The sequence below is a fragment of the Lathamus discolor genome, chromosome 4 (genome assembly GCF_037157495.1).
Source record: "Lathamus discolor isolate bLatDis1 chromosome 4, bLatDis1.hap1, whole genome shotgun sequence".
NCBI lineage: Eukaryota > Metazoa > Chordata > Aves > Psittaciformes > Psittacidae > Lathamus > Lathamus discolor.
This window is the reverse complement of record NC_088887.1, coordinates 124626412-124854531: the sequence shown is the minus strand read 5'-3', so window position 1 is coordinate 124854531 and position 228120 is coordinate 124626412. Positions and strand designations below refer to the sequence as shown.

The 228120-nt window shown below is 49.6% G+C and overlaps 4 protein-coding genes across 5 annotated transcripts; 3 read left to right on the top strand and 1 right to left on the bottom strand.

The window, feature by feature from the left end:
- Positions 1–8979: 8979 nt before the first annotated feature.
- On the top strand, positions 8980–66676 carry CAPN5 (calpain 5). Its single transcript, XM_065678883.1, has 13 exons — positions 8980–9065; positions 27094–27270; positions 44965–45096; positions 53337–53545; positions 53952–54144; positions 55054–55247; positions 55959–56036; positions 56752–56947; positions 57924–58046; positions 58520–58716; positions 58997–59118; positions 63035–63171; positions 63485–66676. Exons 2-13 carry the CDS (start codon positions 27109–27111, stop codon positions 63665–63667), a joined length of 1926 nt encoding a protein of 641 aa, XP_065534955.1. The 5' UTR covers positions 8980–9065; positions 27094–27108; the 3' UTR covers positions 63668–66676.
- OMP (olfactory marker protein) lies at positions 47551–48030 on the top strand. Its single transcript, XM_065675895.1, has one exon. The coding sequence runs from the start codon at positions 47551–47553 to the stop codon at positions 48028–48030; it is 480 nt and encodes a 159-aa protein (XP_065531967.1).
- A 3042-nt stretch (positions 66677–69718) lies between the features above and the next one.
- Positions 69719–180410, top strand: MYO7A (myosin VIIA). Of its 2 annotated transcripts, none has more exons than XM_065678881.1 (49): positions 69719–69782; positions 89790–89847; positions 111596–111709; positions 113322–113474; positions 120327–120511; positions 121859–121980; positions 123793–123935; positions 124375–124488; positions 126261–126414; positions 127051–127127; positions 127988–128107; positions 129379–129521; positions 130502–130712; positions 131648–131783; positions 132193–132299; positions 140385–140522; positions 143165–143323; positions 144416–144508; positions 145827–145921; positions 147035–147119; positions 148359–148577; positions 148824–148931; positions 149475–149684; positions 150227–150430; positions 151199–151375; positions 153286–153543; positions 154530–154657; positions 155742–155868; positions 158805–158924; positions 160208–160381; positions 161648–161875; positions 163191–163361; positions 164338–164455; positions 164703–164829; positions 164946–165115; positions 165215–165405; positions 165913–166037; positions 166914–167071; positions 168229–168382; positions 168478–168633; positions 169621–169726; positions 171337–171450; positions 172170–172257; positions 172818–172924; positions 173784–173969; positions 174693–174809; positions 175915–175998; positions 176514–176633; positions 177759–180410. In XM_065678881.1, the coding sequence occupies exons 2-49, from the start codon at positions 89830–89832 to the stop codon at positions 177846–177848; spliced, it is 6702 nt and encodes a 2233-aa protein (XP_065534953.1). In that variant the 5' UTR covers positions 69719–69782; positions 89790–89829; the 3' UTR covers positions 177849–180410. The 2 variants fall into 2 exon arrangements, with proteins under 2 accessions (XP_065534953.1, XP_065534954.1); XM_065678882.1 differs by having other exon boundaries at positions 69720–69782; positions 153286–153375.
- A 1773-nt stretch (positions 180411–182183) lies between these two features.
- Positions 182184–206285, bottom strand: GDPD4 (glycerophosphodiester phosphodiesterase domain containing 4). The gene is made up of 15 exons (XM_065675894.1): positions 206103–206285; positions 205367–205470; positions 204287–204380; positions 197743–197802; positions 195990–196088; positions 193084–193177; positions 191683–191828; positions 191262–191344; positions 190043–190193; positions 188387–188608; positions 187240–187397; positions 185693–185840; positions 184398–184480; positions 183076–183158; positions 182184–182215 (listed from the first exon to the last, which is right to left on the bottom strand). The coding sequence occupies exons 1-15, from the start codon at positions 206283–206285 to the stop codon at positions 182184–182186; spliced, it is 1740 nt and encodes a 579-aa protein (XP_065531966.1).
- Between the last annotated feature and the right edge of the window lie 21835 nt (positions 206286–228120).

Genomic DNA, 228120 nt, shown 5'->3' with positions numbered 1-228120 from the left:
AATCAGCCTTGCCATGTCTTGCAATACCTCTGTTCTCCCTGGATCTCCTTTCCCAATCCCAGGCAAGGCTGGCTTTGTTAGTGGGATCAGGCCTAATTGCAACCCAAGAGTCAGGAGAGAACTAGAGTTAACTGCTCTCCCTCCTGCATGCAAACCAGAAAGCATTAACTCTAAGCTGGATATATTTTACCCCAAAAGATGAATTAACATTTCCCTTTATCGCAGGATCAAAGGGTTCCTGGGTCCTGCTCCATTGCTCTTCCCATGGACTGCACAACGCTGACTCCTTTGGGAAAAGGAAGAACCTAAAAACACGCAAAAAAGCCCAAATTCTGAGCTCGTGCACGCAGCCCAGCAGCCGGGACACGCATCCCAGTGTGAGCGAAAGGACAGCTGACACAGATTTAATGAGGCAACAGCTTCTTGGCAGCACCACGGGTCTGCTCAGAGCGGCGCCGTGATTCATTTACTTCACTGATGCAGGTACGCTGTGTGAGAGGAGGGGGGGGAAGCTGTGCGGGGAGCCAAGGAAATGAGGTTTTCAAACACACAGCTTACTCAGCAGGGTTTGCTGAAGCTTAGGTGGGCCTTGGGCATACCGTGGTATTGGGGTTGGTAGAGAAGCCTTCCCAGGAACCCCCCACAGCACTGTATGCCAGAGCGTTACAAGGTATGCTGCATCCAAAGGGACTTTGCACAAGGGCCTGTAGGGCCAGGCCAAGGGGAATGGCTTGAACCTGCCCGAGGGGAGACTGAGATGAGCTCTTAGGCAGAAGCTCTTCCCTGTGAGGGTGCTGAGGCGCTGGCACAGGGTGACCAGAGAAGCTGTGGCTGCCCCATCCCTGGCAGTGCTCAAGGCCAGGTTGGACACAGGGGCTTGGAGCAAGCTGCTCCAGTGGAAGGGGTCCCTGCCCGTGCAAGGGTTGGGACTGGATGAGCTTTAAGGTCCCTTCCAACCCAAACCATTCCATGATTCAAAGATCTGCTCAGGAAAAGCAAATCCTGCCTGAGTCCTTCAGAAAGAAGCCAACAGTTTCCACAGTGAGCGTGACTTGAAGAAGGAAGCTGTTATCAAGCAAGGCTCAGTCTCAACTACACCAGATCAGCATTTGTCCTAACATCACAAGGTGCTTATCAGCAAGAAGAGCTGTATGCAAGAGCCTTGATGTGTGGCTCTGCTTTATGCAGCTCTCTGTACGCTCTCGGGAGCTGCTGGAAATGTGGCCTTCAGATGTCTTTCCACTGGGAGCAGAAGGCAGAGATGGTGACAGAAAGGGAACAACACCAACCCAAGGGTGTATCTTTATTGTCTCTTTGGGGTGAAGAAGAGAATCAGTAGGAAAACTGCCTAAAAAGCTCTTGGCAGCACTGTCTGGAGTCAGCATTTGTTAGGGCAGCTTCTGACCTGCCATAAATCCAGAGCAGCTGAGAGGACAGTGGTGCCATTTGCTCATTTCCTTCCTCTTTGCTCCAGGGAACATGGATTACTGGCAACCAGCTTGTTCTCCAAACCGTCTTGGAAAACCCTACGGAAGAATCAAGGTCATTGACTGAACTCTTGCAACGCTGTCTGCTCCCAAACGGAGCTGCATCCCTGCCAAAGCAGCTGAGCCCTGGTCCCCTCCAGCTGGGTGGTGATGGCCAAACCGAAGTCCTGGTGGGTTTGTGGCCAGGGGATGGTGTTGACTTCCAAGAGCTCCCGTGCTGCTTGTGCCATGAGAAACACCAGCAAGGTGGGAGCTCATGGCCAGCACCTTTATCAGTGTCAGGGCTTTGGCAGAGGGCAGCACCCATAGGTCACTGCTGAGAGATCCCCACCTGGTCCTGCACTGGGGTGTCAGGAAAGATTTAGTTCTTTTGAATTGAGGAAGGACTGAAGGAACATGGTTCTAGGAGTTGTCATCACCTTCCATTAGAACAGGTTGATCCAGCCTGGCCTTGAGCACTGCCAGGGATGGGGCAGCCACAGCTTCTCTGGGCACCCTGTGCCAGCACCTCAGCACCCTCCCAGGGAAGAGCTTCTGCCTAAGAGCTCATCGCAGTCTCCCCTCGGGCAGGTTCAAGCCATTCCCCTTGGCCTGGCCCTACAGGCCCTTGTCCCAAGCCCCTCTCCAGCTTTCCTGCAGCCCCTTTAGGCACTGGAGCTGCTCTCAGGTCTCCCCTTCAGGAGCCTTCCCTTCTCCAGGCTGAACACTGCTCACATCTGCATCCTCCGAGCTGCCCTTTAGCTGCTATCTCCCCATTCCACTCAGCCAGGCTGCAAACCCAGCTGGGGCTTAGCCGGGACTCTTGCCCCAACCTCATCTCCTTACGTGCAGATAACACCAGCGCTGCAGGGCTGGGCTGGCACATTCGAGTTTAACGTTGCAGTGCATCCCTGGGCCAGGCTTTGCAACACCATCAGCTTCTTCCTCCGAAGTCACGTATTCATAAGCAGTGCTCACGCAGGAGATGGATGGATGTGGGGTAGGAAAGCTCTTAGAGTAAGCCCAAAGCTTGGTTTGTGGTACCTGAGTTACCTTCTATAGATATAATGATGGACAACCTTCCCTCTGCTCATTTACCTTGCTGGTTCCAGAAAAAGGCCAATGTCTTAGCATCAGTCTGGGACACCTCTCCCAAATCTCAGCTACATCAACTCCCTCCTCCAGTATAATCCCCTGTGTCATGTTCCCATTGCTCTTCAAGCCAGCTTCTTGCTCTTTGACTTTCGTCTTGCTTCATTGCCCATTAAAGAGCTGCCTGATTTGTAGCTGTGCAGAAGGGAGTGCTGATACAGGCAATTAAGTGGAGGATTTAATGCTGTGGATTTCCCAGCAGAGTTATCAGTTAGCAGGAGCTGTTTGCCAGCCGGATGCTGGGTAGAGCAGGTTTTAATCGGGGCTTATGGTTTCCACCTTGCATTATATGCAGAAACAGGGGGAAATGGGCCTACCTATGATGAGATGGATCTTTGGATGGAAAGATCTCTCTTCTGGCCAGGCATTGCTGTCATTAAAGACCTGGCTGCCATCATCATGCTGATCTCCTGTGGGAGGTCATGGAATAAGCTAAAAGGTGTGGATCTGTTGGCTCCCAGGGACTAAATAAGTCTTATGAGGAACAGCTGAGGGACCTGGGGGGTTCAGATGGAGAAGAGAAGGCTCAGGGGGGACCTGATGGCTCCCTACAAGTGCCTGCCAGGAGGATGGAGCCAGGAGGGGCTGGGCTCTGCTCCCAAGGAACAAGGGATGGGACAAGAGGAAGCGGCCTCAAGCTGCCCCAGGGCAGGTTTAGATGGAGCTGAGGAACAATTCCTCAGGCATTGGAACAGGCTGCCCAGGGCAGGGCTGCAGGCACCGGCTCTGCAAGGGTTCACACCCCGTGGAGACGAGGCCTCAGTGCCATGGGGCAGGGGTGGCCTGGGCAGTGCTGGGAATGGTTGGACTGGATGAGCTTAAAGGGCTTTTCCAACCCAATTGATTCTATGGCGCATACCTGCACAGCTTCCTAACTGATTGTCCTACCTTAGCTAGTCCATGGTAGCAGAGAAAGAAAAGGGAGGAGATGTCTCTTAGGGAGCCTTTAAACTGTAAGGAAAATGACATTACAAGGTCTAATAGCTGCGAGAAGATGCTGATGAGGTTCAAATGGGAATTGAAATAGAAGCATTAACAGAAGGGATACGCGGCTACTGAGCTGTCTGCCAAGAGGGGTGCAAAAGCTCAGGCAAGGACCTGTCTGCTTGAGCAACCAGAGGATCTCAGGTGTCCTCTGAGACCCCCACCCCTGCTAAGAACCTCCCAGCTTTTGTGTGTAAGGAGCTCTGCTGAGTTCAGCCCCATGATGGGCTTCACAAGGGGGAGCTCCCTGGCCTGTGCCTCGTGGGGCTCCATGGGGTTTCCATGAGCAGCAAACAGTGCCTTTCAATAGCTTCAACTTCTCCATCATAGAATCACGGAATCAACCAGGTTGGTAAAGCCCTTTAAGCTCATCCAGTCCAACCGTTCCTCAGCTCCATCTAAACCTGCCCTGGGGCAGCTTGAGGCCGGTTCCTCTTGTGCCATCCCTTGTTCCCTGGGAGCAGAGCCCAGCCCCTCCTGGCTCCATCCTCCTGGCAGGCACTTGTAGGGAGCCATCAGGTCCCCCCTGAGCCTTCTCTTCTCCAGACTGAACCCCCCAGGTCCCCCATCATGGTCAAGAACTACAATTTGGCTTCTTATCCCAGAGCTGCTTCTGCCAAGAACGGAGTTTCCATAGTTCCTGTTTCCATTACCAACTGCTGGTCCTTTGGTCATGATGACCCCATAAATAAACCACCCAATTAATGCCTTTCCCCTCCCACCAGTGATTGACTATGACCTTGAATGGCATTGCTTTATTTCACTGTCTCCACCAGCTATTTCTGACAGCGAGTAACTCAGCATCCTTGTGACCCCAGCCTTGCCTCTCTCCTGCCAACTGGCTCTGCACTTTCAATGCACAGCAATAGATAAATAGTTATCTGCAGAGGGACCGAAATGACTCCCATTACTGGAGCATCCGAAGGCCTGCTTAAATAAATCAAGTGAGGAGGAGATTATGCTGCAATCATGTGGAGAGGGAAAGGAGAGAATACATTAGTGCTATTCCAGAGGCTGCAACGGGAGCGAACAACTTGAGCCCAGGAAGATGAGGTTTAATTCCAACGCGGATGGATGATCACAGGGATCATCATTGGCTTGATTCTTGGTATCCTCAAAGAGGAGCAGAAGACTGTGAACTGATGGGATCAGCAGTGCTCGGATGCTGCAGTGGGGCCATTGGAGGTTGTTCCCTCCATCTCCATGGTACGAGGATGAGGATATGGGCACCCATTGCCCATCTGCAGTCATTGTCTCACTTTTCTTTCCCATTTTCTCCCTTTTCTCCCCCAAAACATGCCCTCGGAGGGGGAGACATGGCCTCATAGAGCAGGGGTGGGCAGTTCTTCACCTCCCGTCACCCCTGGGCAGGCAGACCCTCGCCATGCACCACCCCAGCACCAAACTTCACCTTGGGGGTCCCCTGCTGAGCAATTACTCCCATAAGGGAGGAAAAACCTCACATCTGCTTTCAAATCCCAGAAGGAAATAGGACATAGGAAATCCCATTTTGAGGAATCACTGGCTGCAATTTTCCTCCTCTTCGCTTTTTGGCTTATTCCTGCTTATTGTTAGAGTCCAGTTTTAAAGCAATCCTATTTCTTCCTTCCCCCCTCTCCTTGCAACCCTTGTGTCACCCCCATCACCGCGGCCTCATTTGCACATGGAGGAGCAACACAGCATCATTATAAATCAGATTTACATAATTCTCCTTCCCCTGCTGAGCCTGGAATCCAAAATGCAACCAAAGGCAATCAGGGAGATGTGGGCCTGCAATGAGAGCGGGCTCAGGCTTCACATCCCTTTGGGAATAAGGGAACGGCTGGAGACCTGCTCGCTGCCTTAATTCATCGCAGGAGCTTTTCCCTTATGTTTCCCAGCTTTTCCCTAATGCTTTCCTGTTAACAGAATAAAAGGCAGGCTCCTGCTATTTCATCTCAAGGGTGATGCCATTTTCTCTTCTTTTTAGGTTTTTCTTCCTCCTCTTTTTAATCACCCATTGGTGACAACCCGCCCCCCCCAGCTCCGGTCCTCACATCCCCAGCAGCAAGATGCTCCCCGTTAGCAGCTTTGGGCTCAAATAGGTGGAAAGCACAACAGGAATGTACCTATTTACCTCCAGTGCTGTCAGAGCAAGCCCACAGCAGTGAGCAGGGCAGGAGGTATCTGCACTGGTGGGAGTGGTGATGGATGATGATCTTCAGTAATTAACGCTAATGGAGTGTCTCCTCATTGAAGCACATCGCAAATCAAAACAGGCTCCACGCTCTTCCTGCCCTCCCAGGGAGCAGCGGCAGCAGCATCCATGCCTGCCCTGCCTGGTCGCTGGTGTGGGGGCCATTAGTAATGATGTGGGGTCCTAGATACAGGGTCATCATAGTCTGGTTTGGGTTGAAGGGACCTTAAAGCTCATCCAGCTCCAACCCCTGCCACGGGCAGGGACCCCTTCCACTGGAGCAGCTTGCTCCAAGCCCCTGTGTCCAACCTGGCCTTGAGCACTGCCAGGGATGGGGCAGCCACAGCTTCTCTGGGCACCCTGTGCCAGCGCCTCAGCACCCTCACAGGGAAGAGCTTCTGCCTAAGAGCTCATCTCAGTCTCCCCTCGGGCAGGTTCAAGCCATTCCCCTTGGCCTGGCCCTAAGATCTCAATCGAGGGTTCTTCTCTTAGGTGATTTTTGATGAAGGGGGAGAAAAGGGGTGTATGAAACCCTTGCACTGACCTGGTTTTGATCTCAGCAGCCCCAAGATCCATGGGGGAGAAGGGGAAACAAGCAAATAGAAGGAAAATATTAGAAAATGGCTTTTGCTGCCGAAGAAGGCATTCATGGAACTAGAGATTTTTGGCTTTCCTGTTCCTTCAACTAATAAGGGAATCAGAATAATTGTAACATGAATATTGCAGAAGTAATGAAATCATCATAAAATTAACAGGAAAATTATAGAATCACAGAATGGTTTGGGTTGGAAAGGACCTCAAGATCACCCAGTTCCAACCCCCTGCCATGGGCAGGGACACCTCACACTAAACCATGGCACCCAAGGTTCTGTCCAACCTGGCCTTGAACACTGCCAGGGATGGAGCACTCACAACCTCCCTGGGCAACCCATTCCAGTGCCTCAGCACCCTCACAGGAAAGAATTTCCTCCTTATATCCAATCTAAACTTCCCCTGTTTCAGTTTGAACCCGTTACCCCTTGTCCTGTCACTGCAGTCCCTGATGAAGAGTCCCTCCCCAGCATCCCTATAGGCCCCCTTCAGACACTGGAAGCTGCTCTGAGGTCCCCACGCAGCTTCTCTTCCCCAGGCTGAACAGCCCCAGTGTTCTCAACCTGGCTCCATACAGGAGCTGCTCCAGCCCCTGAGCATCCTCATAAAATACCAAGGAAAAGCACAGAAGGGTTTGGATTATAAGAAACCTGTGGAGAAGTCTGGCCCTAGAGATTCTGAATCATCCCCATGAATGGTGCTGACCACATTCAGCTTGTGTGGGTACAGAAGCTTGTGCCAGCCCAATGCTCAATCTCCTTTCTAACCTTATCACTGCATCACTCCAGATGTGGCAAGCAGATGTTCTTAAACATCCCCTCTGGCACTGCCAAGGAACAGCTGCTCCTTAGCCCAGCTTTTTGCTGCCTACAGGGTCCGACCACCCATCATTTTGAACATGGAAAGTTTATTCCCATCATTTACAATCACATCACTGCATTCTTTAATTGTTCCTCACTTGCCATCTCCTTTTGGCCTGATTCTTGATGAACCCTGAACACTGGCATACAAGCTGGTGCATTTGTGCTGGTATCCAACTGTATCCTGGGCTGCATCCAAAGGAGCGTGACCAGCAGGGCGAAGGAGGTGATCCTGCCCCTCTGCTCTGCTCTTGTGAGACCTCACCTGGAGCATTGTGTGCAGTTCTGGTGTCCTCAACATAAAAAGGACATGGAACTGTTGGAACAAGTCCAGAGGAGGCCACGAGGATGATCAGGGGCTGGAGCAGCTCCTGTATGGAGACAGGCTGAGGAAGTTGGGGTTGTTCAGCCTGGAGAAGAGAAGCTGCGTGGAGACCTCAGAGCAGCCTTCCAGTACCTGAAGGGGGCCTATAGGGATGCTGGGGAGGGACTCTTCATCAGGGACTGCAGAGACAGGACAAGGGGTAACGGGTTCAAACTGAAACAGGGGAAGTTTAGATTGGATCTAAGGAGGAAATTCTTTCCTGTGAGGGTGCTGAGGCACTGGAATGGGTTGCCCAGGGAGGTTGTGAGTGCTCCATCCCTGGCAGTGTTCAAGGCCAGGTTGGATGAAGCCTTGTGTGGGACGGTTTAGTGTGAGGTGTCCCTGCCCATGGCAGGGGGGGTTGGAACTGGATGATCTTGAGGTCCTTTCCAACCCTAACTATTCTATGATTCTATGATTCTATGATCACATCCATTACCTGTGTCAGAGGGGCTGTAACACACCACTGGCTCCTTCTTGCCCTGGGGAATGCACTTTTGGGTTGGTTTTGTTCACTTTTACCTCTTTGGATGCGTATTTGTGGGCTGGGAGTGTGTTTGGCTGGGGGATGTCCCTTTTGCACCCCAGTCCTGCAGGCCCTGATGCTTCTCCCCTGCACCCTCCATGGGTGATGTCCTCATGCACCCCGGATGCCCAGTGGCTCTGGATGCCCAGTTTGCCCCGTTCCCATCCCGGTGCAAGGTCCCAGGCATAGCCAGTGGGACCTTGTCCCAGTACCCCGTGCCAGGGTGGTGCTGGTCCCAGTGGCTGTTCCCAGTACCCAACTGCTGGTGCTGGTGCCTGGGCAGCCCCCGTTCCCTGTTCCCCATCTGCGTGGTGCCAGTCCCCCAGTCCCACCGATGGACCCATGTCCCGGATGGTCCCGGACGACGGTGCCTGGGCGATGCTGGACCCGGGTCCCGGATCCCAGCGGGGTTCCCAGTTCACCGGTGCCGCTCCCAGTTCCCACCACCGGGAGGTGCCAGTCCCAGTTCCCAGGGCTCGGAGCGCCGCTTCCCGGGGCCAGTTCCTGTTCCCGGGGCCGCTTCCCGGAGCATGATCCCGGAGCCGGTCACGGTTCCTATTCCCTGTCCCGGTTCCCACTCCCGGTGCCAGTTCCTGATCCGGGTCCCGGTTCTGATTCCCATTCCTGCTTCTGGCTCCTATTCCCTGTGCCAGATCCCGACGGGGGTCCCGGTTCCCATTCCCGATGCCGGTTCCCGATCCGGGCCCCGGTTCCTGTTCCGATTCCAGCTCCTGGTTCCTATGCCCGGTGCCTGTTCCGGTCCCCATTCCCGGTTCCCATTCCCGGACCCTGTCCCCATTCCCCGTCCCCATCCCCGCTGCCGTTCCCGGCGCAGGCGCGGCTGCCGCTGCCCGCCCCGTCGGGGCGGTGCTTGCGGGAGGCGAAGCGCTGCGGGCAGCGGCGCGCCCGGCACCGGGCACCGGCAGCGAGCGGCGGCTGCGGGCAGGTAAGAGCAGAGGCTGGAGTGGGGGGGCAGCGGCTCATCCCCCCCCCCCCATCACTGCCCCTTCCATGGGGAGCAGCTCCGTGCCCGGCCCGAGGGGTCCAGCCCCACAACGGGGATGCTCGGGGCACCTGTGGGACCGGGGCTGTTTGTGTATGAGTTGGGAGGGGGCGAACACCCCATAACCGGTCACCAGCATCCATCGTTGCAACTGCCTTGTGTGGGGCATGTTCTGCCCGCAGCGAGCGCTGGGGTGAGTTGGGGGATGCTGGAACTGGGGGGTGCGTGCGGCTGCTGCATGTGGAAGTTGCATCCCGGGTGGTTAAAGCCCCATCGCTGTTCCCAGTCTGGCCGGTTCCTGCTGGTTTGAGCAGCGAGGCCTCGGCGCTGGCTGGAAAGTGGGATTTCTGCTCCGGGAAAGAAGCCTGAGGTTTCAGTGGTGTTGTTCCTTCATCCGTGTTTTTGGGACAAACCCAAAGGATTTTAGAAAGTCCCCTGGAAAGTTAAGGCAAGAGAGAGCTCCTGCCCCTGGGGATGCTGCTGGGGCGCAGGGCTGATGGCTTTAATGGTTTCCAAGTGGATAAATGGATCTGGATTTCCCATATCCCGGGGGTGTAAGGCACCGTCCCCTTTCTTCCTACCCTGAGATATGTCATTTTGGACCTGAGAAACCAACCTGGTGCTTCCCAATGGATGGTGTCCCATGGGAAGCGACTCCATCCCTCGCCTCCCACTCAGGTAGCGGCTGGGTGAGCACAGGCTGCTCGCCTGGCTCTGCAGATCCACCTGCATGTGATGCTTGGATTTGATACCAGGTATTTATTACCAGCTCCAAGAGTGTTCCTGCCTGGATGCAGCGTTAGCTCCGGGCTTGGTGGGAAGAGAGGGCAGAGAAATGGGGATGAAAGGAGGGGAGAGCACTGAGGATGCTGTTATAAACCCTCAGCTGCTTCTCTCGCTGCATCCAGCAAGGATCGTGCTGCAGACTTTCCCCTCCTTTCATCTCCATCCACACTCACGTCGCACAGGGCTCACATCCTCCTCCCAGGCTCAGCCTGGTGTGTACTGGGGTGTGGGCAACACAGGGTCCCTGCGGGCGCATCTCCCACCCCACGTTGTACATGGGTGGTGGGCAGCCCAAGGCAGATGCAGAGAGCCTGGCTGGCCACGCTGCTTCGGGGAGCAGTGAGTTAGCTGGGGGGGGCTTAGTGTGGAGCAGGGAAGGCTCAGGGGGGACCTGATGGCTCCCTACAAGTGCCTGCCAGGAGGATGGAGCCAGGAGGGGCTGGGCTCTGCTCCCAAGGAACAAGGGATGGGACAAGAGGAACCGGCCTCAAGCTGCCCCAGGGCAGGTTTAGATGGAGCTGAGGAACAATTCCTGCCCCAGAGGGTGCTCAGGCATTGGAACAGGCTGCCCAGGGCAGGGCTGCAGGCACCGGCCCTGCAAGGGCTCACACCCCGTGGAGACGAGGCCTCAGTGCCATGGGGCAGGGGTGGCCTGGGCAGTGCTGGGAATGGTTGGACTGGGTGAGCTTGAAGGTCTTTTCAAACCCGGTTGCTTCCATGACTCCATGAATTGAGGAGGGACAAGCTTATGGATGCAGGCGGGAGCAGGTGTCACGTGTTGGGAGCATCCTTGGGGCTGCAAGAACCAGGGAGGATGAGAAGCAGCAAAGCCAGGCATGGATGGAGGAGCAGCGCCTTACTTACTTAAGCACCCTTACCTCATGCCTGTAGCAAGATGCTGCACCAAGCAGATCTGCCCTGGTGCTATCTCCCTCCTGCCCTTCCTGAGGCCATCGGGTGCCTCCTATTTATTTGAGTCATTCTCTAATGTGAGTCTCCTGGGGCTCAGCTCCAGCCCTCGAGCCGGTCCACAGGGTTGTAGCACCCAAGGAGGACTCATGGGGGCTCTTTTGAGACCCTGAGACATCCTTTGGAGATGGCTGTGAGGTCTTAATTCCCCCTGCAGTGGGTATGCGTGTACAGATGCTGCTGTGTGCATGGGGACTGCCTTGCTCAGCGCCTGGTGCTTGCCAGGAGCCATGTGCCAGAACTGGTTGGGAAAAGCTTTCTTGTTGGCAGCGGAGCTGAGGATCAAGGCATTAGCAGAAGGAAAAGCAGGTTTTGAGGAAGGCAGCAGGGCTTGGCTGTGGCAGGAGCCGAAATCCCCTTTGTCATCCCTTAGGGACACCCCGTGTGCCACACAGGAGCAATAATCCTCTGTGCAAAGCAATGACGCATAGAAAAGGGGCAAAGTGACACGATCAAAGTGGGAGGGTTGTGGGAGCGTGAAGTCCAACCCTGTTTTCTGCCACCAGCCCCACATCATTGCCTGTTGTAGTAAGAAATGGCTTAGGTGGGGGTTTGACCTGGCCCTGAGCACAGCAAAATCCCTGCTCAGTTGCTTGTCTGTTCAAGGGAGCTCTTTTAGCTGGTGATAGATGCCCATAGAATCAACCAGGTTGGAAAAGACCTTCAACATCATCAAGGTCTTCAGCATCACCCTTTAACATCCAACCTTTACCCCAGGACTGCCAAGGCCACCACTAAACCATGTATGGAGAGCATCCATATCAAAACCATGGAGAGCATCCTCAGGCTCCCGGGGTGGAGGGAGGTGGAAAACCAGGGCTGTTACCAAAGGGGTCTGTGCTGGACCAACCTGTAGGCAAAGGACGTCAGGTCTCCTGGATTTGATGAGGCTTCATACTCTTAGTGCATGTGGCAGTGTACCAATGGAGAAGACTTCTGTTGGAGGGCTAAGGGAGGTGGCAAAGGGCACTGCTGGACAGATTAACCCCATGCAGAACAGCTTAAAGCCTCTGAGGGGAGATCTGAGCCCATTCTCATGCCAAGATTCACTTGCAAAACCAAGGTGAGAGGCACCATCTGCATGGGATGGATGAGATGCTCTGCTCTGGAATGGGCTGGCCTTGAGGATGAGATGCAGGGTGTAGAGATGTCCCCTAGGACATACACCAGGCCATAGAGTGGGGCTTTGTGCTCTGTTTGGAGCTTGGCTCACACTGGGGTGGTTTTGGTCCTGTGGAAAGGCGGAAAGGAACCAGGCAAAGGGTGTTTGTGGGATAAGGATGTGGAAGAGTTAATGTAGAAGGACCAGGCTCTGAGATCTGGTGCTTGAGACGGATTAACTCAGCCTGGAGCAGGTGCAGGAAACAGGGCTCTGAGGCTGATCAGAGGGATGGAGAGCTATTATGGGAGGCTATAAAAGCCCAGCGAAACAAAGGCGGAGAGGGGATGTGCTCGCTGCCTATAAATACATCCAAGGGGTGAACACCAGGGAGGCAGAATTGCTATTTAAAGTGGAGGACAGTGTTGGTGTGGGGACAAATGGGTGTGAATTAATTCAGTTTCAGAGGCTTAGCTACAGACTGCAACTGCATCCCATCGGAAGAGGGGAGGAGATGGGGAAGTAGGGCCCAGCACCTCTCGTCTAAGGTGATATAAAGAGGATTTGGGGCTTGTTGGTGCAGGAGGTTGGGATTCTGTGGTCCAAACAGCCTGAACTGGTATCTCCTTTGGGAAGGGCTGTGTTAGCCAAGCAGGTCTCAGCATCCTCCTGATGCAGGGCATGGTTTGAAGCAGATGAAGCCCGGCCACGTCACCAAGATGGTTTTTTGTCTTTGATTATGCCTTAAACCGCCCCCCTATACAAATAAATAATCCATCTCTCCCCTCCCTGGTCGCTGCACAGATTAGTAACAAAGCATTGATGCTGTAAGAAGGCTTTGGATGTGATCCCAAGGGGAGATTTAGGCAGTGTTTGTGCTGGGGTATGATGATGCTAAGAACGGGCGCATCCTCTAAATCTGCTCGCGCTTGTGCATTCATTACCTCCTGCTCAGTGCAGCATCTTGCTATAGGCACATCTGTCCTGGTGCAATCTATTCCCCTCCTGCCCTTCCCAGGAATATCAGCTGCCTTCTCCTTAGGTAATTCCTCAATGTGAATTGCCTGGGCTCAGCTCCAGCCCATGAGCTGATCCACTGGGTTGTAAAACCCAAGGATGCTCTTTGGGATCCTTAGGAGCTGGTTGTGAGGTCTAAATCCCACCCTGCAGAGGTGCCACGTCCCCTCTCCTAACACTGCATCCGAGCAGCACAGCAGCAGGTTAATAGATGGAGAATGAGAAGGATGCAGCTGAGTCTTAAAGGCTGGGATTGGGAGCAATCCCTCCTCATCCTCACTGGTCTCCAGAGATACCTACAGATGTCCAAAACCTTTTCCATACCTACAGAGGGTTTCAGCCCATACAGAGGCGCCTGTCACCCTTTGCTCATGCCCTGGTGCCATTTATTTGCTGCTGTCTTCATGCCTTTGCCTCCACCTCTTCTTCTGAGCTGCTTGTAGAGCACAAAGGCTCAATGATGGGCTTGCATTGACCTGCTTTGGGCCAGGCTGCGCTCCTCCATCCCCTGGCCCTGCGGGCACCATTGTGGATGGGGAATGAGGTGCAGTGATTGCTCTGGCTCTGCTTCCTTCCAGCTGATTACCCAGGGAGAAAGGGCCAGGCACTGGGCACTGCGGAGAATGGACCCATTGGCTTCATGGGGGATGCAGTGGAGCATCTGTATGGCTGCAGCATTAACCCTTCTCCTGCTCTTAGCTCTTTCCTTTGCACCATGGATGAAAATCCGTAGGTTATTCCTACTATATAAGCTTATGCTGTAAGAGAGACCCCCGTTTTGGTGCCTAAATACAGGGGTAACTTCTTGAGGTCATGGTGTATATAGGAATGATTGCCATGGAGTTTTCCCTTTCTGGGACCAGGGAAGCTTCAGCAGCTTTTGCCTTTCTGCATGGTGCATTTATTTCCAGCCCATATTGCAGATCCTCCTGCTTTGGGGATCCTCCTGTGCTGGAGACGTGACAGATGATACCCCTGCAAAGCCGTGCTGGGAGCTTGCAGCATGTAGGTCAGAGAACCAGCTCCTTTGGGCCTGATCCAGCCCTTCAGAGGGGGCTGGATTGAGCTCCTCATCCTCTACCTGCTCCTGCATCCCACAGGCAGCTTTCACATCCCAGTTCAATAACACTTTGATGCGTTTTACCTTAAAATACTTTTCTGGCACTGAAAAGTGCTCCTTGTCCCCTGGTTTGCCCTTGTGCAAAAAAAGACCAGTTTTAGTCCTCCCACCATCCAGCCAAGCATCATCTCTGCTCTCTCACGTCCTGTGGCTTCAGTCAGACATGAATGTAGGTTAAGGGGAGAGGGGACTGTAAAGCATCCAACCACTTTAACTCTGCCCCACATTGGGAGTCTGAACCTTAATGGTTCTGAACTGGTACATGGGATGTGAAATGGTACATGGGGTGTGAAATGGTACATGGTACGTGGGATGTGAAATTGTACATGGGATGTGAAATGGTACATGGGTCTGAAATGGTACATGGGGTGTGAAATGGTACATGGGGTGTGAAATGGTACATGGGTCTGAAATGGTACATGGGTCTGAAATGGTACATGGGGTGTGAAATGGTACATGGGTCTGAAATGGTACATGGGTCTGAAATGGTACATGGGGTGTGAAATGGTACATGGGTCTGAAATGGTACATGGGATGTGAAATGGTACATGGGATGTGAAATGGTACATGGGTCTGAAATGGTACATGGGATGCGAAATGGTACATGGGGTGTGAAATGGTACATGGGTGTGAAATGGTACATGGGTCTGAAATGGTACATGGGGTGTGAAATGGTACATGGGTCTGAAATGGTACATGGGGTGTGAAATGGTACATGGGTCTGAAATGGTACATGGGATGTGAAATGGTACATGGGTCTGAAATGGTACATGGGGTGTGAAATGGTACATGGGGTGTGAAATGGTACATGGTACGTGGGATGTGAAATGGTACATGGGTCTGAAATGGTACATGGGGTCTGAAATGGTACATGGGTCTGAAATGGTACATGGGTCTGAAATGGTACATGGGTCTGAAATGGTACATGGGATGTGAAATGGTACATGGGTCTGAAATGGTACATGGGGTGTGAAATGGGACATGTGCCAGGGCTGCTTCTCCCCACCATGCAGGGACCTCCTTCACATGTTGATTTCTCCTTAGCAAAGTGCCTCCTTGGCTGGCTGCAGCTCATCCTCAGCTGAGGGAGGCTGCAGCCCTGGTTTGTTCCTTCGAGGTTTATCCTTGTAATCTGGCCATAACTAACCCAACGGGACTGTGGCAGCACAGGGCAGGGCTATGCTTTGGCCGGCAGGGAAGGGGACATGTGGTAATGCTTTCTATGGAGTTACAGCATGACAGGCAGAAGGTCGCTGTGGTCAAGGGGTGAAAAAGGCAAAGGCTCCAGCTCTGCTCCTAGAGTTACAGAATCATCATAGAATGGTTTGGGTTGGAAGGGACCTTAAAGCCCATCCAGTACCAACCCCTTGCAACGAGCAGGGACATCCTCAGCTAGACCAGGTTGCCCAGAACCACATCCAGCCTGGCCTGGGATGTCTCCAGGGATCCACCACCTCTCTGTGCCAGGGTCTTACCACCCTCATCACAAAGAATTCCTTCCTCACATCCAGCCTGAATCTCCCTCTTTTAGTTTAAACCCATCACCCCACATCGTGTCACAACAGGTCCTGCTAAAAAGTCTCTCCCCATCTTTCTTATGGGTCCCTTTTAAGTACTCAAAGGCTGTTCTAAGGTCTCCAGGCTGAACAGCCCCAGCTCAGCCTGTCTCCATAGGAGGGGTGTCCCATTCCTCTGATCGTATCTGTGGCCCTCCTCTGGACCCTTTCCAACAGGTCCCCAGACAGGTCCTCCTGCCTGGTCTTCCCTTAAACCCAGGAGCTCCCCCCACACTATGTTTTTGTTGTTGCTGCTTTATCTTGTTCCATCTCCACCTGATTCCTACATTGAATTCCCTGGATGGGCAAACACATGCCTGCCTTGCATTGAGCATCCCTCCGTTCCAGCTTCCATTCCATTTCCACTTGCTTGAGGTTCTCTGTGCCTCCTTGGTGCAGGATGCAGGTGGCTCTGCTTGACTCCATCCCTTCCCGGCCCATCCCGAGCTGTTCCACCATTTCCCCATTCCCCATATAGAGAAGAAGGAAGCACTCTGCTTGGTGCTCAGTGTTTGTGGCTGCTTTGGTTTACCCTTTGCAAGCCACACCCCAGTAAGCAAGAGCTTCCTATAAGGTATTTGCAGGGTTGGAGCTCCCGAAGCCTTGCGGAGCTGGTCCTGCCGGTTTGAGCGTGGTTAAATAAGGGTTGCTCTGGGATGATTACAGGAGGTGATTTCTCTGCCAAGCAAAGTCTTGCACTGGTAAAAGCTGCTGCTGCAAGCCTGCTGTTGCAGAGCCAGGCCACCCACTGCTGGCGTGTGTTGGATGGGGATGCTGCCCACTGGCTGCTTGCCCAGCAGGTCTTCATGCGGGAGCAGGAGAGCAGTGATTTATTGCGTCTAACACGGGGCTGTGGCCGGGGCTGCAGCAGGATTCTGTCCTGCGAAGTGAAACTTGCCCACATCACAGGGTGCATCTCATACGTACCCTGGGGTTCACTGCTCCAGCTCAGGGCTGCTGCAACGGGAGGGTGTCTAAAGAGATACGGAGCAAGGGCTGCCAGCAGGGTACATGCTGGGAGAGGAGGCAGGAGCTTAATCCCCATCCCAGAGCCTGCTGCTCTCAGCCCATGATCCCCTGCTTGTTGTTAACTGTGTGGTAATAACGTGCCCTGAGCCACCTCCTGCAGACAAGCTGGTGCCCGCTTCGGCTTCAGGCAGGGTTACACAGAACCCCAGACTGGTTTGGGTTGGAAGGGACCTTAAAGCTCACCCAGCTCCAACCCCTGCCACGGGCAGGGACCCCTTCCACTGGAGCAGCTTGCTCCAAGCCCCTGTGTCCAACCTGGCCTCGAGCACTGCCAGGGATGGGGCAGCCACAGCTTCTCTGGGCACCCTGTGCCAGCGCCTCAGCACCCTCATAGGGAAGAGCTTCTGCCTAAGAGCTCAGCTCAGTCTCCCCTCGGGCAGGTTCAAGCCATTCCCCTTGGCCTGGCCCTACAGGCCCTTGTCCAAAGCCCCTCTCCAGCTTTCCTGCAGCCCCTTTAGGCACTGGAGCTGCTCTCAGGTCTCCCCTTCAGGAGCCTTCTCTTCTCCAGGCTGCCCCAGCCCAGCTCTCTCAGCCTGGCTCCAGAGCAGAGCTGCTCCAGCCCTCGCTGGCCTCCTCTGGCCTCTCTCCAGTCTCCATAATGTTCAGCTCTGCCTGCACCAGGGGGTGAAGGTGAAGGAGAGCGAAGAAACCCATAACCCTGGGGATGTTGGTGTGATGCGATGTGAGCTGAAGCTGCAGGAGGGATGCTGTGGACCAGCCAGAGGAACAAACAGCGCAGTCAGTCTGGGAGGGATGATCTTGTAGCATGCAAGCTGCCTCGGTTCAGTCTCCCACAGGGTAGCTGCAGCCCCGTTATCTCTTCTGCTCCTCGGGTGCTCGTCTCCGCATCTCTTGAAGTTCAATTGCTTTAATTATCCCAGAGGCTGCAGGAGCTCTTGAAGCAGCGTTTGCACGGGGACGTGCTGCATTTGCTGTGCTAATCAGGAGTTTTGTGAATGGATCTGCCGCTTACACAAACCTCTTGATTCAGCACCTCCGTGACCCAGGAGAAAGGCTCCGTGGGCTCCCTCTGTGACTCTTCTGTCCTTCCCTTGCTGTGTCACAGAGGTACAGAGCTGTCATCGCTCCATGGTTTGTTTTCCCAGCTGGCAAGGAGACCAGTGCCAGTGTCTTGATGGAGGGCAAAGCATCCAGTGGAGCCCGTGTGACTGGATTTAAAAGAAGCTGGTCCAGACGTTCAATTAGAAGCCCTGCATAAATAATAGAAATGGATGTTCAGTTCACTCCTGCGCAGGCAGCATCCTGGTTTTCCCTTCTTTTTTAGCCGGTCGTGGTCAAAATGGGTGCTGAGAAGGGCACAGCGGTCTGGTAGCATCGTGGGGTGGGTTCGATGTGATGCAGATGTGGGGTGACTGCCCTATTGGGAAGACAGGCTGAGAACATTGGGGCTGTTCAGCCTGGAGAAGAGAAGCTGCGTGGAGACCTCAGAGCAGCTTCCAGTGTCTGAAGGGGGCCTATAGGGATGCTGGGGAGGGACTCTTCATCAGGGACTGCAGTGACAGGACAAGGAGTGATGGGTTCAAACTGAAACAGGGGAGATTTAGGTTGGAGATTAGGGGGAAGTTCTTTACTGTAAGGGTGGTGAGGCACTGGAATGGGTTGCCCAAGGAAGCTGTGGCTGCCCCATCCCTGGCAGTGCTCAAGGCCAGGTTGGACACAGGGGCTTGGAGCAAGCTGCTCCAGTGGAAGGGGTCCCTGCCCGTGGCAGGGGTTGGAACTGGATGAGCTTTAAGGTCCCTTCCAACACAAACCATTCCATGATTCTATAACATGTGGCCAACTACAGATGGAGGTGGCTGTATTCTGTGTGCATGATTGGCTCTTCCTAGGCTGTGTTTCTGCAGTGCCTGAAAACCTGCTCTGTGTGATCAATGCCGTATTAGAACCTACACCTTGCTCGGTGAGACCAGCCCCGCGTCCCTGGGCTGCTCCATCCCAGTTCAAGCTGCCATATATAAACCTGGGGGAGCTCTGGACGAGGTTCCAGCCATCAGGAACTGTTTCTTCTTGGTTTTGGAAGCTTCACTCCCGGGTGAGCTCAGGAGTGTTCACTGTTGCTGGTGCTCTGTGCTTCCCCTTGCAATTATTAACCAGGGTCATGGCTGGGGTGCTGGGACGTGGAGGGTTAGTGATGTGGTGGCTGTCTCCAGGGGCTGGGCATCGGCCAAGCCCGTTAATTCACCTTACCATGCTTGCTCTGCAATCTCTGCTGAGCTCCAGGGGGGTTTAACCCTGCTGTGGCCTGATAAGCAAGCCTGATGTAATGTGTGTCTGCCATGGTAAGGATGGTTCAGGGGTTGGAAAGCACCTGGGGATATGTTGGTGGTACCCAAAACTGAGCTTCTCTGTTCTTCCCAAGCCATCAGTGGGTTGGGATGAGCTGGACCATGATGAATATCTCCATCTCCTCTCTGTTCCCTTGGCCTATGCTGGTTGCCCGGTGGCATGTTCCATCCTTCCTCTTCCCAGTGCTTTTGGGTCCATCCTTTTGCCACCTCCTTGTGCTGTCCTTCCCCTCCTGTCCCTGCTAGTCCTGCATCTCCTCACCCCCTGCATTGGCTGGTCCAGTGGGAGGGATGCTGCCACCAGCTTTGCTTTGAGCTGGTTACTGCTCATTGTGCCAAGATGCCTTCAGATGTATGTCCTGGTCCCATCTGACCTTAAGGTCTGTGCTGAGCAGTCCTGCCGGTGCTGCACTGTGTGTGCAGTGCTCTTGCCAGGCAGAGCTTGCTGCCAGCGCAGGGTTATTATGGGTTGTGGTGCAGGGCTGCCCTTCCTTCCTGCAGCTCCACCGTGGGCTCTGTTTGCACATGGTGACTCATATCTGCAAGGAATGAGGAACTCCCCAGGCCAAAGGCCTCCCTGTGGGAGCTATCCAAGCGAAAGGGGTGAGTTATCCAAGCGAAAGGGAGCTCCTGGCTATCACTCCCCCATGGCTCCTGCAGCATATCCAAGGATGCCTAAACCCTCCCATTAACCCCAACATATCCAAACACTGCCCCTCCACGCAAACCCTCTGGCCATCTCTGTCTCTCCCTGTGCTGTCTCCTAGCTGTTAAGCAATGAAAGAGCAAGGCTCTGGAGGTTAAAAAGCAGAGGAAACAAAGCAAACGTGATAAAAATCACCGAGCATTGATGAAAACAAGATCCAAATGTGACGTCTTCTCTGGGGTTGATGTTGTGCAGATGCTGCCGGCCAGGCTTTGGTGATAGGGAATCACTTGCACTGGGGTGAGTGACCCTGGCCCCTTCCTTGGCACTGCTGCAATGCACCTTCTTAGTGACAGATTACTTGATGTCTTGAGGTTTTAGCAGTAACAGCCTGCTCTTAGGCAGCACCTTCCTCTGTAGGTCTCAGAGTGCTTTGCGGAAGGGACCAGCATCCCTGCAGATCGACAGTGATGCTTTTTCCCACTCTAAAGGAGGACGCATCCACAGGGAGCATTTGCTGTACTTAAGTGCTTGCAAAAAGCCCTGTCAGTGCAGTGGGTTTGCTCACTCAGAGCATAGAGCCCCTAACCCCATCAGGGTTGTTTTGGAGACTAAATCCACTACACTGAGGTTTCGATCCCCATGTGCACACATGCAAAATTAACCCTTTAGCTAAAAGATCATGGAGTCAGAATGGTTTGGGTTGGAAAGGACCTTAAGATCATCCAGTTCCAATCCTCTGCCATGGACAGGGATGCTTCATGCTAGACTGTGTCACCCAAGGCTGTGTTCAGGTGTCTGGATTTGGGTCCTACCTGTGCTGCAGCAAATCCCTGGCAAAAATCAGAGCTTCATATAAATATAATTGGGTGAAAATGGTTGTTTCACCTTTAGCCTAGCAGAGTTTGGAGCTTAGATGAGAACAGAGCTGCCACCGGATGAAGGGAAGAGATAAAGGCAGGAAAGGGGCACTCACCCTTCCGTTTGTCAGCGGGTTCGTTTCAGCAAGTAACCACTGTTAATGCTCTTTCATCTGCATTTTGGCCAAAGCAGCTACTCTGGAAGGGTCTCCAGCTCTGCTCAGGTGCACCTGGAGATGAACTCCCTGTAACTTCCCGTAGGAGCTGGCTCCCCTGTTAACCACAGTCAGTTTTGAGTAGAAATGATGCCTCGTTTTCTATGTTCCATCAGTGTGGCTTCAACTTCCAGTCCCTGCGCACGGTGCTAATGCAGGATGCTGCGTGGTGCTGCTGGTGCTGGGCCATGCCACTTCTGAGTCCAAAGCACAACTATAGTAGATCATAGAATCATAGAATAGTTTGGGTTGGAAAGGACCTCAAGATCATCCAGTTCCAACCCCCCTGCCATGGACAGGGACACCTCACACTAAACCATCCCACACAAGGCTTCATCCAACCTGGCCTTGAACACTGCCAGGGGTGGAGCACTCACAACCTCCCTGGGCAACCCATTCCAGTGCCTCAGCACCCTCACAGGAAAGAATTTCCTCCTTATATCCAATTTAAACTTCCCCTGTTTTAGTTTTAACCCCTTACCCCTTGTCCTGTCACTACAGTCCCTGACAAAGAGTCCCTCCCCAGCATCCCTATAGATGCAGAGCTTGGAGTGGGAAATGGCTTTGGGAATGCAGCTCAGACCTGCTGTGGACCATGGTCCTGATGGCCTTTCAATGGGATTATCGCCCTGTAGCCTGTGACTTGAGGCTTTTTTGTCCATGGAGATGTTGGTTAAGAGGGGTTTCGTCTGTCCTAAAGGCAGGTAACTGCAGGATCCACAAACAAGGATCCCTTTGCTCCTGGCTGGGGTGCAGCCTTGCAATAAGGCAAGCACGGTGATCCCATGCCAGCTCCATTGGTACAGGATCCTCCTGGCTGGAAGTGAAGGAGAGGAAGCGGTTTGTGGGGAGCAAGGAAGAGCCTTTCAGCAAGTATTTGGTCCTGGCCACCACAAGCACTTCCAATCCTTCTCCCCATTCCAGTGCTTGGAATTATGATGATTCCCAGCTGGCAGGAGCTGGATGGTGCTGGAGGTGAAAGGGGGGAGTCCACAACACCCTGAGTCATAACTCTGGCTCAGTCCTCCACATAAGCACTTTCCTATTTAACTGCTTTGTGGCTGGATTAAGGTTGGGCTCAAACCTCTGTTCCCAATCAGTGGGCTCTAAGAGGTGTGAGAGCAGATTCCCCTCCCTGCTCAATGCACATGGGGGGCTGTTCATTCCAACCGGGAATGAAAACACCCGCTTCTTGTCCTCCTGAAGCACCCTGGCTGGCTGCAAGAAGGCAAAGGGCCATTAGCCCTTGAGCATTTTAATGTGGCAGACCTGATGTTCAGCCTGGTAAGCATGAAATGCTGCGAATTAGAGTAATGAATTCTAACCCTGCCCTCGGAGCGCTCCCCACGGCCCCTTCCTTTTAATTATTTCCCAATTAATTTTTGCCTTTAAATGATCCTGAACATTATCCCCTCTCCTTCTGCTTGGCATTCCCTCTGCAGCTCAAATCCATCTCCATCATGTGAGAGCAGCCCCATAGCAAGGCCAGATGGCTCTCGAGGTGATGGTCACTGTATAGTGGGATAGCACAGTGAGGAGCTGATCCTTTTCCCCCAGGCAGATTAGGCTGGAGCTGCTTGGGAAGAACCATGGTCCTGTTCTCATAGGGGTGGACGTTTTGGGTGTCTCATGGATGTCAGTGTTGCAAGGGACATAGGAAAACAGAGCTCCAAGCTGTTGATGCAGAGCTGGCTGGAGAGGAGCAGTCGTTTTATGAATGAGCAGCCAAGTGCCAGCCCTTGGCCATGGGACAGGTTGGGAGCAGGGTGCAGCATCTCCTGCATCAGAGCCATAACTCCTGCCTTAACTCAGCTGTGGTAGAAAGGCACCTGCCCCATCCCTGGCAGTGCTCAAGGCCAGGTTGGACACAGGGGCTTGGAGCAAGCTGCTCCAGTGGAAGGGGTCCCTGCCAGTGCCAGGGGTTGGAACTGGATGAGTTTTAAGGTCCCTTCAACCCAAACCATTCCATGATTCTCTCTCCTCCTCTCCAGGCTTTTTCCCTGAATCTCACTGGTTCTTCCTGCGCAGCCTCCCATGGAAATGTCCTTTCCCATCTGTCAGCCCAGCTCATGCACAAGTCCAAGCCATTCATCTCCCATCTCAGTGAACAGCAGCATCCTTTCTCTCAGCCTGTGGTATTCATGCAGAAGGCAGCTGCCAGCCACCCCTTCCCATCACTGCCTGTCTCTCTATAGCAGTGGGTGCTGTCACTGCAGAAGTCCTGCCTGATTGTCACTCAGAAGGAGCTCATTCACTGCTAAGATGTCCCCAAGACCTCCCTGGGGTCATGTCCCTTGTCCTTCACCCCCTTCCTCTGCTGAAGGTCCAGAGGCTAGCTCCTCCTTTGCCCTCGTAGCAGGGTGGATGTGTGTTTTGATGACTGGGTGCATTCCCTTACTGCTCAAAGAGGCTGTCTGCTCTTCTACAAGGAGTAAACCTGGTGTACTACTCAGCTTTTTATACTGGGCCATTTATATTTAAGGCTTTTCCAAGGGCAGGTGATGCACTTGGGCCTCTCTGCAGCATCTGGGAACTGGTCCTGATGCCAAGGAGAAAATCCTGTGAGCATCACTTTGTACCACAGCACCTTGATGCTGTGCTGAGCTGCCTTCAAAGGCTCCTGTGTGTATTCGTGCTTGTGTATCTGGCCCTATGCAGGCAAGGTCCTAGCCTTGGTTTCCTAACAGAGTGGGTTATACAGTACACTGAAGGCAGAGATGCTCTCCCTGGCTTTGTCCTGCAAGCTGAGATGTTAGAAACTATAAAATCTCAAATCAACCATCCTGGAGGATCACTAAATGCTCTTCCTCCACATTGGGGGTATGGGACTGGGGAGACATTGGGGTCAGTGGGTTGTTGGCCATCCAGTGCCAATGGTCTCCTTGTGGGACATGCATCTACCTGTTGTCCCAGTCCATACTATGCGGTCCACACAGTTCAGATCATGTTTAATTAAAGGCCTAATTGCCCCTTTGCACAGTCATTACCAGTCATTGCAACCCAGGCCATGAGGCTGGGGCACATTATGTGATTTGGGAAGTGGTGGAATCGCCATCCCTGGAAGCGTTCAAGAACCATGTAGATGAGGCCCTCAGTGCCCTGGGTTAGTGGTGGCCTTGGCAGTGCTGTAATGGTTGGACCGGATGCTCTTAAAGGTCTTTTCCAACCTGGTTGATTCTATGATTTGGATAAAGGTGGCTGCCTGGCAGAGAGCATCCCACAAGCTGCTTTAGCTACTGATACCTATGGAGCAGCCAACAAGGGGGTTATTTTGGGTTCACTTAAGCTCTGAGTGATGAGCACTTGTGCCGCTAATCAGGCTGGTAAACAGCATCAGTTAAAACCTGTGCTTTGCTCTTCTGCTTTGCAGAAGTGAAGTGTTTTCATCCCTCCCAGAGGAGGGGAGACTGGATGATGCTCCTGGAGCATTGCTCTGATAAGCGCAGGCATTGGCTGAGCTCTCAAACAACTTCTTGAGCCGGCTTCAGTGTGCGCTCGCAGCCCAGAAAGCAACCGTATCCTGGGCTGCATCAAAAGGAGCGTGACCAGCAGGGCGAAGGAGGTGATCCTGCCCCTCTGCTCTGCTCTGGTGAGACCTCACCTGGAGCACTGTGTGCAGTTCTGGTGTCCTCAACATAAAAAGGACATGGAACTGCTGGAACAAGTCCAGAGGAGGCCACGAGGATGATCAGGGGCTGGGGCACCTCCCGTATGAAGACAGGCTGAGGAAGTTGGGGCTGTTCAGCCTGGAGAAGAGAAGGCTGCGTGGGGACCTCAGAGCAGCTTCCAGTGTCTGAAGGGGGCCTATAGGGATGCTGGGGAGGGACTCTTCATCAGGGACTGCAGTGACAGGACAAGGGGTAACGGGTTAAAACTGAAACAGGGGAAGTTTAGATTGGATCTAAGGAGGAAATTCTTTCCTGTGAGGGTGGTGAGGCACTGGAATGGGTTGCCCAGGGAGGCTGTGAGTGCTCCATCCCTGGCGGTTTTCAAGGCCAGGTTGGATGAAGCCTTGGGTGGGATGGTTTAGTGAGAGGTGTCCCTGCCCATGGCAGGGGGGTTGGAACTGGATGATCTTGAGGTCCTTTCCAACCCTAACTATTCTATGATTCTATGATTCTTCCCTTCAGCTAATCCCAGTGATTCATTAACAGGGATCTGACTGCTCCCAAATTGATACCCAACTGTAAGTGATCATATAATCCCAGGGATTTGGGATCTTTACAGATTAGCTGCTTCCAATTAGCCTTTAGTGCAGCTTCCTTGTCCCACCATATGTGATGGGACGATAAGCATATGGTTTCTCTATGTCTGTTTGGGAGCAATAAGAGGTCAGCTTGCTGGATGCATCTGGGGCATCCTTTACTATACCATGAATGGTGTTGGAGACCACAGCTCTGGGATTATGTGGCACAGACCTCCACTTGAGGAAACCAGACTTGATGTTTCCCGACTAGAGCCACTGATGGTCAGCGTTTTGGAAAGGACATCCCATTCTGGGGAGAGGGAAGGATTGTACATGGCTGTTGTAAATACAGAGAAACTGTAGGGAAAGAGCTTTGGAAAAAGGTCTGTGATTTAGTAGAATTATAGACTCGTAGAATGGTTTGGGTTGGAAAGGACCTTAAGATCACCCAGTTCCAACCCCCTGCCATGGGCAGGGACACCTCACACTAAACCATCCCACGCAAGGCTTCATCCAACCTGGCCTTGAACACTGCCAGGGATGGAGCACTCACAACCTCCCTGGGCAGCCCCTTCCAGTGCCTCACCACCCTCACAGCAGAGCACCCCTTTTCCTTGTGCCTGCTGTGGGGACAAGGTGACTTGACCTGCAGGGTGAAGAGGTGGGGACCTGAGCAAAGGGGTTGGTACCCAGTGGCCAAAAGGCAGCGGCGATGGAGTGGTGATGGAGAGGCGCTGCTCTCTCTCCGGGAGGCATTTGGGCAGAGGTTTCCTGCTGTTTTCTGGATTGCTAAATTTACATCTCTGCCCAGGCGCTGTCAGGACACAATAATTAATCCAGAACCACGCGGCGGGCTGCCAGGAGGCCTTTTCTTAATTAAACCCAGATCTGCTGAAGTCTACTGAGAGGCTGTGTCTGATGAGATCATGGAATGCGTGTCATGAGTGGAAGAGGGGAGACTGAGATGAGCTCTTAGGCAGAAGCTCTTCCCTGGGAGGGTGCTGAGGCGCTGGCACAGGGTGCCCAGAGAAGCTGTGGCTGCCCCATCCCTGGCAGTGCTCAAGGCCAGGTTGGACACAGGGGCTTGGAGCAAGCTGCTCCAGTGGAAGGGGTCCCTGCCCGTGGCAGGGGTTGGAATTGGATGGGATTTAAGGTCCCTCCCAACCTAGACCATCCTCTGATTCGAGGCTGCATGGAGGGGGTGCTCTGGGTAGGGCTCAGCCCCATGAAACCTGTCTCGCAGGGGATGTCTTCTCCTCCTTTGCCCCTGGGAGCTGTGCTGTTCCCAAAAGAGTCACAAGTTCACTAAGAGGCAGGTCACTGGCTACCATCTACTGCGCCTGTTTTGATGGTGTATGGCCAATTTGGGGTGTAAAATGGGAATCCTGTATCCGGAGGACCAAGCAGCTATGCTTGGGCTTAGAGGAGACATTGGTCCCTCTTCATTTGTATGTAGGATTTTCCCTGCCTGTTTAAATTAGTGATGAAGCACTGGTGAGGCTGCATCTCGAATCCTGTGTTCAGTTCTGGGCCTCTCACTAAAAGAGAGACATTGAGGGGCTGGAGCGGGGCCAGAGAAAGGCAATGGAGCTGGTGCAGGGCCTGGAGCCCAGGTGTGATGGGGAACGGCTGAGGGACCTGGAGGGGTCAGATGGAGAAGAGAAGGCTCAGGGGGGACCTGATGGCTCCCTACAAGTGCCTGCCAGGAGGATGGAGCCAGGAGGGGCTGGGCTCTGCTCCCAAGGAACAAGGGATGGGACAAGAGGAACCGGCCTCAAGCTGCCCCAGGGCAGGTTTAGATGGAGCTGAGGAACAATTCCTGCCCCAGAGGGTGCTCAGGCATTGGAACAGGCTGCCCAGGGCAGGGCTGCAGGCACCGGCCCTGCAAGGGTTCACACCCCATGGAGACGAGGCCTCAGTGCCATGGGGCAGGGGTGGCCTGGGCAGTGCTGGGAATGGTTGGACTGGATGGGCTGAAAGGGCTTCTCCAACCAATTGATTCTGTGATTCTATGATACCTCCAGGAGTGAGCCTGGGGTGCTTCATGGGACTTTAGGAGTGGGGTTTAGTGATGTAGGTGAGCTGCAATGTCTTGGTCCTGCCACTCAGATACTTCAGGGAAGGTCTGAGTGTCCCTGGGCAGACCCTGCCCCATCTCATTCCCACTCTTCCTGTCCTCCAGGGCCTGCGGGGAAGGATGTTCTCCTCGGTGAAGCCCTATGAGAACCAGCGCTACGCATCCCTGAAGAAGGAATGCCAGCGGCGGAAGCAGCTCTTCGAGGACCCGCTTTTCCCTGCCAGTGATGATTCACTGTTCTACAAGTCAAGGATCCAGGGCATCCAGTGGAAACGACCCAAAGTAAGTACACCCATCCCAACACAGCCTTCTGCCATCGCTGCTCTCAAGCATCCCCAAATGCACAGTGCATCCTTCACCAAGGGCTCCAAGCCTCAGCCAACATTTGCTCTCCCCACCAGGGTTTATTTGCTCAGGCTTGGTGTTGTGAACCTCTGGGATGCCGGTGAGACTTGGTGCACCTGGATACAGTGCTACGGTGAGGGCCAAGAGAAAAGGAGGCTTCTCTGTGACTCAGTTTCCCCATGCATAATACAGAGAGATGGTTTGCAGCCAGGTTGGTGTTGGGTACTCTTGTTAAGCCTGGTGGGTCCAGCAGAGCAAAGCGTTACCTATGAATACTCTTAATGGTCCATTTGATAAGGAAAAGCAGATAAGCTTTGGGTAGGTAGATATAAAGAAAGTCAGATACAAGGTTAGATATAAAGAAGTTCTTTACTGTGAGGGTGCTGAGGCACTGGCACAGGGTGCCCAGAGAAGCTGTGGCTGCCCCATCCCTGGCAGTGCTCAAGGCCAGGTTGGACACAGGGGCTTGGAGCAAGCTGCTCCAGTGGAAGGGGTCCCTGCCCATGGCAAGGGTTGGAGCTGGATGAGCTTTAAGGTCCCTTCAACCCAAACCACGCTGTGATTCTCAGTGAGGTGGTTTGTGGGTCTTTGGGAGCTGAGTGTTCTTAACCCATCCTTCCCATCCTTGTCCATGGAGGACGAGCACTCCGCATGTCCTCCACGCTGCTGTCTGTCATGGAGGCAGGTTCGGGGAGGCTGGGGGTAACGTTGCCTGTCCCCAGTGCTGCCTGTGCCCCTTCTGCTGTCTCAGGGCCTGCCCAAAAGATGCACAATCAGGTCTGGAGGGCAGTGTGGGGAATTAGCATGTCCTGGCGCAGCCATCTGCTTGGGGTTGATCCTAGAACCATGGAATCAACCGGGTTGGAAAAGACCTTCAAGATCATCAAATCCAACCATTCCCCAGCACTGCCAAGGCCACGAGGCCACTTCTCTGCCATGAAGTGCAAAGAGTCCCAGAGGACAATGATACCTGTGGTTGGAGAGAGGCAGTATCACTGCATTGAGCACAGCGGGGTTTCCTTCTTGCCTGCAAGGAGAAGCAGATCTCTCTGCCCGGCTCGTGCTGTTTGACATGCAGCTTGGTGGCATCTCAGCGCGGCAGGGTCGCGTGAGCTGCTCTCGTCATCTTCTTCCCCTCTGGCAGCACAGGAAAGCATCTGCCCTTTTGCAGGACAGAGCTGGGTCTGTGTGGGTAGAGGCAGTCTGGGGCCGAGGACAGAAAGCCTTTGTGTGGAGGGAGGGATGGAGCTGAACTGAGTTTCTGTGTGGCTGAGCCCTGCAGCATCGCACCAGGCTCATTGTGGGACGAGGTCATGCTTCCCTCTGCTCTGCCTTGGGCACCTCCACACCAGCTCTGTGTGGACACAGGCTTTGTGCAAAGCTCTGTATGGGTTTTAGTTTATTACCCTCATCTGGATGAGGATGCTCCGTGCACTGCTGCCTGCTGAAGGCAGGGCCCACCATGGTTTGGTCTCATTGCAGGAGATGTCATCAGCACACTTTACATCCCATTTGTATAGCACATAGGTGATGCCTTAGACTTTCTAAACATCTTTGGGACTAAAGGGTAGGGATGTATTTGGCACCCCCTTGCTGGGGTTTGCATTCAGACAGACACCCATTCAGACCTATGTCTAATGACAGCGAGTTTGATTCACTTGTAGATGGGCAAAGTTTGCTCATCTTCTGCCGAGCATCAGTGGCTCAGAGCTGTTCTCCATCTGCTTTTCTGGCTTTCAGCTCACTTGGTGTTCAGGCACGTAGCATCCACTCGTGCTTAAGAGGACGTGAGGTCGGACAGCAAGGTACCATCAGCATGAGGTCTTTATAAGAAAGCTTTCTGACTTGAGTGGTCTTTACCTGAATGGTGTCACGCTCATCTAATCCAAGCCGATCCCTGCTGAAGCATGGAGTGAATTCAAGCTCTTTCCAGCCAGCCAACTCTTGCTGTTTCATAGCTTATAGAATAGTTTGGGTTCGAAGGCACCTTTAAAGTAATTAGCAGAGGGTGGTTGAATAGAGGCTTCTTCTGGCATGGGCTGGTAGTAGGAATGGATGCTGGAAGTCAGTCCTACATACAAACACGGTCCTGTGTGCTTGGCTAGACATGGAGATGGTCCTTCTTCTGCAACAGGCAACGGGAACTTTGCCAGCAGTCCTGGCACCAGAAGGAGTTTATGCTGAGCAACAGCAGACTCCTGGATGCTACTGTCTGGTCACATCATTTGATCAAAGCTATCTAGATGCCTTGACCCCAAAATCACCATAAAAACCAGAATGTGAGCTCACATCAGCCCTGGTTGCAGCTGAACATTCCGGAAGCCTTTTTCCCTACAGGATTTCTTCAGGTTTCAGTTGTTCATTTTGGCAAAAGTGACTGAATTTCATGGGGGAAGAACTGCTTTGTGCCGACCAGCCAATGCAAAGTGATGTTTTTAGTGGCTGGACCCAATTCTGTCTGAATTCATACCAGCTCTCCAAAGGAGAGAGCCCAGCAAAAGGTCCCAGCATCTTCTGCCAGAATGCAAATGCGGTGCATCTGTATGTTAGGGATTTTGATATATATCCCTATATATGGATATATATAGGGATAGAGATGAGGTATATATATCATATATATATTATATTCCCATCATATATATATATTTATCATATATGTATGATAGGAAACACCATCAGCTTCTCCACTTTAATGCAACATCCTGTAGGGGCCATAATGTCCATGAAATTCCAGTCAACTGCTCTCTTGTGTGGTAATTGGGTGATGCAGTTATTAAGCCACACTTAAGTCCCTACAGCATCCTCCTCCTGTCACAACCAGCAAATCATTCCTTAGGGAATCCCGTTTTATTCTTGCTTAGAAAAGCCAAACAGAGTGATGCTCCCTGCTTTTGGAACGTGCTGCTTTGGGGCTTCCTGACCCAGACATGGAGTGCGTCAGTCCCAGGGATGCTGTCTGCAAGGAGGGGATGGGGTGTACACACGTTATCTGTCAGGGCCATGGCCATGGTTTGTTTTGGAGTCATAGAATACCAGTTTCACCTAAAGTGCGTGATAAAACACAAGAGCTTTGCTGTGAGAGTGGAAGTCAAAGCTGTCAGCTATTAAAGCACTGTTTGCTGTTGTCGATGATCCATGCAGAGAAGTGGAACATCGGAGCTAAGTTCTTCAGGCAGAGCACTTGCATGTGGAAAGTAAATGTGGTGAACTCACTGGTGTGCTGGGAATGAGCTTTGGCAGAGGCAGGATCTCATTCCCATGTATTTACGTGGCACTAGTACAGACCTAAAGAGCCCATCCCTCGTGTGTGCATCCCTTCCTTCTCAACCAGGACCTGCCCTCATCCTTTCTGCTTTTCCACGAGGTTCCAAAAACTGGGATTGCTTTGGGAATAATAAAAGCAACTTCTGCAGTGCTCCTCCTCTTGCTTAAGGTTCTTCTGGGCAGGGGCCAAAGGGGATGCTGAAGGGCTTTGTTGAAACAGCTCATGGGTAACTCTTCCTAGGCTGTTTTGCTTCAGCATCTGGTGTTGCAGCCTTTCCTGGAATGGGCTCAGCCGTATTCTCTCCAGTGGGGTGTCCTCCCTCCTTCCTTCCCTCCTTTCCTCCCTGCTATCCCCTGGCCTCGAGTCCTGCTCTGGATGCCAGAGCTCTGCAGAGGCAGCAGCTGTTTGAGCCCTCTCATGAGGCTTTGGCTGCAGTGGTTGTTTGCAGGATGCCTTCGTCATGCAGCGCAGGGAAGCCAGAGGGCTGATGCCTGAGTGCATTGGAGGGAGGGAAACCATAGTATAGAGTTATAGAATCAATTGGGTTGGAAAAGCCCTTTAAGCCCATCCAGTCCAACCGTTCCCCAGCACTGCCAAGGCCCCCCTGCCCCATGGCACTGAGGCCTCGTCTCCACGGGGTGTGAACCCTTGCAGGGCCGGTGCCTGCAGCCCTGCCCTGGGCAGCCTGTTCCAATGCCTGAGCACCCTCTGGGGCAGGAATTGTTCCTCAGCTCCATCTAAACCTGCCCTGGTGCAGCTTGAGGCCGGTTCCTCTTGTCCCATCCCTTGTTCCTTGGGAGCAGAGCCCAGCCCCTCCTGGCTCCATCCTCCTGGCAGGCACTTGTAGGGAGCCATCAGGTCCCCCCTGAGCCTTCTCTTCTCCATCTGAACCCCCCAGGTCCCTCAGCCGTTCCCCATCACACTTGGGCTCCTGGCCCTGCACCAGCTCCATTGCCCTTCTCTGGCCCCGCTCCAGCCCCTCAATGTCTCTCTTGCAGTGAGGGCCCAGAACTGAACACAGTGTTCAAGGTGCAGCATCACCAAAGCATCAGCCTGAGCTGGGAAGTGAGTCCTGAAGAGCGCTGGTTTAGTACATTCACTTAAAAGTGAGCCGGCTGCTCCCTGCTGAGCCGAAGCAGGTTTTGGAGCTGGTGAGGGCAGCATCAGCATCTCTTTCTGGCAGCAGCACTTGGCTATTGCATTAGAAATTAAACCCGGCTCTTTGGGCTAAGCCCAGATCCCAGTACCTTGCTCGAAACTCCTTTCCCTTGGTGTCATACAAAGGAGAGGGAGGTCTCTGTATTTAAGCATAGAGAAAGTCTTAGCCTGAACCTCACAGCCCTCCCTGTTTGAGACGGGAATCATGTCAGTGCGGCACAGGAGATGGAGCTCTACTCTGTGCCTTGGGTGAGCTGGTTTGGGCTTTTAGGAGCTGGGTAAATGGGAATGGGTGGCACTGAGAAGAGGGGAAGGGGAGGGATGAGATGCAGGCTGGGTGGCAGAGATGGGGGGGTCTGATACACTCGGTTGTGGCTGTTGATGCCCTGGGGTAAAAACAGTGATGGTCCTGTATTATTCATCTCCGCTGTGGGAAAACAGTTCATGTTTTCTAATCATCACCATCCCAAACCCTCTTCTTGGGTACAGGCTGCTTCCAATGGTGCCGTGGGATTGGTACAGGGTTAAATTAGGGTCATCAATATCCCTATTAATGTTAATAGGGCTTGTTTTCTCTCTGCAGGAAGGGACAGGGCATGTGGTTCAGGTTCAGTCCACCAAGTCATGGCCTGCTGCTGAGGCTGGTTTAATAGCCAAGAGAAATTTGGGCATCACTATGCACCTGTGGGAAGTAAATGAAGCCCGGTAGGAGGCTTGCACCATGCACAGACCCATGTAAACCGCATGCTCTGGTCCTTCAGCTCTTCCTAGGGAGCAAGGTTGAGCCTGGAGAAGGGTTTTTCCTCCCTGTCCTGTGAGGCAGATGGGGCTGCTGTGTGCCGAGTGTTTCCCTGTGCATAGCGGTGTGAAACAGGACCTTGCAGAAGCGACCCATGGCGTTCCCTAAGGTGCAGAGCGGCTGGGACAAAGATGCTTGGGTGGACCAGGGGGCAATTCAGTGATGAGCTGCACCAAAGGTGGGGATTAAACAGCATAAAGGTAGATTCTTGCTAAATGGCAATGTTACTTTATATGGGTGAAGGCAATGCCATTTGGAAGGGAAAGCGATAGAGGAGTTCTGGGGGAGAAAGACTAAGTCAGGTATTTTGGGAAGGGTTGTTGGAAGCAGGAGGACTTAGGGCAGCAAGGCCATGGCATTTTCAAGCCCTACTTTGGCACTGGGGATTGATGCTCTCATTCATAGCCCAGTCTTGGGGGTTTTATCCAGCCAGACAAGAGGAATCTTGTTTTAGATATGGAGAAAACACTATTTTCCAGTAGCCACTTCCCTGTCAGCCTGACACAGATCCAGCCTGAGTTCTGTATAGCATTTTTGTCCGTTATATGTGTTGTCTCCTGAATCCTATGCTGTTGTGTTTGGAGGGTGAGGAGGTGTTGCAGGATGGGAGCATCTCTCAGATCCTCTTTCCCTTGCGTTATTAAGCACTTAGTTCCTTCCCCTTGCAGAGTAAGGGTTATACAAGCATTCCCTATGGGGTTTTCCTGGAAGGGGAAAGGAGTCAATGAACTAATTCACTAAAAGCAAGACCAGCCTCTAAGATTCTGCATTAAAAGGTCTTTTCCTCAGTGCATAGCACAGGCTGGAAGCTGGCAAGAACACAAGGCTGAAGATAATGGGAAGACAGAGGTCAAGTCCTTGTGGTTCTTTGCTCTAAGGGCTCACTTGAAGCAGGCACATGGAGGCAATTAGGGTGGTAATGGTCATGGGGAGACAAGAACCTTATGGTGCCCCGCTTTGGAGCTTCTGCCAGTAATAAGAACCTCTGGCCCTTGGCTCCAGGATGTCTTTGCTCAGCTTTTTGGTGTGTCTCGCTCGGTTTTGGTCCAAAGGATGCTCATGGTTACACTGATGCTGTGGCTTCTTTGTGCTGCTGGATGGACTGAGGGATCGTCTCCTCCAAGCAGTCTGTCTGTGATCCATCACAGGAGCCGGAGTCCTTCCAGACCTTTGTGTTTCTCAGCTTAGGAATTTATGAGCCTCTCTCCTGTTAATTTATCTGCCGTGTGCAGGACAGCCTGGAGCTGGTTGCCAGTCTGGTCGCTCCTTGCCAAGAAGGGATTTGGTCTCCACTTACTGCAAGCTCTGAACTGACCTTGTTTGTATGTTTCTAAGCCATTCACAGGCTCCCCCTTCCCTTCCCCTCAAGGGTGGACAAGAGACTTTTTGTTATCATTTATCTGAAGGGGCTACGAGGATGCTGGATGGGGAGTCTTCATCAGGGACTGCAGTGATAGGACAAGGGGTGATGGGTTCAAACTGAAACAGGGGAAGTTCCAGTTGGATATAAGGAAGAAGTTCTTTACTGTAAGGGTGCTGAGGCACTGGAATGGGTTGCCCAGGGAAGCTGTGAATGCTCCATCCCTGGCAGCGTTCAAGGCCAGGTTGGACAGAGCCTTGGATGCCGTGGTTTAGTGTGAGGTGTCCCTGCCCATGGCAGGGGGTTGGAACTGGATGATCTTGAGGTCCTTTCCAACCCAAACCATTCTGTGATTCTATGCTTATTGTAAAAGGTGTCTTTTCTTACTAAATGTGATGGTGATGCTGGCTGCATTTTGTCAGATCTCATTGGATCCTCCCATGGTGCCTGGGTGAGGATAAGGGATAATAAGCTGCCCGGTGTGAGTATGGCTCACATACATCCAGCTTTTGATGAGAAATTATTCATCAGTCTGCTCTGTCCTCAGCATTAGAAGGACACAGCCTTAAATGCAAAAGCATCATTAAAATCAGTGAATTAGATTCATTGCTGCTTCTTAATGCAACTGTGTGTCGACATCTAGAAATTACTGTTCTGGGAACAGGGAATAGCATAATGATAGCAGAGGGTGTTGCAGAAAGGAGCCTTGGGCATCCACTGCCCTCTGAGCTCTTTCCTGTGAGGGTGCTGAGGCACTGGAATGGGTTGCCCAGGGAGGTTGTGAGTGCTCCATCCCTGGCAGTGTTCAAGGCCAGGCTGGATGAAGCCTTGGGTGGGATGGTTTAGTGTGAGGTGTCCCTGCCCATGGCAGGGGGGTTGGAACTGGATGGTTTTGAGGTCCTTTCCAACCCTAACTATTCTGTGATTCTATGATTCTATGAATGGTGCAAGTCATCCCAGACACCTGAAGGGGGCTACAAGGATGCTGGAGATGGACTTTTCATCAGGGACTGCAACGATAGGACAAGGGGTAATGGGTTCGAACTGAAACAGGGGAACTGTTCAGGTTGGAGATAAGGAAGAAATTCTTTACTGTGAGAGTGCCCAGAGAAGCTGTGGCTGCCCCATCCCTGGCAGTGCTCAAGGCCAGGTTGGACACAGGGGCTTGGAGCAAGCTGCTCCAGTGGAAGGTGTCCCTGCCCGTGGCAGGGGTTGGAACTGGATGAGCTTTAAGGTCCCTTCAACCCAAACCATCCTGATTCTGCGATTGCATGAAAATAAAACATGAGGTTTGGTTAAACCAAGGGCTGAGTCCGGCTGCTGCAAGAAGTGGTTAAGAGGAAGAAACAAATAGGAGGAAGTGTTGGTGGGAGGACAAAAGCCGGAGCCCTGCAGCTGGAGCAGAAGGGGAGTTGTTTCCTTGGTCTGGCTAATACGAAGCCTGAGGGAAGCACTGTCGATGTGTCAGCTGGTTTCTGTGTAACAAGAGGTCACTTCCTTGAATTAATCCCCATTGAGCTAATCCTGACCCTCCTCCTCTGAGCACCATCCAGTTTTGTTCTTCCAGGAGAGGACAGCGCGCTGTGGCTCTGGATCACTTGCTCTAATGACGGGTCACTGCCTCAGAAAGTGCCTTTTTTTTAGGGTTTGGGGTGGTTTTGGGGGTGAATTGCTTAGTTTTGGCATACACCCCTTGACTCTTTGGCTCATTGCTTCTGCATTCCTGTTCCCTCTAACTATATGGTAACCCTGTAATGCATATGTGGTTGAGGCTGAGGGATACTTACACCTGTAAAGAAACAGGGAGAAACCCTCTCTCCATCATCTTTCCTTCTTGCCTCACTCCTGTCCAGTCCAGGACCATCAATGGCCTGACCGGGGGTGAATCAATGCAGCTTGTGTCTGCCTTTATAAACCCTCCAGGGCAAGGGCTTGTCCTTTCCTTGCTGCCAAAGCACTTGACACCACCTGAATTATTTGTACAGAGCAATAAATTCAAGTCGTCCTTGTTTAAAATAAAACCCCAATGCAATTTGAGAGGGAGTGCAATGGCACCGGTTCTCCTCTGATAGATATATAGATATATATTATATATATATAACACAGAGGCTCATGGCCATCTCTTCCCAACCTGCATGCTATCTTGGGGCCACGTATGGTTGTAGAGATACAGTGCATAGCTTCCTGCCATGCCCCAGGCACCCCTGTGGACAAGATAGTCCTGAACTGGGGCACATGGAGAAGTGAAGGAGAATCATTGAATGGTTTGGGTTGGAAGAGACCTTCAGAGGTCATCTTGTCCATTCCCCTGCCAATGCAAAGCATCCTTGAGAAAGCCTTTAGGTACTGGCAGTGTCCAAGAGCACAGCGCTTGATCCTTGGTAGTTAAACTCAACAAGACCAAATCTTCATAGTGAGGTGCTAACTTGTGTGATCTGTTGACCCCTCACATGAGCATCTGGATGCTCATTTCTATGAGCCCACCAACACGTCACTTTTAGACTCTCCTTGAGCATAGGAAGTGCAGCCAAAACCAGCACCCCAGGGTGATGCTCCTATGGGAGTTTAATAAATGCTCTGGCTTCCCAAGTGCCCTAAAGATCAGTGCTTCAGCCACTGTTCCTCGTCCCTGTGGGGCAGAGACAAGCTGGCACCACTTCTCCAGCCCCTGGGGCTTGTAGTGTCTTGCTTAGGTCCCACAAGAAGAAATCAGGTCAGCAGGGACGAGCTGAAGCAATCACCCTTTGGGTAATAGCTGAGGCCAGCAGGAGCTGCATTGACCAACAAGGCAAGAGACCGCAGCATGGGAGGGGTGACCTGTGTGCTCACATAGAGATGAAACAAAGCATCCCATACCTCTGGTGTTTCTGGATCACTGGGAAGAAGCCACCGCTCAGTGATGCATTCCTCCCAGTTCCCCTCCAAGAAGGAAAAGGGTGGACAAACCATCTTAATGGAGAGTGGTGATGGATGGTTAAAGCTTGACTGTGGTCCGAGACAAATACCACTAATAGAGTTATGGAGGAATTAATGATGGAAAGCTTAAACAGAGTGCTTAATAACTGGAGAAACTGGCTAAAATCTAACCATAGATGTTTAGGTTGTATAAAGCCCATGTAAACCATGTAGTGGGTTTGTGTGGAGACCTTGTGCTACCTACTGCTGGGAGAGCTTGTGCACGTTCCTGTCTTGGAGCTGCTGTAGCCGCATTGTTGTGTCTCTCACTAAACTGGCAGCAAACTGAGCACGAGTTGAAGGCTTCAGAGTCTCATCTGGAAATGCTGTGCATTGCCTGTTATTGGGAATGTCAAGCAGGTCAGGAGGAAATCACTGTAAGGGAAAGTGATGTTCTCAAGGAGAGATGAAGCTTGCTTGGATCTGATGGCTCTGGGATACCAACACCCGCAAAGAAACAAGGACAAACCTTCTTTCCATCATCTTTCCTTCTTGCCTCACTTAACAGAGGCTGAACTCCTCCCCAGGACCACCAATGGCTTGACCAGGGATGGTCATACCTGTCTTTATAAACACCCCAGAGCAAGAGCTTGTCCTTTCTTTGCTGCAGTTTCATGTCTGGAGCCCATGGCTTCCTTGGGTGATCCCTGTTTGTTGTTAAATCAGGCTTCATCCTTTTTGGTGAACACCCCATTGGAGGTGGCTGGATGCTTATGGCCAACCCTGCTGCCAAGTTCCTCTCCACTTCCTTCTCTTCACAACAGCAGAGCTCAGCCTTTTCCTGCTGGCCGCCTGTTGAATCACTTTATATAAGGCTCCTTTTTGCTCCTTCTCCCAGCTAACGGAAGCTGCTGAGCCCATATTTCTAGAGGGTGGTTTCCTAGGATTTGGATAACCAGAATAGGTGTGTGCTGGGAGTCCTTTCTTTCAATGGCTTGAACTCATGATAACCTCTTCATTGTCATTGCATAGTCAGAGATTAACTCGGACTGTGAGGGGGGCAAGTCCTGATCTTGGGTTGAGGTTCTGTTGTGCTATAAATGTGACACAATGGCAAACCAAGGGGCAATTCCTCATTGCTTTAGGGGCTATAGGAGGTATCCGCACGGAAAAGGAGTTAGGAAGTTTTCATCTGTGATATGCACGTGGAAAGTGTAGGTTGATTTTCCTTTGCAGCTTCGGGTTCTGTGTTTTCCCATCAGTAACTTGGCTTTTAGGATAATTAAAAACCAAAACAAAACCCCACATGATGTGGATTCCTAAATCCTGTTTTAGAAGCTTGGCTTTCAGTGAAACACAGGAATTGGGATGCAGGCAGGGCAGCGTTCAGCTGGCACAAGTGCCAAACCTGTATTATGTTGCCTGGAGGCAGAAATGATGCAGCTGAGATTGTGGCCACATCATTTAGCTGTGGGGTGTAACAATAGCTCTGTGATGGGGGGGGGGGGGGGGGGGGTGTTAGGACCATTCCTTCCCAAATACAGTGGCTTCTCACAGCAGGGCTTACTTGAATAGGTTCTTTCCTTTCCACCAATGCATCTCCACCACCATGTCCTCCAGGATGCGGAGTGATGGCTCCAAAGTGGTACAAGCTGTGGAACAGCCTCATGGCTCATGCTTGTGGTTCATAGTCCCTCACTTGTACCAATGTGAACCCTAAGAACAAGTCTGGGGCCTGATGTAGATAGTTTCAAGCCAAAGCAGTTCCTCTGGTAGAGGTTAGACCCAACAGCTACAAGTGCTGGTGCAACTGAGGGTGCAGTGTGCCTTGGTAAGAGGATGGGCTTTGGAGGGTGGGTGTATTTTGAACCCATGATGCTGCTAAACCAGGGCTGTTCCTCACCCTGCAAGTCCTTAGCACCATCCCAAGGGAGCTTGGTCGAAGGAAATGCCTAGAAGAGCTCAAGACTGGGACTTAATGGAAGATGGAGGACTCAGGAGAAGGTGGCCAGCAGCACTGTAGTGAATCAGAGGGGTGCATCTGTCATAGGATGTTAAACAGCCATGGGAGCTTGGTTTTAGTGTGGCTCCCTCAAGTGCATTCCTCCATGGATACGATTTAAGGGAAGGAGATCCAGGTGGAGCTCTCTCTGAGAGCTGATGGCTTTGCTCCCCTTCCTGTCTCAAGGCTGTAGTTGTGTGCACTTGAAGGGTCAGGCTCGTTCAGATGATGCAGCATGAAAAGGAGCAAGGTGACATTGTTTCCCTAAAGGAATGATGGTTTGGGTGGTGATCAGACTGTGCTGGGGCTTCAAACCGAGAGGGACCACTTCTGCCTATGGATGGGGTAACCTGGTGCACATCATCACACTGCTCTGAGCATCCCACCCCCAGTTTGTCGGCAAGGCATGTGAAGACTTCCCTGCTTGGGCACTGAGATCTGCAGATCTGTCAGGATCCAGGGAATGTTTTTCCGTAGCAGCTCTGCAACCAGACACATCAAAACAACTCAGTGGGAGAGGCAATCTGGGGAGGGCTGCGTCGGAATGCATGGAGATGCTCTGGTGGCCTCTGCATCAGTCTTGGCTGGGTAGAGACTGAAGAAGTCCTGGGCTGAGTAATGATGAGGCTTTCCAAGAGTGCATCCCTGGGGAATGCGGGTGGGAGGAACGGGAACAGCGGGTCCAAGGTCTCTGCACTTGTTCCTCCTCCCCATCCTCCCTCTCCATCTGCTCCTGGCGAGGCGCAGCGCTCACAGCAAGTTGTGTCTGTTCACATCTCATTGCTTTAACAGAGACCTCTTTGCTGCCTCTGTACCTTGGCTATGCAGAAGGTAAAACCACAGAGGGACTTGTCAAGGCTGCTGAGCCTGCAAACTGACCTTTAGATCTTGTTTGCCAACGTCCCCCGCTCTTCCTGGTGCCAAAACAAACGGCACAGCGTGGTGCTGAGCTACACAAGCAGGGTCATTGGGTTGGTGGGGAGGGTATTTATGCGATGCCTTCTTTTACAAGTGAGTCCTGTTTGCAGTGGGTGGAGTGTCCAACGCCCTGTGCATGGTGTGGGAGCTGATAACAGATACAAATGTGTGTACATCGAGATATAAAGGGTGCATTAGCAGGACGGATGTCTGACTGAGGCAATAGAAACCATCTCGGTTTTATAGGGTGCAGGTATTACCAACCAAACCTATGCTTCCATGTGTGTAATTTTTAGTAGGGGCTGTCACAATAGGACAAAGGGGAATGGTTTTAAACTAAAAGAAGAGAGACTGAGATGAGCTCTTAGGCAGAAGCTCTTCCCTGTGAGGGTGCTGAGGCGCTGGCACAGGGTGCCCAGAGAAGCTGTGGCTGCCCCATCCCTGGCAGTGCTCAAGGCCAGGTTGGACACAGGGGCTTGGAGCAAGCTGCTCTAATGGAAGGGGTCCCTGCCCGTGGCAGGGGTTGGAGCTGGATGAGCTTTAAGGTCCCTTCCAACCATTCCATGATTCTATGGTTCTATAATAACCCCCCTTTAAACACAGGTTTTCTAATTCCCTGTTTCCCTTCCCTATCACCCCAGTGCAAAATCACATCCCAGCAGCAAAAAGGACCTTTGTGTCAGCACCGTCACTGTTGCTCGCCGTGTTTGGATACCTCCTGCTCTCTGGGTTGTGTGAATGATATTTAAAACCCAGCATCCTTCCAGTTGCCCATTGCCCAGGCTGGGGGAAGCACAGCCACACCAATGGATTGTATTGCTGATATTGCAAGGCTGAGTGAAATCACTGCTCCTGAATCAGCCAGGCTCCGCGGTGCAATTACACTCGTCTGCTCCTTGCGAAGTCTTGTTAGCAGAAAACGGTCCTGGCATGCAGCAGATGTTGTCTCTCACATGGTTATTTTCCCCTCTTAGCTCTTTCCCTCCCTGCAGCTGGCTTGACACGATCCAGATCCCCAGTGACTCTAAAGCTCAGTTCTGCACCGAGAAACGTTTATGATGAGCAAGTCACCACTTATAAAGGCAGTTAAAGGGCAATTTGCTCATTACTACCCCAGGTGGACTTGGACAATCAGAAGATGAGGGTGATGTTTTCAGGTTTAAATGCACTTGTGTGTGTTGGGGGGAGAGAGTAGCAAAGGGGAGAAACCCACATGCTATTTAGTGGGAGGCAAAAGCACACCAAGTGCAAGATAATTGCTCTGATTGAGTCTTTTTCTTCCCTTTAATGGACTTCAATAACCCAAAGCCGAACCGGCCTGTTCTGGGCTCCCGTGAGCCAGACCTGGTACCTCTGCATCAGTCTCTCATCGACACGGACCTCACAGTCCTCTCCCAGCCCTGGCTCTGATTTCCACCTCTGTCCGACATCTCTTGCAGGAGGAAGGATGTGGGAAGGATTATATGAATCACCAGGGCTTTGAATCGCTAGGTTGGCCCTCCCTGTGTTATCAGGCTGTAGCTTTTGATAGGACCCTCCACACAGGCTTCCTCTAAGCTGTATTTTGCTGCCTGGAGCTCAGCAGCCGTTTCAGCAAGGATTTTCAGGGGGGGGAAATCATCTCTGATGGTGCTCAGGATCCTTGGGATCCTGCAAGACAAGTTCTGCTTGAGGGTAAAGAGGCACGGATGGCTCCCATGGCCAAGGTGCAATGGCTTTTGGCTTTCCTGTACTATTCTTTGCTGTTCAGGGGGTTGGAACTGGATGAGCTTTACGGTCCCTTCAACCCAAAGCACTCTGGGATTCTATGGACTCACTGTTTGCTGAAGCCTCGGGTGCCAGGGGCGGTTTGAGCTGGTTCTGTGGTGGCTGATACCTGAACCCAAAAGGCCCCCTCACACTTTTGGGGTGTGTGTTTGTGTTCATGCTGCCCTTCCGGGGTCATGGTGCTGGGAGGGTGACGTGGTGTTTGCTTGTTGGAGAAGCACCTGCATGGGTAAATTTCATTGCTCACCCGGTTTCTGTCTGCTGCACAGGAGGTGGTGACCTTCTGTGATCAGAGCATCTCTGCTTCACCCCTCCCTTGCACATACAAACCCCAGACACTGTAATTCAGTCTGGCTGCAGAACAAGCTCTTTATCTTTATGAGACATCTCTGTCTATAGGAAAACTTACTTCAGTGCTTTTATTAGAATCCCAGAATGGTTTGGGTTGGGAGGGACCTTAAATCCCATCCAATTCCAACCCCTGCCATGAGCAGGGACCCCTTCCACTGGAGCAGCTTGCTCCAAACCCCCGTGTCCAACCTGGCCTTGAGCACTGCCAGGGATGGGGCAGCCACAGCTTCTCTGGGCACCCTGTGCCAGCACCTCAGCACCCTCACAGGGAAGAGCTTCTGCCTAAGAGCTCATCTCAGTCTCCCCTCGGGCAGGTTCAAGCCATTCCCCTTGGCCTGGCCCTACAGGCCCTTGTCCAAAGCCCCTCTCCAGCTTTTCTTGGCTCTTTTTTACCTAATTCCCACTGGTCCCTAATTCATCACCCACCCCTGTATGGGGCAGGCATGGTGCTCCATGGCTTTGAGTGTGCTTTGCACCCTGAAGGTGCTGAATCCAGGCCCAATGTACTGCATGCAGTCCTGTGGGCACTGCAGCCTTACTGAAGCAGTGCCTTGGTCCCTTGCTCTGTAGGGGCTGTACTGGACCAAAAGCACTTTAAAATGCCGCATCCACGTGTGTACCTGAATGGGAAGCACCTACTGCAGCACCTGAAGAGCTGCCTGAGTGAATCCTTCAGGAGCAATATGCCCCTCGGGACCCATCTGGGGTAGTGAGAAGAGGAGCTGAGGGAAATGAGCTGTGATATGCAGAGAGAGCCTGCCCCTCATGAGTGTTCCCAGCCATAGCACCTTCACTGCTGCCATGGGTGCAAGAGTAGATTCTAATGGTTCTACCCCTTGTCTGTCAATGCAGGCTGCTTTTTGATGACTACAGAGTGCTTCCCTGTATTAAAATGGGCAACCAGAGGGTTTTAGTTTGCAAACTCTTTCCCGGTGATGGGGACATCACAGCTAACTGCAGCTCTGCTCTGGGAGAAGGGCCCTGAACGTCCAACATGCTTTGCCCTATGCTGATTTCTGCCAAGCAGGATGTGGTTTTCATGCTTTCATGTTCTCCCCTGTTGATCTAATACCAAGTGACATCCTTTTCCTACACTGCAGGTTCACCTAAAGGTAGAAAGGGCAGCCGTGGTCCTTAGATGGGGCAAACCCGGTGCCTCTGCCGCCCAGAACAGGATCACTGAGCGCTGATCTTGCAGGCATCCCCATCACCAACACACAGGAGGGAGGCATCTCCTGCTGCTGGGAGCTTCCTCGGTGGTGTGAAGCAGGAGCTAAACCCCGCTGCTGCTCTCCCATCCCTGTCTGCACTCGGATGCTGGGAAGCGCAGGCAGCTCTCGCCTTTGGTGGCTGTCAGCTTACCTCCCTCTAGTGCTTATCCCAACCTCCTGCAGCTGGGAGGGGATTACTCCTCTCCCTTGGGTTTCATCCCCGTCCTGTTTGTGTCCGGATGGAGCTCTGGTTATTTTTCGGGCGTATGGTGCTAGCTGGGTTAGGTGGGAATAGCGGGAGGTGCTTATGGGTCGGAGCAATCCCAGTCACAGCTGCAGCTTGGGCAGAGAAGAGATTCAGAGCGGCCCTGCAGAGAAGGACTTGGGGGTGCTGGTCGATGAGAAAATGAACATGAGCCGGCTGCAGTGTGCGCTCGCAGCCCAGAAACCAACCGTATCCTGGGCTGCATCCAAAGGAGCGTGACCAGCAGGGCGAAGGAGGTGATCCTGCCCCTCTGCTCTGCTCTTGTGAGACCTCACCTGGAGCATTGTGTGCAGTTCTGGGGTCCTCAACATAAAAAGGACATGGAACTGCTGGAACAAGTCCAGAGGAGGCCACGAGGATGCTCAGGGGCTGGAGCAGCTCCCGTATGAAGACAGGCTGAGGAAGTTGGGGCTGTTCAGCCTGGAGAAGAGAAGCCTGCGTGGAGAGCTCAGAGCAGCTTCCAGTGTCTGAAGGGGGCCTATAGGGATGCTGGAGAGGGACTCTTCATCAGGGACTGCAGTGACAGGACAAGGGGTAACGGGTTAAAACTGAAACAGGGGAAGTTTAGAATGGATCTAAGGAGGAAATTCTTTCCTGTGAGGGTGCTGAGGCACTGGAATGGGTTGCCCAGGGAGGTTGTGAGTGCTCCATCCCTGGCGGTGTTCAAGGCCAGGTTGGATGAAGCCTTGGGCGGGATGGCTTAGTGTGAGGTGTCCCTGCCCATGGCAGGGGGTTGGAACTGGATGATCTTGAGGTCCTTTCCAACCCAAACTATTCTATGATTCTATAAGTGGGAGTGGGAAGGGAGGGCAGCCTGGCAGGAGCTGGGTGGAGTAACAGGGATGTGGTTGGTGTCTTAATGGTTGGAGGGATGAACCCAGCTCTTAGCTACCTCCTCCCCAAATGTCTCCATTCATGGTGCCCATGCGCTATCCACCATCCTGCTTTGGGGGTCACAATGAGCATTTAACCATCCTGGCCCAGCTACAAAGCTTTTAGCTCACCAAATTCTCCCCATCTGCTGTGCTAAGACCTGGAAGGCCTTGGGTGAGGATACTTGTCTTCTTGCAACCAAGGCTGAGCCCTCAATGTGTGTTGAGCTTTTCGTGGATGCACTGATTTAGGCACTGTTATTCGTCATCTGAATGCCTGGCTCTGCCCTTCTGCATGGTTTTAGTTTCGGATGGATCCACAAGTTCCAGTACAGGAGATGGTGGGTTTGAGTGATGCTCTCCAGAGTAAAATAAGAGAGGGAGAAGCTTGTGAAGCAGTCACAGGATAGAGGGAGCTGAAGGCCTCATAAGAAATAACAGAGTGGATTTAGAAGAAGGGCTGGAATGGTTTGAATATGTACCATTTCACCAGGGATAGTTATAGCAAAGCTGTGCTGATGCTGGAACAGAACAGGGAATAGGTCTGGTGTCACTTCAGCAGTGATGCTGCCCATGCCCTGGTGAGAGCAGAAGGCAGGACAAGGTCTTCCTGCCACCAAGCATGATGAAAGAGGCCAGCAGAAAGCTGCAGGTTTAAATGGAGCCTGAGGAAGAGAGGAATAGATTTTCCTTTGCCAAGAAGCCTGCATCCCGGTTTCCCTTGTCTCCTTCCTTACTCAGTGTGACTGTTTCTGTTCTGGCCCACAGGAAATCTGCAATGATCCACACCTCTTTGTGGATGGGATCAGCTCCCATGACTTACATCAAGGCCAGGTTGGGAACTGCTGGTTCGTGGCTGCCTGCTCCTCCCTGGCGTCCCGGGAGTCTCTGTGGCAGAAGGTAAGAGATTCCCCATGGCATGGGAATGCCGGTCTTTAACACCTTGGCTTTGCATTGTGTTTGGCCAGCTCAAAACCTGGTTCTTCAGGGATGCCTCAGGTCCCCAGAATGGTTCATGTGCAAAATCCTCCCTTAAAGGACTGTCCTTCAAGGGGAATTAGTCATCATCACTGCAGTCACATCACACTCAAGACAAACCCCTGGATGGTTTCTCTTTAACCAAGTAGATCAAGTCCCATCTTCTCCTCCAGATCCCAAATCTGATCCTGGGCGCTCCAAAATCACCTAAAAGACGAGAAGAGCAGAACTCGGGGTGCTCCACTGCAGTATTTGGCCCTGTTTCCTTAATTACCATGGTGTTACCTCTCTTTGGCTGCTCAGTGTGTGCCCACCTTGGCGATGAGATACCTTGCACTGGAGCAGGTAGAGTGATTTGAGGATCTTAGCATCTTTCCCAAGGCACTGCTTCCCTAAAGCATCCATCCCTGGTGTGTCCCATGGCTGGATTGCACCTTGTAGCTGTGATCCTTCAGTGTGGTGGCCAAAGGGATTGTGTTAGAGGCCAGAAAGCCACCAAAGAGCTGCACTAGAGCAAGGGGCTGCAGACCCAGGGAGGAACCGCAGAGGTGCAGGGAAGGAGGTGCTCAGTGCCATGTCCTTGGACTGTCTGTGCCTGAATACACTGTGCCCACTGCTATAGAAGAAGTCAGTCCTATGAAAGCAAAAGCAGGAGGGCCTCGGACCATGGTACAGGCATGCCTCCTTATAGGACAAGAGCCCAGCAAGTTGCAAGCACCTTTCCATAGGTTTTAGTCCAAAAAGCCACCAAAGCCCTTCAGTGTGTGCAGACAGCATCACTGCTTCACACACAGCCTCCTGGTGCGGTGGCAATAGACCTGAAAGGGGTCCCTCCACCCTACACCTTTGCGCCTGCTCTGTGTGCTGTTGTACCTGCAGTCTCTGTTGTGTGTGGTTTTGGGATGATGGACATGAAGTTCACGAGTTTGGGTTTGTTGCAGCATCCCCGTTGTCTGTTTAACTCAAGGTTTTTCTTCATATGGGAACAGGATAGCTGCTGTTGGTTTCTGGATAAGCAATAATGTGTCCTCCCATCGTGGAAGTGGTGGCTGTTGTGGTACAAGGGGTTGTTTAGCTTCTTCCTCTGCACTGCCATCTCCCAAGGGGGAGCAAGCACATTTTCTTCCCTCCTCACCATTCACTTCCAGCCCTGCCTGGGGAAACACCAAGCAAACAGAAGCCGGGGCCCTTGGGACACCTCATTATTTCAGTTTGCCCCCAGCATTGCTTTTCCTCCCTCGGCACTTTGGCTGTGGGTGTTTGTGCCTTCTCATTTTCCATCCCTTAACCCTCAGAGGCTCTTCTTTGCCTGCCTCCTCTTTCTTACTGAAAGGCTTGTTTCCTGGCCAAAGCTGCAGTTCTCCCCAGGCCTTCCCTCCCAGTGATGTTCAGTTTGCTGTGGTATTGGAGACCTATGAATTAGAAAGGCCCCTTGCTAACATTTTGCGTGGTGCTCTAAGGGATTAGGATGAATTGGAAGGAGAAAACGTGGCTGTGAACTGCAGCAGCAACTTTTAAAGCAAAATGGAAGATGTCAAGTGCACAGATTAACCCTTTGGTCCACGGGGACACCGAATCTGCCGGGATTAGAGCCTGGTCCTTGCTGAAGGTCTGAGGGACCAGAAATAACCATAGAATGGTTTGGGTTGGAAGGGACCTCAGAGCTCATCCAATTCCAACCCCTGCCACAGGCAGGGACACCTTCCACTAGAGCAGGTTGCTCAATGCCCCATCCAGCCAGTCTGCAAACACCTAATGGAAGGGTATGGGATAAGATGGAGCCAGACTCTTGCTGGGGATGCACATTCACAGGACAGAAGATAATAGCAGTGGGCATGGTCAGACAGTGAAACAAGGGCCCAGAGAGTCTGCAGGATCTCCATCCATGGAGATACTCAAAGATAGAGTGCGCAAAGCCCTAAGCAACCTGATTTAACCTTGAAGTAGGTCCTGCTTTGAGCTGCAGGTTGGACCAGACCCTTCCAGAGTCTCCTTCCAACCCGAATTATGCTTCTTTCAGGGAAAGCCCTGCTGCCCAGGCCTGTTGGGTCACATAGAATCAACCAGGTTGGAAAAGACCTTTAAGATCATCATCCCTGGCTGCATGCCTTCATTTTGGGATAACGAGCTGTGGTTGTCAGGCAGGTTGCCAGGGAGGCTGACATCAGACATCCCTTCCCTATAGATTATCATGCACGGTAGCACCATCAGTTCCTAATCTGCAAAGAGAGACACCCAGAGGAAGCCCTGGAGGGTGTTCTGCGTCACTGGCCCGGGTTGCTTAGCACCGGTGGACCATGAAGAGGTGGCTTGGCAGCTTTTTCCCTCGGTGTGTCCTATTGGAGAGCCGAACATAGCAGCGGAGCAGCCGAGGTGATGGCAGTGCAGGCAGGGATGCTGGAGCTGCCCTTCATCCATGATGAGCAGCTCACCCGGTGCATGAGGCTGCGATTCCAGAGCCTGCAGCAGAAGAACGGGAGGCCCCAGGATGGTGAGAAGCTGCTGCATCCCAACGAGCACGTCTACAGAGTGGATTTCATCCGGCAGCACAACCTGCGCTTCCTCCGCTGGGATATGCAGCTGGAAAGACCTGGGAAGGTCACGGTGACTGGCACTTCCCAGCACTGGACTCCTGATCTCACCCACCTTATGAACAGGCAGCTGCTGGAGCCGGTGGGTATCTTCTGGAAGAAGCCAGGGGCCGAGGATGTGGAATGCAATGAAGCAGATGCCCAGGAATTTGGGGAGCGGATAGCGGAGTTAGCCCGCATCCGTAAGGTGATGTATTTCCTCCTCGCTTTCACCGACGGCCTCGAACCAGCTCAGCTGAAGGGCTCCATTGTTTTTAAAGCCTGATCCCCTCCTGCTCTGCCCTTCTTCCTCCGGCTGTGCTTTTGTCTTTGTATTCCTTTTAGTTTGGTTTTTGGTTCAGTTTTTATGTGGTTCTTTATGAGGGATGGCATCACTAAAAAGTGAAGAACAGCACTTCTGGAGCCCCTCAGCCCTGTGAAACATTCCCATACGTGCTGTCCTTTGGATGATGGGGAGCAAGGGGGCATGAGCTTGCTGCTGTATTTGCCTAGTGTGTGTAAATTCAGCAGGGATTCTTCAGGTCTGATTGGTGCAGGGTCTTGCTGGCTTGGAAATAGGAGGCTGCTCTAGGTGCTCCAACTGTGGCAACTGCACAGCAAAAACCTGATGGAAACCCATGAAATTGCCATCCCAGGAACAGGAGAGACAGCCTGGAGAGAGCCCTGGCTTCCAGTTTCCATCCTACCTATTACAAAGGAAAGGCTGGTTTGAGATGCAGTGCTTCTCCTTGCAAGGATGCTGAATGCTGCGACTGAGGCTGCTTGGTGTCTCTGAAGACCAGTCCCGTGGAGGACCAGCTTGCCGTGAAGCTGAAGTACATTTGGACATGCTGTGTTCTGCAGATGGCAATACCACTGGACAAGCTGGTGCAGGGGGGGCTGGAGCACCCTTTCTCTGACAGCCACCACCATTTCTGGCTGGGGGTCATTGTGGGGAGAGGTACTGCAGCACCCTGCTCACCTCGGGCTGCCTGGACACTGTTGGTCCTCAGATGGGTTGGAGCAGGCATTCCTGTGTGTGCAGCAGCTTGGAGCAGGCTGTAGGTCTGAGCCAGCAGTGACTGCCCTGCAGCCAAAGCAATCTGTGCGTTGCTGTGGCCTTAAAGCACCCACGAATAGGTTTATTCTGAAGCATCTAAAGAGCCAGGAGGCTGCAGGGCACGTTGCAAACCACAGAGCAGGAACCTGCTGCTGCTGTCTCCTACCCGCTGCAGCTGCTGAGGCAGGGTATGGCGTCTGGGTGGCCATTGGGGTGGAGAAGGGAGGTGCAAGTTTAGGAGCAGGAGGGTGTCTGGCTTGACTGTGAATAAACTGCTTTGGACAGTCCCTTTTCCTCCAGCAATAAGAAGGTATTTTGGTGAAGCTCCTTGAGATGCACAGATAGAAACGTCCTTTGAAAGAGTCAGGTATTCCTACGATTGGTTCTTTGCTAGGATTGCACTCCAGTGTGGGTGAATGCTCCTCAAGGTATGGCCTGAGATTGTCCTGAGGTGTGTAGAGAGAGGGCAGTGATGGGACTTTGTACCCATGGCCTGAATTAAGTGGACCATCCCCACCAGAGTCCAACCTCTTCAAAGCCTCCTGAGATGCAGGCTCCATGCCCTCCTCAGCACAGCAATAATGTGTAAAATGATGAGCACAAGCTAATCCGGGCAGAGAGGAGAAGGAAAGGAGGAAGAGCAGTTACTAGCTGAGATGGTGGAGCTTTGAGCCTTACGCACAACCAAAGCTCAGCAACCACCGAATCACACAGCCATGGACATTGCTGGAGAAACCAATGTCTTCCTTTAGACCCCAAGCAATGCTGGACTCAGTGAGGAGAGATAAAAATGGATGTATCCCATCCCTGGCAGTGTTCAAGGCCAGGTTGGACACAGTCTTGGAGCAAGCTGCTCTAGTGGAAGGTGTCCCTGCCCGTGGCAAGGGGTTGGAGCTGGAAGAGCTTTAAGGTCCCTTCCAATCCAAACCAGTTTGGGATTCTGCTTGGCCATAGCATGGACCCACTCTGGGCCAAACCCACTTCTAGGATCCTGGCAGACTTTCCCATAGGAGACCTTGCTTGTATATCCCAGACTACAAACCACATTAGACCCAATAGCAGGAGCCACTTCCAACATCCCAAGGGGTTTTTGCATTCCAGGTCTCTCGCTGTGCCATTGCTAAGCTGCTGGTTGCTGGGGTAGAGTTCTTGCTGCAGATACCTTGCTGGGTATTGATGTACCACAGTAAATAAAAGCCTAATCAATAGGGTTCCCCTTAAGGACTGAGGCTGTCCATGTCTTCTTATCCTAATCCTGCACACAATAAAGCACCAACCACCAATTTCAAACTCACTGTTGGTATTTCTGAGCACCTTTTCATCTCCTGTAAACAGTAAAATGAACATTTACCTTCTGTTTTCTTGGTGTGAGAGGCTTAATGGAGCATTTAACAGGCTTGTGTGGTTTGGGAGGGGTTTGAAGGGAAATGATCCTCAGGTGGATCCTCCTTTCCATGAGAGCTGGGAGGTGAGTGGGGCAGTATGATCACCCCTTTGCTGCAGGGAAGATGAGCCTCTTATACGAGCCACTGGAACTCTCCCTACGCATTTTCAGCATCCCATAAAGGCTTTCAGATACACCACTCTGTCCCATCTCCCAAGGGGATTTCATCCGTGGTTCAGCAGATTGGCACGGTAGGGTCTCTCCCTCCTCTTCCTGAGCTGGCAAGTTCCCAGCAGAAGAGCCCCTGCTTAGAGAAATCAGCATCTACCAATTCCTCCCTCTAAGCAGGGACATTTTTCCAGGATTGTAGGTGTTTCTGGGCTCCCAATTTACCTATTTCTGACCCCTTTCACTGTAAATTTGTCCCAGTGAAGGGTATCACAGCTTTAGATTTTGGGAACCCCTAAGCAAAAAGCTCAGTTGGGTGAATGAGAATGATGGGGACCAATATTTCCACTGCCTCAGTGTCACCCAACCAAGTTGAGTCTGGGACTCAGTGGGGTCCTGGGATGGGTGGTCCATGGCATGCTCTCCAGCATCCACTGGGGAGGGATGGAGATGCCTGGGAGTGGGTGGGAGCTGTGGACCTCAGTTGCATGATGATCTCCATGAGGGGTCCTGCTACTGCTGGGGTTTGTGGATGTGCCCCATGTTAATCCCCCAGGTTATACGCAGTGTCAGGTCACAGGCAGGGGTTGTGCTCTATGCCTTGAAGTGTGGTGTCCCAATAGGCACCACATCCAGCACTGCCACCTCTCCCCTACAGCCAAGGGGGTCACAGACACCTTGGCCAGAGGGTGAAGCAATAGGAGGGATCCTTGGCCTGGGTGGGATGCTGTGCTCTGGGGGAGAAACCTGGTGTTTGAGCTCACACCTTGCCCTTTGGGATGCTGAGGACAGGTTGGGCTCTAGAGATCAGGCTCCTTTCATTCCCCTTGGGCTGGTGTGGAAGTACATCCAGTCGTGGATCCTGGTCTAGTGATCCAACCACTTTTGCTGCCTTCAAGAGGATGATGTTGGGACCGCTGTCTCCTGCCACTACTGACAGCAGTGGCAAGCCTCAGACCCAGCCAGCTGGAAGCTGGCCATGCTGCCTCTAATCAATGCCATCATCATTTCTGAGCCCACATTAATAGCAAATTGATTAGCACAATGGTCCTCTAGGACAATTCATTAGGATGAGCTCCAGTCAGGAGGGAATCGATGGGGACTGATGGAAGCTTGTCTGACCATGCCTGGCACTCTCCCACCGGGAGTCTGGGACATGGTTGTTAGCACTCCTGGAAAACACCAAACCCTCCAAAAGCAGCTCTTTTCCATGGCTCTGTCTGCTCTTCTTCCATTGATCCAGACGGCTCAGGAGTGCCAGTGAGTGAGGGCATCATTAATATTGCAGCATAGGAGCATTAAAAGCTTCGGGCTGGATCGTTGCTGGTAGTTAAGGAGTCAATGGACTCTTCAGAGAGAAATATATCTGCAGGGTCATGGCTTTGTGACAGCAGCCAGAAGATAAAAGCCAAAGGCTCTGGCAGCTAGACAAGGGCCAAGGCACAATGAAGGGGGTCTCACCATGGCACAGGGCTTTCTGAAGAGCCCTTTACCATGCAGTGTAGCTGTGTCCTGTCCTATCTCACCCCAATACCCACAGCTGTCTCCACCAGACAGTGATTATTTGGTGTATTGGAACACAATTTTCCTTTTAGGAACTTTGGGATTGTTCCTTGCTCAGGTCATGATGCTTTGGGAGCGGGTAAAAAGCAAAGGTGTGGCCAGTTGGTCACATTAATGCAGCTGGGTTGGTCAGTACTTGTCAACTATCGACTACTTTATCAGCACACGGCCTCACAGCCCACCCTGGCCATGAAGTGAAGCCACGTTGCCTTCACCCTCAACAGGAGCTAAACTGTGGTGGGGCAGTTCCTGGCTGTGTGCTTCTATGTCCTGGTTCTTGATAAAATATTGATCCTTGTATATGGAGCATCTGTGCACGGCTGTGCCCATTTCTGTCCCATCTTTTGGGTGGATTTTCCATGCAAAGCAAAGCTGGTGGTGCCTGAAGCCAGGAAGGACTGTGGACTTTGTTACCCCTTGCTCATGCCTGTCCCACTGGCAGTGCAGATGGCAGTGACACCAAACCTGCATTCCTTCAACCCCTCTAGGGTTTCTTTCCCTCCAGGCTGTCTTTTCCCTGTCCTTGCTTGGATGAATGTGGTAGCTCTTGATAGGGAAGAATGGAGACGTTGTGGGGATGAGAATCTTGCTTTTCCCACTTTAGCAGAGTATACGTACGCAGTGTGTCTGGTCTCTGTTCACTGTCAACAGGTAGATGAACACAACACCTACTCTTGGGCCCGGCAAGTCACACCAGAATCAAGTAACAGCATCAAAGAAGGTGCATTCACTTAATGGTACCCTACTGACAATACAGTTAACAAAAATGTGGGCACCAAATAACCATCCCTGGTCAGACTAAGGACCTTCTGCTCCAATAGCCTGTATGCAGCTGTAGATGGCAGCAGATGTCCAGGGTAGAGTTATAAGAAAGAGGAACAAGGATCTTTACCCCCATCTTCCAAAGTGAGAAGAAGTCTAAGCTATTCCAGTACACATTAATCTAGTCTGCATTAGAGGAACCAGGTCCAAAACTTGTCCCCAGCAAGATGTAAGCAAGTCCATCCAACTCATATTCTTCCTTGTCATTGATATTGAGGCCTACAGGGATGCTCGGAGGGACTCTTCATCAGGGACTGCAGTGACAGGACAAGGGGTGATGGGTTCAAACTGAAGCAGGGGAAGTTCAGGTTAGATCTAAGGCAGAAGTTCTTTACTGTAAGGATGATGAGGTACTGGAACGGGTTGCCCAAGGAAGCTGTGAATGCTCCATCCCTGGCAGTGTTCAAGGCCAGGTTGGATGGAGTCTTGGGTGATCTGGTCTAATGTGAGGTGTCCCTGTCCATGGCAGGGGGGTTGCAACTTGATGATCTTGAGGTCCTTTCCAACCCAAACTATTCCATGATTCTATATTGCCTATGTTCGTTCCAGGATGAGTATCAAATCCACCAAGGTGCATGTACCTCCTCTCTTGCAGGTCATCCCAGACTGGAAGGAGCAGGAATGGAATGCTGAGAAACCCGAGAACTATGTGGGGATCTTCCACTTCCAGTTCTGGCGTTTCGGTCAGTGGCTGGACGTGGTGATCGATGATCGCCTGCCCACACTCCACAACCAGCTCATCTACTGCCACTCCAACTCCAAGAACGAGTTCTGGTGTGCCTTGGTGGAGAAAGCTTATGCCAAGTAGGTATCTGGGTGGTTGCAGGACAAACTGGGACCTGGGTACCCTGGTTTTCATCTCTGTTCATTCACCAGTTGGTTTGCACCAATGGAAACAACAGGTTTCCTGGAGGGAAGTAGGACATGTCTCAAACCGACAAAGATTGTGAGGAAAAAGCCTTTCTTGTAGCAAAAGATCTTCCAGCTCCACACTGGTTTAAGTAATATCTGTCCTATAGATTTCAAGTTCCTATTACTTTGTCCCATGACAACAAGAGTGCTGCATGCAGCATGGGTCTTACTTTTTTACCCTACTCTGCTATCTTCACCCACTGAAAGTTTTATTACAGATCTCTTTTCTCCAGCCTGCCCCAAGAACTGTCCCAAACCCCTTCAAATGTCCAGTGTTGTCATGCCATCCCTCTTCCAGGTTGTCAGGCTGTTACGAGGCCCTGGATGGAGGCAACACAGCTGATGCCCTGGTAGACTTCACTGGTGGGGTGTCTGAACCTATTGACCTGACCGAAGGGGACTACATTGCTGATGAAGCCAAGCGAAACCTCCTCTTTGAGCGCGTGTTGAAGGTGCACAACCGGGGAGGCCTCATCAGCTGCTCCATCAAAGTAAGCAATGTTACTTGTATTGTCGGGGTCTCATGGGAATAGGCATTTGAGTGGTCTTGTACTGTGGGAGACTTCCAAATTAGATCAGATGAATTACGGCCAAGGGTCCCTACTTCTTATGGATGGCAAAAGGAGTCATAGAATCATAGAATAGTTAGGGTTGGAAAGGACCTCAAGATCATCCAGTTCCAACCCCCCTGCCATGGGCAGGGACACCTCACAGTAAATCATCTCACCCAAGGCTTCATCCAACCTGGCCTTGAACACTGCCAGGGATGGAGCACTCACAACCTCCCTGGGCAACCCATTCCAGTGCCTCAGCACCCTCACAGGAAAGAATTTCCTCCTTAGATCCAATCTAAACTTCCCCTGTTTAAGTTTGAACCCGTTACCCCTTGTCCTGTCACTGCAGTTCCTGACGAAGAGTCCCTCCCCAGCATCCCTATAGGCCCCCTTCAGACACTGGAAGGCTGCTATGAGGTCTCCACGCAGCTTCTCTTCTCCAGGCTGAACAGCCATGCCAGCCCTCATTCGTGCATTGAAGAGCCTAGATTTATTCCATCACTCTTCAAATGGCAGGAGGGGATTTGCTCCCAGGGGAAGGTGTTTTGGTGTCTGCATGTGGACATCTCCACAAACACTGGGTGCCAAACCTCCCCTTATAACCAGTAGAATCAAATCTATTGGTTGACACTACGGCAGCTCAGAGGCCTCATGCAGCAGATGGAAACCATGAAGAATTTAGCACCTGAAATCATAGAATCCCAGCCTGGTTTGGGCTGGAAGGGACCTTAAAGCTCATCCAGTTCCAACCCCCTGCTATGGGCAGGGACACCTTGCACTAGAGCAGCTTGCTCCAAGCCCCATGCATTCACATCCCCCTGGTACAGTGTGTATCTCCCTGCCCAGGCCACCTCAGCAGCAGACATGGAGGCCCGCCTGGCCTGTGGACTGGTGAAGGGGCACGCGTACGCGGTGACAGACGTGCGGAAGGTGCGCCTGGGCCATGGCCTCCTGTCCTTCTTCAAGTCGGAGAAGCTGGACATGATCCGCATGCGCAACCCGTGGGGCGAGCGGGAATGGAATGGCCCTTGGAGTGACACGTGAGTTAGGATGGGGACCAGCAGCACCTCTGTTCGGGGGGGAAAGTGGATGGATGGGAGCTGGATGGGAGCAAGGCTGTCCCATGGGACAATTTAACTACATCCACACCTATAGGATAACATCGTATGGGATACTGCTTCAACCCATGTCCTAAACCTACTATTTCATTAGGGTAGATTCATTCTTTGCCTTGGGGTCTTGGAGGTCAGCAGAAGGGTGGTTGATCTTGACAGACCTTCTCATTAGTGCTCTGGTGGATGTTGTGGTGAAATTGCAAGCATGTAGTACTCTACATTCACACTAGTAAAGGATGATTATAGCTCACCTTTCTGCTCCCTGTCTTGTTCCAGCAAAAATAGCACCCAATAGAATCAATCTCTGCCACCACTGACTGCTGTGGTGTCTGTGGATGGGATGAAGAACCAAGGGCTGGTGTAACCAGTGCCTTTGGCTAGAGTTCAGTTCGTTATCTTCATTGATAGGGTTGTGATTGCACTGGCCAAACAAAGTCTTGCCACGCTGGATTCAGGTCCACTGGTTAGGAATCTCCAAGCCATGCTGCACTCCCCCCGTGTTTGAAAGATGAGCTAACCAGAGCATGAGGGAACTGGTTTATATAGACCTTGTGCCCTCGACAGATCTGCTGAGGCCAAGTAGGCCCTTGAATTCCTATGTGCCCTCACAGTAATGATCCTGAACTCTTCCCACAGCTCTGAGGAGTGGCAGAAAGTGAGCAAAAGTGAAAGAGAGAAGATGGGGATGACGGTGGAAGACGATGGAGAGTTCTGGTGAGTCCCTCCTGGGGTTGTCGCCATGGGCCATACCTACAAAGTCCTCCCAGGGGAGCATGTGAGTCATTTCCATACATACAGCTATGAAGAACAAACAGCCTTCCAAGCCCTAGGATCTTTAGTGGTGCCTCCTCTTTGAGCCCATGGGTGTTAGTTTTAAAGGCCATGACCCTAGGATTGCAAGCTGCTGGGTCCAAGCTATTTCACCAGGGTACTTGCAACCTGTTATGAATTATCTTAATATCCTCACCAGATATGTTTCAATACAACAGGTACCCATGTGTGTAGGAAGGGCCACTCCTCTGCTCCTCCCACTCCAAAACACATATCTCCACTGCTTAGACTGAACAAGTATTTACTGCCTACATGGAGAAAGGTATCTCCATCTCTTCCATTATTCAGCAGCCATCAGAGGCAACTCAGACATGGTCTCTGTCTATGATAGGGTGTCTGTGATAGGGTGATCAGGTATAGAAACAGGCTACTCAGGGCAGTGGTGGAATCACTGCCTCTGCAAGTGTTCAAACACTGTGTAGGCAAGGCCCTCAGTGTCACGGGTTAGTGGTGGCCTTGGCAGTGCTGGGATAATGGTTGGACTGAATGATCTTAAAGGTCTTTTCCAACCCAACTGATTCCATGATTCTACGATCCTTCAGTGTACTGTTGAGGGGCATGGAGCAGCATAACCCAGCTCTGCCCTTTCCTGACTTAGGATGACCTTTGAGGATTTCTGCAAGTACTTCACGGACATCATCAAGTGCCGTCTCATCAACACGTCCTACCTGAGCATCCACAAGACCTGGGAGGAGGCAGTGCTACACGGGGCATGGACCAGAAACAGTGACCCCTTGAAGAACCGCTGTGGAGGCTGTATCAACCACAAGGACACCTTTTTGCAGAACCCTCAGGTAAGTCATGGAGCAGAGGAACTTCTGGAGCCTCTACATGTGTTTCTAAGTGCTTAAATCTCCTACAAGGGACTTAGAAGGGCAAAACAGCTACCAGACCTCTGGTAGGTTAAATGTGCTCATGACCATTCTCTAGCTGAGACCCCTGGCACAGCATGACCTGCATCCAGGCCAACTCTATTAACCTTGTCCCTCTTATGAGGGAGACTGCATCCAAGTGCCTGGTGTAGAGCATCTTGGCACAAGCAAACAGCTTGGCACAGGGTAGCAGTGTAAGCTGGGGCCAGTCAAACAGAGCTATTCCCAACAGTTTGGATCCCTGAATGATCAAATTCCAGTTCTTTTGCCCCAACCTTGGCACTATTATATTCACCAAGGCAGGTGTAGTCTATAGGGTCATTTCCTTCTAGCTTGGCCTTCAAAAAGGTCCTGCTCTGAAGTTCATCTCCTGGAACAAGCTCTTCCATCCTGTACTGCTCTGAACTGGGATTCTCAGCAACATGAGACAAGTTCTTGTAAGTCCTTCATCTAACAACGAAGGATGAAGGATGGTCTAGTCCATTGCAGGAGTTGTCATCAAGGATGTGGGACAGTTGTTTCCTGCTTCCAGCTCTGTATTAGTCTTCATCTTAGGTGTCTGTGAGCATAAATTCCTCCTTCCATGCCTCATAGGAGGACTTGTGGCAGACTGCAAGGGGTGAAAGTCTCTTTTATGGGACTACATCTAGACTCCTTGGACTCTGATGAGCAATTGAGAGACTGGATTTTCCAGTCATTTTCTAAGATGAGCCAAAAAGGTCTTGACAGGATGATGCCAGTTCCTAAGAGGAATGGGTATAGGCTATCAGTGCTGGTACTGAAGCAATGAGGTGGGTGAGGAGAAGCTGTGGTTTAATCTATTATATGTCAGCCCACCCATACCCAGTGATCCTGTCTCAATAGGAGTCCTCCCTTACCTTCCTTCCTTTGTTCCTAGTATGTATTTGATGTGAAGAAGGCAGAAGATGAAGTGCTGATCTCCATCCAGCAGAAGCCGAAAAGGACCAGTCGCAAAGAGGGCAAAGGAGAGAACTTGGCCATAGGTTTTGATATCCATAAGGTAGACCGTGGTTCCTGCATCTGGGCCTGCATTTGTTAGTGGTGGAGTGGTACCTCTGTCCTGCATGACCATTGGTATTGTTCATTTAAGCTTTATCTGGGTGCTTCTGGGGTGCTTCAGCACAGCGTGCTCCTCTTTAGAGATTTCAGAGGTGAACAGTGACAGTATAGACACGTTCTCTTTGCTAAAAGCGATAGTCTGTTATCTCCCCATGCTGAAACCCATTGGACTTACGTGTTGCTTGATGGGCCCCCGGTGTCAAGCTGGGATACAAGAGACAAGAAGTTCCTGAGTCAACCGAGTTGGGAGAACCACATCCATACTTGTTTTCCATCCAGCCCAGTTAGGACCATTTTGCTGGTTGCCTCAACTCTGCCTCTCCCAGCACTGTGGGGTCAGTCCCAGGCTGGATCCAGATCCATTGTTATACATTGTGCTGTCCTTCTGACCATCCCGCTGTGGTGTCTTCCCAGGTGGAGCTGAACAGGAACTACCGGATGCACACCCTGCAGCAGAAGGTGGCCAGCTCCATTTACATCAACTCCCGCAGCGTCTTCCTGAGGACAGACCTAAAGGAAGGCCGCTATGTCATCATCCCCACCACTTTTGATCCCGGTCATGTAGGCGAGTTCCTTCTCAGGATATTCACAGATGTGCCTTCAGATTGCAGGTAAGGAGCAAGAGAGGTGATGGGGAGGAGCTGACTGTTGGGAGACGTGGTTTTCCTGGTTGGAATTGGTCATAGCCTTGCCTGGAGATGGTGTTTGGTTTCCTTTCAAGAGACAGGAAGAGAAGCTCCCACTGTGCTCCTAAGCATGACATGGGAGAGCATCCCAAACCCCGGTTGAGGAGACAGTGCATAGTTCTCCCATCCTGCTAGAGCAAACTCTCTGGTGTGCCCATAGGGTAAGACTGGGCACCTCTCAAAGGGCACATGCCTTTCCTTGCAGAGAGCTGACACTGGATGAGCCACCACATACCTGCTGGAGTGGGATGTGCGGTTACCCACAAGTGGTATCCCAGATCCATGTCCTCGCTGCAGCCGGGCTCAAGAATCAGGACTCCCAAGGAGGTACTGGTCTTTCCCTGTCTAGTCCTGCGGGAGCTGGGAGGTGGTTGTTCCAGTGGGAAGAGGAGGAGGTGGTTTCATGAGGTGAGAGGTTGCTGAGATTTGTTATATCCTCAGCTATGTTTTCCAGTGAGCAGGCCTGATTCAGACACCAGAGGAGAAAGTCCATGGAGAATCAATGTGCACATGATCTGGGAACTGTTATATGTAAGCTGCTGTGTAAGATCCTTGGAAGATCCTCCTAAAATTTCTCCAATGCCCTTAGCAGTGGTCCTGTAGAAATCCAGGCTCTCTTCCTGAGTATAAGTAGCTTTAAAAGTCAGGAATCATATTTAAAGGCATTTTAGTAGGAAGGACAGAGGAGCAATGGGACAGGCTGATGTGTTGGGGTAGTGTTCATCACCAGAGGCTGGATAAATGTCTATTAGTAGAGGGTAGGTCAAATTTAGCTCTTCTGGGGGATATTGTGGACGGAGAGCTTTTTCCTGTTTCCAGTAAGTCCCACTCCATGCATGGCTCCTAAGAGCCCTCTGAGATGACCTGAATTGGGTGACATGGTTTAGTTTGGGTGCCATGGTTTAGTGTGAGGTGTCCCTGCCCATGGCAGGGGCTTGGAACTGGATGATCTTAAGGTCCTTTCCAACCCGAACTATTCTATGATTCTATGAAGTGTCACTAACACGAGGCACTGTATTTTGCCTCCTTGGTCCTCTAAAGGTTCATTTTGATGCTCAGATGCAGTTTTGACATCCAGCACTTCTGTTGCATGAAAGGCAGCAGCAGCACCACATATCACCATGTCCTGCAGCCACATAGAAACTCATGGCAAGAGCCCCATGCTCAGTCCATCCTAGGGACCAAGAAACCCAGGGGTAGTGAAGAGTTGGACTGGAAGATCATTGAAACAGGGATGAAGGGTGTAGAGGTTGTGATTAGAGATGCCTTTTCACCAAGGGAACAGATCGGATCCAAGCCTTTCTCCTCCATTTCCTAAGTCAAGGACATATGTTGGATGCAGCAAGGTTTAACCAGGCACTTCCAAGCCAAATGTAAAGCATAAAACTCAAAAACTTAAGATTTAAAAGATCTAAATTAAACAGTTATCTTTTTCTCATCCAAACATTATTGTAAGGGCTGTGCATCAATAGAGCCCTGAAAGTAAAGACCAATATCCTTCCTTAGAGCAAGGATTAGCCCTATTTGCTTATTTAACACATGCCACAGAGGGAGCCCTTCTATCCTGTCTGCTGTTTGGGAAGGGAATTTGACCTTAGGGAGGTTGTTTTCCCTGGGGTTACTTGCAACATCCCAGTGTAGCTTAGCAAATAAAGGGAAGTCTGTAGCCAAAGGTCTATGAACTGTTCACAGAAACCAGATTTAGCTTTCCTGCAGACAAAGATGGATACTGGAGCCATAAAACAATATTTTTCAGCAAGAAGCCCTTGGGAATGGCTGTTTTCCAGCTGTTTTCCAGCTGTTTTCCAGCTGTTCAGCTCCCACCAACAACAACCTGCATTGTGCTTTCCAGCGCAATGGCATCTCTCGCGTCTCCCAGCCCAGGCTTTCCACTCTAGTTTGGAAGCAGTGATTTCCAGATAGGAATTTGGCTCCGGCTGATGGAATATGAGGATTCACTGGGATATCCCAAAAGACAAGGCTAGTTTGGAGCAACAGCTGTCAAGTCCAGCAGCTGTGTCTCACCAGGGAGCCAGGTCCTTGCAAACAGAAAGCAAGGAGGTGGTCTGGCAACCAGAGATGTGGTTCTTAAATCCCTGGTGCTCTGAAGGGGGTGGTTTGTTCCTCCTCATTTCCCTTGGAGAAGAACTTATCCACCTGGTTTGGCTTTCCATTCTAGCTCATGCTGGGAGTTAAATTCCCATAGCAATAGCTCATTCTCTATTGGAATTCCCAAAACAAGCGCTTATTTTGTAAGGGGAAAATGATCACTAGTGAGGGGCTTTTTCCCTGTCCTGGAAGCTCAGGTACCATCCAGCTGTGGTCTGGTAATCTGTGAACTTGACAACTTTACTCTCCATCTTTGTGGCCTGCTTGTTCCCTATGACTGTATTTTCGCATCTAGGATATTGCAATAACATTCCTTTCCCACTTCCTCATCCATTTCCCACTCATTTCCCATGGTTGCCCCTCAATGCCCAATCTTTCTCTTCCTGATTTATTTCACTACCACCAATGATCCTTTTTGACATTTTGATCCTCTCCCTGAATTAGAATCATGGAATGGTTTGGGTTGGAAAGGACCTTAAGATCATCCAGTTCCAACCCTCACATTCTTGCCCACAGCAAACACTCTTAAGAACCACCTTCACTTCTTTAAATACATTTCTGTCCTAAGGCTTCCTGTTCACTAGTTGCTCACTAAACCTTCCCAGTGCCCAAATGGTCTCATTTTGCTCATAAATGAGCACATCTTGGCAGTTTTGGTTCAGCATTGTGGCATCTTTCATCACATGGAATCATGGAATGGTTTGGGTTGGAAAGGACCTCAGGCTCATCCAGTTCCACCCCCCTGCCATGGGCAGGGACACCTCACACTAAACCATCCCACACAAGGCTTCATCCAACCTGGCCTTGAACACTGCCAGGGATGGAGCACTCACAACCTCCCTGGGCAACCCATTCCAGTGCCTCACCACCCTAACAGGAAAGAATTTCCTCCTTAGATCCTTTCTAAACTTCCCTTGTTTCAGTTTTAACCCATTACCCCTTGTCCTGTCACTACAGTCCCTGACGAAGAGTCCCTCCCCAGCATCCCTATAGGCCCCCTTCAGGTACTGGAAGCTGCTCTGAGGTCTCCACGCAGCTTCTCTTCTCCAGGCTGAACAGCCCCAACTTCCTCAGCCTGTCTTCATACGGGAGGTGCTCCAGCCCCTGATCATTCTCGTGGCCTCCTCTGGACTTGTTCCAGCAGTTCCATGTCCTTTTTATGTTGAGGACACCAGAACTGCACCCAATGCTCCAGGTGAGGTCTCACAAGAGCAGAGCAGAGGGGCAGGATCACCTCCTTCGCCCTGCTGCTCACGCTCCTTTTGATGCAGCCCAGGATACGGTTGGTTTCTGGGCTGCGAGCGCACACTGCAGCCGGCTCATGTTCATTTTCTCATCAACCTGCACCCTCAAGTCCTTCTCTGCAGGGCCGCTCTGAATCTCTTCTCCCTGACCATGACCACCCCTTTTTCTTACCCCCACTTTAGTCATTATACTGACAGCTCCTGCAGCATTTGAGTCTCACTAAGTCTAGGAGTAAGATGGGCTCATGATTTATGCCTTGGAGTGAAAAGCACGGTCCCTACTGAGGTAGCTAGTCATCACCTTAAAGTAAAACCAAGGTTAGGCTGGCTTGGGAGTATACGCGCTGCAAGTGGGTTCTTGCAGCTAGAAAGCTCTTTCCTTCCTGGTGTTTCCTTTCACAACCTCTGTGAGCCCGTTTCTCTTCTCCATGGCTTGCTTTCTGCCTGCCTTCAGCAGGGCAAATGCTGAAAGGAGTGCTGAGCAGGGTGATGTCTTCCGTGAAAGATTTATCCCATAGGTCAGGAGGATTTGGAGTGATGAAAGAATGTTTATGTAGAATATGGGGGTCACGGAAGAGGCTATTTCATAGCTATTGCTATGAGGCCTATGAGCATAGCTATAGCTATTGCTAAGAGGTCTATTTCACAGCTATTGCTATTATTTCATAGCAGTCCATCACCATTTGTTGTCCAGTGTTGCCTAACAGAAGTAAGCTTAAGCCCAGCAGCTGAGCTTCATGGACATCATCTGGGGTGTGATGAGCTCTTTATCAGATACCCATCTCCTCTGTTGGGTTATGGAGGAAAAGTGCTGTATAACAACCCTGGAAAAGGGCTCTGAGGAATTACAGGAGCTATAACAAAGCAGGAATTCCCTTTTCTCTCCCCAGGAGCTGACCCTTATGTGATCATAAAGTGTGAAGGGCAGAAAGTTCGCTCTCCAGTGAAGAAGAACACGGTGTCTCCAGAGTTTGACGTGAAAGGGCTCTTCTACCGCAAGAAGCCAGGACAACCCATCATTGTTCAGGTAACAGTGAGCCAAGGATGGAGACCCTCTTTCACTTGAACCCCCCTACCTGCCCTCTTCTCATACTGTCCACACCGGGTCTGTTCCCCAAGGCTGAGCATCATCAGTTCATGCAGCTCAACTTCCCACCACCATGTGCATTGGGTAAATGCACATCCTTCACCCTTCTCACTTACAGAATGAACCCCAAACCTTGACCACTTCCGTGCCTCCAGCTCAGAGCAGGTCCCCAATAAACCCTTCTTCTCTCCAGTGCATGAAGCTTGGCTTCATCCCTCAAAGACCTGCCCTCATTTCTGCTTTGTTTCCCCAGATCTGGAACCACAACTTAATAAGTGACGAGTTCTTGGGCCAAGTGGTGCTCACGGGGGACCCCAGTGACCGGCAATCAGTGCACACACTGCACCTCCAGGACAAGGGGAACAAGAGATCAAATGATCTCCCTGGAACCATCGCTGTGAGGCTGCTCAGCAGCAACATCCTCACCAACGTCTGAGTACCCAAGGACTCTTCTTCTGGTGCCACATATGTGTATATAACGTGCACACATACATATATATATACACACACAGAGCCTACCTACCATCTGCAAAGTGTATATGAACTATGCATGCATTCCACTCAAAGGAGCCAATCTTGGGTTTTCAATGTTGACAAATGGTGCCTTTTTGAGGAACCACAACGATCCTTCTGCTGGCGTCCTCTCTCTTGCAGCCCCCATCACTTCTGTGTGTCCCACGGGATCGCTGTGTGTCCTGACGGCCAGAGCACAATGCCCTGTTTGTTTACACAGGCTGCACACACGTGCCACCGTGTACCGTGGGTCCCACCAACATGCTTCAATGCACCTTTGATGTATCTGCTTGGTTTAAGAGTTGTCATCTGCCCTGAAACCGCCCTTTAATTGCTTGTCTTTGGAGGCACCGCAGTGAAGGAGAAGTGGAAAAAGAGACTGGGACCTTTTGGATGTTCTCTGGGTTTGGGTTTGCATAGTGCAGCTGGAAGGAGAATGCACCAAGGCAGTCCCATATCCCAAATCCACATGGGTAACAAGAGTAAAGGCTCCATCACCTTAGGGACAAGCTGTCTCCTCTTGTCTTGCCAATTGTTCAACCCCGTGCAACTCTGAAGGATACGAAGATGCCAAAACCATGATGGGACAACTGGAATCGTTCTGGTCTCAGCTCCTGTGTGTGCCTCTCGAACTGCCATGGTGCCTGCTGTCTCCATGTCTTCATGCAGTCCCCATCCCAAGAGCTCACTCCCATAACTGGGGCGGATTGGGGCCATTCAGTGTTTAGATAAAGGGAGATCAATTCCTCTGAAGGCCAAAGCATCAGGTCCAAGGGATGGGGAGCTTTGCTCAGTGGGCTCCATCTTTACCGCTGCATCATTTCTCAGTGCCTGGCTTTCCCAAATTCCTCTGTAAAACAGTGGGATTTTAGCTTGTGCTAAAGGAGCGCTGCTCCCAGTGCAGCCTGAAAATGCTGGGAATGTTTCATTCATACCGGTGTCCATCTCTCACCTTTCGTTTCCAGTCTCCTGGCCTGGAGGATGAGCTACGCAGTGCTAGAGCCGGTCTCACAAGCACAACGCAAACGCATCCTCAGGGCTGTGGTCTGCTCCCGTTTGCCATGAAGTTGATCTTGATTCCACTGGGTGGCAGAATCCGGCTCCTTATAAACCATCCTAGATAAGCCCAACAGCAAAGCCTTGGCTGGCCTTGCAGCAGGCTTCAAAGCGGGTCCTTCTCATGTTTAGGTTGGGTTTGTTTTCTTCATGTGCCTTTAAAATGGGGCAAGATAAGGGATTTCTCTGTCAGATTTTCTATCAAGCACTCACTGCATGCAAGTGGAAATGAATGCATATGATGTAATCCTGGTAAGAAAAGGACGAGTGAACAGCAAAGCCCTCTTTTGCCATAGCAAGTAGGGTTTCTGCGTGTCCTACTAAATGCCTATGTTTGTGCTGCAAGCTGGTACAGCTTCATTGAGCTTTGCAGGCCCTTTCTTCATCTTCAGAGTTTGCCTCCTATAGTAAAGAATTGGGTTTTTGACCAAATTGCTTATTTAGGTCTTGTTTTCCAGGACTTAAAGGCAAGCAGTGGCCCAAAGGATGCTCTTTCCAGGTCTCAGTTATTACAGGCTTGCACTGAGCATCCTTCAGCTCCTGGTGCTGGGACTTAGTTTGGTTCAGCATCTTGCAGAATTGGCTCAAACGGTCCTAGTTTAGTAAGTAGCACTTTGACCCAAAAATCCTTGAATTTGTGCAAATTCATAGAATCACAGAATCCCAGCCTGGTTTGGGTTGAAGGGACCTTAAAGCTCATCCAGCTCCAACCCCTGCCACGGGCAGGGACCCCTTCCACTGGAGCAGCTTGCTCCAAGCCCCTGTGTCCAACCTGGCCTTGAGCACTGCCAGGGATGGGGCAGCCACAGCTTCTCTGGGCACCCTGTGCCAGCGCCTCAGCACCCTCACAGGGAAGAGCTTCTGCCTTCTATCCAACCTGAACTTCCTCTGTTTCAGTTTGAACCCATCACCCCTTGTCCTATCTCTATGTCCCTGATGAAAAGTCCCTCTCCAGCATCTTTGTAGGCACCCTTCAGAGGTAGCTACCTCTTCTGGCAGGGAGAATAGGTAAAGGAGAGCATCACAGCACCATCACAGGAGCTTTGCACCACCAGCAGCAGATGGGGGATAGCCAGCCTGCCTGCATTAGCCTTGTTTCTTCAGGAAATCAGGCTACTGATAGCCTCAGTGAAGGAGACCCATTTGTCAAGGAGTGCCCTGACATGTGCCAAACCACACCGTGATCCCTAAGGAATGGCACTGAAGCTCGCTGAGGAGTAGTGGTGCCTTGGTACCCATGAGCAGCCTGCTTCTTTCCTTTAGAGAATCAAGCCATAAAGAGAGGAAAAGCAGCTTTGTAGCAGCTTCTTCTAATGTATAACAATAATCACACTATATCAGGACCAAAATGTCTTAATATCAGTAATACTTGTTTTTCCCAAAACACTTTTGGACAGTTAGAGCAGGAGCCTTCATCCCCTTGCATTCCAATGGAACAACAAAAACTACCTTTGTTGCTTTCTTCCTTTCCTTGTTTGTAGAGCAGATGAGGGAGGGCAGTTGTTGAAATGCCATTCCTATCATTGATGCCTTTTCCCTTTGAAGGAAGTAAAAAGATGTACTTTATGTCTGAGAGGAGGGCAGGTCCAGGAAGCACTTCCCAGTCCTTCCCAGGTGCTGTAGGGTATATCCATGGTTTCTTTCCCATGTCTTTTGTTAATCATTTCAATGGTTGCAAGCAGCCTGCCCTTACACTCCGAGGAATCCATCTCTTTGGGGTGTCTGCATGTTAAAACAGGCTTGACTTGTCTTCATCCCCAGAGGCACTGGGGTGTCGTGCTGCACAGGTTCAGAGCGTGGTCCAGCCAGAAAGCCAACGTTGTACAGCTGTAAACCTCCTATAAATAAATTGTGTATATTTTAGTCAGCCTTTAAATCGCTTGTGTTCTTCTTGAATGCTTTTGATGGGCACAAGGTGGCTCTGCGGAGCCGTTTGCCATTGCCTGGTTCACTGTACTCCATTCACTTTCTTCTCTCTGTGGACTTTGAGACAGAAGCAAAGCGATCTGCATGAAGGCTTCATGCAAGGTTACACTCGTATTCCTTAGGAAAAGGCATGGAGGGGAAGGGTGGCCTCCTTTGGCTATAAACCCTTTGCATCCCGTGCCACAGAGTCACCACAATGCAGGGAACTTGGGGTTTTGAGCCTCACTTGCTCTGCAAGATGCTAAAAAGGGAAATATGATGGGCAGAGCAGCAGGAGGATGTGATTTGTGGATGGCTTTCCCTCAGGGAACAGACCTGCACATTGGGAGCATCTGAAAAGCCAAAAGCCTGTCACTGCCCCTGGGAGTCTCCAGTATTGCTGCCGTATCCCAAAGTGCTGGTGCTGGGATCTTGTGTCCATGCTCCCATCATAGCTTCCAACTCCCAGTGCTCCAGGTCTTGGGAGCATGGAGGACCTGTGTCCTTCAGCAGCCCATCCTCAAAAGCCTGGAGCAGGCTTCTGGAATAAGACTTCTTATAGCAGGGTGGGATCATCCCCTGGGGCAAAGTGTGTCTACCAAGTGCTAGACAGAGAAGGGAGCATCACAACCCTCTGCTTCCATCACTGTAATGGCATGCAAGGACCATTCTTCAGGGGAAGGCCTTACAAACATCCTGGAGGGTGTCATGAGCAGTAGACATGGCTGAGCACCTAAGGGGCTTTGATACTTCATAGAATCATAGGATCATGGAATGGTTGCTGTTGGGAATCTCATCCAGTTCCAACCCCTGCAATGGGCAGGGACCCCTTCCACTGGAGCAGCTTGCTCCAAGCCCCTGTGTCCAACCGGGCCTTGAGCACTGCCAGGGATGGGGCAGCCACAGCTTCCTTGGGCACCCTGTGCCAGCGCCTCAGCACCCTCACAGGGAAGAGCTTCTGCCTTAGATCCAGCCCTGCCTGTCCCTGTGCTGGAGGTGCACACTGACATGAGGTGCACACTGATGTGAGGTGCACACTGACACGAGGTGCACACTGATGTGAGGTGCACACTGATGTGAGGTGCACACTGACGTGGGCTGACAGCATGGGCCAGGCTGCTGGAATTGCTGGGGGACCCCAGCACATCCCATGGGGACTTTGTACATGTTCAGAGACCACCCGCAGGTAGTAGAGTGCTGCTCAGCTCCAGGCAAGATCCAGCCCAGGCTCCTCGAGGGTCCTGCAGCATCTCCTCATGCCTCCACCACCGCTGTCTGCAAGCAGTGTCTGCTCACTAAGGTTAAGGTAACTAAATTGACACTTCAGAGTCTCCTTTGACCTGCAAGAGCACCTTCATGGAGAAACAGGCATCCCACCGTGGTTGCAAGGTGATGCTGGAATATTTATTCCCACCCTAATGCACATAGACATTCCCACTGTATGGATACGAGCCTCCTGCTGCTCAAAAGGACCAGGGATTATTGACAGGCAGGTTGGAACTAGATGGTTTCTAAGGTCCCTTCCAACCCAAACCATTCTATGATAAATCATCTCTTGAGCTTGAAGTCAATGGAGTCTATTCAAAGCTGGCTTCCACAACAGGACTGGGCAGCAGTGGGGAGTTTCTAAGGACTGAATAAGGGACAGAGTGGCTGTGCTGTGGTTTCTCTCACATTCCGTGTCTCTGGAATGGCTTTGAAGGAAGCAGGTTCTTTCTCATCACTTAGTTCTGCAGTATCACCAAAACATTCACCCATCCCGGTCCCCAGGAGGGTTTCAGGCCCCTTGGTCCAAAGCAGAGCTTAGAAGCACCTTGTGTGATCATACTGCAGATAAAAGGGTGTCTTTGGCACCATTCACTACCTAAACTGCCTAAGGAAAAACCCTTTGTGATGTTTCATAGCACAATTAAAAGCCAACCGCACCTTTCTCAGCAGGAAGGAGGAAAGACACTGGCTCAGATTTGGGCAGGGAGTCACCAGGTCGGAGTTAAGCATCTGGCCAAAACCTCGGCTTTGAATTTCCTGCTCCTCGAGTGTTTTTGTGTCCCAGCTTTCACATTTACAAGCACAGTGTGGTGCATTCGAAGCAGAATGTCTGTCAGCTCCTGGCCCCATCCCACAGGACATCAATATGGTCCTTTGCATGGCACTGAGACCTCTTTGCGTGGGGTCCTCCCAGCCACCCCTTTGCCCAAGCAGCCATCAGGGCTCTGCTCAATGAAGGTTTGAAAATGCAGCATAGCTTGTACCTGGGCTCTTCATGGGTACCATGGTCTGGGGCAGAGCACTTGCTGCATCCCAGAGCGTGAGCAGCAGCTCAGGGAGGGGATCCTGCCCCTCTGCTGTGCTCTGGGGGAACCCCCCCCTGCAGCCCTGATCCAGCACAAGAGGGACGTGGAGCTGTTGGAGAGAGGCCAGAGGAGGCCATGGAGCTGCTGCGAGGGCTGGAGCAGCTCTGCTCTGAAGCCAGGCCGAGAGAGCTGGGCTGGGGCAGCCTGGACAAGAGAAGGCTCCTGAAGGGGAGACCTGAGAGCAGCTCCAGTGCCTAAAGGGGCTGCAGGAAAGCTGGAGAGGAGCTTGGGACAAGGGCCTGTAGGGACAGGCCAAGGGGAATGGCTTGAACCTGCCCGAGGGGAGACTGAGCTGAGCTCTTAGGCAGAAGCTCTTCCCTGTGAGGGTGCTGAGGCGCTGGCACAGGGTGCCCAGAGAAGCTGTGGCTGCCCCATCCCTGGCAGTGCTCAAGGCCAGGTTGGACACAGGGGCTTGGAGCAAGCTGCTCCAGTGGAAGGGGTCCCTGCCCGTGGCAGGGGTTGGGGCTGGAGGAGCTTTAAGGTCCCTTCAACCCAAACCGCTCCGGGGTTCATTCTGTGCCCCGGCGCTCGCGGTGTCCGTGCAGGAGGTGTCACACGCGCAGTCCCACCCCCCGCTCCAGGGCTGGCTGCATCCCGGCTCCTCCCCATAAGAGGCTCAGCGCAGGGCGGGCTCTGCCGCGCTCGGAGCCGGAGGCAGCGCGGCTCCGCGCCGGGCACCAGCGCCCCTTCCCCGTCCCCTCGCCCCGGCCATGCCCCGCTGAGGTAAGGCGGAGGGGAGCCAGGCTGCAGCGGGAGGGACCCCGCTGAGCGCTGGGGATGCTGCGGGTGGGGTGCGATGGCTGCCAAAGGGGGTGCAATGGGGTGGGATGCAGCGGGGATGCCTCCGATGGATAAAGCGTGGGGAAGGGGTTGGGAAGGTGGCAATGGGGGGGTGGTGACAAGACCGCAGACGTGCCAGAAATGCCCCGCAGCGCCGAGCCAGCTCCTGCAGCGCGGATTAGAGCCTCGGTCGTTTCTAGCTGCTGCTTAATTGCGCTTGGCTCAGCCTGCTGGGACTGGGCAGGGGGCGGGGGTCGGGTCCACCCCCCTCGTTCTGCTCTATGCAGCCCCCGAACCCTTTGCTCCGTAGCTCTTTCGTGTTCAGGACTTGCTTAGGGATGGGGAGAACCTGTTGGGATGTGCCTGATGCACGGGTGGTGGTGCCATGGGTGTCCCCCCAGACCCGTCGCTACTGGGACCATTTGACCCTCTCCCTGTTCTGCCCCAGAGCTCCAGATGCTCCACTCAGGTTGTTAAAGCACAACCTGCTCCCAGGAAGCTGGTGCTACTCTTCAGGGAGCAGCAGGAGTTCCCCCTGCTTGCAGCATAGCATTGCTTGTGTCCAGGCTGCGTTCAAACCTAGGATCATGGAATACCGCGTTGGAAGGGACCTCAGGGATCATCTGGTCCAACCTTTCTTGACCTAGACTAGATACCCCAGCACCCTGTGCAGCCCGATCTTAACAGTGTCCAATGCTGGGGGAGTCACCACTTCCCTAGGGAGGTTATTCCAATGGATTATTGTTCCCATTGTGAAAAATTCCCTCTTGTGTCCAGCTGGAAACTCCCCAGGAGTAACTTGTGCCCATCATCCCTGTGTTCTGGTGCTGTGTCCCCTGGGCACACCAGTGCTGGTAAGCAGCGTCCAGGACAATTACTAGGAGCATCCCTGGGCAGGGATGGAGACCCACCGTAGGGAAGGTAATTCCCACAAAGCAGTTTGCATTCCGCTGCCTGGTTTGGGAGTACAGTGTTAGGTGCATGGGCTGTGCTGGACCAGCTGAGCACCATTCCAAAGAGCATCCTCAGGCTTTCCTAGGGTAGTAACTGTCATGTTATCCTAAGGAAGGTGGAAGTGGCATCTCTTGGTGTCTCTGGGAAGACGGGTGTACGATGGAGAGCCTGTTTCATAGGCAACATGGAGGGAGACTGAAAGGCAACAGAGCAGTGGGTATAAGATTGCCTGGTTGCCCCTGGCTGCTAAATCCCCCTGCAGAAGGAGCTGGCAGGAGCTGGAGGTGGTCTTTCCATCACCCCAGGCTGTTGTGTTGGTGTGAGAGTGCTCCTCTCCATAGGCAAAAGCGTATCCAAGAGCCAACCTTATGGGGTTAACCTTGTTGAGGACATGGATTGTGTTGTAAGCTGACTCCTCTCCTCTCCTTCTCCACTATATGATGCTCGGGGTCCTATCTCTTCTTCCATGATCTGAGGGACCACATCCTAACCACCATCCACAACCACCATCCAACCTAACAACCACCTCCTAACAGTGGCTGTGTGAAGGTCCCTGTGAGCCCCTGTACAAGTGTCCCTGCTACCCTGTGCCTAAACTATCCCAGTGTCAGCAGAACAGGGCCAACCATGGACGATATCCAGGTCAGCATTTCCCTCCTGTTGGTTGCTGGTCAAAATTGCTTTCACATTTGGCTTCGCAGTCTCTGAGCTGTACCCATTCCCCAATGTATTTGTCTAAATCACGTTTAATGTTCGAGCTGTGGTGATGGGCTGGAGGCAGACTGTGTCTTGTTGAAAGCTTTGTGCTTCTGTAAACCCAACATATGAGGACCAGAATCTCTTCTCGAGCTTTTTGGGGTGAGACTGGAACCACTTCATGAGCTACAGCATCTCCCTATTGACACGAACATTTACGACACCTGAATCCTGAGGGATGAACCTCTTTTCCAAGGCAGTATCATTCCCAACTCACTTCCCCTCCTCAGAGCAGTCGTTTCATGTCCCTCACTATTAAGTTTCATGGGCTGGGGAGTGCTGTGCAGTGTTTCTGTCTTACGCTGTGCTAACTTGTGACTTCCCAATCCTCGGGTTGCCATGGAAAGGATTATGCTGTGATTAATGAAGGCATTGTCAGCTCCGAGGTCTTTTCAAAGCCTTTCCTGGAGCTGCTGTGAGCGGCTTCCAAGCCCAGCAGAAAGGGGCTGGCAGGAGAAGTGGCTTCGAGCCACATCCTGGGCATGGTTTGGGTGGTCAGCACTGATACCAAGCTCTCGGGTAGCAATTGGTGCCTCTATTCCCTGCCACATCAGTCCCTTTTGAGGGTGAGGGGAGGAATGGGGACCTTTATTGTTCTCCTGGGGCAGAGCCAAAGTGCTTGCTCCTGAAGGGCTGTGGGACAAGTGTCACTGTACCAAGGGGCTGGCAGGATGTGGAGGCAGTGCGTAAGGGAGCTCTGCACCGTGAAACACTTCTCTCTGCTCAGCACCATGCAAGGAGAACCTGGTATGGGATGAGCTGATGTGTTTGTGACTCTCTGGTCTCACAGATAAGCCAGAAAGCTTCTCAGGACAGGGCTGCCCCAGCGGTGTCCATGCTTAGGGTGTGCATCCATCTGAGCCCCTGCTCTAGCAGTCAGGATGCTGGGATAGAGCAGAGCGTGCAGTTGCTCCCACTTCACAAGCAGAGAGCAATGTGTGGAGGTGCAATGAAAACCAGGCGTCTGAAGTAGATTGAGTGCTGAATAAATAGACACAAGTTCAAAATCCAAAGCCAAAAACCCCTAGGGACCAGAGATTCATTTCTCCCCAGCTTAAGCATCTAGGTCCAGACTCCCACCTCAGCCTAGCTGGGATCCTAAAGCTGAGTGCTTGATCCCATTGGCAATCTCAGAGCAATTGCAGAAAGGCATTGAGCTATTCCTGGACCTCAGCCCTAGCAAGCCCAGAGCGTGTTGGTTCAGCTGCTGCCATCCCCACCATTTAACCTGCTGTAATACCCCAGTGTTTGCCCAAGGCACTGATGACCTGAATGCAGTTTCCACACGCATGAAAGGAGTTAAAGCTTACACTTTGCGTTGATTATAGACTTAAAGGCTGCCTTGGGTGGAGGTTTCCACTGCTCTTGTTGCTGTGCAAGCAGCCTGGCCTCCAACTTTAAGAACTATCTGATCTTCAGGTCCTTTCCAACCCTATTCTATGATGTGTGGAGGAAGGAAGGCTTGCAGAAGAACCTGCCTGAGGTTATGCTGAGTGTTGAGGGAGCTGAGCCTCTGAATCCTGCTCTTTCCTATGCCTGTCTGACACTATGGGGACACTGTGCTGAGAGGGGGCTTCACCCCAGGAGACAAAACCCCTCACTGCAGCAGTTCCTAACTTGGATATGGAAAGATAAACCTGGGATGATGGCAGAGCTGGGGCGAGGATGGGCACCACAGGAGGGTTGGCAAAGGGGGATAAATAGAAAGAGGAGGATGTCAATGAAGGCGGCTGTCAAGGGCACCATGTAAATGTAAAGACTTTTAGGAATGGTTTAGTGCTTGCAGGTTGCAGCTGTGCAATACCTTCCACCTGAGAGAGCTTTGCAAATGCCGAGTAGGATTCACCTGCCCAACACACTGAGGCATAGGGAAAGGGTGCTCTGAGCACTGCCTGGGCTGTGCTAGACTTGGGAATAGGATCCATCTCTTGGGACCAAGTCCTTGTGTGTTCCCAGGATATCTGTCATTGTCCAGAGAGCGCATTTCACTCCTCTGTTGACTTAACTCATAGAACCCCAGAGTGGTTTGGGTTGGAAGGGACCTTAAAGCTCATCCAGTTCCAAACCCTTGCCATGAGCAGGGACACTTTCCACTGGAGCAGCTTGCTCCAAGCCCCGTCCAACCTGGCCTTTCAAGCAATCCAGAAGGAAAGAGACAAACATATACAGGGAGAGGGATGAGAAGTGAACCAGCATTACACCATTGTGAGTCCCTGGTGTGCCTGCAGCTGGAATACTGTGTGTTTTCTGGTCCCTCCATCCCCAAAACAACGCACATCCACTGGGGGCGACTCGAAGGATGGTCAGAGGGGTGGAACAGCTTCCACATGAGGAACGATTGTTTAGACAAAGACTCCAAGCTGAAAAGAGATGGAAGAAGATACGTTACCGATGCTGGAAGATCATACTGTTGTGGTGAAGGCAAAAGGAGCGGTTTCCTTAGTTTTCCTTTGTAATATAAAAATTAGGGAGCAGCAAGTAAAGCTTATGGAGAGCAAAAAGGAGTTCACACTGACTGGCAACTGTGATACTTCTTACTGTAGGACCCCATACAAGTAATAACGGGTTAAAAAAGCACTCGAATTCATTGATGGAAAGGCACTCAAAAGCTATTAAATACATACATTAAAGAAAAAACTACCTCTTTTTTGGTTTTAGAAGTTCTTGAGCTGCAAATTATTAGTGTCTGGGAAAGTATTGTAGAGTAATGCCGCTAAATCTTCACGCTGCTTTTATACTTCTCCCTGGGCATCTTCTGTTGTTCACTGTCAAATAGAATAGATGGGGAGCACACAAGCTGGATCCAGTATGGGCTCTTTTTATGTAGCACTCCTGAGCTTGTGCTTCCACTCACCAGGAGCTGTTCATGCTCTGAGATCCTCCTTGGAATAGTTCTTCTGGGATGCTTGACTTGGAGAAGATAAGGTGTCAGCCTCATCGCTTCAGCAGCAGCGCCACGAGGGTGGAGGAAAATAAAGCCTGTTCTCTTCCTTCTCCATTGAAAACACTTCCATGCCAGCAAATACAGAGAGGAGCTTAATGGGATGTATTGCAGGTTCTGTATCAGATCTCTCGCAGGCCATTAGGGAATTGCCATGAAGTAATGATCAGCTAGATCACTGCTAGATAGGCTGTGGTTTCCTGTGGATCCCAGAGCTCACCCAATGCTGGTTTTAGGCTGAGGTTTGCTCTGCAAGTCAACAAGATGGTTTTGCATGTGCCCAGTGTGTGCTGGGAAGGGGGAGAGCACCCACAAACCATATCACCTCCCGTCACCAGGGGTAGGGCCCCTTTGCTTGGCTGAGGCCATTGGGAGGACAGGTAAACCCCTTGCGTTAGGGGACAGGGTACAGCGAGTGTTGCATTGAGCTGGAAGGAGCCCCGCAAGCCTCGCTGGGGTGCATCAAACTGCACTGGGTGTTTTCCAGCCTCAGTGGTGGTGGCTGTTACGTTGTGATCCCCCAGCTATTTCTGTCCTGCTTCCTCTCATCCTTCAGCTTTGCTGGATCAGTGCCACCGAGGCCGGCAGATTTACCCTGGGCTGAGGTGAACTCCAGAAACCACGCACACGCACTCATAGGGTTTGTCTCTCCTACAGCCTGCAGGAGGTTTTGATCTGGAGGAATAAAAGGGGTGGTTATTTCACCTGTAACCTCCATTCAAAAGCCTTATTTAAGCCCATTGAGAAGCTGAGGCTGTCAGGGTGAGCAAGGCGATCCCCCTTTGCTCTTCAGCTTGGTGGCTGCCTTTAATCCCGGTGGAACAGAAGAGTCAGGATAACCCAAACTGTGGTCTGTCTTTGGAATAAAAGCCCAAGAAAATGGGAGGCGTAGGTGGCTTTATGTGGTTTTGGTGTGTTTTTTGCATGCTGGAGAGCTACAAGGGCACAGAGCAGCCTTTGGCACAGACCTGGGAAAACATCGTATTGCTGGATTTACTTAAAGCCCCCATGAGTGTTACCTGCGTTAACACCTCCCAAACATGCCCCCATGCCAGGCTGGTGGTGCTACACCATCCTCGATACAAAAAAAGGATGGACAAAGCTTTCCTTCCTTTTGTTCCTACAGGCTTTCAGAGCTACCGACCCTCTGAGAGCACTTGGGGTACCAAGACGCAGCCTGCCTGGGGATCAGGATCCATAGCAGGAACTATTAGATCTTTCATGTAATTCAGTAAAGCAGTACATGGAGACTTATAAACTATTAATGAGCAGGTCAGCCCAATCTGTTGTCACGCCAGGGAGGTCTCTTGGAGCAGGTATGCTGCAAGGACACCATCCCTCCCATGTAAGCAATTGCTGCTGTCCAGCAGTGATACAAGGGATGCTTTGCCCGGTGCTTGTGGGTGATGGAGCAGGTCCTTGTCCCACAGGGAGGAGAGCTTCTTAGCTGTGAGTTCCAGGTATGCTGTACTGAGGTTTTGCTTTCTCCACTGCTAAATGTCATGTCTGCGCCCAAAATGAGTGATCTTGGTGAAAACACTGTCAGAGCCTTCACCTTGGGATACCATGATGGAACAAATCAGGACCTGATGTTCATTTAGGTTAATTATACCAGTACAGGGTGGTGGGTAACAGAGAGCTGCTTGGGCAGCCTTTTGCTCTGAGAAATAACCCTCTGGATCTCCCCCAGTGCCCTGTTATATCTATTATGCAGCAAACATTACTGCTTGGGGTAACCGGGTCCTGTCCTCCTGAGCACTGAGCTCAGCAGTCAGGGAAGATGTTGAGTAAAAAGGGCTGGAACAAGAGTCAAGCTTTTCAGGTGCAGCTGTGATGTTGAACTCAGCCCAGGGAGTGAGACCTGTCTCCAGCACAGGTTTCCTATGGGTAGCTGAGAGCAAATCACAAAGAGCAACAGCCACCCCTTCCCTTGGAGGGATACCTCAAAAGCCTGCAAACAGGGGTGGGAACAGGCTTGTTAAAACTGGAGCAAGATGAGTACCTGTTGACGACGACTGGCTCATCTAGTCTGATTTCCATAGGAAACCATGCTCGTGTGGTCACGCTGCCCAGCTCTTTGGATGTGTCACCTCATCACAGGAGTTTGCTGACCAAGTTTGGTTCAGATTCAGCAGAGCTGTAGCAAGGAGATGAAGTTGTTAGTCACTGCATGAAAGTACATAGGAGAGATCTGGTGCCCTGCAGCATGATGCCAGCTCTGGGTGAGAAAGCTGTTCTGAATACTCCATCTGCAGGACAGGCTTCTTGGGGGGGATTATGCCCTATTGACCATCAGGAAATCTTCTTCTTCTGAGTTTTGTGGTTATAAATGAGACTTTGTTCGTTCTGCCACTCGTACAGGGACTTCTACCATTATTTCTGACTCCGCTCTTCACAAGATGGGAATTTGTCATGGACAAAGGCACTTCACCTCCTGGAACCTCTGGTTCTTTTGTGCATCCAAGCTGTTCAGGGATGCAGAGACTTTTACTTTGTGTCTGTAGCATCTAATCTCTGATAGAATGGTTTGAGTTGAAGGGACCTTAAAGCTCATCCAGTTCCAACCCCTGCCACGGGCAGGGACCCCTTCCACTGGAGCAGCTTGCTCCAAGCCCCTGTGTCCAACCTGGCCTTGAGCACTGCCAGGGATGGGGCAGCCACAGCTTCTCTGGGCACCCTGTGCCAGCGCCTCAGCACCCTCACAGGGAAGAGCTTCTGCCTAAGAGCTCATCTCTGTCTCCCCTCTCATATGCCTTTAGTTTAACTCTTCTTTGGCTAAGACCTGTGACTCAGCTCAGCCAGGTGATCGCAGGGCATCCCATGCAGCTCTGCACACCACCAAAAGGTGAAGAGCAGCAGATGAAGCAGCAAACAGCCCCTGTGACTCAGCTCCTGCAGCTGAAGAGCTCCTGTAACCTTTTGCATGTGCAGCCAATGAGTCAGGGAGCACCCGTCCCCCTCTCATCCAGGTTATTACTGATGCTGCCCTCAGGGATGTGATGGTGATTGCACCAAAGACACCCTGGAAGCACAGGGCACAGTCTCCATTTAATTTGTACAGTCCCTGTTCAAACAAAACACCCTCTAGGGTCACCAGGAGCCTCAGCAGGATAAACCAGGGCTGGTATCTTCTGATTTGAACCCACTTCATCCTACTGGTCCCTGTGTTTGGAGGCTGGCCCCAGCCTCTCTAAAGGGCCATCCTGAATGTCTTGAGGACCATAAGAGGATAGTGTTGGGGCAGCAGAGGGAGGATTTCATTGAAAATCCCAGCAAAGAGATTCCTGCTGAGAAGAAAACTCACGGGATTATAACAGCTTGGAGAAGCCCTGCTCCTGCCAGCACTAATAGCGCTGAAGGGAGAGATTCCACACAGCCAAGGCCATAAGGGACCAGCAAGAGTAGAGGGTGAGACAGCTGCTTATTAGGACAAGTTAAGGACAGAGAAGAACACGGGAGCTGCCTTTATTAAAGGCATTTTGATCTGGAGTCATAGGCACAGACTTGGGTGTCTGCAAGAGGCACGTAGGATGGTTAGGGTTGGGAAGGACCTCATCTCACCTTCCTGGTTCTCCTGCGTGACCTTGGGGGAAGCCACGTCCTCCCTCCATGCCTCAGTGCCAAATGTGGGTAGCATCATCCCCTCCTCAGTAAGTAGGCTGGGATTTGTAAGGGAATAACACAGCATCCTAGCTCCCTGGAGTGATTACTAATAGTGGCTCTAGTAAAGACTCTTTAATGAACCTTTCTATAGCAAAAAGCAGCAGTGGGTTAGTAATTATGTTGTTGAACTAGTTATTAGTCCAGCGAAGTTCAGATCTTACCTCTGCCATATGTCATCCATGGTGATGGCAGATCATCTACAGACTGTAGACATCAAGGCAGCCCTTGATGGGACTTAGAACCCAAGTACCTAAATCCCCCTGAAACCACTTCAGGAACAAGCTCTAGTGTGTCACAGGAGACCTGACACCCCATAAACTTCATTTTGAGGCCCTAGTCCCAGCCTGCACTGGGTGCAGTGCTCCTTCTCCTGCCCTCTGTCTTGGAGCAAGGCCTGTGGGTTTGTGTGTTCATGAGATAGAAAGCTCGGAGGGCCAAGGAGGTGATCCAGTCTAATCTCCTTCATAACATGGCCCAGTTATTCCTAACGAGCCAGTAATATGGGATTGACCAGAGTATATATATCTAGGGCATATATGTATCATTCTATATAGTGTTTATGTGCATATATATATATGTATAGAGAATCATAGATGTATATACATGCACACAAACTTTCCCTTGGATCTTTGTGGAGTTGTTATCAGGCTATATATAGACAGAGTCTTTGTAGCTGCCTGAGCAATACAACCAAAGGGGCAATGTCTGTGGTTCAGCTACAGGGCTAGCAGAGCCTGGATGATTGAGAAGGTTGCTGCCTCCTGAACCTGGCCCAAACCAGGATGTACCACACATGGATTTCCTTCCAAATTCTGAAATTCATTGTAAACCCTTGAAAAACACATCAGCCTGAAGTCAACCACCACATCACCCTAACTACTCTATGGTCTACGTATATACCTTGCTCTGTCAATGGCAGGGGTTGGGCAGCCCATGAAGAAGCAGGTCCATGGCAACCCCACCAACACTTGTTGGTCTATTTGGGAACTAATTGAAGTTCCCTGAGCATGAATAGGCAGGATCTGAGCTCTCATCTTGGCTGTGTGGACATCCCAGTGAGCTCAGGACTAGCAAAGATCTTCCAGCACTGTTCAGAACAACCCTGCTCCAAGGAGAAGGACATGCTCACATTCTAAATCACCCTCCATTTCCAATATAGGGTTTACTCCTGATTGTTCTTGCCATGTGCCAGGCCCCATCTGTAGACTTTGGCAAGACTGGGAGTTCACCTATGGATAAAATAGAATCATAGAATAGTTTGGGTTGGAAAGGACCTCAAGATCATCCAGTTCCAACCCCCCTGCCATGGGCAGGGACACCTCACACTAAACCATCCCACCCAAGGCTTCATCCAACCTGGCCTTGAACACTGCCAGGGATGGAGCACTCACAACCTCCCTGGGCAACCCATTCCAGTGCCTCACCACCCTCACAGGAAAGAATTTCCTCCTTATATCCAATCTAAACTTCCCCTGTTTCAGTTTGAACCCGTTACCCCTTGTCCTGTCACTGCAGTCCCTGATGAAGAGTCCCTCCCCAGCATCCCTATAGGCCCCCTTCAGGTACTGGAAGCTGCTCTGAGGTCCCCACGCAGCTTCTCTTCTCCAGGCTGAACAGCCCCAGCTTCCTCAGCCTTTCTTCATACGGGAGGTGCTCCAGCCCCCTGATCATCCTCGTGGCCCTTCTCTGGACTTGTTCTAGAGGTGAAAGGAGATAGCAAACACCGTTTGCAAGAGCAGTGTTTTGCCCAGCCCAGCTCAGCCTGTGAGCTCTGGATTATGCTGAAATTACAGCTGCCCTCCTTGCAAAAGGATACTTTATTTGATTAATTATTGTGGCTGTTGAAAAAGACTCAGGAAATTGCCCTCCCCAGGATGCTGTGCCGAGCGCTGTGCTGTGAGCTGGGATCGGATGCCACAGCGGTCCATTGTTCTGCTCTGGCTACGTGAAAGCGCAGGGAGGGAGAAAAGGTCAGGTCCTTTGTTCAGCTTCTCTACCTGATGGGCTTTTTGGGGGATTGAATGCAGAGCAAATCCATTGAACCTCCTGCTGGAGGCTTAAAAAATTGATGCCCGTGTCCTGGCTGCTCTCAGATGAACAGAAGCATCCGACTGATTCTCTTGACTTGCCAGAGGAGGGAGTTTTCTGTGGTGTCTTGCTTTATGGTAACCTTTTTGGCTAAGGCTCATTAAGTTGAGGTCTCTCTCTCCATGGCAGTGCTACCAAGACCCTTCAGATGGAATCTGAGGGCCAAACCAGTCCTACAGAGTCAGCTGCATGGTCTTTTGGCATGTTCCTAGCTGGTCAGGGAACACAGGGATAGGAGAAACAAGGGGGCTACAAGGATGCTGGAGAGGGATTCTTCATCAGGGACTGTAGTGATAGGACAAGGGGTGATGGGTTCAGACTGAAATAGGAGAGATTTAGATCTAAGGCAGAAGCTCTTCCCTGTGAGGGTGCTGAGGCGCTGGCACAGGGTGCCCAGAGAAGCTGTGGCTGCCCCATCCCTGGCAGTGCTCAAGGCCAGGTTGGACACAGGGGCTTGGAGCAAGCTGCTCCAGTGGAAGGGGTCCCTGCCCATGGCAGGGGTTGGAGCTGAATGAGCTTTAAGGCGCCTTCCAACCCAAACCTTTATGTTATCCTATGAGAAAGGAGAGGACATACAAATGAAACCAGTCACCTCAGTCTTCCTCTGTAGTCTATGGACAGAACTAATGCTGACTTCTCCAACAGATGGAGTGAATCAGGCCTTGGAAACAATTATTTGTCCCTATAGTCATGAAGGTCATCCTGAGAGGAGTAATTGTTTTAAACTAAAAGAGGTAAGATTCAGGCTACGCATGAGGAAGATTTTTTTTGCCATAAGGATGGTAAAACACTGGCACAGGTTGCCCAGAGAGGTGGTGGATGCGCCATCCCTGAGGACATTAAAGTCCGGGCTGGATGTGGTTCTGGGCAACCTGACCTCGTTGAAGATGTCCCTGCTCATTGTAGGGGTTTGGACTAGATGAGCTTTGAAGGTCCCTTCCAATTCTATAAATCTATGATTCTATGGAGATGAGCAAACAGTCTCTGAGATCCTGCAGCTTGAGTTGAATCTGCATTGTCCTTTCGCTGACCGGTGCGATGCTTTGCAAAGGCAAAGAGTATGGCACATTTTGGAGCTGTCATCATGGGCTGTGATTGCTGCCTGCAGGTCCTGGTGGAAGAAAGCACAGAGGATCACATTCCTTTCACTTGCTGTCTTTTAAGACCCCTTTGTCTCCGAAGACATCACTACCTGATTCCCAGCTTCTGGCAATCAGTGCTGTTCCACTGAAGTCAGTTGTATCTCACCCATTTCATACTGTGGAGGTCTGGCCAGGGAGGTTTTTTAGGTGGGTCAAAAGAAACAACAGTGGTTATATTTTCAGCTGATCCATGGTCAGCCTGACTGATGAGGAGAGCTCAGGACATGGTTTAAGTGCCCAGTTTTCAGAGAGAAGCCAGATTCTTCAGCAGCTTTCTGTTCTATCTGAGGTCTATTGAAAATCAGGTCCTGATTTTGGGGCCTGAAGTCTTTGGCTGGAAACTCTACCTACTGCACAACCCCTGACACCTCTCTGTCAGTCATCTTAGTAGGTGCAGTAGTAGATGACACGCTCTTTATTGGTGGTTTCAGTTACGAGCATCATTTCCCTGGGTTTCAGTTGCACTTGCAGAATGACGGGCTGCAGTGTGCATTAGCACTGCACTTTGAGCTCCTTGCGTGAAAAAAACCCAACAACTAATGCACAGAAAGGCAAAGTACCCATCTAATGCATCAGCATTGCTCCCACCCTGGGTTATTTTACTACCTTGGTGCCTGCAGTCTTACCTCCTTATAGTTATTTGGCTAATCAATTAGCGGGTTGGCTGTGTTCTGCTGGGTAGGAAAGGTTGGGTTTGCATCGAATAGGTGGAGTTTTCTGGGTTTGGAGGTCCCAGATCTGTAGGGTGACTGAAATACCCCCTTCTGTAATAAAATAACAACCAGCAAACCAACCGCAAACCTCCAGGTCTTCCCTGGGAACAGCATCCTCCCACCAGAAGGAGAAGGCCAACGGGGGTACCCTCAAATCTAATCAGTACCTAACCCTGTGGCTCACATCACTGTAAGGCTGAATGCAGTGGGAATAGCTGGAGAAAAAGCTGCACAATCCCTAATACAGGGAATACATCCCTTTCAGGCTGTCATTTAATTCAGCAGTGTTGTATCCATGACTAAATGGAGGAGCCTTTCTGAGGATCCAGGGCTTCATGATAGATCTTAACCCTTCCATCACCTATTCCTTTACATATCAGCTTATAGGTCCGCTTGAATCTCTCAGTTGTCCAAAGAGCTAGACCCAGAGCTGATGGGGATGCAATTCTTTAACCAAAATGTACCTCTTATTTGAATCAATTATTCCTATATACCCTTATACCAGCATTCCCTGGAAAGCTGGTGGACACTCAGTGTCTGACCCAAAGGTTGTATGAAAGGTTTTCCTTGTCTTTCAGTGAGCTTGGATCAGCGTTCTTCCGGGAAAAAACACTCTGGTGACCACCTCTCAGGGCATACAGGGCATACAGGCTGTCTCATGGATGCAAAGGTCGTATAAGAAATGGTACCGCTGCTGCTTTCTGCAGTGTGTTGCTGTGGTGACCTGCCCTGCTGAGGTGACAGCTCCCTCACCCTACTGATGGCACCTGCCAGCACGACCTCAGGCTGAGCCATCCATGCGGAGGTGGCAATTAAGGTGTACATAAGGGAACTTTCCCCGCACGGAGGCAGGCAGCATGGCTCAGTGCTGCTCGCTGTGTCCTCACATCTCCATCACGAGAGTCTCTTACTCTTTGCTCACAGTAAAAAGTCATGGAGTGCCATCCTGTGTGTAAAAGCACAGGGAATACTCTGGGTGAATTCCCATTGCCGTTGCATTTAGGGCAATGCTGTTGATTTTAATGGGAATTGATTTTATTTAATGGGAATCTTTGCTCCATGTTAAAAGAGAGGATGGGTAACAAAAGCTGAAGGCTGGATTTTATTCTCCGTGTAATCTCTACTGGAGGGCTTAGAAATTGTTATTTCTTATTGAAAGAAATGAAGATATTTGTGCTATGGGAAGTGAAGGTGTAAGTGAATGGCCGTCACCATGAACATTGCAGTGCAAAGCTCAGACGGGGGAAATGGTGGAGGTGTTCATGTTTTAAGCAGCACCCCGATAGCTGAAGCACTCATAGCATCAACCAGGTTGGAAAAGCCCTTTCAGCTCATCCAGTCCAACCATTGCCCAGCACTGCCAAGGCCACCACTGCCCCATGGCACCGAGGCCTCGTCTCCATGGGGTGTGAACCCTTGCAGGGCCGGTGCCTGCAGCCCTGCCCTGGGCAGCCTGTTCCAATGCCTGAGCACCCTCTGGGGCAGGAATTGTTCCTCAGCTCCATCTAAACCTGCCCTGGGGCAGCTTGAGGCCGGTTCCTCTTGTCCTGTCACTCGTTACTTGCTCCATCCTCCTGTCGGGCAGTTGTAGTCTTATCTGGTGAGACGCAAAGTCTGGACCCTTTTCCACCAAGATGGGGTTTAACTCAAGTTATCCTCCTCTCAGCAATTCCTGGACAGCCAACCTTCACATAGACTTTGAGGGCAAACCTGAGCAGATAGGAGAACTCACCTTTGGTGCAGAAAAGAGAGCAAAATGGGAAGCTACAGCCCAAGGAAACAGGGATATCCCAGGCAGCACTGGGTGGCAGATCCGACTTACCTACGCTTTATTCACAATGGGCTCAGACACCATGGCAGATGATCTGAAGTTCTTACTGAGAGAGCCTGAGTGTTTCATTGCAAAGTGGAGTGGGAACTGATGGGAGTTATCTGTAAGTGCTTTCCCAGGGAGCAGATACCAGGTCATAGAATCGTAGAACCACAGAATGGTTTGGGTTGGAAAGGACCTTAAGATCATCCAGTTCCAACCCCCTGCCATGGGCAGGGACACCTCACACTAAACCATCCCACACAAGGCTCTGTCCAACCTGGCCTTGAACACTGCCAGGGATGGAGCATTCACAACCTCCCTGGGCAACCCATTCCAGTGCCTCAGCACCCTAACAGGAGAGAATTTCCTCCTTATATCCAATCTAAACCTCCCCTGTTTCAGTTTTAACCCGTTACCCCTTGTCCTGTCACTACAGTCCCTAATGGAGAGTCCCTCAGAGTCAGCTACCAGATGCTGAAGCTCTGACAAACCAGTGGACACAGGTCATGTCATAGAGAGGACCCAGTCTGATTGCAGAGCAGGGGCACATGCCCCGTGCAATGAGTTTCCCAGCCACAGGGCATCATCCTGTTGTTCCTCTGCTCCTTGGTCACCACTCCAGGCCAAGCGGTGCATGAGACCCTGATACAAGGGAAGTGGAGGTGCAGCACTGAAGCGGAATCCTGCCATGTGAGTCCATCTGCAGGGTCACTTGTGGTTGGTAAGATATGCCTGGCCTCAGCTGGCAAGGCAAACGCATGTGAGAATAAGATACTTCATTTAGACACTAAGCATGATTTGACCTTTGGAGCTAATTTGCTGGAGAAGTAAGTGGTTGTTTCTGTTGAGAGCTTGCTTCTTGATCAGGCTTGCGGGGAAGACACTTGTTAGTCAAGAAGAAGATGGATGGTTATTATCAGACTGCTATCTTCTAAGCTGAAAGCCCTGGCTCTGATTAGGGGGTCTAGGAAGGATGCTTCCCAACATACCAGCTTCCAGCAGGACAGAGTTGAAGGACTGGTCCCTAGTGACACTGTCTTCTCCCTCTCAACTTGCTGTCATGCACATTGAACAGTTAGAGAACCCCAAACCTGGTGGGTTTGTTAGTTTAACCTCATTCAAGGACCATCATTCTTCTTCCTGATCTGAACCCTGCTTTAGGCTAAGGGCAAAGGCGCTTGTCTCCAAGGGTACAGGTCTGACCTTTTCGTTCGCCATTACTCAGATGAACAGTAAAATACATTGCGAAATCCTTAATCTTCTTCGGATCCCTTGCTGGAGGGCAGGAGGTGAATGCAGCAGTGTGCAGAGAGCATCGATGTGTTAAACCTCATTGCTCAGCTAAGGTGATATATTAGGTTTCTGTCAGTCAGCTCAAGTAGATGTAAGGTGAATGAACTTTGGGGTTTATTTACACCATGAAGTGCCCAGTGTTCTCTTTACACCAAGCTGGGTGCAGAAGGGGACAGGCTGTGACTGAATGGGGCTGTGAATTAGGTACTCATCTTCTCCACTGCATTTGCAGACAGGAAGATCACGTGGAACATGGAAATAAGGAGAAATAAGCAGAATTTGCATTTAGAGTGAAATAGCTGAGTTTCTCCTAACCGATGCTTAATGGCCATGTGCTCTGGAGGATTAACACTACCCCAGGCGGTATGGCCAGTCATGTGGCTGGACTCTGGTCCTAACGTGCCAACAAGCGGTGCAGAAATGCTAGTTAAAGAGATTAGACTAGCAACCCCCTTCTTTGCCATTGCAGGATAATGGCTTCATCCGGGTTCCTCAGGCTTTCTCCTTCCAGAGTTGGGCTCTGTCAGGTTCCTCTTGCTTTTGAGATCTCTTCAGAACCAAGAAAGCCATGGGGGAGGTCACTCTGGGGGAGATCTTCTACTGGAGCACTCTTTGGCTTCTGTTGACCACTGCTTGCAAGCAATTGGCATGTATAGTTCATGTCACACATCACTCTGCATCCAGAAGTAGTTTAAAGCCCATTCAGCCTCAGCCACTGCCTCCTGCAGATGCTCTGTTCAGATGATGCTCAACCAGTGGTGCCCAGGAAGCTATTAAAAGGACCACATCTACCATATAAAATACAGTTTCCAGAAGGGTGTCTTCATGAGCTTGTGTGGATAGAACCTTAGAATGGTTTGGGTTGGAAGAGACCTTAAAGCTCATCCAGTCCCAACCCCTGCCACAGGCAGGGTCCCCTTCCACTGGAGCAGCTTGCTCCAAGCCCCTGTGTCCAACCTGGCCTTGAGCACTGCCAGGGATGGGGCAGCCACAGCTTCTCTGGGCACCCTGTGCCAGCGCCTCAGCACCCTCACAGGGAAGAGCTTCTGCTTTACCTCCATCCTAAATCTCCCCTGTTTCAGTTTGAACCCATCACCCCTCGTCCTACCACTGCAGTCCCTGGTGAAGGTCATGTTATGTGTGAGTGATCTGGGAAAGGTGCTGAGTGCGTTTGTTTAGCCCAGCTCATTTCCCATACCACAGGCAGCTTTAGAGCTTCACAGAGGAGATGAAGGTGGGATTGAAGTGCCCTACACTCGCCTGCCAGTGAGGGATGGGGGGTCCAGATGGCCATATTGCTCTACCAGGACACCCATGAATTAGCAGGCATCTGACCTCCCTGGCGCTCAGACAAGCCCAGTCCTCCTGACTGATCCCTGTGGGAAGAACAAGGCAGGCAGTCTGCTGCTGCCCTTCCTTTTTGGGGTTTTCCATGCTGCACAAGCTGTGGGAAAAGCCGACTGCCCATTATGTACAACATCTCTTGCAGCAGGGTCACGAAGGGACTTACAATGCATTGAAGGAGAGCAAGTGTGGTGGGTTGGGCTGAAGGCTAGACCTTCAGGAAATAGATAACTGAAACTACACAACAGGCTTTGGGTACCAAAGTCCTCTTTAAAAGCAGAGTGCGTTTGGCATCTAAATACTCTTCCAAACCTGGCACAACGCTTACTCAACACCACCACAGGCTGGGAGGAGCAGGATCATAGAATCACATAGAATCATAGAATAGTTTGGGTTGGAAAGGACCTCAAGATCATCCAGTTCCAACCCCCCTGCCATGGGCAGGGGCACCTCTCACTCAAATGGTTTGTGTTGGGAGGGACCTTAAAGATCATCCAGTTCCAAACCCCCTGCTGTGGGAGGATGTCCACATACAGGGTAGTTTTTATGCTGGGAGCCACAGGGCAGTGCTTTGCTTCAGCAGCAGAAGGATGAATGCCTGAAGGAGCAGTTCTGAGACCTGAACCTGTGGCTCTAGTCCAGCCTGTGGGAAGAGATCTCCTATGCCACTTGGACACCCAATGGGGCAAGCTCACCTAGGCCATTTGGCTGATTAGAATCATAGAATGGTTTGGGTTGGAAAGGACCTTAAGCTCATCCAGTTCCAACCCCCTGCCATGGGCAAGGACACCTCACACTAAACCATCCCACACAAGGCTTCATCCAACCTGGCCTTGAACACTGCCAGGGATGGAGCACTCACAACCTCCCTGGGCAACCCATTCCAGTGCCTCACCACCCTCACAGGAAAGAATTTCCTCCTTAGATCCAATCTAAACTTCCCCTGTTTCAGTTTGAACCCGTTACCCCTTGTCCTATCACTACAGTCCCTATTAAAAGGCGCATAATGACTGGAATACTTAGGAGCTCCCCTCTTGGGTGAGCTCTCTGTTTTCAGAGAGGGAAGCTGAGGCAAGGAGCCGTAAGATGACTTATCCACAGCGGATGTCCTTCAACCAAGGAACTGAAACTGCTTCCCAGTCCAGTGTTCAACACTGCCCTTACAGTCATCATGTTACAGAATTGGGAAGGACCTCTGGAGAAGCTCACCCACTGCCTGCTTTAGGTCAAGCTAAGCTTTCACTGACCGTTCCCAGTGGAGGAGACTCCTCAGCATCCTTGGCAGTCTGTCTCAGGGCTCACCACTTGCCAGGGTTAGAAAGTTATTTTCGAGCCATATGAATTAAGAGGAATAATTTAATATGGTCCAGAGAAGATTCTCAAACCGAGAATTAGGAGAATTCCTCACAGCCTTTCAGACATTAAAGTGGATGCATGATTTTCCACCAGTTATCTGAGAGCAAAATGAATCCATTAAATACGGTCTGTGGCCAATATTTATCCAGTGAGTATTTCCTAATGACCAGTGATGCTTAGGCTGCTCTTAGGACATCAGTTCCTTTTCTGGGCAAGGCAGAGGGATTGTATAGATCATTCAGCATCTGGATGTTCGCATTAATGTGATGAAGGCACTTAGATGGCAAACTGCTACAGCTGTCAGTGGGGCAGATATCTGCCTTCAAATACGCGGTTGGTAAAAGGTAGAGGTGGTGCAGGCAGCGTGGCAAGGAAAAGGGGAATAATTGGAAATGCTGTCAAGCCTCTGCAGTCCCTGCAGGAGATAATAGAGATAAATGCTGCTTTTCTAGAAGCTAGGATGTGGTTCCCACTGCAGCTGAGAAGCTGCAGAAAACTCAGCCAGCAGGATCAGCACCGAAGACTAATTCCTACATTACTGAATGGGATGAGTGCAGTTGCTGCTGGTGAGGAAGAAAGACCACTCTCCTTGCCATCAGTAAACTGTGCTGGGACACTGGCACAGGGCGGTATCAATATTCTCATTATTCTATTATCACTATTAACATTATTATAAGTCATAGAATCATGGAATGGTTTGGGTTGGAAAGGGCCTTAAGATCATCCAGTTCCGACCACCTGCCATGGGCAGGGATGCCTCAAACTCTGTCCAACTTGGCCCTGAACACTGCCAGGGATGGTGCATTTACCACTTCTTTGGGCAGCTCGTTCCAGCGCCTCCCCATCCTCACAGTAAAGAACTTCCTCCTTATGTGTCCCATATTGTGTCTCTTTGGGACATTTTACCTGGAGAAAGTTGAGGGGAGTGGAAAGACTTTGCTATTCCCTTCTGTCCCTGCAAGAAATGTTTTTCTTTTAGTGGGAAAAGCACAACACCAAAAAGTATGGCTAAAACCTGCAGTACAACATTTAGGTTTGTATGATGAGTCTGGACCACTTTGTCACTGTGAGGGAGAACGTCTCATGTCCTGCAAGATCATCCTTCACCAGCCTTCACATCCCCAGCATCTCATAGGGATTGTGTCTTTCAGACAGAGTGCATTTTTGCTGCTTCCTAAGGCTTTTACCATAGCGTAATCCACATCATAAATACAACAATTCCTGATTGTAGCAAGGATGACTTGGAGATTAAAAGCTGCAAAACTTCAATCCTTTGAAAGCATTTTCCATTCATACACACCAAACCCATTTAATGCGGGGAGCACCGTGAAGTGGAACAAACCCTGGAGCAGCGTGATACTGTCCTATGTAAATCCCACACAGGTATGATTTACACAACAGGCAGGAGCAGAGTGTGGATATGCTCATTCCAATCCAGGTATTAGTTGCAATCTGCTTGGGCTTGGTATTTCCCTTCCTCTCCTGAGAGCAGTTTTGACATCAAGATGCTAATCCACCCGGTCTTGTGAGCTGTGAGGACAGGGCTCCCCTTCTCCATGTGTTTTAATTCATACCACGGGACCTGATGACACATGTGATAGATCAGTATCAGTCTGTTTGTCAGGTTAATCCTTGGATAACTTTCTAGGACTCAGTTTACAAAATATGACTTGCATAAGCAGCTCCACGGTGCAGGAATTAGTCTGGATGTATTAGAGGATTGTCTCTCACTGTCTGGAATTAGTATTACGAAAGCATTGGGAGTATAAGTGCTCCCACTTCCACACTTAGGGGCTGCATCTGTCCCTTTAGGGTTGGGGCAGAGCCTGAGCTTGGGTCTGTGAATGAGGATTTCAGTTCATTAACTGCTGATTTCTTTTGGTTCAGGTCCATTCCTGGTGATTGCTGATGTGTTTAGACAGGAACCATGGTCATTCTACGACAGGTAAGCGAAGCATTCCTCTCTTCAGGAAGGACTAATGAAAGTCTTTTATTTCTGGGTGCAAAGGGTCACGTCAGGCTATTTTTATCCTCTTCTATTTCTCTAAAAGGGCTGTTACAAGATGCAGAGATATTCATTAGCCTTAATCCTTGATTGGCTTAGAGGAAATAATTGCTCTGTGTGTGGAGTCCAGCTTAACCTCATGTAATGTTCCACTTCTGTTCTCTCGTCTGGGGTGAGTCCTGGATGTGCAGAAGAATAACACAGCTTGCTGCCTGCCTTGAGGGATGATGTAGTACAGGAGTGATTTTCAGTTTCCAGGAACAGGGCTGCTTGGGCTGTGTAAAAATGGAATCCTTTTGTGCGTTTAAGAAGCAATTGAGTTGATAAATTGAATGTAAAGTCTCATATAGATTCTGAAATAATTGAGGGCTTTGGATCATAGTGTTTTCCCTGTCTCTGGGCATAACATGTCTCGCTTAAGCTCAGCTTTTGGGTTGTCTCATTGCTATGAGGACATGGGGAGGACTGACAGCGCTGCCTCGCGTCTTGTGTTGGGGCTGCAGATGGAGACTTGGATATGTCAATACAGTCAAGCATTGAGGTGATGGAGCAAATCTGCCCAACACGTTTTGGTTTAACTCCGTGCCTGTCTTGGCAAAGATGCTTTTGGCTGCAACTGGGCCGAAAACACTGGACCACTGAAGCCACTCAAGTGGGATCAGTTTATACCAGTGACAAGGAGAGCTGAGGATAGCTTTGAGCATGGAAGTAATGCCCAAGACCTCATGGAGCAATGAAATGCTCTTTACTCTGTTGCCCTGACCTATCAGGAACTGTGGCCCAACAAAAAACAGGCTGTACTTTGGGAGGGGTGATTAGGAACTTGGTTCTCCTTCCAAAAGGCTCAGAGGTGTTTGTTGGCTCCATGTCAACGAAATCTGATGTAGTTTGCAATGCCAAGGAAAATGGGTGTGCAAACTAAAACAAAGTTCATATAGGAGTTGGAAAGCTCAGAAGGACAGTTGTAGCTCTGAGAAATACCCTGTAACAACTATGGTATCACTCCAGGCTACCTGTAATATCTCTCTGTCGGTGGTTACCCCTCTGTGGTTCAAGTTCATAGTCTTCCACATATTGGTCAGAATTCACCCTTTGCAGACCTTTAATCTAACATGCCATGCTCCTATTTATCTAAAATCAAAGTGTCTTCTCTAGGAAAGGAGGATTCTGAAGTGATTTCCTCCCTGTCTGTCGGAGGGTAGGATGGATCTCCTTTCTGGGCATGTGTTTCTCCCTCCTCTACCTAATCCGTAAGCACCTAGGGTAGGTGCTTAACATAGAGATGTGAATGGAGAGCTGTGAAGCAGAGACATCAATCTTTTCTTCCACCTCTTCTGCTGCTGTGAAAATTGCCTACAGTAAAGGGGACAAGGTGATGGCTCTGGTAACATCCTCAAAGGACATTATGCCATCCGTCTAGATGCTAATTTGCCGGTGCCAAGATCTAGTCTGGGATTTGGATCCCTAAAACCTCAGGATGTGGTTGGTTTGGTGTGAAAATGGGGCTTTTAGCTCGCATGTCTGTAGTGTTACAGCAGTAAAGCTGGAGCAGAGCAGGAGTGATGCTGTGCCTGTGTTAGCCGAGGAGGGTTGTTTCTACAGTGGAAGGTAAAGCATAGTGTTATTTCTACACTGAAAGCTGGATGCTGGAGAATAAACCTGGAGCCATTTGTGACTGATGTGCTTGTATCACCTGAGTGTTCACAGCCCATCACCTCTAGGCAGGTACTACAAGAACCCTTAACAGCAAAGCCTTAACATTCAGTGTGTGTGTTCAGCTTCCTATAGGCTCTTTTAGAGAAGATACCCAGTTGTTTTCTATACATAGAATCATATAATGGTTTGCATTGGAAAGGACCTTAAGATCATCCAGTTCCAGCCCCCAGATCAGGGAAATAGGTTGTGTAGAACTTGCTGCTTACTGCAAACATCTCTCTGCATCATGGATAAAGTGAGCAAGGACCCCTCCATAATGAAATAAGGTTTTCCAGTTGTTAGCAAATACAGGCTTTTCCTGAGGTCACTTTATACCAGTTTACCCCATGTAAAGGTCCAAACTGAGTCATGTTTGAGCCACTTTGCTCTCCGAAGTCCAAAGAGCTGCTCTTTATGGTGGTGCCTAATTGCAAGTAGCAGGAATAGATGTGTTCTGTCCCCCTTTTTCAGCTACGAATTCAGGAATTCTGAAGGTGATTCTGTGGCATTGCATCCCTTCCCCTCTCCCATCAAAACAGCTCACCCTAGGATGTCCCTCAGGGGCTGGCTCTGGGTAGATGAGCGCAGTGGGCAATGCATGGCTCCAAGCAAGGGGAAAACACACAGAGCTTCTACCCTGTGTCTTCCACCCAGTAACTCAGAAGAAAAGCCAACATTGTTCCGCTGCAGGGCCCTGCAGGGAGCCAAGCTTATCAGCTTTAGTTACTAGCAAATTGCTTCTGGCAAGCCCATTTCCATGCACAAAGAAAGGGAAGATGAAGAAGGAGGGTTTCCTAAATTCCTGCCTTGGCAGCCTGACAAGTCATTTGGCTCCACAGCTCGTTCCTGCATGTTCTGCCTTTTATTTCATAGAATCATAGAATCATAGAATCATAGAATAGTTTGGGTTGGAAAGGACCTCAAGATCATCCAGTTCCAACCCCCCTGCCATGGGCAGGGACACCTCTCACTAAACCATCCCACACAAGGCTTCATCCAACCTGGCCTTGAACACTGCCAGGGGTGGAGCACTCACAACCTCCCTGGACAACCCATTCCAGTGCCTCAGCACCCTCACAGGAAAGAATTTCCTCCTTAGATCCAATCTAAACTTCCCCTGTTTAAGTTTTAACCCGTTACCCCTTGTCCTGTCACTACAGTCCCTGATGAAGAGTCTCTCCCCAGCATCCCTATAGGCCCCCTTCAGGTACTGGAAGGCTGCTATCAGGTCCCCATGCAGCCTTCTCTTCTCCAGAAGGAGAGATGGTTTTAGTGGAGACCAGGAGGATGTGGTGGCCCTGGATGCAGATGACCACATGGCCTGGTGAGGGGCACATTGCTGCTCCTAGGAGAGGGCTTTGCTGAGGCCACCATTGTCCTGGTGGTGAATCATAGAATGGCTTGGGTTGGAAAGGACCTTAAGATCGTCCAGTTCCATCCCAATGCCATGATGCGTTCTGCATGAACAAGACTGTCCTTAACATGTTCATGTCTGTGCTTTCTGAGGGTATTTGTGGCTTCTTGTTCTTGTACCAGGACTATCTTTTAGCTAAAATTGTCCTTTCTCCTGCTTGCCATTTCTCAGGGGTTTCTATAGGGAGCAGTCCCTTTCCTTATTATGCTGAGGAGTGACCAAAATCCAACAAACCCCTTCTTTTCCTCATTGTAAACCAAGCTCTGCAGCCCTTTCATGCTGGTGGCAGCTCTTTCTTCACCTGCTCCAGCTTAACTCTTCTTTCTAAGACCAGAATCTCACATTCCACCGCAGGTAAAAGGGATCTGTGCAACCCATTAATAGATTTTGTGACCATTGGCATTTACAGAGACTTGGGTTTGATGCTTCAGGAGATGTTTTCCCTTGCTGGGAGTACGAATAGCAGAGACTATTTCAGTCCATTCACAGCCATCTCCCAGGTGGGCTTTGTGAGCATTGGGTTTACCTGGACCTGACATACACTGATAATGGATAACATGCGTTCAGCTTTGCTAAGCGATTCGTTGTGCTATATGTTTCGTCAGCGAGGAAGAGGAGGGGAAGGAAACCAGCGCTCCTGTAGGTCTTCCCAGGGCTGATCTGTAATCATGTTATCCTAAAAAGCAAAGTGTAAGCCCACTGTTTGGGTTCTCTTTCTCATAAACACTGAAGAATTTAAGTCTTCTCCCATTTATGCCTTGTATCTGCCTGATCTATGAGTCTGAGCCATCCCTGGGTAGCAGTAATGCAGCAATGAAAAGTCCTGCAGAAGCCAACCAAAGGGCACATTTGCATATAGATTGAAACAGGAATCGTTGGGAGCCATTCATTAGTTGCAGTGCTCAAGACATTTGGCTTTTCAACAGCTCTTTGCATCAAATCCTTTCCATCAAATTTATGGGACAATTAAAGTGCTGGGGTAGCTGTGTGCAGAAAATGAAGCTGCAGGCAAGGGAGATGTTCTTGCAGTGCTATGCCTGTGGAATATAAATTGCATGATGTCAACTAAAGGTAGAGCAAGCAATCTCATGGTGTGGAGATATCCTGCCCCGACAGAGCCTGCCCGAAACACACTCATTCCTGCTTTTTGATACCTTAGGATCTGAAGGGGGATACAAGGATGCTGGGGAGGGACTCTTCATCAGGGACTGTAGTGATAGGACAAGGGGTAACGGGTTCAAACTGAAACGGGAAGTTTAGATTGGATATAAGGAGGAAGTTCTTTACTGTGAGGGTGGTGAGACACTGGAATGGGTTGCCCAGGGAGGTTGTGTGTGCTCCATCCCTGGCAGTGTTCAAGGCCAGGTTGGATGAAGCCTTGGGTGCCATGGTTTAGTGTGAGGTGTCCCTGCCCATGGCAGGGGGGTTGGAACTGGGTGATCTTGAGGTCCTTTCCAACCCAAACCGTTCTATCATCCTGTGATCCATCTTACCCAAAGTATGTACACTGAAACCTTAATGTGTTTGATCTCAACATAGAGGAAGAGGAGTGAGGGTTGTTATATGAATGGGTGAGTTTAGTTTGGCCTTATTAAGAAGCAGTAGCAAAACACCCACCTGTTGGAGCAAGTCCAGAGGAGGCCACGAGGATGATCAGGGGCTGGAGCAGCTCCCATACAAAGACAGGCTGAGGAAGTTGGGGCTGTTCAGCCTGGAGAAGAGAAGCTGCGTGGAGACCTCATAGCAGCTTCAATGTCTGAAGGGGGCTATAAGGATGCTGGAGAGGGTCTCTTCATTAGGGACTGTAGTGATAGGACAAGGGGTAACGGGTTCAAACTGAAACAGGGGAAGTTCAGGCTGGAGATAAGGAAGAAGTTCTTTACTGTGAGGGTGCTGAGGCGCTGGCACAGAGTGCCCAGAGAAGTGGTAAATGCTCCATCCCTGGCAGTGTTCAAGGCCAGGTTGGACAGAGCCTTGGAGCAACTTGGTTTAGTGTGAGACATCGCTGCCCATGGCAGGGAGGTTGGAACTGGATGATCTTAAGGTCCTTTCCAACCCAAACCCTATGATTCTATATGTTTTTCCTGATGCATTTTAGGTTTTGGTGAAGTGACAATCTCAAAGGAAGATTTCCAGTCAGAATTTTGGGGGAGTAAATCTCTTTCTGGTTGTTTTATAAACGTAACCAAAAACCAAAGGAGGATTTGGATGCTTGCTGCAATACACATAAGGAGACTGTTCTGAAACGAAAATCTGTTTTAGAGCAGAGAAAATGTAATACTATGTGTGAAATAGCCTGAGATATGCTGGCAAGCCAGCCAGCACTTCAGATACCTCCACTGGGGCTTTCAGCATGATTAAGTGTGGACTGGGATTTGGGAATGTGCATGCTGATGCTTTTGCACTTCCATTTTGCCACTCCTGGGTATATTTACAGATGCTGCTGTAGCGATCAGCAGTACAGACTGGCTCGTGCAGTGATTGTGCATTAGGCTGATGCAGTCTAAGGGGACTGTCTTTCCCCTGTTGACCGCATCTGTGGGGATGTGAGTTTTGCAGACATGGGATGGTGATATAGTGGATCCATCCTCCTCTCCTTCTCCAGTCCCTCTTGTTGATTACTGCACAAAGGAGGTGGCATTGTCAGAGGAATGCAGCCCTGGGAGAGGTTCATTTTAAAGGTTCACAAGGATTTCATAAAATCATAGAACGGTTTGGGTTGGAAAGGACCTCAAGATCATCCAGTTCCAACCCTCTGCCAGGGGCAGGGACACCTCACACTAAACCATCCCACACAAGGCTTCATCCAACCTGGCCTTGAACACTGCCAGGGATGGAGCACTCACAACCTCCCTGGGCAACCCATTCCAGTGCCTCAGCACCCTCACAGAAAAGAATTTCCTCCTTATATCCAATCTAAACTTCCCCTGTTTCAGTTTGAACCCGTTACCCCTTGTCCTGTCACTACAGTCCCTGATGAAGAGTCCCTCCCCAGCATCCCTATAGGCCCCCTTCAGATACTGGAAGCTGCTCTGAGGTCCCCACGCAGCTTCTCTTCTCCAGGCTGAACAGCCCCAACTTCCTCAGCCTGTCTTCATACGGGAGCTGCTCCAGTCCCCTGATCATCCTCGTGGCCTCCTCTGGACTTGTTCCAGCAGTTCCATGTCCTTTTTATGTTGAGGACACCAGAACTGCACACAATGCTCCAGGTGAGGTCTCACCAGAGCAGAGCAGAGGGGCAGGATCACCTCCTTCGCCCTGCTGGTCACGCTCCTTTTGATGCAGCCCAGGATACGGTTGGTTTCTGGGCTGCGAGCGCACACTGCAGCCGGCTCATGTTCATTTTCTCATCGACCAGCACCCCCAAGTCCTTCTCTGCAGGGCCGCTCTGAATCTCTTCTTTGCCCAGTCTGTAGCTGTGCCTGGGATTGCTCCGACCCAGGTGTAGGACCTTGCGCTTCATTCTCCATTAGGCACTTTTGCAAAAGGAGAAAACTTCACCAGCGATAGATCAGGAGGACTTGGGTTCCTTAACAGAATTATTATACATTTCTGAGCAGAGTCACAGTGTGCTTAAGTTGGGAACATACAGTAAATGATCTGTCCCATCTGATAGTGTTCTGTTTCCAAACTGACTGCTGGTGAGCACCAAGGGGCAGTGTGATTACACTGAAACAGGGGAAGTTTAGATTGGATCTAAGGAAGAAGTTCTTTACTGTGAGGGTGCTGAGGCACTGGAATTGGTTGCCCAGGGAAGCTGTGAATGCTCCATCCCTGGCAGTGTTCAAGGCCAGGTTGGACAGAGCCTTGGGTGGGATGGTTTAGTGTGAGGTGTCCCTGCCTATGGCAGGGGGGGTTGGAACTGGATGATCTTAAGGTCCTTTCCAACCCAAACCATTCTATGAGTCTATGATTTTCTCGCGATACTTTCCTATCCTTCAGCTAATTTCCTTTATAAATTTCACTTTTGGTGATTTCCCTAGCCTGATGTGGTATGTTTTGTTAGTAGTCCCTAATGTAGTCACTCCCTTCCAAGCACTTCTCCAGCTTCCTTACCTCTCCAGGTCTCTTATCCACCTCCATTCTGCTGAACCCAGTCCCTTCCAGATTTAGTTGATGTCCCCTCATTTTCGGACTGAAAGAGTCCTTTAAAGAAGCATCTCTCCAAACTTTGTCCACTCTGCCCTAGGTATCCACATGGGCCCTTGATGAAGATAGGATGCTACCCTAGATGGTCCTTTGGTGTCCCTTAACCTTGCACACTCAATTTCATGTCCTGCCTGAGGCAATTCCACTTACATCCTCATAGTATTGCTTCTGACCAACTCTTTTACCAAGCAGCAGATGCCCTCCATCCTTTCCCCAGAGCCGCTTTACCAGAATCCAGGCTTATTTTGCATGCGGAAGAACAAAGAGCCAAATGCTGCTGCTTTCAAGATTGGGAAAAACACCTATTTAGAACAGAGCTTTGCCAATGATTTGCACACCACAACTCGGAAGCCTTTTGTGCAATCAGTGTTAATGCAATACGAGCAATTTATGTGCATCTCCTACCACCGAGCCAGACGTTTTATTGCCAGCGCCTTTGCTGGCAAATGACTCCTAAGGTCACACACTGCATTTTCATGATCTGCAAATCACTTTGTAAAGGCATTTTACTGCCCCTTGACCCCATAAAATGGGTAGATCTGGTGTGAGACAGACAGGCAGCCTTTATCAGTAAGGAGATGCTCCAAGTTAAGCAACATTTGCCTCCAGCAAAATGTAATGGAGGCATTAACCGTATTTCCAGGCTGATTTCCAGCCCATTCCCTACAGAAACACAGGCATAATTAAACTATCTATGTGATAATACTCTTGTAGTCTCAAAATTAAGGCTACATGGCAATTCTTAAGCATTCTTCACATGGATCAATTTCCCTTCCTAGCATTTAGGTATTCATACGAACACCAACCAGTTCTGTCTGTTGCTGGATCAGGATCTCTGCCATGCTTCACCTTGCAAACCTACAGCAAAACTGAAAGTAACATTTAACAAACCCCTTATGGAATTCAACCCTTTTCATCGTAAAGTGGATAAAGTGTGAGACAAAACCCCTCTGGAGGCCACATCTCCTTGTGCAACGTATGCAGAATGGACTGTCCATGTAATAAAACACCCATGAGGAAAATAAGAAGTACCAAGAAAACAGGAATTATTTGCTGTGCCAAAATCATGCAGAGCTTATTTCTTTCATGGTTTTATTCTTTAAGTTGCTGTCTAGCTCCAGTCTTACTCTGTCCTGTCTAGAGTTCAGGACATCCATATGGAAGTCTAATCCCACTGGCAATCTTCACACCCTCCATTCCTGGATAATTTCCTGTAAGAAAGCATAGACTCATATCATAGAATGGTTTGTGTTGGAAGGGACCTTAAAGCTCATCCAGTTCCAACCCCTGCCACGGGCAGGGACCCCTTCCACTGGAGCAGCTTGCTCCATCCCCTGTGTCCAGCCTGGCCTTGAACACTGCCAGGGATGGGGCAGCCACCCCACCACCCTAAACTAGGTCCAGCTTGCTTTCTCAAGCTGTAGCTATTGCTTTGTTTGCAATGGCTGGTGCTTATTTGGTGGGATTTGGATTTTGAAGCTTTATGGATTGGGGTGTTTGAAAGGGATTGATGTTCAGGGTCTGGCTTCTGATCGCTTTCTGAAGGCCAAGTCTCTTCAATATGTCCCCAGCAATCTATAACCCATTAGCTGTAATGGCATCCCAGGCTCACAGTTCGAAGGCATCCACAGTGCGCTTCCATACGTGTCCTGATCCAACAAGGCAACTGTCTTGGCTGGGTCTGCCAACTACAACTGTGATCTGAGCAGTGACAATTGTCCCTATCTTTATCATCATGTGTCAACATAAAAACTCCACTCTTCCTCTGTTTGGAACCTCTAGGTTAGGGTTTTTCCAGCCAGACTTGTTGACTGGTCCTTTAATAAACCCACTTGTCCTCTGAGGTCTCTAGCTTCTAGGCTCCTTCTGGAACTTCACCCCGCTGTGATGGTGTGAAATTTGGGATTAAAATGCACGCTCTGTCGTTCCTCATCCTGCTGAAGGTACTGTTAGCTTGTAAATTCAATTAAAACCAATGGGGAAACCACCAGAAAAAAACCTGCTGATGCACTCGGTAATTCCAGAGAGTTACAGCAGATGGGGCTGGTATTGTGCTGCTGGGAGCGCATGGTGCAGCTCAGAGGCTGGGCTATCTCCCCTCTCAGAGGGACCCACCACCAGCAGTTTGGGTGGATCCAAACATGATAGACAGAGGGGCTTGAAGAGTCCAAGCAAGTGTCTGCAGTTACCATCCTGCTCTGGGTTTCCACTTCAAGGGTTGTTGTGCATGGAGCCAACCCTGAAGTCCTCAAAGCCATGAAGCAAGCAATGGAATATGGATGATTTTGCTAGGTTTTAATAAATATTGGTAGGATTCATTGCCCAGAGAAGCTGTGGCTGCCCCATCCCTGGCAGTGCTCAAGGCCAGGTTGGACACAGGGACTTGGAGCAAGCTGCTCCAGTGGAAGGGGTCCCTGCCCATAGCAAGGGCTTGGAGCTGGATGAGCTTTAAGGTCCCTCCCAACCCACACCATTCCATGAATCCTTTTGTTATCTGTTTCCTGATGACAAAATAATCCCAGGTACTTCATGTTCTCAGGATTGTTTTTGACGCTTGGAGTATGTTTTCTCCTTCTGGACAGATGCTACGTTTATCCCGGCATCTCTGCACCCTTGTGGCTTGCACCTAAGGAACAAAACCCAGCAGCAAGACATTTTGGATTGCATCACGATCATAGCCGGATCCTTTTGTTTTCCATTGTACTTTCTCCTGTCATCCATTCCTCCCAGGAACTGGCTTTTCCAGCACACCCCTGGAGCAGCCCACTTCTCCCTTAAGCGGTCATATCACAGACTCCCTCAAGATGCTATCGACTGAGCTGCAAAATCACTTCCCCTCAGCACCCCTTGCCTCAGTAACCAAGACAACCCTCAGTGTGTAAGCAAAGGCAGTGTGTAAATAGGGCAGTGCTGCTCAGATCTGGCATGGCAGTGATGGAAAAGCAGCATTATCCCCCTTTCATTCAATATTTCTGGAGATGAGACATGGTATTTTGAGTAATAGGGCTTGTCTGGACCTGTCACTGCCACTTTGGCTAACGCAGACCCTGAGCACAGGCATGTAAACTGCATTTACATGAGCATAGATCACCACTATATGGGAAAAGAACGCATTTTTACTAGGATTAAGCACTTCTTTGCACTATACCATTTCTGTTTATGCAGGAATAGGTGTGGAGATTACAGTAGTCCCATGTCTATTTGCACAGAGGTACTAACTGCAGGCTAGCTTTTGGTGAGGTTCTGAAAAGGCAGATAGAGGAGGAGCCTGAAGTAAAGAAACAAAGCACGAAAAGATGAAGCTGAAACTCCAAAAGAGAATTGGACAGGTTGCTTATGCAAAGTGAAGATTTTTATCACAGATGGTGGAAAAATCCTGCTTTGTTTCCCCAGGAATAAAATCAGGTAAAAGAATTCAATTCATGTGGTTGCTTTCAGGCTTCTTCAAACAGCCTTTGTGAGCCAGGCTGAGAAACATCCCTTCCAATTTACATTTGTGTGTGATCTGGGTTGCTATTTTGCCCTTCATCAGCCCTGTTTGTTGGCATTCAAACTGTGGCCTTCTGTGGTCTTGAAAAGGTTGCATGCCTCAAAGGTAGAAAACATGGGGTGGAAATACCTGATTACCTCCATCTGTTGTATAGTTCTGTAGCTCTCGTGCTCATCAGCTGGGGCTCTTCTTTCATGACTATAACGATATAATATATTGGATATAGGGAGGAAATTCTTTCCTGTTAGGGTGGTGAGGCACTGGAATGGGTTGCCCAGGGAGGTTGTGAGTGCTCCATCCCTGGCAGTGTTCAAGGCCAGGTTGGACAGAGCCTTGGGTGGGATGGTTTAGTGTGAGGTGTCCCTGCCCATGGCAGGGGGCTTGGAATTGAATGATCTTGAGGTCCTTTCCAAGCCAAACTATTCTATGATTCTATGAATCAAATCCAACACCTCTCTGCCTTCACCAGGGGATAAAGCTCCTGCAGGGGCCAAACCAGCAAAACACTGAGAAAACCCCATGAAAATGTTGCTGCTGAGTTAATTCCCTGATCTGGTTCATTGTGGGTTCAAATGGAGTCATAGATTGGTTTGGGTTGGAAAGGACCTAAAGATCATCCAGTTCCAACCCCCCTGCCATGGGCAGGGACACCTTCCATAGAGCAGCTTGCTCCAAGCCCCTGTGTCCAACCTGGCCTTGAGCACTGCCAGGGATGGGGCAGCCACAGCTTCTCTGGGCACCCTGTGCCAGCGCCTCAGCACCCTCACAGTAAAGAACTTCCTCCTTATATCCAACCTGAACTTCTTCTGTTTCAGTTTGAGCCCATCAGCCCTTGTCCTATCACTACAGTCCCGGATGAAGAGTCTCTCTCTGGCATCCAAATCCAAGAAAGGAATGGGAGCACACAACTTAGCTATGTTGTCCAGCTATAGGGCCTGCTGGAACCAGCATCCCTCCCAAGCTGTGCTCAGAGAAGATGTCATTCCCTTAGTCCTATCTTCCTAATGTATAACATACAGAACATTTAAAGGAAAACATCCAAACTCTTTGCTTCTGGGTGGTTAAGGGCAAGGGGTTTACACTGTGCCTCTTATTGTAAAGCAGGGAGCTCTTAGCTGCACCTTCAGGTGCTTTTGGAGATGCGGTTGACTGTTGTTGGCAGATTGGGAGTGGTTATGGGAGCTCCCCATGTGATACCAGTGCAAAATCCCTCTTCCTAGGGACTGATGGAGTGTGTCTTGTGTGATAGTGAGTGCTCCATCCCTGGCAGTGTTCAAGGCCAGGTTGGATGAAGCCTCGGGTGGGATGGTTTAGTGTGAGGTGTCCCTCCCCATGGCAGAGGGGTTGGAACTGGATGATCTTGAGGTCCTTCCCAACCCTAACTATTCTATGATTCTATAGTACTGTTGCATGCTCCCATCCTAAATCATTTCCCTATTGATTCCTCCTGGTTTTATTCTCCCCATCCCTGGTTTTCCAGGTTTGTCCATCTTTTGATGGCTCTGTTGTCTTCCTTTGGAGTTGTTTCATTTGCATCAAGGACAGGACCCGGCTTGGGACCACAAAGGCTCGATCCTTGTTTCTTGTTCCATTTCTGTGTTTTAACAGGTATTTAATCACATCCCAAGTGGTGGCCATCAGCTTTTTGTGTCAGAGCTGACACTCAGTGCTCTGGCACAGCATTTGGGTGGGTGATGCTCATATCTACCCTAATCTGCTTGTAATGTCCATGGACTGCTGCATTCCACACTTCCTCCTCGATGGTAATGCTTTAGGAGTCATGGATTAAACCTTCTATTTCCATGTCTGTCTGCTTAAAACCCATTTCTGAGCCAAGAGGTCCCAAAACCTCAATGACAAGCTCCTTGCCAAAAGCCAAAGATGGGTTTGGACAGCACTGGGAGCTGAGCCTCATTGCACCACACTGAATTGCACCCTGCAAACCTGATTAGATCCATCATTTCTGCTCCCGGAGCCTCTGCCTAGCCCTGAGCCCTAACTAGGATAATGCTAGGATGGATGCCTCACTTGTGGGTTGTTTTTTCCCTCCTGTCAGTATTGAGGTTCCAGGATGAGCAAGCTGTGCATTGATTATTGAATTATTTAAGGATTCCTCTTGCGTCTCTGCCTTTGCTTCAGAAAGCCTTTGTGTGGAGCACGTTACCTTGGCTGACAGCTGGTGCCTGATGTGCTACAAGAAATGGGGAAGAGAATCTGATTTATTTATGAAACAGGAGAATTACGAGGGTTACTCACTCCCAGCATGCGCGTCTCTTGCACTATGGTTTGTAGTTAAGTGGAAATCCAAGCTTTTCCTTCCTTTCCCACCTTTTCTTGATGCTGCTGGCAGCTGCACATCTAAAGATGGGGCAAAGAATAGAGATGAGCAGCCCTAATGCTCCCATGGGTTGTACAGCTGTGGCTCCAGGAGAAGCTCCATTAAACGAGCAGGGCACATCCATGTAATCGAGAGCTGAATTGAATCAGACAAGTGATATCTAGAGGTGATGATATGTGGGTTTAGTGCAGCACAGACTTTATACTGGCCAAAGGATGCGGGTAGCTGTCGGAAGTCTACGTTGGCACAATCTGTTGCAATGCACCAATGCATTTAGATTTCAGTTTAGTCTGCAAATTACATTGGAATTTGGAGCTGGGGGAATGCCTGTGTTTGTTCTTGTGTCTGTGTGCACTAAGGGTTTTCTGCCACAAGGACAAGAAGTAAGGAAGTAAAGGACCTGGCTTGGTTCTAAGCTCTCTGGAGACCTGGGTATGAGATTGTGTCTGTTCCCATAAACGTAATCAGTGATTTTCCATATCCTCAGCAATTTATCTTACAGTCCTTAGGGCCTTCCAGATTTCTACCTCCAAACTGCCCTCTTCATACACCCCTTTAGGCCAGTATAATCTGACTTGGTTTATTTGCCTGCTTTATGCAGAGGTGACCATAGAAGTGTCTCTTTCTTTCCCTTGAATGTAGAAAAGAAATAGAAATAAATTGAAATAGAAATAAACATAGAAATAGAACAGAATGGTATAGAATAGAATACTATAGAACAGTATAGTAGAATAGACTATTTCAGTTGGAAGGGATCATGGCAGGGGGTTGGAACCAGATGACCTTTAATGTTCCTTCCAACCCAAACCATTCTATGACTCTATACAAGGATCACCTGCAAGGATCTGGATGTCTTGCTCAGAGGTGCTCACATGCACTGTGTTAGTTGAGTCCCACATGATCTGTGCACTGAATAACTCAGCTTTGCAGTGATAGCTGCAAAGTAACTGGCTCAGGAGCCCTTCCTCAGTGCTGGCAGTGCCTGATGCATTGTCTTTGGGACTGAAAAACAGGCTGGGGCAAAGAAACCCCAAGCTTGTACTGAATTAGGTGGTTCACTTGCTCTGAGGGTGCTTCCTGAAGGAATCATTCCCCATTCTTCTCCAGCAGTGAGACCACACCATCACAGTAGTGCTTAATGGAGGCTCAGCTCTCTGCAGCAGCATAAACCTATTACACAGGTCACATCAGTTCCGTAGGATAAGAATTTACCCCTTACTCTGTGTATGCACAAAGTGTGTCAGAGCAGGCCCATGATCTTGGCTGTGCTGCTGCAGGAGAGGCACAGTAAATCATCAGATCAGGGTCCAGCATGGCTCTTGTGGCTCATAATTCCATCCCTGCAGTGAAGAGTCTAATGTTACCCAAGGGAGCTGTAATCTAATCCGGCTGGCATTGCTGACGGGCTGCCAGCCAGCTAAAGGTTTGCTTTCCTCCACTGTGTCCCTCCCCTTATTGTCCTAAGTGTGTTTGTTTGTTTCCTACATGGGGCATAGCACGTTCCCTTAGAAAAAGCATGCCGAGAGGAAGCTTAATGCTGTTGCTCTGCCCCTTGATGCATACAGAAGAGAGGCTGGTTTCCAAGCCGGGTTATCCCTTCCGAGGGTTGGGATTTCCCGTTTGCAGGAGGCAGCACGCTTGGCCGTTCAGGCAGGAAACACTGCAAATGCATGTGATAGAGTTCCCAGAAGATCTCCTTCAGCAAATTCAGCATCAAGGGAAAAGTAAGCACATTCATGTATAGGAGATTCAGAGCGGCCCTGCGGAGAAGGACTTGGGGGTGCTGGTCGATGAGAAAATGAACATGAGCCGGCTGCAGTGTGTGCTCGCAGCCCAGAAAGCAACCGTATCCTGGGCTGCATCAAAAGGAGCGTGACCAGCAGGGCGAAGGAGGTGATCCTGCCCCTCTGCTCTGCTCTTGTGAGACCTCACCTGGAGCATTGTGTGCAGTTCTGGTGTCCTCAACATAAAAAGGACATGGAACTGCTGGAACAAGTCCAGAGGAGGCCACGAGGATGATCAGGGGCTGGAGCACCTCCCGTATGAAGACAGGCTGAGGAAGTTGGGGCTGTTCAGCCTGGAGAAGAGAAGCTGCGTGGGGACCTCAGGGCAGCCTTCCAGTACCTGAAGGGGGCCTATAGGGATGCTGGAGGAGGGACTCTTCATCAGGGACTGTAGTGACAGGACAAGGGGTAATGGGTTCAAACTGAAACAAGGAAAGTTTAGATTGGATATAAGGAGGAAATTCTTTACTGTAAGGGTGCTGAGGCGCTGGCACAGGGTGCCCAGAGAAGCTGTAGCTGCCCCATCCCTGGCAGTGTTCAAGGCCAGGTTGGATGAAGCCTTGGGTGGGATGGTTTAGTGTGAGGTGTCCCTGCCCATGGCAGGGAGGTTGGAACTGGATGATCTTGAGGTCCTTTCCAACCCTAACTGTTCTATGATTCTATGACTGCAGAGACTGGATTCACCCCTCTGGGCTCCCATCTTTACTTTACCCCAAGGATAAACCAGGGCAAATCATTGAATCTTCATAGGGTTGTAGAACAGTTTGGGCTGGAAGGGACCTTAAAGCTCACCCAGTTCCAACCCCTGCCACGGGCAGGGACCCCTTCCACTGGAGCAGCTTGCTCCAAGCCCCTGTGTCCAACCTGGCCTTGAGCACTGCCAGGGATGGGGCAGCCACAGCTTCTCTGGGCACCCTGTGCCAGCGCCTCAGCACCCTCACAGGGAAGAGCTTCTGCCTAAGAGCTCATCTCAGTCTCCCCTCGGGCAGGTTAAAGCCATTCCCCTTGGCCTGTCCGTACAGGCCCTTATCCTAAGCCCTCTCCAGCTTTCCTGCAGCCCCTCTATCCATTGGAAGGCTGCTATAAGGTTATAGTTTTATTCAGTCCTTCCTTCCCCATGCATACTCTCATTCATTATCAGCTTTGACTTATCTTGTTGTTTCTAGGGGAGCCAAAATGCAGTCATTTACAGCACTGCGTGTTCAGGTCATGCTGGAGGTAGACATCTCCCATGAGATTGCCACATTTGAGCTATGTCTCCTTCTCCTTGTATTATTATTGCATCTCATGTACATTTTTGCTTGCTCCTTTGGTAGACATTCACCTCATTAATCTCTCACCTGGCTTCTTATCCATGAGACTCGACCTCTTCCTTACTTCACCTGCACAGCTACAAGAATTGGACGCCTTGTTGTTCCAAGGCTTTGTAATATAGCTTAAGCTGACCTTTGGGCAAGGATTGCCTCATTCTTGTCACTGCTGTTCAGTGATGAGCAGAAGTAGCTTGGTATGAGTTTGATGCACCCATCATCTACTGCTGTCTTGGTGACTGTGTAAAACCTGCCTTCACCTAGAAAGCTTTCCATCAGGAATATGTCCTCTTCGTCATGGACAAATGGAGTGAAAACCTGGTAGAGCCAAGGTATCAGACTTTTGCGTTAAAATAGTGATAAATGAGAATGGCGTGGAAGGCTTAGCAGCTGCACCATTATCCAGTCATGTGTTGCTCTGGTCTGTATAAGTGACACCAGTTTAGATTCAAGAGTTCTATTGAGGAGACTGGGACCCAGATAGATTGACCTTAAGTTCTCTAAATGATGAGAAAAGCCTTTCCTAGCTGAAATCTCAAGTGTATCAAAGGTAGGACAAGAAAAAGCAAATCTGGGGGGACTGTGAATTGCCTTGTGCTCTTCTACTTGGGTCATCAGTCCTGATTAGTCCTTACTAGACCCTATATAAGGTCTCCTCCCCATATAGAAGGAGAGATTGCAGAAGTCTGAGAAACTGAACATGAGCCGGCTGCAGTGTGCGCTCGCAGCCCAGAAAGCAACCGTATCCTGGGCTGCATCAAAAGGAGCGTGACCAGCAGGGCGAAGGAGGTGATCCTGCCCCCCTGCTCTGCTCTCCTGAGACCTCACCTGGAGCATTGTGTGCAGTTCTGGTGTCCTCAACATAAAAAGGACATGGAACTGCTGGAACAAGTCCAGAGGAGACCACGAGGATGATCAGGGGCTGGAGCAGCTCCCGTATGAAGACAGGCTGAGGAAGTTGGGGCTGTTCAGCCTGGAGAAGAGAAGCTGCGTGGAGAGCTCAGAGCAGCTTCCAGTACCTGAAGGGGGCCTATAGGGATGCTGGGGAGGGACTCTTCATCAGGGACTGTAGTGACAGGACAAGGGGTAATGGGTTAAAACTGAAACAGGGGAAGTTTAGATTGGATCTAAGGAGGAAATTCTTTACTGTGCTGAGGCACTGGAATTGTTTGTCCAGAGCAGTGGTAAATGCCCCATCCGTGGCAGTGTTCAAGGCCAGGTTGGATGAAGCCTTGTGTGGGATGGTTTAGTGTGAGGTGTCCCTGCCCCTGGCAGGGGGTTGGAACCAAATGATCTTGAAGTCCTTTCCAACCTAAACTATTCTGTTATTCTATGACTCTACAAGTGCATCCATAGAGCAACCATGCGTAGAGTCAATACGACCTCAATATCTCCATGGTCCTCATGTTAAGCACATTTCTGTTCCCAGCCAGGCTCTCCTCTCACCTATAGGCACACAGGCTGTGCTGCCCTGCACACCTTCCACTCAATTATTTACCATCCTGTTGCTATGGATCTACTGGAGGCGATCAGTTGAAAGAACATGCAGATGGCCTCTGGTTTTGAGTTCCCGCTGCGCTTTGCTTAATTTGGTATGTAAAGGTATTAGGTTAATTAAATGCCATGTGTTGCATGGGGACCGACTGCATTTGTGGATTAGGAAGTACCTGAGGCTGTTTCTGTGCTGGAAGTCCTCAAGCTGGCAGATGGTTATTTCATTGAGAAAGGAAGGTAATGGAGAGAAGTCACAGGGAAATGAAGAGTTTTCCCTTTAATCCCGCAGTCGTCTTTCCAGAATGGGTGTTTGTGTCCTTCACTATCACCCCTTAGGCTGGAAGAATTGAAGAGAAGCAAAGTTATACAGTTGGCTTTAAGACACTCACAGTTGTATGGAGTGAGGATGCGGGCTGGCCAGTGGGAGACCATGGTTGGTGCATGGAAGCTTTTCTCCTAGAAGACCTTAACCAAGAGCTACATTGTGAATCAGATCAGAGGGTGTCCTGCAGGCAGTAGGCATGGTCACGTTGGAGGTCTAAAGCAAACCAGCCGGAGCTCTGGTATATCCGTGGTGGAATACATGTAGGAAGCAGAGGGACAAAGCTTTCTTTGCTACTGCAAAGCTTTTGGAGATGCTGAAGAGGAAGAAGGTTGTTTTTGTGCAGCCATGCCCGGAGGTGGTGGAAGATCAGGAGAGGGACCAGGGCAAATGGACACTGCTCCGCAACGTCAACCAGGCCCTGAAGCCCACCACCATGTTAGCGGTAAGACAGGGGGTCCCATTCTCTGAGCATGGCTGGAAGCCATCAGAAATCAGCCTTGCTCTTTGATGGGATCCTTGTTCTGCTTGTGCCAGCTTCTCTTACCTTCCTCCTGAGTCTTTGTCCTCCCCAAGCTCTGTAGCATCCCTGTGGTGCAACCTTCCCATTCTTTGCATTTGGAAGCTCCTCCTAAAGATCCTCTTCATGTATAGTGTTGATGTGTGTGCGCCCATGGTGGTGTTTCCCTCTCTTGCACCACTCTTTGGTTATCAGCACCCACAGCATTTGTGGTCCTGAGGGTCTGCCCCAGAGTGTTTGGAAGGACCCAGAGCTATGTTGAGGAGGAAGAGTTGGACTGTGTTGATTCTATCAAATGACTGGTTGATCTTAAGGTCCTTTCCAACCCGAACTATTCTATGGTTCTATGATTCTCACTTCCCTGGTACCGTCATGTGTGTTGGAAAACAAACTGCATCAGTTTAGGCGTGAAGCAGGTTATGCAACTCCTAAGCCAGTCTGTCCAAGCTGGTAAATGCATGAATCACCCTGATTTACCCTGAAATCCCCAATATATCTGCTGCTTTGGGGGCTGATCTGATGGTGATTGCATCAGTGGAAGGCGTGTAACTGACTTCCGTGGGGGTTATATCAAATCGATTACAGTGAAGGAAGGAAATAGGTCGTCACTCTTAGTAAGTGATGTTATTTGTTAACACCCCCCTGGCCTTTCTGAGCTTACCAGCTTAGCCCATCCCATAAGACTTGCTTTATTTCACCAGTATTAAGAACTGGGCTTTAATGTGCTTAGAAAGAGCACTTTGAAGGGATGAGCACTCTGTGCATTAGGCGGGGAAAGCACAGGAGTTGTGTTAGTGTTAGTACAGTATCACTTTACCTTAGGGAGAGCAGAATGCCTTTTTGTCCCAGTTCTGTGCTAACAGCACATATGAAGCAGGCTGCTTTTACAGCTATTCAGAATTGAAGATTAAACCCCCCCCAACCCCAGCATTACACTTCCTATTTTCTTGATCAAGAGCAATCTCTATGAGGTGTCAGATGGGTTTTCTCCTGAGCAGGGAGTGAGCGACCTGGTTTTCCTCTTGCTGTCACCTTGATCATGTTACCCTGTGCATGAATTCACCCGGCTATGCAGCGAGGATAACGGTGCTGAACACTCTGAAGTGCTTTGAATTCCTTCGGTTAAAGGAGCTAAGGAATAAATATTAATAGAAGTCGATTTATAATGTATATCTGTGCGTGACTTACTGCATTCGTTAGTTGTTTTCTTCCTTTTAACTCAGTTATGAGATGTGAGGATAAGGGAGTTAATGAGAGAAAGATCTGAACATTGTATTTTGATGAGCTGGGTAAAGATACTTACAAGCCGTGCTGTAGCACAGCCCTCTGAGGAAATGAAAACCCAACCTAAGGGCTGGATCCTCAGCTCCGTGTAAGCAGGATGCCTTTGTTGGTATCCTAAGTGAAACCTAGCAAGCAGTTGCCAAGGGTGGAGCCTACCACAAAATGGCTGGGAGCTCCGTATCTGTAGTGTTCCTCCATGTGCAGGTCCCTGGGGATAGCCTTACATCCCTGTGGCACTCACTGGTTAGTGTCAGTCAGAAGTCCTGATGAGCAATGGCATGGATGGTGAGCATTTCATCACGCTGTATATTGCTACCCATCTCTGGTTCCCACCATCCAGAGGGGAGCTGAAGGTTGTTCAGCCACGCATTAGGTCAAACCAAGTCTATAAATACTCTATCCATAGAAATGCTCAATTGTGGTTGCTCAGGAAAGAGGTTCTATAAGAGTGGACAGAATCATGGAATGGTGTGGGTTGAAGGGACCTTAAAGCTCATCCAGCTCCAACCCCTGCCACGGGCAGGGACCCCTTCCACTGGAGCAGCTTGCTCCAAGCCCCTGTGTCCAACCTGGCCTTGAGCACTGCCAGGGATGGGGCAGCCACAGCTTCTCTGGGCACCCTGTGCCGGCGCCTCAGCATCCTTGCAGGGAAGAACTTCCTTATATCCAACCTAAATCTTCTCTGTTTCACTCTGAACCCATGCAAAGTGATCCCTCCTATTTTTCCCTTTCCCTTCTCCCAGCAGTTTTTCAGGACTTCCAGAGGTAGATCCTGCATTTGCACTGTGTTTTATAGGTACTAGTGGAGCTGGCACCAGGAATATGGCATTAGGTGGAGCTACAAGTTCACAACATTAAACTCAGCTGCATGAAAAAGTACATTTGCTTGCTTGATGCAACCATGCCAGAGTAATTTAACAAGATGCTTTCCAGTTTTAACACCTCTTTGCATTGACAATAGGGGAGGTAAATAACTCTGCTTGGCTTCAGTGTGGGTCCTGCTTGGGAGTTTAGTTTGGGGTGATTTGGGGGTTTGTGTTTGTATTGAGGGAAAGCAGCTTCTTTAAAAGGCTTTTTGCATTTGAGTAATTTAATATCCACAGAGCTGATGTGCAGATAGTCCCTGCCCAGCAGGACTCACAGAGGTCTATGGCATCACATCAGTGACATGGAGCGAGTGGATAGGGGTCAACTGCTTGCTGTGTCTTCCAAAGTGAAAACAAAAGGGGCTCGAATGAAAGAGGTGAAACACATGAAACACGTAAAAGGACACAGCTTTTTATGCTTTTTGTAGCTAAACTTTTCCTTAGACATTATGGATGCTAAAACTTTGCACAGGTTCAGGAAGCAACTGGACATGGTCAGAGTAGGTAAAATTCACTAAGAAGTATCAAATGCAAAGAGCCCACCTACAGATCACTGTAGCTGGGAGACCTCCTGAATATCTATCTACCTATATCTACCTCTCTGGTATGGTCTTAACCCTTCTTTAGTCATCTCCTTTCAGTAGTGTCCAAGGCAGGAGAATGTACATTTGATAGTGTTTATATGGAAGGGAAAAATAAGCCTCCAGATAAGGCTTTCCAGAGCTCAAAACCACCTCCTAAGTGTGACTTTCCAGTCTTGTACATTACAGAGGGGAACTTCTGCCTGGGTGGGTTTTTCTGCCTGTATCACTGCTCTGTAACCTGCTTGCTGCAGGATGCAGTCTGTGACCAGCAATGACTCACAAGCTCATGAAATACAGGGATAGTGAAGTGCAGTGGTTTGCAGTGGAAGTCATTTGACTTGTACCAATGATTTGAGTACAAAACATCAGCAACTTGTACCCCAAGGGATGCTGAAGCTTCTGCAACACTGAGTGTAACTGTCCTCTCTTTGATTCCAGGGGGATTATGTGTGGATGGACCTCAAAACCGGACGGGAATTCGATGTCCCCATTGGAGCGGTGGTTAAACTGTGTGACTCTGGACAGATCCAGGTTGTGGATGATGAAGGCAATGTACGTATAAAGGGTTGTAAGGACCCTTGTTCACCTATTCTGGATAGGCCAGGGATCACAAGAACGTGATGACTGACTTTGCCATAGACTTCTCATATGTCTTTTGAACTTAACTCTGCCACAGTTTTCTATCTGTAAATACACTATAATGTTGTGTTCCTACTTTTGAAGTTGTTTCGGGACTGACAAGTCAAGCAGCTTCTTGGGTTCAATGATAACAGAAGCCTCCGAAGTACATTTAGATAGCTCTTTGAGCAAACCCACCTCGGCCTGCTGTTCCTCTGCTGTTACCCAGTCCTTCCTGGCCTCCTACCAACACAAGATGTGCCCAAACACTGGTTCTCCTTCAACTTCCCACCTCTAATTCTGTGCTGTGGTGGCTGGTTTAGAGTAACATCTTGATCACAAGCAGAGGGTGGTCTCAGGAGGTTCTTTACATTGGTTTCGCAGCCTGAGATAATTGTATATTCTCTCATTCCCTTCAGGGGTGGTAGAAAGAGATTTGGTTCAGCAGGGTCCTTGTGTCCCATTTGTAGCAGCTTTTGAAACCTTTTAGAAGTGATCCAGAGGAGGCCATGAGGATGATCAGGGGACTGGAGCAGCTCCCGTATGAAGACAGGCTGAGGAAGTTGGGGCTGTTCAGCCTGGAGAAGAGAAGCTGCGTGGAGACCTCAGAGCAGCTTCCAGTGTCTGAAGGGGGCCTATAGGGATGCTGGGGAGGGACTCTTCATCAGGGACTGCAGTGACAGGACAAGGGGTAACGGGTTCAAACTGAAACAGGGGAAGTTTAGATTGGATCTAAGGAGGAAATTCTTTACTGTAAGGGTGCTGAGGCACTGGCACAGGGTGCCCAGAGAAGCTGTGGCTGCCCCATCCCTGGCAGTGTTCAAGGCCACGTTGGATGAAGCCTTGTGTGGGATGGTTTAGTGTGAGGTGTCCCTGCCCATGGCAGGGGGGTTGGAACTGGATGATCTTGAGGTCCTTTCCAACCCAAACTATTCTATGATTCTATGATCAGACTAAACAACACTGCCATCAAAAGCAAGATTTTTCCATCCCTCTGTATCCCTCTGTCCTTCTCTAAACCATCTTCTCTCTGCCCAACATTATGTTGTGGCAGAGGGCTAGCCAGGGATGTGAAAATGTAGTTGTGTGAAGGGAAGAACATATCTGCTATTTGTTAGAAGATTCCCTGATGTACTGTGTGTCCATGCTGTCCTGGATGATGGTCCTGCCAGTATGGCTTATGTCTCATAGAATCATAGAATGGTTTGGGTTGGAACGGACCTTAAGATCATCCAGTTCCAACCCCCCTGCCATGGGCAGGGACACTTCACACTAAACCATGGCACCCGAGGCTCTGTCCAACCTGGCCTTGAGTGCTGCCAGGGATGGAGCATTTATGTCTCTTTGCTACTGCAGTAAACCAAAAGATGCTTTCCTTTCTGCTCTGAATCTTTCCAATAAGTCATTGACATGCCTTAGGAACAGAAGTTATGGCCTGCATGTTTATGCTGTCCTGTGTGTGTTGTTCTGTCTCGGTTGGGCTGTTTCTGTCTCTCATCCTAGGGGTATCCCATTTGTCTTATCTTTATCCTTGCTCTCTTCCCAGGAGCACTGGATTTCCCCGCAGAATGCCAGCCACATCAAACCCATGCACCCCACCTCCATCCATGGAGTGGAGGACATGATCCGCCTGGGGGACCTGAACGAGGCGGGAATCCTCAGGAACCTGCTGATCCGCTATCGGGAGCACCTCATCTATGTGAGTGTCCTCCCACCTCCATCTCTTGTTCTGTACCGCACCCTCTGCTCTCTTTAGCTCTGGGGAATCCACATGGGGAGCCCCCTGATTGAACTGAGCATCGGGGTTTCTACCTTCACCTGGAACCAAGTGATAGAGGGCTTCTGCAATGTGGAATCATAGAACCCCAGAGTGGTTTGGGTTGGAAGGGACCTTAAAGCTCACCCAGCTCCAACCCCTGCCACGGGCAGGGACCCCTTCCACTGGAGCAGCTTGCTCCTAGCCCCCGTGTCCAACCTGGCCTTGAGCACTGCCAGGGATGCGGCAGCCACAGCTTCTCTGGCACCCTGTGCCAGCGCCTCAGCACCCTCACAGGGAAGAGCTTCTGCCTAAGAGCTCAGCTCAGTCTCCCCTCGGGCAGATCAAAGTCATTCCCCTTGGCCTGGCCCTACAGGCCCTTGTCCCAAGCCCCTCTCCAGGTTTCCTGCAGCCCCTTTAGGCACTGGAGCTGCTCTCAGGTCTCCCCTTCAGGAGCCTTCTCTTGTCCAGGCTGCCCCAGCCCAGCTCTCTCAGCCTGTCTTCAGAAGACACATTGCAGAGCTTATGGGTGCCCCAGTGAAGGACCCCCTATGTTAGGTAATGAGCAAAGTCTCTGCCACCTCACTGTGTAGCTGCTGTAGAAGTTTTGGGGACGTGCATTAACTTTCCGCACACAATAACCAGTTCAACCCAGGCCGTGTGCATGCTGTAGTAATCCTAAAACAAAAGCCTTTGGCAACTGCAGGCTGGCTGTGGCCTTTCTGCCTTCTCTCTCTGAACCATTAACTCATTCAAGCCAAGCAGGTGAGGAATGGAAAGGCTGAGAGAGGTGGGAATGTTCAGCCTGGAGAAAAGAAGGCTCAGGGAGACCTTATCCCCATGTGCCAGGAGTTAAAGGGTGGCTACAAGGAAGACGGAGACTCCCTGTGGACAAGGAGTCCCATGGAAAAGCCGAGGGGTGATGGGCACAAGTTACTGCTGGGGTGATTCCAGTTGGACACAAGAGGAAATTTTTCCCATTGAGATAAACCAGTCATTGGAATGATCTCCCCAGAGAAGTGGTAGATTCCCTGACATTGGGCACTGTTGAGATTGGGCTGGACAGGGTGCTGGGACATCTAGTCTAGGTCATGCTTTGCCTACAAAGGTCAGACCAGATGATCCTTAAGGTCCATTCCAATCTGGGATTCTACGATACTATGAATTGCTGGGGGTGCAGAGTGTGGAGAAAGGATGAGGAAATGCATGCATGAGCTAACTGGGAACAATGAAGTGAGCAACTCCCAGGACAGCTCTAAAGTACCTTCCCCATCAGTGTTTATGACTTCAGGTTGCCTGGGATCCTGACGGCTGATCTCTTGGGAGGGCAATGCCCTTCCTTAGGTCAGCTCAGTCATGCTCAGTGGATCCAGTGCATCCTTTCCAACTCAACCAGACGTTCAGAATCGAGGGGTTTACAGGGAGCCAGCCAGAACTACATCTCTTTTCTGCAATAGCCTCGCAAAGGCCACCTCCCAGCAGGACAAGAGTCAGCATTCTGGTCTCTGGACTGGTTTTATCAGTGTGCTATAGGCTGTGTAGTCTGGTGCACATTCTTGGGGCAGAAGTGCAGAGTACCTATGCGTGTTTGCCATTAGCTGATGTACACAGACAGCCTACGAATATATGGAACATTTGGTGTTGCCCTCACATCCTGCTGTTTTCACTCAGGTAAGTGCCTGCTCTGCCTTTGGAAACCTCTTCAAAGCCATCTGGCAATCTAATTTCAAAAGGCTGTAGAGACTACTGGATCTTCAGGCAGAGGGAATGGCAGTACAGACTTCCCAGACAGGATAAGCTAACAGACCATATCCAGGACCTTATCTACCAATTCTGCTTCTTCTGCTTGATATCCAATGCCTCTTGATAGGATGGTTTTGATTTAGAGCTGGGCAGTGATGGAGAACACACCACTTTGACGTAAGCTGTTCATATGGTTGACAAGTCCCTACTGCCAACTCTGGAGGATATTCATCTCTTCTTTAAAAGATGGGTTTCAATCCTAGAGGAAGTGGATGTGGTTGCTGAAAGGGCACCCCTAGATCCACGAAGTGTGGAGGAGAATAGAGAGCCCCAGATTCATCTCACTGAGGCACATTATTGGCTGTGCACGATGCCCAGGTATTGTCTGTTTAAAGTCATGACCAGAAAATGATCTACACATCAGATGAACTGAATTACCCCCTGGAGCTCTCTTCAGGGAGCCACAGCCATAATGATACACTAGCAAAAGTTAGCAGCCCAACTTCATGCTTGAGGTGCCGTCTCCATGTGCCCTAAAGCACCCGTGGCAGTCGCCAGAGATATGGGTAGAGCCAACAGAGCCAAGGCTGCCTTTCAGCTGTGCAAACATAGGTGCCTGTTGGGTGAGGTGATTGCTTCAGAGCTGGCTGGGGCTTGGGTAGAAGAGTTTATGTTGGAACCTCAGGTTGGAGGCCTACGGTCCACTCTCCTCCAGCTCAGAGCATGTCCATCGACAAGGTTAGATGTGGTACTCATGCGGATAACTAAACTCAAGCAACCTGGATGCCACCCAAGAAGTACTGATAGCAAGTAGCTGGTTGGCTCATCCAGGGAACATGTATTTATCCATTGCTTGTGGGCACCTTACAGTGGTGCCAAGTGGATTCCCACAGCTTTCTCTGGGAAAGCTGGGATCATGTTGGGTACTTTTGCACTCCTGTCCATGCGTCTCCCCTGGGGTCTCCAGCAGGCAAGTGCCTGTTGTCTCACCAAGTGGACATTGGTCCTCAGATAAGATCTCATGTGTGCAGTACCGGATGGCATGTGAATACACCCAGCTCCTTCATGGAAGCTCTGCCTCTGAGCTCCCTCACCAAGCTGTTCACAGGCATCCAGGGAGATGAGGAACACAAATGGATACTGTGCAGAGCGCGTTTGGCAGCATCATACTAATAAGGGCTAATGCAAAGGGCAGCTTCTAGCCTGGAGGTGAGCGTGGGCAGTGATTTGGGCTGAAATGAGTCAGTAACCATGTGGTTTCTCTACTAGTTCTTCGGGTCTGATAATGACAGTGCCATGTGTCCTACAGAGCTACTGCATTAGGGATGGCCACATCCAGCAAAGGGATTTGCATCACAGAGGTTCCAGGTTACTGTTCTTGAATTGCTCCACACCACTAATGGCTTTGGAGCTCCAGCCCACATCCTGGGCACAAGGCAGCAATTAGTGCAATCTCAAATCAGAGTGACACTGTCATAATGACAGAGAGCACATAGCTTGATGGAGAGGTACATAAACCACCTCTATTTACACGTGTGTTGTTGAAGGCTCGGGATCTTTAGATCTCATCTTTCAAGAGTGGTGGCGCTAGGATGGGTAGATTTGTATTGAATGTGGTGATTAATGGCAGTTTTGCAAAGCCAAGGTACCATATAGATGCCATATGGATAGGAGATACCCAGTGTCCTGGGGTGTTTTCTTCTGTGGTATAAATTAGTCTGTCTTAAAGATGATGAAGCTCAGTGTGACTTCACCTTCACTGCTCAAAAGGATATCTGGGCCTGCTGAGTAAAGGTTTTCCAACAGGACTTCAGTCCCTCTTGTTTCCTCATCATCTGAGCTTTGTAGAGGGTGTAATCCTGCTCTAATAAAATATACTTTTCCTTTTCTCCTCCCTCGTATTCTACTCATAAGACAAACTGCGGCGGGAGGGTAAGTATGACTCTTGGCACTGTCATTTGCAATCACTGTCATGCCTTACACCAGACCACTTGTTTCAGTTCACCGTTGTGGCATTCTCATTTACTTTTTGCACCGCCATTGCTGCTGCTTCACAAAGGCACTGAGAGCATCATCCCCCTTGTCTCAGAGCTTGATCCTCGTGGTGAAGCTGTGATACCTTCCCCAGAGCTGGAATGCCCCCATCCTGTGAATGTAGTTAAAGCTGTAAATGCTTCTAAGTAATGAACTTAACCTGAAGGAAAGAACCTTCTGCAGCTAAATAAGAAACACTTCGTCAAGAACTTACTGCCCATGGTTTGGCTTGCATGCACTAAGAGAAACTACGCTGAATAGCCAGAGCATCTGGTGGGGAGTTTGGACTCACGAGTAAGGTTAAATATCTAGAGATGAAACCAGTGCCTGCTGCTGCTCTCCAAGGGTTGCCAAAACGCAGTAATGCTCGGTAGAGCTTTAGCCCCATCAAAATCCAGATGAAGTCAGCCGTGGTGTGCTGGGTAGTGAGGGCAGCAGGCTCAGAAGGGATTTGTTTGGGGCTTATTAAAAGGTAGGTCATGCAGGCATGAATTTGCTCCGAGATGTGGTTCCTGTGGTCAGCTATGGCAGAGCCTCTGCTTATCGGTAGAGCTTTATTTTCCCAAGAAAGGAGGGCTTTGCCTTCACTCAGCCATAGAAACCAAAGAGATAATGTTTCCATGGAGGTGCCCTTTGGTCCCTCATCAGCAAAGCAGACAAAGTTTTGCATTCCACCAGCTGTGAGAATGGGGTAAATTGTATTTATCAACTAGGAATAACCTACAAAAACAAGAGTTTGTGCTGACAAAGTATTCTGTGGGTCACAAGGGAAAGGTCAGTGAGAGCATCCAGAAAGCATTCCTGCACCTAATGGTTAACTCCTTTAAAAGCCTCGCTGGCTGCATTCGGGGCAGGGCAGAGCAGTGTGACTGAAGTGCAGGGATTTCAGTGGCCTCTGCAACGTCTTTGAAAAGGAAGATTAGAAATGTCCCTAAAGTTAACCTGGTAATAAACTACGAAGTGGAGAAGAGCCTTCCAAGTATTTCCCCCAGGGCTGGAAGGAGAATTGGGGTTCATTGGGGATTGTGGTAGCAGAATCCCATTCAGAATGTGAGCTCACTCCTCTGAGCACAAAGTTTCCCTGCTCTGGCCCTGTTGAGGCTGCTCTGGGACTTCTCAGCTCCATTACTCCAATGCCTTCTTCCTCTAGCATCCAGTCTACATGATTTCACAGCCAGTTTCTACCCTTTGGATTTGTGACAACTTTGTCTTAAGCTTAAAGAGATCTTTTCCTTTACTGGCATGTAACTCCCTATTACAGGGGAGTCTGTTGGGCCCTTTCTCATCACTGTAAAGTCAAACCTCACCTGGGACTGAACAGAAAGTTGCTCTCTGGTGTTGGCTGGGAAGTGAGGAGTCCCTAAGGGCTTTCAGCATCCCTACTATGGGACACAATTGCCACCTACTGGCTGTCCTTCCAGAAGCCTGAGCTGGTCGGAAGTGTTACATAGGCGGTGGCAAACAAATTATGATCTCACTGCCCTCAATCCCTTTCCATCCTAATTGGAGGATACTGGGCTTGTAGGGGAGAAACCGGAGCTGTGTCTCCAAGTCTACCTTTGAACTCACCAGCAGTTGTTTTGCTGCCTTCAGAAATGAGGAACAGCTCAGCCTTGTTTCATTCATCAGGTTGCAGTATGCACCAAAAGAGGAGCAGGCAGCAGAGCATGGAGAGATCTTCTCAGTTCCTAAACATCCTTCCCTGTGCCACTTCGCTGCTTTGTGACAAAGGGTTATTGTCAGTTTTAGGCCACTCGCATAAAACCCCATAAGGATCATTTTCATGTTGAAATGATTTTTTCCCTGAAAAAATATATAATATATATACATAGAATATATATGAAAAGAATACATAAAAAATTACTCTTATAACTTCAGTTGCTGGAAGTTAACCTAGAGAAGGTGATTTGGCTCATTTGAAGTCATGGAGTGAAAGTAGCCTTCATCTCATGTTCCTTGGTTAGCCCAAGGTGGGGCCCTGTTCACTCTCTTGCTCTAGACACTAACTTCTGGATAGCTAAAATAGGGGAAGGGGATCCTTATTCTCTGCCCTGGGCTTGGGATGTGGCCAAACCTCCAACGTTAGAGCTGCATCTGAGCAAGATGACAAAAGTCCTTTGGTGAGAGGCTTGAGGGAAATGATTCCTAGAAGGGCAGTAATGAAGGAGCAAGACACAAGAGAGCTGCCGAAGACTGGACAGAGAACAAGCAGCCATTGGAATAACCTCCCCAGGGAAGTGGTGACGCCGCAGTGTTGGACCCTGTTAAGGTTGGGCAGGACAGAGTGCTGGGCCATCATGTCTAGGTTGTGCTTTGCCTTGAGGAGTTGGACCAGATGATCCTTGAGGTCTCTTTCAACCTGGGATTCTGTGGTTCTATGGCAGCTTTGCTCATTCAAGTGCCACAGGGAGCATGGGATGGACCAAAGACCATTTTCAGTATGTCAGGACTTTGTGGGACAGGACAAGGTTTAAAACTGCAGCACGAATAGGTTTGGTTAGGCAGGGATTGTAGAGAAGAACATATTGCAGGGAGAGACTTAGGAGATCTGTTATGGATTTGTCAAAACAGGTTAGACAGACATCTGTCAGGAATGGTTTGGATCCAGCTGGTCCTGCTTTGAGATACAGCAATGGCCTTAAGGTTTCTTCCATCTCTAGTTTCTCATGATTTGTGGGATGCAGGAGGTATGTATGGATATGTGCTGGCTTTGGAGATATATTTTGCAAATATAAGCTTGACTTGAATCTCTGAATCTTAACTGGGGAGCATCCAAAGTATGAATTAAGGCTTGAATTCACGCTGTGCATGAGCAAGGCTGAGCATGAACTGATTTAATTTGGGACTTATGTTCCAGTTCTGCTCCAGGCTCCACCCTGCATCTTTGGCTTGACCATCATCTTTCATCCAGCTTGTGAAATGCCTTGATTTTTCTGGCTTCCACACTCCATCCAAATAACCAAAGCCTCTCGGCTACCTCTCACTGTCCCTATAACCCTTCATGTGCTTCTCCTGCAGACATACACTGGTTCTATACTGGTGGCAGTAAACCCCTACCAGCTCCTACCCATCTACTCACCCGAGCAGATACGCCTGTACACCAACAAAAAGATTGGTGAGATGCCACCACACATCTTCGCGATCGCTGACAACTGCTACTTCAACATGCAGCGCAACAACAAGGACCAGTGTTGTATCATAAGGTGAGCTGTGAATCTCCCAGTGGACCATATCCTGAAAATGGATGATGAGCACTTTGCCATGTGGTTGATAGGGAACAGCTTACCAAATAGAAGCAGAAATCTGAGTGACCCATTAGATCTTCCATTCCAGTGCAGAGTTGGCCTCTGTTTGTAGTCACTGTTCCTAGTAAAGATGCTTCATCAATCCTTTGGTACTTACCCCACAACCCAATAGATCTCATATTTATCTTTAACCTCCCCTTTTAAATTTAAACTCATTACTCCTGCAGACATCAAAGATGCCAAGATCTACACATTCTGCACAAGGAAGGGCCAGGAATAAGCTTGATTGCTGGACCTGTGGTTGTTCTCAGTGGTACACTGATGTCTTCCTGCATGGCACTGCTCTGAACTGACCAACCTTAAGCATCCTATGCCCAGCATTTCAGACACACAAGACTGAAGAGGCCATGCAGCAACGATTACTTTGCAGGGCTAAAAATGCTTCATATGGGAGAGTCAAGGCTAGATATGGTGCAGTGGCCAGCTGGCTCTGAGAAGTGAGGCTGTCATGCCACGGGGACAGGGATGGTTACTGTATGCCAGGAAGGTCCATTTCTATCACTGGTATTTGCTACCCCATACATCAGACAGGCCATAGGCTCACACCAAGAGATTTCTGCCCAGCCCTTTTGTACCATCACAAGATTAACAGAAGTTATCTCTCAGTGAAGAGAAAGCTTTGAGGAGTAGCTTTTGCTTCCTGCCCCGTGATCTCCTCTCATACCCATACCCTTGGTAGGACAAGCCTAGGGCACTTGTCAAAGTGCCTGCTGATAAAAGGCAGCATTTCACAGTCTGCTTTCTAGTGCATTTTGACAGCTAAAAACTGGTGATGAAGAGCAAGCTGTTCTAGTGGAGGGTGTCCCTGCTTGTGGCAGGAGGTTGGAACTAAGTGAACCTTAAGTTCCTTTCCAACCCAAACCATTCTAAGATTCTAAGATGCCCCATGGGACCAGCTAGCTCCTGGAGCACAGGCTCATGGTCTGCTGATCATACCCAGAAAAGCACTGCCTGCATGTGCTTCATGCCTTTCTTAGTGCTGATTGAATGATGGTATTTGGTGGAGATACCCCAAACCCAAGCAAGAACTTGGGTTAAATATACTGTACAGCAAATCTGTGTCTTGGCTGGAAGCTGTGTCCTACCATTTGTCCCACAGTGAGTCCCTGAGATGCTTAGTGGCCTCATCTTACCTATGCTAGCAGCAGAGGCACAGAGAGAGCAGTCCGTTTGGAAACAGAGAGAGGATCATTGGCAGGGATACAGCAGGGCTTCCACTGACCTCAATTCCTGTTGTCTTCGCAGTGGTGAATCCGGAGCAGGGAAAACAGAAAGCACAAAACTGATCCTGCAGTTCCTGGCAGCGATCAGCGGTCAGCACTCCTGGATTGAGCAGCAGGTCCTGGAGGCCAATCCCATCCTGGAAGGTGAGGCCTCGGATGATGTGCAAATAAATTGGGAAATAAAGAAACCAAACCAGATCCAGGAAACACATTTTTCCCCATGGCACGGGGTTGGAACTGGATGATCTCAAGGTCCTTTCCAACCCAAACCATTCTATGAGTCTATAAGAAAATCAAAGCAGCGTTGTGACCATTTGTTGAACTACATATTCGCTTTCTTTCTGCCTGAGTTTATCTTTCACAAGGCTGATGTCCTCTGATTTGGGCTCTCAGATTTGCTATTCGTATTTTTGACAACTCTTGTTGAAACATTTCAGCTGACCTGAAATGCTTTTCAATTGTGTTTTTCACTTAAAATGGAAAAATGTGGGGGTTTTTCCACTTCAATAAGTAATTTTTTTCCCCAAAATTTCAAAACAGAAACTTGAATTTTCCCTAATTCCCTGTGTGTATTCTGGGATTCCAAAAACCACCAAATACACACAACCCTATTGAAAACGCTTACCACCTCTTCCAGTGCTGGAATTTAATGGGATGCAGAGCACCAATACCCTGTAGATGCTGCATTTAACTAATTGTTCCATTTGACCACAGTTGCAAAACTATTCCTATTCTTTGCTGGTTCAGCAGAACAAGAGATTAACTTGAGCAGAGCTTCATAGATTAAACACCTTACGCTGGCAACACACTACAGCAAATCCCACCTTTTCCTTCCAAGACCAGTGAATGGCAGTGGAATGCAGAATAAGAAATAAAGGCAGTTCAAGAAAGAACCAGATAATGAGAATCAGCTCATGGCTTTAATAGATTCACTGGCAAGCTGTTACTGCGATCAGCCCCACTGTTTTAATGGGATGGCTGTAAATTAAAGAGGCGATCTCCCCCTCTGGCCCCAGCGGTCCTGATGGACCAGATGGACCTTTCACACTTAAGTGGGAAAATAGCATGTTCCTTAATAATAACATTATTTTTACCTCCTGTGCTACTTACGGTGAGCAGAGGCTCGCTTGGTAAATAACCCCCTAGGAATCAATGTGAATGTGAATATCCCAGCTGCTTTCCATGCATCATATTAGCAGGGCAGAGAGGAAAGTCACTGGCTGAGCTGAGCTCCTCTGGGCTCTGTTGGAGCTTCCATTCAGTTGTGACATGAGGATGCAATGAGGCTCAGCGCATCCCAGGGTTGCGTGAGTATTGGTGCTGTAAAGCACCTTGGTGCATGGCATGCACACAGGGTGGTTTTGATCATGCACTGCAAGGATTGAGGGGAATGGGAGCTCTGAACTTCAAGTGCATCTCCATCAATCCTGGAGCGTAAATTCCAGGGCACTTGAGCCGGTGGTCCAAACCCACACAGAGGATGGATGTGGGTACCTTTCTCTGCACAGTCTATTTGCAAGGAGAAGTCTGCTGAAGGCTAGCGTAGGCCTCTGTATTTCCCCAAAGGACAAGCTCTTTCCTTTCCCTCTCCATCACCAAATCACTCACCAGCAGCTCTGTCATTTCCTGCTCACTGCAGCATCCTCCATCAGCCTTGCTCAACCCTCTTGTGTTTCATCAGCTGCTGCCAAAATCCTGTTGTCCTAGCCCTTCTTCCTGGATAAGGTCATCCCATTCCTATGCCTCCTCTGTGCTCCTCTCTATTTCTGAGGACAGTCATCTGAGGTATATCCTGTTTCTCCACACTAAGATGAAATTGAGCCAGCCAAACTTCAGTGAAAGGCTTTGGGGCTGAGTTTTACCCTCTCAGCCTCACTCTTTTCTTGCCCATGAGACCAGACCCATGATCCTCCCCACATCAGGTCCTCTCTAACCCATTGCAATTCTTCTCTGCAGCTTTTGGGAACGCAAAGACCATCCGGAATGACAATTCCAGCCGGTTCGGGAAGTACATCGACATCCACTTCAACAAAAGGGGAGCCATCGAGGGGGCAAAGATTGAGCAGTACCTGCTGGAGAAGTCCCGGGTCTGCAGGCAGGTAAGGTGATAGATCTGCAAGGTGGCACTTGGTCTATGAACCTTTGTAAGAGTCTTCTAATACCTAAAGGGGCTGCAGGAAAGCTGGAGAGGGGCATTGGACAAGGGCCTGTAGGGCCAGGCCAAGGGGAATGGCTTTAACCTGCCCGAGGGGAGACTGAGATGAGCTCTTAGGCAGAAGCTCTTCCCTGTGAGGGTGCTGAGGCGCTGGCACAGGGTGCCCAGAAGAAGCTGTGGCTGCCCCATCCCTGGCAGTGCTCAAGGCCAGGTTGGACACAGGGGCTTGGAGCAAGCTGCTCCAGTGGAAGGGGTCCCTGCCAATGGCAGGGGTTGGAACTGGATGAGCTTTAAAGTCCCTTCCAGCACAAACCAGGCTGGGATTCTGTGACCTCTGCAGTGCCATTCTCCTCACAGAGCTGGCTCTTGCTCTCCTACTACAGGCCCAGGACGAGAGGAACTACCATGTGTTCTACTGCATGCTGAGAGGAATGTCGATGGAGCAGAAGAAGAAGCTGGGTCTTGGGAAAGCCACGGATTACAACTACCTTGCAATGGTGAGAGCAGATGTTTGGTGGGGTGATGTAGTGAGACCTTGTTAGCAAGGAGGAAGAGAGAGGTGCTGCTTCCTCCACAGCCAAGAGCTGCTTTGCTGCTTCCTGGAGGTTAGCCACAGGATATGTAGGACTCCTTTGTCCCACCACCACAAGCCTCACAATCTTAGTGCAAACCCTTAACCCCTTCGCATAGACCAGGTTATTTCCACTCTTCCTGTGGAGTCGGCCACAAGCTTGGATGGTTTTGATGTTTGGTGCCCAGGCCCCTTGTCTGGAGATAACCAGGTTGTTAGATATAACCCAATGCTCTTGCAGCAGGGATGGACAGGGAAGAGGAGTACATGGTTCATGGTGCATTCTCAGCAGCATAGGATGCTGAGCTGTCTCCACTCCACGTGTCTGAGTGATCCAGCAATCTCCAGCCCCACTCCCTATACACCAGTATTTCAATCCAGAGGAGCTGGTAAAAGCAGCTGTAATTAAGGCTGGTTCATCAGCACCAAGACTGGGACCCACCTTTCTAGCTGGATCAGTGAGAGCCTCCAGCACATTTCCTTCTTGCTCTTTATCCCCATATGAGAGCCTCCAGCACATTTCCTTCTTGCTCTTTATCCCCATCTCAGGGACCTTTCTCTCCTCTGCTGATTGCAGCTAGATATGAGGTAGCTGGGGACAGTGGGGTAAGTGCAGTTCCCAAGGCTGAGCGTAGAACCACTGTGTACACCAAAGCACAGAGCCAGATCCAGATTGAGTGCGCCCTCAGCAAGTTTGCCGATGACACCAAGCTGTGTGCTCCGGTTGATACGCTGGAGGGAAGGGATGCCATCCAGAGGGACCTTGACACGCTTGTGAGGTGGGCTGATGCCAACCTTATGAAGTTCAACCACGACAAGTGCAGGGTCCTACACCTGGGTCGAAGCAATCCCAGGCACGGCTATAGACTGGGCAAAGAAGAGATTCAGAGCAGCCCTGCAGAGAAGGACTTGGGGGTGCTGGTCAATGAGAAAATGAACATGAGCCGGCTGCAGTGTGCGCTCGCAGCCCAGAAAGCAACCGTATCCTGGGCTGCATCCAAAGGAGCGTGACCAGCAGGGCGAAGGAGGTGATCCTGCCCCTCTGCTCTGCTCTTGTGAGACCTCACCTGGAGCATTGTGTGCAGTTCTGGTGTCCTCAACATAAAAAGGACATGGAACTGCTGGAACAAGTGCAGAGGAGGCCACGAGGATGATCAGGGGCTGGAGCAGCTCCCGTATGAAGACAGGCTGACAATGTTGGGGCTGTTCAGCCTGGAGAAGAGAAGGCTGCGTGGGGACCTAATAGCAGCCTTCCAGTATCTGAAGGGGGCCTATAGGGATGCTGACTCTTCATCAGGGACTGTAGTGACAGGACAAGGGGTAATGGGTTCAAACTGAAACAGGGGAAGTTTAGATTGGATCTAAGGAGGAAATTCTTTCCTGTTAGGGTGGTGAGGCACTGGAATGGGTTGCCCAGGGAGGCTGTGAGTGCTCCATCCCTGGCAGTGTTCAAGGCCAGGTTGGATGAAGCCTTGTGTGGGATGGTTTAGTGTGAGGTGTCCCTGCCCATGGCAGGGGGGTTGGAACTGGATGATCTTGAGGTCCTTTCCAACCCAAACTATTCTATGATTCTATGATCTTTTGCTTATTCATCCCTTAAACAATATATCTACTGATTTAGGGGGATGGATAGCTTAAGGTTGTGCCCAGATGCTCTCTGGTTTACCCATGCTCTGTGTCACCTCTTTGCCTGCCCAGGGTAACTGCACAACCTGCGATGGCCGAGATGACAGCAAGGAGTACGCCAATATCCGCTCCGCAATGAAGGTCCTTATGTTCACTGACACGGAGAACTGGGAGATCTCCAAGCTTCTGGCTGCCATCCTGCACATGGGCAACCTGCAGTATGAAGGTAAAGGGACAAGGGACGTGGTCCAGCACACTGCTGCTCTTTATTCTGCATGGCGAGAGGGAGCCAAGCTTAGGGATTGAGCGCTGTATCCAGACCACTTGCCACGGTGCCATGCCAGGGTACCAGCTGCTTATTGTGGTGTGAAAGGACAAGAAAGGAGGAATAAATCCACTTGTCCACTCTGAGGAGCTGCCAGACGCCAGTGTGCTCAGTGACATCCACCTTTTCTGGATGCAGAGAGGTTGATCGTGGCCACAGGTCATTTAGTAGACTCAGGTTTTGCAAGGAGAGATTAATGGAGTGTTTGACAAGTGCCTGCGTGATTCAGTATGTCTTTGTAAAGGTACCAAACTGCCCTGCTCTCAGGAGTGACACTGATTTAAAAAGCCTCTTTGGAAGACAGAAGTCTGAAGTACTTACACGCTAGAAACGTTTTTACCTCATCAGTCATTTAGGGTGGCTAACACAGCCCAGTACGGGTCCTTCGCAGTCAGCGGCAGGACTCCATAAGCTGCATTCTCTTTCTAATGGCTAGATTTTGCCTGCCCATCCCACAAAGGCAGTTAAGAAAGACCCATTCCCTCACCCTATCCAAGTCCCTTGCTGATGGCTTTCCCTCTGCCTTTCTTCCCCCAGCTCGGACCTATGACAACCTGGATGCCTGTGAAGTTGTTCAGTCAGCATCACTCATCACTGCAGCATCGTTGCTGGAGGTCAGTGCTTCTGCAGTGTTGCTGTCCCCTTTCCTGTATTCCTAGTGTTGTGTCAAAGCTCTCATTGCAACACCAGCTCTATGAGGCTGAAGAGGCCTGGGTAAGCCATACTTTGCCATGCACTGGTGGAATGAAGGTGGATGTCTCCATCTGAGCTGGGGGCTGTGTTCTCCTTCATGCCAGTGGAGAGAAACAGCCACTTTGGTGAAACATCATCCTGAAAAGGACATCCAAAATAGCTCAGTGCCTGAAATACAGTGTTTCCCTCATTGATGGAAAGAGAGTTCGGTAGCTGCAATGGAGATGTCACACTGTTTGTATCTGAGGCGAGATGACCCTCAGCCAAACCATCTATAGACTGTCTGAACATTCTTCAGAAGGTAACAGGGCTCCCTCAGGGAAACCATCTCAACTCCATAGGCAGTGCTGGTCCCACAGTGTGCTCCATGGCTGTCTGCAAGCTGTTTCCATGTACTTTAGGGAGCGGACATGTGCTCATGAGCTGGCTTGATCTTTCAAGTATGAAAAGGAATCGGAGGGATGCAAAGCTACCATCATGCTGGCAGCATACAGCTTTGCTTTGTCATCTTCCCTCCCCACACCTCACGAACATCTCACACCAAGTCATAAGAACACTTTCCATGGTAAAACACTGTATAAAAGTGTTAATTGCTCTCTCTGAAAGTGCCTCTAGCGTCATGTGAGATACTTGCCCTATACAGCTAAGAAAAGTCACCTCCATCTATGGGGGGCTGCACTGTTCCTCTCTGGCCATACACATTCAGGCCAGTAGCCCAGACCGTTGTAAGGACAGCTTGTGTGATGAAGTCAGCAGCTGTGTTCCATGGTGTCCTCACCAGGTTGATCCTCAGGATGTGATGAACTGCCTTACGAGCAGGACCATCATCACCAGGGGTGAGACCGTCTCCACTCCTCTCAGCATGGAACAAGCGCTGGATGTGAGGGATGCTTTTGTAAAGGTGAGTCTTAGGGAATTCCCTTCTAATTCTGCTGAAAAGCTGAAGAAATCTGCCACTTTTGAGACCGGAGCATCCACTGCACAGAAAAGGTGGCTTGCTCGGTTCCTGTGTGAGCTCACATCGGTAGATGGCCTTGAAACTGTTTTCTCACTGGGATGCACAAAGAATTGTGGTGGAAGGAGCCTAGATAGCCTGGTCTTCAGGGGATTTGTAATCTGGACTTGAGACTGTCTGTTCTCAAAGGTGACCTATGGAAGGAGCCAGCATTCTGGGATCAGTTCACCTGAACTTCAGGAAAACATCCCAGCTTGAGCCCCAGGGTTAGATCCTCAGCTGCTATAAATCAGAGCAGCTCCATCAGCATCTATAATACCCACACCTGAATTTTGGGATCCGAGCATGCCTGCAGCAGTGAATAAAGCTGAACATCAAAGGAACAGGGATAGAGCAGTTCAGCAGCCATCAGAGCACCTACAGAGAGCATCACCTGAGGCTTTGGGGTGAGGAAGGTTGATGGGGTGGGTCTGCATCACTGCTGTGCTGTTGGTTGCCCTGTGTAAGGCTGCAGAAGGTATGGTAGCCCTGTGTAAGGTGGCTACCTCAGTAGCATCCTTTGGCCATCTTGGGCCCCACAGTCTATTTGTGGGGAACCGGTAGGTGAAGCTAGCTGGTGTGATAGCTAACTAGTCTGAAATCCAGACAGTGACTTTTCTAGTGGTGATGGGCCCTTGAATCAGGCTTCCCTCCTGTTAGCACTCCTGTAACTTATCTAGGAGAAATTAATAGCACTGTAAACCATGGAGCTCTGGAATTCCTGAAGCAGCAATCACTGCTTCCTTAAATCAGCGGGCTGTTTAGCCAGTGCTGCATGTAAGTCAGCAGCTTGCAAGGCATTTGCAAGTACATCCAGGCAAGATGTCCTTGGCTGTTCTAGGAATGCAGCATGGACCTGCTCATCTATAGAAAGAGATGCTTAGAAAGCAAGGAAAGGACTGTCTGGCTTTGCGGTAATCCCATAAATCCAAAATGTAGGACTATCCGAATCGGGGAATCTGCTTTCAATTATCTTTAAGCTTTCGGGTCCATTTTCCTTGATCTACATAACAGCTCTTGGAGCTTTAAACTATGCCAAGAGTGGGGCATAAATGGTGAGCATGTCCTCAGTTGCTGGCCATGCTTTAGGGGAGCCTGTGCCACAATGAGTGAGCGGATGCTGCACATGAGCAGGGGAACTGCTAACCTCAGTGACCCCCATCTTTGGGATGTTGCAGGGAATTTATGGGCGCCTTTTTGTATGGATCGTGGAGAAGATCAATGCTGCCATTTACAGACCTCCTTCCCAGGAACTCAAGAGTGTCAGGAGATCCATCGGCCTCCTTGACATCTTTGGCTTTGAAAATTTCACTGTGAACAGGTATGGAGCCTGCAAAAGGAGAGCCAGGTCCTAACCCTCCTTCACCACCCCAATGTCTCACAGTCCTTTCACCTCTCCTGAGATGAACAGGACTGGCCTGGGCCAAGCCTTTTTCTATAGGAGAGATTATCAGAGCTACTGGGGCTTGGAGCAAGCTGCTCTAGTGGAAGGGGTCCCTACTCATGGCAGGGGTTGAAACTGGATGAGCTTTAAGGCCTCTTCCAAAGCAAACCATTCTATGATTCTATGATAATCACTTTTATGTTCCAGCAGACAACATGTTTCATGAACTCATTGGCTTAAACCACACACATAATGGCTATAACCATATATATTATTATTATTATAATTATATATATATTTGTATTATTATAATTTTTATATATATATATATTATCTATGTGGAGAAGAAAATGATTATTTAAACCAAATTCTCACCCAACAGCAATTTGACTGAGTGGTTGATGTGGTCTAAGAGTATTGCTTCAAGCATGGTGAGAGATGGAGAAAGACAGAATCATAGAATAGTTCGGGTTGGAAAGGACCTCAAGATCATCCAGTTCCAACCCCCCTGCCATGGGCAGGGACACCTCACACTAAACCATCCCACCCAAGGCTCTGTCCAACCTGGCCTTGAACACTGCCAGGGATGGAGCACTCACAACCTCCCTGGGCAACCCATTCCAGTGCCTCAGCACCCTCACAGGAAAGAATTTCCTCCTTAGATCCAATCTAAACTTTCCCTGTGTAAGTTTTAACCCATTACCCCTTGTCCCGTCACTACAGTCCCTGATGAAGAGTCCCTCTCCAGCATCCTTTTAGCCCCACTTCAGACACTGGAAGCTGCTCTGAGATCTCCATGCAGCTTCTCTTCTCCAGGCTGAACAGCCCCAACATTGTCAGCCTGTCTTCATACGGGAGGTGCTCCTGATAGACCACAATGGATCTAACGTGGCTTTTCCTTTATCTTCTCTCCACAGTTTCGAGCAGCTTTGCATTAACTTCGCAAACGAAAACCTGCAGCAGTTCTTCGTGCGCCACGTCTTCAAACTCGAGCAAGAGGAGTACAACCTGGAGAACATCAACTGGCAGCACATCGAGTTCACTGATAACCAGGATGCCTTGGACATGATTGCCATCAAGCCCATGAACATCATCTCCCTCATTGACGAGGAGAGCAAGTTCCCCAAGGTGTGTTTTGGGCTCAGCCCTGCTGCCAGTGACCATCCTCTTTGCACTTGCACACTGGTACCCTATGAGAGGTCTGATCACCGCAAACACACATTCACCTCTCATTGGTTTTATTCTGTCAAATTTTCTTCCATGAATATCACAGCGATGTTTAAAACAAGTCAGTGTTTCTCATGGAGGAATATAACTGCAAGAGGCTGAAGAGTAGCTCTTGACAATGTTAAAGTGAAAATAATGCTAAATATGCTCCCTTTGGAGCACTATCTTGAATGCAGCACAACGTATCAGTGATATTTAATCCATTTCTTTAATTTTTGCACTTGAGATCTCCCCTCCAACCCATTTCTTCTCAAAATAAATACAAAACAAAGACAAACAAGAGAGGCACTATTGACTGGAAAATAATTTTCATGGGACAAACCCTGGTTAAATGTCAGATCTCTCACTACAAGAGAGACCTTGAGGGGCTGGAGCGGGGCCAGAGAAGGGCAGCGGAGCTGGGGCAGGGCCTGGAGCCCAAGTGTGATGGGGAACGGCTGAGGGACCTGGGGGGTTCAGATGGAGAAGAGAAGGCTCAGGGGGGACCTGATGGCTCCCTACAAGTGCCTGCCAGGAGGATGGAGCCAGGAGGGGCTGGGCTCTGCTCCCAAGGAACAAGGGATGGGACAAGAGGAACCGGCCTCAAGCTGCCCCAGGGCAGGTTTAGATGGAGCTGAGCAACAATTCCTGCCCCAGAGGGTGCTCAGGCATTGGAACAGGCTGCCCAGGGCAGGGCTGCAGGCCCTGCAAGGGTTCACACCCCGTGGAGACGAGGCCTCAGTGCCATGGGGCAGGGGTGGCCTTGGCAGTGCTGGGAATGGTTGGACTGGAGGAGCTTAAAGGGCTTTTCCAGCCTGGTTGATTCTATATTCTATGATCTTTTCCTGCACGCACAGGGTACAGATGCCACCATGTTACACAAGCTGAACTCCCAACACAAGCTGAACACCAACTATATTCCTCCGAAGAATAATTATGAAACCCAGTTTGGCATTAACCACTTTGCTGGAATTGTTTACTATGAAACAAAAGGTATGGGGCAGCTCATGGGGCACTGCAGGTGTGAAGGGATGTTTGGGGCAAGGTGAGACGCTGTTGCATTGGAGCAGAGCAGGATGGTAGCCCATAATAGTGTCACTGTACTCCTTTTCTGGCTGTAATGGCTTGGACCCTTCAGTGATGCCCATGAACAGTGTTTGGTGCTGTTTTGTTTGTGCATGTCTGTGACAGAATTGCAGTGCTTTGCACCACTTGCATCTCTGATCTTGTCTCAAGATGTGCCTCCGTCTTCCTTCTCTTGGTTCCCCTTTCTCTGCCCATTCATTCCTCCTATTACATCCCAAAGAACAGCCAGTAGTTCATCAAACCAGAAGCTGCTTGCAGGGCACGTACTGCCCACATTGCGCTGTGTCATCTATGTGTTGTCCCATTATTTCTCTAGGTTTCTTGGAGAAAAACAGGGACACGCTGCATGGAGACATCATCCAGCTGGTGCATTCCTCCAAAAACAAATTCATCAAGCAGATCTTCCAAGCAGATGTGGCAATGGTTGGTAATGGAGGCTGGAGAAAGCCTTTATTCACAAGGAGGGGTGTTTCTGGAAGGGGTGGAAGGTTTACCAAGAGTCTCATTGCTCTGATGCTGTTCGGGGTGTTTCAAACCAGAAAGCGTTGGTGCAGTGTCATGGGTACATTCACACTCATGTTCCCAGTTCACCGCATTTGGTTCACCAGATATTATTTTGTGCTGTGATTGCTCCTCTCCTAATTGTGTAGGGATGGGGACAATAAGGTAGATTGTAAGGGCCAATAAGGTGACTGTAGAGAGATCTGAGAGAGGAAGAGCTAGACCCTCCTGCTGAGTCATTGAAGTCTGTGCATAATGGAGTGAGAAGTGAAAACGAAACGCTTGTAGACCACAGCAGAACAAAGGGACAGTCTGTCTGGCCCTTAAGCACTGCAGCAGGACTGGGATGGACCAGCCAACAGTCATCTTCTACCATTATGACAGCAGAGAGAGGGGACATCAGTTATGAAAGCTGAACTTTAAAGCTCCCTCTTCCGCATCCCAGGCCTCCAGGCAGATATGTGCTTACTCCATGCTCAGTGCAGAAGACTCTGTGTGCTGGAGCTTTAGAGAAATGCAGTTATTGCTTCAACTCTTCCCACTCCGTTACTGGGATGCCAGCTTGAATGCTGAGATTAGTGACTATTTCAACATTAATAACACAAATATATGATGGTTTCTTAAGCTGAACACCTTCATCTCCCCACTAAGGCATCACAAACCCTGCTCCCAAAACCAAAGTAGAGACTGTTTTAGAATATCAGCCTAACAGAACCTGGAAGTCTACCCAGATGGATCATTGTAGGCAAAGTCTTCCCCTAGGCAAAGCCATAGGGACTGCAGGGGATGTGAGGATAACCTTTTTCCAAAGCAGCCAAGTGTTTGAAGAGTCCCATTCCAAATGCCAGCCAATGCCACTGACGGCCCAAGGAACTTAGGACTTCCAGGAGTGCCAGGCAGATTTGATGATGAATTCCTTTGCCTGAAATGCTTAAATTCCCAATAAATTACTTTAAATAGGCTACAGACTTGCAAGCCTTTACACTTCAGGCACTCGGTTTTGCTCCTGCTGAAATGAATGATCAATCCTTTTGACTTTGTTAAGAACAAGATAACCTTGATCAGCCCCAATTGTCTTCCAATTGACGTGATGCTGCCAGTGGGTTCAGAGCTATCCCCAGAAGTGGATACTCCTGCTGAACTAGACGCTAGCTCCCTTAGCATCAGTGCTGCCATTTACCTTGCTTTTTATTGCTTACCCCTCACTGCTTTTTGCTGCAAGCTTTGCAGTTCTGGGAGCAAACGCTGTGTCCCGGCTCCCCTAATCATGCACAATGTTGGCGTGAACTGGGAGAACACAAATCCCCTAAACACCAGGCAAACAAAACTGCTCAGAAAAGCAGGATCCAACATCATGAGATTATTTTGCCATTGCTTTCCACCAAAACCAGGTATCTTGCAGCTCCTTTATTAAAACACATTTCCCAAAAGAAAGAGGAGATGAGCCTGGGTTATGGGAATTGAATGCAAGTAGCAAAGAGCTAGGCCAAAGGCTCTTCTTGGAAGTGTGCGTATCTTCCCTGAACGTCATTCATAGATTGTCTATGGAGAAAGCTTCCAGAGACACTCAAGCCAGGTCAACCAACTCAAGCATCTTCCCTTAAAAAGAGATAAATGGCTGCTTTGCTAAGGGCTACATCAAATAATGAGGCAATTCGCTCAATAGTATCCAGTCTTTGGTCCTCAAGAGCTCATCCTTATTGATGAGCTTGTAGGAGTCAGTGGAAAGCAAGTCCGTACATTCAGTCTTTCAAATGGGATCTTTATAAGCCAGAAACTTGAGAAAGCCACAGATCAGAGAAGCGAGAAAACCAGTTGAGTGCACATTTGAATAGTGTAGTAACTGTCTGAGAGACCCAACATTTGTGTGCAACGGAACCCGTGTGGTGAACTGGGTATTGCTGGAGCACGCAGGGCTGTGAAGCCTGGTCAATGCATGTCCACCACGGAGGTCTATCTCCATGTAGCTGCTGAATTAGAGCATTGCTTTGAGCGGTGCCAGGAGGAATGGTGGATTCAGTGGGAATTGTCCACCGATCCTCTGAGGTATCAGCTGGTGTGGTCTGACAGTGCTGCATGCACAAGGAACAGGTAGAAGGAGCAGTAAAGGACGGAAAGTGGTGAAGGGAAAAACAAATAGGAAATCTGGGGGTTTTTCCCTTGGTAAAAAATCCGATTTTATAGAAAACACCTGATTTTTATTTAAATTAGAGAGGAAAGGAGGGGTTTTCTTGGTATTTTTGTGTAATTTGGGTTTTTTTTCCTGGCATCTTCCCAAAATTGCTGTGTGTTGAGAACAGCGGTCACAGGAGAGCGGGGATATGTGAGGAAGGAGTGGGGATAGCTAAAATCATATGGATAAATGAGTTAAGTTAAGAGATGTAGAAGCCTTGTTTCCAAGAGGCAAGAGCTTCAGAGATGTGAACATGGAGACAAATGGGAAAAGCCAGGAGGTGGATAGACAGAAATCTAAGCATTATTGCCTTTTATTTGGGAGCTATTTTAGCACCTGGACCTCAAACACTAAACAATATCAGGTGCCCATTTCAGTTATTCCTTCTTTTCACTGTTTGCTCTTCTCTGTCTCTGTTTTGTTTTGTTTTCACCTGTGCTTCATGTAGTTTCTCTGTGGCTATGCATCCAGCACATTTGGCCAGTCGCCCACACCCACACCAAAGGTAAACTGAATCCATGAGCTTCTTCTGTTGTGTATTCACCTCTCCCTGGCAAGGATTGTGCTTTGCTCTTGTCGGTTCATTCCTCTTCCTGTGCTATCTACAGAGGGTCCGTTTCAAGTGACTGATGTGATAGAGAGCATCCTCATGGCTTGTTGAATACATACAGGTGTATGACTGTGTCAGTTATATCTAGAATTCAACTCAGAAGAGCTTTGTAATGATGGGAATTTGGTTTGGATAAATCAGAACCAGCCCAAGGCTAAGTTTTGAGGACTCATTTCAATTAATTCCAGATGGATCATCTGTGGGATTTGGCTGTTCTTTCTCATGGTGCCACCATTGGCTTCACTGGGACATTATTCCTCCAGGCAACAGCAAATCTGGCCCTGTTCTGCCCCTTTTGGGGGCAGGAAACTGACAGTTCATGTGCTAAGAGAGACTCCTGGATTGCATTTCTGGGTTGCTTCGAAATGCCATAGTTCTCATGGGGGGTTAGCTGTTGTTCAGGGGAAAGCTCAAATCCAAGCCTTCAAAGACATAGTTGACATTGAACTTTGCCATGATCATCGAAACAGGCTCTTGGCACCATTTTTTAGGTCTTTTCTGTTGCATCTCCTATACAGACTGGTTCTGATAGCTTCCCAAACCTCTGTTACGAGATATTTGGCCATAGGGTAGCATACTGTGTGGTAAAGGTTTGTGATGTTAACTCTGCAACTGCTCACATTTCCACAACAGTCTTTCAATAGCCGAAGGATTATGTTGGAGGTAGACCTGACTTTCAAAATCCAGATCCTTGCATGGGGCTGAATTTCAACCCTTCTTACCTCTGCAACGTTTCAGATGTTTGGACTTGGAATTCCAATGAGGGGGGTCTGACCCAAAATGATCCATTCATTCCAGACCTGGACTCCTTCTCCTCCGAATCATGATTGCAAATGGTTTGGATTGCAACATCTCATTGAGCCCTGCTCTAGAGCTGTAGCAATGCCACACACACAGAAATAATCCTTCCTGAGTTAGGGTATGGTGGGATTAAATCCAGGAGAAGAATTGTTGTGCAAAAGCTGTCAGAGATGCTCAGGATGGTCTTTTTGTTTGAAGGCAACAACAGGAGATACAGGGAAATGGAGACATAATACTGATGGTTTCTAGTTTTGTTGTTGTCATACTTGTTCTCATATGTTTTATAGGTTTTCTAATGAATAATAATTGATGTATTTGTTGGAACTGAGGCAAGAGTGGAACAGCCAAGCCAAAAAAGGTGTTCCAACTCTATCAACATCAGCAAGCTTTATAAAATGAGGCTGTAGTTCAAACCAGTGATACTTGGCATCACTATGTAGCCCATGTCAACTTTGCATCAGAGGTTACCTTCTAGGCTGCACAGCCTTTAGGATGGAGACTGTCTCTTCACTATAAGTCACTGCAGATCCTGCTGTGAGAGGGGCTTAATGTTCAGTGGAGGCCACCCCAGTGACATCTCACATAATAAAATAGCAAACAAAAAGCACATTTTTTCTCAGAACTGATAAAAAAGGCTGAGAAACAACATCTGTGATTCTATGTCATGTTGCCACGGCTCATCTGAATGACCTTACAATCCTAAAGAGATGGGAGGATGGTCCTTTGTCCAGAACCTTTCCCCAGAGTATTGCTGGCAGTACATGCTACTCTCTCCTTCCTTACATCACCTTAAGTAACTCATCTTTCTGCATTTCCACTGAAGCAGGTTGCCATCTCCCCAGCAGACCTAGTGCTGATCATGGTCTTCCTGGTGCTCCATGCAACCTTCTCCTGTGGTTGTGACCATTGTGACATTTCCACTTGTACTTGACTTTCTCCTTGCTTCTTCTTACTTGGTTTGAATGTCACCAAGAAAATAACCTGGTGAATGTCCTATCTGGAACTCCAGGTCTGTATTAACGCCATCCTACCTACCGTAACTCTGTGTCCACCTAAATCCACTGAACGGAGAGGGTGCAGATAGGCTTAACTGGTATTTGCTTTCTCATCCCTGGATACAGAAGTACCTAAACGTGTCCAGGACACCAAAGTGAAGAGTCTGAATAGGTCCCTTGGGAGTTACAGCTTCCCAGAGACGCTGGGAAATGTCCCGATGCTCCAGCTATGCTGGTAGGGATCTCAGACACCCCATGCTGGGTGAACATCCCCTTGTGTTCTGCCTTGACTTCTGTCTTTATGTTACTGCAAACAGCCACACACGTGTCTGTGCCTCTAAAGCTCAGGCTCTGAGACTGCAGCAAGAAGTGTCACTGAAGCGTATTGGAATGTCTTGCTGGTCTGCACGTCTTTATGACCTCTGTCCTGAGATGCTGCTTCTCTGTAAATCATGTAATTATCTTCTCTTTCTTATTTTTCTCCTCTGCTTTTTCTCTTTCGATGCTGAGCACAGGCTGAGTGATTACTCAGTGCCCCAATCTGGGCTACACCACCAGTGAATCCCTGCCCATGGCAGGGGGTTGGAACTCGATGATCTTCAGGTCCTTTCCAGCCCAAACCATTCTATGGTTCTATGAATCCTGCTCGTCCTTCCTCATCACACAGAGGTCTCATCCTCCCTTGTGCTAGGCTCTGTATGGACACCTGTGAAGAGACAGTCACAAAAGATGGGACCTTAGGAGTCCCAAAGATGTTTCAGTCTCGGAGTGTGAAGGCTGTGTCTGGCCAGAAGGAAAGCAGAATGTACTCAGCCCTTTCTCCTTCAGGCTAGAGGGACTGATCCAGTTTTAGCCAGAAATGCTCCTCCTTCACTGTGTCCCATCACTATGAAGGTGCTGGGGCGCTGGCACAGGGTGCCCAGAGGAGCTGTGGCTGCCCCATCCCTGGCAGTGCTCAAGGCCAGGTTGGACACAGGTGCTCGGAGCAAGCTGCTCCAGTGGAAGGGGTCCCTGCCCGTGGCAGGGGTTGGAGCTGGATGAGCTTTGAGGTCCCTTCCAACCCAAACCAGTCTGGGATTCTATATCCTCCTCTGCAATAAACCCTATATTTTCAGTGCCTCACTACACTGTGTTGTCAGGCTGATCCACAACTTTCTGGGGCCATTTTGTTGGAATAAGGGAAGAGGTGTGATTGTCCCCATGCTGGTGTTGAGGTGAGGCAGGAGAAACCATGATGACTTCAGTGGTGTCACCCTGCAGGAGGAAGATGATGCAAAACACTCATTTGAGCGTTCATCATGTACCTGAGAGCCCAGTTAGTGCTCATAGGTGTGGTGTCCGTCATCAAGAGGGCTCTTTGCACAGATGTCAAGCCCAGGAAGCACATGAATGGATGGGATGGTGTAGTCTTAACAGGAGGAACCCAGAGAATTTGGATAGGAGGACAAGCTGCTTTCTGGCCACCATCCCTCCCTTCAGCTCTCAGGTGTAAGGATGGAGACGGCACCACTGCTTTTCACCAGAGCTGGATGCACGCAAGGCATCAGCAGCCTAGAGAGGCAGGTCTTGCTGCTTGAGGGCAAACCACTCATGCATTCCCTTGTAGACCCTTGTACAAAGCCTTGCACCCTTCCTACCACCATGGCTGAGAAGTGACCTCTCCCAGCCAATCCCAGTTTGATAAACCTGCAGTTGCTTCCAACTTCCAGCCCTGCTCCTACATGTGTGCTGCTTCTAACCCCTGTGGCTATCCTTCCACTTTCCAGAGGTGACCCTTTGCACACGATTAGCAAAGTAATGAGAAAACATCAATCAAAGCTATCCAAACCAGGATCCTTGGTGAAACAGCCTATTCCTCGTTGAATCTTTGACAGCATGTGAGCACCAGACTCTACATCCATTAATTACTCTGGATTTGTTAATAGTTTGTCCTTAAGGATGTATGTTTTGTGGGAGAGATCCCTGATAGCCCCCATGCTCTTCTCGACAAGCAGGCCAGGCTTTCCTGGTGTGTGCATGAGCTGGGTTTTCTCTTGTTGGAATTCCATGATGACTTTGTGTTTGTGTTGGTTGAGTTTGTCTCAATGTCGTATCCAACCTGAGCGGTGCAAATGCCTGCCCATGGCAAGGGGGTTGGCCTAGGTGATATTGATAGTCCCTTCCAACCCAAACTATTGGGTGATTCTATGCAATTCCTAAGGTTTGGGGAATGGGGATGTTATCTGACAGGTTGTTAGTGCTATACGATGAAGTGCACATAAAGATTGCAACAAAAGTAAATCTCACTACCTTGCAAAACATAGCAGCAAAGCCAATGCAAATGGGGACTTTGTGACTCCATGCATGGCTTGACCATCTGCAAAGAGGGTGTTTGGAGGAAAAATGCACTAAAATCCTGCTGGAATCCTCCCTTTGGGAAATCCCTGGCCATTGGGTCATGGCACAGGTCATGGCACAGTTTGCCCTGATTTTGACTCAGAAGGGGTTGCATCCCCATGCCCAGCTTTTCCTCCACCCCATCAGCAGTACTTGCTGCCCCACAAAGTCTCCCTGAAGACCAGACCCAATGAGACACACACAGCACCACTGTGACCAGTGTGTACTGAGCTCAGGTAATAGTGATTGTCACTTAAAGTGAACTAGGGGCTTCATTGAGGTTTGAGGTGGTTTAATAAGGTCTTCCAAGGTCAGGGAGAAGACATCTCCATTCTGCTTTAGAAACACTTGTCCCCAACTGGAGCTTGGTTTATTAATTTAACCAAGGGAACTAAACCAAGCAAAATACTCAAAATCATCCTGATTCACCCTAAATACCCACCTTTATTTGCTATTCTTTTCCAAACACAACTTGAATCATGCCTGTAGTACAGGCTGAGGAATATAGACCTTATCAGAAGTTTCAAGAGCTGTTGCAGTCACCCTGCAGCAGAAGTGCCCCTGACTTGTGTTTTACCCTACATGGGTCATTGGTCCTAGACTCCGTGGAGCAGGAGGCGCTCAGCCTGACATGAGGAACTAGGACAGAGGCAATGCATAGGGACACGGAAGACTAAGCCATCTCCAAGGAGCATCCCTGGGCAGATGCATTGCCCCACGCTACAATATAGAGATTTTGGTTTCCCAGAAGGGGCTGTTTGCTCTCATGGGCAGATCTCCTTCATGGCTCTGTATAGTGTAGATGGGACCTTGAGTCACACAGGGAGGTTTTGAGCAGGAGAAATCAAGTTATGGCACTTTTCCTCCTCGGGTAGAGGCCTATGGAGCAGGTTGCCAGAGTCTGGCCATTGCAAGCTCGCCACCTCTGCCCCATTCCTGCCCTGCTTCCTCCTCCAGCCCTGGCTGTCACAGGAGGTTCCAGGGCCGTGGCCGGAGGGGAAAGGCACTGTTATCCTTTCATTTCCTGAGCCTGCTCCGCTGTGCTTTTGCAGGGAGCAGAGACGAGGAAGCGCTCGCCAACGCTCAGCAGCCAGTTCAAGCGGTCCCTGGAGCTGTTGATGAGGACTCTCAGCGTGTGCCAGCCCTTCTTCGTCCGCTGCATCAAGCCCAATGAGTACAAGAAGCCCATGGTAAGTCCTGCTTTACTCTTCTGGTTGCTTTTCACATGGGACTGCCCACAGGACCACTCAGCCCTGGAGTTAACAACAGAACTCCTTCAGGCATCAGTGGAGGCAGGATTGATCCTCAGTGCTTAGAAAACCATCCCTAAGGGATGGAAAAGGCTTGGCAAAATCAGGCACTTGCTTTGTGATCCAACGGCACCCCAAAACCTTTTGCAAAGGGAATCTCCTGCCCCTGCCCTTTTTCCCAAGGAGGACCTCGAGGAATTCACCCTGCAGCCCTTTCTCCTATAGGAAACACCTCTGAATTTCCTGCATCCCTACCGGAGACTTAGGCTGAGACGCAGGGCATTGGGTTTAGTCCTATGGCAGGGTTCAGTGCTTCCTAAAAGTGATTCCTCTTTCCATCGGTGTTGTCTACAAAATCTTTGCTCCCAAGGGGTCTCACACGGCTTCATCCCCGTTTGATTCAACTGCTTTTCCTTTGCACCAGTTGCAAAAGCACAGTTCTAAAAGCAGAGGGAAAAGAGGCAAAACAGTGCAAGGGAAAGGTGAGAGGAATTATTTTGCTCCGATTCCCAGGGATTTGCCTCAAAAGCAATGAATATTCTGGGGACAAACTTTAAGGAGCAAATGAGAGTGAAGGAGGTGGCTGTAAATCCCCTCACCGCTAACTGCTCATGGAGGGCACTCCAAGCTTAGCAGCAAAAGGTAGAGGGTGAGGTGGGCACCAAATCCCACTGTCAGCACCTTGCAGGATTGGACCCTGGTGCTGTAAGCTCTCACTGTTGGCTGTTCCACACTCTATAGTGATACTGCTTAGGAAGAAGAGCTTTATTTAATCATGATTTCAGCTGCTTGTTTCTGTGAATCAGTTTGCCGCTGCCTTTGCACTTCAGTAGTGGTGAATCTCACCAAAGCTGGAGCTTTATGTCCATGCCTGTTAGCAAAGCTCACCTGACTGCAAAAAGCATAAAATACTGGATTTCAGAGCTGTCACATACAAGAGGTGTTTGCTTGAAACTTGGTTTTGCTGTTCAGGGAGCATAATGATGCCGGGTGGAAGGTTTGGTAGCTCTCAAAGCAGCTTGCTGTGCCCTTCTGGTTTTGGTGAGCATAAAAAGGCACCTAAGAGCATCCTAATGGCATACTTTGGTTTAATATTTAGCAATGTGTCTAATCTGAGACTATTATCTGAGCTGAAATCAAAACAAGACCTTCTTTAAAAACTGATGCTGAGAAATAGATGGACATCCTGAACTGATGTTAGCAAATCATTCCCAATGCCCTGACTCTGAGCTGCTTTTACACATGGATGTCTGGGGTTCATTCTGGCACTTTGTGTTCTGTGTAAGTAGTCTGTGCTTCATCAGCTCTCGCAAGCACTAAGTCTGTGTCCAGCCCATTTATCCACAATGCTTTCAGTGGGACATAAACGCAGCTATAAGCTTGAAAGAATCGAACAAAGAGAAACCAATCTCCCCATTAAAGTAACGAGTAGATGAGCTAATACTGAACCAGAGACTGGAGCGCTATATGATATAAAATGCCCTTTCTTGCTACATTTATTTTTGGCCTTGGTTTAACAATGCAAAGGAAAAGAAAAACCCCAGATAACAGCAAACAGAGCTGTGCAAAAGAGAACATGTTCTGGGAGTTCATGTTGTGTCCCTGGCTTTGAAGGAAAGCGTGCTGATAGGGATAGGAAATGGGATAGCGGGAAGTGAAAGGTCAGTGGAAAGTCCTGGCTGTTTGTTACTTTGTGTTATTTAAAAACGTTTGCTTCCTTCTAAAACGTGTTTTAGTGGGGAAAAAAACACTGTTTGCATCAGGAGCCTGAACGGAGCTCTCTGGGTCTGGGCATGGTCCCGTGCTGCTGTTTCTGAGCGTTGCTCTGATGTTCTGGTTAGTCCAAGAGAAAAGCAGGGCATGAATTGAGTAACAAACTGTGCAAAGGAAGTCAGAACTGTCTCCATTGGTCTGGGCTTCATCAGGTCCTGATGGCAGGAGCACACAGTCAAAGCCTTACAATATCTGAAGGGGACATATAAGCATCCTGGAGGGGGACTCTTCATCAGGGACTGTAGTGATAGCATAAGGGGGAATGGGTTATAACTTAAACAGAGTAGATTTAGGTTGGATACAAGGCAGAAGTTCATCCCTGTGAGGGTGCTGAGGCGCTGGCACAGGGTGCCCAGAGAAGCTGTGGCTGCCCCATCCCTGGCAGTGCTCAAGGCCAGGTTGGACACAGGGGCTTGGAGCAAGCTGCTCTAATGGAAGGGGTCCCTGCCTGTGGCAGGGGTTGGAGCTGGATGATCTTAGGGTCCTTTCCACCCCAAACCATTCTATGGTTCCTTGATTCTATGCCTTTCTGATTGTGCTCACCAGTTCTCCTCTCAGCCCTTTGTGTAAAGTGTAGGACGCATCCAGTCTTGCAAGCGGCAATTAAAGAAATTGAGTGAGTCAAACACATTCAGAAGCTTGTAAGATCAGGCCCATGACAGCCAACACTCCTCTGGTCCTCAAAGTGAAGGATTTGGGTGGACACCTGACTTGCTTGCCCCACACCTCTTCAGAGTCACCACTCTCTTATGGCCAATCCATGCCAAAATGTGCAGTCAAACCACTGTGTCCTGTAACCACCCCCCCAGCTGTTTGACCGGGAGCTGTGCGTCCGTCAGCTGAGGTACTCAGGGATGATGGAGACCATCCGGATCCGCCGAGCCGGGTACCCCATCCGCTACACGTTTGTGGAGTTCGTGGACCGGTACCGGGTGCTCATGCCCGGGGTGAAGCCAGCATACAAGCAGGTGAGCATCTTCTTCCATGGGTAATGGTTGCTCTCTGCTGTGCTCTCCAGGGATGTTTATGGGTCTGCACCCTCCCCAAAAGCATTAGGCAGCATTTGATGCCCAGATGTTACAGTGGTGCTCAGGGCTTTCCAAATGAAGCTAAAATGGGTATGGGGCTGGCAGGAACAGGCAGCTGTATTGAGCCTGTTCTACTCACCTTGACTGTGGTGACAGTAAAGCTCTGGGAACCTCTGGGTCAGGGCAGTCCCAGGCACAGCTACAGGCTGGGTGGAGAAGTGGTTCAGAGCAGCCTGAGGAGCAGGACTTGGGGTGCTGGGTGAGGAGCAGCTCCCCATGACCCGGCTTCAGTGAGCGCTTGAGCCCAGAAGCACCCGTGTGCTGGGCTGCACCCCCTGAGCCTGAGCAGCAGCTCAGGGAGGGGATCCTGCCCCTCTGCTGTTCTCTGGGGAGACCCCCCCTGCAGCCCTGATCCAGCTCTGGGGCAGCAGCACAAGAGGGACATGCAGCTGTTGGAGAGAGGCCAGAGGAGGCCATGGAGCTGCTGCGAGGGCTGGAGCAGCTCTGCTCTGGAGCCAGGCTGAGAGAGCTGGGCTGGGGCAGCCTGGACAAGAGAAGGCTCCTGAAGGGGAGACCTGAGAGCAGCTCCAGTGCCTAAAGGGGCTGCAGGGAACCTGGAGAGGGGCTTTGGACAAGGGCCTGTAGGGCCAGGCCAAGGGGAATGGCTTGAACCTGCCCGAGGGGAGACTGAGCTGAGCTCTTAGGCAGAAGCTCTTCCCTGGGAGGGTGCTGAGGCGCTGGCACAGGGTGCCCAGAGAAGCTGTGGCTGCCCCATCCCTGGCAGTGCTCAAGGCCAGGTTGGACACAGGGGCTTGGAGCAAGCTGCTCCAGTGGAAGGGGTCCCTGCCCGTGGCAGGGGTTGGAGCTGGATGAGCTTTAAGGTCGCTTCCAGCACAAACCAGTCTGGGATTCCATGATTCTAACCTCATTACCCAAGCTTCGGGAACCAGGACCAGAAAAGATCCCTGTTGGACCTGGAAGGAGCAATGGGTGAGGCTGGTCCTGATTGAATCCTAACCCCTCTCTTACCAGGGCGACCTGCGCGGGACATGCCAGCGCATTGCCGAAGCAGTGCTCGGGAGGGATGATGACTGGCAGATTGGCAAGACAAAGATATTCCTGAAGGTACGTGTTTCTCCGCAGCCCTCCTGCCATCCCGGACCCATTGCCTGTGAAGGGGCCTCCTACCATTCCCTTTCCGTAACAAGACATGACCCTTTCCCATGGTCTGGCACAGCAGTGGGTATAACGGGAACCATGACCTGTGTTAGGAATGGGTGTGCAGGAGGAAGTCCTGACACTGCCAGCACTGATGCATGCTCATACCCATACAGATGCAGGAATAGTCCCATACAGAGCATGGCTTTTTCCCTTCTGGGTTGAGGCAGTTATCATCTCTTACCTTCACCCATAAAGCATGGCAGCAGGAGGGATGTCCATGCAGAACCCTGCACAGACAGGGACTGATAGCACAACACGCTCACTTTCAGCACATCATTTCACAGCACAAAAGGTGCCTACAGCCTCCCTGTCTGCATTGGTCCAGCTGATACAGAGCAGCCCAACACTGCAGCCCCATTTACACTCATTTCTCCTTACAAACCCTGTGTTGCTCTGGGAAGAGGAGGCTGAGCTGGCCAGGAACCGGGCTGGAATCAAAGGCTTCTCTCGAGCTAAAATCTCAGCGGTGAACCCTGACCACTTACATTTAAACTCACCCCTATCACCATCACAAACACCTCCATCTCTTCCCGAGAAACCATTCCCACTGGTTGCTCTTTCCAGAGCCTGTTATCAAGATCTCACAGCTGTCAGGGAAGGAAATGGAGAAACTGGGAGGCCCCATGGGGCTGTATGAGGTCGAGCAAAGCAGGAAACATGTGAGGTTTGCTGCACCCACCGCGGCAGGGCTCAGCGTGCCACAACCAGCAATGAAAGCAGAGTTACAAACAGCATGGGAGGAATTGATAGAAAGCTTGGACTGGAGCATCTGAAAGCATCAGGGCAAGGAAATTGAGTGTTTCAATGAGTTTTGTCCTTAGTGTATGGAGGCGTTCCGGTCTTGGCTAAAGGGAGTGATGGGACCCAGCAGCCTGAAGTTCGTTCCCAAACCTCTATAGTGCTCCTAGGAGCTGATTCCATGTCAGAAAGCAGTAGCAGGGAGCTCTGTGTGGGAAAGCAATGGAATTTGATTGTTTTGAGACTATAAAGTATTGCGTAAGCAGTTCTGGATGCTCTGGTTTGTTAAAGGCAGTAGATCACTAGGGTTTACATTAGGATTTCCCCAATGAGTAGTAGATCAGTTGATGCTGTGGATGTGAAATGTCCCATTTTTAGCTTATTTTGGCCATCTCCTCTGGGGAAGGGCCTTGTAGCACCCTTCCTGCCATGTCAGGCAGATGAAGAGCTTGAGACATGGGTGCTGTGTTGCTTCCTCCCGCAGGACCATCACGACATGCTGCTGGAGATTGAGAGAGACAAGGCCATCACGGACAAAGTCATCCTCATCCAGAAGGTGGTCCGTGGGTTTAAAGACAGGTAGGTGTGAGCCCCACTGCCAAAGGGGTGGTGGGATGTGTGAGATGTTTCACCCAGCAAGTGGCTCCTGGGGGATGCATCTAACCTGCCCTGCCTGCAGCCGGAGGGGTAGGAGCTACGATGTGCGGGCATTCAGATACAGCAAGTGTTGGAGGAAAACAGTAGAGGAAACAAGAGGAAACCTGTATTATCTGCCTCAAACATGGACAGAATAGGACCTTCTGCCCTTGTTCAGTGCTCTTTCGGGGGAGATGTTTGCTATGACAAAGCACCAGTGGGACTCTGGGCCTGCTGAAGGCAATGCTAAGCCTCCAGTCGATGCGGACCCCTACAAGACTGCAATGGGATCACTGGACCATCACTGTGACTACAGTTGCTCTCCCCAAAACCCAAGGCATTCAGGACTCTTCCCTTTGCAATCCAGTTGCCAGACTTGGGAAGGGCAGTTAGCCCATGGGGAGCTCATGGCACAATGGGAGAAGAGGGGGAGCCACGGCCAAGGACAAGCCTCACCAGTGGAGGGAGGGACAGCTCCTGGTGTGTTGTGCTCTTTGACTGTCCGAGCCATGGCTGTGACTCAGGTTGTGCCTTAGGCTTTGTGCAAAGGGCATATGCTAAGTAACTCAGCAGTCTTTCCCACACTAACCCTAGTGAGATCCCAAACACAGTTGTCCCCGAGGTGTCTGCATGTAGAATGCAGGCCAGAATAAGAAGGACACAAGGAACAGATGAGGGTACCACGGTGGTGTTGCTGAAGTTTGCACTTGATCATTTGGGTGATGTTAAATCCATTCTCAGGTGCTAGGATTGAAGTGGGGGGAGCACGCATTGGAGGGGTTTCAGACGCAGAGGAGGGTGCAGGGTAGGAGGAAGGAGCAGATGATTCTCTGCATTTCCTGTTCTGCCTATTCCCATAACCTGGAAGAATCTGCCTGCAGAGACCTTTCATCATTTTATGAAAGCAAGGAGAGATGGGGGAGAAGTCTTTTTCAGGCCAAAACTGCAGCATTTACTCCTCCTGGCTGCTCAGTTTTAAATCTCTAAAGAATGATGCCCAGGAGAGGGTGAGATGCAGCCAAACCACACAGGCAAGTGATGGAAATGCCTTTGCAGGTCCAATTTCCTGAAGGTGAGGAACTCAGCCCTGATGATCCAGAGATATTGGCGTGGACATAACTGCAGGAAGAACTACGGTGCTGTAAGTATGGGGTTGCTCCCTCATACCTCTGCCTTCCTATTTCTTTCTGGGACATACTGAAGAGTTTCTGGGCTCATAATGCCCCACTGGGCTGGGTTGGCTTTTGTCAGTTGGAGGGATGAATGGAGGTGTGCTCTTGCTGCTTTACCTGAAGAGGGCACTTGACTACCTTCTAGCTGTCCTTTTCCCTAAGAGTTAGATGTGCATTGCACTGAATGGTCACTGGGGGTTTTGAAAGTCTTTCCCTAGTTTCCAGGTGACTGAAAACTCAAGATCAGTTTCCTCTGAAAACCATACTCCATCTCCAGCGATATCTTGGTTTCTCATCAACTCCCCCCTAGCCCTCTTCTGTCCCTGTCCCAGCTGTCTATGACCCAAAAGCAGGTCATTTGAGAGGTGTTTTGAGGTCTAAAGTGTCTCAATATCATCCTACAAGCCTGCAAACTAATAAGGATAGCCACTTCCAGGCTGGTCAGGCTGCTGCCTCCAGGTATGCAATAGCACCTTGGCTTTCAGGCAGGAGGTCTGCCGATGCTGTACCTCTATGGGAGTAACCCCTATGGGTTGCAACTACCTTAAGATAACCAACCAGCCCTCCTGAGGCCTCTCAAGGGCAGGTACTCTGTAGGACTCAATGGGGAAGGAAAAATCTTTGTCCTGCCTGGATTTTGAATCAGTGCAGCAGCCAGACAGCTTCACTGAATCAGTGCAGCAGCCGGAAGGCTGCGTGGAGACCTCATAGCAGCCTTCCAGTATCTGAAGGGGGCCTATAAGGATGCTGAGGAGGGACTATTCGTTAGGGACTGTAGTGATAGGACAAGGGCTGACGGGTTCAAACTGAAACAGGGGAAGTTTAGATTGGATATAAGGAAGAAGTTCTTTCCTGTGAGGGTGCTGAGGCACTGGAATGGGTTGCCCAGGGAGGCTGTGAATGCTCCATCCCTGGCAGTGTTCAAGACCAGGCTGGACAGAGCTTTGGGTGGGATGGTTTAGTGTGAGGTGTCCCTGCCCATGGCAGGGGGTTGGAACTGGATGATCTTAAGGTCCTTTCCAACCCAAACCATTCTATGATTCTATGATTTCTTCACCCTCTTGGAGTTTCTCCCTCCCAAAGGCTTGTCCTAGAGGGGGCTGATGTAGTGGCTCTTACAGCAGTGCAAGGAGATTAGCAATGGAAATCTGCTTATGGTGAGCAAGCCCCTGCGTGATGGGGTCGTTTAATCCCATTCCCCTTTGCAGATGCGGATTGGCTTCCTGAGGCTGCAGGCGCTCTACCGATCCCGCAAGCTCCACAAGCAGTACCACATGGCTCGCCGGAGGATCATCGAGTTCCAGGCACGCTGCCGGGGCTACCTGGTCCGTAGGGCTTTCCGCCACCGCCTCTGGGCTGTCCTCACCATCCAGGCGTATGCCCGGGGCATGATTGCCCGAAGGCTGTATAAGCGCCTCCGAGGGGAAGTAAGTACTATGGAGGAGAGGTCAGTGTGGGGAATGGAGGTGGGAAGAGAGGGAATAACTTGCTTCTGCATCATGTGTTCGTGGGATTGGTTTTGGATGGGGTTTGGAGCAACCTGGCCTAGTGGAAGTTGTCCCTCCACTCATCCAGGATGGAACTGGTCCCTTCAAACCCAAACCATTCCATGATTCTATGGAAAACCAATAAGGAGATACCTATTCAGAAGGGCTCTTATGTTTATTCCCAAGTATCACCGACGCCTGGAAGCAGAGAAACTTCGCCTGGCAGAAGAGGAACGACTCCGAAAGGAAATGAGTGCCAAGAAAGCCAAAGAGGAAGCAGAAAAGAAGCACCAAGTATGTGGTGACCGAGCTCTCTCTGGGGTCCTGTCTCTGTGTTCCAGGCACTTGTTTTGCTCCTTTGAGGGGAAATGCCAAAAATATCTAAGGGATTTCTGCCCTGCTTGAGCAGTTTGCATTCAATTCACTGGCGTGCTCTGTGCTCTAGTTTGAAGCTGCTCCAGAATTTCTGATCTGCTGCAAGGAATGCCTGAGATTACAGTGACTATTCACTTGCTTTTGCTGTTGCATAAAGGATGAAGGGGGAGCTTGGGGCACCCTGTGTGTGTGCACATATATTTTTGTTGTATTAAAGAAAGAAATGAGCTTAATGAGAGGCTTTTTGCATGGAGAAAACCCTCTAAAGAGGCGCTAAGGAAGGAGAAAATGGTATTGATTTGTCCTCCTGCAGTTAGGATACTGAGGCATGGATATGAAACTGATTTGCTTCAAGTCATGATGCTGATATAGTGCCCAAGCACTGGGTAGTCTTCTAAAGCCATCACTTAGCACCAGCTCTTAGGAGGAAGCAGTTCACTCACCGTATTTGTCCTCTTGCAGGTACGCCTGGCCCAGCTGGCACGGGAAGATGCAGAGAGGGAAGTGAAGGAGAAGGAGGAAGCACGTCGGAAGAAAGAGCTCTTGGAAAAGATGGAGAAAGCTCGCAACGAGCCAGTGAATGACTCAGAAATGGTGGATAAGATGTTTGGATTCCTGGGGACCACCTCCTCTCTGCCTGGCCAGGAAGGACAGGCACCCAATGGCTTCGAGGTACTGGAGGCACACATGAGCCTGGCTATCCTATGAAAAGCTTTAGCAACACATTACTGAATCGGGGAAGAGTATGGCAGCACAGAAATGGGTCTCTGAAGGCTTTCTTAGAGACTAGTCTCTTCTATATGGCCCAAGAGGGTTACTGAGCTATGGCAAGGGACAAGCAGGCAGTCCGAAGCTTTTCTCTGGGTCTCCCAAATGGAGGAGACCAGTATCACTATGAGATCATTGAGGACCTGTGGCCTTTGGGATGTTTTTCTTCATGGTTCCTCACGGCATTTAGCTCTTGGATGTGTGTTCCCTATGCTAGGAGTGAGGGCATGTTTATTGCTTCTCTTACTGCTCTCCAGAACATTCCTGGCTACAGGCATGTCCTTCAGGACTTGGGCTTTGCATGGGCTCCAGAGTTCTGTTTCATGTGTTTTCCTCCAGCTGTCTTTTCCTTTTGGAATGGAAATCAGGCAAACAGAAACACCAGATCCAAAGGGAAAGGGTTATCCTAAGCCATGCTGAGTGCCTGATCTGTCCTTCCCCACCAGGATCTTGAGCGAGCCCAGAAGGACCTGGAGGAAGAAGACCTAGATGCAGCATTGCCTCTCCCTGAGGAAGAGGAGGAAGATCTCTCTGAGTACAAGTTTGCCAAGTTTGCTGCTACGTATTTCCAGGGCACGACAACAAACACCTACATCCGCCGGCCGCTCAAGCAGCCCCTCTTGTACCATGAAGATGAAGGAGACCAGTTGGTGAGGCAGGGGATAGAAAACCTCAAGGAGGGGAGGGTGGGTTGGGGAACCAAAGGGCACCAGCAGTTTTCCTTTGGGAAGCACTGCTGTGCTTGTGGTTCAGTGGAGAGCATAGCCCTGGTCTGCTGCACATGTAGATGCTGTCCCACCGGCATGCTTTGAGCAGTGACAAGACAATGAGCATTAGAGGGATGTAGCATTAGGAGGTTGAGTCCATCTCTGTGTCTTGATACTTGTGTTAAGACAATGAAGTGCTCTGAGCTTAAAGCATGGACAATGAAAGCAGTAGCAGCTGGAAAAGTTGTTTCTTACCCTGTTGTATGCACCACTGCAGAGCTAACAGAAAAGAAACGCTTGTCCAGTAGCCAACAGTAGAAGACCAGAACTGTATTGAAACTCCATGGCTATAATGAACATTAGATTGGCCATGAGCTTGCCTTCACTAAGGTTGTCCTTCCCCTCTGCAGTGGGTTAGGAGCTGCCAGTCACTGCTCCCGTGTAAGTTTGGCATCTCCTAGCAAAGAACCAAACTTCTTGTAGGGTGCACAAACATACTGATGATGGCATGGACACAGAGCCTCAGTTTGTGGTCCCAGCCATGAACCTGCCCAGCTTGCTCAGATGGGATGTACGCTGCAGGCAAAACTGTTGTGTGACGTTGGAAAGTACTTTATGTACAGAGAAAGCACGGTAGTGACCCTGATGGATTCAGGATGTCTTGACCACCTCCTGGTGTGAGCTAATGGAGCGTACCTGTCCTTCCAACAGGCAGCACTTGCTGTATGGATCACTGTCCTCCGCTTCATGGGAGACCTCCCTGAGCCGAAATATCATACAGCCATGAGCGATGGTGGCGAGAAGATCCCAGTGATGACAAAGATCTATGAGACTCTTGGGAAGAAGACCTATAAGAAAGAACTGCAGGCCCTGCAGGGAGAAGGAGAGGTAACTAGAGATGCTGTTGTTAGGTGTCGGGTATTGAAAAAAGTTGGGGTCTGATGCAGGCAACTTGTTGTCAACTTTATTTGCAATTGTGCCATGAAGGAAGAGTTGCCCGTGTGTCAAATGATGATCTTGTCCTATCTTCTTCATAGGGGTAACTGAATGTCCCCCAGCAATACAGTAAGGGAAGTGCCCTGATATCTATACTGGGGCTTTGATTTCTCTGCTCCACCCCACAGGGCAGAAATACATGGGGGGAATGTAACGTCCCATGTCATCTGTCTCTCATCTGGGGACTTCTTTTTGATCTGCCCTGGATCAGAAGAGACTAAATTAAAAGTGTGCCCTCAATCTTGGAGCAGGAAAGGAACAGTTACCAGGAGATTAGGCTGTGGAAATCCCTATTGCATCCTCAGTGCGTTCTGGGATGTCACTGGAGGACTTCATCCTAGGACCATTCCCAGATAAGGCGTTGCTCTGGATAAATTGCTGTCTGTAACGCTGATATGCTCTAATCTTTGGCAATTGCTTTATTCAATAGAACAAGCTATTATCTGGTATTGGTACCTGGGCAAGCTCCTGGGCAGCATTTGCAGATGAAAGAGGATAAATCTCCTAAGTTTTAGAGATGGTTGATATCATTCAGCACTTCAGTGAATTACCTGAGAAGGAGAGTGGCTTCGTCTGGATTATAATCCCTAAAAATACACAGCAAGAATCACCTTTCATTCCTTCTACCCGTCATTTCTTGCTTGTTTATCACAAAAATAGGCTTTGAGAAACCTGGTCTAGTGAAAGATGTCCCTGCCCATGGCAGGGGATTGGAACTGGATAAGCTTTAAGGCCCCTTCCAACCCAAACCGTTCTGTGATTTTATGGAAAAGAGGTATATTTGACCAATTGAGACATTGGGTAGTACAGAAGAGAAGGAGATTTTAAACTGTCATTTGTCTCCGTGGTTACACCAACTCTGCAGGGTGCACAACAGCGCAGAGATGTAGGAGCTGACCCTGACCATGATGATATGGCAATCCAGGTATATAGTACCAGCTGGCTTTATAATGGATATAAACCATCGCAGCTGCAAGACTCAAAGTGTTGATCTGGTATAAAATCACAGTCTTTCAAAGCTGTTTAAATGGGGAGAGGTTAACTGGGTCAAAAAGTGAATCCATGTCATTTTAACCCCACAGCTGACATAAACCTGGTATAAAAGTAGAAAGCCAACAGTTGATGATGTATAGACAGTGCATGGGTCTGTCCACATCAAATTTATTCTCCTGGGAAAGCTAATACAACACAGACATGGTAATGGTGAGGAAACCACGACGGGTAATTACCTGTCCATGAATCTCTGTCTAAATGACTTCCAGCTCACAAACCTGCTGTGCAAATGGCTCATCTCAGAGAATGGTCTTGCTCATGCCGTTTGTGGTACAGGAACAAGCCTGAATGGCGTACAGCAGAGCATGGTGGACCTAGATGGACCAGAAGTCAGTTGTGTATTCAATCTAACTTTCTCCAGACATCTCTAATATGTAATTTGGGTCTGAGGGATGCTCATTGGTTGGAGAGTATCTACAAATTTCAGAGCCAGACCTCATCTATTGTGGGGCACAGGAATATGGGTCCATATTCCAGGTTCCGACCAGCCTCTGAAATACCTCCATCTCTGCCCAGCATTAATGGTCTTCTACAGGAGCCCAGGGGAGGCAGGGAGAGCACCTACTCATCAGGGCTCTGTGTCTCAACACGTTACATCCACACCTCTTGCTTTGCAGAGTACTCACATTGACAGACACAGGAAGAACAGGGTGTTCATTGCCTCCATGCCTCTTGCTCTGCCGAGTACTCACATTGACGGGTACAGGAAGAACAGTGTGTTCATTGCCTCCATGCCTCTTGCTTTGCAGAGTACTCACATTGACGGGCACAAGAAGAACAGTGTGCGGCACAAACTGGTCTCCTTAACGCTCAAGAAGAAATCCAAACTGACGGAGGAGGTGAGAGGAGACGCCGGGCCGCCTGGCAGCACAAGTGCCGTTGGATTGTCTGCAGCCCTCTCTGACTCTCTTCTGCTTTTCCCTAGACAACATAGAACCAGCCCTCCTCTGGGTTTGGCGCTACCTGTCTCTCTGCCTGAAAGATTTAAGGAGTGTTTAAGGGGAAAGGTTGGCTTCCCGTGTCTCCTTGAGTCATTCTGCACCTCGCGCCGGCCTCCCCTCGGCTCCCGTTCTCCATCCATCCAGCACCTTCCCTCCCCTCTTTCACAGCCCTCCATCCAGCTGCCGATACCTCTCGTCACTCTGTGGTGGTCTGAATGTTATCCCTGCTTTTAGCTTCCTGCCCTCCACCATGGCATAGGTAGCAGTAGCTGGAGCTCCAAAGGCACTCGCTCATCTTCTGGGTAAAATTCCCCATGGAACAGTTAGCCCAAGCTGAGAGCTTTTGAAAATCCCATCTCAAAAGAGTGAGGAGCAATACATCTTTGAGTGGGATGGGAATGAAAGCAATGCAAAGACATGGATTCAGTCTTCTTTTACACACTGCCGTGTCCACTTCCAGAGCAGGCACCATCTCACCTGGCTATAACTGCTTGAGAGCATGAAGATGGTCTCTGAGATGGTCCCATTAAGTGTCAGTGGGGTGATCCAATCCAGCTTTCCCTAATCTAGCTCTGAACACTCTCTAGAAATGGCCGTCTTTCTGCATTGGCTCTGAATGGAGACTGTGTTGGCTAGCTGGGACAGAGAGCTGGTAGGTGGATGGGTGCCATCCCTGTTTCCACAGCCAGCACCACGCTGATGCGCTTTTGGTCGCATCATTAGCATGGGGAGTGGGTGCATTTTGTCAGTGTTTTAATGACTTTTTTATGACTAATCAGAGCTGGGATGTAAGGATGCCATTGTTGAAACCCTGGGCAAAGAGCAAGCAGGTGGAAGTGTGACTAGACAGGACCATTTTCAGCTTCACCCATATGTAATTAAAGCCAACAAAGTCAAACCCTCCCATTGCTTTGAAAGTGCCAGATCGAGCTTCTGAGACCCCTCCTGGATGGTGGAGGGAGCACCACATATTTGGGATGGGGCGGAGGGCGGGGTGGGGGGGGACGTGTTAGCCTGCTGTACTGAAAGAGAGCCATGTGTCTGGTTGGCAGGTGACAAAGAGACTTCACGATGGTGAGTCTACTCTGCAGGGTAACAGCATGCTTGAAGACCGACCCACCTCCAACCTGGAGAAGCTCCATTTCATTATTGGTAATGGCATCCTCAGGCCAGCCTTAAGGTTAGAAATCAAGACAAAGGCATGAATGTGCCATTCTTTCCATTTCTTCTTCCTTGAGCTATACTTGAAGTATTCAAACCATTTTGCTACTGGGTGCAGCTTTACGAAACCTTCATTGTATCATCTTTTTGGTTGTGTTGTATAATATGGGCTGGGCTGGATCATGTTCCTTACTGTCCATATTAGGCCTGATGGAAAGAGCATGCAGAAGGATTCGAATGCTTCTGAAAGTGCCAGTGGCTACTGGGTTGTTTTTCTAGCACTCACTTTTGCTGTTCACTACCCTTTGTTTTCTGTGTTTGTGTGAATATTTTTAATGGTGTAGTAATGGAAAAACTCAAGTTGCTAAATCAAGCATTCATAACTGGAAAGTGTCCAGTTAAGGTCAACTCCACATCTTTGGTTCACCCCATTTATGTGTGTGTGTTATAAGGCAATCCTTGTTCGCATAGTCTCATACTCTTTCCACTCACACTCACCTACTCATTCCAGGAACAGGGTGAGCATCCTCATCTGATCACCAGCTTCTCTCATTTTCATTTTATCCTCCCAGTTCACCATTAAATCCTTACCATTACTTTTCTGCACGAAGTCTGCTCTGAAGGCAGACCTCATACTGTCCCATGGGCTTTTCCATGGAGTTTCTCAGTGTAAAAATAGGCTAACTCTTTTGTTGCCTCCCATGTAGATGAGAAATATTATTATCCCTTATTCTGTATGTAGAAAACTAAGGTTAAAGTCAAAAGTGGACATTAAATCCCAAACTGAGATACTTGTCAATGCACGTGCCTGTTTGGACATCAGACCTTGACTTATGTCCAAGAGCTGGTAGTTCCCAACACTTCCACAAAGCAAATCCAGGTGTCTCAAGAGGAACAACCAGTAAATGGAGACTCCCAGCTGATGGCCCTCTACAAGAGTTAGTTTAGGTGATTCTGTTGATATTACTGGGAAATCTTTGTAAGAAGCCAAAGCCAAAGCAGACTCCGTCATCCAGACACGTGCAGACAGAGTCTGGGTCTCTCTGTTCCTGTTGAAGACCACCACCTCATTAACGCAGATGCTCTTTTCATTCCTATTGCAGGGATGAAATCTATTGTCAAATCTGCAAGCAGCTGACCCAGAACCCATCCAAAAGCAGCCACGCCAGGGGTTGGATCCTGATGTCCCTCTGTGTGGGATGTTTTGCTCCTTCTGAGAAGTTTGTGAAGGTAAATTGTAGATGGTATTTGTCTCATTATTAATTATCTGCCAACACGTTTTCCATCCATGGGACCAGTTTTTCTCCCGGATTTTGCAGGAGATGGAATCCTGGTCTTTGTCTTTGCCGGGAATGGAAATTATATGAAGTTCTCAAGAAAAGTGTGCATGATCCCAAGTTCAACGTCTAAAGTGGTTTAGATGAGTCCCTCCTGAGAATTTGCTCTCTCTTTCTTGTGACTCTAAAGGAAATGTAGACAACCAGTTCAGGTGATGCCTCCTGCACTGTAGATGTGTTAAACTGGGATTAAGTGACTTCTGGCAGGGGAGTTGATTGTAAGAGGCTTCAAGTGGAAACTGCACACCCAGAATAGCCCACACTTCTCCCCTGTTTCTCACATTCAAAAGTCTATGCATTCGATCAATCGTCTACTGGCTTTGACAGTACGACCTCAGACATTAACAAAACTGGCAAGGAACAGGACTACTCAGCTCTTTATAAATATAGCTTAATATCACAAATGCACAGGGGAAAGGGTTTAATTTACCTGGTACTACGTTAGCATGGTTGCTGTCTGCATGTACAATTTGCCCCTCCATGTGCCACACTGAAAACATCCAACTCTCAACAGATTTGAACACTCTGTCTTCCAACTGAGTTACACGCCCAGAGCCTGACTAGCACCCACTGGAATACTAAAGTCAATCCCATTCCTAAGAGTTTGGCTGGCTCAAGGCAAAGGGCTCAGCACTGTGTCTTTGCTTTTCCATGGTATAAGAAGTCCTTTGTCTCTCTCAGATCTTTGAATATTGGAGCCTGGACCTGCTGCCAAGCCTGCTGGAGATAAAGATGTTCCATTAATTCCCATAAATATCAGATCAGGTACTGGGTCCTCGGCACTGAAAGAGCTGAAGCCAAGAATAGAAATCCCTCCTTCATCCTTGCCAGTATGAAATCTAATAAAGGAGATGAATCACTGGCAAAGTGGCAGCAAACGGAATTAAGTCTGGAAATGAGATCTAAGGAAGTGTGCGCAGGAGGTTGTGTGGGTTTAAATCTTTAATAGTGGAAGATTATTTGAGGCAAGTTTAGCACTTCTCAGGAATCATTTATGGGCTCATGCATAGAATCATAGAATGGTTTGGGTTGGAAAGGCCCTTTAAAACTCATCTAGTCCAACCCCTCCTTCATAAGCAGGGACATCTTCAATTAGCTCAGGTTGTTCAGAGCTCCATGAATGTGACCTTGAATATTTCCAGGGATGGGGCATCTACCACCTCTCTGGGCAACCTGTGCCGGTATTTCACATGTTCCTCTTCCCATACTGAAATACATGGTAATATTCCCAGCATCTTTGGAAAGGGTTTATACTAATTCCATGTTTATTCATCAGCCTTTTGCACCTTGGGCTGTTGAAGGTGATGGGCAGCCTGTACTGTACTGAAGCTCCTTGAGTATAAAGGCAAACAACACTTGCAACAGTCCGCACTGTGGTTACCTTTCAAGGCTCCAGTCCTGCAAACAGCAGCACACAGGCAGTGACTTGAGCAATGTCTTAGAGCTCCTCTGAAGCCATTGTGGTTATCCATGGGGACATCACTGACACATTCCGGCTTAAAATGTTATGTTGCATAGGGCTTGGAGCAAGCTGCTCTAGTGGAAGGTGTCCTCGCCCATGGCAGGGGTTGGAACTGGATGAGCTTCAAGGCTTCTTCCAAACCAAACCATTCTATGATTCCAAAGTGTCAATTAGAACTGAACATTTTGGGAGGGATTAAGCTGAAGATGAAGCAGTCTTTGATATCTTCTCCTGCTCCCAAAAATGAAGGTCACTCTTTGTATCCCACCTTTGTCACACCATATGCAAAGCATGGGTGTCCTGGGTTCGGGACAATGGGTCAGGACCCATTAGCACTCCTGTTCTTTGTACCTTCCTTTCAAGTAATACAGACTTTGTTGGGAAGGTTCAGTCACAAGGAAGGAGAAATACAGAAAACCTGTAATTACATAGTTCATTATTAACAGCATAATCGAAACAACACTTTTACACAGCATCAGCTGCTTGCAATCATTTACAACAGCTCCCATCCATATAACCTGGCTGTATTATCTCGTTATTTCAGGGTATTATAAAAGTTAGGATTAACAGAGATATCTGTCTTTCTATCCATGTTATTTGTGGACTGGCAGTGTGATAGAGCAGTCTGTGCTACTGAAGGACCAGGTAGGTGTTATCATGCAGAGAGCTCTCTATCTTTCTATAAAGTCTCTCTGAAAGACATGATTTAGAGAACTCTTAGCTACCTTTTGGCCAAGATATCTATTAAGTGTGTTAAGTCTTTCATATTTCGGAAGTCACAGGATTTAGTTTTCTCTACAATAATGTGGCTGTGTTTTTACATATAGTGAAGTGTTTCAAACTCTGGTTTAGTATCTTTTAAAATGACTAAAGAAGCATCTCTTTGATGTCATTGTGAGAAATCTTTTGTACTGGTAGCTAAGTGATCTGAGTGGCATTTGCTTACAATTCCCTGGATCATTCCCATTCCCCTGGATCATTATAGGTCTTTTTCATTCACTCCCATCTCTTTGGCCAACACTCAATAACGTTTTATAATACATCCTTAAAAGACAGAGATAGGAATCAGTGGCAGCAATAGCAGGAACAGAAAACTGCTGCACTGGCTTCAATCAAAGGTCTGTGTAGGCTGGTATCTTATCTCCACAAGGCCAGGAATGCACAGTACAAGAACAAGATGAGAGTGCAGGGTGTCCTACGCCCTCTCAGCTTCCAGCAATATGATGTAGGAACATCCTGAGCCTGAGTGGTGTCACCGACAGTAGTCCCAGAGGGCTTTTCTCCAATAAAACATTGCTTTTTAACCTTTGCAAGTGCTTGCCCTCTAGAACCAATGTTCTAACCAATGTGTTCCTTGCCACCAACAGTATTTAAGGAACTTCATCAATGGAGGCCCCCCAGGTTATGCTCCCTATTGCGAAGAGAGGCTGAGGAGGACGTTTGCCAATGGGACAAGGACACAGCCACCCAGCTGGCTGGAGCTGCAGGTATGACCTCGTTCATCCTCTCCTCAGGCAGCTGGAACTCAGGGTTTAAACCTTTCACTATCACAGGAGCCACATCTCAAGCAGGGCAGAAAGTAATGCCTATTTCTCCCAAGAATATTCAAGTATTTCCAAGGTACTGCATTCCCCATGCATCCCGGCTTTGCTCCAGAGTGTGTTTTAGATCAATCCCTTTGGCTACATCAATACTTGTAAATGAAATGTGCTCGAGAGTGCTCTCAGGCCCTGAGGCCAGCTGGCACAGAGCAAGCCCTTGTGTGTGCTAGGAAACAGCCTTGCAGATGAAAGTGGCTGCTGGCAAACAAACTGCCTACTGAGAATGGTCCCTGGGACTTGTTTGAGTGTGGCTGTAGATGGAACAGGCAGTTTATGCATTAGTTGCTTGTTTGCTGTGTACCAGCATAGGCAGCTGTGCTCCAGTGCCCAGGAGCATTCCCAGGCATGCAAGGGCTTACTGGATTAGGCACTCTGATGACTGAATGTATTAAATTAGAAATCCGTGATTTCCAGTTTCAGTACCTGACTGTACAAGAGCATAGAATTGCAGAATGGCTTGGATTGGAAAGGACCTCAAGATCACCCAGTCCCAACCCCCTGCCATGGGCAGGGACCCCTTCCACTGGAGCCGCTTGCTCCAAGCCCCTGTGTCCAACCTGGCCTTGAGCACTGCCAGGGATGGGGCAGCCACAGCTTCTCTGGGCACCCTGTGCCAGCGCCTCAGCACCCTCACAGGGAAGAACTTCTTCCTTATACCTAACCTGAACTTCCTCTGTTTCAGTTTGAACCCCTTACCCCTTGTCTTGTTGCTGCAGTCCCTGACGAAGAGTCCCTCCCCAGCATCCCTATAGGCCCCCTTCAGGTACTGGAAGGCTGCTATTAGGTCCCCATGCAGCCTTCTCTTCTCCAGGCTGAACAGCCCCAACTTCCTCAGCCTGTCTTCATACGGGAGCTGCTCCAGCCCCTGCTCATCCTCGTGGCCTCCTCTGGACTTGTTCCAGCAGTTCCATGTCCTTCTTATGTTGAGGACACCAGAACTGCACACAATGCGGCAAGTGGGGTCTCATGAGAGCAGAGCAGAGGGGCAGGATCACCTCCTTCTACCTGCTTAAAAGAATGTGCTGGTAGTGTTGCAAAGGAGCCAGCCAGTGGGAATTAGAATCAGGAATTAGAAGATTGTTACCACAGTTGGGTGAAAGAGTACATAGGAAACTGTCAATGGAATTGAAATGCACATGCCTTCATAAAGCCTGACTTTAATCCATTAGGCAACCAAGTCCAAGAAGCCAATCATGCTGCCTGTCACATTTATGGATGGGACAACAAAAACGCTGCTGACCGACTCTGCAACCACTGCTAAAGAGCTCTGTAATTCCTTGGCCGACAAAATCAGCCTGAAGGACCGGTTCGGCTTTTCACTTTACATTGCACTTTTTGACAAGGTATGTCTTATCTTCATCATTAGCTCTATAAAAGAAGAGGGAGGTTCTTGCCATCATAGATCTTCCAGAGGGCAGAAAGGGTATTTCTAGTGCAAGTTTGACCATGATCTCACAATACAAGTAGTCAAATGCTGTAGAGACACTATGTAGAGACTCCTTCCTTGGAGATATTCAGAGTCAGGGGAGGGTACAGAGCAGCCTGACCAAAGACAGATCTGTTCTGACCACTGGGCTGGACCAGAAACCTCCAGAAATGCCTTTCAGCTTGTGTTATTCTACAATGCTCAGCTCTTACTCTCATTGAAGCTACTTTGAGGTGAATTTCCAGTCAAATATTCAGGTTTTGTATTCAAAGGAGTAACTGCATTTGACTGGAAACCTGTTGGTTTAAGCTTCCAAAATGAGCTAAATTCCAAACTTCCATGCTTGCGTTGGCATTTTAACAGGATTATTTAACATAAAAGCTTACCTCTTAAGGAAATTCCATAAAGATAAAGGTGAGCATAAATGAGAAGGGAAAATAGAGCTAGGGTAAAACTCCACCAGGTTTGACAGCAGCTGCAACCCAATGAAACAGAATTACTCCTGAGAGAATTCAGTATGTTCTCACTTACAGATGTGGCCACTTCTGCCTGTGAGTGGAGAATGAAATGGTTTCTAGTCCATTTTCTTGATCTTTTTTTGAGGGGAGATTCACCCAGGGATGTTCACTCTGAGGATATATAGTGCATTAGGGCTCCATGCCAGCCCATAATATGAAGACAGAAGGGATGAATCTTTTGTAACAGGACAGGCTTTTTATTCTGTGTTTGTTTAGCGTGGTTGGATCCATGTCCATGACTTTGATAGAGGGACTTTCAGTGCACAGTATGAACAAATGATGCTTTATATCATGATTGTTGGCTTTGCTAACTCATGTTGATGCTCCCCTTTCATTCCGGATGGGAAACAGGCTGAAAACAAAATGGCTTGCCTAGCGATGCTGTAGACCTATTTAATCATGGAGATAGATATTTTGATTTATTTTGATTATAGAGGAAGTCTGAATGAATTACCCAAAGATAGATATCTCTACGTAGAAAGGTCAGAACTTAGGTGAATCATAGAATCAGATTGGTTTGTGTTGGAAAGGACCTTAAAGCTCATTCAGTCCCAACCCCTTGCCGTGGGCAGGGACACCTTCCACTACAGCAAGTTGCTCCAAGCCCCATCCAACCTGGCCTTGAACCCTTCCAGGGAATGCCGATTTCCCTGTGCCCTGTCTAGGTGTCCTCGCTGGGGAGCGGCAATGACCATGTGATGGATGCGGTGTCTCAGTGCGAGCAGTACGCCAAAGAGCAAGGAGCGCAGGAGCGCAACGCGCCGTGGAGGCTCTTCTTCAGGAAGGAGATCTTCACTCCTTGGCACAACCCGAGTGAGGACAATGTGGCCACCAATCTCATCTACCAACAGATCGTGCGAGGGGTCAAGTTTGGGGAGTACCGGTGCGACAAGGTATGTGGCCCCAGCTATTGGTCTGGTCCTACACGCATCAATATGGTAGAATAGGTGTCACCAAAGAGAATGAGAAATCTTCCTCTGTGAACACCTACTAGGATGAGGATTATGGTATTCCTTTGGGAAACCATAACCGGAGTAATCAGATCCTCTTGGTCTGGGACAAACTGGATGCTAACATGTACTGCATGAGCACTCTTTGCTGGTGAATTTTGGATGTGAGAGTGAATGGCTACTGCATCCATCAGCCTCAGTTTGGAGGGCCATGGGTAGTCCGTAAGAGGATCACCAGCTCAGGAGTATACAGCAGGATCCTGTTTGGTGAATCCTGCTAAGCCTTAGACATGAGAGATGCTTTTCAGGATACCAAGACCTCTGCCATGCAATATAAAACCGGTAATGCAGAGGGGACATTGGCAGCAGAAATGTATGCTTGTAGAGTCTCTGGGAGCTTACAGAATTGTTCCAGTGTCACTGAAATGAGTAGCATTATGTTTGAAATCAGCCAGGTGTCAAATTGAAGATCCAGCACCAATCATTCTCCTGTGGTCCAGCAGAGTCCTGCCACCTTGGGAACTAAATCATCTTTCTCCATCTATATTGCGTTAACTGCAGCTCTTATACTACCGGAAGTCCTGCTCCTTATTCCTCGTTTTCTCTTGCTCTTGGTCTCCTTGTGCTATTATCATAGAATCATTGAATCTTAGAACAGTTAGGATTGGAAAGGACCTTAAGATCATCCAGTTCCAACCCCCTGCCATGGGCAGGGACTCCTCACACTAGACCATGTCACCCAAGACTCCATCCAGCCTGGCTTTATCATCTCAGTAATTCTATTATTTCACCCCAAAAGTACTTGGAATGTAGCTACACCAAAGGATGTTTTACAGTTCTGCATCATGCATGGGTGCTCCAGTTGCTGGGATTCTCAAGTATGAGGAATGATGGACACGTGCAGAGTTTCAACCATCAAACTCTGTCTACCATAGCAAAATCACCCATTGCTGACTGCAGGCATCAGAAATAGACTGAACTTCAAGGAAACACTTCAACAAACGTGTTCACACACTGTACAGGGTTGCGTGGTGCTGGTCAGTGAACATGGTATGGCTTAACCACAGCTTTTAGTGGTCAGTCTGGATTTTAGATGTGAAAAAAAGCACTGGTGAAGTTCTACTGAAGGAAGCATCCCCACACCATTCTGAAGGAGCAGTACATCCAGCCTCCACAAAGAGCTCCTTGAGTGCTAGAGGATGGGTGTTGGAGTGATGTCCTAGTAATAGCATTAACTTGGCTTGTCTGGCTTCCACAGGAAGAAGACCTTGCAGAACTGGCTTCTCAGCAGTACTACGTGGACTATGGGTCAGAGATGGTACTGGAAAGGCTGCTAAATCTAATTCCATCCTACATCCCGGACAGAGAGATCACAGCTTCAAAAGCAGTGGAAAAATGGGCTCAGCTCATTATAGCTGCACATAAAAAGGTGGGTAAAGTAGATCACCTATTGGCGAGGACCAAGTCATGCTTCAGTAGCTTTGTCAGGCATCATAGCTCAGCTCTTAGCCTGGCCTCAAGCTAAATCAAAGAGAAAAGGCAGGTTTTGTACTAGGTGTATTCAGTTCTACCACTGGTTTTGAGGCAAGATCTGACAGAAGAAGACAACCTGCAGAGATTCAGTGTGAGAATCAAATGCTATCTATAGGGTTTTGTACCTGTTACACAGGATTGTGGTGTTACTGGTTGCAATACAGTGGGGGTCCATGTCACCAGGCAATGTCAGGACCTTATTGTGCTAGGCATTCTATAAAAAAACCCTGACTTCCCTTGGAACATTTGTGACACCTTCCATAACTCATTACCCATAACTTACAACCAGTCATGAGGGTTACATCCGGGCGTGTGACTTGGCATTTATTCAACAGCAGGAACCAGCTTCAGGTTAAGACCCTTAAAATGTAAGCATCTCCATGTGTGTTAGGAGTTTTACCTCCCATTACTGTTAGTGGAGACCTAGAGATGCAATTCAGTTGGATATTGCAGGTCCTTCATCAGCCTGTCAGCTACATGCAGAAGTGTCGGGTATCTGAGGATGTCCTAAATAGAACTCGATGTCTTTCCTTAAGGGCTGTTGAGTGTCTTTCTCCAGCTAAAGGACTGTCAAGCTGAAGGTAGACACCTACCTTAGGGAAACCCAAAGTTAGCTGACATGAATCCCATCCTAACTGATCACTCCAGATGCTTGCCCACCCTTCTCAAAGTCAAATTACTCCATGAAGTGGGAACCAAAAGCCAGCACTTTGTCATTTGCTCCTGCAGGACTTTGACCCTTAGACACATTGAGACCCCAATCAGTATTAGTTCCAAGATCTTCTGGTGACATGAATTGGTTCAGTTTGCTCCCATCCTAGATATAACTGGATTTTTTGTTTCATGTTGGTTGTGGTTTGCTTTGTCTTTAGGGAATTTATACTCAGAAGAGGGCAGACCCCAAGAAAGTCAAGGAAGAGGTGGTGGATTTTGCACGTTTCAAGTGGCCTTTGCTGTTTTCTCGGTTCTATGAAGCCTTCAAATTCTCAGGTGGGTCAGTAGAGCACATCCACGGAGCACAGGATGCTCCATGGCGAAAGGAAGGAGAGATAGGGACTCCACAGACAAGAAGACTTAATGGCCTTTTTTGCATCCTGATTAGCAATGGCTCCAGCTATGAGTCTATTTCTCTTACAGAGATGAGCGTTCTGATCATTCCATCCTCCTTTGAAATGCACGGATTTGCTATATCCTAAAGCACTTCATGAACTGATTGTGTGTCTTGTCTCTAATCCAGGGCCAAGCCTGCCTAAAAACGATGTGATTGTAGCTGTCAACTGGACAGGGGTCTACTTTGTGGATGAACAGGAGCAGGTTCTCTTGGAGCTCTCTTTCCCAGAGATCACGGCTGTGTCGAGCAGCAGGTAAGGAGGAATAGACTTAGGTGGTAATTTCCCCATAGACCAGTCTTATCCCAGGCTTTGTCTCTTGATGCTGTTGCTTTTTGGTTTCTTATGCCTCCTATAAAAACATATCCCAGAGGAGGAAAGCTGCAAGGGCAGAGTTTCACCTTGGCAACTATTAAAGGTGATGAATACACTTTCACCTCCAACAACTCCGAGGATATCCGGGACCTGGTGGTGACGTTCCTTGAAGGACTAAGGAAAAGGTCCAAGTATGTGGTAACTCTCCAAGATAACCCAAACCCTGGTGAGTAAATGGCACAGCAGTAAAAATAAAGGTAGATTAATTATTCCCAAGGAATTAGGGAAAATATAATCAAAGTAATGTTTGGGTTTTCCCTTGCAGTGGGAGAAGAATCTGGCTTCCTCAGCTTCCTCAAAGGAGACCTCATAGTTCTGGACCAGGACACAGGGGAGCAAGTGATGAACTCAGGGTGGGCCAATGGGTTCAATGAAAGGACCAAGCAGAGAGGAGATTTCCCAACTGATTCAGTCTACGTCTTGCCCACAGTCACCATGCCTCCACTGGAGATCGTGGTAAGCTGTCTTAGAATAGCACCACTTCATACAAAGCCCAAGGAGGTCAAAGCCTTCCTGTAGAGCTTAGATCAGGCCAGAGTCACACGATGACAAGGTGGAAACCAAAGTAGCTGAGAGAGGAGACAAGGCATCCATGGCAGAAGTGTTCTCAGCCTTTCCTCAGTTCTTGTTGCTCTGAACACCACAAGCTTGGGACTTGGAATACCCATGCATCATGCTAGAACCCTCCAGCTGATTACTTGAAGGTGTATTTGGATTGGAGAATCATACATGAATGCAGGATCTAAAGCACATTATCTTCATTAGGAAATGATCCACCCTATGGAAACATTTGTTATTCCTTGCATTAATAACTGAGAATGTCACAAAGAAATAACAATTGTACAGCTCTTACTATTAATGAGTTCTTCTTATTCACTCTCTGTATCTATTTCCTCTCTCTGAATACATCAGATACATCTTACATCAAATATTCTGGGTGACAGAGACCTTTTCATCCCACAGGCACTGGTCACGATGACCCCTGACCAACGCCAAGATGTTATCAGGACCTCTCAGCTGGCAATTTCAGACAGTGAAGAGAGAGTAAAGCCATACACCTTGGAGGAATTCTCCTATGATTATTTTAGGTGATTTTGTAATCCATCTCCCAAAATCATAGGAATAGGAATCCATCCCCAGGTAGTTTGGGAACCAGGAAGTTTTTGGTTACTGGAAAGGAGTCTGAATATCCCCTTATGTGACTTTGTACAACCGAAACCTCCAGTTTAGGTCATGGCATTTGAGCTGTAGGTTTTCCACAGACAAGGTTTTATGAGGGATTTCTTCAGATTGGCTTCACACATGTATAACAGAGTGAGATTTAATATGTGGGAAGCTGTGCTTAGTGGTCTGATATTCCTTTCCTGTGATCCCATACACAGCCTCAGACTATACAAGCAGCAGTTGAATTAAACACGAGCATTTCCATCTCCACTCCAAAGGTTTAAATGTGCACCACTGCTGAATGCGGCTGAGCAGACTGATCCCAAAACTCCCCTTTCTGTTCAGACGGGCTGGCAATCCAAACAGGCAGCCCAGATCCTCTGGGATGTCTTTGTTCTGGTAGGCTTGTGCTGGGCATGATTTTTTCAGTGTTACTGGCCTGAGCATCCATTGCCATCATTTTTCTTGTGGTGAGAAGCTTTTTGGGGTAGGGAAGGTTGTTTTGGTGTCAGTAGGTGGGTATGGTCCTTAAGGGACTTTTCGGAGCCCTAGTAAAGTACAAATAGTTCTCTTTGGGCAGAATGGAGCTGGATACTTGCTTAGCTGTGTCTCTCCAAAACGCATCTACTGTGGAAGGCTGTAGCCGTTATCAGTGTGGATGCAAACCGTGAAGTCGCATTAGGTGTAAGAGCTCATTAGAGTGTTGTAACCAACCTTCCCAGGTGAAACATTGGCCACAAGATGTCCCTTTCATCCCTGGAACCTCTCCAATGTTTCTCTTGCTTTGCCTTTGCCACCAGGCCCCCTCCCAAGCACACCCTGAGCCGGGTGATGATCACCAAGAGCCGTGGAAAGGACAAGCTGTGGTGTTACACCCGTGAGCCCATCAAACAGCCGCTACTGAAGAAGATCCTGGGCAGTGAGGAGCTCTCCCAAGAAGCCTGCATGGCCTTCATTGATATCCTTCCACTGCCCGGGGAAGCCCTTGAGCATCAGGTTTGACAGGGAATGGGCTAAGCAGGCTCTTTAGGGTCCCAAGCAGAGCCCATGGGAAGGTTTGTGGTCCCTTTTAAGGGCTTTGGGACCATGTCACAGGCTTGGAGATGGATCTGATCCTGAAATCTATACTTAAGCATCCTTGAGATTGCTTCTTAATAAATGAGGGGCAGGGAACAAGTTATTGAGTCCTGCTGGTCCATACTTAGTGGTTAACCCCCCAGCTCTGTTCTGGCTTGTTTCAGCTGCATCTACTTTGGAAGGCTGTAGCCTTATCAGAGTGGATGCAAACCAGTCCACGTGGCCTCTGGGACAAGGTTTAATGCCTGAATATCCCTTAGCAGTCAGAATTACACAGCATGGGAGAGATGAGCTGGGTACACACATAGACCAGATCTGTTGAAGTAACCTTTATGTTTTGGTGAGGCTTTGCTCTAGGAGCAAACTATTGGTTTGAACTTCATGGTTTGAACAGTTCTGTTGGTATAACCCTGTTGTTGATTATTATTACACTATTGCTGCTGCTACTGGGTTCCTCTTACTATCAGATAATAACAGCAGGAGGAATTAAAAGAACTGGCAAAAATTAAGGGGACATTTGCAGTTTTATCCTTTTCTTCTTACTGCGTTGTATGTGCTAATTCAGAAAACTGTGGCCTGTTCCTATGTGGAATAGTTGCAATATGGCATGATGGTGAAGGTCATCACCAAGGTTTGGTGGACTTGGCAGTCCTGGGGTAAAGGTTGGACTTGATGATCTTAAAGGTCTTTTCCAATCTAGTTGATTCTATGATTCTGTCTTTTGGCTTATGTTACTCCAGTGGTGTACGACTGGCTAAAATCTGGTCTTTCACAGTTGATACCTGTGTGTGTGATCAGGTAGCACATCATCCCATGCAGCTTTCTTAGGTCTATGTATCCTGACCCCAAAACAATTCCTTCAACCTGATACATGATAAAGGGAAAGAGTCTGCTGCACATCTCCTAAAGCAGTTTAGAGCCTTTACCCTCCATGAAATTGCAGCCACTTCTGGAGTCATGTGTAGGGTCTCTTCATTACCATCATCAATAGCAGGGCTTCCCCAACATCCCAGTTAGCTGATCCTTGACTCCTCCTACCAGTGCTGAAGTACATGGGTGACTACCCATCCAAAAGGACCCGCTCTGTTAATGAGCTGACAGACCAAATATTTGAAGGTGCCTTGAAAGCTGAACCCCTGAAGGATGAAATCTACTGCCAGACCCTCAAGCAGCTCACGGACAACCACATCAAGTAAGAGCTGTTCATCCCCCTTGCCCCAGATACACTCCTGTGTGTTGGGCAAAGCAGATCTCACCTTCTTTCCTCCTGGGTTTCTCCTCATGCAGGTACAGTGAAGAGAAAGGCTGGGAGCTGTTGTGGTTGTGTACAGGCCTTTTCCCTCCAAGTAACATCCTCCTGCCTCATGTCCAGAGGTTCCTGCAGTCCAGGAAACATCACCCCTTGGCAGCAGACTGCATCCAGAGGCTGCAGAAAGCCCTGAGGTATGTCACCAAAAGACCTTCTAGCCATGATGATGCCACAGCATCCAAATATGCGTGAGAAAATGTAAGTAGGAGATATGTTGGTGGCTGGGGGACAATGAAAGCTCACAGCCTTTATGTTCAACCAAGAACAAAAGGAATGTCGTACGGAGGATAACTGTGTGAGAGAAAATAGAATCGTAGAATCATAGAGTGGTTTGGGTTGGAAAGGACCTCAAGATCATCCAGTTCCAACCCCCTGCCATGGGCAGGGACACCTCACACTAAACCATCCCACCCAAGGCTTTGTCCAACCTGGCCTTGAACACCGCCAAGGATGGAGCATTCACAACTTCCCTGGGCAACCCATTCCAGTGCCTCACCACACTCACAGTAAAGAACTTCCTCCTTATATCCAATCTAAACTTCCCCTGTTTCAGTTTGAACCCATCACCCCTTGTCCTCTCACTGCAGTCCCTAATGAAGAGTCCCTCCCCAGCATCCCTATAGGCCCCCTTCAGATACTGGAAGCTGCTCTGAGGTCTCCATGCAGCTTCTCCAGTCTGAACAGCCCCAACTCTCTCAGCCTATCTTCATACAGGAGCTGCTCCAGCCCCTGATCATCCTCATGGCCTCCTCTGGACTTGTTCCAGCAGTTCCATGTCCTTTTTATGTTGAGGACACCAGAACTGCACACAATGCTCCAGGTGAGGTCTCACAAGAGCAGAGCAGAGGGGCAGGATCACCTCCTTCACCCTGCTGGTCATGCTCCTTTTGATGCAAAACTTAAGATGACTTTGTCCAGATCCACTTCAGTCACCTACAACCAGCAAATTCACATTTGCCATTAGTTTTTCTTTCTTCTTTTAGGAGAGAAAATGAACTACTTGTAAGGAAGTAGCTGAAGTTGCTCAGAAAGAGAATATGAAGAATATGCATTAAAATGGAAGGTTTAAACTAAGGCTTCTTGCTCTGATGCTGTTGCACTCATCACCCCCTGTTTTGCAGGAATGGATCCAGGAAGTACCCACCCCACCTGGTAGAAGTGGAAGCCATTCAACACAAAACCACCCAAATTTTCCACAAGGTCTATTTCCCTGATGACACCGATGAGGTAAACGGGGGAGAAGGGAATTCTCAGTTTCTGACAGGATGGCTGTCAATTTTCTTAGTAAAATCTCAAAAGAGGTTAATATTGGTCCTGATTCAGAAAGATTCAACCTTTCCAGAAGACTCTGAATTGAGCAGTGTAGGGAAAACCCATCCTTATCTACCCCGACCAGCTCAGGGGGTTGATTTACTGTAATTCATGTGTTTCAAGACATGGGTGCCATGCTGGGGCTCACTTGAGGCTTTATAGTATGACCCCAGAAGGAAGGAAAATGGGTGGTTCACAAACCTTGGGTGTCAGTTACCCGCAGCCTAGCCCACAGATATTGTCCACCCAGCTACATACCCAACAATGATGGGGCTCCCTGGGGACTGAGCAGACTATGGCAGCACTGGCAAGCAGGTGACTGAAATGATGCCTTCTGACCTGAGATGACACAGAAATCATACCTGCACTCAGGAACCTCTCATTAAGCATCCTACATGCTAATAAGGCAGCTAGTTCTATTGAAGCCACAGTAGACATGCATGTCCTTGCAGATACTGCTGTTTCATGCTACTGATGTGGGGCTTGCATCTCCTTGTCTCCTCATGCCTTTGGGCACAACTAAATTCTTGTATTTCCAAGTTGGTTTCTGTATAAAGCAGCGCACACTCATGGAAGGAAAAGGATGATTCTTCTCCTTGCTTACCTGTAATGGAGAGTTAAACTGTTGAGATTTGAGTATTCTTTTTTAGATGACCAACAATAAACATGACACTGCCTTATAGACATGCATCTGTATGAGAGCCAGAGGAAGGGGACTGCTGCATTTGGATGGGTTTGCTGTGATCCTTTTGGCCATAGCAGTCACCCAGGTGGACTATCAGAGTAGCATCATTCCAGTACAATATGTATCTGCACTAAGGTGCTGCTGAACACCAGCAGCACTGAGCTCCAAGCTGGTCTCTCGTGGATGTGGAACACAGGTCCTGTTGGTTTGGTGCTTTAGGCTAACACAGTTGTGCATGGGGTGGTCAGAAGCTTAAACTCCTTAAACTGATGCAAAGTGCATCTCTTTAAATGGGCAAAGCAAAACTGAGGTGGTGTAAATGCTAAGCACAGCAATAAAGTCAAAACCAGGACTGGGACCTGCATGTAGGTGGTCAGCCCTTTAGGTATCCCAACCTCACATAAACCAGGAGCCACCTCCTGCCCAGCCATCTAGGAGTGAGGCATTTGGTCTAAACCAGGCATCTGACTTCATTATCATCAGTGAAGAGACAACTGGGACAAATCAGCCTGGAGGTATCTTGGTCTCTATCCCCTCAAATAGTTCTGATAGCTCTGAGACCCAACTGTTGGATCAGAATAATCTCTTACATTGCCTGGGGAGCCCTAGATAAGCCAGCGCAGGGTATAGATGGAGCATCACAAAGCACAACAGTACAGCAATAGCATGGTTGAACTTCTGCAAACAACCCTTCCCTTGTTCAGTCACAGTCCTCAGTGTCAATGGTTTCATGGTGGTGGGTATCTAAATCCCTTTGTGCATCTGAGCCTGGAGCTCCTCAAAGAATAAAGTGGAAATTAACCCAGAGGTAGCAGTGGTGAGGATCTTCCTTTCTTTGTAGGCATTTGAAGTAGAGTCCAGCACGAAAGCGAAGGACTTCTGCCAGAACATCTCCAACAGGCTGCTGCTGAAGTCCTCTGAAGGCTTCAGCCTCTTCGTCAAGATCTCTGACAAGGTGAGTGACCCACCTAAAGCACTCAGGGAGACCCACGTGCTAGTGGGTAAACAGGGGGGAATGGCTTGAACCTGCCCGAGGGGAGACTGAGATGAGCTCTTAGGCAGAAGCTCTTCCCTGTGAGGGTGCTGAGGCGCTGGCACAGGGTGCCCAGAGAAGCTGTGGCTGCCCCATCCCTGGCAGTGCTCAAGGCCAGGTTGGACACAGGGGCTTGAAGCAAGCTGCTCCAGTGGAAGGGGTCCCTGCCCATGGCAGGGGTTGGAACTGGATGAGCTTTGAGGTCCCTTCCAACCCAAACCAGTCTGGGATTCTATGATTTTATGGTCCTATGAATCATCCCAAAGGACTTAAAACCCAGACAGGCAAAACTCTTCTGGCCTGTTGCTGAGGTGGGTTTTTAAGAAAGAGTTAAGTAAGAAAAATACGTGGCTTAGAGCTGCTCCAGACAACTGGAAGAAATGTATAGAGGTAATCATCATGAAGGGAAATGAATTGCTCCAGCGAAACAGGAAGCTACAATCAAGAGTAATGGGAGGAATTAGAGGCAGAGCCTGCGCAAGGTGCTGGCAGTGGCTTTCTCAAGTCAGCAGCTTATAACACATCAGCGTAACCAGGACAAAGCAGGGAGCAACAACTACAGGAGATGGGGCAATGGCCAACCCTTCCTTTGGCCTCTTGCTATTTGCTCAGCCTTTGTAACCTTGTGCCGTGTCCCCCAGGTCATCAGTGTGCCTGAGGGAGATTTCTTCTTTGACTTCGTGAGACACCTGACAGACTGGATAAAGAAAGCAAGACCAGCAAAGGATGGTAACAGTGCCTGTTCTCCATTGTGGGTCACACACAGCCCTCCTAGAGCCCTCCAGCCCTTGCAGACTAGGTTGACCACACTGCTGTGGGTGTGCTGGCTGCATAGCCCTGGGGACATCACTGGCAGCTGATCTGCCCAGGAGCAGCGAGAGCTCTGCTCCATAGACCTTGTCCCTGTGAGGAGCATCTGCAGGTTTGCAGTGGTTTCAGCAGTGGGATTCATCTCACCTCACTGCCCGCATCCACAATGGAGCTGGCTGCGTATCAGTGGCTGCAAGACAAGGGTGCCTCCAGAGTGCAGTTCCTGTGTCCTGCATTAGGCATGAGCATTATCACTGCATCACAGTCATGCAAATGCATCCAGACACTCTTTCCATTCTATTAAAGCTTTGCAAGGGAAAGATGTGGTTTTTTCTGCAAGGTCAGAGCCCATTTGGCCCTGCAAGTGTGCTTGCAGGTTGTGATGGCACATGGGCACCAATGGCTTGTAGGGACAGCGATTGATAGCTGGTACTCGTATCATTGCTCTTACATACCTGCTCCCTCCTCCCTTTGCACAGGTATAGTGCCTTCTCTCACCTATCAAGTGTTCTTCATGAAGAAGCTGTGGACCAACACAACGCCTGGAAAGGACTCAATGGCAGATTCAATCTTCCACTATTACCAGGTACTGGGGAGCCTGCAGTAGCAGTGGAAACCTGTGAGGAATTAGGAATGGGTCATGAAGACCCTTTCCATCTGCAGATGGATGAAGTCTTGCATTAAACAGGAAGAACTCTTGCCTTAAATAGAAGCCTACAAAGAGCACTGTTGAGTTGCATGGCAAGGAGCAGCCTTCGTGCACTTCAGGGTATTGAGCTCAGCTGGGATTTGGGCCAGCTCTCTTGGGTGGGTATCAGGGAACAGTAGAGAGTATGTCCAGCCTTAGCAAGGAGGCTGAATTCAGAAGCATCCTGAGGGTTTTCAGCCACCTCCATTCATGGAGATGAGCTGTGATGGTCCCAGTAGTCAGGTAAGAAGTTGCAGTTCTAGTGCTCTTGTTTCTTCTGTGATGGGGGAGACACCTCCATGTCCCAAAGGTCTCTCACACAGATACAATCCCTGTGTTCTTGCCTGGATAAAGTGGTTATTCCCATGTGACTGCATCCCTTCAGTGCTTGAGTTGGTCACATTTTCAGACACTTGGAAAACTCATTGAGTTCCAAGTGGCCACTGCTAGGGGTGGATTTCCTAGCATGAGGGAGGGTGAACAACCCTGTAGTTTCACACACCTGACAGCTAACATGGGGATCCCCCTGTTTCACCTAACAGGAGGCTGGTTTAGACCAGAGAGGATCTTTAATATCTAATATGGTCTCAGTTGAGCAGCTGCCTTTCCACCACACTCAACACAACTGCTATGAGTGTTCCTAGGGCTCAGCCTCTTTAACCAGGGGCCAGATGCCCCCGCAAACTCCATTTTACATCTGAGGGTGAAGGTCCGTGGTCATTCCCTCTATTCCTGAATCATTCTTTCCTCCATGCAGGAGCTACCAAAGTACCTGCGTGGCTACCACAAGTGCACACGGGAAGAGGTCCTGCAGCTGGCAGCTCTCATCTACCGGGTGAAGTTTGAGGATGACAAGTCCTATTTCCCCAGCATCCCCAAGCTCCTGAAGGAGCTGGTGCCTCAGGACCTCATCCGGCAGCTCTCTCCAGATGACTGGAAAAGGGTAAAACAGCAGCTTGAGTCAAGCACAGTCTCTTGGGCGATTTGTCTGACATTCAACATTGAAGTGAGGCTATCAGATTGAGGTGACCCATGGTCCCTCTTGAGCCTTAGCAGAGCTTCAGCCTCCCCAGCATCAACAGCAGGAGGAATTACATGTGTGCTTATACACATGTGCCTTGCAGTGGGTTTTCTTTGTGCTGCATGTGTCTGTGGTGGTGGATGCAATGCCATATGGACACGTGCTGGGAGATGGTCTCATGTAGAGGTCTGTTGTTTAAGGCAAACTACTGAGTAGAGGGATAATTCTTCCTGCTTTACACAGGGAGGGCTATGGCATGGGTACTGACAGGTCTAGAGCCATAAAATAATAACAGTGTCTCACTGCCAACAGTCATAGGAGTCCTTTCTGTTTCCTGGGAATTGACCTCAATCGTGTGCCCAGCCAGTGAGCTATCAGCTTCTCTGGTTGAAGGTCTCTCAGTCTCTTCTGCTGCATAAATTGGAGGCTGAAAGCTTATAATCCTTTTAATGGAGTCACAACTTACCTAAGAAAGAAGGACTTGGTTCCATTTCCTCTCCAGTGACCAAGCATCACTTCCGTAAAGTGTTCACTGGAGCAGAGATTAGAACCAAACATCTTTGTGGGAATGATGCTCCTTCCCTGCAAACACCCCTGGTGCTAGGTAGTGTGAGCCATCCAGCTCTGTTGTGTTCTCTGTTGCAGTCCATCGTGGCATACTACAACAAGCATGCAGGCAAATCAAGAGAAGAAGCCAAGCTTGCCTTCCTAAAGATTATCTTCAAGTGGCCTACGTTTGGATCTGCATTCTTTGAAGTGAAGGTACCTGCCCTGCTTAGGGTTTTCTCTGTCAGCTTTTAACCAAGGTCAGGAGCCCCATATCCCAGAGGGGTTCCAGGTAGGAGGGTTGTCCCAGTGTCTGCACCAGAGTGGGACAACCCCTGATGAAGCAGGGAAAGAGTGTGAGACTCTCCATCAGTACAATACACTCATTTATTGCTGTCCTTCCTCTTTACACAGAGGCATTGTAGAGTTTCAGCATATCTCAGTCATTGGGTCTATATTGTGCTGCTGAAGAGCCAAGAGCCATTCTCTTCAAAGGGGGATGTGGTTTTCCAAGGGACTTGTCTGCACCCACCACAAACCAAATCCAGACAACCCATTAGAGCACCAGACTCCCATCAAAAACAGTAGAGGCCAGAGTCCAAGTACTCTGGACACCTTACTGCAACTCCCTCTTCTCAGTAGCCACACAGTGAGCCTGGCTTGAAACAAGTTGCTGAAATTACTCATCAGTTACTTGAACTTGGGCACCCCATTTACTGTTGTGTCCATCTTGGAATAAGGAATCCAAATACATCCTGTGACTTTTCCTCCAAAAGTGACTTGGTAACCAAGAAAGATGTGACAGAGCAGGAGCTGCCCCCATCCCCTGGGCTCTGTCTCATCAATCAAACTGGAATTCCTCATGGTACAGGGCTGGGAGAAGGGTTTACGGCAGGAACAAAACTGAATGGAAAGATCAGAAGGGGACAGAGCAGTGTAGTCTTGGTCTGGTTGTCCACAGAGTGGGCATGAGGAGGAGCAGAACACCAAGCAGACTGGAAGGGGAGACATCTGGGGTTTGCCAGCTCTTCCTTGCCAGTGGCAAAATGACCTCACTTCTGAGATGTTACCAAAGGGAGCAATGAACTTGATGCTATCAGCAACTCACCCACTCGTTATCATGCATTTAGGAAATCTATGCTTAACTAGACAGCCCTGAAATCACTGATACCTTAATGAGCTCTATGTTTGTCTTTAAAGGATAAACTGGGTAACAGTTGATGGGCCACCAAATACTGGCAGAAGACAGGGAGAGAGGAAAGAGGAAGGGGTCAGGTTTTGCATGACACATGCCCTAACCAGTTCATCTCATTCCCAACAGCAAACTACAGAGCCAAATTATCCAGAAATCCTTCTAATTGCCATCAATAAGCATGGAGTCAGCCTCATTGATCCCAAAACCAAGGTAAGCAAAACTGATGTGCCTGAGCTCATTCCCAACTCCTCGCAGAAGTTATCCGAAAGCACATGTTATTCAGGTGTTCTCCTTAAGCCTAATTAGAAAGGGTGGATAGCCAGAAAAGTTTCTGGAGGCAGAAATTCAGTGTTATAGGGAGCCAGCCCAGCCTTTTCAACAGGAGATCGTCAAGAGCTTCGTTGTTAGGGCAGTGTAACTAGAGGATGCATACTTCTTCCTTAATCCTTCCATAGACATTAGGACAGGAGCTGGAGTAGATGAGCTCCTACTGGTTGTTTCCACCAGCCACAAGGTGATAGCAGTACAGGAGTCTTCCACCAGCACTGGAGGATCCAGTCTTGCATCTCATTGTCATTCCAATGAGGCTGTGGTACAGTCTAATCACAGCAGGCATCCTTGGTCTGCTTTGATGGCAAGTGAAGGAGGACATGGGAGGTCCCCACAGCCCTTCAGGAAAGTTGAGGCTCTCGTGTGTTGAGTGTCAGTCTTCTTGTTCCCACCAGGATATTCTCATCACTCACCCCTTCACCAAGATCTCCAACTGGAGCAGTGGCAACACCTACTTCCATATAACCATTGGCAACCTGGTGAGAGGAAGCAAGCTGCTCTGCGAGACCTCCCTGGTAAGGAGCGCTAAAGATTATTGAGCACAATTAGACCAAATCCTCACTTTGTCAGGCAAAATGAGATGCTTCCAGCAAACTGTGTCTCAGGGATATTCTGGGCTGAAAGTTGTCCCTTAGAAGAGTCCACAGTATGTTTTTCTTACTTCTGGGTTTCTCCTGGCTCTGCTCAATGGATCAGGGCTATCACTTGGTCCATCGCCCACTTACAAGCAAGCCTGAGGTGCTTGGATGTTGCAATCTCATGAGCATGGGGCGCTGCTCCCTGACACTGGACTGAAAAGCACATTAAATGCACAACATAGATTCAGGGGTACTCCTGAGCTCTTTTACCAAGATCCTTTGCACAGCTTGTCCCTAGTAACAGTCACAGCAACAATAAAACCTTAGAATCATAGGATCAGCTAGGTTAGAAAAGACCTTTAAGACCGTCAAATCCAACCATTACCCCGGGACTGCCAAGTCCACCACTAAACCTTGTCACCGTGTTACCTACACATTAAACCCAAAGCATGAAGGATTATACTTCCTGCTGTTTAAATTGTTATTAATCTGTGGCATTCAGTATTTTGTTGACCATTTGAGAACTGAGGCCCCATTCAAGACTCCTTTTGTCTTTAGTCTCAATAGCATCCTGGAATGGTGAGTTCCTCCACCTCAACACTGCAGATTGTGTTAGGACTGTGTTCCTTGTGATGGTGTCCTTTCATAGAATCATAGAATGGTTTGGATTGGGAAGGACTTGAAGACCATCCAGTTCCAACCCCCTGCCATGGGCAGGGACACCTCACGCTAGACCATGTCACCCAAGGCTCTGTCCAGTCTGGTCTTGAACACTGCCAGGGATGGAGCATTTACCACTTCTTTGGGCAACCTGTGCAGTGCTTCACCACCCTCACAGTAAAGAACTTCTGCCTTATATCTAACCTGAGCTTCCCTTGTTTCAGTTTGAACCCATCACCCCTTGTCCTACCACTACAATCCCAAGGAGAGCTGTTAAACAGGTCAAAATGTACCCAAAACTTGAAAGCCAACAACTGATAGTCAGTGTGTTCAGGAGGCACAAGTCAGACACTTTAAACTGTGCTCTACAAAGGCAGGTAACATCTCCTCTCTCCTCCTCAGGGGTACAAGATGGATGATCTCCTGACCTCGTACATCAGCCAGATGCTAACAGCCATGAGCAAACAGAGGAGCGCGAAGGGTAGCAAGTGAACTGCAAGAAGCCACTGGCACATGGCCATGCGGCTCATTCACCAGCTGAGGCCCGTGGGATACCCATGCAGCTGGGGCAGAACCTTTGCCTCCCAGATGTGGAAGATGAGCCGGACACCATCAGGGAGCTCGCTGGACTCTGACCTTGAGGGCTCCAATCCCACCTCCCCTTCCAGCGAAGACGATTATCTCTGACCTCCCTCCTTCTCCACCCTGCACCCCAACACCATCTTGCACCTCCAAGCTTTCCAGGGGACACCACTGCTCTCAGACAGTGACCAAGCAAAGACACTTGGGCAGGAGGTTTGCCTGAACCCAATGGTTGGCATCACAAAGGCTCTTGAAAGAGGATTTTATCTGTGTGTGTGTGTGTGTGTGTGGTTTGGTTTGGTTTTTCTCTTAAGTAAGAAAGAGCTATGGGGATGCTAACAGCTTTTTGGTGAGGTTTTGGGCATTTCAGGCTTGAAGAGGGGTAACAGAGCCCTGAACCATGCTGGAAAGGTGCCCAATGGACACTGCAGGGCTTGGGTTTGGACGTTACAAGAGAATACGTTGTGTTCTTATGAAGGACAGGAAGAAAAAGCAGGGAGGAACGTTTTAACTAAGAATCAGAATAAACCAGCTACGGATGGAACAAGCTAAAGTGCTGTCTGTGCAATGCTGGAGATATTTAAAGAACAGATTTTAAAGTGTTGTTTCTTCTTCTATTTATTTTTTAAGATATTAAAAAGGAAAAAAAGAAATCAAATCCTGCATTTTGTGCTGGTTATCTGGACATGGACTTGGGGCTGAGGGCGACCTGCAGGACAATGTCTCGCCCAGGGATTCCCCCAGAGCCATGATCACCAGAGGATAAGGCACATCATTCCCAGCTTCTGGGATCAGCTGGAAGTGAAGCTTGGAAGATGAATTATCTCCTATGCCCAGACAAATTGACCCTGGGAGGATGTTTACTACAAGCTTCAATATGGATATAGGGGTTTTGAAGGCCCCGTGCTTGGAAGACTTGAGGCTAAGCCTGTGTTGAGCTGTAATTCAAACACGGACTTGGCCATTGGGGATGGAAACAGTTTATGATTCTATTATGCTTTTGTGTGTGTTGCTGTGTAAAATGGCTCTCAGCTGGACCTGAACCACTTGCAGTGAGGTCAGACCCTTGATTTTGGTGGGATTTTCTCCATCTTTGCCTGGCTGTGCTAATCTGCTGTTTAGAAGATGGTTGGAAGATGTTGAAAGATGGTTGTCCCACCTTCCACCCAACACCATGTGGCGCGGGCCAGCCTGCTTTGGAGCAGAGATGGGACCTGCCAGGAGGGAGGATGCTGAAGCCATGCTGTGTCTGTGGGGATGCAGGGGAAGGAGCCTGGGGTGCCTTTCCAAAGCCAGGCTTGAAAGGAACGTGTGCCTGGGTGTGGGGCATCGGGAGGCTTGACAATTGTCCACCAAGATCTGGTGCTGGCATCACTAACGCTGAGTGGATCTGAGTGGATCTGAGTAGATGTGGGAAACCTCTCTTGGTCCCAGGTATTGGACTGAGTTTGGGTGCTTTTATGGAAGTCCATATTGTGGGGTGTGTTGTTCTGTTGAGCTCTTCTGGATGCCAGAGAGGGACTCTTCATCAGAGACTGTAGCAATAGGACAAGGGGAATGGCTTGAACCTGCCAGAGGGGAGACTGAGACGAGCTCATAGGCAGAAGCTCTTCCCTGTGAGGGTGCTGAGGAGCTGGCACAGGGTGCCCAGAGAAGCTGTGGCTGCCCCATCCCTGGTAGTGCTCAAGGCCAGGTTGGACACAGGGGCTTGGAGCAAGCTGCTCCAGTGGAAGGGGTCCCTGCCCATGGCAAGGGGCTGGAACTGGGTGAGCTTTAAGGTCCCTTCCAACCCAAACCAGTCTGGGATTCTATGATCTGTCCTCCAAAACCGTGGTGTGCCAGGCAGAGCCAGCAGCACTGCTTACCAGACCTCAAGTACTGTTTACATCTGACTGGGATGCAGCAGTGATTTTGGACCGTGGTTGCTCCACCAAAGAGAATGGGATGCTGCACATCTACCGGGTTGCTGGGAGATCGCCTTCCTCCATCATCCCCTACAAGGTACTCTGGTGATGGGGACACGGTTACACCAGCCAAGGCTACACTGGGAACCAAGCTGCCTTCTCACCACCCATCTCTGATGCTTCTCTCCCCTCCCCAGCTGCCATGATCCAGCTGTCCCAGGGATCCCACTGTCCTTAGATATGTGCCCATCATCACCTCCACCACCACCACCACCGCTTCCTTTAAGTCTCCCACAGCACACTCAGTAGATGATGCAGCACAGCAACGTTCTCCAATGCTGTCCTGGGCCAGCTTTCCCCTGCCACCACCTTCATCCTTCCGCTTACAGCTCTGTTGGCCTCCCATGCACCCCATTGTTTTGAGGGGTGCTGGAACTCTGTGTGCGTGTGCCTGTGTGTCATATGTATTAGCATCTGCTGGCCTCTTTGTATCCACACCAAGCAATGTAACATGGAAAACATATGTCCAAGTGAACTGCTCTAATTAAAAAGCATCAAGTGGCTTGTGGGAGGCTGTTCTGTGTGGTTGTGGTGGTGTCTCCATGGGGAAGGATGGGCTAAGGACTTCCAGGTCCTCACTGAGGACAAGACATCTCTTTGCAGAGTGGGGTTTCTGGTCAGAGTATCCAGCAATGGGGAGCAAATCAGTGTGTCTGGACTGGAAGTGTGGGGAGATACCACTGTGTACGGGCCAAGCAGCAGGTAGATACATGGATGAAGACACAGTGAGGTGGCTTTTCCAAATACATATTAACAGCAGTGGCTGGGGGACCATAGATAGGTCCTTCACCTGGCTGAGGACCCCACCGTACACGCCACTGCTCAACTCACACACTCTCCACATCCTATTTTGCTGCTTGCAGACCTCCACATGTACGGTACTCAAAAAAATGATGAATCAGCTACAAACGCAGTGCGTGGGGAGGTGGTAAAACCATCAGTAGCATCCTCTCCCCATGCTGCTTAGATCTGGACCTGTTCTACGCCAATCCACCAGCCCTTTGGCCCGTTTTCCAAAGGATGATTCAGCCTTTTTGCATTTACAGCCTCCAAAATACATCAAAGTTGCAACTTGGAAAGGTTTGCGTGCTTCTCAGCACAGTTAACTCTGAAACCTAATTCTTCCCTGTCACAATTCCCTTGTGATAGCTTTATTTAGTAAAACCACCGAGCTGCATAAGGCTCATATATGAGAAAATGTCTATAGCCTGATGCAGGTAAAGATGACTATTTTCTTCTTCTTTCCCACTTTGCCAAAATAAGAACACAACAGGACAGGAGAGCTAAAACATATTTAAAACAGCATTTAAAACTTACAAAAGATGTGTTCTTGTTATCTGTTCAAGTAGAAATGTATGGCTTAAACCTGGGAGATGCTTACAGCTCCCCTGCAGAGCAAGGCGTAGACCCTTCTCCATGCTGTGTGCCACTGGGAGAAATGAAAACTGGAACTGATCCCAGGGTGCAGCACAGGTTATACAGACCTTCCCAATGGAAAAGCAAACAGGACACTTGGTGGGACCGATTCATATGCAGCTCAAGTCTTCTGAATAAAAGAAGTGGTGTATTTTTGGTTATAGTCCCAGTAGCTACATGGCCAAGGCACCAAAAAGTCCTTCAGCACCCATGGAGAGATATTCCCTTGGCCACAGCCAAGGGAAAGAGGCTGTCCTGTTAGAGTCTGTGGCAGGGCAAGAGTGGAGAAGAGGAAAACCTAAGTGCCCCTGTCTGTGTTATAGAAAGGAATGGATCTTAGTGACCCAGCCAGCAGCACTTGGCCATCGTGGTTCTGCTTAGTGTGCCCTCAGGGATAGAGGAGACCTGCAAGGAAGGAGGGAGGGAATGTGTGGAGAAGAGGTTGGTCTAACACACAGGAGGACAGGATGATGCCCAGATGTTGCAGCACATCTGCAGCCCACAGCTGTGGAGACAGAAGGCCTGCTTATGCACAGCAGGAGGGATTACAGGATGACTGTACTGTGGGATGCAAATGGGCTTAGAGGTAAACGGTGGCTCCCATGTGGTTGCTGCATCCCATCACGGTGCACAGCTTCTTCATGGCTACAACTCTGTGCTCCCCTGCATCCCAGGCACGGATTGCAAGAACAGATATAGGAGAGGAAGCTTGGTGCTCATGTTCAGCAGTCACAAAGGCAAATGGCTCCTTGTCAGCAGAGATGTGGGCCCCCCTTGGCAGGTCAGTGTTTGCATTACAGGAAGGGCATGGTCTGCTCTCCAGTCCTCATCAAGGTTTCAGGTCCACATCCCTCCCCACTTGCTGTCAGACAGCGACATTAGGCATGTTGTTGAGCTCTGGAAAAGAGGACACACAGGGAGCTGCTGAAACACCTGCAGTTGTTTTACCTGCCATTGTGAGCAAACAGAACCTGGCTGAAAACATGAACAGCCCAGGCTGGGTCATTTTGTGTGGATGATGGCTCCATGGGTGCAGAAACTTGGTGCAGCCCCAGCCAATGCCACCCAAGAGTGCAGATCCATGAGTGCTCAGCACCTCTCTTCACAGCATCACAGAGTGATGCATATTGGAGGCGACATCTGGATGCCTTTGCTCCAATCTCTGCTTGAAGCTCGGCCAATTAGATAGGACTGGTCAGGGCTTTTTGCAGCTCTGAGGGTGGATATTCCCCACTGTCTGGTCCCTGTTTCAGTGTCTGATCACTCTCATGGGGAAGACTTCCTTTTTTCTCTTTATATCTAGCCACATTATCCACGGTTGTTGTCCTACACAACCAAGAAACATCTGAGCCCATCTTTTCTACACCCTCCCATTAGATGGTTGGAACTGGAAGATCTTAAGGTCCCTTCCAACCCTAGCCAGTCTGGGATTCTATGGCTGAAGACAGTGATGCACCTTGATTTTCCCTCCCACTCTGCAAATCAAGATCTCAAATGCCCCATCCTCCAGCTTAGTGGCCCCATTGAGTTCACTCCCATTTATCACAATCTCCTTGGTACTGAGGAGCCTGAACTGGACCCAATGCCTAGATGTGGCTTCACCAGAGCTGAACAGAGGGAAGAAATCACTGCCACCTGCACTGAGACTGAAACAACCCAGGATGCACCCATCCTTCCTCACAGCATGGACACCCATCACCACCCCATCCATCAGGACATCCATGCCAACCATCAGGGGATCTCCTTGTCCTGCTCACCTGTCTTGAACCTGTTGTAGGTGCCATTCTCCAGCATCGGGTCATCATCTTTGGCACAGCAGGAGAAGCTCCTCTCTCGCCACCTGCATGGGGCAAAGAACCTGGGTCAGGCCAATGCTTGTTGTGGCTCCCCTGCCACCTCCTCGATGCCATGGATGCCTGTTTTTACTTTGTCAGGGTAGGATATGCCCTGGTATATTGCGGTTTGCTCAGGTCCTTTTCGAGAAGGCACTCCAGTGATGACTGATGTCTAAGCATCTGCACTTCACATTTTGAAGGCAACCTTGTGACTAAACCTTGTTTTATAAAAAATACTGAAGAGTTTAAAAGCCCAAGAAATGTTCGTGGTTTTGATGAAGAGAAGCTGCGTGGAGACCTCAGAGCAGCTTCCAGTGTCTGAAGGGGGCTACAGGGATGCTGGGGAGGGACTCTTCATCAGGGACTGCAGTGATAGGACAAGGGTGAACGGGTTTTACGTGCCAGACGGGATATTTAGGTTGGCTGTAAGGAAGAAGTTCGTTACTTCTTAGAGTGCTGAGGCGCTGGCACAGGGTGCCCAGAGAAGCTGTGGCTGCCCCATCCCTGGCAGTGCTCAAGGCCAGGTTGGACACAGGGGCTTGGAGCAACCTGGTCTAGTGGAAGGTGTCCCTGCCCATGGCAGGGGTTGGAGCTGGATGAGCTTTAAGGTGCCTTCAACCCAAACCATTCCATGACTTTATGATGTGCTCATAAACCTGACAAACAGGACTGTGCAGGCTCCTCAGGCACTGCTGTTGGCCCTTCACTCCCAGCAGGGCGGAGAATAGCCCTGCTGCAATTCCAGCCCAGAAAAGAAGCTTCTGCAGGGCCCTTGGAATTGCACACACCACATGAACAGGAGCCTAGAGGAGACAGGCGCAGGAAGGTCAGACCATGGTGGTAAGAACCATGCCGCAAACTGCAGCCTGGAAAGCAAGGTGAAAGCTTTCCCCCTAAGTCAGTCCAATGCAACAATGTCGAAATAGTAATACTAGAAAAATCAGTTCCTTTCTCAGCCCATCGGCTTTGGTAACTGGTTTACGATGCTGCCATAAATCTACAAGGTCTCCATTGAATCCTGAGGGTAGGGAGTGGCTGAGCTTTCAAAATGGAAAGGGAAAAGGAGAGCAAGCAGGAGAAGCAGAGGTTTTGGGAGACTTTCAGGGTTTCTTCTAGGTCCTGAAGGGAAAGGTAATGTTCCCCAGAGCAGTTTTAACCCTTCAGATCATCTGAAAGCCTCCCTCTTTCCCTCCACCTGGAGCAAGAGATCAGGTTAAGATGGCCAGTAGAAACTTGGTAGTTACCAGTGCAGAGCAAAGATGAGTGAGATGAGGAGCATAGAGGTCAGATCTGTCAGGATCCACATGATGTTGTACTGCTTCGGAGTCTGGAAGAGAACAACAGAGGATGTGTCCAGCACCAAGGACCCCGAGGTATGCAAAAGAATTGCTAAAGCTCTTTCTTGATGCTTGAATATGGAAGTGTTCAAGGCCAGGTTGGAAGAGGCTTGGGGCAACCCGCTCTAGTGGAAGGTGGTTGGAACTGGATGAGTTTTAAGTTCCCTTACAACACAAACCATTCTATGGTTCCATGGATCTATGCCTATGGCCATTCAGATGCCTGGTTTGCATGTGCAGTAACATCCCTGAGGTGTTTAAACTATTTGGTGGCCGTTCAAAGCGGCCACTCACTGATGGGTGTTGGTGCCAAAGCATCGCCCTTCATAAAGACCTGTGGGGTGGCCAAGAAGATTGAAGCACATCACAGTGAAAGTAACAGGGACCTCCCATTTGTATAGGCAGTAGTTTTCTCTGCTTCTCTCCAACATCAACATCAGCTGGGGATGATGTGCCAAAATGTCCTTAAGAGACCACATGAAGTGTCTGGGGCGGCTCCTGCTTTAAGTCTAAAGGCATTTAAGCTTTATCCTGAGACTGAACCTTCACCCTCCCTTAGAATGGATTGCAACACTGCAGTTGTCTGGATGGGAGCATCATAAAATCTACTTCGAGAGTGTAAAGTATTATTCAAACTAATAGCCTTGAGGCTGCAGGGGCTCTGGTGGGACCCAGGTGATGCTTAGCCCTGCAAGTTGTCCAAGGCAGAATAGGGAATAGACAAATAATGTGGAAAATAATTGCTCAGGACAAGGAAGGGTTATTTTTATGGTTGTTTCCCTTGGGCTTGTGGAACTAGACCAGGTTTGAGAAAGGCAGTGGGAAGCCCTGGGAGACTAGGAGCTTCTGAAACACATAAGGTGCTTCAAAGGCTTAGAAATGGAGATCCTCTCACATTTGTGCCCCCACATGCCCTTCCTTTCTTCACACACATCTCAACATGACTTCTTTTCCATCATCTCAAGGCCTAAGTTGCAATCCTAACAAGCAGGATGCTTTTACCTCAGCGAAGTGCCAAGAGGAGAAGGATATGGTGATACATGGGGTGGCTCAGAGGTTGCAAGTAAATCAGGTTTCTACTCAGGTCCTTTTCATGCATAGGGTCCTTTATCCATGCATGAACTGGCCCATGGCCTCCAAAGGTAACCATGAACATCCCAGCCTTACTTCCTACACGTGGGACAGGGAATATTTTTACTTACCATGAGGAAGAGTGGCTGGTTGAGATTCTTCAGTATATGGACAGCATTGGTGGTCACAGAGTGTGCTCCAGAGCACCACGCCAGGGAGAAAAGCCATGGCTCATTGATCACATAGAAGTTGGTGGTGACGTTTGCTTCAGCGTACTTCCTTTAAAAGAAAGACCAAAAGGCAACACATTTGTGCATTGGTTTTCATACAGAATACTTTTTGACATGGTTTAGTGATGGACTTGGCAGTCCTGAGATAACAGTTGGACTTGATGATCTTAAAGGTCTTTTCCAACCCAGCTGATTCTATGATTCTACGATTCTACGAATAGCCTTGGTTAAGAAAGGTTAGGGCTTCCTTTGGACTCAATCAAGGAGATAGCAATGTCCTGTAAGAAAGGCTCGCTTTAGGACCTGGGTAAGGAACAGAAAGGAAAGCCAACCACCCAACGATTAGGTGCTCACAATTGGTCAATACAGAATTGCTGATCTGCTGGAAGTCAACACAAGTCAAATGTCCAAAAGGTCAAAACTTTGCTTATCCTTCTGCCATATCAATCCATGTAATGATGCGTTTGTGATATCCCAACAGTGTGTTCAAAACCACCTCAAAGCTGTCTACTCGTGTTTGCTGCATCAACTCGTCCTTTCTCAAGTTCTTATAAGCTATTGAAACCTGCTATGAAGTAAGAACGGGCTCTGTATAATGGTAATGGAATGTGTCATGGGTATCAGTGTTTGTAAATCTACCTAGGATCTCTCCAGGGTTTACCTGAATAGATCTAGCTGGGATTTCATATCCTGTGATTATTACTGAGGAAACACCAACATTAATTTCATCCAAAGGATTGAACCTTTTCTATTCTTTTTGTGGTTTTAGTTACATTTCAATGTGTTTGTGCGCTGGAAAGAGCAAAAAATATCCTATTTACAAAAGGAGGGCTGAACACATAAGTCTGTTACTTCTTTTTTCTTTCTTATGAGAGGACCATTTGGGAAACTCCCACAATGAACATGAAGCCTTCCACTGGAGAGATGACATTTTCAGTGTATCACTAGCGACAGAGTACTGGTAGCAACAGAGACAAGAACTGAACTCTCCACAACACCAGCTACAGGAGGGTGATGGGCTCTCACTGTAGTGTTATGTGCTTACACTGATGTCTGTGGAAGAGCCACCATGGGAGGTTAAATAGTTGTTCAGTCTCCATGATTGAGTGCTGGTGGGACTGAGGATGGCATGGATAGAAAGAGAAGACATCCGAAGACAGCTGTGGTGTTCTAGCCAGAAGATCCTCAGGTCTCAGTCAAGTAAATATGGACTCAGGGCAGGGGAGGTGTAATTGCATATGTCACCCCTTGGCCATACACAGGGTCAACAGTAGGAACTACAGTCCTTCATTCCCAAAATGCCGTCACAGGGATGACCACTTGGTCTAAAGGGGCTCTTCCTAAAATGCTATAGATGCTGGTCACTGGAGGGAGACATTGCCACACACATGAGGCAAACATAGTCCAGATGCAATTCGACTGTACTTGGGGACGAAACTACAACCTACCAGATATCTTCACTGGACATTTCCTTGTAGGCCAGATTGAGTTTGACAATATTGCTCATCAATAGGTCTTCGACTGGGGCCTTTTTTCCACTTGTCTGCTGAAACCCAGGAGCAACAGAGTGAACAAAGGACCTCATGCTGTTCTCCAGCCACAGGACCTGCAGGCAGCAAGAGGATACTGAATTCACAGCAGACATACTAAAATGCCCTGCCTTTGATATAAACCCAGCAGAGATAATATCTTGAGGGGCTTAACCCAGCCTGTCAAATGGCATGTTTCTTTCAGGGATCAAAGGATATTTGGATGTAGGCTTAAAACTTGCAAGTGACTTTCATCAAGAAATAAGTATTCGCTGTTGTTTGCTTATCATCTTGAAATCAGTGAGTACATTGCACACAGCCCAACAAAAGATGTGGTGTTTGAAATGGATGAAAAGACAGCTTGAGTTTATGGGAAAAACAATGGAAAGTATTCCCCTGTTCTCCCAGCATAGGAGAAAAGGCTTCAGCAGATGCAGATCAGAGTAACAACCCAGACATTGATGGGTACATAACCTGACCCACAGGAGTTTAGCATTCACCCATTGCTGGAGGAAGGCAATGAAGGCTTCAAACTCCATGTATTTCAATTTAAGCCAGGAGTAAGGCAATGAAGACTCCAAACTCCATGTATCTCCATTTAAGCCAGGAGTAAGGCAATGAAAGCTCCAAACTCCATGCATCTCCATTTAAGCCAGGAGTAAAGCAATGAAGACTCCAAACTCCATGTATCTTCCTTTAAGCCAGGAGTAAGGCAATGAAAGCTCCAAATTCCATGTATCTCCATTTAAGCTGGGACTTTCTATGCAATATATAAAATAAGCATAGGTAGCAGGGTGTAGGCTGCCAGTTATGACAATGATGAAAGGATGTCCTGTGGGGGCTAAGGCATCAGCTGGTATATACACTAACTTGTTTCTCTGCTGCTGTAGAGTTACACCATTTCGTACCTGCTGAGGAGCCAATCATAGGAATAGAGTCCAAATGATGCCTCTTAAAACAAGCAAAATACAAGCACTTTATGCAGACAAAATCATGTAGGGAATGACCCCAAAGTTCCAACATGGAGAGCAAGGAAAAGGAATACGGTGGGGTGAAGACACCTTACCAGATGAGGTCTAATCCCTGACTCAAAGATGACTTCCAGTGTTCTGTTGACCCAGGAGTCCCTGTAAGGATGTTTATCTGGAGGGCGGTAGAGGTCGAATATCACATATTTATTGTGATGCTCGGCGAGGCGCAAGAAATCACTTAGTTTGTAAATGGTCTGGTTCATTGCCCAGTTTTCATCTGCCTTTGACAGTAAGCGGATGGAGGAGAACGGTTTGTCCTAGAAGTAAAGAGATGTAAAGAAAGGAAATCAATCAGGCTGCTGCCTGTGGGAGTTGGCTGGATCCAAAAAACTCCTGTCTCCAAGAAGGGAAAAGTTTGGCACTGGCCCTTAGCCATAACGGTGTTTTGCTTTGGTTTAGCTCTTCTACCTGAGAAACAGGGGAAATCCATAGAACCACAGAATGGTTTGGGCTGGAAGGGACCGTGTCAGCAGAGCCATGGCAAAGGAGATGAGCACCTGCAGTACTCCTGGTCAGGATGCCCTGGCCCTAAAACACACCCAAGGCCTGGTTTTTATTCCCAATGTAACCTTATTTTCTTCCATCTGCACAGGAGGGAACCCCCGAGTGGTGATCCCAAAGGGATGTCCTGAGGCTACAGGTACAATTCCTGCTTTTCTCCATGGTACCCACCCCAGATCCGTTAAGTTCTACTCTTTCATCCCTAAATGTGGTGCCTTGTCCCCTTAGCTCCTGGTTTGCAGGAGAGGGGATGCCTCATGTTAGAGCACTGATCCATAGAGGGCAGGAGGGTTGGAATGACAGGGGCAAGCTCTGGGGAGCACAGAGCTTCAAGTCTGAGCCAGACCTGGCAGCTAAATCCTGGTGGGAACAGGGCTGGTCTGTGTGGAACTGCAGGGTATTCACTTATCTGGGAGGATGGGGGAATTAACACTAGCAGAAGCAATTGCTGGTCAGTGCAGTGGGTCATAGAATCCAGAATGGTTTGGGTTGGAAGGGACCTTAAAGCCCATCCAGCCCCAACCCCTGCCACGGGCAGGGACCCCTTCCACTGGAGCAGCTTGCTCCAAGCCCCTGTGTCCAACCTGGCCTTGAGCACTGCCAGGGATGGGGCAGCCACAGCTTCTCTGGGCATCCTGTGCCAGCGCCTCAGCACCCTCGCAGGGAAGAGCTTCTGCCTAAGAGCTCATCTCAGTCTCCCCTTGGGCAGGTTCAAGCCATTCCCCTTGGCCTGGCCCTACAGGCCCTTGGCCAAAGCCCCTCTCCAGCTTTCTTGCAGCTCCTTTAGGCACTGGGAGCGGTGACAACAGCTGCGATGACACCCATCACTTCTTCTGAGACCTAAATTGCATAGTTCACAGCTAACTCTGCTGTGCTTCTCGGTCCCACTGTGTCAGCTGTGGCTCTCATACGCAGCACCTTGCACAAGTAGTTCTCGTCTTCTTTGCTCAGCCCATGTGCTCCGCTGCTGCCATGATAAGGAGCCACAACAACACCCATCAACCAACTGTTAGGGGTCTCCTAAATCCTAAAGGCCAACTGAACAAACCAAAGAGACACAAAGGATTCCTACTGACTTCTTCAAGCTCTGGCTCAACCAGTAGTTCCTCTCTCAGCATTCATGCTATTAAGTAGTAACCAGCTGGTGTCTCTTCCACATCCAGTTGATGGTAGCTCTTTATGGTGCTTACCTTAAGGAACCACTTCCCAGCATTCAGCTTCTGCAAGGTGTCCCAAGAGAAGAACGCAGCATTTTCAGTAACGTCATTGGGGTAGACCTCCTTGATGTTAGTTGTCCTCCTCAAGTTTCTATCATGCATGAGGAAAGGAACCCCATCATAGCTGTTGGAGAGTAAGAGTTCAGGTCACCTACAGTGCAGGTTTATCATAGTGTGAGCACTGCAGCCTCCCTTGGTGCGTAGGGTTGGATAGGGAGGAAGGCTCAAGACGCCAGGTTATTTCCAGCCTAAATATTGCTGGGTGACCTTGGAGAAGCCATGCCTGTCTGTGCCTCAGTTACCTTAAGGCAAAGAGGAGATGGTGGCATTTATGCCTGCCAGCCCTCCAAAAACTGGATAGTAACTTATGGTTGAAATCTCTATTTACTGACACCAAAGTGCTTCTGTGGGATCTGGGGGACTGAAGTCTCAATGGACGCTGATGGGAAGAAAGCAGACCTTCTCTGTAAGATAGTTAATGCTCCATACCTGGAGGTGTTCAAGGCCAGGCTGGACAGAGCCTTGGGTGACACGGTCTAGTGTGAGGTGTCCCTGCCCATGGGAGAGGGTTGGAACTGAATGATCTTTAGCTCTTTTCCAACCCAAACCATTCTGTGGAGTTAGTAGACCTTTCTGTAAGACTTTTGTTATAGGAAGGTCCACATTAGTAGAACATCTAAACATTAGTATTTTCCTCATTCAATGCCTGGAAACTGCTTATCCATAGAAGCATGTTAGCAATTCATGGCAGTGGGTCCCCCAAACAAATGCATTTATAGGTTTATGAATTAGGATAGTGCTGTCACAAGTCTGAACACAGCTCTCTGTTGGTTTGTAGGCCTGACACAACCCTCACTGTGACCTGGAAGTCAAACTAGGGTAGGAACTTGTCTTTATACTCTGCAAAGCATCTAAAATACACTGTAGAAATAATGATGGCTAAAATCAATAGTTACAGCGTATTGACTTGCCTGAGAACAACCATGCCCTACAGCCCCTATCATCACACACCAACATGAGGCACCCTGTCTCAGCCATCAGTAAAACCTAATTGTCTTCAGTTGCATGTCTCCAAAGGCAACTGTTAGTAGAAGAATCATGGAACGGTTTGGGCTGGAAGGGACCTTAGAGATCATCTCATTCCAGCCCCCAAGAAGCGTGTATTCAGTGAGATGGGATGTTTTCCCCTTACCTGATGGTGACATCTGTTTCAAGACCAGCCCCACCGTGTTCAATTGTCTTCTGAAATGACATCTCGGTGTTTTCTGGTGCCAGCTAGAAACAAACCAAAAGCACATGAGCAGATCCTTTTCAAACACACCCTGGAGGGCTCTGTAAGTACTTTCTGTCTCCTTGTAACATCTCTATTTTTTATTAAGGGAACATCATTATCATGTTAAAGTCTACTGTTTTCTCCCACTTTAGCCACCAAACCCATCCAATCCCCCAGGAACAGTGTTATCCTTGTTAGGAGCCCCATGCAGTGAGGCCTTCGGCGCGCAGTTCAAACCAGGAATGCCTCCCCTTCCACCCTCCATAGATTTCATGGGATGAAAACAGAAGATGATGATGAAGGATGAAGAAATGATGTAAAATAACTCCTCCAGACCTACCATTGGTGCTCCACGGTGTCCAATGAGGTCTGGCTTTGGTCCAAGTGTCCCCATCTGCCTGATGCAAGGCGAGTACATCCCCAGAGGTATCAAGAAAAGAAAGAGAAGGATAGCCAGGTATGGACCAACAATTATCACCTGAATAACTGAAAGAATTTGAAGGAGGAAGGCTAGAGTTAATCCGTGCAGTAACATACAGGTTTGCCTTGACTTTTAATACAGCCTTGCAGCTCAGTAGCTGTTGGGCTTTGCCGCATCCCTTTTTCCATCCCGTCTTCCCACTAAAATTCACTTTCTCTCCAATACAACCAGAAAACTAACTGGTCAAAGCAAGTGCGTGGACTAAGTCAGGACTGCAGGGTTTGTGCTTTAATTACATCTCACTGTGCCTTACAGCAAGGCATGGCTCTACTTTCCCTTTCTTTAGACATGGTGCAATGAAATATGCCCCATCTGCAGAAAAACAACCTTCAAGAGAAGGATGCTTTTGGTTTTTATCTTACTTAGGTAAGAGCAAGCAAGATTTTGAAGTTTCATTCACATTGAAGAAGAAGAGGTCCAGGGAGCATTCACCTTGAGGAGCAAAACAGCTCCTCTATGAAATGAGCATCTATGCATCAACATCTTTCCTGAATGCGTACCACCACCCCTCTGCTCATTGCACCAGTGGCTCTGAAGGAACCTGGGCTTACATCAAGCTGATGTATTGCGCTAGGAGTCCATTGGGCATGGTGGAATGCAATGTCTGGGGTCCCAGCATATTCTCCCCAGAAAAATCATGGACAAGAAAAAACCCTGTTTTCACCACTCCATGCTGTGAGTTTTGTTACAAATCAACATCTGCAGATAGGTGTCATGTAGATATTTTTGGCTATATGGAGAGCCTAGGTCAGAGAAGAACAGCCAGTCCCAGAGCCAGGCTCTTCTACAGTTGCTCCTGGCATCTCACCTTGCCCTTTACTTGGTCCCATTTGCTGGAGGTAGACATGAACTCCCCATGAGATAACACGAGGAACTGATCAAAAAGCTCTTTCCCCTATCTATCTCAGCTGGCTTCTCCTGAGATGCACTGGTCTGAAGTGGATTCACTGGACTGGAGATCCCTTCTGGGATATCAAAGCTGAATACAGCAAGCAAAGATCAGGCTGAACAAACCTCCATGCGTGACTCAGAACATGGGCATTTCTGCTAATCCCCTTCATCTCAAGGCAGGTCGCTGCCTTGGCATAGGCCAAAACTGTGCAACAGAGCATGCAAACCAGTAACACACAGGACAATGCACAGCCCAAACCCCACTAATTTCCCTGGATACACAGACATTCAAAGTCTCCTGCCTATCTGTTTTCCCACACTGATATATGTCTGTTGTCATACAGAGAGTAGGAAGAAGAGCTACTGTACCTTTCCTATCTGCTCTGATGGCATGAAAAGCCACAGGCCAGGACAGGAGGACCATGATGGCTATTGCTCCTACGTGGAGGTAGGGAGCCGTGATCTAGCAAGGAGAGAAAAGGAATTTGTTCAAAGGATTAAGCAAGGAAACATATGGAAACAAGCTCCAACATGGTGAAAGCTTTCCCCCTGGGTGGGCTCCTGATGCAGATAACCAGCAGTTCAACCTCTCTCCTGCACCTGCATTGGATCCATCAAACACCTCTGGAGTTGGAGGAGAGATATATGTGCTTCTAACTAGGCAAAAGGGTGTTCCTCACTCTCCTAAGTCCGCTGAAGGGGACACAGCTGTCCTCATCGCACAATTGCCATCACTGTTATGCCATAATCTGTGAACCTCTTCCAGGGAGAAACCAGCTTAAATCAATTTAAACCAATCCAATCTCATCCAGTTAATAGTCATCTCCACACCACACTGCAGCTGAATCACCAAACTGATGTTAACAAACCCTATGGAACTAAACATCGTGGTATAAGAGAAGTAGATATATTAGGTAATACTTATTGCTGCACAGATACTTGACTTGATTTCTTTCATACTAAAGATTAAACAAGAAGATTAGAAGCTAAGAATCGCTCCTGTGCTGATCATGAATGCAGAAACAAAGCAGAAATAGCTTGCCACTTGTACAGACACCGAATGGATGTTAGTATGACACATTTCCTAAAACTAGGCAAATCTGTCCAAGAAACCAGTCCATCGTTTTCCCATGCTCATCAGAACCGAATTATTTCTGCTCCAGCTAGAGCTAAATGTTACTAAGGTACCATGGAATCATGGAATCAACCAGGCTGGAAAAGACCTTCAAGCTCATCCAGTCCAATCGTTCCCAGCACTGCCAAGGCCACCCCTGCCCCATGGCACTGAGGCCTCGTCTCCACGGGGTGTGAACCCTTGCAGGGCCGGTGCCTGCAGCCCTGCCCTGGGCAGCCTGTTCCAATGCCTGAGCACCCTCTGGGGCAGGAATTGTTCCTCAGCTCCAGTCTAATATGTGCGAGGGAAAAAAGCTACCCTGTTGTGAGACTTTCGCTCAGTCCGTGCCTGACCCTCTAAGCTGGAAGGCTTGGAGAAAGCAGCAGACATTACGAGTTATTGCATATGATACTGTCTGCCCCAGACACTTGATACCAGCATCTTTCTACCAGAAGCAGGTTTCAATTGTGTCAACAGATGTGCCATCTCAGATGTCCAGGATATTTGAGATAGCTTTGCAGGGCTAATGGACATGACACAGGATCTATGAGAGATTGCTATCCTTTGGGAACAGCACCTGGAAGCCATGTGGAGCATCCTAAAGGGCACGAACACCTGAAATTAACAACACCTGTGGGGAACCCAAAGGCTCTTGTGTCTCTTTCTCCTCATCCATCTCTCCTGGAGCCTGTAATGGGAAGGAAAAGCTGATGGCTTCCCATTCGCTTTGCCAACACATAGCCCAAATGGCAACCAAACTCTAGAGCAGGAATGTGCAATTGAGCACACCCTACTAACATCACATCTGTGATTCCTCTTCCAGGCCATACGCGTTGCTCTCCCAACACTCACAAGCAATAAGCCTCATGGTGGAGAAGTGACAGGCCCAAATAACATCTGCAAGGCAGCTGCGTAGTCAAAGGCTGTGTAATTCCTTCCAAATACATGTGGGGACATGGATGCTCAAACACTAAACAACACTGGGCAGCTCGTGTCTCCATCTTCACACCTAGCGAGAGCTGAGGAGGCCACCAGACCATGCACTCTGACCTCTTGCATCCAGCATGCTATCCAACCTAATGCCTTCATGACTCCCCACGATTCCTAAACACTCAGTGCTGTCCTGCCCTCAGGAGATGAAGCTCTTCTGAGTCACAAAGCATGAAATGTGCTAATGCTGAAACTGCTCAACTGACGGGATCTGGTTAGGGAGAAAGCTCTTGCTCCAGCAACCCTACCAGCCAAAGGGGTCTGATTTACGTGCCCTGGGCACCTGCAGATTAACAGTGCCCCAAAACCCCTAACAAACAACCTATTGTGAGTTCCCAAACTGAGACACGTTACATCAGACAGCTTGAAGTTCAACCTCAGGTCTTGGCTTCCTTTCTCCCAACAGGCAACAGAAAGCCAACCGTACCCTGGGCTGCATCAAAAGGAGTGTGACCAGCAGGGCGAAGGAGGTGATCCTGCCCCTCTGCTCTGCTCTTGTGAGACCTCACCTGGAGCATTGTGTGCAGTTCTGGTGTCCTCAACATAAAAAGGACATGGAACTGCTGGAACAAGTCCAGAGGAGGCCACAAGGATGAGCAGGGGCTGGAGCAGCTCCCGTATGAAGACAGGCTGAGGAAGTTGGGGCTGTTCAGCCTGGAGAAGAGAAGCTGCATGGGGACCTCATAGCAGCCTTCCAGTACCTGAAGGGGGCCTATAGGGATGCTAGGGAGGGACTCTTCATCAGGGACTGTAGTGACAGGACAAGGGGTAACGGGTTCAAACTGAAACAGGGGAAGTTTAGATTGGATATAAGGAGGAAATTCTTTCCTGTTAGGGTGCTGAGACACTGGAATCGGTTGCCCAGGGAGGTTTTGAGTGCTCCATCCCTGGCAGTGTTCAAGGCCAGGTTGGATGAAGCCTTGGGTGGGATGGTTTAGTGTGAGATGTCCCTGCCCATGGCAGGGTGTTGGAACTGGATGATCTTGAGGTCCTTTCCAACCCTAACTATTCTATGATTCTAAGTCATAATAAAAGCTTATGCAAAAGCACATACCCTGCCAGGAAAACCCATGTGAAATACACTCACTGCATGGAATATTTGCTACCATTCACCACAAAATGCATCTATAACTAAGCTGTTCTTTCAAGCAGACCTTCCAGCTCCTCTTACCTGGAACGACAGGCGGACAGTTTTCCATTGATCACCCCAGAGTATGGATAGTACAAAGAGGGCTGACACTGAGCAGATCAGCACAATCAAAGTCCCAATCTGGGGAGAAGAAGACATAAATCAGCTTCATCATTTCTGTGCCGTCCTTTTGACTCACAAGCAGCTTGGACTGGATAAGTTTAAGGTGTATGAGACTGACTATACCAGTTAAGAGAGAGAGATCCAATGGGGCTAAAACCAGACCAACAGTGCTATTGATTGGCTTTTCTGTATGGCAAGATATTAATAGTTAGGTACCCAACTATGTCACCCTAAGGGCTCCCTCTACAGCCATTGGAGAATGAGAGGAATTTCCATAGGCAATCCATTCCTGCTTGCTCTATGATGAAAGATGCCTCTCTATTTCTCTGTTGTTGTAGACAGAGCCTATAGATGATCGGTTCGCATTAAATCTCTAGCAGATGGCTAAATTTACAAGTGATGTATCCCACCTTAAAGAAACACAGCTTCCTTATGCTATGAGCTCCTTTATACAGGCTTCAGCGTCATCAAACACTCCCATAACAAAGAGATGGGAGTTCACTTCTTAACCAAAGAAGTGAGGATGTAGCTCAGTCTGTTCTTTGACTTCTTGCTCAGTTTGGTACCAGCACAGTGGTCGTGGCAGGCTCTGCCTGGTACGTCCTTCATCTGCCGACAACTAAGTGCAAGTAGAAATTGCATCAAGGCCCCAGTCATTCTTCAGGGGGATCCTACAGACCAACACCTTAATAATGATAGAATCCCAGACTGGTTTGGGTTGGAAGGGACCTTAAAGCTCATCCAGTTCCAGCCCCCTGCCACAGGCAGGGACACCTTCCACTGGAGCAGCTTGCTCCAAGCCCCTTCCAACCTGGCCTTGAGCACTGCCAGGGATGAGGATGCACAACCTGTTCCAGCGTCCCTAATCTGTTCCTGGTCTCTTCCACCCAAGGATGCAGCCTCAGGTTTTGTTACAAACTGTTCTACATCTCTCTGGTTCCTCTGGAAGCCAATTTTCAGTAGTAAAATGACTGTACATCCATTACTTAAATGAAGAAACACAGGATCAAGTACCTGCATGTTCAGCTATTGCCTTCCACTGCAAGATTTGCAATCACATTACATTTGCCCCAAATAGCCTCAAGAATTTCCTAAGGAAGATGATTCCAATGCACCGTTTTGCAGCAACAGGTCTGAGGATTTGTTTCTGCACCACCAAAACTCCATGTGGCATTTCCTAAACCACCCAAAGATCAAAAGGCACAAGGTGCCAGGATGCTTTGGAAAAGCCAGGTTTCTTCTTCCACTGCTGCTGGAGGCTGCTACAAAACTTGCGCTGTGCTTCTCATGAACACTTTGCTTTTGTCTTCCTGTTACCGCATGTAGAGATGTCAAATATGGCCAGCTTCACCTGAATGAGTCACTTCAGGCTCCTTTTAGAGTCAGTGGGGGAAAAAAGGTACTTTGAAGTGTGATTCGTCTCATCTAATTTAGATGTCTATGACCAGTTGGCTGAGTTGCATCCTCAGAGTATTCATTTCCTTCCACTGACTGCAAAGGGAGTTCAGGTGATCAGCTCAGGTGGAGACATCATTCTTTGGGGTATCTAAAGTCTCCTAAGATTAACCTCTTCCCTCTCTTGCTTCCATCCCATAATCTTCTTCAGGCCGAGAAACACTCGATTGATTTAAAGCATGGATTGGAGTTACCAGAAATCCATGACTCTGCCCACCTTGTGACTCCAGTGCAGGTAGAGCTGCTGGCCTTCTGCAAGCAAACACAGCGCCAGGACCTGGGGAATCAAGCAGAGATTGTTTGCATCCTGATAGGAGATGATGACCTGTGTTCAGTGAGGTACATCTGGAATTACTTTGGCATTGGGAAGTCACTTCACACTAGGTCTTGCTGCACGATGTCAAGGCTGTTAGCAGGACAGGTATATGGAGATAAGTAAAAGTGCTTCTGAAATGGCCTAGCACATATCTAGGCTGCCCTGTAAGATCAAAGCCCTTTCATGGGTAACACATAACTGGGTACTTTGGGGTACACGCTTTCAGAGACTTTTCTTTGTGAGCACAGACTCTGAAAGAGGAGTGATGCCCAGGGTCATCCGCTATGATATGAACCAATAAAGCATTAACTTCGCCTATTTCCTGTGCATTTGTTGTGATTAGAGGCATATCAACATGGGAGAGAGGACAGGGAGTAGAAAATGCCTCTAAAGCATCACAAAAACACACAGCAGACAGCAGAGGAGGCAGCACTTCCACAGTAATAGCAGGAAACACAAGAGGCAGGCACATCTCAACAGGGAAAACTGCATTGGAGATTCAAGAACTCCGGCTTTTGGTGGCTGGAATGTTCCTTCCCTCCCGTACCAAGTTGGAGTCATTGGGGAGGGCTCTTGGGGCATGGTGCAAACCCCAGCCAGGGCAAGGAGGAGCCTTGAACACCAAGAAGCAAAGGATGAGGAAAGCCAGTCTGGTTCTAATGGAGCTTCTTCAAGTCTATAGGGATGCTAGGAATGGAGTATTCATTAGGACTGTAGTGACAGGACAAGGGCTAACAGGTTCAAACTTAGACAGGGGAAGTTTAGATTGGAGATAAGGAGGAAATTCTTTCCTGTTAGGGTGGTGAGGCACTGGAATGGGCTGCCCAGGGAGGTTGTGAGTGCTCCATCCCTGGCAGTGTTCAAGGCCAGGTTGGATGAAGCCTTGGGTGCCATGGTTTAGTGAGAGGTGTCCCTGCCCATGGCAGGGGGGTTGGAACTGGATGATCTTAAGGTCCTTTCCAACCCTAACTATTCTATGATTCTATGATTCTAAGTGATCCCAGACCTAAGCAACCAATGAACCTGGTGATGAATTTTACCAGGAGAAGTACTTTGCTGCTGTGAAAACACACAGGTCTATGTGCAGTCATCTGAGTGCTTGGAGCAAGCTTCCCCACCACTGTAAGGGACCATGCGGGGACCGGTATCACCGAATATCAGTGCTTAAAGTATCTGTTAGGAGGTGTCAGTTAGTAGGCATCAGTAGGCATTAACAGGCATCAGTCAGAAGGATCATTTACGATGCAGACTGTAGCACAGTGGGATTGCATGAAAACAGGACATACAGATTCAGGGGAAGAGGCTCTTCTCTCCCGAAATACAGCCACAAAGGAATGCAAGCTGTTTCCCATACAGCTACAAACACAGTCTTTTCAGGATCATGCTGATTTGAAACAAGCTATAAGCTCAGCAGAGAATACAGATCAGCTTTTAAGTGCTTCTTGACACATTAGCCTCCTTTAATCGAATCCTACACCCAGTACATGACGAGTAACCATGGGAGCAGCTCAGAGAGAATTGAATTACTGCTAAAGATCTTAAGCCAGCCCCATTTAAATAAGCTATTTCAGAAAAGGGAAGAAAAAAGACACTTTGCCCCTTTTCTGCAAGCAATGTTATACAAAGACCAAAGGTCCTTGCCTAAGGTACAGCCAAACACTTATTTCACAGGCCATGTCCAACTAGACTCTCCCCTGCAACTTCAGTATGAATGATGCATCACCTCTGGGAATGCCACAGGAGGGTGAGCTCATTTTTATGGATGGAAACAACATCTCATTGTCAACTTACAAGAAGAATAATCACCAGGTTTCACCCTCAGAGGGTGAAGAAGGAACTCTTTGCAGTTGCATGGCTGGTCACTGTAGGAGAACGTATCCTTATGGACCAGTTTGTTGACGTGATGTGCACTGCTGAAGCTTAACATCTCAAGCCATGCTCACTTAGCTTCATCCTGCTCCTCAAAAGCTGCCTGAGGACCTGTCCACCCACTCTTCCGCAAAGAGCAGCTGCCTTTAGCAACGTCCCACATGTTTGCACCTAGAACAGGACTTCCTCGGGCAAAAGGACAACCAGCACCAGCAGGTCTGCCACCTTCAAACTGCTCCATACGTATCCTGGGATTGTCTAATTCAAGTACACAGATGTGTGGGCTTAGGTGACCGATATGTTTCTGACTAGTACTGCTGAGGTTAGAGCCAAGGTCCTATCTTCTCCTTCAGTCTTACACCCTCCAACACTTGAATTCTTCTCTTGTTTAGTATGAGATGTGGAAGTGTCTCCCGTCCATCATCTACCTGCAAAGTGATACTTAAGGGATGCTTCCCAGTGGCAAGAGAGATGGATTTGCCGCAAGGATTGCACATCTGCCACCCTCTTTCTGAGTGGATGCACTGACCACAAGTTCCTCCTGCCAAAGGATGGACAATAGACACTTAAATCCACTCTACTTCAGCACAGAAATGATCAGTGCTGCTGGGGAGGCTCAGGCAGCCTCCGAACCACAACAAGGACATGGAGGCAGGCATTTAGACACTCAGCTCACCTGCTCACTTTGATGGCCACAACAAGAATTCAGGTCCTTACATTCACCTACTGGCAAAAATGCAGCGCCTCAGAACTTGGCTGGTACCCTACACCGTTAGGGACGGATGTTTGACATCACTTTTTGAACCCCAAGGCCAATGTACTGTGTGAGTTCTCTCTCAGCCTACGAACAGAGAGGCCACAATGCATCAGAACCTCTTTACTCTGCAGAGTAACAAGTCACCTCCCCAAAACCCTTAGAACAAATACGGTTGAACTGCAGAGAGGAAAATATTATCTGTTAGTGTTCGAAAGACTGAGCAAGACCTTTCTCCTCCACTGAGCACGAGTGCTCCACAATTAGACACCCTCAGCTTAAGCTTTCAGCTCTAATGGGAATGAGAAAATCGTCTTAGGGAGCGATAACAGTTGAATTAATTGAAACTGTCTGAATTAATTACAGTGATGCCTGTGGACAGGGAGCATCTTTGAGCAGGCAGCAAGGTGGGGGGGGGGGTTGTGAAGCATTTGGTTTAGCTGCTGGTGGCCAGTGGGAAGAAGAGTGTTTGCTTCAATGGTTCACAATAAGATCATGGAAGCAGGCTTGCTCCGGTTGGGAGCTATCATTAAGGAAAGGTATGGTGCCCATAGACAAAACCAGGCCAGGCACTGGCTGCTAGAAAAGCCTTTCTGCTGCAACAAGGCCATCAGTGCTTGGTTTTCTGATGTGATGGGCTGCTGATGTAAAACACCACAAGGAAACATCACCTGGGTGAACGTCTGCAGCATATATAAGGAGTCATAGAATCATGGAATCATAGAATCGTAGAATAGTTAGGGTTAGAAAGGACCTCAAGATCATCCAGTTCCAACCCCCCTGCCATGGGCAGGGACACCTCACACTAAACCATCCCACCCAACGCTTCATCCAACCTGGCCTTAAGGCAAGAAGTCTCCATTAAGGAAGTCTCCATTCAACACTGTTCAACAAGATCATGGGAGGTAATCCATCACTGGGGCAACCTATTTGGCCATCAGTTGTCTGAGATGTATAATGGTGATTCAGCTACCATACAGCACCCACACAGATAGGTTTATGACATGTGGAAGGGCTGAGTTGCAGTTATGGCCCTGTGAGCCCATAGTGTTTTGCTGGGTGGTTCATCAAAGGCTGCAGTGAAAGGCTAGATGCTGTGACAGGGAAGCTCTGCAGTGATCATAGAATCACAGAATAGTTAGGGTTGGAAAGGACCTTAAGATCATCCAGTTCCAACCTCCCTGCCATGGGCAGGGACATCATGATGGAGATGTGATCCTTGGTAGAGTCCTTCTATGAAAGGAGCCCTGCTGGGATGAGCATTGCTGAGCCACAGTTGCCACCACAAGACCGTTCATGCAGGTATGGGACCATCGTGTGACTCTGCTTGTTTTGAGAGAGTGGAAGCACCAATGGTGGCAGTGACTGCCCGAGGGGAGACTGAGATGAGCTCTTAGGCAGAAGCTCTTCCCTGGGAGGGTGCTGAGGCGCTGGCACAGGGTGCCCAGAGAAGCTGTGGCTGCCCCATCCCTGGCAGTGCTCAAGGCCAGGTTGGACACAGGGGCTTGGAGCAAGCTGCTCCAGTGGACAGGGGGTTGGAGCTGGATGAGCTTTAAGGTCCCTTCAATCCTAAAGCATTCTATAATTCCATGATAACTTTCCTTACACCCCTTTCCTTCAAGACCTAATCCTATTTAGGTAACAGCTCTGACAGCTTGGGGTCTCACGTCTCCCAGTGCTCACTGTTAGAAATGGATGCATGCAGCAATAGTGTCAAATGAGACACAGTGACAGGGGGATGCAATCAAGCAGGGCAAGGGCCCTTAGAAATACCCATCTTTAGGTGGGTCACTCAACAGCTCCATGAAAGCAAGGAGCAAATGGATCCCCATTGCAGGGGCTTCCCTTAGAGCAGGGGAACCTCTGACATGTTTCTCTTGCAGGACTTGTCTGGTAGCATCCAGGCTACTTGTATTTCTTCAGGTTTATCCATGCTCACCCTCCTGAGGAAGGCAAATGTTGTTATCTTCACTAGACAGAACTGAGCTGCTGCGATGGGGAGAAGGATGTGTCTACACAGTGAAGAGCAGGACTGAGACCGAACTGAACCATGTAGGACACCAATTTCACCTCCTATTTTCCTTTGCCCATCGCCTGCCCTGGTAGCTCATGGTCTCACATTCACGCTGCCAAAGACACGAAACCCCTCTAAGAAAATCCACTGCTTGGATGCTGACTGGTGTTCTGATCCAGTCAGAGCACGACCAAGCTGACACACCATCCCCAGGGACCTTCAGGCTCCTCAAGCCAAGAAAGCCCTTTAAAGCTCATTTTAGCTATGATGGGTTAGTCTGATCCTGAGGTTGACTCCAGATCCACAGCCTGCTGAGGTTAGGATCTCAGAGGTATCCGTATCAAGTGGACATCTCTGCCAAAGCTCCCAGTTGCCCAAAGTATTTCAACCACCAAACCACCCATAGTACTCCATGGTCGATGAGAAAGCCACCCAGGTTTTGCTGAATAGCAGATATTGAGCCCTAGAGTCACAAAGTCCTTGTGATCAAATGCTGTTATCTGTCCTGCTCAGAGCACTGTTAGTGCACAGCTTTCACGATGTTATTGATCACTGTGGCCATGGCCACGCTGTCCTATTTATCACTTTGGGGGTTTGATTGCTAGCGCTAGAATAAAAACCACTGTTTATTCGTCCCCCAGCAGGGACAAAGGACCCCAGGAACCTATTGTGTTAAGGCACTGCATGCACAAAGCAAAGAGAGATTCCCTGCCATGAGCAATTTATAGACGGCCTCTGTGATGACACATGAGGGAGCAGGTAAGAACAGCAGGAATCGATGATAAAAGCTGGTTGTCAGTCACAAGGATGAGTCAAAGCCATAACCTCACCCTCAGCACCCGGCATTTCAAAGTGGAAGTTGGAGCAGGGATGAGACTGAACGTGAACCCCCAGTCCCTGCTGTTAAAATGATTACTTAACCTGTAGCTATGAATGCAGAAGGCAGAAACACAGAGCATAGAATCATAGGATCATAGAGTGGTTTGGGTTGGAAAGGACCTTAAGATCATTCAGTTCCAACCCCCTGCCATGGGCAGGGACACCTGTCTTCATTTGGGGGGTTCCTCATGAAGGAAAGGACAGAGAAAAACTATGAGTAGCTAGAACTTTTGGCTGGCTTTGTTATGTTTCCATAAAGTATGTTTCCATAAGTCGGATTCCATAAAGTATGTTTCCATAAGTAAGCAAAGCAAGGAGCAGATAAGAAGTCCAGAGAAAATGGCACAGGCTTTGGAAAAGTGAAGATCTCAGGACTGTTGCCTCTATAGGAATAGAGTCACGCTATGGAAATAGGTCACAAAACACTGTTTTAGGTCACAAAACATCTGTTGCCTCTATCTGAAGAGAAGCCCTCCAGCAAAGCTGAGTGGGTCAAGGCAGCTTCACTGACAATGTTCCCCTTCTCCTAATGAGCTTTTTCATTCAGGATTAGAGGAATAACTCAGCTTTGGTGACATAGCACCACTACGTGACTCACAGCCCAATACTTCCCTGCTGCTTCCCCTAAGTCTAAATCCAGCCACTGCTGGCACAGCTCTCTTTGGGTTCAAGGAGAGACTGGACACACTCATTGAAGGGAAATCATAGGGAGAACACTACATCTGGCTTAGAGACCCTGAGCTGAAATTGGTCATCTCAAGTGGACATGGGGAGAAAGAACTATTAAACATGTATTGTGTTCCAAATCTCCTATAGATACCCACTGTCTGTGAGGCTAGGTTGAGCTTTGTTCTGACACATTAAAGCCATCCTTATATCTACTTTTTAGGACTACAAATCACAGTCAGCTTACAAGGAGCATCACTTACCAATAGCAGCGTGATGTACGTGAACAAGAGTGCAGCCACACTCAGGAGAACAAGAGACCAGAGGAACCAGAAGCCCAGGGCCTCGTAGTTATACCTAAAGAGCAATGAAATATTACAACAGAGGTTTGTGTTTAGCACATGGAGAGGAACAACAGCCCTGTTCCTTGAAACATGACATTTTCAAAGCAATAAAACAAAGAAGGAAGGAGGAATAACCTACCCTATAACATGCAAAAAGGGGTTAAGACCCTCCTTCCCCAAATCCATAACTGCATTAACAACCCGACTAATACCCCAATGTGTCGGGGTGGTAAAACACAGGACCGGATGGATGGACTTGCTCCAGAGAGCTCCCAGTCTGACAATAAGACACAGCACCTTGCTGCAGACAAGGCAGCCTGGGGGAACAGGAAGATGACACGGCTCAGGCCAACAGCACATCTTACTGCCTGTGGTTGTGTAAGGCATCACACCAGGAGGGAGATCTGAAGCAGAAAACACCAGAAAGATGGATGGAATGCAGAGGGATTGCCCAAGGAGGAGAGAGGGAACCTTTACTTTTACCCAAAGGCTCAATAAAGATGAATACCGTTACCACACCTTTCCTCCCCATAATATTGGAGCTGGTTTAATTCTAAGGGCCAGATTTGCGTAACTGTTGCCTATGTACAGCAAAAGGAGAGGATTTGCATAAATCACTGCTGGTTCTTCCTTATTTTTGAGCCTGGGAACACACAGTTCTCTTTGCATAGAGAGCTGGCTCAATGCCTCTGATGCCAGCCACTACATGTCCTCAGAGGAAACAGGAGGAGGGGAAAAGACTCAGAGAAGGAAAGGAAAAAGGTATTCTGTGATGACGACTCTTTCCTTTCTTCCAAATTCCCACTTACAGGTAAAAATTGCAACCAAGCAAAAGGCAGAGCCTCAGCACCTCTGAAGTCGTTGACCACTCAATGTGGATGCTGTAACCAAGAGCTTAAGGAGCTCATGGCTGAAGCTGCTGGGGAGGGTGCTCATCGCTTCCCAGCCACCCGAGAGACCTGCCCAGGGGGTGAGAGAGGAGAACAAGGTGGTACTCACCAGTCAAAGTTATTGTAGTCATTTTTCGCTTCCCCACACATGTACAGAAAGACCAGAGAAAAAAAGAAAGCTCCAACAAGCAATGGGAAAAACACGCGTTCCCGCTGGAGAGGGAGAGGAAGGACAAGCGGTCAGAGCCTTGCCTGCCCCGAAGCAATCAGAGCATGTTGTAAATACTTATAGGGTGCTCTTAAAACACATCGGTTGGTGTTGGATGTCCTGAAGTAGGTATGGAGAGGGCTTCCCTCCCTGTCCCTTGTGACCAGGCGGATGTCCTCAAAAGCATCCTCTGCACTATTTACTTTCAGAGGAAACAGGTCTCATGCCCTCACAAAGGAACAGGGTTTTAAACATCTCACATGAGAGGGAATTGCACCATGCAGCAGCCCTCTTTGCAATTCTTACTGCACACTCATCCTAAATATTATGTGTTTCATTTGATCCTATGGCTTTGAGATGTCGGGGGGGGGTTGGTCTTTTCCTTTGTTATAGCTCTGTGGTGGCACAGAAAAACTGAGCTTGCCACAGGAACACAGCAATACATAGAATCATAGAATGATCCAAGCACTTGCACCAAGCACTTAGAGCAGAATCCAATGTCTAACACCCAACAGGTCTCACTGGGCTCCAAACGATGCTGGGCAGGGATGCCTTTGGCCCACAACACCAAGCACTTGTCGGCTTGGCCTGGCCTGTCCCTAACACAGAAATCTGTGCTGGTTTTGAGCTAATTTACCATCTTGCAGCAGCATTGCCCAGGCTCGGCCCTGCTGCGCTGGTACCGCTTCCACTGGCAGCTGTAGAAACCAGCCAGGCAGGAGACGAAGGGCTGATGCTCATAGCGCTGCAGCAAGCGCTGCCGAACCACCTTCAGCTTCCCAAACTTGAGCTTCTTCAAGCTGCTGGAACCGGCCTCCATCTGAGCGGCTTTATCTCATCTTCCTCCTGGAACAAGACCATGGTGTTATGGGGACAACCCTCCTTTCATCAGCTTTTATGTCAGCAAACAGGGAGGACGTTTCCTCAAGAGGATGCTGAGACCGGCAGGAGAAGGTGCTGGGGAATCTCCACCTAACATTACAGACCTGAGATGTCTAAGCAAAGAGCATGGGCTTTTCAGGTCTCCTCAGCAGTCAGTGCTGCTCCCGGTGGTAACTTAGGTGCTCTGAACCATAGAATCCTAGAACCATAGAATGTTTGGGATGGAAGGGACCTTAGAGATCATCTAGTTCCGTTCCCACTGCCATGGGCAGGGACACCTCTGCCTCCTTTTGACCGTACAGAGAGCTTTGGGAACTGAAATCACTAACTTAAGCACTCCATGCAGATTCTCAACTAATGGTAGATGAGCCTGAGCCTAGGCTTAGCCATAGGAATCAATTCAGCATCACTGTGACCTGTCTACAGCCTGCTATCAGTTTAACCAGCTTGTGTAGGAAAGAGACTAAAACCCTCCAGGTACACACCTCTTATCCTGGCAAAACTACACCACTGCAGAGTCTGATCCCTTCAGAACAAGCTGTTTCCTGACTGGAATAGCTTTATGTTGCACAGGTTTTCAGGGGTAGAAGGAGAAGCAGTAAAGATGCACACAAACAGGATCTGCACACAAACAGGGTCTCTTCATAATGAAGCATTTAAAGAAATAGCCTGGTAGTAAATTGCGACCAATGTAGTTAACAGTGAAGCAAACAGCACAGGGGTTTGTGCCAGCAAAGAGGCCTTTATCCAGCCGGGCACTATAAATACTGCAAGGACAGATTTAGAAGCAAAAAGTCCTGGGTGTCTGAGAAGCACCATTATCCAGCACTCTAATACAGAGATAGCCAGAGATGTTTTCCGTTGCATTATAAAGTGCCATGGTATCCTTGAGTCCATACCAACCATGACATGATTTAGTGTTAAGGCTTCCCTGCCCATGCCAACTGAATGATCTTCAGGTCCTTTCCAACCCAAACCATTCTGGTTCTATGATTCTATATTCAAATCCAGGCCTGTCTGCTGCCAAATCCCAGCTTAAGACACCTGGTTTCCCCGACTTATTTGATAACAGTCGTTTAAGGACAAGACTGAACCGTTTGCTGCACTATATGCATGGATGCAATGCACACATAACTAGCTTGTAAGTCAGAGCCCAGCATGTCTTTGCAGGAATCTCTGGATAAATCCTTGCTCATTGATGCTTCCAAAAAGCCCAGCTCAGTTTGTGGAAAGCACAAGTAAAACAGAGCCTTAAGGAGCATGTTCAAACTGAAATGATGCATCCCTAAAGCCCTTTCCAAATGTCCCAGCCCGCTGGCAGCTGGAGTGCAAGGATAAAGGATGGAAGTGAGACAAAAGGGGGTTCAGTTCGGACCACTATGAATTAAGCAGCGCCCGAGTGTGCCATGCCCTGAGTGCCTTCCTGAGACAGACGTGTCTCCCCATCCAGCGCAGTCACAGGGAATCGCACACTCTTGGATATAGTGGGGTCATCCCTAGCAGCTCAGCAGTATCACATCCTGGCACCAGCAGGTCACCCCGTAGTGAAAAATTGATGCCAGTCTCATGTGGCAAGGTGCGATCCTGCTCTTGAATTACCCAGCGCACAGATGGGGGATGTGGGCATTATGCCATTGGCAAGGGGTGTACATGACATGTATGTGATCCTGCTGTCCCCATCAGCTGGCATAAACGCCGCGATTACCGAGTGACCCCAGCCACCTCTTTTGAACACATTTGAACCTTCAGAGCTCTTACCAACCCATGCCATGGGGTTGCAGTATTTGTTACCTCTTACAAGGATCCCTAAGCTACGAGTTTAGTTCCCCTGTTACCAGACCACAGCATCTTTTGCCCAACCCTCCTCCTTCAGCAATAGGAATTCAGGACACTGGACCAAACCCAACAGTTTTGCTGGCAAAGGGCCATGAGGTTTGTTACTCACATTCCTGGTATGGTCAATATTTACCTATGAGCACACAGGATCTGACAGGAAAACAGAGATTACAGAGACCTCCAAACACTGTTCACTCCATCTGGCTGGCTACAGCTGCACATTAGGTGTTAAACCTAAGTGTCAGTCTATCCTTCAGTGATGGAGATCCCATCAGCTCCCAAGACAGGCTAATCCAGTCCTAACTAGCTTACTGTTAAGAGCTGGGGGGTTTTCCCCCCATGCCTAGTCTCCCATTGTACATCGTAAGCACATTACTTCATGCCCTGCTCATGGTGGATGTAGAGAACAGCTTAAACTTTTCCTCCCTTACATATTTCACATACTTACATTTGGGCATCTCCCCTTAAGCCTTCTCTAGCCTGAACAACCCCAGCTTTTCGGGTCTTTCTTTGTAGTTCATGTTTTCTTCTCCTCAGATATCAACAGTCACCTGCTATTTGGGATTTTCCTTGCATTTCCCATGGGGTTTGGCACATGGTAGTGGTACCAGGATGTGGTGAACAAGCCACAGCCTCTCCGGGCAGACCTGCTCACCCATAGCACAGGCTACTCGATACCTGGAGCATCCAGTTTGTCTCAGGTATCAAACACCATCCGGTCTCATCTTCTGAATCCTTAATTCACCCTGGACTCACTCCCTGCAGCAAGGGAACAGTGCTTTCAGCTTCATGCATCGTAGCATTATGCATCAGGGACAGCTCACCAAATATGTGGGCTACTTCATTCTTCCTAAGAGCTCATCTCCCTCTGCAGCTCTGCAGGATACAAGTACCTACAGTGCATTTACACTGTGCTGTTGCTGGTATCAGCAAATACACCAGTGGCAACCCCAGAAGAAATCCCTCTTAGAGGTGACAAGTCCCATGTGAGGGTAAGGAAGGCAAAGACAAGGACAGCCAGAAACATCCTTCTCAGCTCAAAATGCACTCAGAGCTCCAAGCACTCCTTTCTCCTCTTCATCTGTGCCTTTCCACACAGGCATCCCTCTTTTCCTTTTACCTTCTTGGCTGGCTTCCTTCCTTCAGGTGCACCTAATTCTGCTCAGCTTAATGCAAGCTCCCTCCTTACATCTGAGCCACCCTGCAGGTTCTCCATGAGCCTCCATCCCATGCTTTCACCTTTGCTCACAAATCACCACCCTGCTGCTACCGTTGTGATGGGGCATTCAAAAGCCATAACAACATCTCTACGAATATCTGAATCTGCAACGCTTCAGACCACATCAAACACCGAAACATTTGCGTTCACAGGCATCTGATCCTAACAGAGGCAATATCCCAACATCCGGACCCAACAGCCACCTAAAGGGGCAAACAATACCACAACATATGGAGGATGCAGAAGCCAAAAGACACATCTGCATTAGGATCTGGAGCACTTCAGTCGTTGCCAGGATGTAACGAGAGACCTGACAGTGCTTGCATCTAGGTTTGAAGCAGTGTTCCTAAGATGCAGAGGTCTTCTGCAATGCTTCCTCATCAGGCAAAAGTAAATGGATAGAGGGAAACACAAACATGAATCCATTCACTGGGAAAGCCACGGGAGCAAAGAGCAAGCAGGAAAACACAAATCAGGAGAGCAAAGTTTAGGACTCCTTGGCAAGCGAGCCATGAAAGCAGTAACGTGTGTAAGCTTTTCAGCTCCATAAACCCAAGGGCCCTCAGGTCTTCCCCTTGCAGAGACTTTGCTTGCTCACAGATAAGAGTCCCTGTAATCACAGGCAGTTGCACAGGGCTGCTCATTTCCCACTGCTTGACAGAGAGTAAGGAAAAGCATGAGAAATAGCCCAGGGGGATGATGGAGGAAAGAGAAGGAGAGAAAAAGCAGGATACATTCAGCCACACGGCCTGAAATCGGAAGGTGCTGCAAGGGGAGCTCCATGGAGAGGCCAGCGCACAAGCAAGGAGAAAACCCCTTGTCTTTCTTGGTGCTTTAGAGCAGGGGCATTCATCCTTCAGGGCTTAAACAGGAACAGCAGCCAGATTTGGCATTGTCCTATAGCTTTTTGCTTGGGGTTTTGAAGTATTTCGTTCCTTTACCCTGCATCTACCTAGCTTTCTCCAACACATCCTACAATGTATGGGCAGTTGGGTGCAGGGACCTTTCCAGGTGTTGCAAAGACACTTCACAGTGTTCACAGCAAGAAGAGAGCTGGAAAAACCATTACATGGGTACCAGAAGCCATAGAATCATGGAATGGTTTGGGTTGGAAAGGACCTCAAGATCATCCAGTTCCAACCCCCCTGCCATGGGCAGGGACACCTCACACTAAACCATCCCACACAAGGCCCTGTCCAACTTGGCCTTGAACACCGCCAGGGATGGAGCACTCACAACCTCCCTGGGCAACCCATTCCAGTGCCTCAGCACCCTCACAGTAAAGAACTTCCTTATATCCTATCTAAACTTCCCCTGTTTCAGTTTTAACCCATTACCCCTTGTCCTGTCACTACAGTCTCTGATGAAGAGTCCCTCCCCAGCATCCCTATAGGCCCCCTTCAGACACTGGAAGCTGCTCTGAGGTCTCCACGCAGCTTCTCTTCTCCAGGCTGAACAGCCCCAACTTTCGTGAGGGATGTGGAGATGGGCATTCCTCAGTACCTGAGCATGGCCAGCTTGCCCTGAGCACCTTGATGGTGTAGGAAGGCAGCAGATAGGAGTGATGCCCACTTTGCCCGTAGAGCCATTTCCAAGGGATTGGGAGAGAAAGTGGTGCTTGGTGAAGAGGTACCATGAGCCTGAGTTGAGCCTCTCCAGTACCTGCAGCTCTCTTGCACGGACATCTCTGGTGCCGTCCCAGCTCTTTGTGAGGCATCATTTCCTGCCCTTCCACCTTGGAGTCTCCCACAGCATCACACCAACAGAGGTAAAGGAGCAGAATCAAACACTTGGCAAGCTGCTGGTTGGTCACCATCACCACGAGCTGCACACAGATCTTGCCACTGGCCAGAAAAGCTCAACAAAGAGCACCCCTTAACCCTGCATTTCTACTCTATAGAGACTGCCTAAGGCTCTGGATCACAGCCTGGGAAGTCTTTTATTTCACCATCACCTGCCTTCAGTTTCTTTCAGGGAATTAATGAGGTTTAACACAGGAAAGGAAGAAGGATCAAATGAAATAAAGCTGGTCATAATCCCCCTATGAGAGGGAATATGTATAATTTCCTTTCCCTGGCAGCCCATAATTACAATTTATCACTAAGACATTCAACAGTTTCCTTTATAAGCCCTAATTATACCTTACCCATGTGTGGGATCCCAGGATGTACGTGCAGCCTGGGACAAACACGTGCAAATGGTGTCTCATGAACTGACTGGCTTTAAGGGGGAAGAACACAGCCTTTAGCACAAAGAATAAATGGGGTTTGATGAAGAAAACAAGGAACAAATGTGGAAGTAGAAGGGTTTAACAAGGAATATCTGCTCCTATGGCCGCAGGGACTACATTTCTCCATTTCATTTGATGTAGGACACCCCCAACATGCAATGGCTGTGGTTTTCAGAGCTATGGAGAGGTTTAAACCATGGTTAATGGCCTGTGCTTTGTTATATGCCACCACACTTTGAACAGACCGAATAATCAAGCCCATTTCAAACAAATTAATACAAATACTGCCCAAATCCTGCATCTATTAGGGTTGCAGAGGGGCTTATCCCCACCACAGATGACTCTGCTCTGGTGACCTGGTGTCTAAAGGTAAGACATGAGGCCAAACCTGGATCTCCATGGTCCCGAGGATGCTCCAGTTCCAAGGAAAGGAAAGGGTGATTCATGTCCAACCCAAGGTGCTCTCTTAGCTCCAAGCAGCGGCAATGACTCTCAGCTTTATAGATGGTAATGGAGTAGATTCTGGCTGTGGATAGCAAAGCAATCCCAACCTCTGCCAGCAAATGCTGACCCGAACACAGCAGGTTCTTGTACTTCCACGTCTGTTTTTCGTATTTTCCTCCTCACTAAAATGTGGAGAGGGCCCAGTTTGGCCATAAAAGAGCCTTAAAAACTCTGGCATATCGGAAATCTCATGTAAAAAGTAGATACCCACCTATACGAAATGGCCCAGATGATGTCTTTTCAAGTCTTGCTTTCCCTGGGTGTATTCGTGTGGCTCCAGGCATGAGAAAGCTCTGATCTAAGTGTTCTTGGATCCATGGGCACTTTCCCAGCATCATGGAAATAGGCACAATGCAAAGGTATCTTTGGTCCTGTTGGTGCCAGAACCGTCAGCAGAGGTTTCCCTCTGGTTTTGATCCTGAGCTCCTCCATATAGCTGATATATAACCCCTCAGCTTGGCTTGTAACCCTCCTTAGCTTGGATTCCCCTTGCTATGGGGACAACCAGACCTTTGGAGAAGCTGGCATCCTTCCTCTGGGCACTACCAAGGGAGAAATTAGCCCCAAAAGGATCAAGAAGAGCATCTTTCCAGCTGTGAGCACATGGAGAGCCCACCACCCATCCAGATGTTGGTCCCAGCAGGCAGCAGTGCGATGTCCATGTCTAGGTGTCATTTTGCTCATCCAAAGAGGGAATCAGGAGTATCAATGAGCTCATACACCAGATCAAGTCTGAAAATAGAGACTCAACATGACTAATTTGGGGTGAAATGGTGTTCCTCACACTTCAGCGTGGTCAATGGGAGAAAGGAAGAGTTTTGTCCGCTCTTGGATGTACATCACCTGCAGTGAGGGATGCAGCCACGCTCAGCTCAGCCCCATGCAGCACACAGGGCACAGCCCTGGATGGCCATCGGCTTTCTTAGAAGTCACTCTCCCCCCATTGAAAAGCCACTATGGGGAGGCAAAAAGTGATTCCACATCTAAAGCCTGTCTGGGGGAAGGGAAAGAGGAGGAATAAATCCCTTGCAGAAGGAAAAAAGGAGCTTAGAAAGGGGGGGAATATTTCTTTGAAGATAAATCCCACTGTGTGCAATCCAGCATGCCCTGGCTCGGGTCCCTCTCTGCTCTTGTGAATGCCTAAGCAGCTCTTTGTGCCCTGTTCTTAAGGGGAGACGAGAAGACTGGGATGTGAGGGACCCTCTGCAGCATCATAACCCAACCAAGGGCAACAAGCTGCCCCGAGCATCGCGTCCAAAGGAAGACTTTGTCCGTCAGCCAAAAGAAGGGAAGAAAAGAGGTTTGTGGATCACATACGCTGCGCTATTCAGCACAGACAAAGGAAGGGTCACCGCAATGAAGCCCCAGTGCTGGCTGCGGGTGTTAAAGTTCAGTCCTTGGAGCAAAACTCCCCTGCAAAGAGGGAGGAAAAGGGAGGAAAGGATGTTTTCAGTGCCATCCATCAGGTTTCTCTGTTTAGTTATGTACAGTGCCCAAACGCATCAGGGCTGGCTCAGTTTGCATCCTAAGAGTGGGATTCTGCTGCTCCCAGAGGAAAATCCCTTATAGATAATTAAACACTAACACTTTCCTGCAGAAAACTGTTCAGCCCATTTGAAGGCAAAAGAAATGTTTGACACACGGGATCCACGCTCAAATCCCCTGACCCAACAGCAATGTATGGATGCAGGAGAGCCATCACCCAGAGCCTCAGTTTCCCAACTTCAGGCTGTGCCAACAGTGCGACAAGAGCAGCCGGTGAGGACTGCATCCATGTGCTGGTGATCCATGGAGCTGCTTATCAAGGCAGGAAGATCAGTGTAGACAACCCATAGGCAGGACCTTGATGGACCTCCTCAGGGCCCAGGATATCCAGCAGCACCCAGCAGCGCTCACATCCCAGCAGCCTGGAGGAAGGGAGGCATAGATTTCGTCCAGAGCTTAGGGTTGGTGTTTCCATCCTCCCTTGGCCTTATTGAAAGAGTGGTTGGACTCATGCCCTTTCTGTTTGAGTGGTCACCCTGAGCTCCCATTAGAGCCAGTGGAGAGAAATAGGCACAACTCAGCTCATCCAGGGGCTATGTAGGCCAGATGAACTGTCCCACACGTGTCCAGAGTGCCAGGATGAAGCTGAAATACAAGGAGCATCCATCACTCAACCCCGGCAAGCCCAATTCAGCCCTATAACCATTCCAGCTCACCTTCAAGGAACTTCTGCATCCTTGGCTTCACGATCTGCCTTGATGTGGTCACCAAAGCCCATGGCTACCTGGAAACCACCCCCATAGAAAAGGTCAGACCAGGCAAACGTCAGCTAATGAGATGAGGAAAGTGTTTTCCAGGATTAGGGAAAACCAGGCATTGCCAAGCACCCCATAGACCTTGTCCTGCTTAGTTCAGCTCCTCAGTGCTGGAAACCAAACCTGGGGCTCTGTGGTTGCATCTGGCAGTGACAAACATGCACCAGCTTGGTGCCAGGAGCGAGCATGATGCCCCATAGAAACTCCCCTGATACCAGCCATTGGGGGCACTTCCAGATGATAACATTCTCTGGATCTTAGTTAAATCCCTTCTCACCTATAGATTGTGTTTCACCTCCTTCCACCCTACTGGGTACCTCTTTCCAAGCAGTGGGTTTGGCCACTTGCCTCTCATCCCTTTCTCCACAGGGAACAGAGGTGGTCAGGGGTGCTCGCTGTCACCCAGCCAGCAGCATGGAGAGGGCAAGGCCACCACTGCCAGGGGGTTATCTCCCCCTTGGCTGTGGGTCTATGCTTGCTGCTGTACAAAGGGCAGCCACAGAAGGTCTCTACATGGGGATGGTCCTATGGATAGGACCCCATGGAAGACACCAAACTGAGGGCAGGACTTCCCAACATTGTAGTGCCTAGTTCTCACAGAAGGACTGATATTAGCCCAAAAACCAGGATTCACCATGGATTGCAGAGGAATATGGGACAGGCTTAACTTGGTAGCAGGTTGCAAACGAGGAAGGGAAGCAAGAAGCCACAGTGGTGAAGCACAAAGATGGATAATCTGGGAGATGGAGAAGGCAAAAGGGTTGGTGTGACTCATAGAACCCCAGAATGGTTTGGGTTGGAAGGGACCTTAAAGCCCATCCAGTCCCAACCCCTGCCACGGGCAGGGACCCCTTCCACTGGAGCAGCTTGCTCCAAGCCCCTGTGTCCAACCTGGCCTTGAGCACTGCCAGGGATGGGGCAGCCACAGCTTCTCTGGGCACCCTGTGCCAGCGCCTCAGCACCCTCACAGGGAAGAGCTTCTGCCTTATATCTAACATGAACTTCCCCTGTTTCAGTTTTAACCTGTTACCCCTTGTCCTGTCACTGCAGTCCCTAATGAAGAGTCCCTCCCCAGCATCCCTATAGGCCCCCTTCAGACACTGGAAGCTGCTCTGAGGTCCCCACGCAGCTTCTCTTCTCCAGGCTGAACAGCCCCAACTTCCTCAGCCTGTCTTCATACGGGAGCTGCTCCAGCCCCTGATCATCCTCGTGGCCTCCTCTGGACTCGCTCCAACGATTCACTTGCATTTCTTGAAAGATTTAGGTTTCCCTCAACCAAAAGAGCTTTGCAGGGGAAAAGAACACTGAAGACAGGAACCACCACGACCCCACAGAACCCCTCTGACTGCTGTGAGGAGCATGAACCAAAGCAACCACAGAGCAAAGGTTAATCTGCAGCAAGTACATGTTCAGAAGTGAGAAGTCCTTTAAGAAGCGATTCCTTTTGCCAGATTTCCCCCTTTTCTGAAGTGCCCTTTATTTCTCCGACGCTGGAGCCCTTCCAAAACCAGCTCAGTGATTAGAGGGGAAAGGACGGGACTGAACCGGTGGCAGCAGCCGGGGCCACGGGAGCAGAGAGGACCGGACCTGTGTTTGTCACAGAGGCTCAGTGCTGGATGAGCATCTCAGGCATTGAAAACCTTCCAGGGGCTTCCAGCCTAATTAGAGCAGATGGAGGCTGGAGAAACAAGGGATTGCTCACAGTCACCTCGGAAAACAGAGGAAATGAAGCGGGAGAGAAAGGAAGGGACCGGCTCCAAGGCAGTTCTACGCAAGCAGTGAGGCTCCAGCAGCGCGCAGGCACACAGCGATGCTTTGGCCTGCTCCCGTGCTGTGCCCTGCTTGCAGATATGTCCCGCTTTCATCTTGCATCCAAGTGGAATCGGCATCAAAAGTGCCTCCACGGGCAGCAGCCACAACTTCATTCACACATGGGCGCATTCTACCTACCAAATGCTGCCCTATCTATCTCCCTGACTGCTGCTATTGTAGAGTATCTATCATAGAACCATAGAATCACAGAATAGTTAGGGCTGGAAAGGACCTTAAGACCATGTAGTTCCATGGTTAACTTCTTGCTCTGGTCACCCAAAGGAAAGAGCTTTCACACTGTGGTGGCCCCAGGAGCCTTCCCTTGGCACCAGACCTGCATTGAACGAGTCCCAGCACAGGGTTCTTCATCTCTGCCTTGCTACAGCATCATGTGCACTCACACAGACTACCGCAGCCCAACCAGCAGAAAGGACGTGGGCCAGGAGCATGGAGAGGCCATCCTGACCCTGACAGCAGGTCCTCGTCATGCTTCACACAGCATCTTCCCTGTGGACAGCACAAAGGCAAGGCAAATGACAGGAGAACAGGACAGTGTGAGACCAGGATGTGAGCATGTTCAGTCTGTTCAACCCCCTGAAGTACCCACTTACTGTCCCAGCATCCAGTTATGTGTTGTTCCAATAGTTAAAGGATGTCTATAAAGAAGATGGAGACTCTCTTTTAACAGAGTCACAAGGGAAAGATGAGGAGTGATGGGCACAAGTTACTCCTGGGGAGATTCCAGTTGGGCACAAGAAGAGATTTTCCACACTGGGAACAATCAACCATTGGAATGATCTCCCCAGGGAAGTGGTGACTCCCCAGTGCTGGACATTGTTAAGGATGGGCTGGACAGGGTGCTGAGCCATCTGGTCTAGGTCATGCTTTGCCTAGAGAGGTTGGACCAAATGATCCTTGAGGTCTTTCCAACCTGGAATTCTGTGATTCTATGGCTCTGTATCACTGTTCCTTCTTCCCTCCTTTTAGAAACGCACCAGGTGCCAATGTCTTGTGTATGAAGAGAGTCACAAGGGACGTGAGCCAAGGCCACCCTCCATTTACTGGGACCTTATAAAACACCAACCCCTCAGCCACCACCAAGCAGCCAGCCATGGGTCCTCCTTGAACCCTGCTGTGACAGCAGTGCCCAGCACATGAAGAGCTGGAGGAGGACAAGATGCTGAAGAGATGAGCACCTTCAGGCAGGCTGCTGGGCTCTCACACAAGGTGCCCACAGCTGGAGCAGATGTTGTGACATGGAGCCAAGCTTGTGCTGCCCTCAGGGCTCATCCTGCTATGAAGGCATGGTCCAGGGTGCACCACAGGTCCTGTCTGCAAGCTGTTCTACCCACACTGGCTTCCCTTTCTTCACTTCCAATGAGATCTGGAGCCCAAAATTCCCAGCTCCTTACCCTATCTGCCCTTCTAAAAGGTACCCCAAGACCCCCATGTATCACACAGCACAGAGGTGCTCTATAAGCCAAACCATAGGTGGTCACTCCAAGACGAGGTACAAACCTCCTTCCAACTCTCCCAAGACTGAAGCCAGGCTTATTGCTGCACACACACAGAGCATTCCAGTCTATAGGAATCAATCACTGCAAAGCTGTCCCACACTCAAAGCCATTGAGCTGGGACTTTGCCACCGGGCAAAGATGCGCTTCAGGCTGCAAGGAGGCAGGAGCACACGTGTCTCAGCTGAAGGGAACTTCCAACGCCGTTTGCACACAACAAGGAGGGCTTCTGGGCTCTCACAAGGCGAGGAAATGAGGACCACATCATCAAAGCTTCCTCTTGTGTTTTGGCTGGGGCTTCATCACGCTAAGCAGGACTCTAGGGTCGCAACTTGTAACAGCGGCACTTTGTGAGCTGCAGGTAGGCTCGCCCCAAGCTACAACCACCAAACTCAACAGAACTGCATTTTCCTCACCAGAAACTCATACAAAGGTCAAAAGACACCATTCAGTCACCTCCTCAGTCCAATGCTGTGGCATAAGAAGGTCACAGGACTGGTCAGGAAGCCCAGCCTTCTATTTCCCTGCAAAGACTTCGAATTGCCCTGGAAATCTTACCCAACTTTTAAGCATTTCCATAGTGAAGGTGGAAAGGAAGCGACCGCTTTGGCTCCCTCCACATGCAGAACACTTTTGTTAATTAAAATCCAGCTGGTCCCATGATATTTTATGCTTCTTTTTAACTATTATTTTCCTAAATGCGGCTGAAAAGCTTTGAGCAGCTTTAGGAAGTTCTTTCCGTTCTCTCTTGCCCTTCCACTCGGTCTCATGTGCTGGGGGATGAGTCCTGGGAGATGCTATAGAGAGATCAGGATTCCCAATGAGATGGTGTAAGTGAAGAGGAGGTGATGTGCACCACAGGCTGGACTTCCAGGTTAGCCCTATCCAACCCAAAGTTGGCCTCATGCTGGTCCCCAGGTTCATATAAGCTGAGTGCCTGACCCTGAATTAAAACTCAGTCTTTCCCAGGAGTGAAAATTCCCCCATTCCAATGCTATGTCATGGTTATTCCTATAAACAATGTGGAATTCGGACAACAGCAACAGGCCAAAGTGAGGGCTTAATCCTGCTTTCATCTGCAACATGGTGAGGTGTCCCTGCCCATGGCAGGGCTTGGAACTGGATGATCTTAAGGTCCTTTCCACCCCAAACCATTCTGGGATCCAACCCGCTCTCCAATCGCCCATCAGGACCCCCAGGGTGATGTGCAGCACCAGGACACACATCGGACCAGAGGGCTGCTTCCAGCCTTCCCAGCCAGGTCCTGATTATTTACAGCAGTTCCCAGATGTTGCCCTTTACCAAGTTATTTGTTCCCGATCCGCCTTCCCCTTTGCACGCCAGGCATGCTCGGGGGAAGGAAGAGAGAGGCTCCTTTCTCCCTTTTACTATGGAAACAGCCCTTTATCCCAAGGATTGCAAATGCTCAGCCGCCGTTTCCCTCCCACCATCGCCCCGGCTACGACGACCCCACAACCATCACATCTCACCCCAGCTCCTCTTTGTCCCCTCAACAAGTCAATGCCAACTGATCCGACGAAGACCCCATGAGTGAATCAGACTGCCGAGCACCTTCTCCTTCCCAAAACCCACCAGAAACTTCCCCCATTCCCAAATCACCCCCTTTTTTGTCACCACTTCTCCCCATTCTCCGGCTCTTTGGGCTTTGTTTCATGCTGTTTCCCCCAGGCAGGATCCGGGTCACTCACCCGCTGTCTCATCCCAACCAACACGCACAAATGTCCAAAGGAAGAATAGGAAAAGGCAAAGAAATCCCTCCCCTTTGGTGCTAACTTTTAGGGCAGGCAGGGAAGAGGAGGCAAAGGTGCTTTCCACCACACAGGAGCATCTTTAGGAGTTAGGAAAGGGGAAGGAAGTAACTTACCTTGTGAGGATGCACATGCAGGGGTTATCTCCTCTGTCTGCTGCACTTGGGCTGCTGTGTCCTTTGATTGTGACACTCCAGGACCCGAATGGTGTCACTGCTGTGTGACACTCACTATTAGAAAGGCTGCTGGAGCCGTCCCTCCCACAGTAGGAGGGGCCAAACAGGCTTAATAAACCCAGTCCCCAAGGCTGGAAATACCCAAATCCCATCATGGGATGCAGGCGGCTGCTCCGGGAGATGCTGAGTGAACCTGGGTTTGCTCCATCCCTCACCCATCCAGAGCAGGAGGGGCTGTATTCAGATCCTGGGCAGGATTAGGGGTGCAAAGGATGGGATACATGGGAATATCACAAAGATTTAGGCAAGATGTTGCTGACTCTCAGAATTGAAACTCTTAAACCTCCTCCGTGGCTGTGATCCATAGGAATCCACTGCACCGGATTCCGGAGCAAGCCCTGCTGCAAAACCTGCTTATTTTACTTATCTTTTGCATGGTTTTGAGCTTTAATATCTAAATCCTATTAGAGGCATAAGTTGCTTTGGAGGGGGAGATGGGGCTGGTCGGCACAACAAAAGCAGTTTGTGCTTTATAATCTCCAATGCGCCCTGGACTTAGAATCGATAGGGTTGGAGAGGACCTTGAGATCATCCAGCTCCAACCCCTTTGAGAGAGGCAAAACCCCACCATAAAGTTTCTAAGGCTGGGAAGGGACATAACAAAGCTCCTCCTGCTCCTCAAAAGCCTTTTGCTGCATGAGAGGCCAAAGGAACGTCCCCTCCAGCTCTCTGAATCATTGCTCTTGTACCAGGTTTTTCATCCCTGCGGTCTCTCACATTGGGTTTTGCCCTGTTGGATGAAAAGATGGATCCCTCGGAAGCACAATCATCAAACTGCCCTTGCAGACAGAGAGGGGAAGAACAGGGTGGAAATGATGGAGCTGCAGGGGGTTGGCTGCTTACAGTACAAAGGGAAGCTTTAAATGAGAAGATGAGCTATAGAGGTGACAGCCTGGTTCACACTGAAACCTAATGACAGGCAGCAGGCGAGTAAGAGTCCCACTTTAAAAGCAGTATTGCCAAACCTTAGAATCCTAAATTTAGGACATAGCATCATAACAGCATCATCTCCTTTTGGTGTATCAAATGAAGGCAGGAACCACAAGGTGCGAGGATAGAAGCAACTGGTTTTATTGCTGATCCTTTTCCAAGTAACACTCAGCTGGAGTGGAGTAAAGAGGGGTTGTGTGTGTCGGCCTCTAAAAATACGACTTGCTTTATGGTCTGATTCCTGGAAACCTGATAAATAGGGCAGGAAAAGGTGGGATTGGGAAGGCTGATGGCACTGAGGAGATGCAGGGAGCAGCCACAGCAGCTTTCCCCTTTACCTTGCAGTTTTAACCTCATGAGTTGATGCACTGGATTTTCCTCCTTATATATTGGTGGCTGTGTGGAGCCCAGGGCCATCACGGGGCCATGCCAAGGTCTTGAAGAAGCATGAGCCAAAGGGAGCATGGCATGGGGTGGCCCAGCAGGTTTGGGGGGTAGTGAAGAGCACAGAGAGCCCCAAAGCTTTGCTTTGCCTTTGAAGCCAGCAGCAAGGCCAGTGCTTCCCAAAGGACCTCCTAAAGGGGCTTCACCATCATCCTTCCTGGGCTGCCTTTCTTCCGTCCATTCATGGAGCGGGTGAACGCCAAGGGGTAGGTGTGGGATACGGCGACAGGACATCACCAGCACAAAAGAAGCTCCTTGCAATGGAGGGAAAACGGAAGAGGCCATTTCAAACACAGCCATAGCCCTGCCTCACGGCAAGCAAAGAATCCCCACGAATCCCTGTTCTCTGCCCCGAAATAACACCGTGGGTTTGCTTTCTTCTGTCTATAGGGATGCAAAGCCTCCAGCAGCGAGGTTTGCCCTGCAAACACCTTGCAAAGGACTCACTGAGCAGAGGCTGCTCCGGCTTCGGTATCTTCAGCTCAGAGTTCAGCAGCTTATCTCGACCCTCTCCCAGTGTCCCTGTGTCCCAGTCAGTGTCCTGGCCCTGCTGGCAATGGAGGCAAAGAAGGATCTGCTGGAGCCCTGCCACCAGCGGGCCCAGCCTTGGGGTTTATGAGCCCATAAAGAACATTCCTGCAAGGGACTGGTGCTGAGCAAACCCATCCCAAGGCTATCAGCGGGGCAGCTCAGCCTTGAACCCAGTTGAGTTTTGCCCCTGTTTGTGTCAGGAGAAGATAAAAGCAAGGGGAGAATGGCACAAACAAGGAGTGGGGATGGGATCCCTGCCCATGCCCTGCCATGGGATGGGTATCTCATTGGGAAACACACACATTCACATCCCCCCAACCTGAGTCCTGTCCAAGTTGGCAGCATTTGACAGGCTGAGGAAGTTGGGGCTGTTCAGCCTGGAGAAGAGAAGCTGCGTGGAGACCTCAGAGCAGCTTCCAGTACCTGAAGGGGGCCTATAGGGATGCTGGGGAGGGACTCTTCATTGGGGACTGTAGTGACAGGACAAGGGGTGATGGGTTCAAACTGAAACAGGGGAAGTTCAGGTTAGATCTAAGGCAGAAGCTCTTCCCTATGAGGGTGCTGAGGCACTGGAATGGGTTGCCTAGGGAAGATGTGGATGCTCCATCCCTCGCAGCGCTCAAGGCCAGGTTGGACAGACCCTTGGGTGCCATGGTTTAGTGTGAGGTGTCCCTGCCCATGGCAGGGGGCTAGAACTTGATGATCTTAAGGTCCTTTCCAACCCAAACCATTCTGTGATCCTATGAAGGGGCTGTGCTCCCTTTGGATGTTGCTCCTCCCTGCCATATGGTTGCTGCTGCAGAGCCTTGAGAGCAGGTGACTCGCGGAGGTAACGATGTCCCTGCAAGATTAACTCAGACACAGCACTGATTGCGGTGCTGGCATTGCTAGGAATGACAACGGAGGTGAAGGGAGAAGGAGGAGGTGACCCAAACTGCCCCAGCCTTCAGCCTTGGATCTCTTGGGGGCCTACAGGGTGCTGGCACAGACCCCATGGCCATGGGTGAGCACCATTTCCCTCTTGCAGCGAGTGGTGTCCCATCAAGAACAGAAGCATCAATTGCTGGAGGCACAGAGGATGGGCTCAGGGTGAGAAATGGACTTTAGGAAGCTTCAAGCCCCATCATAAAGGAGCAGAAAAGCCTCCAGACCCACGACATGCAGCATGTCCACATAGACAGATGAAGCCAACTTCATGCTGGGCCCCACGGGTTGAGGTTGCAGGGGGTGTGTGCGTCTTTCCCCGTCTCCCAGCCTGAACCCTTTAGCACACAGCTTTGAAACATCAGAAACGAGGGAAAGCATCGTTCCCCAGCAAGTGCTGGTGTGGGGAAACAGGGTGAAGCAGAGGCACCGTGCAAATGGGGAGCAGCAGGTCTGCAGGGTGCTGGTGATCCTCCAGTGAAGCCAGGGCCTCATCCTGCTCCTGCACCCTGGGATAGCTCCTTCACCATCGTTTCTAAGGCCACTTGGCTTGATCAGAGTTATTTTAAGCCCACTTTTGCTCCCAAGAAACGCTGCTCTCCCTTCCCAAGTGACTCACGGTGCGAAGCCCATTGAGATGCGCCAAGGACCAGCAGTTTCTGCTGGAGTTCGCATCCCACCAGGTACAAAACTGACCCCAAGAGTCAGAATATGAGCTCAAAACATAGACTCAGGCAGGGAAACTGCCAGGCAAACCCCCCTGGGTCCTGTGGCCCAGAGGAGGGCTCTGAGCATCACTTCGGAGCGAGCTGCATCCCTCAGGCAGGCAGGGAGGGAGGACCAGATGGGTTCATCCTGCAGCCTGACCACGGGGAACCAGCACAACACCAAGCTGTGCTGTGTGGATGAAGAGCTTCCACATCACCCTTCAAAGCAGCAGCAACAAACTCTGAGCCTCTTGAAGCCACTGCTGCGGCAGCTCTGCTGCCTGCTCTCTATGGCAGGGCTGGGTGCTGCTGGCACCATGGACCAGCTGATACAGCTCTGTACATAGGGAGAGAGATGGATCTCACCCTTCTTCTTCCACGTTACGGCCATCTGTCATGGCTTAAGCAGGCAGTGGATGCTTCTCCTTAGGGAATCCCCATTCCTGCGGCCATGAGCTTGGAGGATGAAAAGGAGTGGGGCTGGGGGAGCAGCTTGCCCCACATCTCCTTGCCCCCCTCTGCCAGTCCAGCCCCATGAAGAAGCCTTTAAGAATTTCAGCTCTCCGATGGTCAGAAAGCAGAGGCTGTTCCCTGCCCACCGCCCATGGCAGGGGTTGGAACCGGATGAGCTTTAAGGCCCTTTCCAAGCCAACCCACTCTGGGTCCTGGCTCGCTTCACGCATCGCTGCGGTCAGAGCGGACAAGCCTTCCCTCAGCACCGCAGGCAGCCCAGCGCGCTGCAGCCGCCTCACAGCCACCTCCTCAGCGCTGCCGGTGCGCGCTGCGTGCGCGCAGCGCGCATCCGCCTGAAGAAACGCGGAAAGGTTTCCTTGCGCGCTGCCCATGGAGACCGAGCGGTGCGGAGGGAGCGAGTCCCGCGGGCAGCTGCCGGGAGAGGGCATTGCAGCGCCAGGAATGGGGAAGGAGCTGCCGGGGGAGAGCGGATGGAGCAGCCCTGAGGAGCAGGACTTGGGGTGCTGGGTGAGGAGCAGCTCCCCATGACCCGGTTTCAGTGAGCGCTTGAGCCCAGAACCCCCCCGTGTGCTGGGCTGCACCCCCTGAGTGTGAGCAGCAGCTCAGGGAGGGGATCCTGCCCCTCTGCTGTGCTCTGGGGGGACCCCCCCTGCAGCCCTGATCCAGCTCTGGGGCAGCAGCACAAGAGGGACGTGGAGCTGTTGGAGCGAGGCCAGAGGAGGCCATGGAGCTGCTGCGAGGGCTGGAGCAGCTCTGCTCTGGAGCCAGGCTGAGAGAGCTGGGCTGGGGCAGCCTGGACAAGAGAAGGCTCCTGAAGGGGAGACCTGAGAGCAGCTCCAGTGCCTAAAGGGGCTGCAGGGAACCTGGAGAGGGGCTTGGGACAAGGGCCTGTAGGGACAGGCCAAGGGGAATGGCTTGAACCTGCCCGAGGGGAGACTGAGCTGAGCTCTTAGGCAGAAGCTCTTCCCTGTGAGGGTGCTGAGGCGCTGGCACAGGGTGCCCAGAGAAGCTGTGGCTGCCCCATCCCTGGCAGTGCTCAAGGCCAGGTTGGACACAGGCGCTTGGAGCAAGCTGCTCCAGTGGAAGGGGTCCCTGCCCGTGGCAGGGGTTGGAGCTGGATGAGCTTTAAGGTCCCTTCCAACCCAAACCATTCTGGATTCTATGACCCACTGCACTGACCTGCAATTGCTTCTGCTAGTGTTAATTCCCCCATCCTCCCAGATAAGTGAATACCCTGCAGTTCCACACAGACCAGCCCTGTTCCCACCACGATTTAGCTGCCAGGTCTGGCTCAGACTTGAAGCTCTGTGCTCCCCAGAGCTTGCCCCTGTCATTCCAACCCTCCTGCCCTCTATGGATCAGTGCTCTAACACGAGGCATCCCCTCTCCTACAAACCAGGAGCTAAGGGGAAAAGGTGCCACATTTAGGGATGAAAGAGTAGAACTTAACAGATCTGGGGTGGGTACCACAGAAAAAAGCAGGAATTGTACCTGTAGCCTCAGGACATCCCTTTGGGATCACCACTCGGGGGTTCCCTCCTGTGCAGATGGAAGAAAATAAGGTTACATTGGGAATAAAAACCAGGCCTTGGGTGTGTTTTAGGGCCAGGGCATCCTGACCAGGAGTACTGCAGGTGCTCATCTCCTTTGCCATGGCTCTGCTGACACGGTCCCAAAGCAGTGCTGGGCATGGAAAGACACGGTGCAGATGCTGCAAGGCAAGAGGGAAGGAGCTGCTCATCACCCACTTGTGTTCAATTTGCTTCCTCCACCTCAGGTACCCATGAAACGTGGCCTCTGTCTTCAGCTCCTTGGCACATCAGGGCCACCTCCTCCATTCCAGCTCCCACCTTCGCTTTCCAGTGAACCTCCTGGATCAGCTCCAGCTCTCCCCATGGGCTGTGACTCAAAGCTGCTCCAGTCCCCACTTCCAGCACCTTTTCCTTTCCTGTCCTCCTTTCTTTCCTCCTCCTCCATGGACGTTGCTGCATTGAGAATGATGCCCTGAATACCCTCAGCAGCCCTGTAGTCAAAGCTTTAACCTTTGCTTCATCCCACCCCGGCACACCTTGGACCAACTCCATCTTCTCCTGTAGTTTTTCCCTGCAGGAACAGCTCCATCTTCTTCTGTTGCTTCCACTTCTCTGCAGCATCCACCCTGGCAGCAAGTTTCTGCCCAGCTCCCATCTCTGTTGCAGTTCATTTCTGTTGGCTATTCACTGTCAGTGTTGGCACCTGCTTCTCATAGATCCCATCTTTGACATTGTGAGCTGTCAGTGGCAACAAATGGTGAGATCTAGAGCATCCATTATCCATAGAGAATCACAGAATGGTTTGGGTTGGAAAGGACCTTAAGATCATCCAGTTCCAACCCCCCTGCCATGGGCAGGGATACCTCACACTAAACCATGGCACCCAAGGCTCTGTCCAACCTGGCCTTGAACACCACCAGGGATGAAGCATTCACAGCTTCCTTGGAATACAACATATGCTTGATCCAGTTGGGCTAACGACCCCAAAATACATCCACAGGCTCTCTGTTACTGCTCAAATGAGAAGCCATTATAAAATAGCATGGATATGTTTGTTTCTGGTGGAAGACGGAGAATCAGGCTTCACCTTGAAGAGTTTTAACACTGAGGATGCTCCCATCCACTGTACAGATGGATGGTGCAAGCTTCAAACCAATATCGGCCCGGACCAATTGTCCTGCCAGCCAAGGACGAGTGGCTTTCAGGAAGCAAAGCACCTCCTTACAGGCCACTGCAATCTATTCTTGCTGCAAACGTGCCCTACTTACACCAGCCTGCAGCGCTCACAGGGACAGATGGCTTCGGATGCTAACAGCTCAGCTGAGAAGCGAGAGCCCTTTACACACCTCCTGTTTCTGAGCAGGCAAGTTCTGGCAGGCTTTCAAACCAGACCCATGCAAAGGGGCATCGAGTCACACAAATCACTGCCCCGACCCCAGCTGCTTGGTGCAACAGAGGCTTTGTGGCTATGGGGTGTTTGCCCTCCCCAAAGCCTCTTCTCAAGCCCAAAGCAGAGCGGTTTTAAGTCAAGTGTCTCCATGGAAACCTCCTGGTTGGAGGAAACTGTGCTCCCCTTTTGTTTCAAAGGGGGATGCAGTTGGGTAGGAGCATCAAGCCCGCAGCGACTCCTCAGGCAGATTTATGTCCCTTAAAAACACATCCGTTCTATTAAGAGGTTTTAGGGATGCTAAAGCTGTGCTATCGCTGCTGCGACTAAACTAGCACGTTCTGCTGGCTCCTGCATCCCTGCCCTGGCTCTTTGCTCCTAGCATCACAACCTGCCTGCATCAGGGAGCATGGAATCCAAATACCCCGCTCACACGCAAAATCTTGGCCATGGTGAACTCCAAATCACAGAATCCCAGCCTGGTTTGGGTTGGAAGGGACCTTAAAGCCCATCCAGCTCCAACCCCTGCCACGGGCAGGGACCCCTTCCACTGGAGCAGCTTGCTCCAAGCCCCTGTGTCCAACCTGGCCTTGAGCACTGCCAGGGATGGGGCAGTCACAGCTTCTCTGGGCACTCCCACAGTAAAGAACTTCTTATCTCCAATCTGAATTTGCCCTGTTTCAGTCTGAACCCATCACCCCTTGTCCTACCACTACAGTCCCTGATGAAGAGTCCCTCTCCAACCGAAGCCAGTCTGGGATTCTATGATAGGAAGCTGCTGTAAATGGCTGTGTGAAAGGTAACACGGGTGCTGAGGCTGGACAATGCAGATGAAGGGAGAGTGGAGGAAAAGTCCTTCAGAACAACAAAACAATCCCACAACATTGAATTAGGGCACTTACAGAATTCGTTAAGTTTTTCTGGGAACATTCATCTATAAAGTGTCTGCTCACCTGGAATGAGGTCCAGGCACACTGCGGGAATCACCTTCTTTTCCTGGGGAATACAAAAGCCTACAACAAGATGACCCCCATCTATGGTCACAGTCCTACAGCTTTCCAGTGGAGGACAAAAGGCTTTTGGCAAAACCCCTCTCAACAGAAACCAGGCAGGACCGATCCAAAGTGGAAATCAGTGACACGGAAGCACATCATAGAATCAGCTGGGTTGGAAAAGCCCTTTAAGCTCATCCAGTCCAACCGTTCCCAGCACTGCCAAGGCCAACCCTGCCCCATGGCACTGAGGCCTCGTCTCCACGGGGTGTGAACCCTTGCAGGGCCGGTGCCTGCAGCCCTGCCCTGGGCAGCCTGTTCCAATGCCTGAGCACCCTCTGGGGCAGGAATTGTTCCTCAGCTCCATCTAAACCTGCCCTGGGGCAGCTTGAGGCCGCTTCCTCTTGTCCCATCCCTTGTTCCTTGGGAGCA

Bases quoted from the DNA above. Each gene is read 5' to 3' on its own strand.
- CAPN5 (XM_065678883.1), top strand. From the start codon at position 27,109: ATGTTCTCCTCGGTGAAGCCCTATGAGAACCAGCGCTACGCATCCCTG. The intron at 56,037-56,751 runs GTGAGTCCCTCC...TTCCTGACTTAG, and splicing joins GAAGACGATGGAGAGTTCTG to GATGACCTTTGAGGATTTCT. The intron at 58,047-58,519 runs GTAGACCGTGGT...GTGTCTTCCCAG, and splicing joins TAGGTTTTGATATCCATAAG to GTGGAGCTGAACAGGAACTA.
- OMP (XM_065675895.1), top strand. From the start codon at position 47,551: ATGGCAGTGCAGGCAGGGATGCTGGAGCTGCCCTTCATCCATGATGAG.
- MYO7A (XM_065678881.1), top strand. The intron at 129,522-130,501 runs GTATGGAGCCTG...TTCTCTCCACAG, and splicing joins GAAAATTTCACTGTGAACAG to TTTCGAGCAGCTTTGCATTA. The intron at 130,713-131,647 runs GTGTGTTTTGGG...CTGCACGCACAG, and splicing joins AGGAGAGCAAGTTCCCCAAG to GGTACAGATGCCACCATGTT.
- GDPD4 (XM_065675894.1), bottom strand. From the start codon at position 206,285: ATGGAGGCCGGTTCCAGCAGCTTGAAGAAGCTCAAGTTTGGGAAGCTG. The intron at 193,178-195,989 runs GTAAGAGGAGCT...TCTCCTTGCTAG, and splicing joins CTGTCCGCCTGTCGTTCCAG to ATCACGGCTCCCTACCTCCA. The intron at 183,159-184,397 runs GTAACTACCAAG...TGCCCCATGCAG, and splicing joins CTCATCTTTGCTCTGCACTG to GTGGCGAGAGAGGAGCTTCT.